Below are 232,104 nucleotides of genomic sequence, written 5' to 3' on the forward strand. Positions count from 1 at the left end.
TGAATTAGGTGAGTGATGTGGGCATCGTTCGCTGTTGGCCTTCTGCTCCGGTGACCCTGGGTGGCAGAGCCGTGACGATGTGGGCTAGGTGTCAGGAGGAGCAGATGGTGTCGCTGGTTGGGGACACCAGACGGTCAGACCACAGCTGGCCACGCGTAGCTGAAACCCCGGGAAGCAACACCACAGGTAAGGAAGGGGCAGCTGTCTTCTCAGGTCCTGTCATGGCCATGGGCCGGGAAGCCCTGTTTTTGACACCATCAAATGCACCATTTTTTGCCAGGTGGTCTGTGTGTTGCAGGCTTTGTTTGGTGTTTCCTTCCCTGCCAACTACCAGGCCACCAGGCCCATGGGTGGCTCCATATCTGGAGCCTGGTCCAATCCCGGTCACTTGGTTGGTGCTGTCATTGTACATCAAATACGCTCGAATGAAAAAGTCTGTGCCTATACCTCCCTCTCTCCTGGTCATCAAGGCGTTTTCCCAGACCTGCTTGCTTTGTGTAGCTGTGGCTTTGCTATGAGGCTCTGACATCTGGACAGCTAGCTACGCCCCCTGCCCCCTGACTGCCACATGCACACTTTTCTTTTTAAGGCTCACTTAGTTATTCACGACTTTTTCTTTCCTAAATTCTAGAGGAAGTTTATCTAGTTCCTGAAAAGCTCTAATGGCCGTTTTGAATAGGATCACATGGACCTCACAGGTTCACGGGGGAGAACTGGTCGCTGTGTAGCACGCAGCCCTCCCACCTCCCTCCCACCGGGAACATGGTCAGCCTCCACAGCTCCCACACACAGGCTGGGTGGCTTCTTGCTTGAGTTAAATCCTACACACTTCATCGTGTCCCTTGCCATCGTGAATTATTTTTTTTCTAATTGTTTATTGTAGGTATCAAGCAAGACAATTAATTTTGTTTTCATTTTTTAAAATGGAGGTGAAATTCACACGGCATAAAATCAACCATTTAAACTATGTTCCAGTGGCCTTTATACATTCACAGTGTTGTGCAACCACCACCTGTATCTGGTTCCAGAACCTTTTCATTACCCCAAAGAAGCCCGTCTGCATTACGTAGTCAGTCCCCGCCCCCACCCCCAGCCCCCGGCACCCACCAACCTGCTTTCCGTTTCTGTGGATTTACCTGTCGTGGATATTTTGTATAAATGGATTCATACAATATATGACCTTTGTGTGGCATCCTTACAAAACTATTGATGTTTCATTGAGAAAATTTATATAACATAAAATTTACCATTTAACCTATTTCTAAGTACAGTTCAGTGACATTAAGTGACTTTCACACTGTTGTGCAAACATCACCTCCGGAATTTCTCATCCTCCCAAACTGGACCTGTCCCCATTAAACACCCACTCGTCCTCCTCCCCAGTCCCTGGCACCACCAGACACTTTCTGTCTTTATGTTTGACTCCTCTTGTATGCCTTCCTTACGTGGGGTCACACAGTGTTTGTCCTTCTGTGTCTGCTTTATTTCACTCAGCACAATGTCTTCAAGATAATACTATTGATTTTTGTAGGTTGGTCTGTTATTCAGCAATGTGATTGGACTCTTATTCTAGCAGTTTGCCCATCGATTCTATCGGTTTTTCTAGGTAGGTGATCATATCTTTTGCAAGTAACACCAATCTTTTTCTCTCTCCTCTTACAAGCCTTACGCCCCTCCTTTAGTTTCCTTCCCTTACCTGTTGGCCACGACCTCCGACCTCCAATACGGTGTCAGGCAGTAGCCATGACGTGGGGGCGGCCCTGACCTGATTCAGCTCCTGAAGGCACCGCTTCTCCACTTAGTGTAAAGTTCACTGTGAGGTTTCTCTGGAGCTGTAGCATTAGTGATCTTCCCGCCCATTGCTAGTTTGCCAAGAGCTGTTTGTAAAGTCACAAATAGGTTTGGAAATTTATTAAAAGCTTTTTCCACATCAACCGAGTAAATCACATTTTCTTCTTTAATAACCAGGCTTGCATTCCAATGACAAAGCCCATTTGATCACTGTGTACTGTGTTTAATACATTATTGCATTTGATTAAGAACCAAACCCTGGGCCGGCCCGGTGGCTCAGGCGGTTAGAGCTCCGTGCTCCTGACTCCGAAGGCTGCCGGTTCGATTCCCACATGGGCCAGTGGGCTCTCAACCACAAGGTTGCCAGTTCAATTCCTCGAGTCCCGCAAGGGATGGTGGGCTCTGCCCCCTGCAACTAAGATTGAACACGGCACCTTGAGCTGAGCTGCCTCCCGGATGGCTCAGTTGTTGGTTGGAGCGCGGGCTCTCAACCACAAGGTTGCCAGTTCAATTCCTCGACTCCTGCAAGGGATGGTGGGCAGCGCCCCCTGCAACTAAAATTGAACACGGCACCTTGAGCTGAGCTGCCGCTGAGCTCCCGGATGGCTCAGTTGGTTGGAGCCTGTCCTCTCAACCACAAGGTTGCCGGTTCGACTCCCGCAAGGGATGGTGGGCTGTGCCCCCTGCAACTAGCAATGGCAACTGGACCTGGAGCTGAGCTGCGCCCTCCACAACTAAGACTGAAAGAACAACAACTTGAAGCTGAACAGAACCCTCCACAACTAAGACTGAAAGGACAACAATTTGACCATTGTTCCCCAATAAAGTCCTGTTCCCCTTCCCCCAATAAAATCTTTAAAAAAAAAAAAAGAACCAAACCCTACCTCCCCTTCACGGCAGGTCCCAGATGCCCAGGCCGGCCTTCCCACAGCACTACCTGACCATCCCCTGCCCTGGCCTCCCCTTAGCCTTTGCTCACCTGCAGGAAGGAAGGTGGCAAAGCACAAGAGGCAGGGAAGGCTCAAGACACCACAACTGAACACCAGGCTTCCAAACACATTGGAAGGCCACACTCTGCCCCACATGGACAGCTGTGAGCACTGCCCAAGTCCCTCCCCTGACCTCCCAGGCATCAGAAGGCCCCCTGGAACTTGAGAGACCACCAGTGGAGCTCTCGTAGTGACTATAGGTTAGCGTGTTGTGAATTCTAATGTCATCTTAAATGCTTACACCGTTCTCAGGAAAGAGAATCCAGGCAAAGGGAACAGAGACAGCATTTCAGAAAACAAATCATATGCAGGGAGCAGGGAGCCTGTCTCATCTTTTCCAGTGGGAGGCATGACAGGAGGGGCTTCCCACCCCACATAGAGGACACAGAAGAACTGACACACTCGCTCCCCAGGCTCTCGTGATAAGTCCTTTCACAAGAGAAGCACCTCCAGGAAGCCATGCTTGGGAAAGTATCTGGCACCGAGAGCCAGAGACACAGAGTGACGTGAATGAGGGAAAGCGTATTCTGACAAAAGCACTGCTGTGGGGGTCGGTGCACCACCATTAGAAACAAATAAAGACACAAACCAAATGGGGTGCATCTCAGGAGGTGTACTTGCTGCTGTCACCCAACTAGCAACATTCCCACCCCCTTCTGGGGAAAGCTGCCAACGCTGTGTCCACGAACAAGACCACCCAGGGGACAGGAGCAGAGAGGGAACCCACCATCCCCTGAACAGTGTCCACGAGCTCTGACCAGGAGCAGGTCAGTACTGGGCACCGAGGCTACAACAGCAAAGGGCACGGACCAGGTCTCGGGTCATGGGGGGCTTTTGTCTGGGGGTGACATGTGGACTGAACAAAGGAAAGGAGGTGGTGGTGAGGGTCTTGGGGAAGTATTCCCAGCAAGGACAATGGCCTGGGGGCAGGTATTGGAGAGGCGGGTGAGAGCCAGCGGTGGGCAGGTGCAGTGGGGGCAGGTATGATGTGGGGAACAATTATGTCCAGGGGGTAGGTGTGGCTGGCCATGGGGCAGGAGCAGGGCGTGTGGGGTCTTGCCAGCTGACCGGGGCAAAGGATCAATCTGTGGGGGAAACCACAAATCTATAGGAGTTGGCAGAGGATGAGATGCCCCCACCCCTGGCAGGAGTGACAGGGCAGTGAACGAAGGCCAAGAGGAGACATGGAGTGACGAGTGGTCTGGGCCAGAGAGGGTTGGGGGCCATGGTGCTGGAACCACAAGCACGTCCCCAGATAGCCAAAGGGTCAGAGGTGTTGTCTGTGCCCCGGGCAAGCACCAGGTCAGAGGCCAGTGATCTGGAGGCCCTGGGGCCTGAGAGTAGGGCGGGTGTTGGAGCGGCACCCCCCACTGGTCTCCACCTGGAGACCCCCTGCCCACTCCGGTTTCCCATCCTGCTCTGCTTGCAGGGACGTCTCAGATGTCCCGAGTAGAACAGGCAGCACAACCATGAGGCTCTTTCAGCCCCGGGAAGGCCAGGGACATCGGGGGATGGACTTCCCGATGTCCAACAGTGTTTGGTGGTGGAGACACTGCCAGGCAGCTGGGGAGGACCACCTCGGAGCAGGTCTGCCGAGGTGTGTGCATGACACGGGAGCGTGTGCACATGTGTCTGTGTGCGTGTGCAAGGGCATGCATCTTCCATACACACGCCACCAGGGGGGAGACTGAGGACCAGGTCCTTTGGCCACTGAGGACACAGTCTGGCCCTGGGCTGGGAAGGCAGTGCCTGGAGAAGCCTGTCCAGGTCCCAGGCTATCACAGGTTCAGGGAGCCTGGGGTAGCTGCAGGGCCAAACCAGCTAGGCAGGTGCCCCTGCCCCCAGGCACCAGGCACCCTCAAGTCCCCAGGTACAGGCAGAGGGGCCTGGAGGTCCTGAGTAGATTAGCCTGGCTCTGGCCATGGAGCAGGCCCTGTCCACAGCACACACTCAGGTGTGCTGTTTCCGTAGCCTCCTCCGAAGACCAAAGGCTGCACTCACGGTAGACCAGCCACCCCTGTCCTTTCTCCCCAGAAGGGGAGGGACACTTGTGATGCCTAATCAGGTCAGCACAGGTCAGCACGGGGAGCAGACAAAGGGGATTTTCCTTCTGAAATGAAACATGGCTGAGAGAAGCCCGTGCGCTGAAATCCGCGACAATCCCCAGTTCCATTTGAGACCTCTCCTGAAAGCTGGCAGTCGGTGGCACCATCTCTGGGAAATAGACGCTTACCAAAGGGGTCAGCAGTGAGCGGGTGGTGGGAGGCGGACCCCTGGCAGCCCACTGTCGGGTGGGTATGAAGGACACCACCAGGGCTGGCCCTCGTCTACCATGACCACTGCTGACACTTTGGTGCGCTCCCTACAAACTTTCCGCTGTGCCTCGATGTAAGTAAATAGAATGTACATATATGAATATTAGGTTAAAAACCAACTATGCTCTTTCCACCCAAGACCATGGCATCTCCCCTTTATTATCACATCTCACGGACATGGCTTCGGAGCTGTGTGTCGTGATTTTATCCCACCATACTGAGGTCACACAGCCAACTCCCGGGCAGGTGACGGCCACGCTGACTTCATAGACGAGCCACAGGGAGGCCGGTTGCTCACCACACGCCAGCCGGGAGTAGTAACTGGGCCCCTTTGGTGCTGCCCCTGGGGACACTGGGTCCACCCTGTGGGCTAACACTCCAGGGAGGCCAAGGGGACCCTGCTCCCAGTCAGGGCTTGGGGGCCTCCTCAGTGATGCCCTGTCCTGCCTTCTGCTCACAAACCAACAGCAGCAGCTCTAGGGTGTGTGACGGGCTTTTGCCGACGTGAAGGTGGCTGTGTGGTTCATATTTGTACCAGGGAACTTGGGGACTCTCTTTTGCAGGCAAATGGCCCTTGCTGGGACCAGGCTTGTCACTCTCTGGCTTGCAGTTCTCTGGAGGAGTGTGGGTCGGGCTCTGAGGCCCTGTGTCTTCCCAGGACCCGGACTGCAGAGGAGCAGATCTTGACCGGTGGGCGGCCCCAGCTCTCAGAGTCCGCACCTGCCCAGCTCCCGGAGGGCAGGGCTGGACCTAGAACAGAACCCCTGCCAGGCCTCCTTGGCCCCGGACAGCACGAGGGCCGAGCAGGGTGTCCTTGCTGGAATCTGAGGCATGAGCCCTGGATAAGCACTGACCAGCCCAGGGCCAGACCTGGGGGCCCAACCCAGCTCAGCCAGTGGCCACCTGCCACTGAGCTTGGGATGGGGTAGAGGCACAGCTGTGGCCCAGGGGCCAGGCCCCTTCCTGGCCTCTGAGTCCATGTGGCTGGTGTCCAGTCCAGGACTTACCTCAGCCCCCAGGGCCCCCTCTAAGGTGAGCAAGGCCTGGGGCTGGTGCCACCAGAAGAGGGCGGCAGAGTCCCCAGGGACTCCGGGTGGGCACACACTACCCCTGCCCACCACTATTCCTGAGCTCTGGTGCAGATGGCTGCATTGCACCCAAGGTTGGGCTAGCAGTGGGTCGGGAGCCATTGATAAGCTGGGAGGTCTGCCCAGCCTGGCCGAGAGGCCACCACCATCTCAGGCTTCGCTGAGAGCCAGCCTCCGGCGTCTTTCCGGACCACAGCCCCAGTACGATGGGGCTCCCCGGCGGCGCCTATTATCGCACCATCAGCACACAGAGGCCCAGGCGTCAGGACACATCCTATGCCAGCACAGGCCCCTGGCCCAGCTCCCAGCACCAGGCTCCCACGCCCGCTTTACAGGGGACAGCTGTCCAAAGCACCTTCTCCGTGGCCTCCTGCCAGGTGGGACGTCTTTGCTTTGCGGCTCCACGAGGCCCGCCGTCCTTGGGCACAGCCGCCCCGTTCAAGGGCCTGGGCACACACCTCTGCCCAACTCCATGCTGCCCACCATTCTTGGGCCGGCTGGCACCCCAGGTGCTCACAAGCCTTTCATGGCCTTCGTCCTGGTGAGCCCTTGGTTGCCAAATACATATTTACCCAGGGTGGAGACTAGTGCCCAGGATTGAGTATTAAATGGATCTAAAGTCAGGGACCCTCTGGCAGCTCTGTAGGGACCCAGGCAGCCGTGGGGCTGTGGGGGATGGTGGAGCCAGGGTCACACAGTGTTCTGAGCTGCCCTGTCCGGACCGGAAGACAGAACTGACCCCTCAGCTGACCTGGCATGGGGCGAAGGCCGCACACAAACCAAGGAGGACGGAGGCAGTGGGAGAGCCTGGGAGGTGAGGGCCACACTGGAGGTCAGCCAGACGGTGACAGGGTCCAGGCAGCTGGTGAACAGGGTGCAGGAAAAGGGGAGTCCTTGTTGCCCGCTGACACTGAGCTCAGGCGGCACGCTGTGTTAGTTACCTGTGGCTGCATGACAAATGTCCCCGAGTGTTGTGCCTGAAGATGTTTATCAACCGTTTATCAGTTTCCGGTGGCTGTGCAGCACGAGGCCACCATAGTGGTGTTGGATGGGTTTCCACGCGCGGGCCCCCCATGCTGCCCACCAGGTCTGGCTTCCCCCAGGATGAGCAGTCCTACAGAGAGCGCCCGAGACAGGGCACAGCCTTTTTATAACCACCCTCGAAAGTGCCGTCCCATGAGTCGGGAGGGGGCTGCACAGGGCGGGGGTCCCGAGAGCTGGACCTGGGCATCCCGAGGTCCCGCTGTCCGTGCCTGGGTTAGACCAGCCAGATCAGGGTCACAGCCCACTCAGTTCTGTTTCACTCTGATCCTTGGAAGCCTGTTTGTTCGCTCTTGCTGATGGACTAGCAGTTATTTAGTCAAAAGTATGAAGTGGGAGAAGTTGTGAAAGATACACATTGATTTTACAAACGTGCAGCCACACACCACCCTGCTGGGGCCAGGCCTTTTCTCTCGAGACCCCCCCACGCTCCCCACGTGCCCCTCTTCCTGCCTCTGTGGTGTCACATCTCATTATATAGGAATGGGGGACCGGTTGTCCTCATCCTGCCTTTCCAACTCAATTTGCATAACAGCCTGTGTTTGCCTTCACTGTGCCCGGTTCCATCGCAGTTAAGTGACTGCTTGGCACCTCTCTCCCCACAGCAAGCCAGCGTCTGGGCTGATTTTATGTCAATTTGGCTGAGCCACAGGTGCCTGGGTATTTGGTCAAACATGATTACAGGTGTTTCCATGAGGGTGTTTCTGGATGAGGCTGACATTTCAGTGGGTGGACTGAGTGAGCAGATGGCCCTGCCCGAGGGTGGCCCCAGGAGGGCTCCCTCTGGCCTGGTGGCTGTCAAACGGGGGCCCATCTCCAGCCTGTGGACTCGAACAAGAACAACACAGGCTGCCTGACGGTAGATCTCAGGGCGGCTCAGCCTCCATGAGCTATGGCGTCAGCAACCCCTCAGAATAAAGCTCTTTCTAACACGTACACCTCCCCTGACCCCGTCCTGCCTTTCTCAGGACCCTGATGCACTCCACACACAGTACTTGAGTGAACGAATGCCTTTGACTCAAGTGGAGCAGAGGGGACGGTTGGCGGGTCCTTGGCACCCATCCATCCACACTGTCCCTGGGGTCAGTGGGAGGAGGAGAGCATGAGGACGCAGAGGGTCGACAGCCTTCAGGGGTTCCTGTTGAGAACAGAGGAAATGAGAGGGCCCAGCTGCTCCTGGGGCCTGGAGGCATCATGGCCAGAGTTTGACGTCCTCTGAGGTGCTGGTCAGGGTTTGGGGACCCCAGGAAGCTATGATTTGGGGCTGTTGGGCACAGGTTGAAAGCGGGGACCCCAGGGAAGTGGCTGCCTCAGCACCAACCCAGGAGGTCCCCCACATTCCTCTATGTGGAAGGGCCAAAGTTCAATCCTGAGAACCCCCATCTCAGCACCTCTCTGAGAAAGGACCCAGGTCCACAGTTCTGCCTTTGTGGTGGACCGGCCTGGGGCAGCTGGCAGTGCCCACGTGATCCAGGCCAGCAGCCAGCTGGACATGGGGCGCCACCTGCAGGCCGACTTGAGCATGCACCATCCTGGAGGGACAGTCCATGCCAGTGCCCCTCCCCACACCCCTCACCAACCCCGCGACCCTGTGGCTTGAGTGCCAAGCTGTCAGGCCCAAAGGGAGGGTGGGGTCCCTTTGGGCCCCACGCAGGTGGCTGGGCGAAGCCCTGCATACCGAGGACCAAGGTCACCAGGCAGCATGTTGCCATGTGCCCAGGCCCCAAAGGCAGCCGTGACCTGGTCGTGGCAGCACCCCGTGGAGGCAGCACTGTCCAGCAGCCGGCAGAAGTGTGCTTCCTACAGACAGGAGACTGCTTCTCTGTGAAGCTGGGTCCCTGGGGCTCTGAGAAGCTTCCAGCAAGGCCAACATGCACTTGAGACCCCAGGGCTCAGCTTGCATGCATCCCCCAGCCGTGCGACAGTTCTTCAGGTGACCCTAGGCTTGTGGGTGGGCTCAGGGCACCCCCACCCCAACCCCACAGACCAAGCCCACTGCTGGGGGCACCACAGCAAACCGCCCTTCCCCTACACCAGGAAGGCAAGGGCACCCAGCCCGGTGTCCTCCCCAGTCTGATGGTTTTTCCCTCACGAGGACACTGAGGACATGGTCTGCAGGCCAGCAGGCTCTGCACAGAGCTGGCCACATAGCCCGCAGCCCCAGGAACCAGGGCTGGTCCAAGAACAGGGTGGGGTGGGGGGTAAACACAGCAATTAAGGCGTCTTTTAATTGCTGACCAATTAGCTGATAATTGAGCCTCGGGCATCGCCCTTTGGGAAGAGCTAAGGAGGCTCACAGCTCCTCCCCCTGGTGGCAGGTGCCCCTATGGGGGGGGTCTGGGGGGCACAAAGCAGGGCCGTGTGTCCTGGAGGGGCCAGCAGGTCTTGAGCCTGCCCACATGCCCACACACCTGGGCTGCGAGATCAGCTGTGACCACTATCTGTGGGGAGCAGCCCGGAACCGGAACCGGAACCGAGTACCCAGGCCCCACCCGTGGGGAGAGGCGAGCGATGAGCCTGGGCACGCCTGCACTGAGGTGACGCCTGTGGCAGCTGCTGTGTGCGCTGAGGCCCCTGTGGGGAGGTCCTGCCAAGTGCAGCGGGTCCCAGCCTGCCGGCAGCTTGAGTGGGTCCCCTCTTCTAAGGCTGTGGGTTGAGGGGCTGTGATCCCTTTGCACAAATAGCCATGTTACATGAAAAAGCTGAGCGTGAGAACTGTCACTGGGTTTCAGGAAACAGGACAGAAACTGCAGACCCAGAGATGGAGTCCAGACCAAGGCAGAGAAGCCACACAAAGCTGGGATGAGCAGACCTCACAGAGTCCCAGTGCGGCCATCCAGCCTCCCCATCGGTAACATCTCCCTAAAACTGTGTCATCACATCCCTGTGTGATTCCAGTGACCCCCCCGAAACCAAGATGCAGAATTCCACCCCACAGGACTCCCTCCTGCTGCCCTCCAGTCGCCCGCCACTCCTAACCCGACAAGCAGCCGTGTCCTCATGTCTGCACGTGTGTCTGTCATTTCAGGGATGTTAGGTAAGGACAATCGTACTGCATGCAACCTCTGGAAATTGGATGTTTCTCCCAGCAAATGCCCCAACCCAGCCAAGCGCCACTCGATTTCCTTGGTGTGGCCAAACCACAGCGGGTCAGCCACCCTCCTGCTGGCGGACATCTGGGTTGTTCCCAGTTTGGGGCTGTTATAAATAAAGCTGCCATCAAGTGTGTCCAGGGTTTTGTGTGGACACAAGTGGTCATTTCTGAGGGACAAATGCCTTCAGAATGCGACTGGTGGGTACATGGAGGGAGCACTGAGTTTCTTGCGCTCCCACCAGTGACACACGCAGACCCAGGTCTCTTGTAGCTGTTGTGACGTTTTCAATCACAGCCTTTCTGATGGGTGGGGGCTATGTCACTGGGGGCTAGTTCCCTTTTCCCAATGGCCGATGACATCTGTTTAACGGCCACCTGGTGTCTTCTTCAGTAAAATGTGTCTTCGAGCCTTTTGCCCATCTCCACATATTTTAAACTGTGTTTACAAAGATAACACAATCTATTTCAACTTTGAATTAACACAATCTTCTCAGTTAAATAACAGATGGACACCTAGATTAAATAAACTTATACATAGGCTATTCCAAAAATTCTCTTTAATTTTCTAATACTGCCCATGAGGTTAGTAGGATTTCACCCTAAATACCAAGTCTGAATGATTCCCTCGCTGGCACGAGGACTTGGTGGCAAAGCTGACCCTCTCATAGGACAAGCTCTTGGGCACTACACCCATAAAATGTGTGCCGGTTCCATTTCAACACAAAAAAGCACCCGTCATAACTTCAATGCTCCCATCCCGTCCCCGTCCCCCGGGCAGGGGATGGGAGCTCCTGCAGGAGCTGGCAGGGTCCCTTGCTGCCCCTGGCAGGTTTCATTAGGCACACGCCCACGTCCCAAGCTGCTCCCATGGCCCTCAGGGAGCGTCACCATGTGACTGCTATAGGGGAGTCTGCATTTTTGTGCCCTTAAGATAGTAAACACTTTCCATTTCCGTCTAGAGGTTTTTCTTTACTTGAGCTGACTTCTCACATTCTCTACTTAACCTGGTGGAATCTCATGTTCTTTCATATTCTTGGGACACGGTAGCTCGTGGGGTTACTTAGAATGTTCCAGGAACATCTCTCTGGGCCTCATCTGGACCACACAGGTCCCTGCCCATCCACATTTACCTGACAAAGCGTTTTCCTCAGCTTCGTTATGTGCCCTGTCCCCAACAAGTGTCACAGGTCTTGTCGGGGCCCCACCTGCCCTGGAAGGGGCCAGGTAACCCCTACCAGCCTCACGGGAGAGGGAGTGGTGCTAGGTTTGCACAGGCGGGGCAGGTGCTCTGCTCCCTGGGGACCAGTCTGGGGTACTCAGAGAAGGGCCGGCCCAGGCAGCCCAGCCTAACCCAGGCCCTAGCCCAAGTCCTAGCCTAGGCCCCAGCCCTAGCTCACACCCAGGCCCTAGCCTTCTGACTGCGTGGGGGAAGCTGCAATGATGAGGGGTAAGGTACTGGCACCTTGCTGGTGGCTGGTGCAGGGGTCTACCCTCTGGGAAATGGGAGTGGCAGTGGCCAGGCACAACCTCTGACGGGTCACTTCTGCCTGACCCTATCCTGTGTACCACTTCAAAGCAAAGGGCTGGCGTGAGGCAGGTGTCCACCTAGCAGGCGGTCATTGTAGGAGCACAAGAGAAGCAATCAGAGCGGTTACCCAAGTTATGCAACTGAAAGGTGGTGCCTACAGCTGCTTACAGTCCTCGTGTGTTAGTGCCCTGCCTTGTTCAGAAAAGGCAGAGTGAGGGACAAAACACAGGACAACATCCGTTGAAAACAAGTGGAGACAAGCAAGTGTGCTTCGATCCTGGTCCCCAGGGGCTCTGTGGGACACCCCCCACAACACACACACACACACACACACACACACAGAGCACAGGGAGCCTGGCCCTGCGGCGACCAGAGCACTGCAATCCAGAAATATCAGCGTAAGGTCCCACTTTCAGACATGCGGAGGTCTGAATTACTCCATGCACCCATCTTGGGCATGAGCTCCATCCAAACGCGTGGAAGGTGATGACAGCTACAGGTCACAGGGGCCTGCAGGGGGACCCAAGGGCGTCCCCAGGCTGATGGTCAAGCAAGGACCCCAGAATGAGAGCCGAGTGAAAGTGCCCGTCTGGATGGGAGCACATGACAGCGCCATGGGGGCTCCAGGGAGAACAGGGGCCTGAGGTACCCTGGCGTCGAGTGGTGGGCGCCACTGGTGGGTGGCAGCCTGGGCCCTGAGGGCCTGCATGAAACATCTGTGGGTCTTTATTTCCCATAGGGGCAACTCGCAAGGTAGCTTGTGCCAGCTTAGCTGTAACATTTCTCATGGCTGACAGTGTGACCCTGGCCACCAGGCACGCTGCACTGGGAGCGGCTGGGAGCAAGAGAGTCGGAGCGGCCTTGCTCAGCAGCAAACCACTGCTGAGTGGCTCCTGGGGAGACTGGAAGCCAATATAACCACATTGTTTAAGGAAATGGGGGTAACGGCTCCTCATGTCCAAAGGGTTTATTTTTTTCCCTTCAGGAGATGGAATTGGGAGTTTGGAAGGGTGGAGTGGGGGATAAAAACAAAAACAGAGAAACTTCTGCTTCTGGCCAACATGGAGTCACAGGGACCAATCACCACCCTGTCCCCCAACCCACGGACACCCAGACCAGATCCAGGAAGCAACAGTTTTCAACACAGTGAAGCACAGTGGTCCCAAGAAATGGGACCCGACCGCCCCAGCTCTCTGCCTCGAGTGTTCAGGTGGTGGTGCAGGGAGGGGATCCAGGAGGGGCCCAGCGGACACCTGAGTGGGGGAGTAGGAGCTGACAGTCCAAGGAGTTCACAGGTCAAGGAGGCAGAGAGGAGGGCGCTGCCTGGAGCACAGGCCAGCCCAGAGGGCGCTGCCCAGGGGTGGGGACCGATTAGCCCCAGAATGAGCGCAGCTCCAGAACCATCCCATAAAGCTAAAAAAAAAAAAAAAAACACCCGAAGAAGCAGATGGTTTCCGTCACTTCTGTGCGTCCCAGGATGAAGATCAAGGATATCTGCGGAATTGAAAACAGTCCAGCACCAACAGGGTAAGTCATAGCTGGCGACCAATCAAAGATTGCCAAAGCTTAGCCAAAAACAGAGAACGTCACTAAAGAAACAGAATATATAGCTAAAAACTGTCTCACAAAGGCAATCGCCATGGGGACGGCAGGGCCTTGAGCGGGAAAGACACATACATCACAGGAAAGCCCGGGCCAGCATCTCTCATGTCACAGACACAGACTTTCTTAGCACACTAATTCCTCACTTGGAAAGTTTTAGCAACTGTATGCAGCAATATGTATCACAACCAGACGGGGTTAACGCTGGGAGTGGAGGGGTGGCTACACACGAGAAAATCAATGTCGCTCACCACATGATCAAACTGAAAAAGAAAAACCCTATCATCTCAACAGGTTTTTTAAAAAAGCGTTTGACAAAAATCAACATCCATTCCTGATTAAAAACAAAAAACAAAAACCAAACAAACAACAACACTCTCAGCCAAGTAGGAGGGACCTTCCTCGGCGTGGTGAGCTTAGGGTTCCCTGTGGATGGTGGGGAGTGCGGTGTGGACAAGACTTCAAGCAGAGGGCTCCAGGGGGCAGTTGGGTACAGGAGGCTTCAGCAAACTCCTGCACAGAAAGCTAAAAGTTGCAGATAACTTTACTGTTCATTTCAGGACCTTTATGGAAAAAAATTTTTACACACCTGGCTTTCAACAGACCCCACGGAGACGGCTTACTCCCCACTCCTCAGAGCCTCGGCCTCACTCTGTTTGCCAGCCCTAAACTACCACCCGGGACCCTTACCTCACCCGAACCAAGCCTCCTCCTCACTGAACACCCCACCCCAGCCCAGCCCCCCAGGCCAGGACTCTGCAAGGACGCACTCAGCATCGTCTTGCCAGCAGGTTTCTTTGGTAGTGTTTTCACGGAGCCCACAGTCTACATTTCAGAGAAGCACTAGAGTGCAAACTCACCCTCTGCTATTAAACGATTTGTTGTGAGTGGCCGAGCTGACGGTGGGGAGACTCGGAGCTGAAGCAGAAGCCTCAACGGTACACAACACAACACCGGGGCCACTGTGTCCCCTGTCCTTCGGAAAACAGGCAAGGAAGTGGGACCAGCTCAGCTCTTAGACGGTGAAGTACTTTTGGGATGTGCACGGCAGAAACAGGGCCCCACGGAGCCGGCAGCAGATAGCAGGTGAGCATAGGAGCATGTATGCTTCTCTGACGTCCTGGTTTGTCGCAGCCCAGGTTCTTCTTGATCACACTGGCCCATGTAAGCTGTCACAATCCCAGGCACAATTTAGTTCTCAAATGTTTTTATCATCGCCATCAAGTCACACCATTCTGAAAGCCTGCTCTCATCAGTGACCTCCTCTGTATGGGTGGGAACGTGAGGTCATTCCAAGGCCTGACCTGCAGACAACTCCTGCCAGAGACCAGGGCATCCTGGGTCCAGCCTCCTGCTTCCAATTATAGGAGCTGGCAAATGTTGTCCTTCAGAAGAGACACAGCACGACTGTCCCTCTGTCCCTAATACTCTTGCTGGGAGAACAGTCTCATGCCTCAAGACTGGCACTCTATTTCCGTTGAAAATTCTGAACATTGAAACTTGGGGCAGGTGTCCTGAGACAGCATCCAAAAGGGGAAGAGCATTCCCAGGACTCAGGGTGGCCAGTGGGAAAAAGGCAGAGACAGGGAGGCCGGGGGCTGGGTGTGGGTGGGTACCAGAGGTCCTGTAGCACCCATGGCCCAGCACACCTGCAGCTCCTAGCCCCAGCCCGCACCCAACTCTCACCCAGACGACCTCGGGGACACGGACAGGGTACGCATTCTTTTATTGGCACACACCGATTCCATTCATGGGGAAGTGGTGAGTGAGCACCCCCGGGCACACACAGAGCTGTGTTGTCTAGGCTGGCTCAGAGGCAGAGCCTGGCCCACATATGTGTAAATTCCGCCTGCCTCGGAGTCATCCTGTTGGGACAAAGCCGGCCCAGTATGCCAGACAGTCCTGCCACAGACCCCAAGGTCTTTGCGGCTGATCGTGGGCAGCGTTCCCAGCGCCCTGCCTATCCCTGAGTCCATGGGGTGGAGCTTCACTGGGAAGAGGAACCAGTCCAACCTGCTTCACCAGCTGAGGGGAGCTGAGGCCACACCTGTGTATCTCCCATTTACTCAGTCACACGGAAGTGCAGGAGCCCTGTGCATGTGGGTGCCCTTCCTGGTCCAGGCCAAGGTCACATATCTCTGTTCAGACTCACTGGCCCAGACACTGCTCTCAAAGTAGTGGCCCTTGAAGGAAACTAGCTCCCGCCCGATGGCGGCCCCTGTCAGTGTCCTTTCCTGCCTGCTGAGCTCTGTGGGCTCAACCCTACCATCAGGGAAGGTAGGACCATGCTGGACACCAAAAGGGCAGTGGTCAGTCAGTCTCAGTCTCTTTTCTCACAGAAGCTCCTGGCACACCCCTTCCCCAGGCCCAAGGGGAGTTTGAAACGGTCGTGTGGGCCAGGTGCTGTTATATCCTGTCTAATCCTGACCCCACAAGGACTCCACATCACATGTAAAAGCTGCCTAGGTCTCAAAAGTGGCAGAGCTGGGCTGCAAGGCAGCCCAAGAACGAAGACTCCTTCCTAAGGCTTCGCACCAGGAATTCCTGCGAGTAAACCAATATTCTTGCCCAGCCCTCCACTGGGACCAAGTGCGAGCCTCGCATCCAGAGCGCCAGCTGCCGCGCGTCTGAAAAGCCAAGATTTTGGAGAAGGCATAATTAGGGAACGTATTTGAACTTCACAGAGGGCTTTCTGCTTTGAAATGGGTCAGCCCGCCAATCGAATCACACAATGGCGTCCTCGCCCGATGCTCCTGTCACATGACTGGTGCCCGTGTAAAGCAAGTCACACCTGTTCTCACTTTCTCTAGTGAAACCAGACGCAGCCAGCGTCCGGAATGGCCTCGGCCGCACACTGGAGCTTTCCATCCCCGCCGAAAACCTACAGACAACGAGCACACCTGCTGTCTTCATTTCGCGACAGCTTCCGCTAAGGGAGGTGGGCCGAACCCCAGGGACCCGGGCTTCCCCTCGGTTGGAACGTTGGAACTCCGTGCGAACAGCGGGGGCGGAGCGCAGACACCCCCCCAGCACCCGGCGGACGCCACGCCGTCTGAAGCACTGTCTTCCGGAGCCTCGCCTGTTGGCCCACACCGCTACTGTCCGGTCTCCTAGCAACGCCGCGACGGCCCGCGCGATGAATCCTGGGGAGTGTAGTCCGTCCTTCCCCAACAGGACTGAGGCGCCCTAGACTTCACTTCCCAGGTCGCTCCGCGCGTGCCTCCCATGACCTCACGAGAACTCTGTGCCGGAACCCACTGGCGAGAGTGGGCTTTCGCGGGGACCGCCGGGAGGTGTAGTTTGGAGCTGGGAAGCGCGCGCCCTGACACCCGGGCTGCGGCAGCAGAGAGACTACAAGTCCCAGAGGGCGCGGCGCGACCGCCTGGAGGGCGGGGGGTACGAAAGAGGAACCCGAAGGGCGCGGGGGTGAGTGAGGGGCTGGGGCGTGCGGCGGGGCCGTGGGGCGGGCCGGGGGCGGGGGCCGGGGCGGCCCTGGGGGCGCAGACACCCGGGTGGGGCAGTCTCGGCCGCTGCGAAGGGGGCGGTGCGCGTAGTGTGGACAAAGGTCCGCGGGGACCCGGGCCCCCCCCGGGGCCACCGATCCTCCCCGGGCGTTGTGAGCGAAGGGACCCCCTGTAACTGGACCTAGGATCCCCTCCGCGAGCCCCGAAGCCCTAGAAGGACACACACTCCCTGGCCTCCGGAACGTGGGTGCCGACACCCACCCGAGCGTCGCACGGGGCGAGGTGGGGCCGCGCTGGACTGTCCGGGACCTGACGAGCTGTTTTCCTTGAAGCTTCCAGGTTTATCTTAGTCCGTTTGTCGCCACGAAATAGTCAAGGTTTAGTCGTAATGTAGGTTTTCACCATAACAATTGTGTTGTCACCGTAACAGTTTGATGTTTCAGTTTGTGATTTGAGAGCAGGTGGTTTAGGAAAAAAAACTGTTTTGTAACTGAATTCTTAAGCGCCTGTCTTATTAAATTCGAAGATGTCAAACTTTGCCCCGTTTTTGTTTTGCGTTCTTAGTGTTACGACAGTATCCGGAGAAGGCAGACCGGCCCTTTGTCTTCCTGGTGGTTTTACCCGGGGAGGCGGGGCCGCGGAAGTTTAATGGCGCAGCCGGGTTGTTCCCGCTCCCACTCCCCTGCCCAGCGCCGCTCCTTAGAGGCTGTGTTCAGCCAGGGTGTTAATAGCCGCATTGCGTTTAGAAGCTCATAGAAGGAAGTAAAATCGGGATTACCCCGAAAGCTTCTCTTCCTGGCACGTGCACCCCCCCCCACGTACTCCAAGCAGAGCAGAGAGCAAATGGATGTCTTGGCGTGTGATCACCTGAGTGGGCTGGCCCACAGCAGCATCCCCAGGACCCCACGGCCCCTCCCAGCCCCTCCTTATATCACCCTTGTCCTCCAAGGTGAGCTGTGATTCGCCTGAAGAAGGACCTCTAGTCCCCACAGCACAGCTTGGGTGGGAATTCTGCACCCCAAAGCAAAGGATGCCTTTGAGTGGTGCCCCAGCACGGGGACCCAGCACACACGACCTCAGCGGGAGGCCCCAGACTGGGACGTTTCCTTTACCCCGATCAGATCGACTACAGCATTCATTTACTTTCTCATTGCACGAGATGGGGTTTTTGGATTGAGAAGCAGTTTTCATTTTTTCCTGAGAACCGCTTTGCACACCCGCTCCCTTTGCTTACCCGATGACCAGCAGCACCTACATTGAGGGCTGGGGATCCAGCTGGCCCTCCTGTGTTGTGCTCAGTGGGACGAACAGATCAGCCCACCTGAAACACAGACGCTGATGGACCACCGGCCCTCCCACTCCCTCTCCAGTGGCCTGAGCATTTGTGTGGTGTGGTCCACTCCCCCTGGGGGTCACCAGGCAAGGCTTCCTGGAGAGCCTGCTTACATGGCTGTCCTGCCAGCACCCTGCAGCCCGACCAGAAACAATTCCACGCAGTAATCTTTGTGTGTGACTTGTGTAGCGTCACAGTGAGCTGAGACATCACATCCTCATTGAAACCAATTCTTCTAAGGGAAAAGAAGAGGCGTGGAAGAACATATACAGTACAGTGTAAATTCTCACCGAATTTCTCATTACTTTGTAGAAGTTTTTTACCCAATAATTTAGCATTTCAAAATAGAAATTGAGTTGCATTTATTCAGTTAGTTTTGAGGTATAATTGAGCTACAGTGAAGTGCAGAGGTCCCATTTGACCACTTGACAAATGCATTCAGCTATGTAACCTGCACACCTATCAGAACACATTTCTGTCACCCCTGAAGGTCCCCTCGTGGTGTGAGCTGAAACTTTGTGCACCCCAAGTCCATAGGATGAAGCCCTGCCCCCCCCCAGGGTAAGTGGGGGGTGGGGCCCTTGGGAGGTGCTTAGGGTGACATGAGGGTGGGTCCCCATGATGGGGTTAGTGCCTTAATACAAAGAGGGAAAGATCTCCCCTCTTCCTGTCGCATGCACCAGGGAAAGTCCCTGTGAGCACACAGCGGGAATGGGGCCATTACACGCCCGGACACCACATTGCCATCGTGGACCTCCCCACCCCTCATGTCTAGTCTGTGGCCATTCCTCCGATTTGTCATGGCTGCTGGGCTGACGGAAACCCCAGAAGCCTTTGCAGACCCAGCCCCCAGGAGCAAGCGCTCTGGTTTCTGCCAGATCTTGTTTTAATGGAGCTGAAGTGTGCGGGCCGTTCATGTCCAGCTTTGGTTGCTGAGGCTCCTCCGTCTTGCTGTGTTACCACTGCTCCTGGGGTGGTGCCACCTGTACTGTGTCCTCTGTTGGCACGTAGGTGGGTTCCTTGAGTTTGGCTCGTGTGACTAAAGAGGTCATGCACACTCTAGCACACGTCACCTGTGACATGTTTGCCTTTCTCTTGAGCAGACACCCAGGAGTGAACTGCCGTGCCTCTGCAGTAGTCCTCTCAGCGGACAGCAAGGGGACATGTGTATGTGTTCAGTTGTGAGTCTGTAACCTTCTCACCCCCATGGGAACCTGGCTCCCAGCACCTGCCACCCTTTTCTTACTGGTCCCATCCCAGTGCACATGCAGAGCAGTTTCAGGGCCTTTCACCTATACCCAACCCTACGAGAAGCCGATTTACCAACCAGAGCACAGTTTACGGACTTACTTGTGTCTCCAGTCTTCCCGGGTCTAGTCCAGACACCATTTCTGCGGCCAGCTCCTTTTCCCCATCCCCTTCAGTATGTTGATGTCACACGTCTATGACATGGTTAGATTCCGTGGTCAGTTGCATTCCATCCTGAGATCTCTGACATTCTGGTTGCTGCTGATGTGTTTTTTGTACGTGGAAGTTTATTGTCTGTGATACATAGTTCTGTGGGTTTCGACAAGCGCATAGAGCCTTGTGTCCACCCTTAACGGTGTATTCACGAGCAGAAGTTTTTAATATTGATGAAGTTCAATTTATTAATTGTTTTCTTTGGGGGGGGTCATGCTTTCTGTGTCCTACCTAAAAGGCTTTCCATAATCGAAAGTCACGAAGACACTCCTGTGTTTTTCTCCCAGAAGCTTTGAGAGTCAGTTTTCCACTTAGCCCCGTGAGCCTTCTCTAGTTGATGTTTCAGATGCCGTGAATCTAAGTTCAGTTTTTGTTCCATACGAGTAACCAGTTGTCCCAGCACCGTTTATTGAAAAAACTTTTTTCCCCATTGAATTGCTTTGGTGTGTTGTCAAAATCTGTGTTAGTGAGGGTTTATTTTTGGATTCTCCATTTTCTTACGTTGATCTATCTGTCATTCACCGGTTCACACTGTCTCGTGACTTTGTAATAAGTCTTCAGGCAAAGTAGTCTGTCTTCCATCTTTGTTCCTCTTCTAAAAATTGCTTTGTCTATTCTGGGTTGTTCCATTTTCATATAAATTTTAGAATCAGCCTGTTGATTCTTCAAAAATATGCCCACTATAATTTTGATTGGGATTATAGTAAATAATAGATCATTTTGAGAAGAATCTTAATAAAATTGAGCCCGCTAATCCATACAATATAATGAGTGTATATACATACATATGTTATACCATATGCCATAGTCTTTCCATTATTGAGATCTTGAATTTCTCTTACCTGGATTTTAGTTTTCAGTGTACAGGTCTTAGACAATTTTTATGAAATTGATCCCCACTGCCATTGTAAATATTTATTTAAGTTTCATTTTCCAATTATTTGTTGCTAGTATATAGAAATAACAATTGATTTTGTATATTGACTTTATATTCTTGGAACATTGCCAAATTCACTTATAAATGATAGTAGGGATCTTTTGTAGATTTCTTGGGATTTCTCCTGTAAACAATCATGCCACCTTCCCAGAGACAGTTTCACTTCTTCCTTTCTAATCTTTGTGGCTTTTATTTGTTTTCTGTCCTTGCCACACTGGCTAGAACCTACAGTGTTGAACAGCAGAGATAAGAATGGACGGACGTCCTTGACTTTCCATCTTTAGGGAGAAACATCAGCATTTCACTGTTAGAACATGATGTTAGCTGTCGTTCTTTTTATAATATCTTTTATCAAGTTGAGGGTGTTTCTTCTATTTTTGGTTTGCTGAGAGTTTTTATCATGAATGGGCCTGACATTTTGTCAAATGCTTGTTTTGCATCCACTGAATTAGTCATATGATTTTTTTCTTCTCCTTTCAACTGTTAAAATAGGGATTACAGTGGCTGCTTTTCATATGTTAAGCCAGTCTCGTGTTCCTGAAGAAGCTCATTTGGTCATGCCCCATCACCTTTTTCTATTTACTGTGTGTCATTCAGGAAGATTTTGTGAAGACTTTTGGGTCTGTGTTTGTGAGGGATCTTAGTCTGTATTTTCCCTTGTGATGTCCTTGTCTGGGTTTCTGTCGGGGTTTTCCTGGCCTTATAGATGAGCTGGGACATGTCCTGTCCTCTGTTTTCTTACAGACTTTGTGGAATTCGGGTATTCCTTCTTCCTGAAACATTTGATAGACCACCAGGGAAGCCGTCTGGGTTCGTTGTTTTCTTTGTGGGGAGTTTTAAAATTATGAATTCAATTTCTTTAATGGATATGAGGCTATTCAGATTTTCTGCTTCATCGTGTATCGTTTTTGATAATTTGTATCTTTAAGTAAACTTGGCCATCTCATCTACATTGTTGCATTTATTGGCATGAAGTTTTTTATTATATTGACCAATCATCCCACCATATTTGTAGGATCTATGGTGACATCTCTTTCATTTCTGATATAGATCATTTGTGTTGACTTCTTAATTGATTATTCTTGTTCTAGATGTTTATCAGTTTTAGTTATCTTTTCAAAGATTCGACTTTTGACTGCTTATTTTCTCTAACTTTTGTCTATTTTCTGCTTCATTCATTTCCCCTCTTATTTGTACTATTTTCTCTCATCTTCCTAATTTGGCTTTAATTTGCTCTTCTTTTTCTATCGTTTTAAGATGGAAGGTGTGCAGTGTGCAGCTATACAGTTACACTCGGGCGTAACTGACGGACCAAGAGATAAATTGAAAGGGAATTTTCAAAATACTCAAAATAAAAGAAGGAGGAAAAGAGAGAATGGAGGAACAAAACCCCAGAGGAATAAGCAGAAAAAAAAACAATAAAGTGGGGTAGCCCTGAGCCCAACCATAGTGTCATTACACATTTGCCAAAGCCCTTGGAATGTATAACATCGAGTGACCCTGATGTAAATATGGACCGAAGGTGACAGTGATGTGTCCGTGTGGGGTCATCGATTGTAACAGATTGTAACAGTGGTGCCATTCTGGGGCAGGATGTTGGTTGTGGGTCAGGCTCTGCTTGTGTGAGGGTGAGGTGTGGATGGGAACTCTCTTACTTCCTGCTCAGAGGGACAAGTAGAAAATAAAAAAATGGTAGACCTAAGTCTAACCTTAGTGATAATTACATTAAATGCTAATGGACTAAACCCTTCAATTAGAATGCATCCATTTTGAATTCTATGGTTCTTGCTTTTTTTGTCCTAAGAAAGCTCTGCGTTGGCCGCAGGGTCATAACGGTTTCCTGTGTTTGCTTCTAGAAGTTTTATGGTTTTGGCTTTTACATCTTGAGTTGTTAAAAAGGCTTTCCTTTTCACGTTGAATTATCTTGACATCTTTATTGAAAATCAGGTGAGTGCACATGTGTGGGTCTGTTTCTGGAGTTTCTGTTCTGCTTCATTCATCTTTATGTCCATCCTTAATCACTACCACAGTGTCTCGATTACTGAAGCTTTCTAGAAAGTTTGAACTCAGGTAGTATAAGCCCTGCTTTCTTAGGACACAAAAAGTGAGAACCATAAAAGAAAAAACTGGATGTGTTCCATTTTATCATAATGAGAACATTTGCTCTTCTAAAGATCCCCATAAGAAAACGAAAAGGCAAGCACAGAGTGGGAGAAAATCCTTGTAATACACACATCCAACAAAGAATGTACAGAGAGTTCAACCACAGAAGGACAACAACCCAGTTAAACAAAATGGACACAGACCCCCTCCCAAGAGTATGTAAGAAGGTGCAGAAATGACCAGTGAACACGAAAAGATGTTGATCATCGTCAGTTAAGAGGGAAATGCAAGTTTACACAAGGAGGGTGCCGCTGCACACCCACTGATACGCATGCATGTGACACAAATGACCCTTCATACACTGCTGGTGGGGACACGCACAGTGTGAGCGCCATGACAAACAGACCAGCAGGTTCTTACAAGGTTAAATGTGTACTTATGAGGTCAGACAGTTAAGTTCGCAAACATCCTAGAAAAAGTGCTACATACCTCATTGCTGAATAGCACTATGGTCACCTTCCAAGGACTCCCCTTGGGAAGCTATGCACTGACGGCAGTACCTAGTCCACCCTTCAAAGCAATTTTGGAACTCTTTTTCTTGGAATGGCCATCAGATTTGTCATTGTATTACTCTTGATGTCCTGAATGTCATCAAAATGTCTTCCTTTCAATATCTCCTTTATCTTTGGGTAAAGAAAGAAGTCATTGGGGCCAGATCAGGTGAGTAGGGAGGGAGTTCCAATACAGTTACTTGTTTACTGGCTAAAAGCTCTCTCACAGGCAGTGCCGTGTGAGCGGGTGCATTGTCGTGATGCAAGAGCCGTGAGTTGTTGGCGAAAAGTTCAGGTCGTTTTTGTCTAACTTTTTCATGCAGCCTTTTCAGCACTTCCAAATAGTACATTTGGTTAACTGTGCCGTTGCTACAAATTCATAATGAACAATCCCTCTGATATCAAAAAAGTTTAGCAACATCGTTGCAACAAGTTGGCAAACTTAATTGTCAGATCTTGTACTTACCTTGACCTGGTCATTCCAGCCTAGGTATTTACCAGGAGAAATGAAAACACATGTCCATACAAAGACGTGGAGGAGAATGTCCAGAGCAGCTTAGTCAGTTACCAAAACCTGGAAGCAGCCCAGCTGCCCATCAGCAGGTGCATGAGTAAAGGGAACGTCGTGTGTCCTCACTATGGAATACCGTTGGGCCACAAAGCAGAACGAGGTGCTGAGGAGTCTAGGAACAGTAGTGCAGGAGGAAGGAGGAGGCAGCGTGCACGCGCTGTGTCCTGCTGACGGAACTCTAGAAAACACAAGTTCCCGCAGCCATGGGTCAGCCCCGTGACGCCCTGGCAGGGGCTCAGGCATCTTCTGCAGGGCACCAGCGGTATGGAGGCAGTGTGGGGGTATGGAACAGCGGGAGAGGCTCCAAACTCCCGGGTTGTGTGCTTTGAACCGGTGCAGTTCACTGTTTGTAAATTACATCTCCCTGAAGCTGACCAACAGCAGATGAAAGTGGATCAGAACCTTGGACTTTGAGTCCTGAATTGAAATGGTGTTTGGTGACTTAGTGTGACCCCGGGGTGTCTCTTACCAGACAGTGAGCAGAAGCGTCTGTGACTTCTGGACTTTTCCATGAGGCAATGGAAGGCGGTCTTGCTGAGCAAAAGTTAAGTGGACCAGAAGCGAAGGTGGCATTTGGTCACGTCCTGTAGACAAGGCATCAGTGATATGACATTGATAGCTGCTCTCTATCTAAAGGGACTTCCCATCATAGAAAGGAGGCGGTGCTTTTGGGAAAGGCATGCGTTTTTAATGGGATGGCATGAATTAGGCTGGGAGGAGGCGCCTAACAGGGCTGGCCATCTCCTCTCATCAGCTCTGAACTGAGCCTAGTGCAAAGCGGATTATAGGACAGACCCCCAACTCTCTTGTCCAGATATCACTGGCTCAGGAGTGTCACCGGCCTCCACCGCCCCCCTGTTGGAGGAGGTTGGCTGGGCCGTGGTGCTCTTCCCCAGGCCCCTCCAGGCGGGAACTCTTGGTCACTGGCCTTTGGAGAGGCAGTTCCTCACCCCCAGCTAAGAGGGGAGCAGGGTCAGTTCCTTCCCGGGAACCTAAAACCCCCTGCGTGGCCTCGACCCTGGAGCTGTTTTTGTCAAGTAAAAGATCTTTTGAAGGTGACTGTTATATGTCAAAATATGTAGCTGTGTTTGGGACAGATTGTAACTATGGTTACCCCTTGCAAGTTAACAGAAATTCATTGAAACTGTGCCTAACGATTTACTTGGGGACTGTGTGGGTCTGTGCGTGTTCCTCTGGCTGTGACGGCTCCGGCACAGGAGTGCCCGCAGTCACGTGTTTTTGTGCTGGGAACGTCCCTCAGTCTGGTACTGTTGCCTGTTTGCGTTCCTCTCCACATCTCCTCAGAAGTTTTTCTGCTCTGCCATGAATGACCCTGTGTCACAGGTTTACACAATAACTTTTATCGCCCCACATGCATGTCTTTCATGCACTCTTTTGGGACGAAAGTGGGGTGAGCAGCAGAAACCCTGCCTGGCCTGTGTCCGCCCCAGAAGCACCCTCGCCGCCTGACAAGTCCGTCTCGGGGTAAAGATGTCCGAGATGAGAATTAGGGTTTTATTATACTAGGACAGAATCAGGTGACAGGCGGCCAAGCCCATCGAACTCACGTGTAGGAACGGCTCGTCCAGACCCATGTTCGGTCCTTTCTCCAGGAAGCGGCGCGTGGCTGAAGCTGTTAGAGGAAGGACTGAGTCCGGCTGGAGCCCAGATCCAGATGGCCCAGACGGCTGTCCGGTCCCCTGCTGTGGGGGCTCCTTATGGGAAGTCCGGTCGGACGCAAAGCATCAGAGGCCGAGGCCCTCGCCTGGTTTGGCTGCGCAGTGACCAGCAGTGGGCCTCATCCGGGACCTTGGTTTGCAGGCCTCGGACCGGTGGGACTCGGGCCGTGAGACTCCTGGCCACCGATCGCTGGGCAGTGAAGAGCTGGATGTCTGCAGCTTGTGTCCTGGAGGGCCAGGTAAGGGTGCCGCGCCTGGGCGGGGCCGGGCCCTGGAGGCGGGCCCTGGAGGCGGGGCGGGGCCCTGGAGATGGGGCGGGGCCCTGGAGGCGGGGCCGGGCCCTGGAGGCGGGGCCGGGCCCTGGAGGCGGGGCCGGGCCCTGGAGGCGGGGCCGGGCCCTGGAGGCGGGGCCGGGCCCTGGAGGTGGGGCCGGCGAGGCATGACCGTGGCCCCAGGGTCCCTCTCTGTTGCAGACCCTGCGCTCCGGAACATGACGCTCCAGCGAGCCGTCCTCCTGGCCGGCCTCCTGGCAGAAGTTGCCGGCAAATCCTCAGAAACTGCGGTAGGTGCCCTGTCGAACCATCGGCGTGGGTGCCTAGAAGTAAAGTCTGAGCCCTTGTTCCAGCCCTGCACAGAGGGGGGGCCTTCACCCAGGGGGTCTCACCCTTCACCTTCAGAGGTCAGCCTGCCAGGCCCCAGAGACGCTGACCCAGCCCACGGTCAGGGTCAGAGGGGCCTGTGCCTCTCGGAGGGCAGCAAAGTCGAGGCCCTGCCACTGGCTCCTGCTCTGTTCTGCCTGCTAGAACCTTCTTTCTATCTTTTCCAAACTGGACCTGTTGTATAGCTGAAATAGGGTCTCTACAGAACTGACCCAGTGGAACTGACCAGAGCCTGGAGCTGTCTGCCCAGCTGCTGGGGCGGGCAGAGACCGCACACTGCAGGCGAGCAGCAGCATCGGGCAGGGTCCCCACAGGCCTGCAGCCGGGTGTCCTGGCTCTCCCAAGCTGATGACATGGATGGGCTGCGCTGTGCTTTCTGGAGGCGCACTGGTCCTGCCCTCACATCGTCCAAGCTTGATGGGGCCTTCCCACCTCTCTGCCTCCACCAGGGTTTGGAGGGCCAGGATGGCTTGGCCTTAACTGTGAGCTGGCCCTCGGCCCCTCCTGTGGTTTTGTGGATGCTCCTGCCATTCCTCACTCACCCCTTAGGGGCCCCTCGCAGTTCCCTGTGTTCCCGTCACGAGAAACGAGCTCAGCTGTGACAAAACACATGGCGCTGAGATGCCCTGGGAATCCCCCTCAGCCGTCCAGCCCCGTGAATGCTAGCACTGGGTGCCTCTGCTGCTGCTCGTCCCCTGAGATGCTGCCCCGGGCCAGGCACTTCCTCTGTGGGGACTAGGCTGCACAGCCCTAAGGGAAGGGTGTGGAGGAAGCACAGAGAGCATGCTGGAGTGGCTGGTCTGTGCTAGCGGAGCGTACGGCAGACACGCCTGAGCCAGCCGCCTAGCCCTCACCAGGGAGGCCATGGGGCCTCTGTTCATCTTCACATTTTATCAAGGTCGAGAAAACTGTGCTTCCCTGTGCCATGAAGGCACTGCAGTGGGGCTTAGAAGCTTTGATTTTTAGTTTTCAAAGCTACCATCTGGCACATGGCGACAAATAATTCCATAGATTGAAATGCCCCACCCTAGCCCGCCTGTGGCCCACGAGACAAGTGGCTGTACCCACGTGGAGAAACGGCCGCAGCCCCACCACCTCCAGGCGAGCCGTGAGTGCTCAGCCAGTCAGGCAGCGGAGGAGATAACCACGTAAACCACAGAGCACCCGCAGACGGGGACGGGTCCCCAGGACTACTTCCTGCCCTGCCAGGCTGCCCCCAACAGGCCCCCAAGGGTTTCTCCTTCCTCTCCTTTGGGAGTCCAGGTGCTGGGGGATATGGTTGTTTATTCAGTCATCAAAGCTCGCTGGGGACACCACGTTCTGTCCCCGGGAGCACCATGCTGTGGGGCCTTGAGTCCTCTCGATCCCAGTAAGCAGGGGACAGTCACCCAACACCGACTCTAGAAGAGGCCGGAACTCTGGGCATTGGGACAAGCTCTCAAGGTGCCTCCTCTGCGGACCCACCCTCGGCCTGGCCTGCCCATCCTGCACCAAGCACCTGGCGGTGGGGTCTGGAAACTGACCGCCGTCTCCTCTCTAGGGCCAGCAGTCCGAGTGCTGTGTGGACATGGTAGATGTCAACACCACTTGCCCAGGCACAAGCCTGTGTGGCCCAGGTAAGCACTTCAGTGTGAGTGAACCTAGGCCATCCTCTCGAGCTCCTCACGCCCATGGTGACCTCACAGGAAGGACCCTGGAGGGCGACTAGAGGAGCGGGCAGAGGCAGCCCACCCGAGCCTCCTCCCGGCCTGGCTGCCCCTTTCTGGGTGGTGGGGCAGGACCCAGAGAGGAGATTATGGCTCTGAGCAGTGGGGGGTACGGCATTAGCTGTCCGCCCTAGGAAGCCCCCACTGGACCTGAGAACTGGGCTGACGAAAGACATGAGCGAGCGAGCGGGAGAAGCCCACAGATGTGTGCGGGTGCCCTGACACAGCCTTATAAGGAAACAGGACTTTCCCGGCCCGCTCCTGACCTGGAGGCTCAGGGCGCCACAGTGGTGTTGACACGGTCTATGCACAGTGTCCTCGCCTCACTTCTGTCCTTGGCCATGTAACTGTCCCTCTCCTCCTGGGACAGGGCACATCTTCCCTGCGGGGTTTTGTCTCGTGCTTTTCAGGAAGAAATGGAGAGGTCAGAACACCCTTCCTGGACCTGCTGTGCTTTCAATTGTCTTTAGTGAAAACCACCTTTCTGTCAAATAGGCATATTTGGGGTCGACGTGTTCTGGTCCCTTTCAGTCCCCCATTAGAAACATTACCTTCGGAGAGCCTCACGTGTTAAAAGCCAAGTTGGAGGCTGTAGTGGACCAAGTGGAAAGGGACCGGCCTGACTGCTCTGTCCCACGGGCACAGAGCCCGCCTGTCACTCCCAGCGGATGGCGGTGTCTGTTGTCAGAGGAGAGGTATTTCTGTAGAAACAAAAGAAAAACAAAGTTCACAGTTCGAGCAAATTGCAACCCGTTTTTTGAGCATGGAGAGCAGTTAGCTAAGAACATTTCTGGATGTTGGGCTGAAAGCACCTTTGGCTCGAGTGAGGACAGCAGTGGCAATTTGGGATGCATTTCCTGCTCTGCAGCTTGACTGTCTCTGCTGACGGCACTAGGGGTTCTCGTTAACTTTTTGAGTGGCTCGCATGGCAGCAGGCACAAAGCTTTTCCCTGCGTGACTGGTCAAGGTGATTTCTCTGAAGTTCATGTCCAGTCATCCAGCCTTAGTTTGCAGGGCTGGGGTGGTTTTAGTTCTCGATGGTTCCAGGTCAGAGGGTGGGAGGAAGTTGGGACCGTGAGCTCGATGTCATAGTCCGAGGTTGGCGTGGGCTGGAAGCATTCATTGCCACGCCATCCACGGGCAAGAATGAGTTGTAAGTTCTCCTGAAGCCTAAGTTTCCTCTGCAGTCTCCCCTCTACAAAGGTAAGCATAGCGAGACTGACATGCTTTAGAAATAAGTATAGCCTCACTCGGTGATTTACAGAAGAGCAGCAAGACCCGGAATGACCGCATGGCCCCTTTCAGTCTGGTTGGAGCTTTACACGGGAATCTCAACTTGGACTCCGAAAAGCCTCTCAAATTGCTGTGTGGCCGCGGTTCCTGCTCATCTAGCACACGCAGCGTCGCCTGGGTGCCTCTCGGGAGGGTGGCTGTGTTGGCGCCAGGCCCGGTCCTAGGCCTCCCGAAGCTGACCCTGGGTGGACACCAGCGCCTCCCCCACAGCCCCCCAAAGATGCTCCCCACCTGAGAAGAGGAACTGGCTTCCAGAAGGCAGCAGGCTGGCGTGAGTTTGCTCTGAGCTGCTCAGCGAGCCTCTCGCTACCCCTTCCACACAGGCTGCTATAGGCGCTGGAATGAGGACGGGAGCGTCAGCTGTGTGCGATGCAGGAACGGGACCCACAGCAACTCCGAGTGCAAAAGTCATCTGTCGTCACCCCCTCACCCCACCGGGCCTGCTCCTCACCGAGCGGCCACATCTCCGAGTTCTGCAGGACCAGGTGGGGGTTGTCTTTCTTGTCCCCAGAGCATCGGGTGCCCCCCCAGGACCCTTGTGTCCCCGAGTCTTGTCCGTTCAGGACAGCTATGGGGTGACAGTCACTCCACCTCCACGATCACGCCCATTTTGGGTTCTGGCCTGTGACGCCCCCTGGGGCTGTGCCTCTGGCTCCCTGGGTACAGACCTTCCTGTGCTCTGTCTGGGCTGCTCCCCGAGCCCGCAGCACTGATCGACAGCTCTAATCCCACAGTCACTGGCCGGGGCGCACAGCTCCCCGTGAACAGGAGCACAGGGATGCCTGGGCGGCCAAACTTCGGTAAGTCTAGCTCAACAGACCAGAGCAGGGCCATGTCCACGGTCAAGTACACTCCACCCCAGCCATGAGCCCTGGGCACAGAGCAGGGCCAATGGAGAGTCCGGTAGCCCTAGAGCTGGGCTCAGCTGGCATGGGCCTTTGCCGTGGCCTCCCACGTGCCTCAGAATGGGTCTCGTTAGTCGCGGCCCTTACAGCCACTCGCCACACCCTTTGCCTCCCCCCTAGCCCCCAAACCCCTCGGTCCACTCAGAATGTGTGGTTCTGCAGAGTTCAGAGGACACCCTGAGGACCCCCTGCCCTGTCCCCAGGGGCTCTTCTAGGATATAGGGCTTAGAGGAGACTGTAAACACTGCACGCCAGACAGAAGGGCTGCCATGCCCCCTGGTGCCCAGGGGCAGACTCAGGTCCCACTGCCTGGGCACTCCATCCCCAGCCTACTCCTGTCTGCCGGGCGTCCCATCCTACCTGGGGCATGGTGCCCAGGCTGTGGGGCCTCTGCAGTTGGAGTGGGACCTGCCCTCTTCTGAGATGACTGGGTTGTGATGGAGGTCGTGTCCCTCCAGACACTGGTCCTCCAGCAGAGGACATGTTGGACCTGGACCAAGGGTTCATGTTTTCCAGGAGTCTCCAGACCTGAGGCAAATGGCACTGTACTGATTGGGTGGTGGAGGCCAGTGGAGCAGGGGTCGCAGTGGGGTCGGCTCAGACAGCCCTGCCCTCTGACCAGGCTGCTTCTGGCAGCGGGGCTGGCCCAGGAGGAAGGCCCAAGAGTCTGGCTGCCTGCCTGCTGAGTCGTTTTCATCACAGAACATTGGGGGCATAACACGCCTCGGCTGGAGTTCTCCCCTTCTCTTAGCCTCATGCCTGTGTCTCGGTCAGAAAGTCACCACCCCACAGATGATGGGTCCCTCTGTGTGTCCAGAGCCCTGCCCACAACCCTATGCTGACCCCGTAAAGGCGGCTGGCTGCCATGCACTGGGAAGGCCCCTCTGGGTGACAGCAGACGAGCTCCCGAGGGGCAAGGGGATGGGGAAGCCCTGCATGCGGTGCCTGGGACCCCATCTGGGCTGAGTCTTGAGGAAGCAGGAATGCTGGGGCTGCTGCTCTTGGGCTGGAGTCCTTAACCCACTCTGCGTCCCACCTCCCTGAGAAGCCTGAGGCCTGGAGAGGTCCAGTAAAGTCCCCAGGCCACACCATCCATCAGCATGGCTGGACCTGTGGGGACCCAGCTATGCTCAGGTACGGGCCTCCAAGGCCCCCGGGCCCAGACACAGAGCTGCCCTTGCCTGCAGGGGGCCCTGGAGTGGCAGCCTCTCTCTTCCTGGGGACGTTCATCATCAGCTCGGGCCTCATCCTCGCTGTGGCCATGTTCTTCTACCTCAAGCGTGCCAGCAAACTGCCCCAGCTCTGCTATGGAACAAACAAAGGTACCTCCTTGTGCTGCCTGGGACACTGCCATGGGGCTGTGCTGGGGCCGAGAGGCAGGGTATCCAGCGCGAAGCCTCCTGGAGAACACAGCAAAGGGGACTGGGCTGTCACACGGTTCTTGCGTCTGAGCATAAGAGTGGCAGTCACTTCCCAGGAATGGTCCCATGGGGTTTCAGTGCAAAGGGTGCTGGTGTGACTCCACAGCCTGAGCCATCATAGTGGGGTCGCCGATAGGGGCAAGTCTCAGAGCCACTGGCCCACAGCTCCCCCTCCAGCCATGTCCTCTTCCCTGCCCAGCTGGGATTGGGAATAGCCAGGCTGGTGCACGCCACCCCAGCTTATACTGGGCCAGGGCACTGGCCCTGCCTTCCTCGTGAAGAGATGGCCACATCTGCTGTGCTCTTTAGATGTGCCAGGCACGTGGTCCAGCCAATGAATACAACTCCTCAGTGGACAGTGCCGGGGGCGGTTAGCCAGAGGCCTGCCTGCCACCCTCAGCCAGCGCTGGGTGCCTCGGGGGCTGCTGTAGCCCCTGGTATTGAGTGGCGGCTGGCCCCACGCTGCCAGTCAGGACAGGGCCTTCAGGGTCAGCTGTGCAGTGGTGGGCATGGGGTCCTGGTGTGTGTGCGGTGTGGGGCCCACTCAGTGTCTGCAGAGCTGGGCTTGGTCAGCCTAGGTAGCCAAGGCCCAGGGACAGGCCAGGGCAGCAGGAGCATGGCCACACGTCCCCAGTGAAGGAGGGTGGTCTCCCTGAGGCTCCTGGGAACCCGGGAGGTAGAGCAGTTGGTTCGTGCAACACTGGGGCCGAGAGAAATGCAGTCGGGACTGCCATGTCTGCTCTGCTCGGGGTGGGAGGTAGGGCCTGGGGCCAGTGCAGCTGGGAAAAGCGGCCAGGCCGACGTCCACACTGAGGGCACTGCTGGCTGAAGCTGGGCCTGGAGCCTGGGAAGAACCTCTGCAAGCCCTGCAGACCCCACTCTGGGCTGAGGGACCCCAGGCTTAGGGACTCCGCCCCAGGCTGAGGGACCCCCAGCCTTAGGGACTCCGCCCCAGGATGAGGGATCCCCAGGCTTAGGGACTCCGCCCCAGGCTGAGGGACCCCCAGGCTTAGGGACTCCCCCCCAGGCTGAGGGAACCCCAGGCTGAGGCAGCTGCATGGCCTGTAAGTGATCCCTGTGCTCTTCCCCACAGCCCCGGCCCTGCAGCCTGGTGAAGCCGTAAGTAACCTGGGCTGGCTGGCATCCTCATGTCTGTGCCCGTGTCTGTGCCTCTGTGCTGGGGCCCTCGCAGGTCTCACTGTGCCTTCTCCCTTTTTCAAGGCCGCCATGATTCCCCCACCACCGTCCTCAGGTACGTCCGCTCTCACTATTTCTTGCCCGGAGGTGTGCTTGTCTCGGCAAGAATTTGGAATGTCAGACCTGTCTGCGGGATCAGCTGCCCTCCAGGGGCCACTGCAGGGCTGGTGGGGGGCTTGGTGGCATCTGGCCCCAGGTCCCCACCCCTGGCTGCTCAGGATGCCGGCCATGTTCCCCTTAATCAGCCACGGCTTTCAGGCCTTCTCCCTTTGTTTCGGAGATGCTGAGTCTATCAGAAGAGAATTCCCGGCCCAGGTCCCGGGGTCACCCCTGGCGCCGGCTTAGCTAGCAGGTCAGCTGGGCACAGGGAACTCCTGCGGCCCCTCCTTCAGTTTTGCCAGGTCAGGTGTGCCCTGCCTCAGATGGCTCCAGGTGGTGTGGGCACAGTGAGGCTGTGAGCAGAGAGGTCACACAGCTGCAGGCCACAGAGCTTGCACTGGGCTCTCCCCGGTCCGTCTTCTTGCCACCATACGGGGAGGTCTGGCGTGGGGACAAGGGAGGCCAGGTCTCGGGGACCAGAAGTTACTTGGTCAGCTGGGTCTGCCCTGCTCCCTGAGACACTTGTGTGCCTTCTGAAGCAGCCTGTCTGCAACATCTTGCACTTAAGTTCCCTGCATGCGTCCTCCAGTGGCCTGAAACAGCAGAAATGCATGCTCACAGCTCAGGAGGCAGTCAGAAATGGAGCTGGTTGGGGGGGGCGCCCCCTCCGGAGGCTCTGGGGGAGGGTCCTTCCTACTTGTCTCAGCCTCGGGGGCTCGAGGCGTCCCTGGGCTGGTCGCTGCATCCCTCCCACCTCTGCCCCCTCTTCACGTGGCTTCTCCCATGTATCTGCTCTTGTCCCTCTGCCTCCCTTTTATGAGGACACTGGTCACTGGACTTAGAGCCCCCAGATAATCCAGGAGGAGCCCATCTCGAGATCCTTAATCACATCTGCAAAGACCCTCTTCCCAAGTGAGGTCACATGTGCAGGTTCCAGGGCTTAGGGTGTGGGCACACGTTTTGGGGTTCCCATTCAGCCCTACAGTGCATCCCGTGACCTGTGGCTCTGTGTTCTGAGCATGCCAGGCCCTGTCCAGGCGTTTGGGGCACAGGGGTCCGTGCACATTCATCATGCAGCCACTTGCTCACTGGTGGTGGGAGCTCAGCAGGGTCTCCCCCTGGCTGGCGGCTCCACAGCCTGCTGCCCAGAGCTCTGGGAGTTTGGCCCTGCCATCTCAGGCCTGCTCCGACCCACCTGTCTCTGATCCATTTCAGTGCGGAAGCCACGCTACGTCAGGCGCGAGAGGCCCTCAGACAGGGACACGGGCCCCACAGCTGTCTCCTCGGTGGAGGCACGGGTCAGCAATGTCTGACCCCGAGGCCCCACACTGCGCACACCGCCAGGGAGGGAGCCTGGCACGCAGAGGGCACGTTGCCCGGCAAGACCTCGGACAGGCCTGCACTCGCCCAGCTCAGCTCTCGTCTCTCAGCGACAGAGGCCAGGAGGTGCTTCCTGCCCGCCAATAGCTGCTGACCAGAAGCAGGTGCCCCCGATTCAGTGGGGGCGAGGCTGTGAAGGTCTGGGCCCCCTGGAGGGACAGTGAGCTCCCGGAGGCCAACTGCCTGCAGTGCCCTGGGCCAGACAGACCCCGGCCCCCCTCTAAGAGGAGTGAGGCCTTTGGGTGTCCCAGCTGGTATCCAGACGGGGTGGGAGACGGCCTGGGCACCGGCCCCCAAGGCTAAGGCGCCTGCAGGGCTATCTTGCTGTGGCCATGACCCCAAGCCATGACCACTTGTTCCCAGGGGCTTGTTTCCTACTGACTTCTGTCTGTTTTTAGTCGAAATGCATTTTATACAAAAGTCTGAGAGCCACCGCTGTCCTCGTCTGCTCCCCACGCCTGGGCCCCAGGGATGGACAGTGGCCCATGGCTGCTGGAGGTCAAGGCTGGGCCCCCATGGTGTGTCCACCAGGGTCATGTTCACCTATGATGGCTGCCTGGATTGTCTGGTCCTGCCTGAGCTGAGGAGGTCTGCCAGGTCCCTGTGGAGGAAGGAGCATGCAAAGCCACCTTCTGTGTCCTGGGCTCAGTGCTGGCTTCCTTCCCACACCCTCGGCATCATCCACATTTTCTCCTTCAGTCCAGGAGCCTGAGGCAGGGCCTGTGGTCATCTTCCTGTGCCATCCCGCATGGCGATGGCCATCTCAGGCGCTGACAGTTGACAGATTCAACCTCATTCCTCGAGACCTGAACCAGTGTCCTGGCCAGCAGCTGAGACCAGAGAGCCGGCTTGAAATCAGTGTCAAATAAACTATTCAGGGCTTCCTCTCCCCATCCTCACCTCTCCAAGTTTATCTGTTCCCAAGTGAGGGTGCTGCCTCACGCTGGAGACAGGAGGACGGGGAGTAGAGCAGCAGTGAGCCCTGAGCATGGACTAGGACCCCCCACTCAAAAGCCATGCTGGTTCCCGCACAGAGCCCCCACCCTTCAGGACGTTATTCCTGGGAGACGGGGCTTGCCCCAAGCTGCCTCATGCAAGGGTAACCCAGTGGCCCCCAGCCCTGTCAGGATCTGAGATGGGAAAAAGTGTGGGTGTTTCTTAGGGGGGCTTCTCTGTAAAATGACCAGGCCTAGTGGGGAGCATGGAAATCACGGGTCACCACAGGCTCCCCTGCACAGACAGGACACCCATGAGTAAGGATGGCTGCCCTGGGACCCAGCTCAGTCCCCAGGAGGAAGTTGGGCAGTGCCCGCTAGAGTCACCTCAGGGAGGCAGGTCTTTCCTCAGGCCGAGGGCAGACGACTGTTTGGAGGGGCTGGTGAGCATGGGACATTTGCTGACTGATGGTGGGAGGACCAAGGAGGGGCCAGGGATTCCTACCGGGACGTCCAGGCCAGAGCTGGCCAGGCCTGAGCTGTGGTAGGACGGCCCCCCCAGGGACAGCAGGGAGCCTCTCCCATTCTTGGCCATTTGACCATTGTTGCCTTGATGGCATGTCTCTAGACACCTGCTCGCTTGTCCCTGGGAAGGCCCACTCAGGTTTACAGCTGTCAGGGCACCTGTGGGAGCATCTTCTCTGCCCTGGGCCTGAGCCCCCACCAGACCAGGGTGGGTGAAGAGCTGTGTCTGCACACGGGGCCACCGGAGGGCTCCAAGGCTTTGTGCTGTGCTGTGGAGACAGCCACTCTGGGAATTGCCTGCCTCCATAGCCAACGGCCTCCCTAGGGCCAGCACGGCAGGGAGGCTGCCCCCAGGTCCACCTGCCCCTGAGCGGATGTCTACGGCCAGGGAGGCGTGCCTGGCGAGACAGTGACCTCCTGGTGGTCAACGCAAGGTGGGGGCCCCGGTAAGAGTTCTGAAGAACATGGAAAGGCAGGGGTGTTGGCAGCAGCTCCAGGGCCCTGCCCCCGACAGGCAGCCTCGGCTGGACTTTGCCACTTCAGCCTGGGGGTCTCGGTTGTGCCCCTGTGAGCACTGCTGCTCTCGGTCATCTTTGCATGAGAGGGGGACCCAGACACAGGTGGGGAGACCAGGGTCAGGGTCCCTAGTGGCTTCAGGGACCACAAGTAAAGGAGAGGACACCCCGCAGCCAGTGTGTGCATGGCCCCCGAAGTCAGGGAGCCCTCCAGTCCCGTGGGTCCCTGAGGAGGGGGAAGCAGAGGAGGGAGGGGGCTTGCGTCCTCTGCTCCCATGTTGGCACCCAACCCAGGCTTCTAATTTGGGGACAAAACAGGAAACAGCCATGTTCAACCAGGACAGCAAGTCGGGCCCTGCAGTCCCAGGCCAGGAACAGATGGGGGACACTTCCCCAGCTCGTCCCCACCTGAAAGCCTCCTCCCACCCTGAAACCCAGGGTCATTTGGGCCAGCTCCAAGCCCCTCCCCCAGGCCGCCCTGCAGGTTCTGCCCATCCCCCACAGCTGCAAGGACCCTTCACCCCAGGCTGCAGTCCCCACTGGTGATGCCTTCCTCCTGACCTTGGAGGCCTATGTGGCCTGGCCCCTTGGCCTCCAGCCACGCTGGCCCCCCTCTGCCCCAGGGCTACCACAGTGAGGGTGGGATCGCTGGGCTCACCAGCCCCAATCCTGATGGGCATCCAGGCCAGAAAGCAGGTGGGTGGGGGCAGCTGGCGGGGCAGGGCATCTGCAGTGGGAGCGTGCACAGCCCCTCCCCAGCTTCTCTCTATCCCGAGTCCCTTACCCAGCCCTCACCTAGACTCCAGGACCTCACAGAAGGGGCCAAAATGAGGCTGATTTGTAGTGTCATCACTCAGGCCCAAGCAGGCAGGTGGGGTGCCTGTATCCTCCTGACCCCCCACCATGTCAACAACCATGGGGACCTTTAGGGAGCTGCATTCCCCTACCACATCCCAGGAGGCTGGGCAGTGGGCACAGCCCTGGGGGCATAGCGGCAGCTCATTCGTTCATTCATCCACTTATCACTAGAAGCTCCAAGAGCCAGCAGAGGTCAGAGGTCAGCAAGAGGAAGGTCACACGGTGGCAGTGGCGTTAGAGGTGGGTGCATAGAGCAGGACTGAGCAGGGCTTGAGGAGGTGGATGTGAGGCACCGGTCCCCAGAAGTAGCCATAGCGAGATGGGGAGGGGCAGCCAGGCCAACCTCTGGGGACCTGGCCCTCACTACGGGGCGGGGGGACAGCACGGCTGCGTACACCTGACGTGCCAGCAGAGCGGCTCAGCCAGAGTCCAGCACCCAGGAGACCCGAATACACAGCCCAGGCTCAGCCCTCGGACCCCAGGTCCCACATGAGCCCTGCAGGGCCTCTCCCCGTACTGGCCTTTCTATGTGCCCCGAAGAGCTTGGGGAGTTGAAGCCAGTGCTGCCCCAGTCCTGAGGGTGGGGATACCATGGCCAGGGTGGGGTGCATTCCTCCCCCCCACACCTGGCTGAGGACGACATGTGTCAGCCCAGGACTCCAGGCCTCTCGAGGGCTCAGGGCCCCCGCATCTAAGAGCCACAACTGGATGGGGATGTCGTTGAGGACCTTGTCCTCTCCCCAGCCCAGTGAGTCCCAGGCTCCCTCACGCGCAGGGACATGCATGCTGTCACATTCAGCCAGTTGCACGTGTTGGTACACACACGCCCACCACGCACATGAAGACACGTGCAGCCCACCCACGCACTCAGAGGTACTTGGTGGCTGGACAGCAAGCAGGTGTTTGGGGACCAGTGGGCTGGCCAGGTCTCCGAACCAGGGTCTAGCTCCGCCTCCTGTGCAGTGAGGCCCTGTCACACCCCAGATGGTACATTCCTCAGGTCTTCCTGTCCCTTTGCCTCTGGGCACTGACTGTCTCCTGTGGAGCTCAAGTGACCTCAGAGCTGGGATATTCCTAGGAGCCCTCAGGAGGGTGTTCTCAGAGCAGAGGGACCAAGAAGACACTTCCTAGAGGAAGCACGTGATCCGCGAATCACAATCCCCATGGGAACCAGAGCCCCATAATGCACAGGCTGGGCCAGGCCCTCACAGAGGCTCCCTATGCTCAATCCCCACCCTCTGTTTGAATTCTCGCCATCCCCTCAGAGACCCCCTTGCCTCCCTGGGCTTCCACCCTCTTCTCTAGGCCCCACCACCTCATCAGGACTCTCACGGGGACTCTTCTCCGTCATGGAACACATGGGTGCCCTAACCCCTTCCTGAGCCCAGGTCTCCCCTTCTCCTGCAGGCACTGTCCCACCCCCTCCTACGTCCCCCGACATCTAAGCCTCCATGAGTCGGCCACCCACCTATCCCACCTCCCTGTGGCCCGTTCATCCTGGGATCCCTTGCCCACGCACCCACCTCCTAATGCTGTGGTAGGATCTTCCTGGTGCTGACCTCTGACCTCTGACCTCTGTGGCTGTCAGTGCTTCTAGTGCTACTGGCGCCAGGCAGCCTCTGCAAGCTGAGATGGTCAGTGGGCAGCTGCTGGTGGGTGGGTGCAGCCTGAGGCCAGCCTATGGGTGTAAGACAGTTGCCACCCAGGGTGGACCCCACTCCCAGCCTCACCACAGTCAGCACCCCTCCCCATAGGCTCGTGATGGGGGTCCCATCTCAGCAGTGGGGGGCCCACTGCCCTGAGCCCAGCTTGTATGTACACTGAGGTGTGCAGGGCCAGGGAGCTGGGGACAGCCTGCCATGACCTCAGGCCTGGAGGCATGAGGGATATCATGGATATGGGGAGTTCCCCCAAAGGCTGCAGAGGGTGGGGGCTGGGCAGCAGAATCACAAGTTTGGAGGTGGTATGTGTGTGACATTGGGTGGCACATGGACACACGCATGTGAGCAGGCTGTTCGTATACATGAGGTGGCAGGTGGGGGGGCAGGAAGGCAGTGAGAGCACAGGGTGTGAAGGGTTGGGCTGGGCTGAGCCGGTGAATGGGGGGACCCACCCAGACGCACAGGAGCTATCAGGGCCCTGAAGAGCAGCTCTGAGCTGAGCGGTTCGTTCCGGAAGGGCTGTTCCAGTATCCCAGGGGCTTTGGAGAAGTTTACCCAGGCATCCAACCCCCCTAGTGCCCGCCCAGGCCATGGAGGCCTGCACTGACCCTCCAGCCCCACCCCAGACTCTGACCCCTCACCTCTGAGTCCCGGCCCTCTGCCACCCAGCCTGCCAGGAAGAGGACGGGAGGCCAGCCAATCCCGGAGGCCCAAGGCCACGCCCCTGGCCAGCATGACCTCAAGTATATAAATACACCTGCCAGGACCTACAGCCCAAGAATGCACACCTGCCTCGGCACGCCACACCTGGAGGAACACACGCATCACTCTGCACAGTACCTGTCAGAGACACAGCAAAGGGCGCACCTGCCAGACCAGGGACACTGAGATAGCTGCTGGCAACCAGCCCCGTGAAGGGACACCTGTCAGGTGGCACACAGGCCGGGCCTGGCCCAGAGGAGAAGGAGGGAAGGCTGCTGGAACAGGAGAGCTCAGAGCCTCAGTACCTGGCCGTGGCCAGCCAGGAGGACCATGCTGGAGCACCACTGACCCCTGGCCGCCAGGTAAGGCAGCTTCGCTGGGACTCACCTCTGACCCGCATTGGCTCAGGTGGGGCGGCTCTGAGGAGGGTGAGGCCTCAGTGCCAAGAAACCGGTTCCCTGGCGCACACCGGCTGGGTGGGGGCAGGCAGCTCACAGTCCCCCAGACGATGCTGAGGCTGCCACTTAGCCTGCGGCCACCACTGTCATCAGGACATGATGACACCTCATGCCGAGATGTGGGGTGGTACTGGTGACATCATAGTGATGTCACCGTGACTCACTGCAGTCACTCATGATGCAGCAACACCCAAGCCTTCACAGCATGTCACCGACAAGTCATCCCACTGGCTCACCTGGACTGACCAGCAAGTCAAGGTTGGCGGTCAACTCTGGGGGGGCCTCCTGAGCTCCATGGGGTCACATGGCCCAAAGGCCCTGGTCTCCTCTGTCCACCATGTGGCTTCCTGGGGTGGCGACAGGCCTGGGGAGGGCCCTGGTCAGCAGGCAGGTCACCTGAGCCTGGCCAGGGAAACAGAGACAAGGTCTCCTGTGGAAATGGGTCAGGAGGAGGACAAAGCTGTGTGCTCGGCCCAGAGGGGACAGTGGGGCCCATTTACCTCCCGCTCCCCTCCAGTGGGCTTAGGAATGGCACCAGGCCCTTGTCACCAGCCAGACAAGCTGGCCCTATGGGTTGGGACACAGCCAGTAGACACCCTCCTCGGGCCAGCACCCCTCCTTACTTAGGCGTCCCCATCTCCCGCAGACTGACTGGCTCAGCCCAGCCCCCAGACCGAGTATCCTAACCCCCACCAGCCAGGCCTGGCACCTGCCCTTACACAGCTGCCTGCAATTTGGGCGTGCGCCAACCCAAGCAGGCACCCACACTGGGGTCCGTGTTCAAACCCACTTCACCTGACCCAGAGCCATACCCTCTTAGGAGCGTGCAGGGCCCACTGGCTGAGTAACTTGGCTGAGTCATCCTACCCTCAGAGCTGCCGTTTCTGCACCTTGGCTGTGTGTGTCACAAGACCTGGGCCCAGCCTTGCAGAGCCCAGATGTAAATAGTAACTGTTGTGGGCCACTGGCATCATCACCTTTATTGGTGCCCAGGGGGCACAGCCAGATAGCACAGGGCCAGCAAGTGGCGTCCACCAAGCAGTCAGCAGGATACCGGTGAGCACACGGCCTCCCTTCTCAGACACCCACCCCCACGCCCATCAGGCTTGAGAACCCCAGGACACGCCCCCTGCCTCAGCAGGAGGGGGCGGGGTTACTACCTGAGCAGAAAGACCTGGAGTGGAGACAGGTGGGACGTTCTGGAGCTGCCCACAGGTGGGCCATGTCCCTCCCGGGATCTTTTCTTTGGGACTAATGCTGGGCAAAAGAGGGATGGAGAGAGCCACAGGCTGACCTTGCAGGAAAGGGGCAGCCTGTGGTCACTCACGGTGGTCTCTGTTTGCCCCACAGCTCAGAGCCATGTCATCAGGCCAGCAGGTGTGGCACACGGCCATGCCGCCCCCTGGCCAGAGCAGCCCCACAGCCATGGTGCCCAGGTCCCCCAGCTCGGCCAGCAACCCCAGGTCCCCCGGTTCGGCCAGTGGCTCCAGGTCCCCCAGAACCCCTGGCTCAGAGAAGGTGGCCTCCCCGCTGGAGTGCTCCATCTGCTTCTCTGGCTATGACAACATCTTCAAGACGCCCAAGGAGCTGTCCTGCACTCACGTGTTCTGCTTAGAGTGCCTGGCACGGCTGGCAGCCGCCCAGCCAACAGGCAGACCTGGCGGTGAGGCTGTGCCCTGCCCGTTCTGCCGGCAGCCCACGGCTGTGCCTGCCGCCGGAGCCCCCGCGCTGCGCACCAGCCGGCAGCTGCAAGCCAGGATGCCGGCGCACCTGCGGCGGGAGGAGTCCGTGTGGCTGGAGGGCACCAAGCTATGTTGCCGGGCCCCGCCCCCCGCCCCCGGCCTCGCGGCACCCAGCTTCGTGTGCGTGGACGTGGGCCTGAGCAAGCCCGCGGAGCCCGCCCCACCCACGCCCGCCCCAGACCCCGCCCACCGCCGCCGCAGCCGCCTGGCCCGCTGCTGGGCGCGCTTGGGGGACTGGAGGCGCATGGCGCTGGTCACAGCCCTGCTGCTGGTGGTCTTCTGCATGGTGCTCTGGCCTGTGCAGTGCGCGCTCAAGACCGGGAGCCTGCACTGCCTGACCCGGCCCCCCGGCCACGCTGCCACGGCCACCGTCACCTACACAACCACCTTCTCTCTCCGGCCCCTGGCGGACAACTAGGGCTGTCCCGTGCTTCATGCGTGGGTCCCCAGCCCGCAGCTGGAGTCACAGGTGCAGCAGCTGTTGAGAGTCAGTCCCCCGGGGATCCCAGAGAGGCCCTAACATCTCTGAACGCTACATTTGGCTCACCTGCCCCCCAGTGTAAGGGGCTTGGTCCTGATGGGGTGGACAAAAGGGTCCCCAAAGCCTCCAAGAATCACAGGCTCCTATGAGCCCCAGAGACCACGCCCTAAATCCCATCATATAGATGCGGAAACTGAGGCCTGGAACAGACAGCCTGGCGAGCAGCCTCCCTACACACAGTGACTCGCTCACAGGGGTGGCCCCTCGAGCAGAAGTAAGAGACTCGCCATTCTTGTCTTATTTTCACATTTCACCCACAACTCCTCCCCAGACGTTTCCCCAGGCAGGGCTGGTTCCTTCCGTCGGCTGGGGGTGCTGATCCTGCCCTCTGACCAGGGGACAGAATGCAGCGGCAGAGCCCAGCCCCCCACTGCCCATCCCACCTGCCTGAATTGTATATTTTAAATAAATTATTTTGTATTCACATTTGGTATGGGGTCCTCATCCTGTGCACCCGCCTCCCTACACCACTGGGCCCCTCCCTCCAGAAAAGCCCACCGTCTAGCCCGACCCCAATCCAGAGAGCACTCCCACTGGATCAGACTCCCAGCAGCTCCTAGGGTGGGTGGGACCCAGGTTCTAGGCAGTCCAACTCCAGTCCCCTCTGGGCTGTGGACAGGCTGCAGCCGTTCTGGACTTGCTGTCTCACAGGACCGTGAAGCTCCCCCAGGGAGGTGGGGAGGGCCCAGAGCACCCGGGACTGGGCCAGGCCTTGGCCTGGTGGTCCAGAGCCCTCCTTCCCCGTGCTCAACTGTGGTCACGCAGGGCCGCACCCCCAAGAAGGCAAGGCCCCACCAGGGATCCTGCTGGAAGCCCTCACTGGAGGGCTGCAGAACCTCACGGCCCCCCAGGAACTGAGGCCTAAGGGTGCACAGCAGCAGAGATGGCGACAACCAGTGTGTCCTGAAGATCCACAGACCTCAGGTCCCTCCAGCAGACTTCTCTGGGCCTGGCTGGTGAAGCGGCAAAGTCCTACCAGCCCCCACTGCCACCCCCACGCAATTCTGCTATCAACCCCGGGAAGCCTGTACCACCAGGTTGGCATGGCCAAGAGAGGCCAGGCTGGTTCTGGCTTGTACTAGTCTCAGCCTCCTCACCCCTCACCCCAAAGCCCAGGACTTCCTGCTCCAACCAGCTGGGCCTCTGGCTAGGGTGGGGAGACCCTGGAGACGCTGGGCTCAGTTGTGGAGACCCAAACACACCCTTTCCCCGGGCCCCAACAAAGACACAGAACTGGGAACGGCATTTTACTGAGGACATGACAAAGCCACAGCACCATTGGGGATGGGAAGATGCGTGTGACAGTGGACCACATGACAGTGACATCGCACCTGTCACACACCATTCATGCACACACGAGCCTCGCCCTCATCATGGGCAGGGCCAGGCACATGAGGTTGCACGTGCAGTCACATGAGCATCTCACAGCATTCCCTCATTCAACAAGCATGCACGTATCCACCTGTGACCGCAATGTCACAGCTTGGACCACAATGTCATGGCCAGAGACTAAGCCAATGCTCGGGCCACATCCCAGACCACACCACTGTGGCAGGGCTGAGGAGGGCTCTGGAGAATACAAAGGAGCCTGGGCACAGACACGTGGCTAATCAGGTCAAGCACGGACTGGCCACCACCTTGCTGGTCACTCATGTCACACATACGGGGCGACACTCAAACATGTGACACACAGGGTCACACATGGTCACTGGTGGCCTCCCACATTGAGACAAGCCACAGCCTGAAGGCCTGCCCCCTCCACCCTCACCTGGGAGCCCCTGAAGGGACAGAGGCACCAGTTGGCACAACAAACTGCCTCTCCCCATTTCTGGGAGTCCAGGCATGGTGGGTGGGTCTGAGGAGCAGACTCCCGGACCTCTTCCCCCAGCGCTCCTGGACAAGCCACAGTCTGCACTATCCTAAACGCAGTCTGTTGAAGAACGCGAAGGCCGGCTTTCCTGGGCTCAGGACCTCCTCCGCGGCTCCAGCTGCACCCGGGGCGCGGGAACGCGGGGCCTCTCACCTCCCGAGGCTCAGCAAATTCTCGTACACGCCGCCGTAGGTCTCTGGGGTCCTGCGGGTAGAGAAGGAGTTTCATCTCTTCAGGCACCCACGCCCCGGCCACGCCCCCGCGGCCTCCCAGCTCCAGGCGGGGACACCGCCCCCCCCCACACCCCGGGATCCCAGCCTGGTTCTGCTCCACGACGCCCTGACTCACGCTGTGGGCGGTCGGGACAGCGCAGGTCCGGGGCCATGACCGAGGTCGGCGGGCACCGCGCCCACGTTCTGATAGTCGCGCTCCTCCGACGGCTCGCGCTGGGGGGTGGGGACGCCGGTCACCATGGTGATGCCCGCGCAGGCCCCGCCCTGGCCCGCCTCCGCCCCCACCTGCTCGCGCAGGCGCAGCTGCTCTCCCTGGATGTACTGCTGCAGCGCCAGATACACGAACTTGTACTGCGCCTCAGTCTGCACCATCCCCGAGCGCTGCCGTCGCACCAGCTGAATCGTCTTGGGAACGTCGATGTCGCAGTCCAGCCCTGGGGATGAGTGCGCTCAGGGCGGGCCCGGGAGAGTGGGACATGGCTAGATGGGAGGGACGGGGCTAGATAAGAGGGGCGGCTCACCCTGCCTGCGGATGAGGTCCACCAAGATGTCAATCACGATGATGGTGCCAGTGCGTCCGATGCCGGCGCTGTGAGGACCGACCAGGAGGCCTGTGGCGAGTTGACCGGACAAAGCCGTGGCCCCGCCCCGGGTAGCACCTACGCCGCGTGGCCACGCCCCCGCCCCGCCCCCGGTCGCACCTGCAGTGCACCACCATGGGTCCGGCTCCCGGCGTGCTTCTCTGTGCCTGGTTCACCTCCTCTAGGAAGCCGAGGACTCCGGCGGGCTCGGCGGGGACGCCATGGTCGGGCCAGCTGAAGTATTGGTAATGCTTCACTGTGCGTGGCGGCTCCTCCTGGGCAGGGTGAGCCGGTGAGCGCAACCCGGGCAAGTCTGGGCAGTTCGCAGGTGGGGCCGGGCCACAGAGTCAGAGAAGTCCGGAACTGCTGTGACCCCCGAGGTGGGAGGGGCGCAGGGAATGAACCAGGAAGAGGCACACCATGGCCAGGAGGAGTAACCAGCTGAGCCGAGGCTGAGCAGGACAGCGCGGCAGGAAAATAGGGGATTGAGGGCTTGGGGGGCCCCACAGATGGCCCCAGCTGGCTCAAGTGCTGGGGAAGGGAAGAGGGAGCAGGTTTTGGGGGCAGTGAGTTCTATTTGGGAAGGGCCAAACGCGAGAGGTCTGTTGGACAGAGGGGACCGGTGGAAGGATCTGTGCCTGCGACAGAAGTAGGCACCACTGGCATACACAGGAGACTGAAGTTGCCGAGATGGGCCAGGAGGAGACTGTGGAGGGCGAGGCCAATGTGGGTGTGAGGTCACCGAGTCCCCCGGCTGGCACCTGGGGCCTGGTGTTGAGAATGTGGCCTGCCTGTGAACACTGCTCAACAGGCCCAGGCCAAGATTTTGCCCACTGGGTTGAGGCACACAGAAGCCAACAAGGTCAGTGGGGTTGGGTGGAGCCAGGAAGGGGGTTCTCCCTGCACAGGCCCTCCTCACCCCCAGCGCAGACCTGGGGACTCCCTGACCACTTTGACTCTGGCCTCGCACGTCCCGTTGCCCCCAAGGCTCACCTGGTCTGGCCGCCACACCTGCAGCTCCCGCACACAGTAGCCCTGGGACTGGTATTCAGCCACGTTGCACACGTGCACACAGCCGTACTCTTGGCTGCCATGCAGCTCTGGCCAGTATCGGAAACACTTGTTCTGGGAGGGAGTGCTTTGCATCAACATTGCTGCAAGACCACCAGCAGCACCCTTGCCCCTGTGCCCTGCAGGGACACATGCATGCACACAGGGGCTCTCTAGGGCCCTCCCCAATCCCCAGAGCTTCCCGAATACTGAAGAAGCAAGGCGAGGCCAGCCACCGGCACAAGTCCAGATGAGCACATGGGGACAAGCCTGAGCTCCTACCCGGCCTCGCTCCACTTCTCTGGTGGTCATGACAATGACACGTGTGTTCTCCTGGTGCACCATCCTCCAGAAGGCAGACACTGTTGTTGGCAGACAGCCCTGGGTCGCGATGTATACCTTGCCAAGTCCATGGCCTGGCTTTTCCTCTGGGTCACTCTGAAAAGGGGTGGTGGTCAGCTGCCTACTGTTTCCAGGATTTAAAGTGCCTGAGAACAAGTGCAAGTCTATGCAAATGATATGCAGAGTAACCCTGGGTGGCTCACACACAAAGTCCCTCCCACCATAGGCTAGGGAGGAGCTTAGGACCAATGTTTAGTCCAGCCCCCTCTGAGGACCCCTTGGGGACTGCCACACCCCTTCCCCCAAATAACTGAGGCCTGAGGGCCCTGCCTCTTCCTAGGCCTGCCAGCAGGAGCTCCAGGCTCATAATGGGACAGGAGACTGGCATGTGGCCAGACAGGACAGGGCTCAAGGTGTCCTGTCTGATGCACACTGGGCCACACTTGCAGCTGGCCACTCACACCTGCCTCACGCACACCCACCCTGATGTAGTTGGCGTTGATGTAGTCGGCTCCAGGTACGTTGTCGTCCACACCACGCAAGACAACACGGGTGGTATCAACTGGGAAGGGAAGATTCCGCTCAGGTCTCCAGAGGACCCCTCTGGCAGATGACCCGAGGTTGGAAGCGGCCCCGCCCCCACCCGCGGCCCCGCCCCCTCACAGGGAAGGATATTCTTGTAGCGATTCTTGGGCTTGTTCTCCAGCCGCTGTCCCTCCTTCCGGGGGTACAAGAGCCGGCATTCCTGCTGCTGCAGCATCTGGCAAGGCGGAGGAGGCTTCAGCCGAGATCCGAAGCTCCCCCAGAGGCACCAACACCCATCCCAGTCCCCACCCGCGCCCTTCTGCCGGCCCTCCTCCGGCCAGAGGACGAAGTTTGGCACCTCGAACTCCTCCCAGAAGCCCTGCTTGGCCTTCTCGCCGACATCCGTGGGCCTGTTGAGCTCCCGCACGCGGCTCTCCATGCTTGCGGCAGTGATCCTCGTGGCCTTGAGGGGCTGGCAGGGAGAGGCCCGTGTCCAAACTGGGCAGGGTCCCTCGGCGCCCTTTTCCCTGGGTTGGGAGCAACCAACTCTGGCTCCCAAGGCCACATCAGGGTGCATACCTGCTTAAGGGGCACCACGGCTCCCGACTTCTCCACCATGGGGTTCTTCTTGTAGCGCTCAACCAGGTCGCTGAGGGAGTCGAAGCGCTCCCCGCCTCCCACGTCGTACTTCCCGTCTGGCTGTGGGACGACAGTGAGGGGTCTGGCCGCTGCTGCCTCCGCTGAGCCCCACCCCCATCCTGGCTTTGCCTCCCACCTGGAAGCGGATCATAATGTGGGTGACCGGTGGTCGGTGGTCCTCCTTGTCCGGCTGCTTTGTGAGCACCGAAAGCACAAAGTCCCCAGGCTTGCTCTGACTCTCCCGCACCAGGAAGCTGCCCGGACGCCCCTTTTCCAACAGCAGCTTCTCAGCCTCCTTGCCAGACAGGTGCCCATGGTACCACCTGACCAGGGGCAGGGGGTGGGAGCACAGGTGAGACTGGGGGTCACAGCCTGGCAAGGTGAGGGGGGCACAGACCCAGATACAGCCGGAAGGCTCCCAGACAGACCCACAAATACCTCAGGGGCGCAGGCAGCAGTCCACCCAAGCCGGTCACAGTTTTCCCCGCCCACCACCCTGACCCTCACCTTCCCAAGAGGCAGGACAGGAGGGCTCTGCAGGGCCCGGGTTGGCCACCAGGTGGCAGCCTGGTCCTCAGCAAGAAGGGGAAGGGCCACTTCCCCAGAGCCGCCCCACCCCCTAACCTGGCGGGTGCAGCTCCCTCAGGCCTCAGCAGTGCAGTTGGGAAAACCGAGGCTGGAAGAACCCGCTCACCCCACATCACCAGCCAGGAGGGCAGGGGTAGGCTGGCTGCAGGACTACTGCCACACACAAACGCCTGCATCCGGTGCCTGGGACCTAGAGGAAATGATGCCCCGGGCCCCAGGGGAGGGTTGTGCAGGACACCCAGAAGCCTCCTCGGATACTGCACAGACTCCGGCCGCTCACCGTTCGGACGTGGGGTCCTGGCAGCCCAGCGGGTGCCGAAGCTCGACCGGGGCCCCGCTGCGCTCCCGGAGAAGCGCCCCCCGCTGGCCGGTGTAGTGCTGCACCAGCTCCGCCAGCGTCGCAAACTTCTCCCCACCATACAGATCATAATAGTCTCCTGTGTTCTGGATCTTGATGTGGGTCACCTCATCTTGGCGCCTGAAAGGGCGGGTGCGCCAGCCGCTGTTGGGAGGCCGCTCCCACTGTCACCACCCTCAGCCTCCAGACCGTCTGGGCTTCTCCTGCCCCAGGTACTGGCCTCTGCGTGGCACAGCCCAGGCCAAGGCCAGGCCCCAGTTCAGCCAGTGTGCAGGCAGCCCTCCACGACAGGCTCTGCCTCACCCCAGACCACTGGCCCAGGCTCTAGATGACTGGGGACAGACAGGTCCCCAAGACAGCTCCTCCCAGGCCCACAGCGTGGCCTGAGGAGCCCCAGGGAAGAACACAGTTCTCCAAGGTGAGGGAAGTCCAGCCTGAGGGATAACCTCATTCCCGCCTGATGCCTCAGGTTCAGCAAAGAACCTGGAAAGATCTAGAGCCCTTTTGCAATGCCCCTTCCCCAGACCACCACTCTCTCATAGACTGATCTTTCCCCATCCAGGGTGGACATGGGTCTGGCTGTCCACTCCCCACCCTTCCTCCCCACACATGGGCTCCAGCCATACCTGAAGATAGGAGTGCCATCACAGCCCTTGCAGCCCCCTGCCCGCCCCCCCAAAAGCCCCTCCAGAGGACCCACCTCCCTGAGAGTCTTAGAAATGCTTCCCTCCTGCCCAGAGGTTGCCTGGCCAGGCTCCCCAGCCCCCCCAGAGCTCTCGGTGTCCAGCCCCCAGCAGGGTCCTCACTACCCAGGATGCTACCTACCACTCCTCGGGGGGACTGGGGATCCTCATGCCCACCTGTGCCCCCAGCTGTGGGCATTCAGACTTGAAGCCTCCTGGGGCCACAGGCTTGCTCCCACCCACCTGACAGACAGTGTGAAGCCCCCTGGGCAGCTCGTGCTGGGTCTCGCCAGGAAGGTCCCATGCCGGCCTCTGGACAAGAGCAGCTGCTCCGCCTGAACCCCGCTGATGTTGGGATGAAACCACCTGGAATGAGGATAGCCAGTTGGAGATGCCAGGGAGCCGGGAGACGATGGGCACAGGGTACAACCCCCCAATCCTGCCCCACACCCAGCCTCCGGCACCATTTACATGGCACCTGCCCTTGGCACCTATGTGGGCTGCCCCCAGCTCACACCTTCCCTGGGCAGTGACCTCAGGGTGTGAGGGCCGTGGGTCCCAGAGACACAGATGGGCAGTGCTGTGCAGTGCTCTGTCTCAGGGCCGAAAACACCGCCTGGGGACTAACACATGTACTTGAATGTGCACGGCTGCCTGGTGGGCCAGGACATAGGCAGGTGGGTGGATGGATGGCTGCACCTTAGAGGCAGAGCCAGCGTGGCTGGACCAGCGGGAGCTACTGACCATGGGGCAGGTGTTGGTGAGGGGCTGGAGAGGGGGCTCCAGGCTAAGAGGAGCCTCCTCCTCCTGCCCCAGCCCGGGTTCCCTGCGACTGCTCCTTCCAGGCCTCCCCCAAGAGATGGGGGACAGCCCCCAGCTCCCACAGGGACAGCCAGCGAGGGCCCTTTGCAAGGCCACACGAGTCCACGTCTGAGATCACAACTGCTGGTTTCTTTACCCTAGTGGCTTTTGTCCCAGTGTGTCCCCCCTCCCATTAGGGCAGGGACTTCTGGGCCCAGGACTGATTTGTCCTTGTGTGGTAGTCCCAGAGTGTCAGGAAGGAGAAGCAGGAATGGCTGAATGAGGGACGAGGGAGAGAACAGATGAAGGAATGGCCCCTTCGCTCTGCCCCCCCGCAGCTCCCCAGCAGTAACACTAACATGAACCTGGTCTACCATCCATCTAGTTCGGAGGTGTCCTCTGTTCACTGCACAGATGACACACGGTGTGGGGGAGGGTGCACCGAGGGACCTGCATCTGGACCCCCAACTTCAACAATGCTGCCTTGCAACCCCTACACCGAGGCCCCTAAGGCGGCACCCCCAGTCACAACCTGGGCACGTCGGGCAGGGCTGCTGTGCCCTGGCTGGACCCTGGCCTGCCCCCACAGTGACCCGCGAGATGGGAGCCGGAAAAGGACAATGCTGCCCCCACAGAGATCTTTCTAGAATGGGGTCAGCTCACATCTCTTGTTTCAAAGCCACTGGACCCTCCTCCCTGCGGGCCCTCCTGCTGTTGGTTCCTCCTCTTCCCAAAGGCCCCCTGTGCCCTGCTGTCAGCTCCCTGACCCCTCCATGGGGCCACTGTGTTCCTGGTCTATACTGTCCAACATGGGAGCCCACAGCATGTGGGATGTGAACACAAATGAATTAAAATTCAACCAGATTCCAGTTCCTCCATCACAAAGGCCACATTTCCCTGCTGACAGCCAGGGTGACAGTGCAGGACACAAACATCACCAACACAAGAAGTTCTGGCCTGCGTGGGTTCATACTGCCATCCTAGCCCAAGTGCCCCCAGACCTGTGCCCTCGCCTTCCAGCCCCACTGAGACCTCAGCTCAGGGCTGTGTGCTGAGCTCGGTCCTCACAGCATCTGATACAGTGGACCACACCTCCTAGAAACACATCCTCCGAGTTCCCCACACTCCCTTGTCTGCCCCATGTGGCCGGGGTCTTTAGCTGGGGCCTCCGCCTCCTCTTTCTAACCCCTGGATATTGGAGCCCCCCACCTCTGCCCTACACCTGCCTACATGTCCAGCCCCGCTTGGGCTCCGAGCTTCAAACTCACAGACCCCACTCTTCCTTCTCAGTATCCATTTGGAAAGGTTAACAGCATGTCTATCCAAACAGTTGCAAAATTCTAAGCTCCTGATAACAGCCCAAAGCCCCCGACCTTGGTCCTCCCCACTCAGCGAAGGGGGCCACCACACAGCCCCTCTCAGGGGGCAGCCCCCGGCTCTCTCCCAGCACCACCACCCTGTCCATCAGTGCCCTGTTGGCTGAACTCCCAAGTAACGCTCAGGGCTGACCACTCCTCCACTGCCCTGGGCAGCACCCACCAGCTCTTGCCTACACTGTTGATTCCAGACCTGTCCTGCTCCTTGACCTTACAGCCAAGAGCAGAGGGCTTCTCAGAAAGTGTACCTCAAGGCACTTCAAGCTGGCCAGTGGCCCTCACGGGAGAACTAGGTCCCGTCCAGCACTCCCATACCCAGTGTGCTCTCACTGGGAACCCCCGTTCTCCATGTCTGTTCACTGACCTTATTTGGCCATCTCCACCCGCCCCCATGGGGCACGGCTCACATTTCCTGAGAGGCCCTCCCCAGCCAGCAGTCCAGCTCCACCCGGCCCCTACGTTCTATATGTGGCACTTGTCAACAGCAGACAGGCACATACGTGCTTTTGTGTTTATTTGTCACCCTGTGTCTTCACCACTAAACATAAACGCCCATGGGGACAGGCTCTGCTCTGACCTCGATGGATCCCCAGGGTCCACATTTTGCTTCAGACAGGCCCGGAAGCTCAGGTGACCTGGCCAGGGCCACCCAGCACAAGCAATACTCCCTGAGGGGAGGGAGGACCGCCAGTCAGGCACTTCCTGAGCTTTGGGCCTGGTGTCCTGAGCTCCCTCCCACTCTGGTTGAAATGGGGGAGCCAGGCCTGGGGGCAATTTTGGTCCAGTGGTCCAGCAGGTGAGGCTGCCAGGGAAGCTTCCTGGTGACCTGCAGGGCCAGTCACAAGAGAGCAGGCAAGGCCACCAGGAAAAGGGCGATGGCCTCGTGCCATCCCAGGACTGGCACTAACACGCTGCAGAGGGGACTGGAACCCAGCAACAAGCTTCTGACCCCCCCAGACGCCCACTCTGCAGAACCACATCCTGTGCCCACATGCCCCCTCCCCCGGCCCAGCAGCCTCAGACTCAAGTCCAAGATGGGCAATGCCCAGAGTGCGGGGGCAGGGGTTCAGGGTGGAGGCCCAGCGTCAAAGCCACAGAGAGGGGAGAACGACACCTTGTTTGTCCTTCCAAGGGCTCTCAATCATACTTTCCATCACCCTCTCCTCCCCACACGCTGCCACTGGGTCTATCAGGTGGAAATCTCCAGGGGTGGGGCATCCTGAGACGTTGCAACAGCTCCCACCAGCGCCCTCCCACCGTCCCAGGACCAGGCAGGGCCTCATGTCCCCCCACCCACCCTGGAGGCACAGCCTGCTGCCCCTGGTTGATGGGGGGAAGAAGTAGGAAGCCGTCTCCAATGCTCACAGCCCCACTTTGCCAGAGCCCAGGGTCACCTCTGTGCTGAAGGGCTTGCTGCTCCGTTTGGGTCAGTGACTCACCACGTGGTGACAGGGCCAGGCAGGCCCAGGGAGGGGGGTATGGGGGTGGGCCGGGCGTACTGAGCCCCCAGAAAGTCTAATAGCCTGGGCCTCTCAAGGCCCAGCTGAGCCCAGTCTGCGCCCAGGATCCCAGGACAGCACGGTCACCTAAGAGATCAGCCTGAACCCAGACTGGCCATAGACTGGTCCAGCTCCCTGCATGACCTTGGTGTCCCATCTGTAGATGGCACAGCTCCGACCCTGGGAGACACATGAATGGCCTGTCAACATGCCCATCCATGATACAGGGGCTGGACACGCCTGCAGGACAGACACTTTTGTGATGGTGGGCGGCACACGGGCAGTGGAGAGGAGCCCTGGGTTGGAATTCCAGGGCTGAGGTTCACAGAGCACAGGCAGTGCCCTCCCCCATCTTCCTGCTCCAGGCCCCCAGGCTCCAGCAAGCACCCCACCACCACCACCACTGCTTCCCAGAGGAATTTCAATCAACCAAGTTCCGTCCTATCTATACGGAAGCAAGTTAACCAAACCGTGCTTTTCCTGTCCAACCCCTGGACTGAAAAGCTGCCTGACGAGGGGCTCAGCAGCTACTCCCCACAGGGCCCAGCCCTCTCCCAGGCACCACTATCAACACATCAAACCACAGAGCTGGGAGCCCTGGGGTGAGTGGTGCCGATGGCTGGCGGGTGCCCGTTGACCCACAAACCACAGGGCCATGGGAAAGGGACATGGGGCGGGGGCAGGCGCGGGGGATGGGCTTTACTTGTGATTTGGTCCAGCCTGCCCAGGCCTGATAGAGGTGTGGGCAGGGGCCCAGGGGCTGGAGGAGTGACAGTCCAGATGGTCATCAGAGGGTGGGGCAGGGAGGGGTTGGCGATGGTGGGCAGAGCCCCACCCGGGGCTTTCCCAGGCTGTCCCCGGGTCACACACACATGACATGGACATGGCCTTCCTCAAACACCAAAACTTGCCCGGGGACAAATAAGAGCAAGGCTGACCGAAGCCCAAGGGGTCACTCCAACCACACCCTGGAACCCTCTCCTCCCTGAGTTCCAGCTGGATGTTAAACCTTGGAACCCTGGGACTTTAGGGCTAACGAGTGCTTAGAGATCCAACTCACACCAACTATTCCTGAGCCCAAGAGGGCCCATGACCCTGCCGAGGCCAGTGTGCCAGGCAGCCAGCCTCCTTACAACACCCCTCGCAGGGGTCCTGGGACCCTCACTGCTGAGGCACTGCTGGTGGGAGGTGGGGGAGGCAAGGGTCTCTGCCTTGGGCTGGGGACCTTGCTCAGGCAGACAGAAGCCCTGTGGGCCCTGTACATCAGACCTTGCCCAGCCTCTCCTAGATCTAGGGGTTCACTCAGGGTCTAGGGTGACCACTCCTGTGACCTCTGGCCTCACGAATCACCAGAAGAGGGTGTTCTGGATGTGACAGGAAGCAGTAACATGTGTCTTATACCTGTGTGGCTCCCCACTGACATGCACATGCATTCTCGAATCTGAGCTCACACGCGTGTGTGTGCACACACCCAGGGAGCAGGGATTCGGCAGAAAGGGCAGGAAGTGCCAGTTCCTGTCACACTCTCCATGGAGGCAGGAAGCCGGAGACCTGGGGCCTGTTTGGCTCTCACACTCGTTACTGCCAGGGAGCCTGGCCCCTAAACCTGGCCCCTAAGAGGGGAGTTAAGCCTGTTGAGGAAGGGCTGGTCCTTGCAAGTAGGCATGGCCAAGGGACCAAGTCGAGAGGGAGGCTAGACCCTCTGGGACTTCCTACTGCTTCTGCCCTCAGTTTCTGGCCTAGGGAAGGGAGAGGTGCCCTGCCAAGGGGAACACATCTCTGGTGGCCAAAAGGGAGCCTGGAGCAGGGCAAGGGATCCAGAGGGGGGACACAGGGAGGGTCTGCCACTGTCCTGACACCTGCTGCCTACTCTAGGCTCCAAACACTGCCACCCGCCACCTTCAGGGCACATTCCGTACCCTAGGGTCAGAGCACCTCTGACCTCCACCCAGGCCCAGCCCCCAATGGGAGAGAGTCCTCTCCACCCGCCCTAGTGAGGCTGTCCTCGGGCTGGACCCAGACAGGCATCTGGCCCTGGCTGTGGCGGTGGGGGGTTGGTGTCAGGGTGTCAAGCCTGGGGGTGACCGGGCTGGGAGTGCAAGACGTCCCAGAGTCGCATCTCGCCTGCGGTTCCCAAGTGCATCTCCTGGAGTCGCGGAGTCGGGCCACCGGGCAGCCCAGGCTCACCTGCGCGAGGTCATGTCTGCTCCGCACCCAGCGCTCCACGGGGTCCAGGCGGCCGCGCCCTCGGGCCGCTCCGAGGAAACCACGCCCACTTTTAAAAGCCCCGCCCAAAGACCACGCCCCATCCCGAGGCCCCACCCCGGGCTTCCTTAAAGGCGCCGCGCCCACACGTTTCGCTGCGTCGCTGGAGTGGAGATGAAAGCCCGTTTTCGAGGGCGCCGAGCTTCAGACCGAGGGGTTCACACGCGTGTCCGGGCTCGGAGGGCGAAGGTGCGGTACGGCCCCCAGCCCCCGGCCGCGTCCGAGTTATCAAAAACGGATCAGCCGGCCGGGTCCTGCTCTCCCGGGTGCCTCCTTCCAGGAGCCTCCAGGCCTTCGCGGGCACCGCCTAGGAAAGAGGGGCGGAGGGTACCCTGGGAGACCGCAGAAGGCTGCAGGTGGGATGATCCTACGTGATCCCCAGGCCTTCGGTCGGTCTCAGCCCTGCCACGCGGCCGCCACCCTCCCTGCCGGCCGCCGGTCTCCTCACCGTCTAAGTGATGCTCACACCCCCAAATCTCAGGGGGTCTGCTCATGCTACAGCTGCCCCCACCTCAGCTGCCTGTCGGTCGGCCTGCGGCCACCTCTGCCCCACTAACCCCCAGTGACCGAACCGCCTTTCCGGAGCCTGTCCCTGGGGGGGGCCTCACCTGGGCTCTCAACCTTAGATCCCCTCAGGACTAGGAACCTCGAGGCCTCTCCTGCCCAGCCCCTCTCCACCACCTTTTCAGGAGTGGTGCCCTTTACTGCTTCCATCTCCTGATCCCAAATCCCCACCCACAGCTGCTGACAGTCTGGCCACCTGAGGGTCCTGCACTGAGAGCCCCTCCTCCTTCCAGAAGCACTGGCTGCCTCTCGGGCCTGCGGGGGAGCACCCTGGAGGACAGGGCCCCAAGTCCAGCCCCTCCAGATGCATCACAGTGGTCCAGCACCTCATGTCCATCAGTGCCTCCCCCACCCTGAGTCCAACCCAGCGCAGACCCTTCCATTCTACCCCAAACCCCTCCCTTCTTTCCATTTGCCCTTGGGCCCCAGCACTCTGTCCCACACAGCAGGTACCCTTCTGATGAAGTCTTGACTACTCCACTTGTGCTCCAACTCCTCCAGGCGCTTCCTGCAGCTCTTCAAACAGCCCCAAAACCTCTTCCCAGGTCTGCCAGGTACCGCGGGATCTGCGGGCTCCCACCACCCTGACCGATGGTCCCTCCATCCTGCACGTGGGCCGCCAGCTTCCCCTCCTTCAGCTAGTGTCCCCCTCCAACTTGCTCACACTTCAGGTCTGCATTGGAGTGTCAGCTTTTCCCAGACTTTTCCTGGAGTCCCAGGCTAGTCCTGCCCCATTCCCTGTGCCCACTGTCCCCTGCTCACCATCCCCCAGCACCTGGGGGTTTGGGGCCTCTCTCCTCCCTGACTCCCAGCATGTGACAGCTGCCTGGCCACGTTCACATTTTTCTCTTGACGAGCACGTTAATGCATAAGGGATGAGAATGTGAATGCCTGTGCTGGCTAATGGGACACCTGGATGCTGAGCTTATGGGGGTTTTCACTTATTTTCATTTTTTTTTCTACTGACACAAAACAAAAAAAGAACACAGATATCTTTAATAAGTCAGGAATTCCAGGGAGGAGGCCACACACCCTCCCTTCTTTCCTGCTCCTGGTTAGAGGCTCACAGCTGTTGCATAGGCCCAACCCCTCAGTTTCCTGCTGAGGGTCTCCCAGCCTGCGCCAGTGAAAAGGGCCCCTTGCCCCCACTCCCCCAGGTTCCCCCATGGCCCTCCCCGCCCATAGTGCAGCAAGACCAATCTCCTCAGATAGCCCCCTTCCCATTCTGGGATTACAGGCACACACACATAGGCAGACATGTGCGCAGATGCACACAGGGGCAATGCAGATGCACACGCATACACATGCACACAGGGGCAGTGTGGAGGGTGCCTGTAAGACCACCCCCAAGAAGGCCACCTGGAATGCCACATCCATGGGCCCTGCCCCACTGGCTCCATGCACAAGTGTGCACATTCACTGTATGGGGTCCTTCGCCAAAGCAGCCCCTCACTTCAGTGCAGGGACCCCCTCCATCCAGAGCCATCTAAGGGAGCTTGCAGCATGTGCCACCATGAGGCTGAATATGAAGCCACAGGAGAGAAGCCAGCCAGGTGGGGCTGGCGGGACAGACGCGAGCACCTCTTTTAACGTGTTCAGACTTTATTTTACGGTGATTGACACACACACAGACTGGAGTTAGTAATGTGACACACGGGTTTCCCTTCAGTCCCTGGGCCTCACAGCCCAGTTTTAGCTGTGGGAGTTGGGACTGCCACCCCACCAATACAAGGGAGAGTGGGGTGGGGGGTGGGGTGCGTTGGCATGAGATGCAATGTTTCAGTTTAAGGCATTTCTGGCTTCGCAGCCATCTCTGCCACCCCTGCACCCACCCTTTGGCCTTGGTCAGAAACCGGCCAGCCCCTGGTCATTCTTGGACAAGGGTAACCACCCCTCACATCAGAAGTGAAGTGAGGGCTTGCTGTGCAGCGTCCTCAGCTGCTCTCAGGCCAGGACAGGAAAGATGCCCGTGCCCCAGATAGCAAATAAAATCCATGCATCAAGAACTCTGGTTGGTGGTCAGGCCTGGACATCTGTCCTTGAGAGGGGGTGCTGGCTGCCCGGGCAAGCAGGCAATGGACGTCAACCATACCACACAGTGGTCCGCTCCCTCACGGGGTTCTTCGCGGGGCCTGAGGCATCAGGAAGGAAACACAGCCATGTCCAGGTGGATGGGTGGACAGGCAGGGCCAGCTGAGGGCCAGAGCCCCCGGAGCAGGCCTGGGCCGGGCCTCTGCTCTCCAGCACCCTGGGACTGGTGGGCGCAGCTTGGCAGGGGGGCCACAAAGTGGCCCCAACAGTAACGTCTTTACTTAGTCACAGTATTGGCACAGAGGGCCCAGCCAGGTTTAAGGTTACTCCTGGTGAGGATGGCCCACTCACGGAGCACGCGGGACAAGTACCGGCTCAGTCAGAGCTTGGCTTCCCGCTGTGCGGACACGGGCCTCGCCAGGTGCAGTATGGGTAATGTGTGTGTGGGGTCTGCCGATAGGCCAGAGAACACAAGGGCCCAGCACAAGTAGACGCAGGGAAGCACAGCACGAGGGGCTGGGACATGGTGGCCCGGGGTGGAGGGGCGTGTTCTGAGGCCGCCATCCGAGCCAAGCCCTCCATGTTGCCACGTCACCCTTGTGAGTCCTTCGGCACCGAATTGGTCTCTGCAGCTCACCTGCCTGTACAGGAGGGACGACGGGCCAGGAATCCCTCCGGCCAAAACACAGGCAAGAAAATCATATCAAAAAAGCAACAAGTTTACAAAAATAGAAAATAATTACAGCAGGGTGGGCGGCAGGCTGTGGCAGGCTCAAGGAGCAGAACAGGGCCGAAGCTCAGGCTTGGTGACGGCGTCCTCCAGCAGGTGCAGTGGCCGCCGCCCCACCACCACGTCCCGCAGGCAGCCCACGAAGCCTGTGCCATATGCCTTCGGCAGGGCCTGGCCCACAGGCAGTTTCTCCAGGCCTCCTGCAGGACACAGGAAAGGCCACCCGACGGTGACTCAGTGATGGGCAGGCCAGGTCACTGGCGGGCACAGTGACCCACCAGCACCTGAATGACAAGATGAGTTACCTGGAGCCTGTCAGTGCCAGGGGGTGGGGTCTGTCCATCAGAGATTCTGAGACCCTCCCCTAGTTTCCCCCCAACACACTCACCCAACCACAGGGCTCCGTCTGTGTCCAGCTGCGTGGCACCCAGTGGTGAAGAGCCAGTCACAGGGGCCTCATTGCCCACCTGAAGGGAACCTTCCCTCTGTTCCCTGGGGGTATGGGTGGGGCAAGGCCATCAGGTCTCCAGAGGGCCTACCCTGCCACCTCCAGGTCCTAAGCCCCAGGACCGCCACCAAGTATCACCCCTGGCAGCCAGGACGAGGTGGCACTGATCCTAAGAAGAGTACCTGGTGGCCAGGGCAGGGGGGTGTCATGTGGGTCAAGCTTTGCTTGAGGGGGCTCAGACCAGAGGGACATGTCCTCAACCAGTGGGTGAACAAGGGACTCTTTTCAGATCAGGGGTTCTCTGGCCCTAACTGCTGTGTCCTCTTGTCCCTCCTCCCCATTGGCTGTGACCTTGGGTCAGGCAGCTGTCCCTGCCCACCCCCGCCCGAGCCACCAGTGACCCAGCACGCCCTGGCTGGGCAAGTCCAGGCACCTCCCGCCACTATTCTTGGTGTGCCCCAGGCTCCTCGCTGACCTGTGCGCCCTGACCCGCAGCCAGCGGTCAGTGTTGACTTGCACAGTGGAGCGCAGCACCACGGGCTGGGAGCCCAGGTCATAGGTCAGCTGCAGGTGCCCATCCACGATGGCCAGTGCAATGTAGTCGGCCCGCTCTGTGGCCTTGCCGCTCCACAGCAACAGTCCCTGCGTGGCCTCGGTGCGTAGGCTCAGCTCGAAGTGGTTGCTCTGCAGCGCTTTCTCGCTGGTGGGCAGAGAGACGGTCAGGGGCTCCCAGAGGGTGGCTGGGTACAGGGTGGACAAGGTAGGGGGCCAAGAGCCACGACTGCAGAAGCCACAGGGACAGCCGATGCAACCGGTGGCAGCTGGGTGGGCAGGTGGACAGACACCAACAGTGGGACAGATGGCCCAGACGGATGGTGGGAGGTGGGACCGGACATAGGAGCAGAGGAGCGAGGTGGACAGACGGAGGGACAGCTCAGTAGAGATAATCAAAGACGGGAAGACAGCGGGCATTGGGGTGCCACGCGCTTACCTATGAAGGGCCCTGGAATCTGGAGCTTTGGGGCTTAGAAGCAGGAAGAGAGGGAGGCAGATGAGCACGGGGTAGACAGGCTGCAGGGCAGGGTGGGGAGAGACCCGCAGCAGCCGCCCCCACGTCCACCCACCACGGAACCCTGGCAATGACACACATGCAACACACCCAGGCCAGGTGCACAGTTCAAGAGGTGAGGCCTGGGGTGGCATGGAATGGAGACTGAGGGCTCCCTGCCCAGGAGAGGGCCCTGATGTCCCCACGCACATGTGAACGTTGCATGTATGCACACATGGATGCTCATGTGCATGTGCGGATGTGTGGTGCCTATGGTGAGGGGAATGGCTGCAGGGAGTAGATGGTGACGGGCCTTCAGCATGTATCCTGGGAGGGGGTGACACCCACTTCCAAGCTAGGAAATTGAGCCTCGTGCAGCACGAACAGCCCCCAGCCTCGTCCTCCTCCATGAGGGATGGGAGTTCCACCGGGGACTTGTTGGATGAGGAGCAGAGAATGGGGAGTGGCGTGAAGGTGGAGGTGGGGCCGAAGTGCTACTTACGCTGGGATCTCATTGGTCAGTTCGCTTGGAAACAAAGAGACAGAGACAGTGAGAAGGAAGGAGGATAGAGGAAGGCAGTGGGCAGGCGGAGTAGGTGGACGCTGGGCCTGCCTTTCCCAGCCACCAAGCAGAAGGCAGATGTGGAGCGTCCAGCGTCTCGACCTACATGGTGTGCAGCTAGGACCAGACGCACAGCAGAGGGCACAGGGGGCGCCCAGGCCTCGGGCGGCGCATTACCTCTCAGTCACGGCGTTGAGGTACTCGATGTAGGTCCGTCCATCAAAGGCCAGTGCGTCCAGGTCCCCTGCCGACTTCTCCATCAGTCCTGGAAGACAGTCAGGGTGAGGGATGGGCCGGGGGGTGCTCCAGCCCACGTAACTGCGGCCCTGCGCCCAAGGTGCTCACCTTTCTCACAGTGCAGCCCCAAGAAGCCCCCAGGACACAAGCACTCATAGGAGGCCTCCCGAGGGAGACAGGAGGCCCCGTTGAGGCAAGGGTGGCCTGAGGCCTGGGTACAAGGGTGGTCTGTAAAGGATGAGACGTCCACTGCCTGTACTATGTGCTCCTGGGTCAGCAGCTGGTGGCCTTTCAGAGAGACCTGGGGGAGGGAGGAATGAGAGCCACTGTCCAGCCTGTGTGGTCTTCCCTACTGTGACAGCCCCAGCCCCACCCCACGTACCAGCTGGATGGCACCATTGAAGCCAGAGGACACGGTGGCTGCCCGGGCCAGCTTGCTGAAGTCAGGAGCCCCCCCCACGTAAAGTGGCTCCTTCAGGTTGAGGACGGTGTGTGGCACCTGGGGGGGAAGTGCTGGGTGAGGGGCTGTGGGCAGGGATAGGCTACTGCGCCCTGCCCAGGGACCCACCTCTCACCCTCCAGCCTATCTAGGAGGCAGAGTTAATCACAGAGACTGCGTGATGTGGGGCTTAGTGGGGGTCAGGGGGGCTACTCTAGGGCCGGCGGTGGCAGAAGATGGATGAGCAGGATGAGCAGGGAAACCGGTACCTTTCGGGATTTCTGACATCCAAACAGCGGGGTGGGGGTTGCAGAGCAAGGCCAGAGAGCAGTGGGAGCAGAGGAGACAGACAGAGGCACAGGACAGACGGAGAGAAAAGATTTCGGTGAGAGCCGGTGTGGGGTGAGGCTGCCACGCCTCGCAGGAGGAGGAGGGAGGCCCACGGCCCAGGGACACTCACTGGGGACTCCCCCAGCACACGGGGCCCGTCGCCGACACGCATGGCACCCTTGCGGCCGTTCCGCTCCAGTGACACGCTGGTCCAGGTGCCCAGGGCCACTGGCTCCTTGTTCCTGGGGCAGGAGGGAGCACCATGAGTGCCACCGCCTGCCACCCAGCGTGTGAATGATGCCTCTGCATGTCCCCAGCCTTGCCCCCCGTCCACCCACACACGCACACCTGATGACGGCTGCCCCTTTGCCCAGGTCATAACGGAACTCCAGGTAGTGGTCATGCAGTGCCAGCGACACAAAGTCCCCCCTGCCATCCGTCTTCTGCCCGTTGTAGAGAAGCAGGCCGCTGGGGCCCCGGGCCAGGAACACCACCTCCAGCTCCATCTTCTCCCTGGGGTCATACAAGTCAGGTGGGGAGCATCCTGAGGCCAACGCGCTGGACGGGGGCTGGGGCTGCTGCCCGTCATCCACCCCTTCTGTCCCACTGACCCCAGGTCCCGTTCAAAAGTGTGCAGGCCTCTGAGCTCCAGGTAGGAGAAGCCGTTGAAGTCAGCCAGGAAGGGCCGGTGATCATTTCCTTCTGAGACTGGAGGACAAGAGAGGGGTCACACAGGCCCTTGGGGTCCCTTGCACCCCCCTTGCTCTGTGAGCCCAACACTAGCCTGACCCAACCCTAACCCCAGGCAGAATCTAAGCCTGAATGCATGACCCTCACCCTACCTCCTGCTCTGAGAGCCCAGTAGCCCCACCTGTTTCGCAGAGACTGCCGCCTTGTCCCAGGGGGCACTCACACTTGGCCTCACCCCCAGGCAACACGTGGCAGGGGGCTGCCCCATGGCAGGGGTTCGGCTGACAGGGGTTCTTCTCATCAGCACAGGTTGGGCCTGGAGGGAGACAGGATGAGGTCCCAGGAGGCTTGAGCCCCCACCCAGACACACAGGTACCCCCCAATCAGCACCCGGCCCAGGCCCCACTCTCACCGAAGCGGCCAGGTGGGCACTGACAGTGGAACATGCCAGCCTCCAGGGCCTGGCACGGGGCCCCACCGAGGCAGGGGCTGGGCAAGCAGGGGTGGTCCCCACACTCGCTCACATTTGAGCTTCTGGTCGTGGCCCCCTGCCAGCTGCTGAGCTCCAACCGCTGGTTGTTGATGTCCAGCAGACGGATGCAGCCCATGAGGCCAGCGCTGACAGAAGTCCGCTCAAGCACCCTGCCACCAGCACAAGGTCAGGGATCAGAGGCTAGAGCCATCCTCTCTCATAGCCAACTATGACACTGGCATCGCCAATCAGCCAGGATCAGGGGTCAGGGGTCAGAGCTTCTCCCCACCCCCTGCTTTGGTGCTCACAAATGGCCAGTCCCAAAAGCAGGACACAAGTAGGAGGTACGCTGAGGGTCAAGGGTTGGAACTGAGGTCAGTCCAGCCTCTCCTTGGGGATCAAACAGCAGCCTAGTCCCTGGGGATGCCACCCACAGATGGGACAGAATCAGGATCAGGGTCAAGAGTAGGGGTTGAGGTCAGGGTCAGAACCACTGTCCCTCCATCCCCTTTGTTATTCACAGGTATCTTGGGCTTCCTGGAAGCAGCCAACAAGTGTCAGAGCTCAGGACCAAGGTTAGGGGTCAGGGTTGCGGTCAGGACCTCCCCATCCCTTTGCGATGCTCACACGGAAGCCTGGTCCTCTGGGACGCCGCCCACAAAGAGGTCCGTGTCCAGGTTGAGGCCGTCAGTACCACTGGGGCTCTGGCCCAGGACAGGGGGCTCACCATCCACTGAGAGCGTACCTCGGCGCCAGTGCCTAGACAGCTCCAGACGATGCCACCGGCCGGGCTCCACGAGTACTGTGCTGGTCAGCACTGCGGGCCCCGAACCAGTGTCAAATCTGGATGGGTGGGGGCACGGGAGCAGGTGCTTAGGACGGCCAAAGCGAGCCAGGACAACTGCCCGGTCCTGCGGGTCCTCCCACCCCATCCCACCCACTCTGCCCACCAGTTACACCTGGCCTGGCCCTTCCTGGCCAGGCCCAGCCCCACCCCACCCCGCTGAGCTTCACCAGGCCCCACCCCCTACCTGAGTTGTACCCAGCCCTGCCCCCTCTTGGCCTTGGCCCCGCCCAGCCTCACTCCCTCACCCACCTGAGCTGCACGCGGCCCCCCAGTAGCGCGAGTGCCAGGAAGTCCTTGCCCCTCGCGTTGCCATTGTAGAGCAGCAGCCCATGGGGCTCTAGCGCGCGGAACTCGAGCGCCAAGCGCAGCGTGTGGTATGCGCGGAGAGTGGGGAAGGCCAGGAAGGAGCTGCCCCCAAAGGCCGGCACTGAAGGTTCCAGCGCTGTGACAGAGGGAGGGACCGACTGGAGGGGGCAGGCCCAGGCCTCAAGGGCTCTGCTTTCCAGCCTGTACCCCCACAACCCAGGCTCCCCGCCCCCACCATCCCCAGCTTGGGGGTGGGAGAGTCCAACCCGCCCCTCTCCCCAACTTCTCCCCACTTCATCCCAGCCCCTCCTTCCCTAGGTGGCTGGGCCCCGTCCGAAACCCTTGTCCCCATCAGCCTCCCTGTTCCTCTCCAGCATGGATGACCCTTACCCTTCTCACAGACCGTGCCCCCCCTGCCAGCTGGGCAGCTGCAGGTGAAGGCTCCACCTGAGTCCTGGTCCTGGCAGGTCCCCCCATGGAGGCAGGGTTGGGAGTCGCAGGGCCTCGGGAGCTGCTGGGTGCCTGGGGGCAGGGGCCAGCGTCCAGGCACACGACTGGGGGCAGTGGTTGGGGGCCGGCGTGTGGTGGGGGGAGCTGTGGTCCTGCTGATGGGCCGGCTTGTGTGAATGGGGTAGAGGGCCCGAGGGGTCACAGTGGAAGAAGCCACAGTAGTGGCTCTGACCATGGCCGCGGCAGGGGTGGCTCCTGTGGTGGCTCCCGTGAAGAAGGCAGGAAACCAGTCTGAGGGTAGGGGAACTGTCAGGGTCCTCAGGAGTCAGGGCACAGGAGGATGGGGGTGCGGGGTAGTAGTGGGGGGACAGGCCAGCGGTGGACAAGGCCAAACTAGTGCTCACCAAAATCCATGAAGCGCACATGCTCCTGTGGCGGCCGCCTCACCCCCAGGGACCGGCGCCTGGATGCCTGGATCTGCTGGAGCAGGGCCCGGCTCACGTCGGGTGCCCTGAAGGTCGTGGCTGGAGAGGAGGAGATTCTGAGCATAGTGGAGCCCCATGCAGCCCCCCCACCTCCTGGGAGGACAGGGTGGGCCGCTCACTGGGGTCAAAGTGCACATCCACAATGGCCCGGACTGAATTGCCAGGCCCCAAGTCCCGCAGGCGGACACTCCAGAAGTCCTTCTTAACATCTGAGTTCCGGAAGAGGTCCTCTAGCTGTGGGCGAGGAGTGGGTGAGAGCTCTGGGGCTGCCACCGGCCTTCTCTGGGTTTGTCCTCGGAGGTAGGCAGCTGGGGGGCTGCTGCCCTCCCCACATGCCACACTCACCGCACTCTCGATGCTCCTGGCCGTCTCCCCAAACAGCTCTGACTTGGGGTCGGCCATCTCGGGTGTGTAGAACAGCTCCTGACCCTCGACCCCCTCGAGCTCCAGCACACCCCGGAATGCCTTGGTGGCTGTGGGGGAGGGGGGAGTGAGGCCTTGCCTGGCACCCGCCCAGCCTCTGGGCTGGCCACTGGCATAGGCCCCAGCAACAAGCCACATGGGTGCAGACAGGTGGCAGTTAGTCAGATGGTCATGAGGTTAGTGGGGAGCCAAGGGCAGGGCTGGCATCAGTTACCAGGCAGACTCCTTGGAGCAGTGCCCCGGGCTGGCTTGCAACGGGAAAGACAGGTTAGCTGCAGGGTCCTAGACACCCACACGTGTGCGTGAGTATGCCGAATCTCCACAACCACGCACATGTATGTACGAAACACCACCACACCCAGGTGCCCACCTGCTGGGCAGGCCTGCTTCCTGGGAGGAGACAGCATTCCTGGCCCGTCCAGGCCCTGCTCACGCTCCACCCAGCCCCGGCCACCCACTCACCAGGACAGCTGGAGCCCTCAGCATCCAGCAAGGGCGTCTTGCCATCCGAGCAGCAGCCCAGAGGTGAGTTGTAGCAGGAAGCCCTCTCGATGGGTTGCCCAGGGGTCACAGCGCTGCTGCCCTCAGGGGGCTCAAGTCCTGGGGAGGTAGAGTGTGAGCCTGGCCCCAGATGCACCCCTCCTGGGCCCTGCGCCCCATGCCCTGGGCCCGTGCTCACCCCCTGAGCCAGCCCCACTGGCCTCCATGTCCCCACTCAGCTCCTCGTCGCCACTCCCATCAGCACTGCCAGATTCAGCAAAGGCAGACGTGGCGAGGCTGGATGCTGCGGGGGGCGCCGTGGGGGGTGCAGTCAGCACGGGCCTCCGGGTGGCCCGGGGGATGCTGGCAGTGGTCCAAGGTTGTGACGAGGGGCGGGGGGTGGGCCGGCTGCGGGCAGTGCTGCTGGGAGCTGGAGGGAGGGCGCTGGGTAGGGGCAGCCGTGCCTCACTCAAGTTGCTTGCTGACATGGCCACAGACACAGATGTGGGGTGGGCACCGGGAGCCACAGGCTCTGTGAGGAGAGGAGAGTCAGGGTGGGCTCAGGCCTTCCTAGTCAGTCCTGGGGGTGGGGCGGGCCTCACCCTGGCACGGGCCGAGGCTCTGGATAGAGATGTCCAGGCCTTGGCGGCAGGCGATGGTCCTCAGCTGACACTCGTTGCCATAGGTGACTCCATCCGACCCACAGACCTAGGGCACAGGGCAAGGATGCTGGGGGCGTCCCTCCCCACCCTCCCCACTCTCCATACACCTCACTTCTCACCTTAGTAGCATTGGCCCCTGGACAGGTGGGTGTTGGGCACACGCAGTGGGCGGAGCCAGCCTCCTCCACGCAGGACGCCCCAAACTCACAGCGCATCTCAGCACAGGTCTTTGGTGCCAAGGAATCTGGGCACAGACATGGGTGACCCCACTGGATCAGGAGGCCTGGCCCCCATGACAGCCTTGCCCCCAGCACAGGGAGCCCCCGTCAGCAACAGGCCTGGCCCTTACCTGTCTCACAGCCAGCAGGGCCCAGGGCACGGCCGTCTGGACACTGCCCGCACTTGGGTCCAGCCACCCCCGGCTTACAGGAGCATAGCCCGGTCATCTGCTCACAGTCGTCCCGCACAGCACCCCAGGGGTCACAACTGCAGGCTGAGGGGACGGGGGGTGGGGGGAGGCACACGCTGAGGTCTGTGCCCAGTTTCCCCACTGGCCCCAGAGCCTGGCCCAGTCCTGCCAGGTGTGGGCCAGACCAGGGCCTGAGTAAGGGCTTGTCAAGGTTATCAGTGACAGGATAGACAAATGGGAGTGCTCAGCTGGGGACCGACCGTGGGTTTGGTCACTCACGGGTGCAGCCACTTCGGCCATCAGTGACGATGCCACGGAAGTTCCAGAAGCCAGGCTCACAGCGGTCACACTTGAGGCCTCCTACACCTGGGCGGCAGGAGCACTGGCCTGTGGCCGGCTCACAGGTGCCACTGTAGGAGCCATGTGCATTGCACTGGCACAAGCCTGCAAGTGCAGAGCAAGACAGGGTCACTACAGCCGCAAAGCTCTGCCTGGCTGTGGGTCAGGGTCAGGCTCAGGTACTCACTGGGGCAGCCAGCAAGGCCCACACCCCGGGCAGCAGTGATGTTATCCTGGCAGCAGCCGTACGGGGTCTGGGTGCAGTGCAGGGGAACCGCAGGTGGTACTGGGGCCAAGGTGGGGCCTGCAGAGAGGGGCGGGGGTTCAAAACCCTCCCTGGGTCTGGCCATTCCACCTCGCCTACCCAGCCATTGCCGTCAGTCCTACTGATGCTGCAGCTCGCACTGGGGCTGTGAGCCTGGGGCTCAGGTCACAGCCAAGGGTCCCACACCACATATAGGAACATGCCTGGACACGCAGGAGCAGGCACACACAGAACACGTAAAGATCATGGACACGCAGCCCTGTGCAGAGTACAGCCAGAGCCACACATGCCCAGATTAGTGTCTCTGCAAACTGGCACACACACACACACACACACACACACACGCGAAGACGTGTGGGTACACACATTTACACACATTCCTCTAGAACCACACACATTCACACACACCCATGCAGACATGCGTGTGCACACATGCACAAGTGCACACGCAGGCACTCGTGCCTGTATGAAGGTACAATAAACGTGCCACGGACTGGGTCACCACCGTCTCCCCGTGGGAGGAAGTGCCCGAGGGTGGGCCTCACTGACTCACTACTGCTTCCCTGGAGCACAGTAGGTACAACATGCACACCCGCTGAGTGACAGCAACACACGAGTCCACCCAGCCTGGCGCACAGGAGGTCCACACTGCTGACAGCGACACACAAGTCCACATACTGCATATGTTCACACCCATGATGCCCACAAGCCTCACACCTCCGTGCACACACAGGAAACAGGCTGCCACACAAGGCACCTGACACCCTGCGCCCGCTTACCTCGGCAGGCTCCCTGAGCTGCCACGTACAGCTCCACCCGTGCCTCACATCGGGCCTTCTTCAGCTCGCACTCTGTGCCATAGGTGACCCCGTCTGAGCCGCACACCTGGCAGGGGAGAGGGGGTCAGTGTGGGCCGTGGTCCCTTCCCCACCACCGCCCAGAGCCAGAGGAGGGCAGGGCCTCACCGGACTCCTCAGGACACCCTGGCAGCTGAAATCGCACACACACGGCCCGTCCTCAGAGTCCTCGTCCCAGACGCCGCCATGTTGCCGACACAGCTCCTGCTCACACTCACTGTCCTCTCCAGACCCAGAGCCCCCTGAGCCGCACTCAGCTGTGGGAAGGGGGCCGGCTCACCCGAGGGGTCCTAGGCCAAGCTGGCGCCCAGCGGACCACACCACTCGCCCCGAGCCTACCCTGCTCACAGGGCCCCGCCCGGGCCTCCTCGATTTGTGTCTGTTGCTGGCAGGCAGCCTCACGTAGCTCGCATGCACTGCGGTAGGTGACACCGTCGCTGCCGCACACAGGGCCAGGTGGGGGGCGCTCACACCGGGGACAGACACACTGCCCCGCCACGCACAGCGCCCCAAAGGCACACACTGTGTCTCCACAGGTGTCTACAGAGGGTGGAGTCAGGCCAGGGTCAGCGGACACCAGCTGGGGACATACGGGACCACAGCACCCCCACACCCACAGCCCCACTCACGGCAAGGTCCAGCTGAGGCCACGTGCAGGCTGATCTGGTGTGTGCAGGCGTGGACATGCAGCTCACACTCGCTGGCATACGTGTGCCCATCAGAGCCGCACACGGGCTGGGCCAAGGCCACGCACTCAGAGGGGCATACACAGCGTCCAGTCTCAGCCTCGCACAGGGCTCCAAAGCGGCACTGCCCACAGCGGTCTGGGGAGGAGGCTCCATCACCACGGTACTGGGACCCACCCCCCAGTAAACCCACTTGCCCACCACTGACCACAGGGTCCTCTGCGAGCCACCCGGATCTCCTGCCCAAGGGCACAGGCTGTGGCCTCCAGTTCGCAAGTGCTGCCATACGTGACACCATCGCTGCCACACACAGGATCATAGATTCCTGAGCACGTCTGCTGGCACACACACTCAGCTTTCCCGTTCTTCACAGCACACATTGCCCCAAACGGGCACTGCACCCCAACGCAGGGGGACCGAGGCTGGTCTGGGGAGAACATGGTCCCTCAGTGGCCCCACCTCCCCTAGGCTTAAGCACAAAGCCCCAGTTCCACGCAGCAGAGCCTTTCCCAGGGTTGGGATGGTGGACGAAGAGTGGACCAGAAGGGCCAGACGCACAGGACACAGGAGAGAAAGGGACAGATACATGACAGACGTGCATAGGGACACAGACCCAGACGGCCCCAGACCCCTGCATGAGTGTGGTGTGGGACTGCCTACAGTGAGTTGTATGAGGGCCAGGCTTGCCCAGCCCACCCAGGCCACTAACCCCTGACCACCAGCAGCCCTGGGACCCGTATGCATGCGCAGGGGGCTCTCTCTGTGGGTAGGAAGAATCTGCAACCCAGAGTCACACCCAGGGCCGCGTGGGGGAGGAGGTGTCTGTCCACTTGCTCTGAGGACCACAAGGCCAGGCAGCAGCGAGCCACCCCCCCTGCCGCGCTGGGGGCAGACCTCGGGCTGCGGGGCTCCTGACGGGAGGCGCAGTACCTCATCCTGCCAGTAGGTCAGGCTGGAAGACACAAGAGGCGGAGCCGAGAGGGAGGGAAGGACAGAGGAGAGGAGACAGACAGACCAGAAAGACGGACAGACCGACTGACAGAGTTGGAAGTGGGCAGGACACACAGCCCCCACCCTCTGCTGGCCAAAGCACGACTGAGACTCTGCCTCTACGGGGACCCAGAGGGCTGCAGGGAGCCTGCGCAAGGACCCCCCCTCTGCCTCACTTCCCCCAGGCGCTCCAGGCACCTCCTGATAGCCTCCACCACCCCAGAGCCACTGACAGACAACGGCCCTGCCAAGCCTCCCCAGAGTGACCCCAGCAGGAGCATGACTCGGGATGAAGATGGCATGTGATGATAGGTGGCCGGGACCAATGCAGGACCAGCCTGCTCCAGGCATGGACCACACACACAGTGCTCACCACACGGGCCCTGGTGCTTGGCAGGAATGGCACGCTGTTGCTGACACTCGGCCTGCTGGCGCCAGCAGTCATTGTCGTACGTGTGCCCATCGTGGGCACACACGGGTCTATAGGCCCCGTCACAGGTGATGCGGTCACAGGAGCAGCGGGGGCGGCCTCCGCGGGACAGGCACACAGCACTGAACCTGCACTGGTCTGGGCACTGGTCTGGGGGCGGCAAGAACATCAGGCCAGAGTGCCATGCCAGTCCCAACCCTGGGACATGGGCACAGGGGGTCGTGAGGGGGGACCGGAGAGGCATGCAGGGCAGGGTGGGCAAAGGCAGGGTGGGGCCTTCCCCCAGGAGCCGCGTACCTGTAGGCTGACACCGGCCAGAGCGCAGTTTCTGGACCAGAAGGCCGCGGGCAGCCCCTGTGCGGCTCATGATACAGTCGTTGTCGTAGGTGACCCCATCATCCCCGCACACGGGCGCCTGCCGGGGACTGCAGCTCTCTGGCCCGAGGAACATCTCTGGGCGCCGAGTGCGCGGGTTCACGCGGCAGAGGCGGCTCGGGGCATTGAGGGTGCCTCGGCAGGGATCTGGAGGGCGAAAAGGCGGAGGTCTGGGCGCCGCTCGCAAACAGAGGTCACGCTGCATGCGCGGGGCAGAGCTCACCACAAGGGCCTTCGAACTTCTTGAAGATGTTCTCCTGGCGCGAGCAGGCGTGGCGCAGCAGCTGGCACTCGCTGGGGTAGTCGGCGCCGTCACTGCCGCACACCGGGCCCTGGGGGGCGCCCTGGCAGTTTGCAGGACACAGGCACGAGGCTGTCTGTCTGTCCGCGGAGGGAGCACAGGTGCTGCCGAAGCCGCAGGTCACGTTGGAGCAGGGGTCCCGGGACCCTGTGGGCGGGGCGGGGGGGGTCACACGAGCCGCCCCTCCCCCCTGTGCTGCCAGCCCCGCCCCCGGCCGCAGCACTCACCGCAGGGCCCGCGGCTGAGCAGGCGGATGCGCCGCTGCTGGCTGCACTGCGCCCGCAGCAGCTCGCACTCGTTGCTGTAGGTGGAGGCGTCCGAGCCGCACACGGGCGCCACCACGCGGGGGCAGGCGCGCTTCCTGCACACGCAGGCGGCTCGGCCCGGGTTGTCGGCACTGGGCTCGCACACGGCGCCAAAGCCACACAGCATTCCTCGGCACGCTGGGGTGGGACGGGGAGGGGAGGTCTGAGCCCACAGTCATCTGTGCATACCCGTTCCAGACGTTGCAGTGCACACGGTTCGTTCATGGAACTCCCGTCATGGCCACGGACACAGGGGACACAGGCTCGAGGCTGCTCACGGGGGCTGGCCCTCCCCTCTCAAACCCTGCCCACCGCAGGGCGCCCCACCAGCCACGCCTTTCCTCATGGTGGAAGCTTGGGCCCCTAGCCTTGATAAAGATGAGCTGGGGCTTTAAGGAAACACGCTGAAGGGGGCTATGGGAGGAGCTGGGCTCATGGAAGTTCACGGAGAACCCTACGGAAGGACTCTGTGGTTCCAAGTTCCTTTATAACTCAACTCTGTGGTTCTAACTTTTTTTCCAATAGAACTATTGTTCCAACTTCCCTTTTCCCTGTCTTAAATACCCTCCGTCTTGGTACGAAGGCCAGAATGTGCACGTGGCTTGCCATGTCTGCATGCACTGGGTTGCAACCCTCTTCCCCTGAAAAAATTATTTTGGGTGATGAAATACCTAGTCAATATTTTTAAAATGACAACCCCAACTGTGGGGGGACATCTCCTGACCCATCTCACTGGAACCCCCCCACAGATCACAGGTCATCCTGTCACAGGTCATCGCTGCCTCAGTTTTGCTTAGGGGCCCACTCCCACATGACAATCAAAGGCCCTCACCTCACAGGTGAGCTCTCCTGCCCAGCCCTGGCCCCACAGTGTCCACCACCACACCTGATCCCTGTCACTTCCCCATGGACCAGCTCCTCTGCCTTCTTGGGAAGGCTTGAGATCACACAGCTGGGGAGGGGGGGAAGCCTGTGCCCCACCCTATGGCTCAGGCCAGGAACCCAGTGCCCCCACCCCATCTTCCCACATCTTAATCTCTGCTTCCCTGGAAGCCACCCACCCCTCGGGCCTGTCCCCAAATGCACCCTGCTTCTGCCCACCCTCACTCTCCACACCCTCAAGCCACCCTCACCCCCCCATCCCCGGCCCACACTCCGTGTGGCTCTCCCTCTTCTGAGACTCCTGGTTTCCAGCCCTCCCAGGCCTCCCCAGCCTTGCTGGCATTTCTCCCTGGGCCCCTCGGGCACCCACACACCTCATCCTCCTCACATCGGTAAATGTCCTCACCGCCTCACACTCAACTGTCACCTTTTCAAGGAGACCCAGCATAGGGGCTCCACAGACCTGTCATTTCTTTCTTTAAATATTTCAGTTCTTAACTTTGCAGTTGAGAGCTGCGTGTGCCCAGCACACATCCTATCACTGAATCTGCATCAGCCCAGGGACGTGGCCACTGCTGAGGGAACATGGTCCCACTGAGTACAGGAATGAAGATGGCAAGTTGTCAAGGAGAGCCCCTCCTGTGTTCAGGGTCAGGGAGGGGGCAGGCTGACTTTTCAGGACCCCCGCCCAGGACTGCATGCTCACGGGTGGGCGTGCCCATTATTGGCTACTGCTGTCTGGATCTAATAAAAGTTTAATTAGGTTCAATTATCATTAATAAGTTATGGGGGCTGGGGCCAGCTCCCCCCCCCATCACCTTCCAGGAAGACTCAGGAAGTAGGGTGGAAGGAAGTACCCTCCATTCTGAGGAGGGCAGGGAGCACAGAGAGCTGGAGCTAGCTGTTACTGTGGCAACAGCCCACCCCAGGCTCCTAAGTGTCTGCCTGGCCATCCCGACCCCCATCCCTACCACACACAGGCTGACTGAGCAAGAGCCTAGAACCAGCATGGACACCCCAGCCTTAAGTCACTACAAACCACCTATGCTCCCCTTTTGCCACCACAGGCCTGTACTCCCCCACCTCACATCCCTCATCAGATCCTGCCCCGAGGTCTGCATTCCGCGGCCATGCCTCAGTTATCTCTTTCTGTGGAAAGGGACAATGAGGCCTAGCTCGCAGGGTTCTGTGGGTTAAAGAGGCCAGTCTGCAAACTCTTGCAGGGTTCACAGCACGCAGCTATGTGGCGTCAGCTACCATGAAATCTCACCTCAGCCGCCCCTCTGCCCTGGCTCTAACCAAACTCCCACCTTGCCCACTGTGATCCCTCTTCTCTTTTGTCTTCCTTGGTCTCCCTTCTCTCCCTCGCACATTTGGCCCTCTCTCACCAAGGTCCCCGGGACCCCCAGGCCCAAACCACTAGCACTTGCTGATGTCTAGCCTGCTGTCCTTTCTGGCTTCAACTGGACCAAGATCTTCCTTAGGGTCATGAACCCCATTGCCAAGGACCTGGTCACCTCATTGTACCTTAGGCTCCTTGGCCAGCTGCTGCATCTATACCCTTGGGCTCAGGCCTCTTTCCCTCTGGTCACTTTGGTCCAGCCAGACCCCTGCCAAGGTCCCAACCCCTTAGGCAAGGACACCTACTCCTGGATGACCAGCGTATCACCCACCCGGCAAGACGTGCTCATTCCTCCACAGCCCAGGGATCTGCTTTGTCCCTCAAGACAGAGACCTGGGGAGGAACGTGACAAGCAAAGCTGGGCACTGGGGTGGGTGTATGACAATAGCCTGGAAAGCAAGGGGCCGGGGCAGAAGACCACAGGCCTCAGAGACAGGTGCCTTGGGACCACCAACTAAACTAGAGGTGGCTGAGGGCCGAGGAGGGGCCAGGGTGCCTCTGGGGGCCCTCGATCTGAGGCCCCAGCACTGACTCCCACCCTGAGTGACAGTTCCTGAGGGGTAGTGTCCCAGTTCCCAGGGCAGCTGTGGCACTCGGTGATTTCATTCAGGCAAAGCTGAAGTTTGGAGCATAATGGGCCTGTCCCCTGTCCAGGCTGAAACAGCCTCTCCCAGGCCACGCTCAGGCTCAGGCTGTTAGGCAAGGTGAGGGCTGCTCCATTCACACCGCTGCTCCCCCACAGGATGAGGGGGCCATAAACACTCAAGATGAGTTTCCTAATTAGACATGCAATGCACACCAGCAGAGACGGCATGTAGACAGGTGCAATCGCACATACACACATGTGCACATACACACATATCCACATGTGGAGGCACAGCTCACCGTAACAGCCATGCCCTGTGTGCTAGGCACACCTATTAGCTCTTGATCATCATGCAAACTGCCCCTCGTAAGCGCAGCTGTGCTGCGTGCCCGATGGGGCACCTCTGGGGCTCTGCCATGCCTGCCCCAGCTCGACCTCCTGCAGGAGCTTCCCCCTAGCCACTCAGCTTCCCAGTCTCGCTCCCCACATGCCCAAGGCGCCTCACAATGTGCGATGCTGGAGGTGGCACTGGCTTTTTATAGCCACCGCTGGAGCAGGTATATTTAACTCCCCTCTAGCTTTCGGGTGAGTTGGTGGATGCAGTGGACATCCCGAGCCCTGCCAGTGGCCACAAACATGTGGTGTGTGTGTGCCTGGAAGGGATGACAATGGCCCTGGCGTGTAGCTGTCCCCGAGTGTGCAATGGGATCCGAGTGTGGGTATGGAGCCCTCTGTGGAGGGTCAGTGTTTGTATGAAGGAAAGGGGACACAGCGGCCTGTCAGGTTTCAGGAGAAGAGGCTAAGGACGGTGGGTGAGGGGAGAATGTCCCACTGAGACCAATCTGTAAATCCAGATGGCCCCAGTCCTCTTACCCACAGCCGGTGGGAGACATAGCCTCCCACCCAGTGCAGACCTGCCTCCTCCCACGGCCCAGCTCAAGTACGGACAGCCCTCTATACATGACTATGTGAGCCTGGGCACACACCCACCCAGCAGGAGCCTAGATATTGAGAGCAAACCTGGGAGCCCCCCCCCCCCAAAGGGACCCCAGGCTGCCCCAGCAGCACTAACAGTTCCTTCTTCCCCTTTCACATTAGCTTGTTCACACACCCGCAGGCCCTCAAGGAGGCTGGACCCCACTCACACAGGGGGTCAACAAGGCCAATCCCAGTCTGCTCAACCCCAGGGACAGGCCCTCCAATCCCTCCTTGGACAGCTGCCGTTGGTCCTGCTGAGACCCCCACCCCTTTGCACACATTGTCGGACCCATCTCACAACTTATGGGATCCAGGACTTACTCCCAATTTTGCGGCCAAGGAGGCTGAAGCCCAAAGAAGTCAGGGCCACAATCGTATGCGATGGCTGGCAGCCAGGACACTGCCAGGCCCAGGGACTCCAGACCCTATGCTCCCTCTGCTATCCACCACTGTGGACTCCCCAGAAAGGAAGCCAGGCTCCCTCATCCAGCCTCCTCCCTGCTCCAGACACACCTAACATGTGTGGTGTACACACCCGAAAAATGGTCCCTGACTCTCCAGAGTGCCACTGCCCCTTCAGGCACAAACTCCCAAGCTCAGCCTGTCACCGATGCCTGCACTCACCATCCAGAGGTGTTGGGGGTGCTGGTGTGAAGTGAGTCCCAGGTTTGTCTGGAAAAAAAAATCAACAAGTTAGGCCCCTCTGAGCATGTCCTTCCATAGCCTGTCACTTTGCCCAGCCGGGAGGGGTCACCCCTGCCTGACCACATCCCTTCTCCGGCCCCACCCTGAGCCCTGAGGATGGGCAGAGGCCTGAGGATAAAAAAAAGCACAGGCCTTTGCTTTTCTCTGCCCCTCCAGCTGCACTGTCATAGCCTGACACCTGTCAGGTGGGGCCCCAGCGGCAGGTGTGGGCAGCCACCCATTTCCCTAGAAGAGCCCAGTCCCTAACTCTGTCCAAGTCCCCACTCCCAAAGAAAGTTGTTTCTGCAGCTCAGGACGAGGTCTAGCCTCCCGTGAACCCATGGACAGGCTTCCAGGGGCCCAGAGAATGGCCAATCCTGTCCCCAAAAGATGCAGGTGGCCCATCTGAGCTGCATCCCAGCTCATGGCCTCTCTGTGACTGCCTGTCCCCCAATCCTTGGCGGCTGAAGTAGGGGAAGCTCAGCCAGCAGAGGCAGGGGCACTTGGGCCTGGCCCAGGGTGGCCACGCCCGCAGCCACATACAGTTGTTGAGGAAGAGCAGTAAGGCGAAGCCCAGCGTGGACGTGGCCAGCAGGATCAGGCAGACGTTGCAGGGGATCATGAAATACCGCACCAGCAGGGAGACCCCACGCTGCTGCCGGGGGTCCCGCTCCAGCAGCAGTGGAGGCATGGCCCCAGGCTCCTCAGCCTCCACTCTCTCAGGGTGTGGGGTCCTCACAGGGTGCCCTTAGGTCTCTCCGGGGCTACTCCCCCCATTTTGGAACCCCGAGACAGCTGACCACAGCTATGTTCTCAAAGTTCAGCTGCAGTCACAGGCCGTGGGTGCCAAGCCCCATCCATAACCTCCAGGCTCATGCTGGGAGGTGTGCAGAATTCTCAGGAGCAGAAATCCTAAATATGGGCTCAAAGGGAGGCGGAGCAGGAACTGGGGGCCAGCGGCCACTCCCGCTGTCCACAACCTGTCCAGGCGTCCCGACTTGAGCCCCTGGCGCCAACAGCTCTCTGCAGGGCTCTGGCGAGCTCAGTCTTCCTGGAACCGCTGGGAGCTCCGCAGCCTGGCTACACTGGAGAGGCTGGTCCGAGGGGACCAGCGGCGGGCCGTCCCTCACTGGGGACTCGGTAGGGAGGCGCGGCGGGGCGAGCGCGCGGAGGGTCCCGGCTTCTCCAGTCCCTGGCAGAGGCGGGGGCGGCGATGGCAGCTGGAGCAGCGCACGCGTCAGAAGGGAGAGAATAAAGAGCCGGCCAGGGAAGCGCCGCGCCTCGGCTTCGGCTCCCGGCTCGGGCAGCAGCGCCGGCTCCCCTCGCCCTCTCCTGGGCTGAGGCGGTGAGTGAGGGGCGAGGGGCGCCGCGGAGGGAGGGCGGGGAGCAGAGACAAAGGAAGACGCCTCCAGGGACCCCCGGCGTCCGCGGGGAGTCGCGGTTCGCGGCGCAGGAGAGATCGGGCGGATGGGGACAGAGGGCGGCGGCACAAAAGGGAACGCAGGGGCAGGCGCGGGCAGCGGCAGAGTCTGGGGGCGCTGGGAGGACAGGGGCTGGGGAGTGGGCAGGAGGTGGGACCAGGGGCTGGGAAAGGAACCGGGGCTTGGGCAGGGGCGGGTGAGGGGAGAGTAGGAGCTGCGGCTGAAGAGGAGGCAGGTGCTGGGGGGCAGTGCTGGGGTGAAGGGGGTGAGAGTGGGGCGGAGACAGGGATTGGCAGGGGTAGGAGCTGGGGCTGCAGCTGGGTCCCCTCCCACTCCCACCCGGATGGGCTGTGCTGTGCTGGGCTGTGCTGTACGTGAGGGTTTGGGTCCCCGCAGCAGGGCTCGGGCCTGCACTAGGGACCCGGTTCTGGGCGGCTGTCTGCGTGTCACCGTGTGCGCCTGTGCGTGTCTTCGCTTCTGCTTGCCCCACCCTGGCAGTGTGTGTTTCTGTGTGTGTGTGTGTGGGGGGGGTCCCAGCTACATACACACAAGTGATAAGCGGGCAGTCAAATACCGAAGATGAGGGTGGCATGATGGGCCCACCCCTCCCTAAGAATGGACAGCAACACCTCAAACCACCCAACTCTCTTCCCGGCGGTGGCGGTGAGAGGAACACGCAAATAAGTTCCATGTAAATGTGTTATGCAAATAGTCGCAGGACTCCCGCCGTGGTCCCCCGAGCCAGGAGCGCCCCCCAGGGGCCGCCCCAGGAACCTCGGGGTCGTGACGTCACAGCAGGGCCGGGAGCGTAGTCAGAACGCTCCACATCCGCCCCCTGAGGATACTCCTTCCCCAGCCCTACCCGGGACCGTCAGGTCCACAGCTCCCTTTGGGGGTGCCCTGTCCCGTCCCTCCCTCTGCGGCAAGGCCATAAGTGACCATCTCTATAACCAACACATTCCCTCCACCGCCTACAGTCCTGTAGGAGGGACCCCTAAGTGGTCCCCTCCATCCTGGACCTGGTCACAGGCCCTGCTCCCCCCTCGACGATCTCCACCACCTGCCCCTCCTAGAGTCCGCCATCCCTTTCTGGGGAGGGAGAAAGGTAGCACAGCCTTCAGGGCATGAGGGACCCTGGTCTCACGGGGGTCAGTTCCCTCCAATGGCTGCTGACTAACTTCCCACCCCAGCTGAACAAACGTTAATTGCACCTCCCTCCACCACACCCCCACACTCAGTCACACACTCACACACCCTGAACTCAGGCCTGGGGATGGGTATTTGTGTTTGCTCTGTGAGAAGGTCCGCTTTCAGCCAAACTGCTATTGCCATGGCCACCAGTGCCACCCCTGGTCACTCTTAGGCCTAATCTTGGCCCACCTTGGGAAAGCACTGTGCACACCCACCTCCCTGGAGCCCTCCTCCCCCCCAGATTTGGGGTTCTTCTGCCCTGGCCCAGACCCTTCCTGGTGCCACCCCAACTCTGCCCATTGGTAGTGGCACAACCCTAGGGCATCAACAGCCATCTCTGTGCCTCAATTGAACCCTCCCCAAGGTCCACCCTACCAGGTATCCAGCTGCCTCACAAACATAGCCCTGATCACTCTCTTCTGGTCAGGTGGGCTCCTCCACACACACACACACACACACACACACACACACACCCAACCTTCCAGAGCCTGGCAGCCACCTGCCAGCCAGCGCCCAGTTCTGCCAGGTCCATCTCCCTTCACCCTTTTCAGTCCCTCGGCCATGCACACTAGTGCCACATTCCACACTGGGTCAGTCCTCCCATCAGGGTCCCCCATCACCCACATCCGAGGTTTTCAATCCTCTTGGAGCCCTAGAACCTGAAGTTTTAACGAAACCTTGCAAGAGAAGCCAATAAACAAAGTGGTTCCCCCACCCCACACAACGATGCCCCCAGAGAAGCAATCCATCAAGCCACCTGGAGACACTGGCCCCTGGCTGCCTCACCCTCTTCTCAGGGGAGCCTCCCATCCCCCTCAGCTCAATGGACCTTGGCACTGCCCACACCACACTGATAGTGCCTGTGGCTCCCGGGGCACCGCCCTGGACTGGGAGCACCCAGGGCAGGGTTTGACTTTTTATCTCAGGGCCTGGCTTGACAGAGCCCAGACGGTTTTCACTTCCCATTTACTCCTCACTGCAGCCCCCAAGACTACAATCTGCGTCCCTTGGTTCAGAGAGGGCCCCTCTGACAGTACCAGGGGTGAAAGCCCAGGTGTGCCCGGTGCCTACTGACACACATACACACAGTCTGCTGCTGCCACTGCAATGGAGGAATGTCATGGGGGTGGGGCGCTCTGCAGGAACCAGGGTGTGGGAAGGGTAAGTCTAGGGCTCAGTGGAGTCCCGTGTAGGGTCTGGCAGGGGAGGCCTCTTCCACGCAGAAACCCCAGGATCTGCCCACAAGTGGGCTGGTCTTCAGATGCTCACGTGGTGGGGTGCCTGGCCAACCCAACCAATACTGGGGTGGGGCTTAGAGCCTGCAGGCAGGGCCTGGAAGGGGAACGGGGCGGCAGCCTGGTCCCTCCCAGCTCCAGTCTGAGTCGGAGCCCCCCACGGGGGCTGGCTGCCTTCAGGGAGACAAAGGGCCATTGAGGCCCCAGACCCAGCCTCCAGGAGGGGAACTCGGGCTACCAGAGCTATTTCGGGATCATCCGACTCAAAGTCACTCAGCCCTGACCAACCCAGGCAGGCTTATGCCCTAGGGGCGAACAGAGGATACTGTGATCCAGGAATTAGCCCCCCCCCCCCCCCCCCCCCCCCCCCCCCGTCTCTGGGCTTACACACATTACCATGCAACTGCACACACGTGTACACACATTCAGTCCTCCAGGTGTCACGCAAGCAGACACGCACATACACCCACTCACTCAAGTTTGCACAGGTACTGAGTCACACACACAGCTGTTTGCATACACACTGGGCATCTCACACACTCATCTTCATGCAACACAAGGCTTGTTCCTCACCCACACAACACACGTACACACATGTGCACACACACAGGCTCTGGTTGGACACCTCCAGGTGCGTCTCTAGCCCTGAGGTCAGGGAATGGCATCTGGACAGTCCAGCCCACTGGCAACCTGCTGGCCCCTTTCTCATGCAGATGACCCCTGGCTCACTCCGTTGGGATTGGGGCCCAGCTCCTTCCGAAAGGAAGGGGTGGGGGCAGGGCACCGCACATGCGCACACGCACCTCTACTGCTGAGGCCTCACCCAGCCTGCGCCATCTCCACGAGCTCGGCACGGAGCAGTGGATCGCTGGCTGCCGGCCGCCCAGAGTCACAGGTGTCTGGCAGCCTCGGTGGGGGAAGGGAAACAGACTGGGCAGAGCAACCCTTTCCCCAAACCCCTGGCCTCCTGTCTCAGGCTGCAGCAGTCCCCTCCCCCTCGGCCTTAGCAGACAATGGGCGTTTCACAGCGGGATGTCGCTGCTGAATCACAGCCAGCCTCTGGGAAGGAGGTGGCATCCAGCCCAGGCCCCAGATCACAGCCTCAGGTGAGGGCAGGAAGTGCCCATGTTTGGCTCCAGGGGCTGTGTACCCACCCACACTTCCACCAGTTAGCCCACACTGTGGGTAGTGGGATTAAATGAGTTTTTGGGAAGGGGCTCAGCAGGCCTGGCTCTCAGAGCTGCGTGCTGCAAAAGCAGCTGCGCACACCTCTCTCACTCATTACTCAGCATCACTCTTTGTTCATCTTCGCCCAGAGCCCCTCCCTCCCTCTCTGACCTGGGCTAAATTCTGAAGGTGTGTCCGGAGTCAGATGAGCTCTCCGCCCTCAGGGAGGTAACACTATGGCAAAGGGTGCACTAGGTTGGAGGGTCTGAGGGGTGACATCCACAGAGAGCTGAATGATGGGGAGAGGAGTCTGCACATATCTGGAGGAAGAGCCCCCAGACAGAGGCAGCGACAAAGGCCCAGGTGAGAACAAGCTGAGGAGGCTGCAGGCGGCCAGGAGGAGCCAGTGGGCAGATCTCAGGACTGGGGAGCAGGGGGAGGGAGCTGGACACTTGCCAGGACACCTGTCGCAGCCACTAGGGGGAGCCAGCTAAACGGAGGAGTGGGACAGAAGGCACCTCGAGGAAAGAAAGGAATGGGAAGCTGATCCATGCCTTCTGTCCCTCCTCTCCAGGACAGCCCCAAGCCCACCTCTTCCAGCCATCTCCAGGAGGAAAGAGAAAGCTGGGGGAGCCAGGGTGGTGCCCAGGTGTGGTCATTGCCTGGTGAGTGGGGAGGCCCTGTGTTCCTGCTGAGGAGACTGTGTGGAGCTGGGCACCACGGAGGGGCGGGGGGGTGATTGGGGGATCCAGAACCAAAGTCTGATGTCAGGATGAAAAGCAGGGGCAGACAGACACTGGCATAGGGAAAAAAGGAGCAGAAAGACAGAGACCAGAGAGAAGAGAGCTGCAGGGATGGAGACACGCGCAGGACAGAGAATATGGAGGCAGCTAGGTGCGGGGAGCCTGTCGCCGGGGGAGAGCAGCAGCAAAGGTGCCAGGTGCCTGCCAGTTGTCAGGTGGGAAGGCACCACTCAGGAAGATTCGCTCTCCCAACCAGGGGGTTATGGCAGCTGACAGTGGTCTTCCAGCCCCCTCCCCCAGCACAGGGACCACCTGCTGCTCCTCGTACCCAACCAACCTCACATGCTGTCTTTTCCGTCCAGAATGCCCTTCCTGTGCCTTCCCCCTCAACACACAGCACACACCTGGCCTCCTTGGGAACCACCCCAAGCCTTAGCTCGGCCCTTCCGGTGGCCCTGTGAGGGTCTGCTGCTGGGCGGTGAAGGGACATGTAAGTGAGGAGGGAACCCATGAATGAATCTTATGAGTGGACCTCAGGGCCTCCCCCTCCAGGAAAAGAGGGCCCACATTCCCTCCCCACTGGCGGATCAGAACGGGCCCCAGTCAAGCCAGATGTGCACTGGAGCCTCCCACCTGTGGGCACAGGGGCAGGTGCCCACAGCCACACCAGGCTGCCTGCTCCCAGTGCCCTGTGCCGGCGACTGAAGGGGGCTGAGGGGAGGAGCCAAAAAGGCTCAGGCCTACCTGAGTCCAGTGACAGACCACCCCCTCCTGAATGGCCTGGCCTGACTCCCCAAGTGCTCTGCCACCCCCAGAGACCAGCACCAGAGTGTCAGACTAGCACATGAGAGGACAGTGAACCCAAGTGGCCTTCAGGAACTTTCTCCTGTCCTCTACACAGCCCTTTTATCTCCAGCACTGAGGTCACTTCCAGAGGCAGGGCCTGCAGGAGGAGGTGCCCACCCTTTACCAGGCACAGGGGTCACAGCTGGACACTGGGGCAGCAGGCAGGACAACCAACAGCAAGCAAGGCCAGGACCCACAGAGGACAGAGGCTGGAGCCCTGTCCCAAGTCCCCTGACAAGCAAAGGTCACCCTTTACTAGCCTGTTGTCAGAGCACCTGCAGGGCCCCAGCCCTCGCTGAACCCAGGCAAGGCACAGGGCCACCAGATGGGGCTCTGACCAGATGCCTCATGTGCACAGATCAGTATATCTGAGGCTGCTACCTGTACACGTACACTCACACGTAAACTCACATGTACACATGCGCGCGTGTGCGCACACACACACACAAACCACAAAGCTGGAAACAGTGCACTGAGGACAGAGCGCCCCCTCTCCACTCTCCAGCCTGGCCTCTGCTCCATGGGGGGGGGGGAGGGGCCACTTCCAGCGTAAGCAGCCCCTGGCAGGGGGCCTTCCTCAGGCGAAGTTCTCAGGATCTGCTCTGGGGGGGGGAAGAGGCCCCACTGGAGGCCTAGATCATCCCTCCCCAGTTCCCAGCCACAGCCTGAGCTCCAACATGACCCCTCCTGAGCATTGGTGCTCCTCAGCTGAGCTGCATCACGGTCATGGAGTAATGTCAGTGGGGTGCCATCTCATTTCTCTGAGCCTCCTATTTCTCAATGGTGAAAGGCAGGCACTTCCTGGGACTCTGGGGTGTCAAGCGCCACTAGCACTACTGTGGTGACTGCCTGCAGCCCCCAGACCCAGCCCCAGCCCCAGCCAGGCCGCAGGGGGAACCATGGCTCCTCTATCCCAGTGGTGATGGGGGTGCTAGGGGCCAGGAGAACAGGGCAGGAAAGGAAGTCCATTTTCCCCTCCCCCAGGCCACTAGGCAAGGGTTGAACTTGTTGGGGTGGGGGGGGGTAGCTGGCCTGGGTTCTACAGCTGGAGGCAAAGAACTGGGGCAGAGGAGCCTGTTTCTCCAGCTGTTTTTCACCCTCCTGTGGTGATGGGGGGACAGGTTGGGGAGGGGTGGGGGGGAAAAGTAACCCTTCAGGAAGGAAACAGAGCAGACAGGCTGGGGGGGGGGAAGGGCGGGAAGGCTCTGCTGGCCTGACTGAAGCAGGGGGATGGTAGGAATGACCTCTGGCTAGACCCATGGCCCTGAAATCTGGACCCACTGCCCTGCTAACCTGCCCCCCAGCCTGTGAAGGATGGCAGGGGGATGCAGCCCCCAGACCTAGGCCAACTAGCCCTGACCAGGCGATCTTCCATCTCAACTGTGCAGCGCGGATCCCAGCACCCAGACCTGCTGTGAGGGCACAGGCAGCCCCCACCAGAATGCTCTGTCCAGCACGAGGTGGGGGGTGGGGTGTAGACAGAAAGGGAGAGCAGAGGACAGTTTTAAAACAATTTTTTCCCCATTTTCAATTTCCAGAGAGAATGGAAGCCAGGCTCCTCTCTGGTTGGGGAGTGAGGGGCTGGGGTGTGGTCTGGAAAAATCCAAGAGCTGTTTCCACCAGCTCAGCCCAAAGGGAAGCAACGAGATCAGATGGCAAGCCCTTTGGTGTCAGCCAGCAAAGCCCACCCCCTGTGCTACTCCAGTGAATGTCAGCGACCTCCCAGGAACCCAGGTGGCCTCAGAGCCGGCACAAGCCAATTTCTAAGCACTGGAGCCGCCAATCGCTGACTGACTCCGAGGAACCCCCGGATGGGAGTACTCCTCACAACGGGGGTGGGTGGGGGAGAGGGGCACGCCCCACCTGGGCAGACACCGCCCCAGCACGCAGGACGGAAGCAGGACGCGGTACGCAGCCTCGAGCCCAGGCCTGCCTGGGGCGGGACCAGGGAGGCCGCTGGGTGGGGTCTGGAGGGGGCGGGATGGGAACCTGCAATCCAGACCAGACCAGGCAGAAGAGGGAAGCCGGAACAGGAAGCAATGTGGAGGGAGTAGGGCAGGCTCTGAGGATTGTGGGGGTGCAGAAGCTAAGTGCCAGACAGCAGAGGGAGGTAGCCCAGAAACGCCCCCGCACGGTGGAGAGCCAGTCCCGGTCTGGGGTGTCTGCCACCCACACCCAGCTCTGCAGCCTGTCCAGCCTGAGCAGCACTGCCCTCCCGAAGGCCTTACAGCTGGCCTGGCATGCCAGAGGGAAGGTATCACCAGAATGAGGCTGGCCTGATTGGACCAGGGAGTGTAGCCGCCAGGACCCCGGCTTCAGGCTGGGCAGGGCTGGACTGGGCCAGCGCCAGACTCACTCCGACCCTGTCCCTGTGCCAGTCCCGGTGGGGGCAAACACTTCCTTTCTCTGCTCCTGGCTCCTTCTGGGGAGGGAAGGGCCCCAAGCTGCCCTGCTGGCCTTCGGCCAGGCCTATGTCCTCCTGGGGGCTTCAGGGGAGGCCCCTGGACTACCCTTCATGCAGTGGACATAGGGAGGTGCTGGGAGTATGTAGGCAGTACCCAGACTGGGACAAGGTGGCCGAGGGAGGGCTGGAGGAGATGCCCACTCAGCTGCCAGCCTGGGCAGGCTCAGGGCGTGTGGGCGGCTGGCAGTGGAAGAGTCCAGGCCACTTCTCTGACAAAGCAGGGGGCGGGGGTCTCCTTCCGGAAGAGGCTGTCCCAGAGCAGCCGGCTTCCCTCACCCAAAGGTGGTGCAGAGGGAGGAACACATACCTGTCTCAGTTATGCCAGGAATGTGGCTTCCTAGCCAGGGTGGGGAGGAGCCTTCCTGGGGGCTGGAGGCTGGGGAAGGGGCCCGACCTGCAGAACCAGGAAGACCCTGCAGGCCCTGGGGGAGAAACTGAGGAAGGCAAGTCCTAGCAAAGCTGGGGCCAGGTGTGCTGCACAGTAGCAGGTGCCCTTCAGTGCCCAGGCAGGGATGAGGGGGTGGGCCACAGCCAGCACACCAGGAGGTAGGCCTGGGAGGATGTGCTAGGGACAAGATGGGACCTGGTGGTCTCAGGGTGACCTCCACAGATTAATGGCTGCCCAACTTCACCCTGGGCCCGGTGGGACCTCTGGGAGCAGAATGCGATCAGAGCAGACAGGGAGGGGTCAGCTTATCTCCAGCCATGTCCCCGTTAGGCCAAGGCCTGGGCTCCTGGAGAACATGGGGTGAGGTCTGAGGTCCTGTCTCCCACAGAACAGGAGGCGGCCCCTCCTCCCACCCCAGCCAGCTTGGGGGATGTGCACACAGGACTGTCCTTTCCCCAAGCTTGGCCCTAGCTCCAGGGGACCTTGTTCATCGGGCTTTGGGGCACTCGGGGCACCCATTTTACCCCAGGCCCCTATGATGCATCAAACCTGCTCAAATGCCTGGCCCACCTCCCATTGGCCCCCTGGTCTGCTTCTGGAGCAGAAAACCATATCACCCAGCTAAAAAATCTCAGCACCTTCCATTGAAGCCTAAGCTCTCCATTCTGGGCCCCCTTCCCATCCCCTATCCAGACTCTCACTCCACCTGCAAGGCCCCAAGCCACAGTCAGGGTCACTTCCTGTCCCTTCATCAGCATGAACCCCTTTCCCCAAAACCATCCTCCCCGGTGGCCCACCCCATTGCTATACACTGGCCTGTGGGTCCCAGCACCGCACGCCCAGCAGGAGCTCAGGCCCTAGACTGTCTTGAGTGCTGGCTGCCCAGAGCTGACCCAGTCCTGGCTGGGGGACTCTCCCTGTGGAGCCTCCTGTCCAGCTATTCCTCTGCCCAGCCTGGCATATTCAGAGCCGGCACCTGGTGTGGGTGGAGCTTTGGCAAGATGGCGGACCTTGTTCTGCCTAGGGTGGCCCTCCTGCCACATGCCTTCTGACACCACAGAAGGCCTCAGTTACTGAATCACAGACCCTCGGGTTTGACCCATCCAGCAGTGGAGTTAATGGTTCGCCTCTTCAATCCCCTGTTGAGGCACAGGGGACTTTCTGTCCTGATCCCTCTTCTCCAGCCTCCCCTTAGCCCCAGCTCATCCCCAAAACTGGACACAACCATCCCACAGCCTGCCACCCTCCCATCTTTTCCCTAGACCAGAAACTTCCAGAGCAGGGCCAGGGTCTCAAGTCCGTGCCTGGTGGCTGGGCCAGACTGGGACCCTGCAGCTGAGCCAATGCTGGGAAGGGGCCAGGGACACTCGACCCTGCCGGCTTCTCTGTGTGATGCTTCGGCCTGAGACCCTGAGGCAGTCCCAGAAGCAGCTGAGCACAGTCTAGGCAAGAGATCATGGAGCTCCTCACCCCATTCGGGTCCTATCCCTCCCCATGCACAGTCCTCCCAGGCCAGATGAGTCCACCACTGCCCAGGACCCCACAAAAGTCACGCCAGCGTCACAGCAATAAGTTAGATAAAAGGTGGGACTGCCCTACCGGCCAACAAGAGAGACAGGGTTGCCTTTGCCTTCCTGGGACAGGAAGTCACAGACTCCTCCCCCTGCCTGGGGAGAAAGCATTTTCCTCATACACCAGGCAGCCCTGAGAGGACAGACAGGATGTGGGGGCCACAGGCAGTTCCTACATTCTGCCTGCAACGTTCCCCAGCCAAGGATCTCAGCCCCCAATTGGGACTATCCTGGGGTGAGGGGGGTGGGAAGAACCCTGGTCACGTGATCCCTGTATACCTCCCAGAGGTTGGGTGGGGGAGGGCACTCTTAGACCACTCAGAATAGATTTGTGGGGACACAGACAAGAAAAAGTTTCTTCACCTCAATTAGGGAGTCCCACACCTCTTCAAACCCATAGAAGCCCCCACCCTACAGAAACGTCCCTTCCCAGAAATGAGAGGGCTTGGAACACACAGGCAGTAGCCTGCCCAATCCCTACACCCCACTCCCAGGGCTTTGCTCAACATCTGGGCACCGTCTAGACAGATGTTTGGGCTTCTGCCGGAACATAAACAGCTGGTGTTCATTCACCTGGGGACCCTCCAGGAGACACAGAGCCAGGGAAGGGGCAGGGAAGAGGAAAAGGCCTATTCCTTTGCAGGGCTGGGACTTGCTTGGCTCCAAGACAAAAGATGGTGGCATTGTGGGGGGTTAGGGGGAGCACTTCTAATGTCAGAGATTGGAGCTGACCTTGAGATAGCCAGAGACACAGCTGGGAAGCCAGGGAGCTGGGAAGGTCAAACCATAAGACAGCATGTGCTGCAGCCTACAACACACACTCCTTCCCTCATCCCATCACCCTCTGCCCCCGTCCCGTCGCCTTCTGCCCCCCTATGTTGTCCTCTGCCCCCCCATCACCCTCTATCCCCCCATCACCCTCTTCCCCGTCATCCTGTCCCCCCATCACCTTCTATCCAGTCACCCTCTGCCCCCATTGCCCTCTGCTCCCCATCATCCTCTATCCCGTCACCCTCTGCCCCCCATCGCCCTCTGCCCCCCCCCGTCACCTTTTGCTCCCACACACCTTCCACGCAGTGCTCCACCTCCTCCAGGTTCCGCAGCGTAATACGCAGGAGGCTGGAGTTGAGCATCAGCTCGTTCTTGTGGGCTGGCCACAGGTATGGGGGCGCAGGGTTCACAAAGAAGATCCTCGTGTCCCCAGTGGACACCTGGTTGTCACAGATGAGGGGGTCTCCAAAGCCACCAATTACTACCTTGTTGCCGCCATCCAGCAGGCTCTGCTGAGTCACCACGTCTTTGCCCTTCAAGTACCGCCAGACCCGAACCTGGGGTGGAGGAGTACAGGTATCAGTGGTCCTCTTCCCACTGGGGAGACAGAAGTGTCCTCAGGGGCCAGAGGCAAACACCAGACTGGGCACCGGGGCCTTTTCCTCTCTGCCCAACTCAGTTGCTCAGGCCCAACATCCAGGCAGACCCCAACCCTGGGCTGAGGTGTAAGGAGATCTTGGGTCAGCCCCCCAGGGATGCAACGAAGCACATGTGGATGTCACACATGAGGACACGAGGCTTGTGAACACACTCCCTCCCCCAGGAAACAGCTCCCCCACCCCGGAGGTCTAACTGACCCCAGCCACCCAAGTCTGACAGTGTCCACGTCAGCTCAGGCTGGATCTGGGAAGGGGACTCACCTGTCCTGGGGTACTTGCCTCCCATGCCCCACTACGCCTGCCCACCTCTGGGCAGAGCCAGGAGCAGCTAACATGGACGGTGCAGTTTCAGGGCAGCAAGCTCTGAGCTCAGGGCTTTGGGCCAGCCTGTGTGTGGGTAACGACCCTCCCCCGGGAGCTGAAGGACCCCTCCTCCTGCCAGGCTCCTGCCCTGAGTGCAGTCAAGGCAGCCTGCAAACCACAGAATCAAGTTCAGGCAGCACAGGGCAGCCCCACCCTCCACGTCTTGTTCTTGGGGCCCTGAGGGCACCTTCTCTGACAAACCATGCCCTAGGATGCCCACAGCCTACTCAGGGGTGCCCAGGAGGGTCGCAGGAGCTGCAGGCTGAACGGGCTACCCTCAAAAGAACAGGTCCATGGGACACGCACCCACTCCCTGAGAAGCCCCTTTCTTCAGGACTTCTGGAATGGGGGATAAGACAATGGTGGACAGTCCACCTGCCTACTCCCTGCTGGGAGCCTTGGGTCCTCAGCGTCTGTAGTGATCCCCTCCACCCTCCAGGAGCCCAGGTGGGAGCCTTGTCCAACCCTCTCCCCGCACCTCCAGACACACAGTAGTTTCCAAAAGGCGGATACCCAGCAGGGGAGGACTGGGTGGCTCTGGTCGCCTCCCCAAGCCACACCCAGGAGCAGCGGGGAGGAAGTCGGGAAAATCCTGCAGGGACTTGGCAAAGTGCCCAGCGGTGGACGGGAGGGGGCCCAGCGGGGGATCCCAGCTGTAGCCCCACAGGCAAGTCTGGAAGAAGCTTCCACGGTCCCCAGCTCCAAGGAAGAGGAATGACCGACTTCTGGTCTGGGAGGTGGTTTTAGGGGCGAGAGGGGCCGGGCCCTGGCTCCCCTGAGCCCTCCCTAGGAATGGACTGTGGTTAAAAACTCTCCATACCTACTCCAGGGGGCTCCCAGATCCCACTGAAGGAGAGACGGGGCAAGCCCCCCACCGCTGTGACCAGAGGAAGTGCAGTTCTTCCAGGAGCGGGATGGGGCACCTGCCCCTGCCCCCCCATACACTTGAGGCTCAGCAACGGCCCCGCCCACTTCTCTGCTCCTGCTCCCACACCCAGTCACTGCAGCACCCCCAACCAGGATCCCTGGGGTTGGAAGATTAGATGTGCACCCCCCACTCCTGACCATCCCTTTTCGCCCTGGCAGAGGCCGCTGGGGAGGGGGCAACAGCATTGACTACAGGCAAAACCCTCCACCTCCACCCTAAGCACTGACCACAGGCAAAACTCTCCACCTCCACCCTAAGCAAAAAGCTTCACCTCCTTTCGTCCCAATTCGTTTTCTTTGGCTGGTGAGAGGCGGAGCGGTAGCCACACTCTCCCTGGGGGGCGACGCAGTTGTTTCCAAGGGAGTGGGTTTGGGGTGGAAGGGCAGACGTGATCGGGTCCCAGGGCCTGGGGCAGCGCCAGGTGGGACTGCAGCGGCACGCAGGAACTTTCCCTCCGGCGCTCGCGAGTTTTCCGGGACCCGGCGCCCCACCCGGGGATTCGGCGGTCGCCAAGGGAGCGGGAGCGGGAGCTGCAAAGCGTCTGGGGCTCATTCCCACGACCTGGGGCGAGGGTCTCTGCGGGGCGGCCGGCATCGCGAGGGGAGGGCCTCCGGGCTAAGGGGCCTGGATCGCCGGGGAAGAGGCCCCCAGGCCAGGCTTCCAAGAGGGTTCGGGGCGGGGGAGCGGAGCTCAGGTCCCGGGGTCCTGGCGGGCGCCCACCTTGCACGAGTATGTGTGTTGCACAGGGTCCACGTTGAGGATCTCCTCCACGGTGCCGGTGAGCACCACGTTCGCCTCCTCCTCCCGCCGCTCCAGCGCGCGCTCCGGGCACGTCCCGTCGGCGCCGGGCAGGGAGCGCGCCGCCACCGCCAGGAGCAGCAGCAGCGGCTGCAGCGGGGCCGGGCCGGACCGCCGCAGACTGACCATGGCGCGGACCGAAGACGGCGGAAGGCGGCCAGAACAAGCGCCCGGGCCGTGCTGCACCGAGGACTGGACTGGACAGGACGGGACGCAGCTCCGGGGAGGCGGTGGGAGCGCGGGCGGCGCGGGGGCGGGACCCAGGGCAGCACCGCCCCCTTCCCGCCCCCCCCGGCACCGCCCCCGGCCGCCGAGCGCCCCACGATCCGCGCGGGCCCCGCGAACAAAGCGCCCGGACTGCGGCGCCGGGCGGAGGCCGGGCTGGGGAAGGGAGGGGGCCGGACTGCGTCGGGCCAAGCTGGGTGGTGGGACTGGCCAGGGCGGAGGACGGCCCAGGCGGGGGGCACGGGGAGGCCCGGGGGTGCTCTCCGCTGCGGCGCGCCCCCAGGGACGCCCTTCCCCCGCTTGCGCGGAGGTCTCCCGCCCCCCCCAGGAAATGCGGCTGAAGTCGGGTTAATGCATAATCTGGAGGCGACGTGACGGGACTTCCAAGGGGCTCTAGGCTACGCGGTGGCCGAAGCGGCGGGGGCTCCCTGGCCTCAGGGAGGGGCTGCCAGATCCCGGACCCCGCCGCCCCTGCAGCGCTACAGAATTGCGCCCCTCCCCCGGCGGGAGGAACCTGATGGGGGACCCCAGCCCCTCGCTAGAACTAGGGACGGAAGCTCGGCAGGGCCCGGGACCCCCCAGCTGGTCCAGGAGAGAAGGCAGCTCCAGCAAGCCGCGCCCCCAGCTGGCTAGGACCAATGCGGGCCGGGAGCTGAGGCGATTGGTCAGAATGTAACGCAGACCCGCCCACCTCCTGTTCGCGGGTCAGCTTGGGCCCAGCTGCAGGGCGCAGGGCTCCCCCTGCAGTCTAGCGGCGGCAGCAATCTCAGGTCAGCGGTGGAAGGCCAGCCACGCCCCTTCCCTAGCTCCCAGAAGGGTGCTTCTCCAGCCATTCCGACTAAGTGCAGGGGCTAAACTAAAATCCAGAGGGTCCAAATTAGAGCCTGGCCGAGCTGAAGATCGAGGGGGAGGGAGAGGAGACCCCTTGTGTTCCTCTAGGGCTGAGTCTGCGGCGCACCCTCTCACTCCAAGCCAGCCACAGAGCTCTGAGCCAGAAGCTATGAAGGGTGAGCAGCAGAAGAGGCCCTTCTGGAGGACTCCATTTCTTCCAGACCCTGGTGGGGGGGGGGTTCAGGAAAGGAGGGTGGCATCAGAGGTGTGTGTTGACCCTTGCTGAGTTGCAGTATGACAAATAGATGAGGTTGGGGCGCAGGAAATGGGGCTGGAACCAGGAGAACTTCCTACTCACACACACCCCTGCATGTCTACACATATCCGTCATAGGCAAGGCAGACCTGGGGTCCCCCAGCCTAGATACGGACCCGCACAGACCAGAAAGGGGGCTCCTGGGTCTCCAGCCAAATCCCCCTGAAGATACTGAAAGCTGAGGTCTGAGTGTCCCCAGAGTCATGGGCTTTGGTCCAGAGAGGTGTATGTTCTGTGTCACCCCCATCTCTCCTATTTCCAAGGCTGACTCAAGCCTGGCTCTCCTGGGCTCATTTGGTAAATTGGTATAGAAGGAAGCATCTGTTGTGGAAGCAGGTGTAGCTTGTGCCAAATTAGGTGCCCTCCACAAGCTCTTCCACAAGGGCTGGAGGAACCTCCATTCCAGGTGCCCCTCCCCTGCTGGTCATGGTCCCTCCTTTAAATGAAACCCTGAAGGCTGGTGTATTTGTTCTGAACAGTCTCTGTTCACCAGCTCACCCCCGATGGTGATGTGTGTGTTGAAGGCCCTGTCCTCACCCCTCCCCAGACCAATGCAGGCTGGTGGGCCCTGGAGGGCCAGGAAACTGCACCCACAACCCCCAGGTAGGCCTTAGGGACTCACTCCCTCACCACTTCCAGGGGTGCTGGTTCCAGTCAGGACCTCACCGGTGGCCTTTGGGACCTGACCAGACCTTCCCTTCCCTGTGCTGTCTGCTGACCCAGATGTTGGAGTGGGACCAATAGTGCAGGGGCTGACCACAGCTCCACCTGGGGCAGGGATGGTTTCCATATGTGCTTCTTTTTCTTTCTCTAGCAGTTAGTTTCCCAAAGGTGTGGGGACACATGTTCAATTTCTCCAGGGTGGGCATTCACTATTTTGATCCCATCAGGCTGCTTCTTACTTGGTAGCTCAGCCTGGTAACCACCCAGGGACCCTGGGTCCCCTTGCCCTATTCCCTCCACTGCCCCTCCCCCAATCTCAGTAGCAGGGGCGCAGAATGGAGAACTGGCAGATGCCACAGTGCTGGAGGTAGGGCGAGGGCAGAGGCAGAGGCAGCCAATTAACTTGGCATCAATTTTTATTACGGCACTGGGTGGGAACTTCGGTGGGGACCTCAGCGCCACCCTTCTGGCCCTGCACCGCCCCCGCGCAGGCGCAGGTTCATCAACACGGTACAATGGGACGTGAGGTCATACTTCCCCAGCTGGTGCTGGTCCTCCATGGGCTTCCCCTGGAAACTCAGCCAGAACTGGTCGGCTGGCGTGCCCTCCTGCTGGTGCACCTGACGCTTGAGCTCAGCCACCGTCTGCGTCAGCCGGACCTCGTAGGCTCTGGTGCGACCCTTCTCGTTCTTCACCAGGATGCTCAGGGGGTCGTCGCTCAGCACCACCAGCAGGACCGTGCTGCCGGGGATCAGACCCTGCCCGCCCAGGGTAGCCCTGTTCTGCAGCTCCGCACCGGACGACTGGGAGATCAGGCGTTGCTGGAAGGCAGGCACGCCAGTCTCCTGGGCGATCCGCTGCTTCAGCTCCGCTGTCAGCATGGAGTCCCTCAGGGGCACCGATAAATATGTGCCACTCAGCATCTTCACCTTCAGTTCCCCTGTCTGTACAACACACGGAGCTCAGAGACCCTGGCACCAGTCCTCGGGCCTCTACACACTATGCACTGGCCGCAGGGCAAGCCCCTAGGCTCCAGGACGCTGCTCCCTCCTCTGGGTCCTCTCCACCAAGAGAGGGACACCAGGCGCTGGAGACGCACAAGGAGGGGGCCTCTCTGGAAGAACGGCCAGCCGCCCACGACCACCACTTTGCCTCCCTTCAGCTAAAATGCCCCCCAAGGGACCTCCGAGTTGGCCACTGGGCAGAACCCACCTTCCAAGACCAAGACCCTGACGTCGGGAGCCCTGTCCCTGCACCACACTTGGTAAACTGCGGAGCTCTGCAGCTCCACTGGTCTGGCACACAGTAGGTGCTCTGCCCCTCCCCCAGGTCCTGCCAAGGGGAGGGGGAGACAAGTCGACGGGTGCCCAGCCCACCTGCCCCACCTGTCAACCCGCCTCACCATGGCTGTAGGCTCTGGCACCAGATCCTCCACAGGCAGTGATGAGCTTGCTGCCTCTCCGCTCGCAACTGCTCCGGGCCCTAACCGCTCAGCCTTTTTCTGAGCCTGAGCTACACACGTCAGAGGGCGGGGCGCCGTGTCTGGGAGCCAGTCTCACTGGCCCTTGAAGTCAGCTTCGGTTTCGGTTTCCGTTTCCCAAGGCTAGCCCCAGAGCAGAAACAAATCTGAGACTGTAAGAGACGCGGAGGGGGTGAGCCCAGGGATATTAAACAGAACCCGCCCCGCCCCCGCCCTCAGGCGTGTATGTTCGGAAACTGCCTACAGATCCAAGTCCTTTACGTGATTCACAAAAGTCATAGAAACGTGAAGTAATGATTAGAGAGTTTCACTCTCCATTTACCAACTGGCAAAATTAGTAAACTTAGAAAGCGCCATCATGGGTATTCGGGAAATAACATAAAATAGTGACACTCGAAACTACCCCGAGATAATTACCACTGGTTTGGGACAATATTTGTTCAGCTTGGGTGTTGTTCTTTTTTTTTTTAAATGAAAGGGATGTATCTTTTCTACAAAAATGAACTCATGGATATTATGGAGAAAGTGAAAAGACTATCCCCAAAATGGGAAATAATATTTGCAAATCATATGTCAGATAAGGGTCTAGTACTCATAGTATATAAAGAATTCTTACAACTCAACAACAAAAATATAACTCAAAAATTGTGCAAAGGAGTTGACTACACATACCTCCATAGGAAATATACAAATGGCCAACAAACATGAAGAGATGCTCAACATCATTAGTCATTAGGAAAATGAAAATCAAAACCAGAACAAGACACCACCTCACACCCACTAGCATGACTGCAGTAAAAAGAAAAGAAAAAAGAACAATAACAAGTGTTGATGAGAATGTAGAGAAATTGGAGCCCTCACATGCTGCTGGTGGGAATGTAAAATGGTATGATGGCTGTGGAAAACAGTCTAGTCATCCCTCAAAAAGTTAAAACAGAATTTCATAGGATCCAGCAATTCCACTCCTAGATATACACCCCAAATAATTGAAAGCAGGTGTTCAAACAAGTACTTGTGCACAGATGTTCATAGCAGCACTAGTCACAATACACAAATGGTAAAAGCTGTACAAACAGCCAAATCCATCCACAGATGGATGCATCAACAAAATGCAGCTTAACCTTACAATGGAATACTATGCAGCCTTAAAAGGAACCAGGTCCTGACACCCCCTACGACATGTTTGGACCTGGAAAACATTATGCTCAGTGAAAGGAGCCAGACACAAAAGGCCACATGCTGTATGATTCTATTTATGTGAAATGTCCAGAACAGGCAAATCCACAGAGACCAAAAATTGTGGTTGCCAAGGGGAGGGTGGGGGTGGGAAGTGACTGCTTTATGAATATAAGGCCTCCTTTGTGGCTGTCAAAAATGTTTTGGAACTAGATAGAGGTGATGGTTGCCCAGCATTGTAAATATACTAAATGCCACTGAATTATGTAATTTAAGATGGTTACCTGTATGTTACATGAATTTCACCCCAATAAAAAACAAAACTGAAAAACCCTTATACTCCTGCTTCATTCATGACAGTGTATCATAAACATCTTTCCATATTAATAGATACTTTGTGCTAGTTGTTTTAATGGTTCCATTAAATGCAACCATTTAATGGTTCCCCTTAGTATAATGAGTCCATTACAGTACTGTGTAGAATGTAATTTAGTTAACCATCCCACATTGTTGAATATTTAGGTTGTTACCCAATTTTTATTATTACAAAAAGCACATAACAGGCATAAGTTAGATATAAATAAAGAAATTCTAATATAAAAAAGTAAAAGAGTGGAAAAAAACAAAATGTTTTGAATATGAATCTTTTTTTTTTTTAACAGTTCAGGCATTTAATTAGGTTCTTCGTAATTAATGTAGACACCAGTTTGTGAGGATAAACCCCATCTGTGAGAGCAAACACAGAGCGGAGGTAGCCCTGGAGCTGAGGAGCAGCTTTGATTTTCCGCAGTTTGCGAGTCCATGGCTTTCTGATCAATGTTGCGCTGCTCTGTAATCTCGTGTTTCTCTTTCTCTGTGTTGAAGATCCTGGTGTTTGGGCTTATGGAGCTTCTTCTTCTTGAAGTAAGCAGCAGTGAGATGTTTGGGGATTTTCACACCACTGATATCAATTTTGGTGGAGGTGGCAATGACAGATTTCTGGTGTGTTCTATGCAGAGGAACTCGATCGAGGGACAGAGGTCTGGTCACATGTAGCCACTGCTCAGGTGCTTCAGGAAAACCACTCTCTTGTCTCTGTGGCGCCCAGTGAGGATGATCAGAATGGTCCCGGGAGTGATGCTGGCCCCAGGTTTTCTCACCTGCTGACTGAAGGGCTTCTTGCCGTGGCTCAGCAGCTTTCGAGGCATGTCTTCAGTAGGATAGTATCCAGGCATTTTGCGAAGTTTAACCATTCAGGTGTCACCATTCTTGTCGCCAACAACTGGTTTTGTGACAGTAGCAAGAACTTTCTCCTTCTTTTTCTTTTCAATCCTCCCTTTAGCTGCTGAGTACTGCCTCTTGTACATGGCCTTTCAGGAATACATAGCTGATTGGAATACCTGCCGATTCCTCTGAGCAGGACAGGGTTTCAGCTGCAGTGGGGCTTCCCCTTCTCAGGTGTTTGGGCCTTGAGGTTCGCCTTCTTAACCTGCCCCCAGCAGCAGCCTGCTTGGCTTCAGGTTTCTTCTCCTTGGTGTCCGGCTTCTCAGCTTTTTCACCCGCCATCTTGCAAGTTGGGGAAAAAAAAGCTAAATATGAATCTTGACCATTCCATCTCCCACCCCCCCAAAAACCTCACAGGGCACCAAAATTGTTAACACAAAAGAAAAACCCAAAATGATTTTTAACTTCTTTTTATTATTTTAAGTTTATATCTTGACTCATTCCTTGCATAAATAATGTTGGTATTATAAAAAGAAAACGACCAGCATTTTTTGAAACAATAAAAAAGAACATGCAGAATGTTAAAATCCCTCCAACCTCCCCCAGATGACCATTATTAAACATTGTTTCTATGTCTCCTGACTTCTTCCCCCCACCTTTTTCTGCTGCCCCCCCCCCCCCACCGCTGCCCCGCACACTCGAATTCAAGCCATTGTTTCTCAGTCTAGTTGTATAGGACCCAGCTCCCTGGCCCCTGCTGGTGTGATGAGCCTTGCCCTCCCCCTAGCTCAGGCAGTCGGTTGCCAGTCATCAGTGGGCCGCTCACAACAGCTCTAGCTGGCTGCCGGCCACTCACGCTGGCCACTCACAATGGCCACCGGCCGCTCCTGGCAGCACACGGCAGCGCACCGGCGACCTTGGTGTTAGGAGCACGGCACTCCAACCATGTGAGCCACCGGGCTGGCCCTCTCCTGACTTCTTAATACTGACATTTAGTACTAGAATCTTCCTTTTTTGTTAGTTACTTCATCCCATGTCACCATTTGTCATTCTGCTTTTGACAGGAGGAACTAAATACAAAAGCATTAAGGAGGCAAACTGACAGAACCTAGGGCACACCTGTCAGTTTTCTGGGGCTGTCATAACAAATTACCACAAACCGGTGGCTTAACACAACAGAAATTTATTCCCTCAGAGGTCTGCAGGCCAGAGGTCCGAAATCCAGGGGCACTAAATGACCAGGATTGTCAGGCTGGTGAAAAATAATCTTACTTTATGTGGCTTACAGAAGACAAGAATCATCTGAAATATAAGGATGCAGGAAATTTGAAAGAGGATGGAAAGAAACATACTACACAAATGTTAACCAAAAGGAAGCAGATGTGGCCACTTAACAATTTTATTAATATATTAATAAAGAAATCTTATAGGCAAAGTTTACTGGAGACACAGAAGGTCGCATAACAATAGGTTTTCACCTTCTCAGTAGAAGGTTGTGTACACCTAATAACATAGCCACAAAATATTTAAATTCTAGTCATAAACCTTACTATCCTATTTATGAAATTACAACAGCCACTTATAAAGGGGCCTTTGGTTAATATTGGGGCATAGTTACAAACTAACTTAAACTTCCTGAAACCTTTAAAAGAGCATCTATAACTTTTTTTTATTGGTTTATTAATTCATTCATCTGATTTTGTTTGTTTTTTAGATTTTATTGGGGAAGGGCAATAGGACTTTATTGGGGAACAGTGTGTACTTCCAGGACTTTTTTCCAAGTCAAGTTGTTGTCCTTTCAATCTTAGTTGTGGAGGGCGCAGCTCAGCTCCAGGTCCAGTTGCTGTTGCTAGTTGCATGGGGCACAGCCCACCATCCCTTGCGGGAGTCGAGGAATTGAACTGGCAACCTTGTGGTTGAGAGCCCACTGGCCCATGTGGGAATCGAACCGGTAGCCTTCGGAGTTCGGAGCATGGAGCTCTAACCACCTGAGCCACCGGGCTGGCCCAGCATCTATAACTTTTAATATAGCTGATTGTATTTTCAGCCCTTCAAATGTACAACAGCAGCAGCAACTTTCCCCAGAAACCTGTATAGTCCTGGCACCTGTGCCTGCCCATCGGGGTCCAAGGCACATGGCTACTGCCTACGGTCCTGCCACCAGCCATGATGCCACCAGCGCCAGAGGGATCTACACAAACCTTCCACAGGCTGCCTGGCCCTCAGTGACAGGGGCTCTGAACACTGGCTCCCTCTCAGCGCCTTCCCTGTCCCTCCTTCCTGCCCCTCAAGCACTTGGCTCCAACACAGAGGCCTCCTTGCTGTGCTTGGGGGCCACCAGGCACACTCTAGGCCCTGGTCCCTAGCACTGCTCTCCCTCTTCTTGGACCACTCCCCGCCCCCCCATATCTCCATGACTCAGGTCCCTCACCCCCTCAAGTCTCACTGAAAGGTTAGGTCCAGGCCAGGCCTTCCCTGACCACCCCTGGCTTTGCTTCTCCACACAGCACTATTACCTTCTACAAACCACGCAGTTTACGTATGGCTGCTGTTCTTACCAGGATGCTCATGGCAGAGGCTGCCCGTGAAAGATGCAAAGGACACATGTACGCACGAGTGAAATCAAATGTGAAAATGTGCTGGATCTCAAAACCTGATTTTTCATCAAACTCGCCTTCCTACCTCTTCCACTTAAAATCATAAACCTAAACACTTTATTGAGTAGCATCTGAACTCAATCTGAGATGACATTCTGAACTCTAAACACTGTGTGACTCACTTTTGCAACTTGAATGAGGTATGGACACACAGCAGACAGCCACAAGTCATTGCAGTCTGCTGAATGCCCACCTGTGTAGCACCTGGGGGACCATCACCACATCCAAAGCCGTGTGTCCTCTGTCTGCCCAGTCCTCACTCTCAGAGGACCACAGACAGCTTCTTGCTGGTTCTAGAAGAAGTGCTGCTTTCAAGGACCTGGACATTCCAGTTGCTGAGCCCCAGAGCCTGGGATGGGGGTGGGGGGACCAGGACTGACTTGTCCACCTGGGTCCTTCTTTGTGACAGGGACCCCACCTCACAAAGGCACGGGTCTCACAGCACAAGTTCTTCCACCCGTCACAAGACTCAGATCATCTCTTTGCTCTCATTCGAATCAAGTGAGGATGACGAAGGAAGAGGAGGGAGGGAGGGAGAGTGAGGGAACAGACACAGTGGCAGGCCAGATAGGAGGGGAAGTGATGTCAGGGGACATGGAGAAACCTGGGTCTCATCATCCAAGGATCTGAGGGGCTGAAGGGGAGGGGAGGACAGGGCATGAGCTGCAAGTCTGGGAAGTGGCCAGAGGGGGAGAACCACAAGGCTGTGTAGGAATTACAGTTATGAGAAAGTATGAGGTCCAGGGAGTGGGTGGCTGGCCAAGGGGAGAAGGGCAGGACCACTGCCGGGGACAGGAAGTCCAGCAGCTCGGATTGTGAAATCACCAAGAACTATGGCAGGAGCAGTTGGGGAAGGAGACAAGGATCCAGGAGTAACGTCTTGAGGAAATGAGGGGAGACACCCAAGGCGAGGTCTGACAGTATGAGATTCAAAGCTGGGGCTTTCTTGGTGGAGAAGAGATGGGTCTGGAAGTACCACGGAGGGGACAAGGGAGCTCCCCTCTGCCCAGATGTAGTGGCCCAAGAAGAGTGGAGAGAAGAGCAGACCCAAGGGTCTGTGGGGGAGGAGGCATCCAGGCAGACAGGGGCTGCTGGAAGGTGGGGGGATGTGACTTCCCAAATGCAGGGAGGTGTCAGCACTCAGATTTTGGTGGAAGATGTTGACAACACCCCGATCACGGGAAGTGCCGTCACTCATCAGGTGTCAGGGTGCTATTCTCGCTGGACAGTCTCAGGTGGCTGAGGGAAGGTGTGGTGGTCCTATAGCCTGAGGGTGGAAGAGCCCCCTTGGCCACGGGAGTGGGGACTGCACTCGAGCCTCGAAGGGTGTCATGGCCTCTGCCTGGGCCCCAGGAATCTGGCCCCCTCATCCTGCATCCTGGATTCCTTGGGCCCTGGCCTCTGCCACTCTACGATTCCAGCTGACACTGGTGAACACTCAGCACCCAGTTCCCCCTCTCCAGGAGGGATCCTGCAACATTCCAGCCTGGTTTTGACAACTCTGGTCCCAGCTGCCCACGCCACAGGCTGCTGCCTCTTAGCCAGACGGGAGATAACAGATTCTAAGGAAGGTGTGGGGAGGTGGGGGCAGGTGGTAGTCTCCAATGCCTGGAGTTTATGTGCCAGTGGAATGTTGAGGAGACAGGGAAATGTAGTGCCACCCCATGTCAGAGGTTGGGAGGAAGGTGTGCAAAGACAGCACTTGGCAGGCCCCTCAGGGACATTGGCTGGATATTGTGTGGAGTGCTGGCACGGTGGCCAGATGTAAGGACACCAGCCCAAGCTTGGGGCCCTGTCTGGCCTGGAAGATACATCTGTCTTTCCCCACAGACTTTCCTGACTCAGCCCTCCCGACCCAACTCCCCTCCATGGCCAACAGTGGGCCCTGGAGATGCCCCTGGGTCACCAACCATCTGGGGTTTGCCCCACTCAGGCCTGGAGGACAGACAGCAGGCCTTCGATGGTTCCCTAAAAGCACCTCATCAGATGGAAAGACAGAGCTCAAAGTCACCGAGCCTCTGAAAATGCTGGAGGAAGACAGGGAGGAAGGGGTAGTGGGAGGGAAAGGCCACTCTTCCTGGGTCCAGGGCTTGGTCCATCAGTTATTCTGGTTACTACTGCTGCAGAACAAACAAGCCCAAAATGTCATAGTAAAAACTGTCCTATTCTGTGGACTGAGAGTTGGAACAGAGCAGGGGCAGCTGAGAAGGTGTGAAGTGGGTGGCTGGGCAGCTGCAGGCTGGGGTCATCCAGGGGTGTGTCACTCACGTGTCTGGCAGCTGAGACCTCAACAGGGATGCCAGCTGCCATGGTTATACCAAGCCTCTCAGGGCCACATTTGGATCCCTCACAGGGTGGCATCTGGGTTCTGAGAGTGGCCCAAGGGTGCAAGGTGGACATATGGCATTTTTCAGATCCAGCCTCAGAAATACTAGTGCCCCTGTGCTTTCTGGTCATTGTTGTCACAGTCTTATCAAGGACACTCCATAAGGGCACGTGGAGTGGAAAAGACTCTTGTGTCCATCTTTGGAAAATGCACTCTGCTCACCAGTGTCTCAGAACCATTTCCCCACTGCAGCCCAGAACACTCCTACAGACCCAAGAGCCCCGTGGGACCCACCAAAGACTAAGTCCAGATGTGAAAGCCAGAGAGCAGAGGGATGGCGGCCTGGAGACACACACAGTGGGGGTGCAGCCCTGGGGGAAAGACACTTGGGGGTGTAGGTGATGAGCCTGGGGAAGGAGACAAGGAACCAGGAGTAACGCCTTGAGGAAATGAGGGGAGACCCCCAGGGTCCTGTGACCTAGAGGGCTCCTTTCTGGGGCTGGGACTGCGGGGCCCCGACACCGGACTCTGGAGATTTTGAGGGGGAGGCACTCCTCCCTCTCTGGAAGATATGTGAGGATGAGCGTAGGGAGCATGCCGAGGGCGGAGTACAGGCAGCTCCTCCCTGCCTCAGTCTCCCCCCTGCTCAATCCTCTCCCTCCGGCTTCCGCTTCCGCTTCCAGGACGGTGACAGCTGTAGCTGACATATACCCAGTTCCACGCACTTCCAAAGTGGGATCTCATTCATCCTTCCAATAACCCCGGGATAAACAAAGATAACCTATTGTAAGGTGAGGAAACAGGTACATCTGACAACTGTGAGGGAAAGAATGGTCAGGAACATGGTTCCTCAGGCCTGTCCTTCCAGTCCGAAGCCCCAGCCTGTCTGGTCTCCGCCGGAGGCTGGGGGCGGGCCAGAGCCCACCCAGACCGTGCGTGGCCCGGCGCCCCCGCCCTCGCGGGGCTCGGAAGGCTCAGTTTGCGGTGACGATTCCTTGCGGAGGGAGGAGGCCCCGGTGGCCACTGGGGGCGCTCGCGGGCGGGAATGGGGGCAGAGTGGTGGCTCCACGGTCGGGGGCATCCGAGCGGCCCTCGCGCCGGACCACCCAGTGCCGCCAGGACTTTCTGTGCTGGTAGGGTCCCCTCCGCAGATCCTGCCCGACCCCTGCGGCTTTCCAGCGCCTACCCCCTAATCCACAAGCCCCTCTGGGGCGGGCTCACCTCGATGAGTGACAGCTTGGCCTTCAGACCAGTCCCAAAGCGCGCACCCCTACGTGGACGCGCGTGTGTGGCAGGGAGGATCTGAGCCGCCTCCCGTTCCACCTGGCGCCCTCGGGGGACCGCGGAGGGCTCAAATTCCAGAATACGAGGGAGGTGGTAGGTACCGTGCGTGGCACCAGACTAGGGCCCGACTTGGGACCTGTCTCTCACAACGGAATGGTTATTTTGTTTGTTTGCCATCGCTTCCCGCGCGGGATTTGAAGCTCCGGGACAGGCTTCCCCAGCCTGAACGGCAGATGGGGCCCTGTGGGCCTCGGAAACGTCTATGGGATGGGCACCGGCTGCAGCCAGGCCGTCGTGGGGAGGGGCCCCAGAGGACTCAAGACTACAGTGCCCCGTGACGTAATTCAACATGAAAGCATCAAACACGAAATAAGCAAAGTCCTTTTACCCACTGTGCAGCTTTGAAATGAATAAATCTTAACAATTGTCCCTCATTTTTTTTGAGCCCTACTTTGCTGGTGCTGACATGATGTAGGGTAATCTAGAAGGATGTGACATCACCAGCCCCATGATATTATCCCACCTGGCTGGTGTCATCCCCACCTTCACTCTGAGACCTCACCTCCGATCATCTGGTGACATCGCAAGTCTGTGACATTCTTACATTGTCCCATGACGTCATCCTGCCGGACTGGTGACATCACTCTGCCTGCCTTGCCGGTATCACCCTCACTGTTTTTAAGTCATCATTTAATTGTGCGGTGATGCCGCCCTGACTGCCTCGTGACCTTGTCCAGCCGACCTCCCTCCTGGCCAGTGGCTGGTGTTCCACGTCCACAGTGTCACAGGTCTTGCCTAGATGCTGCAGAAGGTGGGGGTCCCCGGAGACTGAGCACGCGCGGCATGTCCCATTCCGAGGCTGTGTAGAGGCCCTAGGCCTGGGCGGGGACCAGGGACGGCGGAGGAGGAAGGAGGCGTGTTGGCCGAGGGTCCCCCACTTCTTGAGGGCGCCTGACTCGGTTCCCCGCATGAATTTTCCTGTCCGATTTCCCGCGCCGCCCGCGTTGAGCTCTGCGCCCTACTCCTCCCAGGGCCTAGCTCAACCTGAGGGTGAGCCTCGCGACTCCGTCCAGCCCCGGGTGTCCGCGGCCCGGGCTAGCCCGGAAAGGCCTCTTCCCGGCGTGCGCCTCGGAACGCGGCGGCAAAGGAGGCGGCGCGGTGATTTTCCCGCCTCGTGCAGGCGGTGCCAGCGGCGGGCGCCCGCGGGGTGTTCCAGCTTCCCTTTGTCGCCCGCGGGGTTGGTGGGCCGGGAGCCGACGCGTGACTGACAGTTGTCGGGGGCGGTGGCCGGGGGCGGGCGGCTCTGCGCGCGGTTGGGGGAGTGAGGGAGGAGCGCAGCCGCTCATTGGCTGGCGCGAGTGTGGGAAAGAATGCGGAGCCCAGTTCACACACCCCGCGGCCGCTCTTCTTTAAATAGCCAGGAGGCTGGCTACCCGCGCGGGCCTGACGCCTGGGACCCGCTAGATAGGGACAGGGGACGCCGCGTGCTCTCCCTCGGCCCTTGGCGGCACGCTCCGCTGGGCACCGGGAGGCGCGGGGGCGCACCATGCCTGCAGACACCCCAGGGAAGCCGAGAGCTTCGCCGCTGGCAGGAGCGCCGGCCAGCGCCAGCCGAACCCCAAGCAAGCCCCGGAGCACGGCTGAGCACCGAAAGGTGAGACTTGGAGGGGCGTGGGTTGGGGGTGTGGGTTGAGGATGGACCCACGCGGGACTCAGCCACTGCCTGACCCTCAGTCCTCCAAGCCGGTCATGGAGAAGAGGCGCCGAGCGCGCATCAACGAGAGCCTTGCTCAGCTCAAGACCCTCATCCTGGACGCCCTCAGGAAAGATGTAAGTTGTGGGTGGGGGGTGAGATCGAGGCGCCGAGGCGGGAAGCCGGGAGTTTGGGGGCTCTACTGGACTGCAAGCCGCCCATACCGGCCCTGCCCCCAGAGCTCCCGCCACTCGAAGCTGGAGAAAGCCGACATCCTGGAGATGACCGTGAGGCACCTACAAAGTTTGCGGCGCGTGCAGGTGACAGGTGAGGCGCGGGCGGCAGCGGCGGGAGGGGGGGCGGGGAGGAGCGCCCGACCACTGCCGCGGGAACCGACCACCTGTCCTCTACTGCCCCCGCAGCCGCGCTCAGCGCGGACCCCGCTGTCTTGGGAAAGTACCGCGCCGGCTTCAACGAGTGTCTGGCCGAGGTGAATCGCTTCCTGGCCAGCTGCGAGGGCGTCCCGGCCGACGTGCGTTTTCGCCTGCTCAGCCACCTGGCGGCCTGTCTGGGCCATCTGGGGCCCTCGCGCTGCGCGGCCCCACCGCCCCCAGCTGTAGAGGTTCCGGCGCCCGAGGCCTACGTGGGCCGCCAGCCGCTGCAGGCATTCGATGGCCTCTTCCCCCTGCTGCGCCCCGGGGCCACCTTCGCGCTGCCGCTCCTGCCTGGCCTGACTCGGGCGCCCCTCGCAGCCCCCAGGGCGGGGCCGCAGAGCCCCGGCGTGCCCTGGAGGCCGTGGCTGCGATGAGACCGCGGCCCTCGGACTGTGGCGGAGGCTGCCCCGTTCTAGGGCCGCGGCCTTTACTGAGACTGTTCCAGGGAATATTTATTTCCAGAGGCCGCATCTAGAGTTTTGTTTGTTTTTGTCTTTTCTGTGAAGTGTAGTCCTGTAGCGCCTGCGGCTATGGTCCCTAGCAGTGGGAGGTGGGGGGTGGAGTGTCTGCTGGTCCTGGTGCCTGGTCCCGCCCCTTCCCAGGCCCCGCCCCCGCGCCCCGCCCAGCAGGTGCGCCGCCGCTTAGGTCAGTCCGCCGGTGGCGTTTGCCAGCACCTGCGCAGGAGCCAGCGACCCCCCTTGAGGTGGGGGTGTGAGGTTCCTCAGGAGGTTCAGGCTGGAAGGTGACAGTAGCCATTTTTCAGAATTCATCCGTGTTGGGATGCTCTCGTGCAGCCTCACTGGGCAAGTTCTTTTCAAAGCGTCTTTCCCCACTCCCACTCCTGGGGACCCTAGACGGTGGAGACGTGTCTTTTCACATTGTTGGTCCCGGGCCGCTGAGCTGTGCTGAGGGGTGAACATACCCTGAAGCTTCAGTTTTGGTCTGGTCCACCTCCTGCTTTGTTCTCACGGTTCAGCACCAAGCCGCCTGTGTTCCCACCCACCCACCCCAGGCCAGCGTCTGCCCCGGATGGAGGTGCCAGCAGGAGAGGGCATCAGAGTCTCCAAGGCAGGGGACTGGGGCGAGGCTGGCACAGGGCGCTTTTTGCTGGGTCTCAGGGGTTGCTCTCCCACCAGGGTCCAGTCCTGTGTGGCAGGCCCTGCCCTGGGAGGGGAGAGCCTCCTAGCGGCAAGGGACTGAGATTTCATCTGTCCGTGCTTGTCCTGAGTACCTGCTATGGCTCAGCGCTACCATACCAGGAAGCAAAACTAGGCGGCATTGGACATTGGTCCTGGAGTCACTGTCCTGCAGTCCCAGGTGTCCCCCAGTTGCTGCTGGGGGCTGGACTCCAGGTGCAATGAGGGGGGATGGGAGTTACACAAGCCGAGACTGGAGTGTGTCATGCTGAGCCTGCCTGAGATTGAGCCAACATCCGTTTCCCAGCCACCAGACAGGACCCATCAAGGAGGAGGAGAGTGAGTCACTGCCAGAGGCTGCTCTGCTGTCCTCCAACTGCTTCCGCATCTGTGCCATGAGCAGGGTTCACCTGGGCCCTCCTGGAGGAGGCCATGCTCACCTGGCAGGGACCTCCAAGTCCCCACCAACAGCCACACCCTGCTCTCTGGCTGCCTTGCCTCTCTATTTCCCGGAGCGTCCAGGGCCTGGGTCAGTGGTCCTGGATGGTGGCAGCAATGTGGGCCAGGTGTGCACCCTTGGACATATACACTCAGTGGCCCTGTCCCTGGGAGGCCCTCCTAAGCAGGAGCCTTGTAGATGGTCCGTACTGGGGAGCTGGCAGCTCAGTGTGGCTGGGGGAGGGGAGCTGCTCAGGGCGGGCTTCAGTGCAGAAGGGGATAGGGGGCCTGGGGCTTTGTGAAGCCGTTGGGGATAGTCAGGGCCTGCTCAGAGCTGAGCCCCACATGTCCTGCAGGAAAAAGAGGGACCTCCCCACCTGTGTAGTCAAAGGGAGAAGGGCCCCTGGGAAATCTCTTGGAACTTGGGTCATCATGCTGTCCCTCCTCCCACAAGAGTGCAGCACCAGCTCTAGACCAGACCCCTGGCCTCCAGTCCCCTCCCTGCCCCCCAACCCTAAAACCCCCCTCCTGTCTGCCCCCACCCCATCTTACTCCCTGTTCTCCGTAATCTCATCATCGTTCACACAGTTGCCAAAACGATCTTCGCAGCCAGGACACCCTCAGTCCTCAGGGACCCCTCAGGCTCTGGGGACCACACAATTCCTCACACAGGCAAGCTCCTTCCTGGCTCTGTCCCTTGGTACTCAACCTTCCCCTGGAATTCTCTCCCCACTTTCCCACCTGAGGCAGCCACCTCTGTGGCTCCAGAGGCCAGGGCCATGTCTGTTACTCACCTCTGTCCCTAGCACCCTCGTGGAACAAATGAGCTGTTCCATACTGATCTAATTCATTAATTTGAGTGAAAGATGGAGCTGGGAGATTTGGTTAGATCAGAGAAGTTTGAGGAAGCACAGCCCTGCCTGATGTTGGGTCCCCATGGTGAGGGGCTGTCTCAGCCCCCTCCCCAGGCTGCCCCTTCCACTCTCCTCCCCACACCCAGCATGGATATCTGCTCAGGCCAGTGGAGAGCTTGAGTGGACCCCCTCAAGGGCTTTTCTACAGGCCCAGTGGTGGGAGCTGTGGCCCAAAACATGGGGTACTCCCCTTACACTGGGGTCTCTTTCTCCTCCCCACTCTTCCACCCATTCCTGCCTGTTCCCTGCTTCCCATGGGCTCTGGGTCATACCCCTGACCCCTTACCCCCACTCCTATTTTTATCTTGGCTTTTGTCTTGCAGACACTTCCTTTTGAGTCATGGATGAAGCACCTTCTCCTGGCCTGGCCCTGTGTGTGGGGGGCGGGGGGGAGGGGGGAAATCAGGACTTTCTCCTCCTGGGGGGAGGCCTGCTGGTCACTTCCCCTCTATGGCAGGTGGAGTCCCGTTCATCTTTGGCCTCCTTCCAGCCCATTCTGCAAAGACCAAGGGTCAACAAATGTTTGCGGAATGCAAGTGCACAGTCAGCTGACCTACCAGCCTCTGTGGGTGTGACAGCCCTGCCATCTGGGTCCGTCTGTCTGCCTGTGGGGCCAGGGCTTGGAGACCGGACAATGACAGCAAATCATAGGTTTAAAATCTGGAGAAAGAATTGGTCTCCATGGTGATAGAAGTCAGCCTGGCCAAGCCCTTGAAACTCAGAAACTCGGGGTGGGGAGGGGTTGGGCCTGCTTAGAGCCCTGGCTTGTGAGACCTGAGGCCTTGGGTCCCCACCAAAGCTCCTTGGTCGCCAGCAACCTCCTGCCCTCCCCGACACCCTGGCTCCCTGCTGCTGTACCCACTGCTCTGTCTCTGCTTCTTGAAAGAGGGGCTCTCCCTGTCATGGGATGCACCCTCAGGCAAGCAACAGGCCCTGGGCTCCTCCCAGGAGGCCCCCAACGACGCCTGTCCTGGGATGCAGCCTTGTGAATGTACCCAAGTTGCCAGTGTGACCCATGGGGTTCTGCAGAATTGATGCAATGTGTCATTGAGATGAGGTTGCTAGGGCTGCCTGTCTCTGTCTGTCCGTCTGTTTCTCTCACATTCACTCGGGGGGAGACCAGCTGTGCTTTGCTATGGAGAGGCCAACATGTGGCCCTGGGGCCTCTTGCCAACAGCAGTGAGAGTGAGCCTCACGAGAGGTCCTCTGGCCCTGTGGAGCCCTCAGATTAGGCCCCGGCCCCCGCCGCTGTCCCGAGCACGGCGTTCTGAGAGCCCCTGAGCCAGGCCCACCCAGCAGAGCCTCCTCCCTTCTCCTGGTGGTCAGAAACTGAGATAGTAAATGTTTGTTGTTTTAAGCTGCTAAATTTTAGGTTAATTTGTTATGCAGCAATAAATTACAATAAATCTTATGTAAGATTCAAGATAAATATAAATAACAATAGCAATAAAGAAACAACTAACGAACTAACATGCCCATGGTCACCTAGGGCTCACCACCACTTGCCCTCATGATGATGGTTAGGGAAAAGGTGGGGTGAGGACTGGAATGGGGTGGGAGTAAATTCAGAAACAGTCCTGTAGCTGTGGTTTGTAGACTGATTTGGCAGTGGTTTCCCAGTGAGCCCGACATGGGTGGGGCCCCTGCCATGCTGCTGCTCACCAGCCACAGCCCATAGCCACAGGTGCGGGAGACACTCCATGCTGAGACCCCAGTGCCCACCGCCCTGGGTGGGCCTGGCCTCAGCTGGCCCAGCCACCCTCAGCACAGACACTGACATGCCCCGGCCACGCTGACCCTTTCTGCAGCCTGGTATCCATGGTTACCAAAAAGCACCTGGCTGCTGTTGCCCCGAAGGTGTCACTTTCTGGTGCCCACCTGGCCCTGATACCCACCTGGTTACCTGGTGGTGTTGGGCTCACGTCTTGGGCCCCCACTGCGAGTGAGGGCTCCTTCCTGATGTTTGTGGGGGGGTGCTGACTCAGCGAAATGTAGAAGGTCAGTGTTGGAAGCTGAAGCCCTGTGTTCAGCCCTTACCAAACCAAGCTTACACAGTGAGGGAGGTGCACACACCTGAGCCAGCAGTAGCTTTCCACTTCCACAGTCTAATACTTACCCACGTATTGGGCCCAGAGCAGGGCCCTCCCTAAGACATGGCTGTCCAAGCCAGAGTCTGGTGGGGGAAGGGCTTCCCCATGGCTCCTTCCAGCACCCCTTGCTCTGCCTAGCACAGTGAGGGGAAGGGCCCAGCAGCCCCAGATGTGGGGGGTGCCATTGTCCTCTCTTGGCCCCCTCCCCCACCCCCACTCCCCAACCTCTGAGCTGACCACAGCCTGGGCCAAACACCCACACCCAGATGGCCTGAGCACCCCCAACTCCTGACCCTGCCTTCCCACTGTCTCCCAGGGCCCCAGGCCCTGGACGTCAGCTCTCCCTGCCAAGCCAGGATCAGGAAAGTGTTATGAAGGCCCTGGCCGAGATCGTTCCTCTGTACGGACCCAGAGGAGACCGGCCCCAAATGAAATGCCAGGGGGGATGGTGGTGCTGTCGTTTCCTCCAGGAATATGTCCCGAGGAACTTGGTCTGCTAACCTACGAGTTGAGGGTAACCCCTATTGAAGCTGAGCTCACTGATCTGCCACTCGGACTTGGAAATCTTTGGCCAGACTTTTCCTGATCAGAGACCAGGTGCACTGGACGGAATGAGTCCCCCGACAAATGCATCACCCTCAAGTGAAGGTGTGAGGAGGTGGGGCCTTTGTGAGGTCATGAGGTCATGAAGTTGGGGCTCGGGACACAGGTCAGACTTGCTGGCTCTCTGCCACGTGAAGACACACAAGGAGGGGGCCCTCACCGAAACCAGACAGTACAGGCACCAGATTTTGGACTTGCAGCCTCCAGGACTGTGAGAAATCCTTCTCTGTGGTTGAGACTGAGATACAGGGCTTTGTGCTACCATCCAACTGCAGGCTAAAGCTTCGGGTGGCTGGGCTGAATCTCCATTGTGCATGTGGCCCCTCTCTGGCACTAGGCCACTTGGGGGGACTGTCCTCAAGGCACAGGCACACACAGCCAGGGGGCGGGGCCTGAGGACCTGCAGGAGCCTGGATAACACCCCCCCACCCCACCCCCCCACCCCGTGAGCCTTACCCTCAGACTCCAATTTGACTTCCTGCCCAAGTCCAGCAGGGTGGGGAGACGGGCTGCACCCAGCACGCAGCCTGGAACCCTGGGGAAAGCCTGGGCCAGGCTGCCTGGAGCTTGGGAGCACGTGGGGTAAATTAAAACGCCTCTGACGTTCCAGTCCCCCACGGCGTGTGGTGCTCAGGGCCCGTGCTGTGACTATATCTGTGTGTGTGACCAGGCCGTGGGTTTCTTGGTTGCTACCCACTGGAGTCACAGGTACACAGCCCCCTCAGGTCCATGATGTGGTGTTGGGGGAAGTTTGGAGGGGTGGGGGAAGGGGAGCAATTACCACCCATTCCTGGAGCTCCAACTGCCTCTGGGCGCCCAGGAATCAACCCACTCAGAACTAGGCTCACCTGGGCAGGTAAGTGAGGCCAACAAAAATACAGATCCAGAGGCACAGTCATGGAAGGGTGAGATGCAGAGTCGGACACAGAGACCCCTGCAGAGACACAGACTCAGACCCCTTCAGTCTGCCCTGTGTCTGGGAAGCCCACAGACACATCTCTTGCACCCACCGCCGCAGCCTCATGCTCAGGTTAGCACACGAGTGGTTCAGGGAAGGCTTCCAGCACTGCCTGGGGATGACCCTACTTCTGCTGTCACTTAGTTGTGTGACCTTGGGCAAGTCACAGAATCTAAAATGTAACATTGGATTCGTAATACATCTGCCTTAGTGCTGCGTGGGTGAGACAATCAAATAAGATAAATTATCTGTGTGATTTACAATTGCTTTCAGCCAAGATTGAGTAGCTGGGACCGGATTTACCTCCTGCCTTAATCAACTAAAAACACTAGCAAAAACATACGCAATAGCATGCAGTGAAAGACAGAGGTCCCTGAGAAGTGGAAAGCAGATGAAGGGAGCCATGTATCGCCCCAGCTGAGTCCTTAGAGAGGGCTTCCAGGCCATGGTGCAGACACAGGGGAGCCAGGGAGAGCAGGCAGACTCCCTGAGCTGCTTGTGAGGGAACTCCTGGGAGCCCAGGAAGGAACCACCTAAAAGGACTAGAGGGAAATGTCCTCTGAGTTCACACAGGGTCAGACCTAGTCTCAGGTCTCCACCAGTCAGGATGGAAAACCTCATAATTCACAGGGCTCAGAAGGGCCTTGGCCCAGTAGTGAGGAACAAGTAGCTGCAGACTAAGTGCCATTCCAGTCTTGCCTAACAAAGTTTATAAACAAGCCCTGAAAGCATCAAACTGCTTCTATGTAATTCAACCACACCCAAAACAAAGCTCAAGAATATTTACAGGAGTACAAAAATATCCAGCACCCAACACATTAAATTCACAATGTCTAACATCCAGTAAAAAATTACCAGGCATACAAAGAGGCAGAAAAATATGACCCAGAAGGAGGAGAAAAATAAATCAACTGGAAACAACCCAGAAATATCACAGAAGATAGAATTAGCAGACAAGGATGTTGAAACAGTCACTACAGCCTCACTTCATGTGTTCCATTCACAGGGAAGACTGAATATGTTAGAGACATTGAAGATACAAAAACCCAACTGAACTTCTAGAGGCGAAAATTACAATGTCTGATATGAAAACTATATGGGAAGGATGGGAAGAAATAACAACATTTGAAGAAATAATAATTGACTGGAATTTTCCGATCTTGATGTAAACTATACACCGACAGATCCAAGAAGCTCAATGAAACTCAAGCACAAGAAGTTTCTAGAAAACTACATCAAGGAGTATTATAATCAAACTGCTAGAAAACAATGATAAGACAATAAAATCTGCTCTCACTACTTCTATTCAACAGCATAGGAAGTTCTAGCCAGGTCAATTAGGCAAGAAAATGAAACAAAAGACAAGATCAATATTTTAAAAATCAATTGTATTTCTATATACTGGCAACAATCTGAAAATGAAATTAAGAAACCTGTTCCATTTATAATAACATCATAAAGAATAAAATCCTGGGCTGGACCGGTGGCTCCGGCGGTTAGAACTCCATGCTCCTAACTCCGAAGGCTGCAGTTTTCGATTCCCACATGGGCCAGTGGGCTCTCAACCACAAGGTTGCCGGTTCAACTCCTCGAGTCTCGCAAGGGATGGTGGGCTTCGCCCCCTGCAACTAAGATTGAACACGGCACCTTGAGTTGAGCTGCCTCCCGGATGGCTCAGTTGGTTGGAGTGCATTCTCTCAACCACAAGGTTGCTGGTTTCGACTCCTGCAAGGGATGGTGGGCTGTGCCCCCTGCAACTAGCAACGGCAACTGGACCTGGAGCTGAGTTGTGCCCTCCACAACTAAGACTGAAAGGACAACAACTTGAAGCTGAATGGCACCCTCCACAGCTAAGATTGAAAGGACAACAACTTGACTTGGAAAAAAGTTCTGGAAGTACACACTGTTCCTCAATAAAGTCCTGTTCCCCTCCCCCAATAAAAAATTGTAAAAAAAAAAAAAAAGAAAAGAATAAAATCCTTAGGAATAAATTGAACAAAAGAAGTGTAAAACATACTTTGAAAACAACAGAACAGTGTTGAAGGGAATTAAAGAAGACACAAATAAATGGAAAAACATTCCATGTTTATGGATCAGAAGGTCTAACATTGTTGAGATGACAATACTTCCCAAATTGATCTCTAAGTTCAACTCAATGGCAACCAAATTTCCAGCTAACATTTTTACAGAAATTGACAAGCTCCTCCTGAAACTCATGGAAATTCAAGGGACGCAGAATATCCAAAACAATCTTGAAAAAGAACAAAGTTGGAGGACTCAAGCTTCCTGATTTCAAAACTTACTGCAAAGCTACAGTCATCAATACAGTGTGATACTAGCATGAGGTTAGACATATTGATTGATGGAATAGAACTGAGTGATCAGAAATTAGCTTTCATGTTTATAGTCAATTGATTTTCAACAGTAGCCAAGACAATCCAATGGCAGGAATGATGGTCTTTTCAACAAATAGTGCTGGGACTCCTGTGTATGCACGTGCAAACAGTGAAGTTGGACCCCTTCCTCACACTATGCATGAAAATCAACTCACAGTGGATGATACACATAAGTGTAAGAGCTAAAACCACCAAATGATTGGAAGAAAATACAGGAGTCTATCTTCATGATCTTGGGTGGCGAAGCATCTTAGGCAAAGACTTCACAGATATGACATCAAAAGCATAAGTGACAAAAAGTATGTATGTATATAACTGGACTTCATAAAAATTAAAATGTTTTGTGCTTCAAAGGACATTATCAAAAAAGTGAAAAGACACTTTTTGCAAAACATTTTGACAAGGGACTTGTATTTAGAATATATTAATAACTCTCTCAATTCAATAATAAAGAGACAAATAACCCAACTGAAAAATAGGTAAAAAATCTGAATTAACATTTCTCCAAAGATATACAAATGGCCAATAAGCACATGAAAAGATGCTCACCATCATTAGCCATCAGGGAAATTTAAACCGAAACCACAATGAGATACCATCTCACACCCAGGAGGTTGGCTATTATTTTTAAAACACAGAGAATAACAAGTGTTGGCAAGTATGTAAAGAAAATAGAACCCTTATGCATTGTTGGAAAGGATGTAAAATGGGGCAGCCACTTTAGAAAAGTCTGGAAGTTCCTCAAAAGATTAACTGTAGAGTTACCATATGACCCAGCCATTCCACTCCTAGGCCTGAACCCAAGAGAAATAAAAACACATGTCCACAGAAAAACCTGTGCACAAATGTTCATAGCAACATTATTCATAATAGCCAGGAACTAGAAATGACCTAAATGTCAACTGATGAATGGATAAATAAAATGTGCCATACCCCTACAATGGACTATTACTTGACAGTAAAAATGAGTGAAGCACTGACACCGGCTATAACACGTATGAACCCTGAAAACATTATGCTGTGAGAAGCCAGACACAAAAGGACACATATTGTGTGCTCCCATTTACATGAAATGTTCACATTAAGCAAATCGATAGAAAGTAGGTTAGTGGTTGCCTGGAGCTGGATGGAGGTTGAGGGAAATGGGGAGGGGGTGCCCTGGGAGGGTGATGAAAATGTTCTAAACTTAATTATGATAATGGTTGCACAACTCAGACTATGCTAAATACTATCTAATTTAAATGGATGAATTGGATGATGTGTGAATTATATATCAATAAAGTTGTTAAAAATGTTACATACAGAGGAACAAAGAGAAAGCGATGGCAAGTTTCTTGTTGGAAAAATGTATGAGGACACAGTGGACAACACTTTAAAGAACTAAACGTAAAAACTATCCACCTAGGACTCTATGAATAGACCCGCCCATACCTATACGGTCAGTTGATTTTCAACAAAGGCTGCAAAGGCAGTTCAGTAGAGAAAGGAGAGTCTCTTCAGCAAGTGGTACCGGAACAACTGGACATCCATATGCAAATAAATAACCTGAGACCATACGTCACACCACATACACAACTCAAAATAGATCATACACCTAAATGCAAAGTCTGAAACTGTGAAACTTTTTGGAAAAAACCTAGAACATTTTTGTGACCTTTGGTTAGTTAGGCAAAGATTTCTGACATGCAATACCCAAAGAATGGTTGGTGAAAGAAAACAAGAAAAATGGATAGATTGTTAACTTTTGCTCTTCAAGAAAATGAAATGTTAAGAAAATAAAAAGATGAGCCACAGACAAGGAGAAAATATTTGCAAATCACATATTTGATACAGGACCTATATGCATAATATGTAACGAACTCTCAAGACTCAACAATTAAGAAAACAGCTAACCCAATTAAGAAAATGGGAAAAGATTTGCTCCATCAGTTCACAGAAGAAGATACATGGATGGCAAAAAAGCACATGAAAAGATGCTCAAGGTCATGAAGCATGAAAGAAAGTCAAGTTAAAGCCACAATGTGGTGCCACTATACACCCGGGGTGCCAAAAAAATGTATAAAAGTGGACACTTTGGTCAACGTTGCTCAAGCAGTCATTTGCCATAATCAGAAGTGTCTGGATGCTGATGGCAACCACTTTGCGCACCTCTTGTAATTGCAGAAGTCACACGTGACTTGTATTCATCTCTTGTACTGCCCAAACAGGTACATACTGCGTGATCCCATTTATATAACGTTCTAAACAATGCCACCTGACTATAGTGACAGAAAGCAGATTAATGGTTACCTTGTGTGTGGGGGGGAAGGTATTTCCAAGGGCACAGGAACCTTTAGGGGTGATGGTTTCCTGGTGTTACACATGTCGAAACTTAGAAAATTTTGCACTTTAAATATGTGCAGTGTATTGTATGTACATTATACCTCATTGAAACTACTTAAAAAATTAGGTTGGTGCAAAAGTAATTGAGGTTTTTGCAGTTATTTTTAGCCTTTTAAACCGCAATTACTTTTGCACCAACCTAAAAATAAGCCCATAATCTGTGGAAAGCATTTAAGACTGTGTCATGCCTGGTGGCATGTGGGGTCTCAGTTCCCGTTCCCCACATAAGAACACAGGACATGGTGAGGCCAAAAAGGAACACCCATGGAGCCACAGATAAGGGAGTCATACCACTATATTCTCACTGGCGGCTGGGTTGGAGACACAGGAAGCAGGAGCCACACAATCTGCAACCTGCTGTCCACTTCTCTGTCAACCAACCCCACTTGCTAGCTGCAATCCGCTCTTGCTAGCTCAGCCACCACCTCCTTGCTAGCCCCCCTTTTTCTGCTAGCGTAGCCATGGCAGTTATATTAGTGGCCAATGGCTCACTGGTTACAGCTGATGGCCAACTAGCCACAGCTGATGGCCATCCAATCACAGTTGATGGCCATTTACTACCTGAGCCAGCACTTTTCCACATGAGGCCGAGAGCTTAGAAACTGCGCTCCTGGCTCTATCCCCACAGACGGCCTGGCATGTAATAGCTACTAGTTGAAAGTTGGCTCTTATGTTTGAGTGCTTACTGTCTCAAGGTCAAGGCTCAAAGGCAGCTACAAGGCTTCGGGAAGGGGCCCTGGCACTCAAGTAGCGTCCTTCCCCTAAACCCGGGCAGGAGCAACGGAGCTGGGCTTTGTTGGCTGCCGGTGGGGTCCTGGTGCCCTCTGGTGGCGATCAGTGGTACCGCAGGCTGCGTCCCCCTTTACCCCTCCCTTTGAGGTCTGGCTTCCGCTGCCCACTTCGCCCGTCGTGTGTCTCCCTGCCCATGCGAACCACCCACCCAATAGCTCTTTCTGGACCAGGTGCTGGTCTGTGCCGAGACTTAGCTACCCCCCACGCCGTGGAGCTGGGTTGTGTGCTGTAGGTCCTGTTTCCCCACCCTACAGCAGACATCCCCCCCACCCCCCGCAGCCTCCCCCGCCCAGGTCTGAGATTGGCTGGGGGTGTGGAGGAGGGAGGACAGGGAAGCCTCAGGTTAGATCTAGCCACAGCTGGTCCCCAAAAGGCCTTCTCAGTCACGTAGGTCTAGGTAAGACCCTTCTGTCCCCCACTCCCAGCAGCCTATGCCAGCCTCCCTGCCTCCCCTCTGACCGGGCTCTCATCTCCCAGGGCAGCTGGGGCCATTGCTGCAAGCCCTCCAAACCTCCCGGTCTGGTGGCAGTCCATGTCTGCAGACAGAGCCACAAGTGGGCGCCCCCTAGCCAGCTGTCCACATGGAAACAAAAATATGTGACACCCCCACCACCCACCACCCACGGAAATCAAGACCAGGTGTGTTGCAGGGCCAATGTGGGAGGTAAAACAATGGAGCTTTACACCACGAGCAAGTCCATCTTCCCGGACTCTCCGTGACTTTGGGCAGGCAAGTGCTTCAGGACAGAGAAAGTGACAACCATCCAGGAAATTGTTGATAACTTGGACTGTGTTAAAATGTAAAACTTCTGTTCATCCAAAGACAGAGAGAAAAGGTAAGATGGAGAAAGAACATAGTCAAAGCCCAACAATTCCATGAAGATTCCTACCCAGAGTGTGTGGCAGATGCCTGCAAAGCAACGAGTAAAGTGGCAGAGCACTGAGGAGACACACATCTTCCCAGAAGAAGCTGCACCCACGGCCAGGAACTCCACTCTTCCTAAGGAAATGTGATGTCGAGTTCGGGCGCTAGCCCCTGAACGCCAAGTGACAGAGAGGCCACCGTGGTGGCCAGGACCAGGAGCACAGACACATTCCGGGTGTCCTACCGCTGGAGTGAAGGCACAAGCATGGGGACCACAGTGGCTCAGGATCTTCTAGAGCTGACCGAGCACAGCCCGCGACCCAGCCATTCCCCACACTGCGTACATAAATCTATCCGAAGGAATGTTCCAGAATCACTGCTTATAACAGCTGCAAACTGAAAACGACCCAAATCCCCATCCACAAGAAAATGATGCCGCAGCCTCTGGGCCACCTGGATGAGGCTGCAGGAAGCAGATGGTGAGACAACAGGAGGTGGGTGTGGTCTCTGCCAGGGTCCTGGCCCAGGGCTCCCGAAACCCTTGTGGATTCCTAAGTGACGCAAGCACTGGGGGCATCTCTGGTTCTAATGAGGGGACTCTGGGTGGCCCCTGGATGAGGGCTGGTCACAGGATGACAAAGCCCTGAAGCTCGGAATTTTCAGTCCCTCCCCCCATCCTCCTGAGAAGGGAGAAAGGCTGGAGAGATGGATCCCAAACATGAAGAAGCCTCCACGAAACCTCAATGATGAGGGTGCTCAGAGCTTCGGGTTGGTGAACGGGAGGCAGGGCGAAGGCGTGGAGCCGCACATCTCTCTGCCATCTGGACACTCACCTGTGTTCTTCAGCACACCCCTTTACAACAAATGGGAACGTCAGTGTTTGCCTGAGTCCTGTGAGCCATTCCAGCAAATTCATGCTTCTGGGCTCCTTCCTCCGAGAGGTCTCAGCCCCCTGGCCACCCCTTCCCTCCATACTGCCTCCTTCTTAGGATGCGTTGCTGTGAAAATGGTATTATTTACCTGTCCGTTTAGATGTTTGCTCTCTGACCCCACTACTCCCTCTTTGTGTCCCCAGCAGGGAGGCCGGAGATCTGTGTGTCACATTGACCTGCCCGAGGATGGGCAACACAGCCCCAAGGTCAGGTCAGGATGTCCTGGAGCACCCCCCAGAGCGGGGCCTTTGGGACTCAACCCTGCTACTTATTAGCTGTGTGTCCATGCACAAGTCACCAACCCTCTCTGTGCCTCAGCAAGCTCAACCGTGAAAGAAGTGTCCTCCTAGTGCCCCCTCTCGGGGTGGATGGGCTTTCGGAAAAGTGCTCTGGGGGGCCTTCGAGGGGCTGTTGTTCTTCAGCCCACGCAAGAGGCCATGTCACTCCTGCCTATCTCCTCTTGGTGACTGGTTCACCTGGGGGTGGCAGCACCAGACCCTTTCATAGAGGGACAGACTACACTGCCATCCCCATCTTGGAACCTAGGTGGGGAATGACCCACTTTCTTCCTCTGACCCTCCCAGCCCTCTCCCTAGAGGCCCACTTGGGGTGCCCTCCACCGAGAACCTTCAATGTCCCCATGTGTCCCCAAAGCCCCATCGGCAGTTCTGCCAGGGGAGGGGCCAGGTGCACCCCTTGAATCCAGACCAGGGAAGTGTAAGCCCTGCCCCCGGGGTCTGTGAGACCCACCTCCAAAACCTCTAGGAACATTCTGGAATTAGTCATTTCCCAGCTCATCACTCTAACCCCCTGTGTTCCGCAGGCATCAGGGCAAGGCCCTAAGACCAGAGGGCTGGACTGGTATTTGGGGGCTGCTAGCAGGTGCGGCCATGGGAGAGGTGAGGTCTGAGATTCTACAGCGGTGGGGCCGCTTTTCGCAGAAAGGACAGCTGCAGCCAGGAGGCAAGGGCAGGCCCACCTTCAGCCTGGAGAAGGAGGGCCTGTGCTGCCGACTGCTGGTCAGCATTCTCTGGCCGGCACCAGACCCCGGACCTGACCAGGAAGTCGTCCCTCACGTAGCTGGAGGTCCCTCAAATGCCATCTATTTGCGGCCTGGACCCTGATGACTGGCAGGAGACATGTGACACTGAGATGGGGTATTTTTGGCAGTGGGGGTGGGGCCTGCATGATGAGCCCAGCACCATGCCGCTCTGGGACAGGCAGCTTGAACGCCCAGCTCCACTGCCCCGGCTGGCTGCAGGTATGACACCATCAGCCCCTCATTCCTGTCCTAGGGGGCCCCACAGGGGACAGCCCCCACAGGGACCTTCCCCAGAGCCAGACAGGAGGGCAAAGTTCAGTGGGTCAGGAAGCCACAGTGCCCTGGGCTCATGCCATCTCCCACTTAGGACTGGATTGGCCAGAATGACCTCCCACCCTCCTGGGTCTGGTGGTAGCTGACCAAAGACCAAAGGGCAGCCCCCGCCCCCCCAAAAAGGGCTGAGAGGTTAGAGGCTCGGTGGGTCCACTGACATGGGGCACAGGAAGGGTCTTGGCTAGCTGGGCAAGCCTGGGTCAGGGGCACAGACCTGGGGATGGCCCGAGGGTCCCCTGGGAGTCAGGAGCCTTGTTTCCGTTCTGTGACCTCCTGCCCAGGCAGGGGCACAGCCAGGCTCTCCCTGATGACCTGAGTTCCCTCTGACCAGCACCAGTATGACCTTGGTGAGCTCAGAGGAAGCCCGGCAGCCTGTCCCAGCCAAGCCTGGTGGAAGGTCATTGACAAAGGTTGGTCACCTGCTGGACACTGTAGCCCCTCCCCCATGGCCAGCTGCCACTGGGGGCATGCTGGGACAGGCAGGGCTGACCACCACCAGGTGAACTGACCCCGGGGTGGTCTTTGACAGGGGCTTGGCCGCTCTGGAGGAAAGTTGGAAGGTGAGGCTGGCCCAGCTGGACAGAAAAGGCTCGACGATGTGAAGGAAAGCCGCTTCTGGGGACGGAAACTCAAACACAAGGACCCTATTTCTTAGTGCACTTCACTAATCTAGAGCCATCTTTGGTGGAAGGAACCTGACACTATGTCTTCATAAAGTCACCATGTGGGCTCAGTTTGGAGACAGGGACATGGGGCTGTGGATATTCTGACTTGGAGGACGCCACACAGCCCCCTGCACCTCTGCTCTGCTTTCTTTCAGGATGGAGATGCTGTGCCAGGTCCGAGCCAGGGAAGAGGGGGTCCCCGGGGGGCAAGCAGGTGGTGGCAGTGCCTGAAGACCCTGAGCTCTGCTGCTCACGTGCCTCTGCTGACCCGAAATGGAAAACTTCCAGTACAGCATCCAGCTGAGTGACCAGGACTGGGCTGAGTTCTCGGCCACGGCTGAAGAGTGTGGCCTCCTGCAGGCTGGCCTTGCCTCTGGGGATGAGCTCTTGTCCAGTGACATTGACCAAGGGGACAGCAGTGGCAGCAGTCCCCCCGAGCACCTGCCCCTTCTTGGGAGGCAGCTGGCTCCCAGAGGGCGTGGCTGGCCGGGCTTCGAGGAGGAGGATAAGGCGGCCACACAGCAGCTGGTCAGCAGGTCTTGGCAGGAGCCCGTCCTGGCTCTGGGGGCAGGTCAGCAGATGCCCAGCACGTCCGCACCATCAGAAGCTCAGCCGTCTCTCAGCCCTGGAGACGCCCCTCCTGGCCAGAGCCCGTCCCTCCTAGGGCCAGTGACTTCCAGAGACGAGATGCAGAGGCTTCTACAGGGCCCAGCCGCCCGGGACCCTGCCCCTAGTGTCCCTGGTGAGCCTCCTCGGAGCCCTGAGTCCCCTGGCCGCAGCACTGCCTCCCAGAAGCCCCCTGGCAGCCCTGGAGCCCCACCACGCAGCAGCCCTAGCCGGAAGAAGAGGCGGGCTGCAGGTACCAAGGGGGGTGGGCGCCCGGGTGTCGCAGGCTCAGCTCCCACTCAGCTGGGCTCCCCACGGCTCAGTGAGGCCAGGCCCAAGGAAGGCCTTGGCCCAGCTGGGTCCAGGGGGAAGGGTCTCTCGGCTGGGACAGCAGAGCAGACAGCAGGAGCCGGGCAGGACAAGCTGGGGCCAGAGTCTGCAGGAGCCCAGGAGCAGGGGGCCAGGCAAGGGCCCGGCTTGGATCTGTCTACAACTGAGCAAGGTACAGACTTACTTGGAATGACCCCCAGAGCTGAGCTACATACTGTGTCCATGCCTGCCCAGGAGACTGGTCCAGATATCGCAATGGCTAAGTCAGACACAGCTCTGTCTCCACCTGCCCTCAAGCCCCAGGCTGACTCGGCTCTGTCTACACCTGCCCTCAAGCCCCAGACTGACTCGGCTCTGTCTACACCTGCCCTCAAGCCCCAGACTGATATGGCTCTGTCTACACCTGCTTTCAAGCCCCAGGCTGACTCGGCTCTGTCTACACCTGCCCTCAAGCCCCAGACTGATATGGCTCTGTCTACACCTGCTTTCAAGCCCCAGGCTGACTCGGCTCTGTCTACACCTGCCCTCAAGCCCCAGGCTGACTGGGCTCTGTCTACACCTGCCCTCAAGCCCCAGGATGACTTGGCTCTGTCTACACCTGCCCTCAAGCCCCAGGCCGACATGACTCTGTCTCTGCCTGCCCTCAAGCCCCAGGCTGACACAGCTCTGTCTACACCTGCTCACAAGCCCCAGGCTGACTCGGCTCTGTCTATACCTGCCCGCAAGCCCCAGGCTGACTCGGCTCTGTCTACACCTGCCCGCAAGCCCCAGGCTGACTCGGCTCTGTCTATACCTGCCCGCAAGCCCCAGGCTGACTCGGCTCTGTCTATACCTGCCCGCAAGCCCCAGGCTGACTCGGCTCTGTCTACACCTGCCTACAACTCTAGACTGGATGCGGACCTGCCTGCGCTGGGCCCAGTGGTCAAGCCAGAGGTGGATTCATCTATACCTGTGTCAAAGGCCCAGTCTGAGGTGGGCGCATCCACATTTGCCCTCAGTCCCCAGGCTGGGCCTGACATGATGGAGACAAAGGTTGTCCCATCAGCCAAACTGGATTTGAGCTCTGCTGTGTCTTCAGGGGGCCACCAGGAGAAGCCCAGAGGGCATCCCTCTGCGGGTGACCCTGAAAACCATTCAGGGGAGCCCCCACCAGGCTCCGTCCAAGCCCCCAAGAAGAAGAAAGTGCGATTCTCGGTGGCTGTGCCCAGCCCCGAGGAGCTGGGGTCAGGAGAGGCCTCGGGCCCACTCTCCCCAGCTACAGCCTGGCCATCTGCCCCCAGGACAGCAGCTGGGGGCCGCGGGGGGCCTGGAGCTTGGGACGCAGTGGCAGTTGGGCCCCGGCCACCCCAGCCTCGGATCCTCAAGCACCTGCCTCCCCCTCCGTCCGCTGCCTCCGGGGGGCCTGGGTATAGGAGCTGCTTTGCAGTGACCCTCCCAGAAGCCTACGAGTTCTTTTTTTGTGACACTATCGCAGAGGAGGACGAAGAGGCTGAGGAGGCAGCCGAGGCTAGCCAGGTCCCTGCCAACGTCCAGTGGCCAGATGTATGCGAGTTCTTCTTCCGGGACTGCCAAGCCCAGACGTCTGGGCTCCGGGCACGCCGCTCCCCAACCCCACCCCTGAAGGCCGAGCCGGTGCCAGCCCCTGTGCCTGGAGACCCCATGCCTATCTCCATCCCTGAGGCCTACGAACACTTCCTTGGGGAGGACAGGCTGGGGGACGTGCTGGGGCCGGCTTCCCTTCAGCTGCAGGCTGCAGAGCTCCCCAGGCCGGCCCCCCAGGGAGTGGAGTCTGGCACCCCCCCAGAGACCAGCCAAGCCACAGCAGAGCAGCTCGACCTGGTGGTCAGGCAAGCAGGTGCGTGTCACGTGGGCCTGGGACATGGCCTGCCCAGGTCCTGGGAACACACTGTCCAGGGATTTCTGCCAGCAGGGCCATTGGGGAGGGCCGGGCCAGGACCCTGGGTCATGAGCCAGTGGGGGGGGGGGGGCTCGGGGATGATCTGAAAAGGAAGCAGCAGTTCCTGGCCAACCCAGGGCACAATCCAGGTGGGGCAGACCAGGCTAGGTCATCAGGGGTTTGACTGTGCACTGACCCTCCCCCGTATTCAGGCCCAGAAGGCACTAGTGCCCCAGACTCTAGCAGGGGAGGCCTTGGGGCCCTCGGGAAGATCCCTTAGGAACCAGGAAACGGGCCCAAGCCGACCTGACTCAACTATGCCACACACTGCCCTATGTCTTGGGACAAAGCTGTCATAGGGAAGATGTGACTCAGAAAATATGTCCCAGGTCAGACGTGTCCCCGGATAGATGTGTCCCCAGACAGATGTGTCCAAGGCAGACCTGTCCAGTATAGATATATCCCTACACAGATGTGTCCCTGGACAGATGTGTCCCGGGTGAGACGTATCCCCAGATCGACATGTCCCCAGACAGATGTGTCCCAGGACGGACGTGTTCCCGGACAGATGTGTCCAGGGCAGATGTGTCCAGTATAGATATGTCTTCAGACAGATGTGTCACCAGACAGATGTGTTACAGGTCAGACATGTCCCCAGACAGACTTGTCTCCAGACAGATGTGTCTATGGCAGACGTGTCCCCAGACAGTCATGTCCCCAGAGTGGAGCAGCTGGAACTCAGAGTATGCTTCTCTTTCCTAGGGGAGCCTCGGGGTCCCCTCACCGCCTTTACCTTCAGCCAGAATGACATGTGCCTGGTGTTTGTAGCCTTTGCCACCTGGGCTGTGAGAACATCAGACCTGCATACCCCAGACGCCTGGAAAACAGGTTTGGGGGCCCAGGGGGACAGGGACTGGTGCCCAGAGTCGAGGGGAGGGACAGTGGTGTCATGGGCCAGCAGGGATGAGGGGTGCTTGGGGAGGCACAGCTTTCTGCCCTGACCTTGCTCCTCCCATTGCTGACCCACTGCTCACCCTACTGGCCTCCTCCTGCCCTCTGAGGGCTATGCCACTGGGCAGAAGTTGGTGACAAGGCCAGGGAGCTGGTACTCAGGAGGCCCGATGCTTCTCTTGTAGTCTTGCTGGCCAACATCGGCACCATCTCCGCCATCCGCTACTTCCGCCGGCAGGTGGGGCGGGGGCGCCCCAGCCCGAGCCCCAGCCCCAGCCCCAGCTCCTAGGACCCAGGCTTGGCCCAGGAAGACGCCAGACAAGGAAATGGCCACAGGTGCTCAGGACGAGACGCTGCCTTCGCCCTTTGACCCTTGTGTTCCACAGCGTCTAGGAAGGAGCCAGTGTCCTCGGTCCTGGCTACTTGGACTGTACCCGAGGCTCTGGCCAGGCTGAAGCCAGAGCTGTACTCCACACCTGGGAGGGGAGATTCGGAAGGCTGGTGATGGGGGCCGAGCAGGGAGCAGGGAGCAGGGAGCTAGTTAGTAAGGTTGCCAGATCAGCAACAAGAAATGGGGCGTCCAGTAAAACTGGAATGTCAGATATGCAATATTTGAGACGTATTTGTACTGAGAAATTATTTGTGGTGTATCTGAAATCAAATCTAACTGGCCATCTGATTTTATCTGGTTAAGTAGTTATGGGATAAGTGGCAGAATGAGGCATTGGAAATTAGAGAGTGTCACAGTAGCAACAAGGCCCCAGCTGGACATCTGGGCAGGGGGCAAGGGTGAGGGGACTGGGTGGTCTCGACTCTGGGGCAGAGGATCCCAAGCACTCTCTGCGCTGTGCACAGTGGGCCTCTTTGACCCCTGAATCACAAAGGCCTGTGGCCAGGGCCTTCTTGGCTCCTGCCTGAGACAGTGAGCAGGTATCTACAGGGTTTGTAGGAGGCCCAGCAGGGTGTGGGTCTGCAGGGCAGAGCCTGGAGCCCCTCCTCTAGGGAGCCCTGGACGAGAGGTGCAGCAGAGGATAGAGGTATTGGGTGGACAGATGAGACACCTGGGATTGTCCCGGGGCTGAGAGGAGCCAGAGATGGGGAAGAAAGGTGGGTAGGGGGCTACCAGGCTAAGTGCACAGGGTCCGCGGGTGGCAGGCGCCTCCTGGCTGCTGAGTGAAGGATGTGTGGACACAGCACAAATACAATCTCCTTTTCTTCTTTTCTGTTTACTCTCTTGTCAGTCTCTCTGGAACAGCCCCGCCCCACTCACAGGTGCCCAGGCAACCCTCCCACCTCTGCTTGTGATGCCTCAGACCTGCTGACCTCTGACCTCATGCCCTCTGACCTCATGTACTCTGACGCTCGCTAACCTGACTTTTTCAGCCTTCTGACCTCACCCCTGTGCCTTTCTCCCATTCCCAGGTGAAGCCCCCATCACGTCTCCTCCCTCATTCTTTCCTTGGGGGCAGGCCATGGTTTGGCCCCTCCAGGCATCCCATCAATCTGTAGTCCAGCCACACCGGCCATGGCACCCTCAGGTTGGGGCTGAGAGGACCCAGAGCCTAGAAAACTCAGGGTTCTGGAGACTCCCCCATCTATCCCGCTGGGGTCAGACCTTGACTCGGTTGGTATTGGATCGGGGTGGTTGGCCTGTGGCCCCACAGAGAAAGACCCAGGCCTTGCTGCAGACCACTCCAGGGTCCATGCTGGCAGGTGGTCCTGAGAAGCAGCCTGCCCATTAGATCCACTGGATGAGCCCCCCCTCAGCCTCAGTTGCTCCACGGGGCCACCGCTGGTTGTGGGGAGATATAGCCTTGTCCCAGATGTTGTCGTAGCTCCTGGGGGGACCACCATCTGGTAGAAAGGGTAGAGGTGCATGTAACTTCAGGAAGCAAAAGCCAGAGCTCCCCTCTCCCCCCAAAAGAGGTAGGGTCTCTCACTCACCTGGGGGAGGTGGCAGGGGGCTGGACGAAACATCCTTTGCAGGGGAGACCTGGAGACCCCAAACGTAAATGTGAGAGCCAAGCTTCCAGGAAGAGGCTTGGAGACCAGCCCATGAACTGCCAGATCCCATCCCCACATTTTCTTTGGGTCCCTCCCCTCTCCCTGCTGGCCTCTCTTGCCACTGTCCCTGTTCTTGGTTTCTACTGCGCCATTGTCCCCTGCCTCCATCTCTCCTGTTCCCTGCCCCCACAGCACCCCTTGCCCAAGGTGGGGGCTGCTACTCACGAGCTGAGGAAAGTTTGGGGGCCGGGGCCCACGGCCCTTGGCAGAGCCCCGGGGCTGCTGAGAGGTTCGGGGCTGCTGGGCCCCCTTCTTGGAAGGCAAGTGGTGGCCAGAGGGTCTAGAGCTGGAGTCGGAGACAGGCACAGACACAGGGATCGAGGGGGACGGGTGTGGAGGCTCGGGTCCAAGCGAGCTCTGCACTGCACTGAGGAGCTGCCAGGAAAGCATTGTTGACTGGAGGACCTGGGCTGGGGCCTCCGTGGAGCTGAGACCCCTGCCCCACAAAGCCCCTTAGTGTCTCATGGCCCAAGCAGACCATGGGCTATGGGCACATGTCTGACACCACTAGTGCACTGACCTCATCCAGGCCCTGGACGTCTGTGATCTTGTGGTGGGAGGTGGCAGGTGGAGTGTAGGGGTCGGCGTAGAGCGGGGAGTGTGGTGTCTCCAGAGCATGGTCTGGGGCCTCGGGGCCACCCTCCAGGCTCAGCCTGCTTAGCTGCAGGCAAGAGGCAGAAGAGAAGGGCTTCCTGGAGCTGCCGGATGCCCGTGTCCTCCCTTCTCTGTGCAAGAGGCCCCTGGGTGGCTCCCGGATCACAGAGGCCTAAGAGACAGAGGCCAGGGAGGAGGGCATAGGGACAGCCAGGCCTGGCGCTGGGGTCAGTGTGCTGGGCCCACCTTGGTCAGGTCCAGCTGCAGTGGGGTGGCTGGGCCGGGCCCCTCACCCCGGGCCTTGCTCCTGGGTGACCGACTACTGCCGCCTCGTCTCAGCTCTGCCTTTGGCGCACCCGTGCTGGTACAGCCAGGGTTGGTCTGGTTCTGTGGGGATCGAGGACCTTCCAGAAGGTTCTCCGGGGCCCTCTCCCACACAACCCTGAGGATGCACAGAGCTTCCTCCTCCAGTCTGAGTCCCCTCCCCTGAGCAGCTAGAGTCCCTCTTGGGATGGGTGCCATGGGGACACAGGCTCCCTAGTACAAACTCACCTCATGGCCCCCTGCCTCTTTCCCCTGCCCATATCCCCCTAATACTCACAGGTGCAGGCTGGGTAGGGCAGCCTGCAGTGGACGGCACTGAGGACTCAGGGAGGGAGTGGCTGGTGCGGGTAGATGGGGGTGCTGGGTACCCCGAGTCCCAGCTGGTTCGTCCATCTGAGGAGAGCGAGCCTCGGCCACTGCCCAGGGCCTGGGCCGCCAGGGGTGGGTAAGCTGGATGGCAGATGGTGGGAACCCTCTCCCCACCTACCCATGCTCAGCCCCACCTTCTGCCCTGTTTGACCACTGCCTAGGACCTGAGCTGTGGGCAGCCTCTCCCTCTGCGGACCCCTCACCTGGGTGGGCACCCGCAACTCTGGGAAGCTCTCAGGGCTGGGCAGCAGAGGGGCCCCTTCCCTGCGGGAGACAGTCTGCAGGCAGAGCAGCCAGTGGCTGTAGTCCTCGTAGCTGGCACATACCACGCGGATGGTATTGATGAGGTGGCCTGGCACACAGACACTGTGAGGGGGCGGCTGAAAGCTGGGGTACCCCCAGGCTCAAGCGCTCCCTCGGGGGCCTGGCCTCCACACCTTCAATCAGGAAAGAGCGGATCTGCTTCTCCTTCTCCTCCAGGTTGATGTGGATGGCGCCCAGCGGGAGTTCCCCCTGCAGGGGCAGCAAAAGAGGGGGGTCCTGGGCCTGGGGGCAGTCCTGGGACTCTGCCTGGGCCAAGAGCGAGGCAGGGCCAAGGCTGACACCCCTGAGGTGGGGCCTTCATCAGCCAAAGGCAGACACAGACAGGTCTTTGGGGGGCTTATGGGGACTGATCCCCTCGGTCACCTGCTAAGACTGGGGGAGGGGTGTTGGGGGGACTAAGGGGAAGCCCCATGTATGTTTCTGATCAAGTGAGGGCCACGATCACCTCAGGTGATGGTGGCTGAGGACCCTGTAGGATGATAGGGGTGCCCAGGCAGGAGCCCCTCCTTGCCCACATCAGAGTGGGGAGCAGACTGACCAGGGCAGCAGGCTGGGTGGGTGGGGCCAGCATGCTCTGTCCCAACAGGCCTGAAATACAGGTTCCTCCTGAGCCACTGCCCCCTCCCACCCCCACATACAGGGCACCTCCCTGGGGCGGGCTCACAGAGGGGAGGGACCTACCTTAAAACAAAGCCCGTCAGCTTCCTCAGAGAATATGGCCAGGGAAGTCGGGTACAGGACCAGCAGCCGGTCCCACTGCTCCTGAGAGGGGCTCAAAGGGCAGAGTGTGGTTTCCATTGGCGGGCAATTGGCGGGCAATTGGAGGGCACCAAGTGGCTGGCCCCCACCTGCTGCCTCCACCTCTCCCCCATGTCCTTTCACCACTCAACCTCTCCCCTCCTCCGCCCCTCCCCTCCCCTTCCCATCTCTTCCCCCTCCCCATCTTCTCACCCCTTCCCCATCTCCTCACCCCAAATCTCCTCACCCCTCCCCATCTCCTCACTCCCCCATCTCCTCATCTTTTCCTCATGGCTTCACCCCCATCTCCTCACCCCTGGGTTCCCCACCCACCTGTGATGGCAGATGCTGCAGCTTGACCCTTGAGGCACAGATGGCACTGCCCACCACTTGGCTCCCTGATGCTGTCCGCAGCCGGGTCAGCCTGCGCTGCAGAGTCCAGGGGAGCTCATCCTCAGGGGGGCCCTGGTAAAGGGGTGTCAGGGCAGGCAGAGGAGGGGGATTGGAAAGGGGTATGGGAGTTGCTGGCACTGACCTGTGGGGGTGCCGAGTTGCAGCGCCGGAGCCCTCCCACGAGGGCCATCTGCTTTTCCAGGTGGTACAGCCAGCGGTCCACCTCGGCCTGGCTGGGGCAGAGCACCAGAAGAGGAGCGGGAAGCGGGCCTACGGGTGGAGGGGCAGAGCAGGCTGGGCAAGCAGCCCACAGGGAAGGCCTCTCCCCAGGGTCCCACGTGGATCCCAAGGCTGGAGTTTGGAGGAAGTTATGGTGATGTCCAAGACCTCTGGAGGCCCCACAAATCACTGCCCTCCACTCCAGCCTGGCACTTGCCCATGAACCCACCGAAGAAAAAGGAAGAACCCCTCAATTCACTCATGGTCTTGCCAGTGTCCTGGGGCCCAGTCAGAGGCCAAGGTCATGGAGCAGCCCTAGCCCTCTTGCCCTCCTGGGGCTGGGACCGCTCATGCCCCCCACACACCTGTGATCTGGAAGGCATGTTCTCTGGACCCCTCCAGTGGGCAGATACTCAGCTCCATCAGTGGTAACAGCCCCTGCCAGAGCACAGCCAGGAGGGGAGGGCTGGGGGACCCTGGTAGGAGTGGCCACCCGCCTCCCTGGGCCTTTCTCCCTCTCCCCCTAGTCTCACCCTCCACCCATTTCCCTCACCTGGAACGTAAGTCCTTCAGAACCGTGGGCCTGGAAGTAGAGGTGGGAAGGGAAGAGCTCCAGATAGCAGTCGCTGATGTCCTGGGGGAGAGCAGGGCCACCGGTGTGAGGGGCTGGGGGGCAGGCCGTGGGCTGGCCCCAGCACCACACCCACCTGGCGCGCACCTGGCTGTGCTGGAATCTGAGCTGGACCTTGGCGTAGTGCAGGACGCTGCCCAGGTTCCTCACGGGCACCCTCCGCCGCCCCCTCTTGAACACACTGAGGAACGGCTGCTCCAGGTGGTCTCGCTGGCTCTCCAGGCCCGGAAGGTCCTGAGAGGAGCAGAGCTCAGGGGAGGGGGTCTGAGCCCCAGCCCACAGACACACCCACAGTCACCCAGTCCATAGGTCAGGGACACACACACTGTCACACGTAAGTACAGAAGCCTGCACACACAGCCTCCTCACATGGAAATAGCGGCAGAACACGCATGCGCGCACACACGCGACCTCACTGAGAGTCACAGACTTGCATGGTCTGTCAGAGAAGATGATGATGTTTGCACTTAACGGAGATGCAACCCTCATCTTCACTGTTTCCTAAGCTGTGTGCCCTTGTTTTGGTTATTCAACCTCCCGAGATTTGTTGGTCACAGGGGTTTTGGATGTCTGAGTAAGATGAGGCTCAAAACCCTCCTGTATCTCCACTGTCAGCTGGTAAATGTTTAATACTTGGTTCTAAAAAATGGCGAGATTAATTTATAGTATTTGCCAATTTGGATGGTGTACATCCTCCTGCCATGGCCCATTTCAAGGAACCAACATGATGTGAGCCAAGTGTGGAGCTGGGGAGAGAGACATCGGATCAGATCTTGGGAGTTTGGGCTGGCCGCTTCAGCACACATTGCCTGCCCTACTCTCAAGTAGTGAAGGCCAATGTCCTGGCAGTGGCCCAACAGGTCCTCTGTGATCTGCCCCCTCCCCTGGTCCTCTCCCCTCTCATCAGACACACGCCTGTCTCAGGGCTTTGCACTTGCTCTTCCCTCTGACTGTACCACTCAGCCTTGCTCTTTGCACCTCCTTCAGGGCTTGGCTCAAACATCACCTCTTTCATGAGGTCCCGTCTGGGTACCCTCCTAACATGCCAATCTCCCCTGGCCCCTCTACACACCTTCCCTACTTTTCTTCTTAGTGCTAGCCACATCTTACTTATTATATCTTTTAATTATTTGTCTTGTCATCTGGCTCTGTCACAGGGATGGGGACACCATAAGAACAGGGTCTTTGTCTATTTTCCCCACTGCTGTGTCCCAGGGCCAGGACAGGCCTGGGATGTGATGGGGGTTCACTGCATGTCTGCTGCAGGGAGGGAGCATTGTTGCCCACAAACACTTAGCCAGTCCTGGCACACAGAGAGTCCTCTACAAATGGGAGCTCGATTATCAGGTTGGGGGTCAGACTGGGATGGGCGTTACCTGGTGCTGGAGGGGCTGAGGTCTGTCCAGGGGCTCAGGGGTGAGTTGAGGAAGGGGCCATGTCTCCTTTGGGAGCTGGCAGGGGCTGTCTCCTGGGCTGCTGTGCCAGGCCAAACTGAGCCGCCCTTTAAATAAGCCCAGGAATGCGCACAGACACACAGCTTCCCGGCCCCCTGCCTCTGGGTGGAGCTTCCTGCACCCACGCCCAGTTCAGGGAATGATGCTGGGATGGGACCCATGAAAAATAGGCCACGAAGCAGGAAGGGCCATGCAGCTGGCCCTGTGGCCTAGGCTCAGCCTTAGGGCCCAGGGAGGAGTCGGCTCAGAGCTGTGGCAAGGCCGGCTCTGTGTGGGTGCAGAACCCAAGGAGAACTGGCTTCTCCAGGGCCCCACCTCCTGAGGTTCAACATTCCTGGTCCCCTCTCTAGCCACCATGTCCTGGCAAGAGAGGACCACACAACTCACAGGATTCCACCAGGGTCATGGGATACGTCCTGGGCCTGAACAGAGGGAGCTGAGGTCTGAGATGTGGCCACTCGGAGGGACGCCCATCCCTGCCCAGCCAGGCCCTGGACACAAGTGGCTTGTCCATTCCTCTGAGGCAGCATGGTTTCCGAAGCCAGCACTTGCCACGGGGAGCGCTGGGACTTCAGAGGGGAAGGGAGAGGCCGGGCCCAGGGCTTCCTAGCCTGACGGGACCAGTTGGAAAGGTGGGCTCCCCACACCAGCTGCCAGGCCTGTAAGGGACGGTGTGAGGACTGCAGGTGGAGTCCTGGCCCACGTCCCTGGCATAGTCCCACATGTCCATCGTTCCCTGTCATTTCCCAGATGCTCCTGAAGTTAGAACCTGGGGGTCATTTTCATCACATCCAGGGGCCTCAGTGCGTACCAGTGCCTCTCTTCAACCCAATGTCAGCCCTCCTGGGGAAAAGGGCTATGTCTCTCCCCCTCACTAACTCAGCCCCACAGGAGCTGGGTAGAGGGAGGGGATGTCTTCAGCTCAGAGGTGCCCCAACATGTGCTTGGCAGCCAGTCCTTGCTATGGGGCCTTGGCCAGGGGGATACAGGGTGTTGCTATGGGAGGAGGCAGTGGTGGGTGCCGGAAGACACCCCCTGGGAGAAACTGAGGCCTGGAGTAGGTGATAGGCTGGCTCACGGCTCACCTGAAGCCCCTTAGTCAGAGTAAAGAGGGGGTGGAGGGGTTTCATAGCCGTAGCACCAGCATGACATCCCAGCACACACAGCAACAGCTCAGATACCTGCGTTTGGTCCAACCGAATGTGCCTGGACATGCTGTCCAGTCCAGGGGCAGGCAGACACCAGGGGCAGGCTTGGGTCCTGGCCACAGTGCCCCTGGGGCAGCAGAGACTCCGGAGTCCCCGCCCGCGCCTGCTGGTGCTAGCTCACCCACTGACTCAGTCGGGTCTCAGTTTCGCTCTCTGCCAGACTTTCGGCCAGATGAGCTCCCGAGGGTGGGGCTCTGTCTACTTCCTCACCTTGTTTTAGGTTTGATTCCCAGGCCGACCTGGGAGACGCTGAGACCACCGCCGCCGCGCCCCTGCGCGGCCCGCACTCACGCTGGGACACGCCCACCCGCCACTCACCGACCCCGGGATGTAGTGGAAGATCTTGGCGGCGGTGGTGTCCCCGTCAGGACCGGCCTCCGTGCCGAACAGGCCAGCCAGCTTCCTTGTGCCATCCTCTCTGGGGAGGAGGGAAGGGGGGCTCACAGCCTGGTTCCCGAGGCAGGTTGAGGGCAGCCCTGTGACCCAGCGTCGAGTCCGCCCCGCGCTGCCCCCTCACCTGTTTCCCCTCAGCGAGAGCTTTCTGGAGAAGGACGCCCGGAGCCTCTTAGGGGCCTGAGGGACGCAGTGGTTGTTCCCCATGGGCCGTGATCCGTGGCTGACCCTCGCTGAGCAGGTCGGCAAGTCTGGGTCCCTCTGTCCCGAGCCTCCTGTCGCCACCTCCCGGGGGCGGGGCTTTGCAACGTCTTACCCGGTGCCCAAGGGCCGGGGGAAGGTGGAGCCTTTCTGGGAGGGACCGGCCCTACCTGAGCCCACGCCTTTCAGTTCCCTGCCCTGAGTCCTCCCCACAAGCAGGCCAGCTGGGGCGGGGTTGGGGGCTTCCCCACTGGCGGAGCCAAGGGCGCCCACCTCAGCCTCCAGTACGTTCCGGAGGGGCCCCAAAAGCCGGGTCTGTGAGCGGGTGACCTGCCCACCTGCGCATAAGCTGGGATGCCTGGGGCTAGAGCTCCGTGAGCCCAGGGACCCCCTCCCAGACCCCCCCGCCCCCCACAAAAGCACACATCCTGTTTCCACCTAAATACCAGTCTCTGAGTCACCAGTGACTGTACGGGGGCATGTGCTTGCTGTCAGTGCTGAAGCAGGAGTTTGCAACACTGGGGAAGGGGAAGCCAGGACCCTTCCCCAGCCTCCTCTGCTACCTTGGCCCAACCCTCACCCCGGGCCAAGGTCAGGGTCCTTGAGGCTTAACCAGAATCCAGGAGGGAGACCGCAGCTGTCCCAGGTGCATCTAGGACAGTCAGGGCCACCCGTGTCCCTCTCGTAGGAGCCTGGGGCGAGACAGGCCATGGGGGCCCCTCAGGACCACGCTGGCAGCAACCACGCTCATGGTCAGGCACTCCTCCAGGACATCACAGCCCTGCCCCGGCTGGATGAGACAGTGCTGCCTCAAAGCCCCCAGATGCCAATGCAGTGCCTGAGCCCAGCTGTACACTCGCCCCCAGACCTTCCCAGTCACCCCAGACAGGACCCCAGAAGGTGGAGATGGACGCTCAGACACAAGCCCAGAGTCCAAGAGATGTGTTTATTGTTCAAGTTGGTTCATATTGCTGTGAGGAGTCTACGGCACGCATGTGTGCCCAGCTCAGTGCAGGACCCAGAAAAGACACCACACTCACAGACAGGAAGCCCCCTTCGTGCCCTCTTTGGGAGTGTGCCTGGCCTGGCGAGGCAAGGGTGGTGTGCAAAGCGAAAGCTGGGGGTCTGCACCTGCTCAGAAGCCCCCCCACGCCAGCAGTCCGCTCTGCATCTGCCCTTTGGTCCCTCCAGGTCTGCAGAGTCCGAGTTGGCCCTGCCCCACAGGCAATGAGAGTGTCCACCCCATCACTCACCAGTGCCCCCAGCGTGGCGGGAGAACACTAGGAGAGCAGCTTGGTCCCAGCCACACAGGACACTTCCAGAGTAAACGTATAAACTGGTAGCTGCAGCGTTGCTCATCGATCAATAAATACTGAATAAATAAACGAGTAAATAAATGGTACACACATAAATGAGCACTGAGGAATGAACAGAAATGGGCGGCCTCTCACACAGAGACGTGGACAGATGGTGCAGGACATCCCTGGCAGGGGACCGAGGAACAAACCCCAACACACTGGTCGAGGGGAGGGAGGCGCTGGGGCCCTCTGTGGGGCTTAAGGCATGTGGGAGGCCACAAGGTCCGGCCTCTGTGCAGTCTGCGCCGGGGTCAGAGGCTGGTGGAAGACACGGACAGTGTGGGCGAGGAGGGCGGCGGGAAGTTCAGCAGCTCGAGCACCGCCACTCCCACGCTGCTGCGCCGTGTGAACATGCAGGATGCAGCTACCCACTTGTTGGTCCTTGGGTTGTACTTTTCGATGGAATTGAGGCTGGAGCTGCCGTCGTTGCCCCCCACAGCATACAGCCAGCCGTCCATAGCCACCAGGTCATGGGTGCTCCTGGGGGCGGGACAGGCGGGCATGAGCCCGTGGGGTGGAGCCCCGGGGGTGGTGCCGCGGGGCCATAGGAGGAGCCCCAGGGGTGGGGTCGCGGGGCCATGGGAGGAGCCCCGGGGTTGGGGCCGCCTGGAACCTCTAGGGAGGCGCACAGACCAGACGGAGAGCATGGGTGGGGGTCACGCTGTGCAGGGGTGAGGCCATGGGACACATTTGTCAGTCTCTGAGGGGGGCAAACCCACTGGGGTAGTGACAGGGGGACACTCCCAGTCTGTGTGCTGGGGGACAGCGCACCTTCGGATGTTCATGGGGGCCACACTCTCCCAGGCACCAGCCTTGGGGCTATATCTTTCCACAGAGTTGAGGCAGCTGGTGCCATCATTGCCACCGGCCACGTACAGAGCCCCCTCCAGCACCGCCACACCAGCTGAGCTGCGCCGGCTGAGCATGGAGGCCACTGGCGTCCACGTGTTCACCTGTGGTTGAGGGGACCCGCTGGGGGCAGACCCATCACCAGCCCCCCTCCACTTCCTGTGCAGACGCCTGCTCCAGGGCGGTGTCTGTGGGACAGGGGTGGGACCTAAAGGGGAGGTGGGTGGCCAGAGTGATGACCTCAGGCAGCCCTTGGGAAAGGGGATTCATGGGATTGGGGCATTTCGCACCTGGGGCTCATACTTCTCCACTGTGGCCAGGTGAGATGAACTGTCGTAACCGCCCACAGCATACAGGTTTCCATCTGCAGGGTTCAACATGCCCATGTTGTGCCTGCTGTGTGGGGTCTCTGGGGGGGGCAGGTAGGGGTGGGTACTACACCAAGTAAGTTGTCACCCACCAAGCATGGCCACACGAACATATCGCCTCCGGGTGCTCATGGCGGCGATAGATGTCCATGTTCCTGTCAGGGGGTCATAGCGCTCGGCACTGCGGACACCAAGACCACCGTTGACCTCGAGCACTGGCAGATGAGGACTTGCCTTCCCCTGGGGAATGACTCAAATCCCGTGCGGGATGTCACTGAGACTGACCCCAGAGTCCCACTGGAGCAGAAGGCAGGCTTGAGGGGTGTACACGGGCCCCAGGCTGCCTGGGTGATGCTGGTTAAGTGTCCACCTGGGCCCAGCCTCTGGACTTGTGGGAAAAACCCCAGAGAGGAAAGGAAGGGGCAGGTGGGCTGACACAAATGAGGAGGTCTATGGGACCCTGGTAATTTGAGTCAGGCGGGATCTCTCTTTGGTCCCCTCAAGGTATGACCTCTGTCATCCTGATGCAGTCACAGCTGCTGCCAAGCCCACCGCGAAAGGCCACTACCTGTTGAGGCAGGAGGCCCCATCGTAGCCACCGGCTGCGTACAGGAGCCCGTGCAGGGCAGCCACACCCAGACAGCTGCGCCTCGTGCCCATGGACACCTCGGGCTGCCAGACGTTGGTCACAGGGTCGTAGGACTCTACAGTGGCCAGATCTGATGTCCCATCGTAACTAGGGAAGGGGTCCAATGCTAGTCATGGCTGGCCCGGTGGGCATACACCGAACCTCACCAGAGAGCAGCCTCCACGCTTACCCGCCCACAGCATACAGCCGGTTCCCAACCGCTGCCACGCCCACCCGGGCTCTGCGTGTGGACATGGAGGCCACCACATGCCAGCGGTCAGTACGTGTGTCGTAGGCTTCACAGTCCCCATGGATGGCAAACAGGCTCCCACCACCTAGGGAGGAGGATGTGATGGGGCATGAGGAGGGGCCCAGGAAGGCCATGGACTGCGGGCTCTGGCACAGCTCAAGGTCAAGGGTTTGGGGCTCTGGGGGTAGGGATGGGTATTTTTGAGTGGGTCACACCACACAGGGTCTTCCCCAGTGGGATGGAGAAGCAGCTGTGGGGAGGGTGCAGGATGTGATCAGCGTGGGGTGGGGCGGGCTGGCGCTGGGCTCATGGGCAGAAGTCACAGGGCAGAGGCGTGGGGGGCCGGCTGGGTGGGCGCACCAACGGCGAAGAGCACAGGGCCTGCGCCCTCGCAGTGCCGGGGCCTTGTGCGGCTACTGCCCAGGACGCCTCTCTGCTCCGGTAGCAGGTGGAACTTGAGCGCTTCGATGAGCAGGTCCTTGCAGTCAGGGTGGTGCCTCACCAGGCTCTCGGCGTCCACGTGGCCCAGCAGGAAGTCGCGGCTCAGCAGGGGCAGACGGACACACTTCATCAGCTGGGGTGCAGGGGCACCAGTGAGGCAGCAGGTAGGACCTGTGGGTACACCTGGCCCCAGCACTGAGACCCCCTCAGACAACTGTCCACCTGTATACTGGGCCCTTCTGGAGACGTGTGCCTGCATCACACCCACGGTGTCCCTGGACACAGAGGAGCCCAGGCACAGCAAGACCCTCAGCCACTTTATCCTCTCTTGGATACAGTGCCCGACCCTCCTCCCCACCGAGGGGCTGGCCTCACCCGTGGGACGTGCTGCCTCCGAGCGTCCACATCGTGCTTGACCCAGCTCAGGACGGCACGGTAGACGTCCTCCTCTGAAGGCACGTTCAGGCTGTCGCTAGAGACCAGTTCCAGCACCTGGGGGTGGGGACCCTCAGATCTGAGATCTGGGGAGGGTCTTGGGGGCCCATGGAGCTCTGAAGGTGCCTGGGAGGGGGCGTCCAACGGGGGGGCTCAGTGTTCCTATGAGGAGGGGCCAAGCAGGGTCAGGAGCCACAGATTCGGTTCCTGGGAACCTGGGCCCAGAGCAGCCCTAGGGACTCAGAACCATGGGTTGGGGTTGTAGGCTGGGATATGCTCAGGAGTTGAGGGTGAAGCGTTGGGTGGGGTCAGAAAATGGGCGCGGCAGGAGGCAGGGATGGGTGGTGGGGCTGGAACGTGGGTCAGAGGCTGGGAACAAGGGAGAGGGCCGCAGGGGCCCGGTCTTATACTGTGCAGGGCCCAGAGTCCGTGTCAGGGCCCAGGCTGTGCCCAGCTGGCATGTTACCTGCTTCAGCGGCAGCAGCATGAACTCCTCGGTCTTGGCCACGTCCACGAAGTGCTGCAGCACGTACCTGTGTGCTGCCTTCAGCAGGTCGCTGCACGAGTGCGAGTCGGCAAAGCCCCGGATGCCCAGGCAGTTGGAGGGGTCCAGCTGGCTCAGCAGGAACTTGCAGCAGGCGTCACGGACGCCGTTCAGCTGCAGAAGGCTGGCGGCTGGGAGCAGAGTCTGTGGGGCACGGAGGGAGAGGGCCAGAGACAGGGCCAGAGAAGCAGGATGTGAAGAACTGAGGGGATGGGCCGGAGACACAGGGGACGCTGCGGGTGAGGGGAGTGCTGAGGCAGGAGGTGGTGGGTGCTGGACATGTGGGGTGAGACAGGCTCACCTGCACGTTACCTTCACCCACCACGATCTCAGCCGTATAGGCAAACTGCACCAGCTGGTCCAAGGCCTGAGGGTCGATGTCATGCAACGTCACATGTGTCTGGCGGCTCTCACTCATCTCATCTGTGGGGACAGCAGGTCAGGTCAGGCCAGTGCCGCCCTGGGAGGTCTGCAGAGCCCCCCCTCCCCCCCTCAGTGTCCAGGCTGGGTGGGGCAGTACTTGCTTGTGAACATGGCGTGGAAGTAAGGGCTGCAGGAGGCCAGCACCACCTTGTGTGCTCGGATCTCCTTGGCGGCCACGTGCAGGACGATGTCACACAGGAGGCCTCGCTGACGCATGCGGCTCATGGCCACAAAGGCATCGTGGTAGTGCCGCTTTGAATTGTGGGACACGGTATGGCCCTCGCGGCTCAGCAGCTGCACCGCACCCTCCATGGGGGCCGTGGAACGGGCCTGCCGGGTACGCGCCCGCTCCGCCTCGGGGCTGCAGAGGCAATGCCAGGTCAGATGCGTCTGCAGGGAGCTGCTCACCTGCCCCTGAGACTCTGGGCGGGGCCTAGCGCACCCAGGAGGCCACTCCTTCCCCAGCAGACCATACCTGTAGCCCAACAAGGACCGCCCCTGCCGCCGAGGCTCCGCCCCCCTAGGCTCCCTCACCTCCAGGAGCCTCCCTGGAGTCCAGCAAGATCCGGCTCGCACCTTCTGCTAGCATGAGGTCCACTGTTGAGCCTGTGCGGCTTCTTCTGCACCCCACCCCCAGCACCACATCCCAAACTATCCCCGCGCCCCCTCTGCCTGCGACTCTCTGAAAGAACTAGGCTCCCTCTGTCCATCGTTGGCCACCCTTTCGTGCCTGCCCCCAGCGGAGTCCGGTGTCCTCAGCACCAGCTGGCACACAGGAAGTGCACGAAGTGAGACTGGTCAGTGCTGTCCGGCGGCTCTGAAGCGGATCCCTGGGTTCACCAGCAGGTGCGACCTCACTTGACCCTTCCGAGCGGCCCCGCCCCCACATCCCCACCCCTTTCTGCAGACCAGCCGCTGGAGTGTCAGAGCCGCGCAGCCAGGATTCAAGGGCGGCGGGAGGGGACAGCCTCCCGGAGCAGCCACCTCTGGACGCCCTGCTCCTCGTCCCCTGTGTGCGCGGATAAACGGAGGGGGTGGGTTGGACTCACCAAGGGCGGCCCGACCCTTGGGTTGGACTTGCCGGTCGCTGTGGCCGACCCTCCCGGCAGTCTGCCAACGCGCGACCCTCCCTCCCTCCTTCCGAGACCCACGCAGCCCCAGGCACACTCACGCCGGCGGCTGCGGCGGCGGGAGCGGCGGAGGCGCCTCGGGCCCGGGCCCCGGGCTGCCGTGCTCCGGGCTTTGCGTCCTGCCGGCCGGGCGCTCGCTGCGCGGCTGCATGGGCTCGGCCACCGGACTCGCCGCCGATCCCCGGAGGAGGCACAGACTAACGGAAACACGGACCGCTGGAGGGCTGCTCGGCGGTGGCAGTGGCAGTCCGCTCAGCGTCTCTGGCTCCCGCCGCCTGCCTGCAGCCGCTGTTTCTCGGCGCCGCCCGCCCCGCCTCCCGCGCTCCACAGCGGCTTGGGGCTCGCAACGTTGGACACGAGTCCTCTCTATGTCCCGGCTCCCCTCCCTTCTTCCTCCAGGAAGCCCCCGGTCCCCGCTGTCGCTCATCACCAGGAAGCTTCCTGGACCCATCACCCCCGCTAACTCATTCAAGAAGGCTTCCACCCCACCCCCGTACAAGTACCAGGCTTTGAGCTGGGCTTTGGCTGAGGGGGTGGGGGGTGGGGGGCTGGGTCCTGACCGGAGCCTCGCCGGCGCCCCAGGGGCTGTGGGGTCCACTGTCGTGGGGTCTGGCCATTCAGGTCCGAGGACCCTCGCCCTCGGGAGTTGGGTCCTCCGAGGAGGTAGGATAGAGCATAGGCTGATTCCTCCACCTCCTGCCTTCCCCTAGGCATCCTTCCTGCCGCTGGACCTTTGCACCACCTGGCTGTTTCCAAAGTGGCTCGTCTCTGCCCAGCCCCGTACTGTGGACTTATGCAGGTGTGTTCGTCGGTGAATTCCCAGAAGAATGAGAAGTGACTGGGCTGAAGTATGAGGCATAGTACTTTCAGGTAGATTTGGCCAAACAGGCCTCAAAAACAGCGCTTCCCCCTTTTTCCCCACGACAAGTGCTGTGGGACTGTCCCGTGAAATGCAGACTCTCTCATGGTTCTGATCCTCCTTTGATCAGAGCGTGGCCGGCCTGGCCAGCAGGCCGTCATTTATCTTTTGAGGAACATCTAAAGCATCGTGGTTTCTATTTTGGCTGGTTTCCCCTATTAGTGTTGGCTTTTAATTCTTGATTTGCAAGAGCTCTCTGTGTAGGAGCCCTCTCTGTCGATGGCGTTTTGTCCTTTTTTGATGCGTTGAAATCCTCAGAGGCACGCGTCTACGGAGCCCCGGGTAGGCTGTGGGCAGACTGGGCGAGGGGGCCCCAGACCCGACCTTCCTCCGGGGCAGTAGTGTTATCACTAAGTCTTACGCAGAAGGACCCAGATGATGAGCGGCACGTCCTGCTTGGTGCTTGCTCAAGTTCTGCAACCCGGCACTCGGCGGATGCGTGCAGGAGCCGACTGAACCAGGCCTGCGCCAGGAACCCGCATCCTGCGTGCCAACGACTTGGGAGCCCTAGCGCTACCTGCAGCACAAAGGATGTGAACGCGCCCTCCCGCTCACAAGCCGCCGGAGCCACGGTTGGAGAACCGTAGAGCCAGCCGGCGGGCGCGGCCGACCGGAGGAAGGACGCCTAGCGCACGGCATTCTGGGGCCGGAAGTGGGGCGCACGCTGCAGGCTGGCAGTCATGGCGGCGGCGCGGAGTCGAAAGCGGTGAGTTGGAAATCTGGGGTCCGATTCGGCCTCCCAGCGGGTGCTTACATGCGAAGGGGCTCTCCGTGTTCCTGGGGCACCGGGGCTGGGACACACCTGGCTGGCAGGGAGCCGTGACTTGGGCGTCGTGACCCGCAGGCGCCTGGCAGAGTTGACGGTGGACGAGTTTCTGGCCTCGGGCTTTGATTCTGAGTCCGAATCCGAGTCCGAAGGAGCCCCCGAAGCCGAGACGCAGCCAGCGCGCGGAGCCGCGCGGAGCCCGGGCGGGCCAAGCGGGAACCCCTCGGCCAGGTGAGCGGAGCGTCTCCCACGGGCTGCGCGTAAGCAGAATCCCTCGTCTTCCTGGCCCCCTCCCCACGCCGCGAGGGTGCTGAGCACCTCTGGGATCTCAGGGCCGAGGCCCGGGGACCTGGGACCAGCTCCCCGCAGCGCTTTGGCTTCGCCCTAGCCGTTCTTTCGTCCGATGGTTATGAGCACTCGCTCTGTGCCAGGTCTCCTTTTAGAAGGTGAGCATGGCTGATGAGTGGTGACAAAGTCACTTTATAGCCTGGGAGAGCTCATTCAGTCTGGGGTAAACCACGGAGTGTAGGAATCTGGAAGGGATGAGTGCTGTGGACGGAAAGGAAAAACAAGGGCTTAGAGGAACGGGGAGCATAGCCGGGCGTCTGTTGCTGTGTTAAGTGGAGTGGAGGCCTTTGAGGAGGGGACAGTTGAGCAGAGGCCTGAGAGGGTAAGCCACGCAGACAGCAGCAGCGGAGTGTTGTGGTGTTTCAGGGAGCAGGCACTGCAAAGGCCCTGCAGTGGGAGCCGGCCCTTCCCAGAGGGAGTGTGGCTGTGGCGGAAGGCGTGAGGGGGAGAGTGGCAGTAGGTGACCCCGCAGAGACGAAGATGGGGCCGTTTATGAGATATTCCAGTAAAATACTGGGAAGTCGTCTCAGGGTTTTGAGCAGTGAAGTAATGTCACATGACAGACAACACAAAGGGCCACTCAGATTGCCCAACATAATAGAGTGTGGCAGTAGGGGTGGTGACAGGGAGAGACATTACGGTGAATGAGAGAATTGAGAGGAGGCACAAGGGGTGTTGCTGGTGAGAGCTCCAGGCAGGCTGCATGCTGGGCGTGACAGACAGGTTTGCCTGGAAAGGTAGCGTTGCCAAACATCGAGATAGAGCAGGGTGCAGGCAGCCCAAGTTTGGGGGAACCACAGTTCAGCGTCGTATGTGTTGGGTTTGAAATGCACATGTTGGAACGTGTATAGAGGGCTGTGCAATACGTGAGTCAGGAGTTTGGGGCAGAGAGGAATCTGGTGAAAAAGTACCCCCTGAAAATCCCCTGCCTTAGTTATCAGTGGTTGTGAGGGAGCAGACCAAGCCCCAGGAGGCCAGCAAGAGGACAGGAGGCCTCACTCCTCCCGCCCCCACTGGCTCTGCCTCCATCAGACATGGTGACCCCCACCTTTCCAGCCGGCATAAAGGCTATGCCTCTGAGCACAAGGACCAGCTTTCTCGGCTGAAGCTCAGAGACCCGGAGTTCTACAAGTTCCTGCAGGAGAACGACCAGAGCTTGCTGAACTTCAGCGATTCGGACAGCTCTGAGGACGAAGGGCAGCAGCCCCACTCCCTGCCAGAAATGCTGGAGGTGAGGGCTGGGACTAAGCTGGCTGGGAGCTGGGGCACGCTCGTGGCCCCTGCATCCTGTTGTAGCCTGGCCCTCTGTGTTTGGTTCAGGAAGCAAGTGAGGAGGGAGATGAGGATGAGGATGGGGTCTCCAGAGGGCTGAAGGGGAAGAAGAGGGATTCTGCCCCTGTGACCCTCGCCATGGTTGAGAGATGGAAGCATGCGTCAAAAGTAAGAAATGGCATGGGATGGGCAACTGCCCAATTCCCCCCTTAGGTGTCTGCCCTTGCCTCATTTCTGGCACCTGGGGCTGCAGGTGGGAGGGCTCCTTCTCTGGGGCTGCAGGTGGGAGGGCCACTTCCCTGAGCTGTGGCACTATCTGTTCAGTACAAATGGGTCTCTCATGCTTATTCCTCATGCTCGGGGCTTCAGGACGGTGTCTGCCTTCAGTTAGAGGTTCAAGGGGCTCTGCCTGCTCCCGTGCTCTCAGTCTGTCTCTTGGGCTCCTTGTTCTCCGAACTCTCTGTGCCTGTGCCAGTTTGTGGAGCCCCTTTTCCCAGGCTCTTGCAGTACTTCCTGCACAGAAAGGAGAGGACAGAGGGGAGAGCTCCAAGTGCTAGCCAGAGCTGGCCATTGGCCGGGTCTGGGACCCTTGGCCTCCCACGCGACCCCATGGTCCCTGAGCTGGGCTCCCTGCCCTCCCAGGATTCTGGACTGTCTTTTTGTTCCCAGCACATGGCTCAGTCACACTGCCCCCACCTCAGCCTTGTGTCTGAGGGTGGGCAAGGGGTGCCTTTCTCACAGGGTGGGTTCCTGGAGCCCTGCTTACTCCCCCCCCCCCCCCCCCCAGTCCTACATGGCCAGATGCTCACCAGTGTTTTGGGTCTTCTTGCCCCTTCAGCAGCACCTTACTCCAAGGCTGTTCCATGAGGTTGTGCAGGCGCTCCGAGCAGCCGTGGCCACCGCCCAAGGGGACCAGGAAGGTGTTGAGGCCAGCAAGTTCCAGGTTACAGACAGTGCTGGTGAGCTGGGGCAAGGGGATGTGCAATGAGGCTCTCTGTTCCATCTTCTGTCTGTTGAGTGGCATGTGTGGTCCCCTTGTTGCAGTGTTCAATGCCCTGGTCTCCTTCTGCATCAGAGACCTCCTTGGCTGCCTCCAGAAGCTGCTGTTTGGAAAAGCCCCAAAGGGCAGCAGCAGGTGAGAGGGAGGAGGGTGGGCGGGGGTGTGTTCAGGGCCCTGCTGTGAAAGGCAGAGGCCCCAGGCTGGCTGGTCCTCAGGGACGTGATGACAGCACAGGTTCTTTGCAGGCTCTGGGGAGGGTCTGGGCATCAGGGTCAGTCAGAGGCCCCATCCTTTTCTCTTTCTCTTTTGTTTCTGAGAAGGGAAATTCTCTACACAGAATTTCTCAGGCTGCAGAGTAGGTGCTTGGCTTTGCTCCCCCATCGTCCCAGGTCAGGACTCTCTCTTCTTCGTCTTTGGATGAATAAGTGTTGTCCACTCTCGTTGCCTTTTGCTCTGTGGCTGGTGGGTCTGTCTATAGGTGGGGGCCTCGATGCTGAGGTTGAGAACCTTAACTTCCACGTTAGAGGTACACTGAGCAGAGAAGGCCGTGTGCAGTCTTCAGAGGGAAGCAGCAGATAACTGGGAGAACACGTGTTACATTGGGGCTGGACGGGCCGTGCAATCACATGGAAGCAGTATGGGCCTTGGAGGGTCAGACTCACCCCAGACACTTCAAGGGGAGAAAGACGTCTCCGTGGAGGGGCCCTGCTGTCACCAGGTTGGGGGAGGCGGTGGACCTGCAGATGGGCAGACCTCGGCTTTAGGCCGGCAGTCAGGGCTGGACTGATGGGTCAGGGGGCTTCGGTCGTGTGGAGGCAGCCATCTGGTTGGGACCAGCAGTGAGTGAGTGGACCCAGGCGCAGTGTTGGCGGGGCCTGTGAGGGGCCACTGCACTGAGCGGAGCGGTCACTGTGAAGGGCGGGGCTTTGGGTGAAGTGGCGAGAGCTGCTTCCTGGGTCAGGGCACGCTGGCTGCAGGTGCCCCTGTCCTTTGTCCCTTCGCATCAGAGCAGGTTTTAATGAGCTGCTGAGTTCCGTGAGTGCTTTGGGGTTCTGCTGTTGAGAAACTTCCGAGAAAGGTAGTCACTATTGCCTGGTGTTTCCATTTTTCAAAAGAATGTTTGGTGAAACTAAATTGTAAATGTGGATGACTTGTGTGTTTTTTTAAGTATGTGTGGTCCAAAGAAAACCAACTTGCAGTGGTAGTTAGCGATGCCTGGCTTGGGTCTCAGGGTATGGCTACCTCTGGGGACTCTGGGGCAAGTGGCCAGCCCTGGGCTCAGACATGGAGTACAGTTGCTCTTGGCTGTCTGTCCTGGGGCTGCTCTTCCTCACTCTTGAGAGGGTCTTAGTGCGTCCCTGTGTCAGCCAGTGGTAAGGGGCCCCTGAGCTTTTCGTAGAGAGATGGGGGGGGTCTCCCCAGGGCCCATGTGCCTCGTGTCCTGGAGACTGCACGGACGAAACAGCCTTGTGCGTAGCTGGAGGTCTCAAGTGGGCGGGCACTGTGTCCTCTCTGCAGGGTACAGCAGCCGTCCAGCAGCCCGCTGTGGGGGAAGCTCCGGCTGGATGTGAAGGCTTACCTGGGCTCCGTGATACAGGTGCAGTGCCAGCGGGAGGGTCTGCCGGATCCCACAGGGCCTGGCCGCGGGCTGTGGTCCAGTCCTTTGCATCTGGCTGTGAGTGGGTTTGGGGCCTCACTGACCTCTCCTGCTCCCCCAGCTGGTGGCCTGCGTGGCAGAGACGACAGTCGCAGCAGCCCTCCTCCAGCACGTGGGCAACTCTGTGCCCTACTTCCTGACCTTCCCTAGGCAGTGCCGCATGCTGCTCAAGGTGGGCATGATCGGGATGCAAACACACCCCAGTTCTAGCCTCTGCAACTGCGCCCACCACCCACCCACAGGCAGCACAGCCCCAGCACGTGGGGATGGGCTCGAGGCTGGAGCTGTCTCGCAGCAGTGCCCATAGGGGCCTCTGGCCGGACAGGCAGTGACGTCCTGCTCTCTTCAGAGGATGGTGACCCTGTGGAGCACGGGCGAGGAGACGCTACGTGTGTTGGCCTTCCTAGTCCTCACCAGAGTCTGCCGGCACAAGAAGGACACCTTCCTGAGCCCTGTCCTCAAGGTACTGAGGCCGTGTGGCTCCTGCCTGTGGAGCTGTGCTCTGTCCATCAGGGTCTACGTTGAAAGTCTCGGCTGGAGGGCTGGGCAGGCTGCCTTTGTGGTCAGCGGGCCTCCCCTGCACTGGTTCCAAGCAGACCCAGGCCCTGGTCACTGTTTCCTCCCTGGGCCGGGGGCGGGGGGCAGGGGGAGGGAAGGCGCGGACACAGTGATAGTGACCAGAGCGTTGGTTCCCCTGGGGCTCTGTGGACTGCACTCCCAGCTCTCCCCTCAGTGGATGAGGACATCTGGTGTGAAGAGGGACAGGGACTCTGCTGCCCGGCTCCAAGCCTGGGGTGGCCTGCCTTGGCCTTCATGGGGACCCTCTGGAACCCCCTGCATAGAACTGTGTGCAGCAGGGGCCTCTCTGCTTCCCTCCCAGTCCCTGTGTGGTGTCCCTGCTACTTCCCGCAGTTCACACTGGAGCTCACCCCTCCCTATAAGGCCCCTCTTCTCTGCATGTAGCCTGTGCCAGAGGTTGTTGGGTACACACGGGGAGCAGAGCCGTGCACAGGGAGGGGCCTGCAGAGGCAGCAGCTCTGAGCAAAAGTCCCAGGTGTCTGGTGGAGGGTCCACGGGCCCTGGAGCTCAGGTGGCTGTGATCTTCCCGGCAGCAAATGTACATCACGTATGTGAGGAATTGCAAGTTCACCTCCCCCAGTGCCCTGCCCCTCATCAACTTCATGCAGCGGACCCTGACCGAGCTGCTGGCCCTGGACACGGGGGTCGCTTACCAGCACGCCTTTCTGTACATCCGACAGCTTGCCGTGCATCTACGCAACGCCATGACCACCCGCAGGAAGGTGAACACGCGGCCGGGAAGGGGTGGCTGAGCCCCCTTGCCGGGTCTCCAGGGAGATGGGTGGGGCTGAGCTGGGGGCTGGGCCTCCTGGGGAGACGCCCCAGCAGCTGTGGATTGGGGGTGGGGAAGGGCGTGGTGCTGTGGATGAGATGGGGACCTTGGGCTGACCTGGAGATGGAACCCCACCAGGAGACATACCAGTCTGTGTACAACTGGCAGTTCGTGCACTGCCTCCGCCTGTGGTGCCATGTCCTCAGCACCGTGTGTCCCAGCGAAGCCCTGCAGCCCTTGATCTACCCCCTCTCCCAGGTTGTCATCGGCTGCATCAAGTGAGTGAGGGATGGCGGGGTGGCTCTGAGGGCCAGGAAGGTTACAGGAGGCTGTTCTGGAGGCCAGAGAGGCCTCCTGGAGGGCCGGTAGAGGCTCATTTTCCAGGAGGATCTGGGCAGTGCTCCCAGTGGCCAGATCTGCAGGGTCTGGGGTCTCTTACATGGCAAGAAGACTGGGGGTGGGGCCGTCTGTGACTCATGGGCAGCTGGGCTGCTCCCTAGCACCTTGGTCCCAGGACACAGCGCACATGTGCATTCTGGAGGTGCTAGGTAGAGGGCTGTGTGCAGTTTAAAGGGAGTTTGGGTTTGTGGGGTTCTTGGACAGAGCAGGTCTGGTATTCATTTAGCATTGGTCTCCACATGTGGCCGGATGGCTGTTGGCCAGGAGGGGGCAGCCCTGTCCTCCTGAAGGGGGAGCCTTGGATGCCCGCCTCAGGGAAGAAAGATAGACTTGAATGAATGATCGCCCCCTCCCCCATAACTGAGCAGAGACTTCCTGCCCTGTTACAGCCCAGGAATCCGATGGTGCATGTGTGGCCTCTGACCCTGACAGAAGTGACAGGGAGGGCTCCTGCTGAGGTTGGGATTCCCTGTGAAAGGGTCGGGTAGCTGGCCAGAAGGACGAGGCTTGTTTAGGGGTTTTTGAGTCTGGGCCTCTGCTCACTTCCGTCTTCCCGCGCCCCAGGTTGGTCCCCACCGCCCGCTACTACCCGCTGCGCATGCACTGCGTGCGCGCCCTGACGCTGCTCTCGGAGCGCACAGGTGTCTTCATCCCAGTGCTGCCCTTCATCCTGGAGGTGAGCCGGGTGCTCGCGCTGGGCGGGGCGGGGTTTCTGCTGTCCTGGCGGCGCTTCCTGCTTTACCCAGAGCCTCCGAGCTCCGCTAGGTGTCGCTCTCCTGAGCGCTGGTCCCTCACCTGTGGACGCCTGCACTCGGCGCCCTGCTGCCTGCCCAGGCTGGAGTGTGTTGCTTGGCAAGAGTGGCGGCGAGGACGAGGACAGCTGTACCGCAGGGTGGGCCTAAGGGTGCTGGTTTTAGGGCACAGACTTGGTGGATCTGGGCATTTGCCCAAGATTAGAGTGAGCAGGAGAGCTGGGCTTGAAGCCCAGGTCTGATTGCAAGGCCGCGTGCCGGCCTCTGCACTCCCCGTGTGTGTGCGGCACATCTGTGTTTGCATGCTCACATGGCACAGGTGGGGAAAGGATGTGCTCCAAAGCCCTGAAGCCCACTGGCAGTTGGGCCCCAACCCAGCAAACAGTCACGTTCCCCATTCGAGAGGCCTCAGCACCACCCACGGGAGCCCAGAGGACTGTGTCCGCGTGGCCATGACAGTGCTGTCCTCCGCCCTTTAGCACGTAGGGGAGGGAAGGGAGCCCTAGTCTCCTGGTCTTGTGAACGTCCTGTGGAAAACATCCAGTCCCCTGGGATGCCCTCCCTCCCAGTCCTCGGCGTGCCTGCCGGCTTGCTCTGGGTACCTGTGTCTGTCCCCTTCTGCCCATGGTCTCCTGCGGACTCCTCTTTTGCACAGCCCTCGTACTGACCCTACCTTGGCTTGCCACAGCCACGCCCCGCACAGCCCTGTCACACCCAAGGGTGCAGGCCTCTCCTCTCCAGAGAAAAGCACAGCCAGAAGCCAAGCTCTGCCTGCATGAATGCCCTGTCCCCCCTCTCCCAGGTGGGAAGTCAAGCAGAGCCAATCCAGGGAGAGGGCAACGCCCTGCCAGGGAGGCTCTGTGTTCCCACGAGCACCTCGTTCCTTGCAAGGGTGGTGGGGATGGGTCCTTGGCTGAGAGACCAGGTACTGTGCTCCCCTGGGCAGTCTTCAGACTTGGAACCTGGGGGAGGCTTTCTCTGAGAGGCCACAACCAACACCAGTGTGCGCAGTCTGTGGTCCCTGCAGAGGACGTGGGAGGGGGAGCCGCCCAGCCCCTCGTCTGAGCCCTTGTGTCCTGTGGCGTGCGGCTCCTGGGGCTGCAGCCCTGGGTGAAGATGATGTAGAGACAGTGGCCCTGCGTAGCAGAGACCCTTTGTCTCCAGATACTGGTCCCTGTGGCTCTCTGTCCATCTTTAGGAGTGGGTCAGCAGTGCGTGTGTGTGTGTGTCCTTGGTCCTGCCCCACTTGGGGATGAAGGGACTACCATGGGGGCTATCAGAGCTCTGGTAGGCGAGCAGACTCTTGGGGGGTGGTGTGGTCTGTGGAATTGCGGGGCTGGCACTGCATCTGGCCCCTCGTCCCTGCTCTCAAGGTGAATTTTCAAGGACCTAGGGTGTAGGCAGGGAGTGGGGTGCAGACAGGGTTCACTGAAGGTGGGGTGCAGGTGGGGTGTGGTGCACTGGGTGCAGTGGGGGGCCGTGGCCTTGGGGCACCACCACCTGGGCTGATGGGGCTGGCCATGCAGGTTTTCCAGCAGGTTGACTTCAATAGGAGGCCCGGACGCATGAGCTCCAAGCCCATCAATTTTGCTGTGGTCCTGAAGTTGTCCAAGGTCAACCTGCAGGAGAAGGCCTACCGGGTGAGGCGGTGTCTTGGCCTCCCAGGGAGGGGCCTGGGGTCATGTCAGGATGTGACAGGGCACTGAGATTACCTGTGAGATGACTGGAGGCAGATGAGTTGGACAGGAGGGGGCTTGCCACTGTCCAGAGTATAAGTGTGGACCCTCATGGGTCTCCTGGGGTGGGGTGGGGGTGAGGAGCAGGTACTCCTTGGCTGTGGACCCTGTGAGCCTGAGTGTGGCTTCCAGGGAGGCTATGGGGTCACGGCCTCCAGATCCCCGCCCTGCAGAGCAAGCTGAGCTGACAAGTTGGCCTGGATGGAAGTGGTCTGAGCTCCTCTCCCCCGCCCCGGCCCGTGCTGCACAGGACGGCCTGCTGGAGCAGCTGTACGACCTCACCCTGGAGTACCTGCACAGCCAGGCCCATACCATTGCGTTCCCGGAACTGGCACTGCCCGCTGTCCTGCAGGTGTGTGCCCGATACCCAGCTCCCCCGCCTCACCCATGCTCCTTGGTGGCCTGTTTAAAGGCAGACTAGACTGCCTTAATGGGCTCAGCTCCCCACTTACACAGGGCGCAGGTAGGCAGCCCTGTCTCAGCCACATAGCAGCACAATCTTACCAGCTCTGGCACCACCTGGCAGCTAAACCCCCGGGGTTGTGATGTGGGGAACACAAGCTGAGGGGTGGGGCTGATCTGGGCAACTCAGCAAGGACCCCAGGACCAGACTGGGCCATGAGGTCTTTCTGGCCTTTCTGGCCCATGAGGTCAAATGGGCTGTGGGTCTGGCAGGTGTCCTGACCACACGCTTCCCCAGGGGGTCCTGGGCGTGGGTGAGGACATAGGGCCAGCTTGGGCAGCACGAAGCCCTGGCTGGCCTGATGCAGACCCCGCCTCAGCTTTCCTCCAGACATTACTGGGGGGTGGGGGGCGGGTAGGCGTCCTCCCTCTTGGAATCCCTTTCTGGGCCCCCCATGGGGCTCCATTTGCTTTCAGCCTCGGTGTGTCCCATCTCGGGGAGGCCTGTGCCTCATGGGGGAGTGAGGGCTGTCTGTCCCTGTATGGCCCTGGGGGCTGAATCAGCCCCACCTGTCAGAGGCCTGCTTGGTGAGTGGGGGGGCTTCTCAGCCTGACAGCACCTGTATAAGAGGCCAATGCAGACATAGGTGCAAGAGTGCAGGGCTCTATTTCTGAGTTCAAGGTCCCAGGGGTCATGGTCGAAAACAGGTCAGCAAATTTTTTTAGTAAAGAGCCAAATGGTACGTATTTTAGACTTAGCAGTTCTCTGGTTTAAGATTCCACAGCTGCTTAATAGTGCTGTCGGAGTACAAAACCCCCCAGCAGTATGTACATGAGCGTGTGGCTGTGTGCCTGTACAGCTTCATTCATGGGTGGGCAGTGAGTGTGTACAGCTGCAGGCCGGGCCATCCAGCCACCCTTCCCCCCACCACCACATGCACACAGGCGTGTGCACTGTGCCCCCCCCCCCACACACACACACACATCCACATCCCTGTGGCCACATCTGGCTCTCACAGGCCCTGGCCAATGGCTGGGTGCAGAGTAGCCCTGGCTCTGGAACTTGGCTGAGCCCCTTCCCTCCACAGCTAAAATCCTTCCTCCGGGAGTGCAAGGTGGCCAACTACTGCCGGCAGATGCGCCAGCTGCTGGAGAAGGTGCAGGAGAACGCGGACCACATTTGCAGCCGGCGCCAGAGGGCCTCCTTCGGCGTGTCCAGCCAGCAGGCAGTGGTCAGTGGGGAGCTGATGCCCAAGGGCACATCACTGTGTGGCTGTGGTTTGAGGGTTTGCCAGGGTGGGCCTGACCCTGCACGTCCCCCCACAGGATGCCTGGGAGAAGCAGACACGAGAAGAGGGGACTCCGCTCACCAAGTACTACAGCCAGTGGCGGAAACTACGGGACCGAGAGATCCAGCTGGAGATCAGTGGCAAAGAACGGGTGAGGATGGGGTCAGATTCGGGGCCCGGGCACAATCTAGCTGTTGGGGAGACAGCAGGCCCAGGGACACACGCAGGTGCTTGGGGGCCGCCCAGCTGTGTCCTGCCCTGGTGCAGTGGCTGCTGATGGATGTGGCTGTGGCACTTACGTGTGCAGCTGGGGCTTCCTCACCTGCCTGGTAGGGTGGCTGTCCAGGAACCCTTCCCAGTGATACTGACTAGAAGTCATAGAAGTGGCCCAGCAGGGTCCTTGTGTGGTGGGAGTGGGGCAGTGAGGGGGGCGGGGAGGAGGGAGCATAACACTGGGTGTGGGGGACACAGGGACATTGCCTGGTCAGGGTTCCTGCCGATGACTGCACTGCAGTGGCTGTGGGGAGGGTGCCCAGGGCTGCCTGCCCTCCCCTCACCTGCTGCTCTGGTTCTGGGGCCTCCAGCTGGAAGATCTGGACTTTCCTGAGATAAAGCGGCAGAAGCTGGGGGACAAGAAGGATGAGGACAGGGTGGAATTCAAGGACCTCTTTGACCTGGACAGTGACGAGGACGACACCATGGACTTCTCAGAGAGAGGTGGGGGCCTGCACATCCTGGTCACACACTTGGGGAAGGGCAGGCGGTCCTGGGAGGTGTCCCCAGAACTCCTAAGAGCCAGAAGGGCTCCCATTCCCACCTCAGTGCTCCGGTTTGCGGGTCCCTTGTCACTGGCCCCCCTCTGCCCCTTCGCTTGCTTTGAGGTGCAGGCCTCCTAGAATTAGAATACATGTCCCCAGGCTCCCTTAACCGCCCCCCACTACTTCCCAGGGCGGTTCTGAATTCCCATGTGCACGAAGGAGCCCGGGCACAGGTTGGGTGCAGTGCTGTGAGCCCAGCTGTCCCCATGTGTATGTGCCTACTCCCATGGTCACTTCTCCTTGGTCCCCAGGTACGCCTGGATCCTCTGAAGCTCAGCAAAGGGCAGAGGACGAGGATGAGGATGGCAGCAGTAGCAGCGGAGAAGTCAGCCACTTGGAGGGTGAGTGGTTCCTGGGGGTGAGGGCGCCCAAGGCCGTCATGGGCCTGCGTTAGACGACTCTAGCTGAGCCCTGGGGACGCCGGGCCAGCTGCCCCATTCCTGCTGCTTCTGGCAGCAGCAACAGTGGCACCGGTAAATTAAGTAGTGCTGAGTGACCTAAAGGCTGGCTTCTTCCTGATAAAGCAGGATTTATGCAGCCTGCATCCCTCCCTGCAGATGGAGGCCCAGACGCGGAGGCGGGGCTGGTCCCCCTGGAGCTGTGGCTGCTGGCCCAGGGGCCGGAGGATGAGCTGCAGGATTTGCAGCTCTCGGAGGAGGACTGAGGCCCCGCGGGCCTGTGGGGGACTGATTGCAGTGTTCCTGTCTTGCCAGCAGTCGGCCATGGGCCTGCAGCTTCCTGACCTGGCTGGCATTGAGCCCAGAGGCCCTGAGGTCAGCACTGTGCAGGGGGAGGACGGGAGATGGTGGCGGGGCTTTATTTTTACAACAAAATGACCAGAAAGTACCAGGCGCTGTGCTGATCCCTGAAGTGGTGGCCTTGGGGTCGAAACTTGTATGTGGAGCCGCCCACCACTGCCCAGAGTGGCAGGTCCCGAGAGGTCTTTGACCTCTTGCCTGATGTCAGGACGCCGAAAACCTCCCAGCAGCCCCAGCTTGAGCCAGGGGCACAGCCTGGGCCCGTGTGGCCTCTTGTCTTTGGTGTGCAGAGCCCCCCAGCCGTCTGCGTTGGGTTCCACAGCCACCCCGAGTCTTTGGAAACACGTTCCTTTCCTCTTAAGTCACGTTTTCCTTTTTAAAATTCTGTTTTTGCATCCAAAACTGAAAGGAAAATAAGCTGTGGGGGGAGGGTCCTTGGCATTGGAGTGGCCAGCACGGAAGGGCTGGGGGGGCCAAGCAGCCCGCCCCCACTCAGCACAGAGGCTGGGGGGTGTCTGCTGGCCCTGGGAGCAGAGCCATGGTACCGTTCTCTTGCTTGGGAGAGGCTCGGCCAGCATAGGGAGAGGGGGCCGTTGCCGGCGACAGGGGCTGCTCCCCGGAGAGAAGCTCTGGCTCCGGGGCCCGTGGGGTCGGTGGCTGAAGCGGCAAAGCCACAGGGAAACTGGCCGTGTAGAAGACCCGGCCCAGGCGCTTGGCCACCTGCGGAGACATGGGCCAGGTGGTGCCTACAGCCTCGAGGAGCCCTGCTGCTGCCCGTCCCTTGTTGGGGACCACCACCCCCTCCAGCACTCACCTGGGCCCGGATCTTGAGAGCCGGTCCTAGCTTCAAACCCATGGTGGTCAGGAGGTGTTCCTCCGTCAGCAGAGGCAGGGTCTCCCCGTCTATGCCCTGTTCTCTGAAGACCTGGGGTGAGGCGGGGAACTTGTCAGGTCCGAGTGCTAGGCACAGCGCCTGCCCACCCTGCTGGATCCCTCCGGCCCAGCAAGGGCCACGTCCTGGGGTTGGTCAAGGCTCTCTGGAGAGCAGAGCCAGGAGGGTTGTCTGAGCGGCTAGGAGAGAACAGTCTCCTTTGTGTTGGGCATGTGTTGGTGTCGAAGGCAGAAGCACTGACACGGCAGGGGGGTAGGGGAGCATGCACCAGTGTCTCCCCCACCCCACTTTTGAGGAGGAGAAATTGGGGTGAAGAGAGGCCCAGAGGGATGGGGAGCTCGGGCAGGTGTCCCCCTCACCGGTGCGTATTCTCCACAGCCAGACAGGCCCCCCACAAAGCTGCAGACATCATCCACTGTCCATTTGCTGACATCCTCAGGGGCTGTGGCCTCCTCCCCATCAGTGAAGAGTCCCCCCATGGCACCTGAGTGGGGAGGGGGTGTTACTAGGACTCGGGCCTGCTAGTCCCTAGGCTTCCACCCCTATCTGCTGACCTTTGCCCTAATTCTCCAGAGATGTTGGATGGTGAGTTAGGAGCGATTGTTCCCCCGATGGATGCCCTCCCTGTGGTGGTGGTGGGGGGGGGTGGTTTCCCACCCCATGGAGGAATGAGAGCATTGGGGTTGCCCACCTGTGTGGAAGTAGGGGCTGACCGCGTAGGGTAGGCCCAGGGGCAGTGGAGGGGGCAGCACAGATCCTGGGAGAAGCCCTTTCCCCTCTGAGCTGGTCTCTCCAGCCGTGGCCTGGCCCGGGGTGGGGCCCTGACCCCCAACAGCCAGCATCTCGATATCCTCTCCGTCTGAGTCCTTGGGGGGCTCATCTTCAGAGCCATCTTGTGCCCAGAGCCCTGCTCCTGTTGTCTCCTCAGGCTCGCTGGGCCGGGTGGAGGCCGAACGGCCCCCCCCCTTCCGTGGGACTCGGCGGGTGGGCTCCCTGGGCGGAGTGGGGGGGCCGGGCCCAGGGGGACCCTGCGGGGGCAGGGCCAGCAGCGGTGCAGAGCTATGTCTCAGCACCAGCATGGCCCCACGGCGGTGCAGCTCCTCTACGCCATCCGGTGGGCGCAGTGCAGCGTCCGGCGCCAGCAGCTGAGGCCGGTGTGCGCTCTCCAGCTCCTTCTGACGCAGCAGCTCTGCAGACATCTCCAGCCTGGACCATGGGGAGCCAACAGCAGAGGGTCAGCCAGCTTGGCAGTGCCACCACTTCCCCATGAGCTGCGTCACCTACCTTGCCAGGTTCTGCTTCCGCAGGAGCTCCTGCTGCCGGGCAAGCATCTCCGCCTGGGCAGGGGGCAGGAAGCCATAGCCTAGTTGTGAAGAGGCAGAGGCGAAGCTCGGTGGCTGACTGGGCCAGGGCTACCCAAGCCTCCTCCTCCCAACTGCCCTTGGCTTCAACAAGTGTAGGGTGGGTCCTACGAGGGTACTCGTGGGTAGCTCGGGCAAAGGCACACCGGATGGCCCCACGCACGGACCGCCCCCCCATGACAAAGGGCTCCAACACCCGCCCACTCCTCACCTGGGGTCTGGCACAGAGCCGAGGGCACCCCCAAAAGGGGAGGCCTGAGGTGGGGGCCCAGGGCGATATGCGGGGCATTCTGAGACGACAGCAAGGGAGGCGGCTGTGACAGCTCCCTGTGGACGGCAGGGCGGTGAGCACCGCGTGTCCCCTCCATTCCCGGAACTGCCCCGCCCCCACTCCGGCCGCCTCTGCTAATTGCCCGCCCAGCGGGCTGTCGATGCGCCGCTCGCTCTGGCTTCGGGTCGCGCGCCGGCCCCGCCTGTGCCCCCACTGGCGGCGCCAATTAATCTCGGCGGCGGCGAGGAGGCGCTGACCCGGCTGGCGGCGGCGACTGTAGCGGCGATTACCGCCGGGCGCGCCGGGGGCGGGGCGCAATTAGCTGCGATCCGGGAGGCGGCTGCAGACACGCCGTGGGGCGGGGGTCGCGGCGTTGTTGGGTCTGCCAGGCAGAGAGCGCGCTGTAGCCCTTTCCGCCCCCTCCTGGGGTTTCCGGGCCCCGACAAACCCGGCGCAAAGGCTTGTGTCTGAATCGGTGCTACTGGGGGCAGGGCGTTCCCGCCCCGGCTTCCAACTTGGGGGGGGGGGGTGTTCCCAGACCTCTCGCTGCTTCCTGTCCCCTCTACACCCCCACATCCATGCACGCCCCCAGTTTGCATCACGCACCCTCACCTACCTGTTGGGGAAGTGAAGCCTTCAGCTGTCTCAGGGGCACCTGGATTCAGGGGGTCCCACAGGTGTTCAATGCAGAGGAACTGCCCTTAACACCCTTTCCTGAGTGGTGGTCGCCCCACACGTTCTGCCCCAGGAGTACTGTCCTGGGCCTCTGCCCAGCTCAATGGGCAGCAGGTCCCTTCTGCACAGTAGGCCATGAACTTAGCACTGTGCCTGGCACTCACTACCTGCAGGGCCGTGTGGCAGCGATGGCAGAGGAGTGTGCACGAGTAAGGTGGCTGACAAGCTATGGAGAGGTAGGCTGTGGACCTGGACCGCAGAATCCAGGAGTGAGTCCGCCCACCCCAGAAACAAGCACAGAGAATATGGGGGCCTCAGAAATACAGGTGCCCGGTACCTGTCTGAGAAGGACGGGGCGCCAGCTGGAGCGGTGCCCTCTCGGAGCTGAGCCAGGCCCTGCTTCCGACGTTGACCTGCCGTGGACGAGGGCAGGTGGACCTCCAGACCACTGGGGCTCCTCACAGCTGCTGCAGCTGCTGCTGCCACCTCCTGCCGGACCCTCAGGAAATCTGGGAGGGGGTTTGGGGCAACAGCAGTGACCCAGAGGCCAGCCTCCCCCGGGGCTCTCACTCCCCACCCTGGTGAGCACAGGACGCTGGCCAAGGACAAGATCAGGAGCCCATGAGAGCACAGCCTCACACCCTGGGACAGAAAAATGAGCAGGCCACAGGGCAGGAGACACACAGTGCAGTGCAACAAGCTGAAGGACGCTGGGCTGGGGTGGGAGGCACCACCAGTCCAGGGAAGCCTTTGATATGGGGAGGTTAGGAAGCCTGTGCGGTGGGCATGTGGCGCATGAATGTCCATCATGACAGGAGTTTAGGAGGCTTGAGGGGACAGGGTGTGCAGAGACCCCAGTGAGGGCGCAGGCCTGCTCTAGGAAGGCAATGTGACCAGAGTCCAGGAGCTGGAGTGGGTCTCGAACCCTGGACTGAGGCTGCCCAGATGACCCCTCCTAGGTAACACGCGGTCTGATGCACTCTGCCGCCCATCCGTGTCCCTCCATCCTGCCTTGGGTCGGGCCTCCGAGTACCCCCGCGGCCCCCCACTTGTGCAGCCTCTCGCCGCCGCCTGTTTATAAATTAATTAACCGAAAAGCGGAGGTGGGTCCTGCCCGGGCCAGGTGCCAGCCCGCAGAGCCCAGTCGGCGCGGCCGCCTGCTTCGATCCCAGCGGGGCCTCCGCGCCCCCGCGCGCGCCCGGCGGCCTCGATTATTTACAGTCGGCTCCGCAGCGGGGGCGGCGGCGCGGCGCCGTGATTGACAGCCCAGCTCCCGGCGCTGCTCCCCGGCAGCCGGCGCCCCCTCCCCCGCGCAGGCCAGCGGAGCCAGCCCCAGGCAGGGCAGGGAAAGCAATTAAAAAGGAAGATTTTTAAATTATTAACATTTGGTGAATTATTCAGGCTCTCGGTGCCTGAGACTGCCCTGGGGAACAGCGCCTCGTGTAAGGAGAGGAAATCCTGCCCCTTTCTCAGCAACCCCTCAGCCACCTCCAGCCAGAAAAGCCAAGCCGCCCCAGACTGGGCTGTGGTCTGCGAGGTCAGGATGCAGCTGGGCAGGGCGCCCCTGTGATGGTGGGTGGGACTTCTAAGTGAGAGGAGGCTTGGACAGATGGCTGGAGACGATGCACGGGATGGCGACGGCGCCTCCAGTTGGGGCCTCGGAGTACCGTGGAGGTCCTGGAGGCCAAGTCCCAACTGCCGCCCACCCTGCCTTCTGGACTTCCACCAGTGGACTTTCTGGGGCTGACTGCTCCCCTCCTCTTGGCCCCTCCTACCTGAACAGCCACGGGCTCCCTGGAGGAGGTGCCCTGACCTGCAGCAGGAGTGGGAAAGCTGCAGCACACAGACTGGGGTCCTCGGGAGACGGCTTGGACTGGTTCAACCCCCACCTCCCACTGTCACTTGGGCTCACCCGAGACTCAGTTTCCTGCTCTGTGAAATGACAGTGCCTACAAGTGGGACTGAGGGGTGGTCCTGCTTGGTGGGAGACAGTGGGTGTGGGGCCACAGGAGACACAAAGGGCGTCCCACCTAAGATCTACCCAGACAAGTGGCTTCTTCAGGCAGAAGTAGGAGAATCATGTCTCCCTGCCCACCTACAAGGGGCTTGTGGGGCTGAGGGGCCGCCAGACCTGCATCCAACCTCAGCCTTGCTGTCAGCAGTCAGAGACCCCAGGGCTTCTTTTCAGGGTGAGTAGCGGCCTCCAGGAACAGGGAGAGCCCAGGCACATACCATGGCTGGGGAGGCCCAGGTGGTAGAGACGCTGGGGGTCCTCCAAGGTGCCCGCCTCACTGAGTGCACACACCAGCCGGCGGTACTGGTCCTCAGGGGCCATACTGGGCCCTAGTTCCGGCAGCAACAGAGTCTCTGTGTTGGGGGAGCACACGGTGAGGGGTCTAAGGTACACCCTCCCGCCTCCAGTGACCGCCACCCCCACCCCTACCCCCACCCCCCCGGTAGGGCTCCCACCTTGGGGAGACTTGCTTCGTGCCTTCTTCTCCAAAGGGTAGTCACTGCTGATATGGGGGGAGCGACCCAGCCTCTTGCCCAACAAGTCACCTGGGGGAGGGTAGAGTGAGCCCCACCCTGCATCTCAGGGCCTGGAGGGGATGGAAGCTGGGAGGGACAGGGAGGCCCCAGGCTGGCCCCAGGCTCAGCTCAGCCCAGAACCACGGCCATCACTGCTCAGGCGCCTGGTCACATCAAGGCCTTGCCAGCTGGAGTCCCAGGCTGGCAGAGGACAGGATGTGGGGCTGGGACAGGGTAAGGGCATCGGACAGTGCTGACACTGGGCTGGGGAGGGGGGTAGATGCAGATGTGTGGTGACAGCCTCTGGTGGAGACTCAGGACCCCACGGGTGCCCTGCTGTGCCCACCCAGCCAGACTGGTCTGTGCAAACGAAGACGCCCACTCAGCACCCTGGAGAGCACGAGAAGGCTTCTGATTTGACCGGGCACTACTACCTTCTCCTCTCAGGACAGGTGAGGACCAGCAGGGCAGGGTCTCAGGGTAGGGTGCCCCAAACTCTTCCTGCTCAGAGAGGTCTCTGGGCAGTAGGACCCCGAGGCCACCTCAAGGCCCCTGAGTTTGGGCCCACCCGCCACATGCACTACTCCCAGGCCCTTCAGCCTGACCACACCCCTCGCTGCCCCCAGAAGTCCTGAGCCACCTGGCCTTGCCTGTCACAAGCCTGCCCACCTGCCGAGCGAGCTCTGAGTTCTGGAGGGTGCCCTGAATAGTCCACAGCCCCCACCACACACCTCCCCATGGTAGAGCAGTGGGAGAGCACAGGCCCTGCCCCCCTGACCTCTCAGGTCCCATATCTAAACCACACTCATCCATCTGCCTGAGCCAGCCCCTCTGCACCCCAGCCCCTGGCACCCTGAAGCCATGCTCTCTCTCTTGAGCTCAAAGTCTCAGCTCAGCAGTTGTCCTGCTCTCCCACCCCGAGCCCCCTGTTGGCCCCCAGACACCGGCCCCCTCTCCATCCTGACGAGGCTGTCTGGGAGGGTGGGGTAAAGAAGCCACCTCCTCTGTGACCCCAGCCCGCTGTGATACCCGGGTGAGGGGGTTCTCCAGAAGCCCTGCCATTAGCTCCAAAGCCTAATTCTTTTTCCTTATTCCCTTAATCTGTCATTTTTATCAGACCGGGAAGTGCAGCACGATCAATCTCCACTTTACAGCTGACAGAATGGTGCTAATAACTTATCGATCTCGGCCACCTTGCTGCCACTGGCCTGGGCCGAGCAGCCAGCCCCATGCCCTGCCCGGTCCCTACCTCAGGGACCCACCAGGAGAGGGGTGGGTACCACCAGCATGAGGCCCCCCGAGGAAGTCCGACTTGGCCGCCCCAGTCAGGAGGGCCGACACCCAGGGTGGCCGCACACCCTTCTGGTTTACAATGACCCAGGGCTTGCACTTCGCCATGAAGTTTCCCATTTTCACAGTGGGAACAATCCACTTTCTGTTAGGGGTGGGTGGGGGATATAGTGAGGTCCTGCACCGGTGCTCGGTGAGGGCCACATTCACTCAGGGACACAGCCATGCAGCCACAGGCAGACAGTGACCAGAAGCCAGCATGGACCCACTCCCGGCCCTCACTGCTCAGGGGCCAGGACAAGGGCCAAGGGGACAAGAGGAACCTGCAGCCAGTGCTTGCACGGGGCACTTCCTGCCTAGCATGTGAGCCAAGGAGCCTCCAGGCCTGCCCTGGACCTCAGCATGAAGCGAGAGAGGGGGCAACACCCTGACATGGAGTGTGGCACCCAGATTCGGGGTGTGGACCGTGCTGAGGCCCAAGCACACAGCTCTGGCTGTGAGCAGGGCTCACGTGCTGCGGTGGCACAGGCACAGTGTGCCGGGCGCCTGAGGCTCCCACGTGCGGAAGCAGGGGGAGGGCCGGCTCAGAGCACCTCAGCCATTGCGGAGCTCCTCCTGGATCACGCTTCTCCGATCGATGGCGCAATTAGATTTTATCAGCTGCCTGCTCAGCTGCCTCCCACCCCACCTCCACACAGCACAGGCAGGCCTGGGGGCCCGATGGTAGACCACCCCTGGCCAGCCTTCCTGAGAAGGCAGCCACTGCCCAGCATTCACAGGACAGGAAGGGACCTCCACAAGCTCCTTTCACACCCGGCCCCCTCAGCTGTGTTCTACTCTGCCGTCCTCAAGGGGCCCCTCTCTCTGAGCTCCCGGGCCAGCCTCCTCTCCCCAGCCCCTCCTCTCAGCTGACAGGCCCGGGCTCCGTGGGTGCCGTGCATGACATCCCCAGGCACGCGTTTCTGAGCGAGTCGGGCATGCACATCCCTCCGTCCTGTCTTCCTTCCTCTGTCCCTGTGAGGAGTGGCTGGCGGTGGCCTCGGCCACTCCACGCCCGTTCAGCAGCAGCCACACCACGTCTACCCATCTGCCCAGCTGGCTGACTGGGATTAACACAATTACCATCACACAGAGCCCCTCCCCAAGGGGTGAGAAGCCGGCCTCGCCTCCTCCGACCTCCTCACTGGCCTCCCTAGCCGCCTGCCAAGGCTGCTGGGGGTGGCAGCACCCTGACTCGCTGAGCGGAGACACTGGGTGGGCAGGCGGGCTGTCCCCCACCGAGCTGCTGTCCCCAGGCACCTCACCTGCGGCCCCCAGGCCGAGGTCCACGCCGCCTCTCTGGAACTCACAACGGCTCTGATGCTCGGGCATAACGAGGTGGCCGCCGTGACACAGGCTGGAGACGAGGGTAGGGAGGTCGCTGTCCTGGCTGCAGCAACGCGAGAAGGGAAGGGAGACCCTGAGAGGCCGTGTGCGCAACAGAAACGTGTGCTTGACTGAGCACAAGTGTGCAGCGCGTGGCACCGGGGCACAGCATCTCGGTGTGGTAATGCCTCTTGCATGCCCCTGCGTGTGGCCTGTGACACCACGTGTGTGAACGTCCCCTTAGCAGATCCTAAGAGAAAAGTCTCATCACCCAGGACCTGCCTGTTGTGTGCTCTCAGTCCCCAGGGAAGGTCTGTGTGCAGCCTGGCCACACTGTCTCCAGAGCCACCAGCGACCAACCGCATCCCTGCCCCCTACTCAGAACGCAGCCAGGCACCCACCAAGGGAGTAGGCACCCAGAGAGCGCACCTGGCACACTCATGTCCTACGTCACTACTGCACCAGCTGCTTTAGGAAGAACGCCACCCACACTGTTTCAGCTAAAACTTGCAACCACCCTTGGACCCCCAACTTCTTCAAGTCAGGAACCCCAGGGTCAGGCCAGTCCAGCAGCGGAGGAGATGCAAGCTCGAAGACACAAGGGGCACAGACGCACAGACAGGCAGGCACAGCAGACGGGAGCCTGCTCCCTGGTGTGCTTATGACACTGCTCTCTCCAAGGCTCCCTACTTGGAGCCAACACATTTAACTGCTTTGCTCCCACATTTCTGGTCCTGCTAAATCAGATCAGTCCTACATCACAGAACCCCAGGCAGGAGAGAAATGAGAAAAGCCCCACGCGATTGGGGTTCTGAGAGCATGTCCCTTAGCACAGACAAGGGTCACCTGCCACCTTGCAGCCTGGAGTCCCAGATAGTTAGTACAGGACGGACAGCCCGGTGCCCCACCATCTAGCCCCTCGCTCCCTGGCCCACCTGTAACAGAGCAGCCCTCGGCCGCTGCCAGGGGGACCTCCGCGGAGTGACCTGGGAAATACTCTAAGCCTCATTAAATAGCCCCCTGGCCTGGGCAGCTGCGCTAATCCTCGTTGGCCCCTAAGCAGATCAGTTTCAGCAGGAGGCTTGGGCTTCCCCCCCCCACACGCAGGAGACACAGGCGGAGCGTGGGTGGGAGCAGGTCCCCCAGGGTACTAGCTGGCAGCCATCCCACCCCCTCATCCTCATCAACACGGGGGAGTCGGCGGGAGAGGGGGGATTCAGAGGAGGACTGCTGTCTCAGCACCAGGGAGGGGCCAGGGCGTAGAGAGGCAGGATCAAGGCTGCCCTGAGTTCTCCCTTGAGGGGACCTCCTTCTGGTGTCCCCAGACTCCTGCAGGAGGTGAACCAACTCTGGGGAGATGAGCAGGTGAAAACAGGCCCCCTCAGTTTGTTCCCCATGAACCCTCAGCCCAACCCCACACAGGGACCCCCACAATGGGGTCTTTCACTTGCTGGTCAGTCATTCAGGCCCCCACTGGGTGCTGTGGCCTCGTGGAGGTGATGCCTAGTGGGGATCAGGACACCCTGCTCTCTGCGTTGGGGGTTCACCTGGCCCTGCCCAGGAAATCCTGCTCTGGGCACTGAACAAACTGTGCCGGAAAGAACCACAAAGAAACTGCTCACACCAGACAAAGTGTGTGAGCCCTGTGCCTGGTACCCAGTGGGAGGCTCCCACAGCCATAAAAACACCCTCACGTCACCTGCAGGGAGGAGGCCCACCAGGGTCTCAGAGGCTGCCCGTGTCTCTGGGGGTCAGGGCATGGGATCGCAGATGACCCAGAGCTTCAGGGAAGCGGGTAGGTGGAGGAGGGTATGCTGGGAGGCTGGAACGAGAAGGACCTGACCCCAACTCGCCTTGAGGGGCCCCCTGGCTCCTTCAGGCTCCCTCAGCAACCACCATGCTGTCCAGTCCTTGCCCATCTCCTGGCCAGCTCAGGAGCTTAAAGTGGGCAGGGTCCACATCGCCTGCCTGCTGCCCCACGCCTGGGGCTGAAAGGGGAGCTCCAGGCAAGCAGACTGGTCCACTACAGGGTCAGACGGACAGAGGGACAGAGATGAATACACAGATGATGGACAGATTGATGATGGAGTTAGACCAACAGACAAATGGAGAATGACAGATGGAGATGGACAGACAGATGGAGTGAGCGGTGGTGGCAGACAGGCATTATGGGACAGATAGGCGGGGCCCGAAGGACAGACAGGAAGAGATAAACACAGAGAGTGTGGGCTGTGTGAGGCTGGGCTGTGTGCCCTCCTTGCACAGACGGGCTGTGTCCTCTTGGCCACACCCCCACCGCAATCTCCCCTCTGGAAAAGTCCAGAAACTCATCTGTGGCATTTCTAGGGTCTGTGTCTGGACACTTGGGACCCTCTCCCACTCGCCAAGGCTGGGCAGAGTTGGGGGTGGGGGGCTGCAGGCAGAAGGAACAGCCCCTGGTCCCCTACAGCTTCTGCTGACAAGTCATCCTGGGGCTTCCCAAGCACAAGCCTGGTAAAATGTCACCAATGCTCACGACAGTTCATAAAACCATCAGCTGAGCGGGCACCGTCAACATGGGCTACAAATAAGTTTGAAGATGTTTCACTGTAATCTGGCAACAGGACCCAGGCGTTCTCCCAGACACGAATAACAACACACCTGGCACAGAGCCAGGCCGTGCGTGGGGAGGATAAGCCTAGGGAGCCCGGCCAGCTGGCCAGTGTAGGAGGCTCACTGCCCACTGGGCCCCCTTCCTGTGGCCGCCCCAGGGGCCCAGGGTAAGGCTTGATCCCACTGACCAGAAGCCACATTCTGGAGCCCACCCACGACAGACCATCCTGTCCCTCTCTGGAACCCGGAACCTCGGTCTCCCCAATGTCACGCCCCCCAATCTCCTCATCAGATCCCTTCATTTTTATCTCCCTCCATCCTGCTTCCACAGCCTCAATAAGCATGGAATAGAGCCACCCCCCAACCTGCTAAGCAGGGCTTCTAGAGGACCTTTTCAAAACATACCTGGTCACGCTCCTGCTCAAGAACTTTCGGTGGCTCCCCACTGCCTGGAGAAGTGCGCAACAGGCCCACCATCCAAAGCCCTTTAGTATCTAACTGAACCACACCTGGTCGCCTCCCTCTCCTTCTCCCCTCCCACATCCCCTACCCTAATTTCTCAATGTCTTTGCAGAAACCTCACTGCTTCCCTAGTGAACTCCTATGCATCCTTCAAGACCCCTCTCCCATCATCATTCTCCTCCTGGTGGGTCTCTGGGAGGGTGGGAGGGGGAGGTCGCGGCCTCATCTTTGGGCAGATGGGCTCAAATTGCCAGTCTCGTGTGGGAGGGGGAATGCACTCTGACTCCAGGGTTGGGCTGCCCAGAATCCACAGCTGTGCTGCTGTGAAGACCTGGGCACAAGTTGACAAACGGACAGACCACAGACTAAGGAGGGGAGGAAGGGCGGGAGGCTGAAGAGATTTAGAAGCAGACCAAGGGGAAGCGGAGCAACAAGACCATCCTGCCTGCACAGGACCCTACCTGCAGGACGTCTCTCGGAAGGAGATGTTCACGTCCCAGTGGGTGTGGACTCTGCAAGGAAAGAAGCAGAGAGTCAGCGTGGCCTGTAGGACCTGGCCCCTGGACAGCAGGGTGAGTGTGTGGCATGCCCCCATCTGCCTCAGAGCACCAGCCCCGAAGGCACTGGGCTGGCTCGGACTGTCTCCAGGGCCATCTGGTACCAGTTCAACAGGCCAGCAGCTGCCACTGGGACAGGCTCACGGGGCAGGAGCCAGCTCCAGACCTCAGCAGACAAGGGGACTGGGACGCTTTGAGCCGAGGCCGCCGTATCTCTGCCTCTTGGTACCAGGGCCCAGGGGGGTCTCCCTGTTGTGCTTCCTCTGCATGTGAGTCATGAGACTGAACCCAAATTCCTAGTGGCTAGAGCTGCCCCAGCTGGGCTGGACCCAGGTCAGGCACTGATGGCTGAGAGTCAGTCCAGGTGAGTGTAGGCCCCCGGGGCCCAGCTGCTGCCCACTCGCCTCCTGAAAGTGACCACTGCATAGCGGAGGCAGTAGGAACGCCAGGACGTGGAGCCAAGCAGGAAACAGCTGTGCCCTGTGCCCACCTCCACCCACAGCAGTGTCCCTGGAAAGACCGATGGGCTGAGGGAGGGCAGTGGTGCCTCCCTTTGGCAAGCGTAGGTGTGGGGGCTGGGAGGGCCAGGAGGTGTTCTAGGGTGGGAGAAACAGGGACATGTTGAAAGACTCAGCGGGAACAGAAAAGGCCTGTAAATTCTGGGGCCGTACAGATGCAGATGGACAGACAAAGAGGTGAGTGGACAGAGGATGTTTCTCTGCCATGAGGGGAGCAGGTGTGAGGTCAGGAAGGGGTGGCCCCAAGCCTGGAAGGGACAGTGAGGACCCAGGAGAACTGCCAGCTGTCGAGGAACGTGAGCTCGAGTGTCTGAGGGCTGCTCCCCACGCGTCGCCTGCTGTGGGGGGACCAGGCACCCCTTCCTGTGTCCACCCGACTGCCCTCCTCCTGAGCCCCTGGGCGGAGCTCCCTCCCTGCCTCACACCAGCAGCCCTTCCCCACATGGAACCACATTGACCCCTCCCTGGCCCACCACTGGTGGTACCCACTCCCCAGCAAAGCGATCCAGTCCTGGCTTGGCCCTTGGTTCCCAAATGGGGGCAAGGTGGGCTCTCACTGTGGTCCTGTGAAGTGGAGGGGGCTTGACTGTCCCTGGGGGTCCAGGCTTTGTTTCAGCTGTGGCAGGTGCTCCTTTCCCAGGGCACAAGCTAAACTCAGGCCGTCCCCAGAGAACCGCCCAGGCCTGGACTTGCCTTCAGCTGCCTGGAGACCAGCCTGAATGTCCCCGCCCCGCCAGAGCCTGTGTGCCCTCCACCTGGTCCTCAGTGGAAGTACCTTCTCTTCATGATACGAACGGGAGCGTCGTTCTCCTGCTTCAAACCCAGCTGCTGCCCACAGGCCGGGCCACTCCCGTCACTGTCGCCATCACTGGCCAAGAAGCTGGGGGTCAGTTCCTTCTTCAGAACCCGCGCAGGGGGCAGGGCAAGTGTCCTCTTGTCTGCCAACCGCCCCCGGTTCTGGGCAGAGTGGGAAGAAGAGGTTAGGTTCCTCAGGCCCTGGGTGGCTGGCACCCCAGGCCTGACCCCCAGGCAGTGTACAGGTGACCGACACCCTTGCTCAGATCAAATAGGCACAGCCACTGGCCAATGGCCCCCACTGCCTGGAGTGGAGGGGCCTCCGGCCTCCAGGACAGGCTCCAGGGCTGGCAGGAGTCACAGCTGACCAGGGGCCAAGATGAGCGCAGGGAGGCCTCTGTCGGTCAGAGCCCTGCACAGACCACCTTCCTGCTCAACACACCCTGGAGCGCATACCGGGCTGAGGCTGGTGCTGCACCCCAGTCAGGCCGCTCTGGGCACTGCTTTGTCCAGACTGCACACTGCAGCCCAGCTCCCTCTATGCCCATGAGTCTGAGTGTGGGATGCCCACTTTCCCAGCTCCTGTCACTGTTCAACATGTTCTCCCCCCATGTGCACGTCTGCCTGGCGACCCCACTGAGATTCTGTGAAGCCCCAACTGAGACCAAGTCCCTTTCTATTCTGTTAGTGCCGGCAGAGCCCAGCTCAGGGGGGGTCTAAAGCCTGAGGCCTGAGCCTGCCAACCCCTTTCAAACTGCAGGCTGAGGGTTCACAGGTCAGCTGGCTAGGAACCCTGACCAGCCAGATCCTTTGTGCCAGGAGCCCTGAGAGACTCAGAGATCTTCCCATTGCCCACAATGAATGTGTGAGTGCGCTGAGACTCCCAGGCATGGAGAGCAGAGTGGGAAGGCACGTCCTATGCATGGCAAGGTCCCCACGCGCCATGGGACCCACCAGTATCTCTAGGTCCTGCCACCCCAGGGGAAAAATAAAAGTTAATGATGGTTTTCTGGTGGGCAGGAAGCTTCTTCTTATCTAATAACAGGTTAGTGGCTCAGGGAGGTGGCAGTGGCCTTGGGATTCTCTCATCTTTCCAGTCACCAGGCCCTCCTTTGAGCCCTGCACTCCTGCTGCCAGGACTCAAGGAGCAAAGGGTCAAGGAGGGACTGGCTGCTCCCTGGACTGGTCCTCCTGAACCTGAAGGGCAGCTGTACAGCCATCACGGTTCTGTCCTCTAGAATAAAGGCTTTCTTCAGACCCACAACCCATCCCAGCCTCAGGAGCCACCGTCTCCCTGAACCTGCTCCAAGAACCTCCTGGGACTCCCTTTTCGCTGCACACACTCTGTGGGTTGGACTGAGCAGCCCTGGGGCCTGGCGAGGTCTGAGGGTAGGAGTGGGCCAGCTGTGGCCCCTGCAAGACCCTGGCCATGGCTCTGTGCTACATAGGCAACAGCGGAGCATGGCTGAGGCTGCAGGCGTGACAACCCATCTGGTCCCTGTGCCTCTTCCTGCCAGCCACTGGGCTCCACAGTCCCCCACCTGTGTGGCATGTACTCTGCTGGGAAGTCCTGCTCAACTCTGCTTTTCTCTAGCCTGCTGTAGCCCAAGCATCAGGACCTTCCCCTCCTGCCTTTCTGTTTTTTTTAAACTCTCTTAAGAAGAAAAGGAAACGTGTGGCCCTCTGCTTCTCATCTGTAGGACAGGAAGGAGAGGGAAAAGCTGGTGGTTGAGGCTTCCGCTTGGGATGATGACCAGATACACTGGCCAGGGTGGCTTTGGGGGGTGCTCCCATGGGAGGGTCTCTGGACGAAGGACTGGGATGGACAGCACTGATGCTGGCCAAGGACAGAAACACAATGCCTCCCATGCACACCCAAGACCTCAGCCCTCACCCCTGCTCAGCAGCATAGATATGAATGCTGGGAGCTGAGCCTCTGCCCCCAGCCACATGCTGGCCCCTCAGACTTCGAGGGTGTGCATGTAGAGGCCATTTGCATGGTAGCAAGACCCCTGTGCCATGTGCACCCCCAGTCTGCCCCGGGATTCTCTGGGTGTGCACACACCTGTGGACCTGGCTGTGGGGTGGGGGAAGCCAGTCTCTGGGGGAAAAGTGGGGGCTGGAAAGACAAGGGGGTCCAAGGAGCCTTCAGGGAGGGGTGCAGGGGCAGGTGCGGGAGCCACCCCTCATGCAAGGCAGGCACCTGGGAGCCCCAGACAGACTGTGTCCCATGTCCCTGTCTGAACCCCCCTCCAAGCAGTGCCCCCAGGGTACTGATGCGTGGCTCAGGCCGGCTCCTCCCACCTAACGGCCTTGAGGGGCCCAGAGGACCCCTCTGGGGCACCACCTGCTCAGGAAAGAGCAGAGGTGGACAGAAAGCCGGGCCTCTTGCCCCAGAAAGGGATGGGAGACTGCAGGCCTGTGCACGGTCTATCTCCGGAGCTCCTGTGTAGGACAATGTGTGGGGTGGGACGCGGCTGTCCCCTCCCCCTGCCCAGCTTGTGTGTCTGACCTCGTGTCTGTCTTCACAGTTGTGTCTGTGGCTCCCCACCTTGCCCAGGGAACCCGTCCCAGGACCCCTGCGGACCCCAGGACATCTGCCCCACCCCACTGCCAAGCCAAAGAAAACAAGCTCAGGTAAGGCAAGGGGCCCTGGGTCCTCTCAGGCTCTGCCTGTCCCACCCCTGCTGAGTGGTGCCAGGAATGGCAGCACAACCTCCACCAGCAGCCACAGCTGTGACTGCCCCCCCCCACCCAGTGGCTCAGAATTGGTCCCTTCGGAATGCAGCGTCCTGCTTAGATCAGTCCTCCCAGAGAACAAGCTCTAGGACAAGCAGAACCCCCAACCTCCCCCCCTCCCATAGGCCATGAGTGGCTCAGTTGGGCCTACACTGGCCGGGGACACACTAGCCTCAGTTCTCTTGATACCAGAGGCCCACACTGCAGAGATGATGCCCCAGACACTCCTGGGCATCCAGGGCCCAGCCCTGGGCACCCGAGACAAGATGCACCTCACTCACACCCAAGCCTATAACCACCCCAGAATACACACCCGGGCCAGCGAACATTGTCACATCCCAACAAGCATAACCCTAGGACCAGCCCCTCTTCCTACCTGGGCTGGACAACATGGTGACACCCCAGCCTTGCGACAGGGCAGAGTCCCCAGGACCCATGACTCCAGGGAGGAGGACTTCGGGAGAAGCAGCTCCAAGGCTCCCGAGGGAAGAGAGGGGGCTCCAGGTGCCCCAGGTTGCCACCCCCTATTTGCCCCGGGGGGCTCCCACCTGCACAGGGGTAGGCCTGAGGTAATGCCTCCGATCCCACAGCATACACACAAGTTCCACAGACCCGGAAGCCCCCACTTTTCTCTCACCACCGGGGAGGATATTCGACAGCCCGGACAGTCGCAGATCGGAGGGTGCACCTGCAGAATCCCCTTGGACATAAGCGTCTTCAGACTTTTCCCTGCGAGGAGAGCCGAGGCACGACCGGTGAGGGAGCGAGCGGCGCAGCCAGAGCCCGCGCGCGCGGGCACACTTCCGGGCGTAGTCAGCTGCAAGGCCGGCCCCCTCCCGGCAAGTGTACGAACACCCACCTGTGTCCGACTTCCGAACCCGCCACCCAGCCCTGCCGCCCGCCGCGGCGATCTGCAGAGCTCAGAAACTGACGAGGGGCGGCCTCCTCCCCCCTCCTCCCGCGCTCCACCCACTCGAAGCGGCCCGCGGGAACCCGGACCAAGGCGGAGGAAGGTCGAGCCGAGCGCAGGTGAGCCGCGCCGTCAGGACCTGGGGCTGCGCCTGACCCTGCAGCGGGAAGAGGACGGCCACCGCAGAGCCGCAAATCCAAAGTCGAGCGATACTGGGTCCCCAACTTTCTAACTCCCCCCATCCCGGCGCCTGGCGCTAACCGCGCTTCCCTCGCGCGCCGGCTCAGGGTCTGCCCGTCGCGCCTTTGGAGCCAGACTCCTGCTGGAGCCCAAGCAGGCCGCTCCCAGCCACCGCAGTTCCAGCTCTGTGCGCGCCCTCGCCCCGACGCGCGCCCCCGCGGCCCCTACCTGCCAGCGCCACCCCTACGCCTTGCCCTTCCCTCCAGCAGTGCGCACCCGTACCCCGGCCGCATGTGTGCCCCTCTACTCCCGCCAGAACTGGTGGCTCCGCGCCCGGATGTGTGTGTGTGTGGGGGGGGATGTCCTGCCCAGCCGGCCCCCGCCTGCTCTCTTGAGTTCCCATAAACTTCCCCTGAGCCTCAGGAATCCCGCAAAGACCTTCGGAGCAGAAGGAGCGGCCAGCTAGTGCGCATCAGAGAGCCAGGGCACCGCGGCTGGAGCCGGGGGAACCGTGGAGGCCGAGGGCGCTCTGCCCGGGGCCAACGAGGCGACTGCGCTGCGGCGGGGGGCTTGGGGGTGGTGTCCCTGCGGCAGCCCCGGAGTCACAGCGCCCTCTCTGGGCGGTGATGGAGTCTCCCAGGTGGCAGAATGAGTGGGGTCCGGACCCACGGGTCTCCCGGAGCATAGGGGTGGGACTGTAGCGGCCCGCGTCCCCACCTCGGGCGCACCTTTGTGGCGGATGCTGCGTTTCCAGTCCTTGGCCGTCTCGCGGCCGCTGACGAACTGGAACTCGTTGGGTGTGAGCCACTCGCCGCGGTGGCGGATGGACGGCCCCTTGCTGCCCTGGCAGAGTTTGCGCACGTAGAGCAGCGCGCGGTTGGCGCCGCACTCCACCTCGATGCACGGCTCGCCGTTGTCCAGCAGCGGCTGGAAATCCGGAGCAGCGGTCGCAGTGCCGGAGAAGCGGTCGAGGGCCAGGGGGTCCCGGGGCAGGTGGAAGTGTGGGGCGGCCTCGTGCAGGCTCAGGTATGCGCGCGGGGCGCGGAGCGGCGGAGCCAACAGTGCCTCGTAGCCGGCGGTCGCAGCGGGGAGCGAGGCTGCAGGGGGCAGGGCGGCCACGGCGGGCAGCGGCGCCAGGTAGCCGGGCAGCGGCGCCACTGGCAAGGCTGCCAGGGTCGGGTGGAAGGTGGCGAGGGCCAGGGCCAGGTCTTCGCGGCCCGGGAGCTCCTTCTTGACCGCCGGCATGGCGGGCCACTGGTCCTGCAGCCTGGCTCTCTGCCGCCAGCACAACTTGTTTCAGCCCAGGTCGGAGTTGGGTCTCGAGGGCGGGGGGCCCGGGAGGCGCCTGGCCGCGCGCCCGCCTTTCCCGCTACTGCGCCCCGGCGCCGGCAGCCGGGCCACCTCGGACCGCTGCCCGGCCGGTTGGCGGGGCCTCGGCTGCCCGAGACATGGTGCTACTATCGATCCCGAATCGACGTGCCGGATGCCGCAGCTCCAGGGCCCTGGGGCTCCACGGGGCGCCGGGCCACCTGCGCCCGCGCCCCCTGGGGCGGCCCCGCGCCCCGCTCGCTGGTCCGCCCGCCAGGCCGAGCAGGGCAGTGAGGAGTCGGGAAGTCTCGGGCCCCGCGCCCCGCCCCGCCTGGGGGTCCCAGGTCCCCAACCAACCCCGCCCCACCCCGCCGCCCGGGCGGCGCACCCGCGTACACTGGCGCGCGCCCGCCCGGCGGGGACTTGGGAGACTCCCGCCGCCGCCGCCGCCACAACTTGGCCCATTTAAACGGCCCCGGCGCGGCGGGCGGGCGGGCGCGGGATGCAGCAGGGGGTGCGTGACGGCCGACCGGGCTCACACGGAGGGCGGCAGGACAGGGCTGCACCCCCGCCCCCATTCTCGAGTGGTCGAGGCTGGGAGGAAGGGAGACCCAGGGTCGGGGATGGAGGCGGGCTAGCGACATGCGGCCCGCACCGAAAGCGCCCTATGTAGAGGGAGTGCGGGACTCCACGTGTCCCGGCGCAGGACCAGGACCGGGAGTGGGCTCCTGCGGGAGGAGGGGATCCGGGATTGGCCTGGCCCGCAGGTTTGGCGGGTGTGTGAGTCTGCAGTTCTGGGTAGGAATGTGCACGGTGGGTGGTGAGGATGGCGTGGGGGTCTCTGCACCTACAGGGCGTGGGCGGATTTGTGGTGTGTGGGTGTGGTCGGCGCACGTCTGCCCGAGAGAGCTTGTGTTCTATGAATAAGAACCGTCACAACTCTGTGGATTGTTGCCACCTTACTATGCACTTGACACGTCTTAGTTCAAGATCAGGCCGTCCCCATTTTATAGAGGCGGAAGGAGAGACACAGAGAAGTCTCTGTGAGATCTGCTGATGTCACAGCTGTTTCAAATCCAGGCTGACTCGAGGACAAACAGAATCTGAGCCATGGTGTGGGGGCAGGAGAGTGGGCTGGACCCAATCTGCGTGAGAAATGGGGGCGTGGGGAGGGCAGGCAAATGTGGGGTTCCCTACCAGGAGCAAGTCTGGGGAAGGCCCTGCTACATCCATGTCCACCTCAGGGCCTTTGAGAGAGCAGCTGAGCCTCAGCCCAGGCCTGGGATGAGGACGACTTGTGCCCTGGTGGTCGGCCCACACCTCCGTGCACGTCAGCGTGTCAGCTGTGCAGTGGGAGAATGAGGAAGACAAGCCAAGGAACCTGTGGCTTTGGTGACACAGGCTGTGTTTCTCTGGTATGTCGTTTTGGACAAGCTAGAAAGTGGCCTCAGATCCTAACCCCTGCCTCTCTGAGCCGTACCTTGGCAGGGCTCCTGTGTGGGCATCTCCCGACCAGGTTCTGGGGCTGCATCATAGGAGTGCTGGCACGAGCACCTTGTGCAAGGGAGGGGCTGGGAGTGGGGCACACCACCAGCACCCACCTCCTGCCAGATGCCTGCCATCAGCTGGGCGACCATTTGCTTCCCCTCACTGACACACGCTTCTCACATCATCCTCAACTGAGACACCAGCTGACCCCAAGACCAGCCTGGGGAGAGAGGTCTGGGCTCAGAGCAGGAATGTGTGTGGGAACCAGTGCACCCCAACCTCTGCACCCCTCTTCTGCTTCCTGCATTCCTTGTACATTGTCTGCCCGGGCTTAAGGGCCAGATGGGAGTGTGGGTGTAAATGTGAGCGCCCCCTCCTTGCTTCGCCAGCCAAAGCCCATTTCCCCATATGAAGCCTGAAGCCCTGCATGTGCCTGACCCCAGGTGGGACAGTTTGGGAGCTCCCCCCACGGCCCTCCCTGTGGCCTGTGTCTTGCTGTGCTGCCTCCATGTCGAATGGCTGCAGGAGGCTGTCCCTGTCCTAGAGCCAAGGCACACAGAGGAGCCGTCGTGTCCGTGCAGAGGCACTCGGGCTTCTGCTGGGGGCCAAGTGGAAGGCCCATGCGCCCACTGTCTGGCCACAGCCCCGACGCTGCTGCCAAAAGGCCGTTGGCCGCACCCAGCTTTTCTCATGCTTGCTGCACCTTCCCTTCTGAGCCTCGGGCCTCCTCACCCGAGCTTCACACTGGTTTGGGGACAGAAGGCTGGTGAAGCACACAGAGATCTGAGCCGGTACCACTCGGCTGCCAGGCCAGGTCTCCTCCAAACTGAGCCTGTAGGGGGGACCTGCCTCTCCTTCTGCAGGACCCCTCACTCATCACTGTGGTTAGGGAGCACCATGCGGGGCCCAACTGTGGCTTTCAGAGGAGGAGTTCAGCTGGCAAGGTGTGGAGCTAACCTAGCTCACTCAGGACACCATCTGGCTCCACCCCTCTCTAGAGAACCAGGGTCCCTTCCGGAAAAGAAGGGACTGAGTCCAAAGCTCACCGGAGCCCCTCCCAAAAGGCCACTCCTTGACTCCTCAGAGACCGACCCCCTCTAGGGGCTGTTCAGGGCCTTGGCTGATCAGGGCAATTCACCCCCACCTGTTTCCCCCCGGGGGGAGGTCAGAGCCATTTTCCCACTGGGACGAGGCACTCTCACTCCTGGACATCATACCCTGGAGGATCTGCTCACTTCTTCCCACCTGTCCACCTGTGTCCTGTTCTGGTACCTGGGCCCACAGGCTCCTCTGCACTTCTCAGTCTGCAGCCAGAGGCTAGAGTGACAGAATTTTGGCGCTAGAATCCTCCGCCCCCCATCTCCTGCCTGGCGCACCGCAGGGAGAGCAGGTGGGGTCTGCGGCCACCGTCCTTCCTCCAGCCTGCGGAAGCCCCGCCCCTGTTCAGCGGGCCTCGGCGGTGCTGTCGCTGCTCGAGGTCCCCCTGCTCAGGGCCCTCCGCCGCTGGGCCGAGGCGGCCGGAGCCGCTGCTGCCGCCAGGGAGGGGGAGGGGGTCATAAATAACCCGCGGGGCGGCGCGGCCGGCGGTGCAGACGGTGACCCGAGACGTCCCCAGGGAGCACGGGGGCGGCCTACAGACCCTGCTGCCCCCAACCCAGGCTCAGCTGGGCTTGACCGACCCCTCTCGCGCTGCTGACCCCATCCACAACTGGTGCGCCTGCCAGAGCCCTCCTTTCCACCCTGCAGTGCCTGCCCATGCCTCTATCCAGACTGCACCCCGAGAGCCCCCTTTTCCTCCATTCCTTCACCAATCAATCACTTATTGAGCACCAAATGTGGTACAAACCGGGGAAGAGAGGTCCAGAGGGGAGGGTGGAGGACGAGAGTCTCTAGGACCACAGGTGCTGAGGTGGGCCTGGCTGGCCCTCACCTGTGCTCATCCAGGGTGATCCAAGGGGCTGGAGACAGGCCTAGACGCGTGCCCAGACACATGATGACATGCAGGGGCAGGTCACAGTGGCCCCACAGGTGTGCCGTAGCTGACACTGAGCTGTGAGGAAGCACAGACACGTACCCACACAGCACCCACAGCCACCAACAGGCGCATGCATTCTCAGAGGACACAGCAACCCACCTGTGTACTCACACCGAGACACCCCGGTGTGCATGACAGCAGCTCCAAGAGCTGGATGCACAGGACAGGCGTGCACAGATGCTGACATCACCAGAAACACGCAGTGTGTGTGCTAACTTACACAACACCTTACATGCTTCCCCCACATGTGGGCTCAGTGTGCAGGAGCTGGGGGATGGGAACCACAGGACGGGAACAAGTGAAAGGGGGCATGTGCCCTCCAGGGGCCCTGGGAGCAAGACAGTCTGTCCCATGAATGGTCCCAAGGCCAGGCTCCACTCCTCCTCCCTGCAGACGCTGCCAGCCTGCAGCCTGGACCTGGCCTCAGCTGTGAGTGGGGCACGGGAGGAGCCCTGGAGGTGGCTGCTTGCCCTGCTTGGTAGACATGGGCACGGATGCCTGTGCTGTCCTCATCCCTGTGGCACAAGCCCCTGCAGCACCACGATTGTCCCTCTTTCAGATGCCAGGTCAGGGTGACAACTGGAGCTGAGGAGCAGAGCTGGTGCCCAGCACACAGCCTTGGGCGCCAGTTCCATTCCACCCCATGTCCCTGGGATGTGCCATATGGGGCCAAGTGTGAGGGAAGAGCAGGTCTGGACCTGAGATGGAGGAACACCCATGTGCTCAGGTGTGTCCATCCCATGTTCAGCAGATGCCCCTGCTCGTGTATGCCTATGCTGTCCTCGTCCTGTGACCAGGCCTGCTGTCCACGTCACCTTATGCTCAACACAGATCCTGCACGAAGGCACTGGGGACCCATGCTTCTCATTGTGGGGTCTAGGCCCTGGAGGGTCCTTCCCAACCGTGCTGGCCATACATTGATTTTGCCTGTTTACTGGTCTTGGCCTGGGCAGACCTGCGAGCACTCAGAACCCACCACAGTCACAACAGCAACACAAGGTCGTGCCATCCTCTGAGCCACAGGGCATCATTCAAGCCCCCTGGGGCTCAGGTGGGCTCTCAGGTGGAAGTTGAAGAAGAGGGGACATCTGGGTGGAGACCTTGGATGCAGAAAGCCTTGAGGGAAGCTGGCAGGAGCCGAGGGTCTGGGGGGAAGAGGGTGGTCAGAAGTGGCTGCCCCCAGGCACAGGCTGCACAGGGAGCTCCCTGCTAGCAGTTGGGTCACTGACAAACCCAAGTGTCAGCATTCGAGGCTGCATACAGGGCCGTCCCAGTGAGGTCCCTCGCTGTGGCCTCCTGGCACCCATGGCCACAGGCTTCTTGAGCAGGGAGAGAAAGCTCGTAAGCCCAGTAGACTCTGCGGGCCCAGACTGGCGCTGCCCAGGCTGTCAGACGAGGTTGGAGCGCAAGGGCAAGCGTGCTCTGTTCTGAGGTCCATGCTGGCAGTGCTGGGGTGGCTCAGAGACCCCAGGACGGCTGCCCCTTGCTCCCACACCTGCATGAGGAAGCAGATGCAGACTCCTGGTGAGGTCTGGAGATCCTGCCTCCCAGCCGTGACTGCCTGGGCATTCAGGCCCCTGTCCCATGCTCCTCCGACGAAGGGCCTTCTGGGTGCTGCGTGCAGGGGTCATGGGGCATTTTGTTCTCTGTGGCCTTGGAGTGCGGAACTCAGGCACAAAGGAAGCTGATGAGGGCTTCAAGACACAGACACGCAGCCTGAGGTTCCTGGAAACAGCTTCCTGGGTAACGAGTCCAGGCACAGGTCCCAGCACACACCTGGAGCCGATCACAGTACACTTGCCCGTGCCCCAGGATGGCCTGTGACACAGAACGGCAATGTCCACACAGCACACAAGAAGTGTGCACCCCTCATGGACTCACCTGCTGCCTCATGGCCAGTGAGGGGCCAGAGGTATTGAACTCAGGAAACTCCTGTAGCTCTGGGTTCCCATCCATGTTTCTGTATTTAACGAACGTGGCACCACAGCAGAGTTCTCAGAGGTGCCCTGTGCAGGTAGCTATATGTTTTGGGGTTGGCACACCCATGCCAGTAGGGCTGCAGCTCCCCACATGCCTGGTGGGGCGGGAGGGGGGAACAGGCGGGTGTTCTGCCTCTCACACACAGTCCCACCGGCAGGGTCACCGGGAGGGCCAATAGTCACTTTGTCACCTGATTTGTCATGTCAGACATTTTCAGAAGTTGCAAGCTGAGGTGGACAATGAGTTCTACCCCATTCCCACCATTGCTCTGGCCCAAGCTAGCTTTCTGAGGTCACAGACTTAGCCTGACCCCAGGCGAGGCCAAATCCAGGACTCCCACTGCCAATGGGCCCATTCCCCCACAGGCAGGTTGAGTAACATCGTGTGGGGTGCACTGATGTCCGGGTGTGAGGGCCCTGTTTTACTGAGACCGGTGAGCCTTCCATGGGGCCATCTCGCCGTCTGTGCCTTTGTAGTGTCACAATGGGGTGGCCCTGCACTTGGTGCCATGAGAGCAGGCACTCCAGAGTTATGTATGGTGCCCCTGCTGTGACCCCAGGAGTGGGTGCGCTAAGGGCCACAGCCCAGTGTTGGTGGAAACCTGGAGGGTAGCCCACGTCACAGGCCAGTCCTGAACCTACCACGGGCAGTGATTCCAGGCTCCATCCAGGGCCACACTTTCCCCAGGGTGTTTAACAAGGTCCCAGGCTGGCTGTGGGGACATCCCACCTGCAAAGTGGGGAACTGGGCAGACTGCTTGGAGGCCCCTGAGAAGTGGGAGGAGAAGAGGCAGGTGGCGGAAGTGGAGCTGGTGTGAGGGTGGTTTTAGTTCTGCTGGAGGGGTGTGGCACCCGAGTGTGGGGCCCTGGTGCTCTGCCCTCAGAGGAGCCCATGCATCGATGCTCTGTGTACACGCAGATGCCAGTGCTGTGGGCTCCTCTTCCAGAACAGACCATCCTTCTGGACCCAGTGGCCTTGCCAAAGCATGCGCGTTTGTGCGAGTCAGCAGCTGAGTAGCTGTCTGAGATCCAGTGGGTGAGTGTGGGCTCCTGTGCCCCTGGAGCCCAGACACATGACATGTGAATTCCTAACTGAGGAGCAAGGTCAGGATTGGGCTGGGTCATCCCATCCTCCAGCTGGGACATGGCCTCAGTGCATTGGATGCTAACGTTCTGCTTCCTGCCTCTGTCCCATTCGTGCCTCCACACCTCAGGGTTCTGTCTTCCCAGGTGGTGCCTCACTGGGTATGTGATGAGCTGCTCACACCCTGAGACCCTCAGAGCGGACATCCGTTCCCTCACTTCTCGTTCCTTCCTTCATGCCCTCTTCTGCCTCACCCACCCTAAAATATGGGTGGGGGGATGGGAGTTGGGGGAATGATGGGTAAGTAAATGGGTGGGAGGTGGATTCCACCCTAGGCACTCTTCTCTTTGGTAGGTACTTCTGTGGTTTTCTTTACAGATTATGGCCCCGAATTGCTAGCTTCAGTCCAGACACTCAAGAGTCTACAGTCTGCCATATGCGTCCCCCTCACGGTCCCCAGTGCCCCTTTCCCACTGCTGTGTTGTCATCACCATCTGGCTTTCAGTCACCCAGAGAACTGACACGCCCCTGGACTCCTCGTTGACCAAGCTGCAAGCCTCGTGTGTGCTCCCTCCTAGATCGCTGTCTCCATCATTGCTTCCATGACACCCAGATTCTGCACCAGCTCACCCAGTACCTGATGGGCACATCTGGCCTCCCTGGGGAGCAATCCAGGCTCCCTGCCCTCCAGGCCTGCCTCTACCCCCACTTTCCGTCTGTTTGTGCCCCGTCTGTCTCAGCACACCTGAGTGGCTGCCTCTGCCAGGAGCCCCAGTCCCCAATATCATTGTTCTGACCCTCCTGCCTTTGTGGGCCCCTCCTCCAGTGAATATTTTTAAATCACATTTTACAACTATGTTGTTATAAAGACGAATGTAATCCATGCTACATTCATTATTCGATATTTGTTATTACTATATTCTTTTTTCTTTCTTAAAATGTTTTTTTTTTTTTTTTTTTTTTTTGGTCCCTAAAAATACTAGGGGTCCAGGTGCTATGCCTGCTGTGTCTGGTGGCAGTATCAGCCCTGCTACCACCTACTGACCTGGAAGACTCAGCAACTCTGCCTCCTCCAAGAAACCTCCCAGGATTGCCTTGTCCTGTTCCCCACCCCCACCCCCACCCCGGACCCCGCGCCCAGCATGTCAGTACATACTCTGGCCCCAAAGTTTTCCTGACATGCTGCCAAGGCCCTGGGCAGACCAGGGTGCTCAGAGACATTCCAACTGAATGGATCTTAGAGTGGGCGAGAAACAGTGGCTCCGAGGGGCCAGATGGAGCTCCCTCAGGGGTGCTGATCTGGGGCCTCACTGACAGGTGATGCTGGCTGGCTGGCTCAGAAGCTGGCTGGAAGTGTCAGCAACCGGGGAAGGTGCTGTTGGCAGTGACTGCGTTTTTGAAGCAAGACATGACCTCCAGGGATGCCCAGGCAAAGCTGGCAGATATCGCACCAGTCTGGGTGGGTGGCAGGAGCCCATGCCCAGGGTGGCCCAAGCTCCCACAACCTCCCCTTGTCTGCCTCTGGGGACTCTGGAGACAGTGTGCCTGCCGTAAGTAGAATTGGACCGGGCCCCCACGTCTCTGGAGCCGGGGGCCTGAATTCCCTCCCTCTGGTGCTGCTCTTCCAGCCCTTTGGCCCCCAGGATTCCGGGCAAGTTCCCAACCCCAAATGCCACAGTCCACTCTGGCTCTGGCCAGACTCCTGAAGGTCCACCACTGAGGGCGGGGCACACGGCTACACACGCCTAGGAACCCTCAAGTGCCCATTCTGGCTGGCCAGCAGTGGTTGCTCACTGTGGTGCTGTGGGGGTGGGGGGTCTAGGGGTGGTTACCGCCGTGCCAGCAGGAGGGGCCTGACCCCTGGGCCCGGCAGGCCCCGAACAGCAGAGGGCTTGCAGAGCAGAGTACTCTCTCCCCCACCCCCCATACTGCCTGCAGCACCGAGGCCAAGACTAATAAAACACCCACCTCACAGGAGACAGCTTTATCTTGTTGATCGGAAGTCTGCCAGCCCAATTTATGATGGAACATAAGCTCTCCAAATCTGAATTTATGCGCTGTAGGATAACGAGAGGTCAATGAGATTAAAAGTGGACTCAGGAGAGGACCATGGGCCGCTCACGCCTCCTCGCTGTCACAGAAAACCTCGCAGCCCAGGGGAGGTGACAGCCCAGCCCAACAGCAGGGCTGGAAATGGGAGGGCAAGGGAGAGACCAGCCCGTGGGGATGGTGCATGATGACAGGGGGGCAGAGGACAGGAGGTGTGGGGCCCAGGCCACTGGCACAGAGGCTGGCCCGGCCATCAGCGCCATGAGGTGGGCACCTGGCAAGAAGGGTAAGGACAGGGAGACAGTAGAGGGTCCCCTCCCCACCCCCAAGCCCTAGGCCAGCCCCTGGCTCTGAGAACAGGTGGAAGGACAGAGCCCCGAGCCTGTCCAGGGACCTACTGACGATTGCGGTCGATGCAAGCAAACCCAGGTCTTCAGCTCAGGCCCCCCTCCCTGACCCCTCTGCCTTCATCAACCCCTGGAGTCCTGGGTGAGGTGAGGGAGGGGTGAACTCTGTGCAGCCGGGGGCCTGGGCACCCAGCCAGCATGCAGCTGGTTTTCTGAACTCAGGCTAGACCCTGACTTCAGAATTTATACAAATAAATGAAATGAAAAGTGCTGGCAGCCCTGATCTGATTAGAGTCGTTCATTCTCTGGTCGTTAATAATTTGTGCAATAAAGGATTGCGGCTGCTGGCGTGAGGAGGAGGCTGGGGCCCAGCCTTCCCCCGGCGCCAGGACCGCGGGAGCCGGCAACATAAATTATTAGTTTCTTATCGCGCATGCTGCCAGGGGTCCCGCCTGCCTCGGCCTGGCTCTCAGCTGCTGCTTGCTTTGGAAACTCTGGGTGGAGCCCCTCATCGTCCTCACCCCAGCCGCTCGCGGGACCCCCAGAGCCAGGCCTAGGCTTTAAGCCTGCATCTGGCTCTGGAGCGGGGAGCTCAGTCGCTTCAGCTGTTGTGCTCTGAGCCCCAGACCCTCCCGCTGTCCATGAAGCCAAAGCATGGAGCCTGTGGAACCTCACATGCCTGGCCCATGGCACCTCCTTAGTAAGGGTAGTGGTCATTGCCAGCAACACAACAGAGGCCCACAGACAGACTCCGTCACCCCTGACCAAGGGAAGGGAAAGGTCTGTGTGTGGGTCTCGGTCTCACCTGTACCTGAGTGCACCTGCAGACATACCATTCATTCTCTGGTGAATTCTGTCTGCCCGTGTCCATGTCCAGCACTGGGCTCCGGGCAAGACGGGCAGGCGTGGAGCAAGCACCACTTTGGTGCTGACAGAGGCACTCACAGAGGGTGAGGCTGGGAGGGGTGGCAAGGCAGAAGTGCTGTGCCCCTGGGCCGTGCATTCGTACATGGTGGGGCAGCTGAAATTCGCAGAGGCTGCAGCCCAGGTTCAGGCAGCTGCATTAATCACAGAAACGAGACCCTCGGTCAGGCCCTGTCTACTGCGGTTCCCTGGCTCCATCCCCAAACTAGGAGGCTGAGGCTGAGGCAAGGGTGGGAAATTGGAGTGGGGGCTGCAGACTGCAGCGGTCCTGGACAGAGGTGTGGAAGGAACTGGCCAGCCTGGCTGTCACCTAGCGGTAGTGGACGCCAGGCCTCCAACCTCTCCTGCTGGATGTTGTGCCAGGAGGCCTCCTGAGGTCCTGGCCTCGGTCCCATCACAGAGGTCGCAGTCTGTCCATATCCACTCTCTCCGCTCTCTTCCCACCACTGCGTCTTTTTAGCAGCGTTGTCTTGTGACCCAGGATGTCCCCACTCCATACACTCACCCTCTGTCCTCTGGCTCCTTGGACACCTGGACCCAGTGGTAACGGGTGTTCTCATATCCTTGCTGTCACCCTGTCATCCAAGTCATTTCTGGGTCAGCATCAATTGACTGCTTTTCCTTCTCACAATGGGGCGTGTTTTCCTGCGTCCTAACGTGCCTGGGGACTTTACTGGGTGACCAGACTGAGCTTCCTTGGGGGCTGACTGGCTCCATAACTATCCCTGCAGTGTACTCTGGACACCGGGAAGTTACGTAGAAGCAGTGTTGTCCCTTGAGGTCTTGCGTTAAAGCTTGCCTGGGGGACCAGAGCAGCATGTAGTCCATGGTTAATTGTCCCTCCTTACTGTGGCAGGATCGCTTGGTCCTCTGCCCCAGTGCCCCAGTGAGTGGAGGCCGTCCAGCCTGGCCGCTGGAAGGGCACTGGGTGGGGCCCTGGGTGATCTGGACGCACTCCCTTTGATCCGCCTGGTGGGTCTTTGCTCCTGCGCACGCGCTCCTCCACTCTGCACACTCCGGGGCTCTCTCCTCTCCCCTCCGTCCTGCTCCATCTCATCACCTTGGCTGCCCGGGACTCCCAGCTCTGTCTCTCCCCCCAGGGGCCCCTGAACCACCTGGGTCCCCTCCCTGTGCCACAGCTGGGACGTCGCGAGACAGTGAGCTGGGTGGTCACAGGCTCACAGGATTGTTCCTGCCTCTTGGGACTCCCTCCCTTCATCATCTGCCGTTGTCTTTGTCGTCTTGAGGGCTCCTGTGTTTCCAGCAGGAGGGGAAGTCTGGCTGCTCTGTCTTGTTGGAGCGCCTGTCCCATGAGTGTGCCCTCCCTGATGTGGGGCCCGGCACAAATGAGGCTCTCCTCGAGTCTTGTGAGTGTAGCCCTTGGCCTTCACGCCACTGCAGCCATGAGCAAGGCTTTAGTCCAGGGAGGGGGAGAGGAGGGGTGCCATGGTCAGGGCCTGCAGCACCCCAAGCCTGGCCTCTACTTGCCACTTGTATCTCCAGGACCTCAGACCAATCCGTGCTGCCTGGGCAGCTGGTGGCTTTACCATGGGAGCAGGAAGATAGGGAGGGAGGGAGGGAGTCATCTGGGTCAGTTGTGAAAGCACAGCCCACGCCTGGAGCAGCAGGAGCTGGGAGGGGAGACTGAGTCTGCTCCGGGGACTGGGACTCCATCACGCAGTGGGGCAGCTTAGGGACCAGTGCCCCAGACATGGTGCTGCCTGTGGGCGAGGAGCAGAGCCTTGAAGACGCAGGGTCTGTTCGTTACCTGGAGTGTACTCTGCAGGCCCAGGAGCAGCAGCCTTGGAAACACACGTGCCACCCATGGGAATGCCTTGCCAACATGACTGAACATGAGGCATGGGCAGGGCTGGCCGTGTCTGGCTTTGGCTTGCAGTGGACATTGTCCGAAACGGGGGGAGGGGGGTTCAGATCTTGGCCTGTCTCTGCCCGGCGGCTGTAAAGACAGCGTGTCGCTGACATGGGGAGCTTGTGGGGAACTCTCAAGGGCTGGCCCTCTGGCAAAAGGAGCATCCTGGGGCAGAACCTGGAGGACATGGACATGTGACCTGCAGGCAGACCTGGGCCTTGGCTCCCAGCTCCGCAGATGGCATCAGGAGTGGCATGTCCAGACCAGGGAGGAGGGGTGGTGGGTAGATTAGAGCAGAGGGCCAGTGAGGGTGCCATCCAACCTGTTCCTGGTCTTAAACTGGGCTCTGTTTCTTCCGTTTGGGGGACAGGTGGGACCCAAAGGCTCCAATAGGCCAGGCATTCTTTGAGTGCTAGGTAAAACTCTTTCTCACAGAGAAGCTGGGGAAATGCCAGTTCAAAATGCCCTCAGCCAGCAGCAGGGTGCAGCCTCTGAGAACCTCGAGACAGAGGCCTATGTGGGTGCGATTCCGCCTCCAGCCACCCCCAGGGGAGCTTGGAGGACAGTGTTACTCCTGGGAGGTGGCCTCCCTCCCCGCCAGGCACTGTCCTCAAACGCAATGACTTTAGGAAGCTCAGTCCACAAAGAGCACAGACACCACAGCCCCTCTTCCCAGACGCCCCTTGCCCTGGTCCCACAGGCGTCCCTGAGTGTCTCGCCTGGCCTTGTGGGCGACCCTCCCAGGCCGCTGCTGTTTCTGCACGGGCCTCTCCCACGCTGCCCAGAGCGGTCAACCTGTCATTTCCTGACTCATTAGCTCCACGGCTCTGCTGTCCGCAGAGTGAACACACATTTATTATTTCTCCCTGATTTGTTCAACCCGCACTGAGTCTGCCTCTGTGCCAGGCACAGTGGCACAGTGACAAAGGTGAGCGACAGCCCTTTCTTCCCATCCTGGGAGTCTGAAAAGCTACCTGCAGCCCTCCAGGTGTGGCAGGCAGACCCTCTGTGGGACACAACCCAGGAGCGGTGGGTGGGCTGCCTGCCTTCCAGAACTGACTTTGACAGCAGTCCCTTCCATCTCAAATGCCACTTGTTCCTTGAAGCTTCTGGGATCTGCAGTCAGAATGAGTCCATTGACCTGGCGCTTCTGAGAACACGTCCCTGAACTTCTAGCAGTCCTGCTATAGGAGTCAGATGTTGTACCTGAGCTGGGAGCGCAGGCTGGGACTGCCTGCCCTCAGGAGGCCTGGAGATCACATGTCACAATGACTCAGCATTTCACTAGCATGATCTTACAGCAACCTGTGAGTAGGTGCTGTTTTTCCTCCTTTTTACAGGTAGCAGAGTAGGTCTGAGGCCTGGTCCCCTGGAGACCTGTGCCTTAATCAAGGGAGGCACAGGGGCTTGCTCCTCAGTTCACCACTCTGAGGACTAATTAACCCCTTAGTTGTCAGCTAAGGGCTTCTCAAGGATTTCTGCGCTGAGAGCAGTAGGGTCCAGAAGAACCATTGGAGGTCATCTTGCTGCCCGGGGCTGGTGCTGACAGTTGCCGACCTCCGGGTACCTCAGAGTCTGGAGGCTCCAGGCTGGAGGGGCAGGGGCTTTGCCAGGCTGACCTGCACCCATATGGTCACCAGTCACGCTGCTTGCACACACACAAGCTGCCTGCTTTCCTCCCTTGCTAGCTAGGCTCCCAGACACCCAGGCCCTCCTAGTGTCTGCCCAGCACCCCACTCTGTGGCTCACCCCACTTTTCTGACTCCTACAGCCCCTTCCCCTGTGGGTATAGCCTCTCCTCTCTGCGACCTTGTCAGACCCTGAAACCCAGCTGGCCCCCACCCCACCCACACACACAATCACACACACGTTGTTTTACCAACAAGAGTACACATAAGAGACAGAAATCCACTAACGCAGCCTTTGCCAGGCCCTGCTTTAACAGAGACACAATTCACCGAGTTTCCCTCACCCAGGCCCAGAAATCCTAAATGGAGTGCCCCCACCCCCACCCTGTGTGGTTGCCTCTAGACTGATTCATTTATCACTGGGCAGGGATGAGTAATTTTATTGTGCACCACAGTTCAGGGTGATGATAGATGAGGGAGCAGGCAGGTGATGGCCTCACTGCTTCCCACCCCTTGGAGGGGGGGCTGGAAGGCGAGTCCTGCCTTTTTGTGAAGGGACAGCAGCTCAGGAGGGGGTGGAGGGAGGAGCCTTAGATGGGGCAGCCAGCCAGGCCTGGGTGAGGTGGGGTGGGGGAGGCTGAGGACAGAACAAGTCCAGCCCCCAACCCAAGCTCAGGGCTGAAGTCTAGAGGGTCTGGGGCAGCATCCGGAGGGGATGCTTGGCCAGGCTCCGGACAGAAAAAAAGGGAGAAATTTTTTCCTGAAAACTGCCTTTCTCCCCCCCCCCCAGGAGTTTTAACCCCACCTTTTATTTGTAACGGAATTCTCTATGAATTGAGGTTTGTTTTCAATAGTGCCCATCTCACCAGCGTGAGCAGACCTACACTTTTCAAAACAAGACCAGAGACTCTATCAACTCTTGCCCCTCATACTGGGATTTTCTGCAGCCTCTTCCAGGTGCTCCAAGTAGGATCCCAGTCTGAATGGCTGCCAGTGGTTGTGGAGTGGGGGTGCTGGCCTGCCCACCCCGCCAAGGTCCCTGGCCACAGTGGGATGGCCGAGGGCTCATCAGCACGGTGCTGGCAGCACACAGTGCCCAGGAAGTAAGCTACCCTATCTGTCATGGTATGTGAGGTGCCTGTGGTGCAGGCGGGCTCATGAGAGCATCCAGACCCAGCCCTCCCCCAGGGTGGTCAGCCAAACCCATGTGGTCAGCTACAGCAGGACCTCCCACCCCCGGGCAGCCCCGTGGGACTGGGCAGGTTGCCCTACGGCTGGCTGGACATCAGGACAGGCAGAATGAGCTCCACAGGAGACTGGGACGCTGTCGCCTGTTCTCCGGAGGGGCAGAGGTGCTGGCAGGCTGGTGGGCGCAGTCGCTTACAGCAGGAGTCGGGAGGCGCTGACAGCGGCGCTGTCACTGCAGGTGACGAGCACCAAGAGAGACAGACCCCGCCACCCCCAGCCCGGGGCAGGAGACTGGGTGGGGGCTGGGGGGCTGGCGCAGGAGCGGAGCTGTCCCCAGGCAGCCGGGCAGCGCGTCCCCGGAGGCCGCCGGCGGCGCAGCCGAGGCGCCAGGCGCGTCCGGGAAGTCTGGGCGGCTGTCCGCCCGCAGCTGCCCCCGGGTCCTGCGCACGGGCCAATCGCGGCGACTCGCCGGCGGCGCAGCTCCCCCACCCAACCCCCACTCGGCCGCGGCGGTGGTTTAACCCTTCCCTCCCCGTCCCGGCCCTCGCAGCGGGCACGGAGGTCCCAGGTGATCAGCCTGGATGCTGGCGCCGAACCAGTGCGGATCCGGGCCTGAGTCTGACCCCACACCTCCAGGTGTCCACGGGGCCTGCTTACACGGCCCAGACAGGGACCCTGGTGGGTAGTCCCAGCGAGCTGCAGGTGCAGGAACACCCAGCTGGGTCCTCTGGCCCAATTCTCCGTCTGTGCCGTCTCCAAGTCACTGAGGAAAGCGCCCCCCCCTCGGTCCCACACTCCTCCCTGCCCTTTCGCGCACACCCACCAGTTTCTCTGCAGCCACATCTGCCCTCCTGTCCTTCCCACATCACAGGGAACAACAATGACATACCAGTGACAGTACCTATTTTGCCCGACACTGTGCTGTTTGTGCAAACCAGGAGGCTAATGGTCACCGCACTGCCCCATGTTACAGATGAGGAAACTGAGGCCCAGAAGGCCAAGGCCATGACCACAATCATAGGGAGGGAGCTGAGCTGCATCCTGCCTCCTGCCTCAGGCCAAGGTTATAATATAAATGTAAATAAACCGTTACATGTATGGTCAAATGATCTTCCACAAGGGTGTCAAAAATACAAATGGGGAAAGGATAGTCTTTTCAACAAATGGTGTTGGGAAAACAGTATCCACAGTCAAAAGAATAATGATGAACGCTTGCATCACATACAAAAAATTAACTCAAAATTAACTAAAGACCTAAACAGAAGACCTGAACTATAAAACTCCTGCTTGAAAACAGAGTAAAAGCTTCATGACATTGGAATGGGTAAGGATTTCTTGGAAATGACACCAAAAGCACAAGCAACGAAAGCAAAAATAGAAATGGGACTACATCCAACTTAAAAACTTCAGTGAAGCAAGGAAACAAACAGGAAAAAGGCCACCTACAGAATGGGAGAAAATATTTGCAAACCATGTCTCAGATAAAGGGTTAATACTCATGTAATGTTCATAATATAGACTCGTAATACGTAATATCTCTGTATCTGTAGACTCGTTTCTTTGTAACCTCACAGACTCAACACATCACAATACACACACCTGTCCAAAGTCCTGTGTTTCTTTCAACCACACCTTGTCTCTCTTCCCCATTTCAGCAGAACTTCTAAAGAATTGCCCACAGAGAGCTGACTGTCTCATTGCTTTTGAACCGCATCTGCTGCCCTCCCCAGCTGGGAAACCACCTGGATCCCCCACCTCCCCGCCCCCTGTTGTAAGACACGCTCATAAAGTGCTCTCAGTGCTGGATCTCCAGCTCTGTCCTGCTTGCTCGTCTGCACCTGCTGCCCTCTAACTTCGACAGCTGCGTATGCCCATGGCCAGCTCTCACTGAGCTCCTACTGTGTGCTGATTCTGCTGGGGGCTGGGGATTCCTGCTGCCTGGAGCTTGGGGACGGTGCTAATTAGTAAATAAGAAAAAGACTAGGCATTCTTATGTGGAGAATTAAGATGGGGCTTGTTACAGGTAAGTGCTTCTGTGGATGTTTTTCACTGGGCACCTGTCTTGAATGTTGACAGTGAGCTGAGACTTGGCCAGAGGGAGGCCCCTTCAGTAGAAGGAGGGGCCCGGGAATGAGACAGACCTTGGTGGGCAGGGAGGGGTGCAGGGACTCTGAGTGACCACACTGAAGAGGGTCTGTGCCCCCATTGCTGGTCAGGACAGAGGGTGTGTGTACTTCCACCACTCGGCAAAGAGAGCTGGCATGGGGGCTTCTGGAAACTGTAGGAGTGTCTGTAGGCATTGGACCCCCCTCGTGGTGGGGTTGGGGGTGTCTGTGGATCTCATGAGAGGAAGTGCCAGCTCCAAACACTCGCTAAGCCCAGAGAATATGGATTCCAGTAGCTGTTATCAGATGAGACCCTCGACCCCTACTTCGCCTCGTTGACCCCGCAAGGGCAGAACCAGTCTCTCTGCAAGGGGCAGGCGTGAATGCTCACACAAGACCAGGCCTTCTAACCACTGAAAGGAGGCTTTTAAAATGCCTGAGGAACAGAAGGCTTCAGTTACTGGAGACTGACCGAAGTCTTGGAACTTACCTTAGATTTCACCTACGACAGGGAAACCAGACGCCACGAAGTGGGGCTCCCCGGAGTTGGTTCTGTGGACCCAGCTTTTTCACATGGTGGCACACGTAACCTGTGTTCCACAAGCCTTCAGGCTGAGTGTCCAGGCACAGAAAACTGTGGAATGAGTGTGTTTAATGGGGATATGGCTGCAGGCTCAGGAGGGGGAGCTGGTGAACCTGAGAAAGGCCACCAGGAACCTGAGAAGACAGCACTGCAAAGGGCCCCTTGGAACTATCCCTGCGGAGATCTGCCTGTGAGCCCCTCTCGCTAGGGGTCTGGCCAGGAGTATCAGAGAGAGGACCAAAATGGAGAAGAAAGTTATTTGTGGAAAGCTGATCCCCACCCCCACGCAGATGGGAGTGACTGAGCACTCGGGGAACCAAGGGTCTGCCTTTACAGGCAGGGGTGAAGACCAGGAGGAAGCAGGATCAGAGGAGCAGGGTCAGCCTGAGGTGGGAGGAGGGCCTGGGGGGTCAAGGCTGGTGAAGCAGGAGGGCGGGCAGGCCCAGAGCTTGCCCTTTGGTGGCTGAAATTGGGTTTTGGAAGTGGGGTGTCATGGGTGTGGGTGAGGGCAGATGAGGTAGAGCGAAGGTACCATTGGGACGTGGAGGGGCCTGAGGGTGGGGGGTGGGGAGCACCATACGCCAGAGCCCAGAGCAGCAGACAGCGGGGCTGCTGGGCTACTGTTACTCCAGGCATGGCAGCTGACCTTTGTTGGGTGCATGAAGCCAGCTTGGTTTATTTATGCATTTTATTGAGGTAAAATTCACATTCTGTAAAATTAACTATGTTGAAGGGAACAATTAGGTGGCATTAAGTACATTCACAATGTGCGACCAACAGAACACCTTCGTCACCCCAAAGGAAACCTGGTACCCACTATGCAACTGTCCCCTGTCCCCCACCCCCCGCCCCAGCCCCTGGCCACCAGTCATGTACTTTTGATCTCTGTGCATTTGCCTGTTCTGGACATTTCATCGGTGGACTCACACAACACCGGACCTTCTGTGTCTGGCTTCTCATGTTTTCCAGGTCTAGCCAAGACACCGAGTATCTGCCTCATTCCCGTCGGGGCGGAATAACATTCCACTGTGTGGAACCATCAGTGTTTAGCCGTTCGTTTGCTGATGGACACGGGTCGATGCTACTCTTTGGTCATTGTGAAAGTGCTTCGATGGCATGCATGGACCTGAATCTGAGCCCCACTGGTCAGTTCTCTGGGGTCCATCTCAGGCCTGGAATTGCGGAGCCACGTGAAATCCCACGTTGGACCTTGTGTGGAACGACTGGAGTGTCCTGTCCGTGCCTGCACCAGGAGTGCCGGAGGGTTTTCGTTCTTTCCTTTGATTATAGACGTTCTGTTGTGTGTGCCAAGAGCCTGGCCTGTTTATTTCACGCGTTTGTGTGCTCAGCTCAGCAGTGGCTTCAGAGGCACCAATATACCTGTGTGTGTGTGTAGGCGCAGCTGCCTGGTGATGTCGTGGAAACTGCACACTTTGCCTTTGATAGTCCCAACAACCCTTCTAGAAGGCACTATTATGTCTGTGACAAAACAGCCTCAGGTTGCCGAGTTACTTGCTCAGGGATATGTAGCTTCTTACTGGGGAAAGAATTTGCTGATTCCAAAGTCACCTTCTCCCCTACTTATTTCCTGGTGTCCCTACAAGGCTGGGTCTTGGGAACTAGGCTGGTCCCCATAGGAACTGCAATGGCCAGTCCTGAATCCTGTGCCAACAACACCCCACAGGCATCTACCCAGAAGTGGGGGACCTGGAGTGTGTCACAATCAAATTTCTATAGGCAGACACTTCTTAGAACATCAGCCTCTGTACATGAATTTGGGGTCCAGGACAAGATCAGAACTTTGGGGATCTAGCCCTTGGTATGATGTTTGTTGTCTTGGTAAACCTTCCTGTTTGCGCCCCTATTTCCTTGGTGTAGTCTCTGGACCTCCTGTTAGCAGCGAGGCGGCCCTTCAAGAGGAGCTGCGCCTCCTGGTGGCGGCGTGCGTGCGGTGTGCTGTGGGGGTACGCCAGGGCCCACAGCATCTGGGCACAGGACAGGGATGCACGCATGGTGGGAGGAGCATCAGTCATCCAGGTGCTGGAGCAGGCAAGACCCACGTATAGGCAGCCGCATGGGCCCAGCACCCCAAGCCCCACAGACCGATTTTCTGGGCTCTTAAGGGAGTGAACGGAAGCGGCTTGATTTCGGGACAGTTCCTTGACACAAGGAGGGTGATGGGAGGTGGTGTCAAGGGTCTCTAGTGCCTCACCACACTCCTGAGAGCAGGGGCCTCTGTACCTCACAGATCTGACCGTGGGAGAGGACCGCTGCCTCTTATTCTCTAGGCCCTGGCTCTAGAGAAGGGTGGTGACCCTGAGCTCTGCTGGGACTCCTGAGAGCAGACTGCTGACTCAGCACATGAGGGCCACAGGGGTGGAGGCCTTGCTTCACATCACAAAACGTGAGACCAGGGTTCCTGGACTCACACTGTCTGGTGTGGCTGGCAAAGCGCTCATCCATAAACCCCCGCAGCTTTGCACGGTCCAGTGACTACCACTGCTCAGGTGACACTGCAGTGACAGGGAAGTCAGGCTGCAGCCGTCTAGACCACAGCCACATCTGTCTGAGGGCTTGGACTAAATTCCAGGTCCCCTTGCTTAGATCCAAGCTCTGCAGAAAGGGCTACAGGACGTGCTGTATTATTTGTGGCAATTACTTCTCTCCCCTCCATGAAAATTTGCCTGCCTCACCCATTACTGGCCTGTGGCATTTCTGAGTTTGGAAAAGCACGTGGAAAGCAACCTGTCAAAGGTTTTTGAGATTCCACCTAGTGGTCTCTGTCCTGGTTCTTGGTGCAGCCAGATTCGGGATCTCCAGGGACAGAAGGGGGCCCCGAGCCCACTCAGACATCTGGGTTAGGGTTAGGGTTGGAGTTCATTTGTTCAACAATGTGTATTAAGCACCTACTACAAGCAGGCAGTCTGGAGACACTTAGCATAACTCTGAACGAAGCAGACACAACCCCTGGGCCTGAGTTCTAGTCAGTGAGTCAGGCACACTAGATACCACTCACAGGTCCTGTCCAGCACCCAGCAGATCTGATGCCCTCGTGGCCTCCTCTACATGTGGAGGCCTTTCCCCATCTTCTGACCAGGCTGACCGGCCACAGGAAAGCCTACAGAAGTGAGTGGTCTTTGGGTACAGAAAGAGGGCTCCGTGGGGGAGAGATAGTAATTGTCTGTGCCTCATCTGGCAAATGGGAGCAGTGGGTAAGATGAGGCCTGTGAAGAGCCTGAAACAGGATTTATCTCACAGTGAGTTCAATCCCAGGGGCCTGGATTCTCATTTTAATGTGGGTGAGAAAGGAAATGCTCTTCTCTGCTGCCATCTAGTGCGAGTTTCAGGAATCACACCGTTTGTGTCACCAGGAAAAGTTATTCTGTGCTGCCATCTCGTGTGCATCTAGGGAATAACACCTGAATGGAGGTCAGGAAAAGCTCTTCTCTCTCCAAAGGCTTCGGAGCCAATGTGTCAGACCCAGGGCTGTGCCCCAGGTGCAGTCATCTGTGCCCTGGAAGCTGCCCGTTGGAATGTGGAGTCCTGGAGGTGAAATCCGGCACAGGGCTTGGCACACCTGAATTAACTACCTTCTAGCCTGGCTCTTACCTATGCTGCCTTATGCCACCTTCCCCTCTTGCTTTCCTACCTTCCCGGGGGCCCATTTTTGAACTAACAGTGTGCTTAAAGAGTCTCTGTAAGACACCACATCTGGGAGCAGTGGGGTGCAAACCAAAGGTTTATTTTGCATGTAAAAGAATCAGCTCAGAAGGACCAGACCGAAAGGAACCCAGGTCTGAGAGATGAAAGTCTGGGTATGGAAAGACCACAGGGAGGCTTGCAGGGGCAAGACTGCAGCCCCCAGGGAGAGCTGGGGAGGCAGGCTGTGGTGGGATCCCAGGCTCTGGTCTGGGGACTGGAGCGGAAGGGGCCTTGGGGCCTCCACTCCAGGTGCAGCATCTGTAGGGGAAGCTGAACACCATGCTCCTGGGGCAGCTTTGCTGGAACAGCCTCCCCCCTGCGCAGCTGTGGTAGCTGGACCTGTCCGGTGGGTTGGGGTAGAGTCTGTCAGTTTTACCCTGGCATAAGGTGTCTTGCCTAAGGCTGGGTCTACTCTCAGGTCCAGAATGCTGGCCTGGTGTGGGAACTCCAGGCTTGAGGGGGGGAGGCTAAAGGCTTAAATGGAAGACCTGGGAAAACAGTGCAGAGTCAGCCAAGGACACCCCAAGATATCCCAAAACCACAGTTCACAAACACAGTCAGCAACCTTGGGCTGGCAGCAGCTCAGCACCCCACACCCCACATTCTCTGTCTTTTGCTGTCCCTGTCTGACCTTCTCCTTCACTCTCTGTCAACATTCGTCTTTGTCTGACTAGGGACCTTACTTCATCCCTAGTTCAGGATGTCTTACCTACCCCTGTTCCCTTTCTGTCTCCCTACGTCTCCTGCACGTGGGGTCTCTGACTCTCTCCTTTGTGCAGGGTTTCCATATGTATGTATGAAATCTGCTTATTTTCTCTTGCTAAATGTCTCATGTCTATTTGATTGTTAGAGCAGCCAGAAACCTAAGGGTAGAGGAAAGTTTCTTCCTCCCCCACCTAAGCAAGCAATCAGATAATTAATAAAAGGTGATACTTGGGAATATATCTACATCACTGCATCATGCAATAAGACTCAACAATTTAGACTAACTTGTTCTCAGGACTGAATGATTAGATCAACGTAATATAGGACAATCTACCAATTTAACTTCTGGATGTGAAACTTTTATTACTTTCAAAAGCAGGAATGAAGAGGACCAAAAGTTTTGCCTTTGGGCATATTGACTTTAAGCTGGTTGTTAAGAAAGAAGACTCACAAAAAACCTTTAACCTTCCCCCTTTCCTGCCTGAGAGATTCAATGGAAATACCTGGTTTAGAAGGGGAGTCTTGGCATAAACTCCTTAGCATGAGGTGGGAAGATGCCCAGTGGAGCCAGCTGACCACCCTTCCTTTATGTTCTGGGTTGTCTAACAACAATCTACCTTCTGTGAGTGTGCCAGTCTTCCTAAATTACCTGCAAAGCACCCAATCTTACCTCACTGTCTTTGGAATTTTCACCTGTATGTGAATTCCCCATGCGCAAACATTACAATTAGTTTTTATCTTATTAATCTGATTCTGTTAATTAGCTCAGCTAGAAGTTGTTACTGTAGGCAGAGAGAACAGTGCCTCGGGAGAGAGGGGAGGAAAGAAAGGAAGATGTGAGGGGAAACAAAGAAAAGAAAGATGAGATCATTCCTAAAAAAAGGTGCAGCTACAGCTAATTGTAATGGGTTATAACACTATTAGCATTGCAAGCAGGGGAAAAATCTCCACCCTCTGTGTCCTCATGACGGTTCCTACAAGGGAATCCCTCCTCCAATAGGAAGGAGTCCTCAGCAAAGACACGCCCTGAAAACGCCCTGGAAACCCCCAGAGATCACCTGTGACTCCACCCCTGAATATTTTGCACCCTCATTCAAATATAGTTCTAAATTTTCTGTTTGGGTGCAGTCTCTGTCCTCCTGGGCCTGTCCACTCCTGCATGGTGGGAATATATTTTCTTTTTAAAAAATAAATCCTTGGCCTGCTTGCCTTTGTTCACGAGGCGTTATTTCTACTTCCTGGAATGCCTTCCTGTGATGACTCTGACCTTCTCTCCGATAGAGCAAAATAACTAATTTTTTTTTTTTTTTTTTTTTTTTGGGGGGGCCGGCCTGGTGGCTCAGGCTGTTAGAGCTCCATGCTCCTAACTCCGAAGGCTGCCAGTTCGATTCCCACATGGGCCAGTGGGCTCTCAACCACAAGGTTGCCAGTTCAATTCCTCGACTCCCGCAAGGGATGGTGGGCTGTGCCCCCTGCAACTAGCAACGGCAACTGGATCTGGAGCTGAGCTGCGCCCTCCACAACTAAGACTGAAAGGACAACAACTTGAAGCTGAACAGCACCCTCCACAACTAAGATTGAAGGGACAACAACTTGACTTGGGAAAAAGTCCTGGAAGTACACACTGTTCCCCAATAAAGTCCTGTTCCCCTTCCCCAATAAAATCTTAAAAAAAAAACCAACTAAATTTTTTAAGCCCCCACAGTAATGGGCCTGCGAGGAGAATTACTGGCTGGGGCACTGCTAGCTCCTGGAAATCACTGCAGCTGAGAGCTTGGGGATGTCTGCCAGCAGAGGTAGGCGGTGTTTTTGTTCACCTTGTCAGCCTTCCTGGTCTATATCTGCCGGGTTGGGGAGCATCTAGAAGGGCGGCCTGTCCTTGTCCTCTTCTACCTGTAGATTGGCAGGAAAAAATGTGAAGCTGGCTTCTTGGGAGTAGCGACTCACAGGTTTTCTTTATTGAATCTTTCCTCCCAGAGGTGGTCATTTTTTTGTCTACGTCTCTCTTTATTTTTTTAAGAGGAATTTGGGGAACAGTGTGTTTCTCCAGGGCCCATCAGCTCCAAGTCGTTGTCCTTCAATCTAGTTGCGGAGGGCGCAGCTCAGCTCCAAGTCCAGTTGCCATTTTCAATCTTTAGTTGCAGGGGGTGCAGCTCACCGGCTCATGTGCAAATCCAACCAGCAACCCTGTTGTTCAGAGCTCGCACTCTAACCAACTGAGCCATCCAGACACCTCCTGTCTATGTCTCTTCTGTCATTTGTCATGACAAGGAAATACCACAGGGATAGAAAGCCTTTGGCTTCCTTGGTTAAGCTGTGAAAAGGCTTTTTGGTTTGAGTAGCTGTGGGGACAGAGCCAGGAGTGCAGTTTCTAGGCTCTCGGCCTCACGTGGAAGGGTGCTGGCTCAGGTAGTAAAAGGCCATCAACTGTGATTGGATGGCCATCAGCTGTGGCTAGTTGGCTGTCAGCTGTAACCAGTGAGCCATTGGCCACTAATATAACTGCCGTGGCTACGCTAGCAGCAAATGGGGGCTAGCAAGAAGATGGTGGCTGAGCTAGCAAGCATGGATTTTAGTTAGGACAGCGGATTGCAGGTAGCAAGTGAGGTTGGTTGCCAGAGAGAAGTGGACAGCAGGTTGTGGATAGTGTGGCTCCTGCTTCCTGTGTCTCCAACCCAGCTGCCAGCAAGACTATAGTGGTGTGACACCTGTCTATGGCTCTGTGGGTGTTCCTTTTTGGCCTCACCATGTCCTGTGTTCTTAAGTGGAGAGCGGGACCAGAGACCCCCACATGACACCCTGCAAGACAGTGGCTATTAAAATCCTACCATCAGTTGCCAGAATATGTATCCTTTGAATTGGAAAAACTCTAAATTGGAAAATGTGTTAGAGAACTCTCATGACAAATAGCTGTTTTATTGTACCGTAGAGAAAGACCATAATTTTTATACAAACGGATACAAGGAAATGTAACTATTCTTAAGCGTTTGAATTAGTTACTCAGCTTCCTGGGTCTTATAGAAGCTAATATCAACATTAGGTTTAAAAAATGCACAAGGGAAAATCAAGAAATTTGCAAATTTTAAAACACTTTATGAAGATATAAGATTATGAGAACTGTTACGTTGGAACAGGTGTTAAAGGATTTAATAACCAATCAGAAACTTGACAAAAATGGAAGCTGATTTTTCAGTCTGATAGAAATTAGAAAATCTCAGCGTCTGCCTCAGGCCCTCTCTGCTGAGTAGATCTGAAATGTAAACACAGCCCACAACAGCCCCAGGCCTGCTGAGCTAAATATAATAAAAATTGCAAAAGGGGCACTTTTAAAAACACAAGCTTCCTTCATCCAGCCTGGCTTCCCTTTTCCTGCCTCCTGAAAGTCTGTGAAGCACAAATAAAACCCTGAGCACAATCCCCTTAGCAGTAGACAGGAAGACTCCATGCAGGAGCCCAACCAAAAATTACCTGCCACGTGTGTTCAGCTTTTCCAGAATCACCTGTAAATCTCCCATTTTTACATCTAAAATCTAAGAGGCCCCTCCCATCCTTGTCTAAAATGTCATATTTACCTGATTTCTTCTCACTGTCTTTGGAAATTTCAGGCTTATGTGAATTCTAGGTGCGCATGTATTACAATTCCTGGTCTCTGTGGGGTTGGGTAAAAGTTAGAAGGGGTGCGAGGCCTTTGTCTCCTTTCTGAATTGAAATCGGCAGAAAAAATATTTGTGTAGCTAACTTCTTGCACCTAGAGACTCTAGAGTTTTCTTTATTCTTGCCTCCCAGAGAGGAAAGAATGTGTCTTGTGTGCCCTTTGCCCTAAGAAGGAACTACCACGGGCACAGAACACAGGCACAGGCTCCCTTAAGGCTGTCCTTGGAGCCGGCCCCACAGGCTGGGGAGTTAAACGGTTCTCTCCAAACCAGTCTCTGCGGAGACAAACTTTGCTGTGTGTCCCTGTCTAGAAACCTGTCATGCGGTGCGGCCTGCGGGGCCTCCTGTCCTACTCCCCACATAAGAACGCAGGATAGGCTAGGCCAAAAAGGAACACCAACGGAGCCATAGATAGGGGAATCATACCACTATAGTCTCACTGGAGGCTGGATCCTCATGACATGCAACCTGCTGTCCGCTTCTCTGCCTGCCAACCAACCAACCAACGCAGCCACGGCAGTTATATCAGTGGCTAATTGGCTAACCGGTTACAGCTGACGACCATCTACTACCCGAGCCAGCACCTTTCCACGTGAGGCCGAGAGCCTGGAAACTGCTCTCTGGGACTCTGTCCCCACAAACCTCATGAGGTTTTTCTTTCTTGTTTGTGAACTGGGAGCTTGGCTTTGTGACCAGGGAAGCTAATCCTCTCCGGTCCCATCATCGGCCAGGTGCACTTACTCCATTGCACCTGGTGGCCAGTGGGATATACTGGGGTTCCCAGTGCGCCTCTGCCTGGCTGTGCCAGCTCCCAGGGGAGTGTGTCCTGAGTGGCCTCTGCCCATAAGGGGCATCTGTCCCCCCCAGCCTTCCTTACCTGTTAGTGCTGGACAGATCCTAGTCTAGTAGCACCTCCCGGGGGCCATGATTTAGTGGGTTTGGGGCTGGAGGTGCCTCACATTTTGTGGGAGACCAGAGACACCCTGTCCACCCCACCATCCCTACTGCCTGGGTGAGAAGGTTGGTGCTTTCTGTCTTTGGAGGTGATCCTTTGGCTCTGGGAGGGCTGCTTCCTCTGCACTCTGTGTGGAGGGGCCTCTGGCTTCCTGGCCTGAGCTATAAAGAGGCTGGTTGGTGTCTCACTATTTAGACCTCACTGTCCACATCCAGACGATGGATCCTAGGAAAGGGAGAAACTTACAAATTTACATTGTGTTATAGAGCTCTTGTGACAATGTGGGGACAGAGCCCCAGAGAGTAGTTTACAGGCTCTCGGCCTCATGTGGAAGGGTGCTGGCTCGGGTGGTGCGTGGCTGTTGGCTGTGGCTGATTGGCCGTCGGCTGTGGCCGGTTAGCCGATTAGCCGCTGGTATAACTGCTGCGGCTACGGAGGAGAGCCGAGGACTGCCAAGGATTGCCGAGGAGCCGAGCAGAGCCGAGGAGAGCGGAAGAGAGGAGAGGAACAGAGTCGAGGAGAGTGGAGGAGAGTCGTCGGTTGGTTGGCGGAAAGGCTGATGGCAGGTCGCGCCCCCGGTGGGCCTAGCCTCCAGTGAGACCATAGTGGTATGACTCCCCTACCTATGGCTCCTTGGGTGTTCCTTATTGGCCTCACCATATCCTGCGTTCTTATGCGGGGAGCGGGAACAGAGACCCTGCAGGCTGCCCTGCACGACAAATGGCGCAGCGAGCCGGGTCTCCCGCACGACAGACAATCTGCTGTTTTCTTGTAAAACATCTTGTATGATTTCTGTAGTTATTGCTAATTCTGTTAATTTGTGATCTCTGTCTGAAATGGTTTTTGATTGTGGTAAGATGTTTTCTAGCTCTGGATGGTGTTAACAGTTTGTAATATTTGATTGGCTTGCACAAATGAAATATTTATATAAATTAAGGAAATACAAACCAACCCAAATGCTCTTCAGGATCAGATGATCTGGTGAAATATTTGATATCTCATTTTAGTTTGGTTTGATTACTCAGTCATCTTTGAAAATTATTAAAATACACTTTTTTTACTGGTTTTATAAAAATAAGTTTGTTATGTGTGTTACAAAATGTGTCAAGAAAATAGCTTCGGTAATAATTGACTTTGAAATCTCTAAGTTTTAACTAATTATATAATAGAGATACAATTAAAGTAAAAGATATCTAGATAAACTTGTTAGTGATAATTACATTGTATATATACATTGAAAAGATTTTCTAGGTGTCTTTGGTAATTTGAAACTTTAAAGTTTTGTTATGTAAATTAAATGATGGATATTTATTGAATGTCTACAACATTTCCAAATAGAAGAATAATGAAACACTAATTACTTAACATAGATTTATCACTTTTTGCTGTTTATTGTAGAGGAACTAAATATATTTGGGTGTATTAGTAAACATGTCTTCTGCCACATTACAATTTTTTGTGTGCTCTGGCGAAATATATTTCTAGAAATTATTAAATATGTTCATAATTATATCAATCTAAAGAATCTTGGTGTAGCTTCACAATTGCTCACTTAGTTTTCTCTATACATTAAGATGGACATTTGATGTATTACAAAATTGTTCACCTGAAATCTATGTAACTTTACAAACAATTGTCGCCCCAATAAACTTTAATTTAAAGAAAAAAAAAGTAGATGCACATTTGGGTTGTTTATGTGTCTTTGCTGTTGTGAACAGCGTTGCTGTTGTGAACAGCGTTGCTGTGGATTCAGGTACCAGCTTTTCACCCGTTTTCACTTTTGGGGGGTATATTTCTAGAAGTGGATCTGTTGAATCACATGGGATTTTTTTTGTGTGTGGTGGAAATTTCAAAGTATTGTATGCAGAGGACACACCGTTTTAATTTTTAACAAGCGATGCTTAAGGGTTCTAATTTCTCTACATTGTTGCTGCCATTTGTTTTAGTTTTCTGGATTACCGCCATGCTAGTGTGTGTGAGGGAGTATCACATTGTGGTTTTTATTTGCATTTCCATCATCCCTAAGGATGCTTGACATCTCATTGTGCTTGTTGACCATTTGTATGTCTAATCTGGAGAAGGTTCTATTCAAGTCCATTGTAAAATTTTAGTTGCTTGTCTTTCTGTTTCTGAATTGTAAAAGTTCTTTATGTACTCTGGATAACGGACTCTTGTCAGACATATAATGTGTATCTATTTTATTCCATTTCTTGGGCTATTTTTTCACTTTCTTGATAGCTCCTTTTGATGCACATATGTTTTTAATTTTGAGGATGTCCAATTTGTCATATTTTTTGTTGCTGCTTTTATGTGGTGTCATATCTAAGAAACCGTTGTTAATCTAAGGACATGAAAATGTATCTCCATGTTTTGTTTCATAGTTTATACTTTTACCTCCTATATTTAAGCCCTTCATCTATTTTGAGTTAATTTTTGTATGTGGTGTGAGGTTAGGGTTCAGTTTCATTTCTCTTCATGTGGATGGCCAGTTGCCCAGCACCATTTGTTGGAAAGACCCTTCTTTACCCAATGTCATGTTGCCTGTCCTTTATCAGAAATCAACGGACTTAGATGGTGGGGAGCTGCTGTGAGCCCTGCGGCCACCCTCTGTGAGTGGGCACGCCCAGTCTGGACCTGGCCCTGGCCCTGCAGCTCTCCCAGGAGTGAGGCACCACCTTGCATGGGAGCAGAAAAATTGTGACCAAGCTCTTATTTCACATCAACTACAGACAGCTGACTATGAGGGACCCAATCTGCTGAGCCCTGTATTGCGCTTGATAATTTCTATCTACAGCCCTATGAGGAACATAGTATTGTACCCCCTGTAGTTCAAGGAACTAGAGTTTTGAATTTTTAAGTAATTTGCCCAAATTCACATAGCTAGTAATGGTGTGGCTTCAATTATAAAATAAGTAGCAAGAGTGTGGCTGGTCTCAAGCGATATTGCTTGGCACATGGCAGAGCATCTTATAAAATTAGCTATTCTAATACAAAAAGTAAATATGCCCTACGTTTATTATTCTCTCCAGAGAAAATATCACTTAGACCTCCCTCAAATATGAGTAGTCCTCTGTCTCCCTCTGTCATTGTGTTGATGCAATAACTTAAAAAGACACAGCTATTAAGTCAAAATTAGAAATTCAAGGGAAGAAAGTAATTATGTTTAAAACGTCATGTGTCATGCAAATTACATGCACCAGCTCATTTAAATTTCACTGTAAATCTGTTCATATGTATTAACTTCCTTCCACTTCATGAGCTCAAAGTGACCTGTCCCAGGTTGCACAAAAAGAATTAGAGGAGCCAGGGTTCAAACCCAGATCACTTTGGCTCCAGCATCCAGAGGCTGCTCTATTTTCTGAAACTCCTTGCTGCCTCTACATCTGGCTGAGGATCTTGGTGGCTTCCTAAGAGGAATGGGAAAGCCCTGAGGAATTAAAAACACCCACTATTACAGTCTTCAAAGCTACATGAGCACGGGAGAGTCAAAGTATCTTCTTAACATTCATCCCTTCATTAAACATACACTGATGAAACCTGAGGTATTGGCTTTACTGTTACATGGCAGGAAGTTAAAAAATTGACTTAGTTAACTTTGTTCTTAGCTAAGATGCAAACTATGTTGCTAGTGTCTCAGCACCTGTACAGGAACCAGGTAAAACCAAGGAATGGTGTGTCTAAGTAGCTATTAGTTGTGGTTGGCAAGCTACTCCAAGAATGAGATGAATTAAGAGATGGATGGCAAGGGCATAGAGAGTGCACAGATTTGGGGCTTCAATCGGTTTGAAAAGCCAACTGATTTTGGCTCCATCCATTAGGGGTCACATTTTAGATATTTTTAGTGAGAAAGTTCCCTCATCACACAGCCCCATGGAAAAAGATTAGGTTTAGGGTGTATCACCTTACACATAAGTGAATTCTACCTTGACTACCTGTTATGCATTCAATTGTGTCCTCCCAACTCATGTTTTGAAGTTATGTCCCCCAGGACCAGAATGTGGAATGTTTTGGAGAAAGGGTCTTTACAGAGGTCATCAAGGTAAAGTGAGGTCATTAGAGAGATCACCAATCCAATATCGCTGTGGTCCTTATTTCTTTAAAAATGGGAAATGTGGACACAGACACACATAAAGATAATGTGAAGACATAGATGGAAGACAGGTATACAAGTCAGGAGACAGGCCTGTGACACATCCTTTGCTCACAGCCCTCAGAAGGAACCAATGCTATCAACACCCTGATTATGGGTGTGTAGCTTCCAGAACTGTGAGACAATAAATTTGTTTTTTAAGTCCACACTCTTGTAGTTGTTACAGCAGGCTTAGGAAACTAAGACACTGCTCTATGTAAAATTGCAGCTACCCCATTAGCACTGCCAATCCCCTTAAACTGTTATTTTTTTCCTTAGTACTTGTCACTTTTAAAAAATTCAATGTTGGGACCGGCCTGGTGGCTCAGGCGGTTAGAGCTCCATGCTCCTAACTCCGAAGGCTGCCAGTTGATTCCCACATGGGCCAGTGGGCTCTCAACCACAAGGTTGCCAGTTCGATTTCTCGACTCCCACAAGGGATGGCGGGCTGTGCCCCCTGCAACTAGAAAAATGGCAACTGGACCTGGAGCTGAGCTGTGCCCTCCACAACTAAGACTGAAAGGAAAACAACTTGAAGCTGAATGGCACCCTCCACAACTAAGATTGAAAGGAAAACAACTTGACTTGGAAAAAAAAGGCCTGGAAGTACACACTGTTCCCCAATAAAGTCCTGTTCCCCTTCCCCAATAAAATCTTTAAAAAAAAAAAAAAAGGAATACATAGGACTGACTGCAATGAAACCCATGTAAAGAGGCTCAGCATTCATTACTCACTAGGGAAATGCAAATGAAAACCCCAAGGAGATGGTACTTCACAGCCAGTAGCACAATTAAAATAAAAAATGTAATAATTGATGAGTACTGGAGCGAATAGAAATCTCATCCATTGCTGGTGGGATTATAAAATAGTGTGGCCTCTATGGAAAACAGTTTGGCATGTTTTTAAAATGCTAAACATACAGTGACCATATGACATCAATGGTCCTTGAATTGAAAAACTTATGTCCATGTAAAGAACAGATCTCGTGTATAATAATTCACAACATGTGAATGGATAAACAAATTGGGGTATAGCCATATAATGGAATTCTACTCAGCAATAAATTGTAACATTTTATTGATACACCCAACAGCATGGTTAAATCTCAAAAACATTCTTAGTAAAAGAAGTCAGACACAAAAGAGTACACACGGTGACTCCCACATGTATAATTTTAAATCACAAAATCTATAATGACAACAGATGGATAGATGGTTGCCTCTGGCTGGGGGGTGGGAGGACAATGGGCTGCAAACAGGACCACAATGAAACCACTGGGAATGATCTGTATGTTGGTGGTGGTGGTTCCATGACTATGCATTTGCTAAACTCACTTTAAATGGACTCAGTTTGCTGTATGTAACTTGTATCTCAATAAAGCTAATTTAATTTCTTTTTCAGAAAACCAGGGATTTGGGGAAAACAAAATCCGTAGTTCCAAGTGAATGCTAATAACAAGTAGTAGCAATTGCTGATTTTTAAAACTGTAGATATGAGGTACCCAAACTGCTGAGCCCTTAAAGGCATTAGGTTGTTTCTATCTGTAACCCTACATGAAGAACATAGTCTTCTCCCCACTATAGTGAAGGAAACTAGAGTTTAGAATTTTCAAGTAATTTGCCCAAAATCACAGAGCTAGTAAATGATGGAGCTTCAATTAAAAAATACCTAGCAAGTGTGTGGCCAACCTCAGTAAGATAATAGTACAGGGTCTTATAAAATTAGCTATTCTAATCTAAAAAACAAATAGTACCATTGTTATTCTCTCCAGAGACAAATTGACTCAGATCTCCCTCAAAGCTCCTGTCTCCCTCTGTATTGTCATTGTGTTGATGATGCAATAACTTAAAATGATGCAGCGACTGAATAGAAATTAGAATCTCAACGGAAGAAAGTAAACTATGTTCAAAAAAGTCACCTGGCATGTGAGTTACGTGCACCAGCTCATTTAAATTTCACGGTAAATCTGTTCATATGTATCAGCTTCCTTCCACTTCATGAGCTCGAAGTGACCCGTCCCAGGTTGCACAATAAGAAGTAGAGGAGCCAGGGTTCAAACCCAGATCACTTTGGCTCCAAAATCTAGTTTTTTCTGCAACTCCTTGATGGCTCCACATCTGGCTAAGGTTTTTGGCAATTTCCTAAGAGGAATGGGAAACCACCGAGGAAATTAAAAACGCCAGCATCACAGTCTCCAAAGCTATAGGCCCACGGAGAATCAAAGTATCTTCTTCCATCCGTTCATTAAGCACACAGTGACTAAATGTGTGGCATTGGCTTTCCTCTTACATGGCAAGAAGTGAAAATAACTTGATAGGGTTAACTTCATACTAAGCTAAGTTGCAAGCTGATTATGTTGCTAGTGTCTCAGCAGCTGTATAGGAATCAAGTAAAAACAAAATAGTGGTGTATATAAACAGCTATCGGTCGTGGTTGGAAAGATACTTCAAGTATGAGATGAATTTAAGAGATGGATGGCAAAGGAATAGAGATTCCACAGATTTGGGCCTTCAAACGGTTGGAAGAGCCACTTAGTTTTGACTCCATCCATTAGGAATTACGTTTTAGATATTTTTAATGACAAAGTTCCCTCATCACACAGCCCTGTGGAAAAGGATTAAATTTAGGGTGTATCACCTTACAAATGAGTTCTACCCTGACTGCTTGCTTTGGATTGAATTGTGTCTTCTCAAAGCTCATACTTTGAAGTTATATCTTCCAGGACCAGAATGCAGCCCCTTTTTGGATAAAGGGTCTTTACAGAAGTGATCAAGTTAAAATGAAGTCATAGGAAAGCACTAATCCAGTATCACTGTTCTCCTTATTTTAAAAATGGGGGAAACGTGGACAGAGACACACATACGAGGTCTGACAATTAAATTTGTGAACTTGTTGCAATGATGTTGCTAACCTTTTTTAGGTATCAGAGGGATTATTCACTATGAATTTGTACCAACTGGACAAATGGTTCACCAAGTTTACTATTTGGAGGTGCAGAAAAGGCTGCATGAACGTTTTGCCAACAATTCATGGTTCTTGCATCATGACAATGCACCGGCTCACACAGCACTGTCTGTGAGGGAGTTTTTAGCCAGTAAACACATAAATGTATTGGAACACACTCCATACTCACCTGATCTGGCCCCCAATGACTTCTTTCTTTTCCTGAAGATAAAGGAAATACTGAATGGAAGACATTTTGATGACATTCAGGACATCAAGGGTAATACAACGACAGCTCTGAGCGTTTCAGAAAAAGAGTTCCAAACTACTTGGAAGAGTGGACTAGGCACTGGCGTCAGTGCAGAGCTTCCCAAGGGGAGTACTTCGAAGGTGACCATAGTGATATTCAGCAATGAGGTATGGAGCACTTTTTCTATGATGAGTTCGTGAACTTAATTGTCCAGCCTCGTAGACTAAAATGATGTTAAGAGACACAGAAGACAGGTCTACAAGTCAGGAGACAGACCTATGACATATCTTTCCCTCACAGCCGCAGAAGGAACCAATGCTACGGACACCTTGATTTTGGGTGTGTAGCCTCCAGAACTGTGAGACAATAAATTTCTGTTTGTTTGTTTGTTTTTAAAGATTTTATTGGGGAAGGAGAACAGGACTTTATTGGGGAACAGTGTGTACTTCCAGAACTTTTTTTTTTCCAAGTCAAATTGTTGTCCTTTCAATCTTAATTCAGCTTCAAGTTGTTGTCCTTTCAGTCTTAGTTGTGGAGGGCGCAGCTCAGCTCCAGGTCCCAAAGTTGCCGTTGCTAGTTGCAGGGGGCGCAGCCCACCATCCCTTGCAGGATTCAAGGAATCGAACTGGCAACCTTGTGGTTGAGAGCCCATGCTCTAATCAACTGAGGCATCTGGGATCTCAGCGGCAGCTCAGCTCAAAGTGCCGTGTTCAATCTTAGTTGCAGAGGGCAGAGCCCACCATCCCTTGTGGGACTCAAGGAATTGAGCTGCTTCTCACCTTTCTGCTCATCGTTTCTTCATTCTGCTAGTCTTCTAGTTCTTTCTCCTGTTCCTGGGAAGTCAGCTTAAATCTTTACGTGCAGTTATCTTCACCGGTCTTGCTTGTTGTAGTCTGTTAGTCCTCTGGTCCTTTAAGAAGAAGTCTTGTGTCTTCCCAGCCTCCACCCACAAGGCCAACATTATCTCATTTCTTGACTGTTCTACTCATAAGCTACAGTCATTCATTTGTGTTTTCTGTGTTAATTCATCTTGGTGTCACTGTCAGATCTATGTCCCTGAGCACCTGTGTATCTGTCACAGGCGTAGGACACACCAGCACATAGTCTTCACATCAGGAGGATTGTTTCAGCCGCAGTTTTTGATTCATCATAAATCAATCTGGTTTGAGGGCAGAGATCAATTTCTCACTGGCCCGTTTTCTTGGTGGAAACTCTGACTTCAGCACCTTTTTTTTTCTCCCTTTCTTTCTGCACCCCTCCCCACTCGGCTCAAACCATTGTTTCTCAGTCTAGTTGTGTTTTGGCCCATACTGGTATTATGAGCCTTGTGCTCCCCCCGGCTGAGGCAGCTGGTTACCAGTCGTCGGTTAGGCATTCACGGCAGCTCTCACAGGCTGCCGGCGACGGACGATGACTGCTGGCCACTCACGGTGGCCACCAGCCATTCATGATATCACACGGTAGCCCACGGTAGCCCATGGCAGCTCATGATGGCTGCCCACTGACGCTGGACACCAGCCACTCCTGGCGGCACACAGCAGCACACAGCAGCCCACAGCAGCTCACATGAACCTCTAGCTGCTCACAGCAGCCCAGCTCCAGGGAGAGCCGTTGTTCACAATCTTAGCTGTAGAGGGTGCAGCTCACTGGCCCGTGTGGGAATCGAACCAGTGACCTCAGCGTTAGGACCTGAGACACTGGGCTGGTCCTTCAGCACCTTTGTTTTTCTCCCTTTCTTTCTGCACCCCTCCCCACTTGGCTCAAACCATTGTTTCTCAGTCTAGTTGTGTTTTGGCCCATACTGGTATTATGAGCCTTGTGCTCCCCCCGGCTGAGGCAGCTGGTTACCAGTCATCGGTTAGGCATTCACGGCAGCTCTCACAGGCTGCCGGCGACGGACGATGACTGCTGGCCACTCACGGTGGCCACCAGCCATTCATGATATCACACGGTAGCCCACGGTAGCCCATGGCAGCTCATGATGGCTGCCCACTGACGCTGGACACCAGCCACTCCTGGCGGCACACAGCAGCACACAGCAGCCCACAGCAGCTCACATGAACCTCTAGCTGCTCACAGCAGCCCAGCTCCAGGGAGAGCCGTTGTTCACAATCTTAGCTGTAGAGGGTGCAGCTCACTGGCCCGTGTGGGAATCGAACCAGTGACCTCAGCGTTAGGACCTGAGACACTGGGCTGGTCCTTCAGCACCTTTTTTTTTTTTTAAACTTTTATTTATTTCAAGTGTGTTTTTATAGGGTCCATCAGCTCCAAGTCAAGTAGTTGTTTCAATCTAGTTGTGGAGGGTGCCGCTCAGAGTGGCCCATGTGGGGATCGAACCAGCAACCTTGTTAAGAGCACTGTGCTCTAACCAACTGAGCTAACTGGCCTCCCCTTCAGCACCTTTTAACAGCCAGTGACCCTCCCTCACAAGCTGTTGTGATAGTAAGAAGTGCCCAAATTTATTTCTCAGTGCAGCTGGGAAGGGAGGTACAACCCCCAACTGAGAACTGATGTTTGGGAAAATATAACTTGGAGGTTGTGTACAAAGTGAATAAGAGGGATCAGATTTGGGCGGTAGGGAAACTGCAATGACGCAATGCCGTAGTCAGCTGTCTCCACTCCCGACCTGCAGCTGTGTCCTCATCACACCCTTTTCTGTTCAGCACCTTGGTTAGCTCCTTGCTTTAGGACGTCCCCGCTGTGCCTGAGGACCTAGTCCATCTGTTGTTCCCAATCTACTTTGCATCTTTGGCTTTGGGGATTTTCATTTATGTTTAAAAAGTACCCATCCCCCTCTTTGTTTGCTGTTCCCCCAGAGAAAACCACTTTCATCTCTTGGCTATTTCTCTCTGGGTATTTGCCCCCATGTATCCAAATAACCAGCTTATTCTATTGCACCTTGAGTTTTACCCCCAATGCTGATGATTCAGTATAGAAGCATGAAGATTCAATTCTTTTTCACACCCTCCTTATCTCTGTCCACACCCCCAACATTCTAATAAAGTTGCTTCATACTTTTGGTTAGATTTGAGTTTTTACATCTTTATGACTGTAATTTCTATTCACAGGTAAATCATGCAACTATATAGTGGGTAGTTTTGGTTCATAAAAAATTTGTTTCTTCTTGAATTATTTTATCAGGCCAATTTTCCCTGTTCTTGTAATTAATACAGTTATCATTAATTTAACCTCAGACTCTTCTTCACGTGTCTATTCTGTTAGTACATTCAGTGAAATCAGTAATTCTGTCAATTTCATTTTCCTGTTGACACCATTCCCATGTCTTTTGACTTGCTCCAGTGTAAACTGGTTTCAAGACCTGGATGTAGAGTTTTTTTCCTGGAATGTCCTATCAGATTTTGCTTTCTATATTTATTCTATGTCATCTTTTTTTCTTAGTTTGTTTTATTGAATAACCTCTTCAAATTGCTTCCTATGGCAGGGTGCATGCATACAAATTTTGAGACCTGGGCCTCTGAAATGTTTATATTTATTCCTGAATGCTCTTGTTTTCTCTTCTCTAGTGATGTTAATGAGAAGTCAGATGCCATGATAAATTTTGTTCCGTTATATGCATCTTTGGTTGTTGTTTTGTTTGTTTGTTTCTCTGGAAGCTTTTACTAGCTTCTTTCTGTCCTCAGTATTATGGAACATCACAATGATGTTTCTGAGTTTATTTTAATCAATTTGTCTGGGTATTCATTATAACTTTATTCCTAAGAGGACTATAAACTAATTTGCAATGTTTTCTGCTGTTTCTCCTAAGCTTGGCAGTGTTTGGCACATAATAGTTATTCAACAATTATTTATTAAATGAATGTAATGCTTAGAGTATCCATCCAACCTCTATATTTTGCTCATTTTTCCTTTAGCCTATTTTACTTTCTTTACCCATTATGCAAACCTTTTAAACTCAAAACCATCTTTAATTACTATCAGTTCACTTTGCCTGTCTTTATTCTTAGTTTTGCTCTGTTTTCCCCAGTGCTCAGGAGTTTGGGGACATGTGCAGAGATTTTACTTATATTCAAATCTGATATCTGAAACTAAAATAATAGCCCATGATGCGGCATTTTTAAGGCAATTTTATGCTATACCAGAATCATGTTTTTATTTATAACACATTATTTTAATTTCTAGACAAAGTCTGGGAAATGGAGAACCACATGGAATGGCCTCAGGGAAATCAAGGCAAGTTGGGAAGTTCAGCAAAACACTGTGAACACACTGCGTTTGGAAAACTATGTCTTCTTACTTCAGATTCTGTTTCCTCAAGACAAAAGCTTTATAAATATGACACACATGGAAAGAGTTTGAGATATAGTTTAGATTTCGGTAGTAATTATGCTGGAGAGAATCCTGATGGGTTGCATGTACAATGGAGTCATTCCAACATTCTAAATATGAACAAACTGTTATTGGAATAAAATACTGTGAAAGTAATCAATCTGAAAAAATTGTCAAAAAGAGGTCACCACTCATCTGCCAACAAGTGGATATGGACAGAAACGCCTTCAAATGCAGTTACTTGGGAAGGTCTTCAGTAGCAAGTCACCCCTCGTAGTCCATGAGCGAACTCATGCAGAAGAGAAAACCTACAAATGTAATGGATGTGAGAAAGACTTCGGCAGCAAGGCCTGCCTCACTGCGCACCAGAGAACTCATGCAGGAGAGAAATTGCACGAATGCAGTGAATGTGGGAAAGCTTTCCCTTTCAATTCACAGCTCATTATACATCAGAGAATTCACACAGGTGAGCACCCCTATGACCAGGTCATTTCACACCACAGATTCCATTCAGGTCAGAAACCCTATGGGTGTAATGATTGTGGGAAAGCTTTTGGGTTGAAGTCACAGCTCATTATACATCAGAGAATTCATACGGGAGAGAAACCCTTTGAATGCAGTGAATGTCTGAAAGCCTTCAATACAAAGTCAAACCTTCGGTTACATCAGAGAACCCATACAGGGGAGAAACCCTATAGTTGTAGTGAGTGTTGGAAAGCCTTTACATTCAAGTCACAGCTCATTGTACATCAGGGAACACACACTGGGGTAAAGCCTTATGGATGTAACCAGTGTGGAAAAGCCTTCAGTTTGAAGTCACAGCTCATTGTACATCAGAGAAGTCACACAGGTGTCAAACCCTATGGATGCAGTAAATGTGGGAAAGCCTTTAGGAGCAAGTCCTACCTCATTATACACACGAGGACTCCTACAGGAGAGAAACTTCATGAGTGCAATGAATGTGGGAAATCCTCCAGTTTTAATTCACAACTCATTATACATCAGAGGATTCACACAGGAGAAAGCCCATATGAATGCCATGAGTGTGGGAAAGCCTTTAGTCGGAAATATCAGCTCATTTCTCACCAGAGAACTCATGCAGGGGAGAAGCCCTATGAATGCAGTGACTGCAGAAAAACTTTTGGGTTGAAATCACAGCTCATTGTACATCAGAGAATTCATACAGGAGAGAAACACTTTGAATGCAGTGAATGTCTGAAAGGCTTTAATACAAAGTCAAACCTTCTGGAACATCAGAGAACCCATACAGGGGAGAAAACCTATAGTTGTAGCGAGTGTGGGAAAGCCTTTACGTTCAAGTCACAGCTCATTGTACATCAGAGAAGTCACACAGGTGTCAAACCCTATGGATGAAGTGAATGTGGGAAAGCCTTTAGGAGCAAGTCCTACCTCATTATACACATGAGGACTCATACAGGAGAGAGACCATATGAGTGCAGTGAATGTGGGAAATCCTTCAGTTTCACAACTCATTGTGCATCAGAGGATTCACACAGGAGAAAACCTGTATGAATGCAGTGACTGTGGTAAAGCTTTTAATAGAAAAGATCAGCTCATTTCACATCAGAGAACTCATGCAGGGGGAAAACGTTATGGGTGCAATGACTGTGGGAAAACCTTTAGCAGCAAGTCATACCTCATTATACACATGAGAACTCATTCTGGAGAGAAACCATACGAATGTAATAAATGTGGGAAAGACTTCATTTGGAAGTCACTACTCATTGTATATGAGGGAACTCATGCAGGGGAAAATCCTTATAAATGCAGTCAGTCTGAGAAAGGCTTCAGTGGAAAATTACTTCTTGTACATCAGAGAATGCATGCAAGAGAGCATCCCTATGAATGCAGTGAGTGTGAAAAAGCCTTCATTAGGAAATCTCAGCTCATTGTACATCACAGAACTCATTCAGGGGAGAAACCCTATGGATGTAATAAATGTGGAAAAATCTTCTCTCAGAAGTTAATTCTCAGTGCACATCAGAGGACTTATACGGGAGAGAAACCCTGTAAGTGCACTGAATGTGGAAAAGCCTTTTTTTGGAAGTCACAACTCATTATGCATCAGAAAACTCATGCAAATGAGAAACACATTGACGAATTAAATGTCAGAAACTTTCTCTCAAAAGTAAATTCACAGGAAATACCAGCAAAGTGATATAGAAGAGAAACTCTATAAATAGAATTATCTCATATACCAGAAAACTCATACTGAACAGAAACCTTATAAGCACATAGCATATGGAAGGGTATGCACAGAAAATGGTTTTTACATGTAAAAGAACATATCAGTAAACACACACAGGAACTCCATGAATTCATGTTTATACAGGTGAGAAACCATATGGATGAAACAAATGTTGGAAAGCCGTCTTTTAATATGATAAAATTCTCAAAGAGGAAATCCCATAAAACAAATGAATATAGAATACACTTCTTTGAAATTCGTATTTTATTACATACTCGGATTTTTATGGGAGAAAACATAAAACCAGAGTGGCAGAATTGTCAAAATTAGAAAAGTTTTAGGTATCAGAAGCTTGTATTGTGGGGAAATCATGCTATAAGTTAGGGGAAGTCTTTATCTAGAAATGACAAAGCTTTGGCAAAAAGAAATATTAATAAATAAATGAGGATTTTAAAAAGTGTCAAATGGTGTAAAGCCTCAGCATCAAGTTTCCCTTCACTATTATTATTAATTTGGAAAAATAATTTGCAAGTTATTTTAAGGGAAATTATGTTCCAGATAGTCCAAACTTTTATGAAAAGATTGGAGAAAATATTCATAAGTATAAGTAAGTATGTTCATAATAAAAGTTTTTTTGTTTGTTTTTGGTTCTTTTTTTTTATTTAAGAATGTAAAAGTAATCTGGGTGAGAAACACATCACAAGATTTCCAGGGATGTTTAGATGTTGTCTTTCTCTGTACTACTGTAGGAGTTGTGTATAGTTTGGCATTTTACTTATCAATGCCACATATGGTAGACATAGTACATACAGTACCATTTCTCAGGGATTTCTACTCTGCATACAACAGTCCTAATAAATGCAATGTTTTTTACAGGACTTTATTGGGGAACAGTGTGTACCTCCAGGACTTTTTTCCAAGTCAAGTTGCTGTCCTTTCAATCTTCATTGTGGAGGGTGCCATTCAGCTTCAAGTTGTCCTTTCAGTCTTAGTTGTGGAGGGCGCAGCTCAGATCCAGGTCCAGTTGCCATTACTAGTTGCAGGGGGCGCAGCCCACCATCCCTTGAGGGAGTTGAACCAGCAACTTTGTGGTTGAGAGGACACACTCCAACCAACTGAGCCATCCGGGAGCTCAGCGACAGCTCAGCTCAAGGTGCCATATTCAATCTTAGTTGCAGGGGGCGCTGCCCACCATCCCTTGCGGGAATCGAGGAATTGAACTGGCAACCTTGTGGTTGAAAGCCCACTGTCCCATGTGGGAATCGAACTGGCAGCCTTCGGAATTAGGCGCATGGAGCTATAACCGCTTGAGCCACCGGGCTGGCCCAATAAATGCAATTTTTAACCAGAATAATATAACTTATTAAAAATACATTTTAGCAATAGGTGTCTTTTCTATGGTTTTGTACCCTTTAGTTATCTGTATTGCTATGGTGCACATTTCATTCTGCCCTAACTGGTTAGATCATCCTGTTTTCGTAAGAGTAACACTCCCTCACAGAGTATACATTCATGATGGGATCATCATTCAAGTTGCCCTGCCAGGGATGTGGCATCATCACCAAAGTGGGCTGAGGTACTCTGGACTTTTAAGTTTTTAATGGACTTCTTAAGTTCAGAAAAGCCAGCTGAGCTTTTGCTCTCTGGTGGCATCTTGCTGCAATTATTAATTAGTCCCTTCTATGTATATTACTCAGTATAGCTTTAGCTGTTGTCATTTTTAATTTTAGTTCACTTTATTTTAGCTGTGTGGTGTGTTTGGAATACATTTCAGTGATGCTGGAATATGTACACATAGTTGTAGTCAGTGGTTGAGAAATCATTCTGCCAGTTGCTTACTTACAGTCAGTTTTCTTCACAACCTCACTAATTTCCTTACATGAATAAGCACTAATCTGGAAAGAGTTGGGTCCCTGGCAGTTAGATTAGGACTATCTTGGAATATGAAAATTCAAAACTGCAAATATTTCTGAAACACTCGCCACTGTCTGCTCTGTACTTCAGGAGGGACTCTATCTCTTACCAAAGAAACTGTTTCTTCCATGAAGGAAGTATCTAATAATTCCTGAATGACCAATCCTTACTTTGTTCAGCTCATTATACAGGATATACTCTCAAGATGTCTGGGCTGAAGAATGATGATTAACAGAGGGAAGAGAAAGCTTGGAGAAACAAAGAATTTCAGATATTTGTTAAAGTAGATCCCCTGAATCTGGAAAATATCATTAATATGTATTTTGTTATTGATGTTCCAAGGAAGGTACACACATAGTAAGAATAAGCACATGTGGCCATGCCCAGTAGAAGGCAGGAATGTTGACATTTGGGGGGAAATGACTTGCAGGTCATATTTATGAACATAGAAAAATCCTAAGTGGAATTATAGCAAAATGCATCTAATAATGTCTTATTTTTAAAGCCATGACATTAGTAAGCGCAGCAGATCACTAGTAGTGAGCTCAGCATCCCATCCCTTCATTGCCAACAGAATCACTGTAGTTTTCCTCATGACAATATGATCAGCTATAAAGCTACATTTCTCCATTTTATCTGCAGTTGAGTGTAAGTATGCTACTAAATTTTGATTAATTATATGGAATTACAACTTGCTGAGAGGGTCTGATGCGAAGGTTCTTTAAAAAGAAAACGACTGGGGAAAGCCCCCAGTGTCCTTCAATCTTTCCTCTTTTCAGTGTGCAAAACATGATGGCATATCAGCAGCCATATTATGACCTGAATTCACCTTAAGGATGGAAGCCGTCTGCTCGAATGCAATGGAGAGTGACTTGGCTGTTTGCTACTGATGGAGCTGCCACACCCGCACTCCACGACAATATCTGGGTGTCTTTTACACAAAAGGGAAATGAATGACCTTGTTTTAGCCCCTTTTTGGGGGGTGGGCGGAGAGTTAGTTCTGTTATATGCAGCTGAATCTGATCTTAATCAAAACACATTAGGATGTTTGGAAGACAATATTAGAAAATCATTTCATAAAAGTAACCACTACCAAATAAAAGAAGAGCCATATGATTATATCAGTATATGTAGATAAGTCATTTGACAGCATTTAAAACCCATATTTAAAAATATTAGGAATAGAAATTAACTCTTTTAACTTGGCATGAAGGATGTTCCAAAATCTGACTAATGCCATATTGATGGTAAAATAATAGATACATACCTTTGAATTAAGAAAGTTACAAGGATGCTCGTGACTTTTATTGAAAGTGGAATGGAAACTAACCAACCTGAGAAAACAAAAAGTTGTAAGGAATAGGGAGGTGAAGGCAGAAAAAAAATTAAATTTTCAACCATCAGTTCTTTTGTTCTGCTTCTGGTTAAACATACTGGATAAGCTACAAAATCAGAAGACAACACAATGCTAAGACCAGAAACCAATGAAGTAAACAGTAGAAGGAAATATTACAAATAATACTGTGCACATAAATTTGACAACTTTGATGAAATAGACTTAATTTCTGAAAGACCAACTATCTAAGCTCACTCAAGAAAAAAAATAATGGGTAACTTGAATAGCCCTACATCTATTAAAGAAATTAAATTCAGAGTTTAAAAAAACCTCCCAACAATGAAAAAATCCAGGCTCATCTCATTTCACTGAATTCTACCAAATATTTAAGGAAGAATACCAATTCCATACAAAGTTTTCCAGGAAATAGAAGATGATGAATACATCTTAACTCATTGTATGAGGTTAGCCTTACACTGATAACAAAACCAGACAAAAAATATTACAAGTAAAAAACTACAAATGTTCCTTGTGAACATAGATGTAATAATCTTCAACAAAATGCCAGTTAATCCATCAGTTAATAAAAGGGTAATACATTGAGGCAAATGGGAGTTTATTTTAGGAATACAAAGCTTAGGCTGATTCAGTACTCAAGATCTAATCGCTGTAAATCATACTGACCTAGTTTAAAAAAAGTGATTATCACAATAGGCGGAAAAGCATTTCTTGAAACCCACAGTGTTCATGATAAAACCTCTGCAAACTAGGAATAGGAGTTAGCTTCCTCAAACTAATAAAGCACATCTAAAAAGATGTCTACAATTAACATCATAAGGGTGAAAGACACTAGCCTCGCCTGAGACAGAACAAATCTAAGAATCTACTCCTACCTGTCTTAATTCAGCATCCTACTGGAACACCTAGCTGGTCCCAGGTTAATATATTTATATATATATATATATATATATATATATATATATATATATATATATATATATATATAAAGGATACAGATTGGAAAGGAACAAAGATAACTTTATTCTGAGACATGACTGCCTTTACTGAAAATACTTTTAAACTTACAAAAAAGAAAAAAAATCCCACTTTAATGAGTCAGGTTAGCAAGATATCAGAACATAAAAGCAGTATTCCAAAACCAGTTGTATATACTTGCAATGTAGAATAGCAAATTAGGATTAAAACTCAGTACTATTTGGATTAAAACTCAGAACAGCACCCAAAAACCAGGCCGTGGCGCCTCCTCCCGTGGGTGCGGGCAGAGCACGTGAGCGCCAAGCGCGGAAGTGGGACTCGGGCGTCGGGGCGTGGGTGCCGGGGCGGACGCCGCGGCACCGAAAGCTGAGCCGCGGGCAGGGGTCTCGGCCTCCGCGGGGGAGCAGCGCGCCCCGAAAGGTACGGGGGCGCCGGGCCTTGGCCACGCATTGGCTGTAAGGGGTCGTCGGGCGGGGCCCTGGCCAGGATTGGCCGCGGCCTCGAAACTTTGTAGCGACAGCGCACCTTGCGCGCCGCGGTGGCGCCTCCTCCCCGTGGGTGCGGGCAGAGCACGTGAGCGCCAAGCGCGGAAGTGGGACGCGGGCATCGGGGCGTAGGGGCCGGGGCGGGCGCCGCGGCACCGAAAGCTGAGCCGCGGGCAGGGGTCTCGGCCTCCGCGGGGGAGCAGCGCGCCCCGAAAGGTACGGGGGCGCCGGGCCTTGGCCAGGCATGGGCTGTAAGGGGTGAGGCTGCCGGCAGAGCCACCTGCCCGTCCTTGACCCCTGTACCCCCCGTCCGGGACCCCTCAGAGTCCGTGGTCCCGTCCGCCCGAGCCCGGCCCTTAACTTCCTTCCCGCCTATCCCGGAGCCGGTGGGGTGGGCGGAGCTCTCCTCTCCCGCCCCCGTCGAAGTCCCGGAGCCTCAACTCCCTCTAGGACGCGGGGTCCGGGGCGTCCTACTCATGGCGACGCGGAGAATCGCGGCCCTGAGTCAGGACCGGTGAACCGCGCCAAAGCCCGGAAGCGGCGGCGCCAGGCCTTGTCTCCGCAGCCCTGGGCGCGCAGGTGTCACGACCTTTGTGGAAAGCGGCTTGGCAGCATCTAAGAACGTCGCTGTCCCCCAGCTCTGCCTTTAACCTCACCTCAGGGGTCAGTTCCATGGAAATAGCGTAATTGTGAACGGAAGGTACAGTGCTGGAAAAGCGGCCACGGCCGGCAGGTGTCTAACCAAGGTCGGGCCCCGCTTTCCTGGGATGCTGGGCAGGGACGCGCACGTGGGCCCAGCCGCGGTTCTAGCCGCGGTTCCGGCGGGCCTTCCAGCGGTCTCTCTGTGCTTTAAAAGCTAGCGCACACACACACACACACACATGCACAGATTTGCATAAAAAAGGAAAGGCCGCAAAGCCTTGGAGTCCGAGTCGCTATTGCTTTTGTTGGGGGTGCGGGCAGAGTGGGCTTTTGGGGTGTAATGGTCAGTGCTCTTTGCTTGGACACTGAAGCTAGCCTGCTGACGTCCCCACTCTGGGACCCGTGTAAGTTATGTCAGCTCTCGGCCTGTTGTCCTTAGCGGACAAACGGAGGGACTGAGTACCACCACTGGAGCAGTTGTGAAAGCGAGGCAGCCCGAGAAGGGGCCCCGGGATCCGCAGCAAAGTTCATCCCGTTGTACAGTGTGTCTTAAATTCTTTTTAAAATTTGTGTGATTACGGCAAGCTTTAAATCCATGCATTTCAAATTATAATGTTTTGTTTCAAAATCAAAATAGTTAAAACCAGACAGACGGTAGCTAGTCCTGCTCCTGCAGGCCCCATGGCTCCTGTTTGCAGGAATGTAAAGGGTGTCTGCCCAGCGCCTGGCCCGTGCCACTTCCTAACCTCTCACAGAGATGCCTACTTGCTGGCATCCATCTGGCAGATGCTGGGGAAATCTGATGACCCCAACAAACATGGTCCCCGCCCTCACTGAGCCCAGAGAAGTAGTGAACGACATAACGACTCCTGAATAAGAACATGGTGGAAACAGAGGGGAGGGGGTACTAGAGGAGCAGGGTGGGGCAGCGCAGGAAAGGCTCAGAGGTGAGTGCTGTCGCAGTGACAGCATGCATCTCAGCAGCCCTGGACTGACGATGTTTTGGGGGTACTGAAAGGAAACACCAGTGGGCCTCTGATGCCCTCTGCCTTTTCTCGGGTGAGCTGTCGTTATTGCCACATTACAAGCGGCAGGAGGGCCTTCACAGAGCTGGTCTGACAATTGCTGTGTAATCTGCCTGGTCAGTGCTGACTGTTGTCGGTGACCGTCATCTTGTTTGCAGAGGGGTGCAACCGTCGCACGATGCAGAGCTTCCTGAATCTGCTGAGGGGGGGTGGAGCCGCCGGCCCGCCCTTGGAGGAGCTAGTGACTTTGGCAGGTAGGGTGTGCCGGGACCTCCAGGATGACCCCGCTCAGGTGCAGCCCTTCGTCACCGCCGTGCTGGACAGCCAGCTCCGCCTGCATCTCCTGGGCAACGCGCATGTGGTCCTGGAGTGCGCCCGCGAGCTGGCCCAGCAGGAGCAGCACCAGGCCGCCCGCCGGCTGCTGGAGGTAGGACTGGCCGCGGGGGGGCGCTGTGACCAGCCAGGATGGGCTGCTCTCGCTTCTCTCAGTTCGAAACCCCTTGGTAACCCAAGAAAGAACTACCCATTTCTCAACCCCTCACTGGGAGCTGGTCCTGGCTGGAGCGCTGGCATGCCAGTCAGGCAGACCAAGTCACGCAGACCCAGGATCTCGGCCCCTTAGCCGCAGGTCTGCAGTCAAGACCGCTGAAACCAAAGTATCTTTGTTACTCATCTGGTGGGACTTGGACCCTCAGCTCATTCTGCATCAAAACCGGACCCGCATTGATGTGAAGCTATTCATGGCCTTTATTTATCTACTTAAGGTGACAGTGTTGCATTTTGCTATGTAAATCCTGGCATGTTTGGTTGCAGGATGCTGGCTGCCCGACTGCTTGGTGGTACATATTATATAGTATGTGCCTGTGTTACTTCCTGAAATCTGAGAAATTCTGAGTTCTAAAATACATGCAGCTCAAAGGGTTTTAATTAAGGGGTTTGGGGGCCCGTTTTTCCATTTCACCCCATGTTACAGCCCAGGCATAATTCATGCAGAGTTTCCCTTCAAGATACTCAATTCTTTCTAGTCCTTTCTATTTTCATTCCCTCCCATCCAAACCAAGGGTATGCTCCTGCCGCTCCATCTGCTCGTGGCAGCCAGAGAAAGCTGTAAACCTCTGGTGTTTCCATGGGACACTGGCCCCAGAGCCTGTAGTCCGCGCCTGCCTGCTCTCCAGTCTCCTTTCCAGGCTCTCCCCCAGCTTCCTCCACGGTGGTCACGCTGGCTTCCTTGCTTTTCCTAGAATTCCCGAGACATTTCTTTGTCTCAGGACCTTTGCAGATGCCATTTCCTCTGTAAGAGTCTGTTGCCTTTCTCCCTTTCTGTTCTAAGTGTCACTGCGTCTAGATACTGCCCCTTTATCCTCCAGTGTGGCCCGTGGCCCTTCCTCTCTGAAACCCTTCCTCTTCACAATGAGACGCCTATCAATTTGTGGGTCTGTGCGTCATCTGCCTGTCCCCCCCACCCCCATACTGCAGGCCCCATGAGGGAGGAGCCGCCCCATTTTGCTCATTACAGGAGCCACGACACCCAGCATAACAACTGGGACATAGAGGAGCTTGGTTTTTGAAATCTGTCCAAGTATATGGAAGAAGTGAACGAACAAGGAACGCAGAGTTGTAACATCTGCCGTGAAGGCATAGTGATGAAATGTGTGAATGACACCAGTGAAGGAAGCTCCCAGGAGACGCATTATAAACTCAGTCTGATGGTCCAGAAATGTGTCTGACGAGCTGCTGTGTAACTAAGACCTGAGAGACACAATGAGGCCACCACCCCAAAGGCATTTCCCACCCAGGGCCACATCCTGTAGGCAGGGAGGTTCCCGTGTGGGTTCCCTGATGGTTGTACCTGAGGCTGGTGGCTACATCCTGGCCCGAGACAACAAGTCACCACCCAGAAAGAGGGGCTTTTACTGATGCTATGGTGGGAAAGCTGAATGGCTGTGAGCACCTCCCTCGCCAGGATGGGCCTGAGGGCACTGGAGTCAGTTAAAGGTGAGAAGCACACACTGCAGTGCCTGTGGAGGTGAACACCAGGCGTCCTTGGCCATCATCCAAGTCTGGCCTGTGCACAAGTCACAGAATCAGTGAGCTGTTGGTGGGCACAGACCAGGACCCCTTCCTCTCATTTGGCTTGGAGGGCACGCGCTGAGCAGTGGAGAGGCCAGCCCTGCCGGGTGGGACAGAGGGTTTTCGCAGGAGATGTGCTCAAGCTCCGATCAGACAGTGTGGCCCATGGCTCTGCCTGGTGTGGGGCTGTCACCTGCCTCCCCTTTGCCTCATGCTCCTCACCTGTAAGGAGTGACGGAGGGCCAAGCTCAGCTTGTGTGCTGACATGAATGGTTGGCCAGCTGGGTCACCAGGGACACACCACTGGCTTGGCCACTGAGCCTGGTGAGGATTGGAGCACAGGCCCCCTGTCCCACGTGCTCACTACTTAGCACACCAATGAGCAGCTCCTCCCAGGGTTGGGTGGGTGGAGTGCCCTTGCTCCAGGGTGGGTGACGCTGGCCGGGTCTCAGCAGGCTCTTCTTGGCAGGGTTGCCGGGTGCCAGGAGGCAGCCAGGAGCTGGTGCAGCTGTGGAACGACATCCACTATGGTCTGGTCAAGAGGAGGCTGGGCGTGGACACGCTGACCCCCGTGCAGAAGTTCCGCTGTAGGAAGAGGTACCCGGTGGCCTTTGTGCTTGTGTCCAGGGACTCCCTAGTGGCATGCCACGCAGCCCACAGATGGGCTGGAATGAAATGGGGGCAGGAAAAATCAGATGAGGCACCTGGTCAGGCAGTGGGCTGGACACAGCTCACTCACCACCTGCCGACCTGTCGGCAGAGGCCGCTGTTCCCAGCACCCAGGCAGAATTGTAGCTGCAGGGGAGCCACTGCCCAGCAGGGAGGGTCCCAGCACCCTGGCCTCACCTTTGTCTGTGCTGGTGGGAGATGCCCAGCACGTGCCTCAGGTCCTCTAACTGCCAGTCAGGCTCTGCAGGTGCTGCAGTGAATCCCAGCACCGCCCCGCAGGGCTACGGGATCTTTTAAAGAGGGTCAAAGGTGACAGTGCTACAGGCATTGATGAGATGTGTGGCGCTTAGAAGGTTGCCTGGCACCCAGTAGACACTACATCAATGTTAACTATCACCATGACCATTATCGGTTCTGAGTAAACGTTACAACTACGATTATTATTACTGTTGTCAGCTCGCAAAGGCACAGAAGTTAGTGATGTGCCAAAGGTTACACATGATAGAGGTGCAAAACCAGGATTCCAGCCAGGACACTGAGACCGGACAGCCTTTCTTCTTGATCTTGGGTGTTCCCCACTGGTCAGGAGGAGCAGATCTCAGTCTGAGCTCCTGACAGCCCAAGTGCCAGCAGTTTTCCGTTGATGGCCTGGTTCCTGGAAGGAGAACACATGGATCCATTTTGGACCAGACAGAATTTTTTCATGGTGCCCACCAAGTCGAGTGAGATATGTCCTCAAAGCTGGCAGTTAGTCAGCCTTGGGGTCTCCAGGGATGCAGTCCCGTCCCTCCATAGAAGCGCCGATCACCTGTCAATAGTGCCATTCAGTCAAGTCAGTGATTTGGTGACCAGCATACAGTGTTTGTGAAGAGGCCCCTTGTGCTTGGGAGAAAGACTGGGCCCTGCTCTCCAGGAGCTGACAATGGGGTGTGGACGACACACAGTAGTCCAGGAAACAAAGTGCATTCTCTAATCCAGCATGAGGAATGCTAGACAGAGAATGCATTCTGAAGAGGATGTGATGCATTGGTTCTTTACTGTGGGGAGAGGCTGCAGTGCATGCCTGTCCAGTCCTTGGAGGAGAGGACTGAGCAAGGGGATGGCGGTCCTTGGGGCCATCGGGAGGGTGACATTGGAGTTCCAGCACATGATCAGTGCAGGAATGTAGACTGGAGGAGAGGTGAAGAAAGGGTTGTGTTAAGACCGATTCTGGAGGACCTGCTGACAGGTTGGATGTATTGGAGGAAAAGAAAGAATGAAGCTGGAACCAGTGTGCTTGGCCTGATTGGCTGGGATATGGTAGTTTCTAACCGAGATGCACAGGACGGGGCTGGGGACAGAGTTGGACAGTTGGGGCTCGAGTTCCACTGGGATTGGGGATGTGTGGGATGCATTTTTTAAAAAGATTTTATTGGGGAAGGGGAACAGGACTTTATTGGGGAACAGTGTGTACTTCCAGGACTTTTTTTCCAAGTCAAGTTGTTGTCCTTTCAATCTTAGTTGTGGAGGGTGCTGTTCTGATTCAAGTTGTTGTCCTTTTCAGTCTTAGTTGTGGAGGGTACCTGGAGCTCAGCTCCAGGTCCAGTTGCCGTTGCTAGTTGCAGGGGGCACAGCCCACCATCCCTTGCGGGAGTCGAACCGGCAACCTTGTGGTTGAGAGAATGCGCTCCAACCAACTGAGCCATCCGGGAGGCAGCTCAGCTCAAGGTACTGTGTTCAATCTTAGTTGCAGGGGGCCGAGTCCACCATCCCTTGCGGGATTCGGAGGAGTTGAACCGGCAGCCTTGTGGTTGAGAGCCCACTGGCCCATGTGGGAATCGAACCGGCAGCCTTCGGAGTTAGGAGCACGGAGCTCCAACTGCCTGAGTCACCGGGCCGGCCCGTGGGATACATTTTTGATGTCCACGGAGATTTGTTCAGTTGGCTTTTGGATATGGAGTCTTGTATGGACAGGTGCTATTTGTTTGTAACAGTACAGGTGCTGCTTTCTTATGGAGTCTTGTATGGACAGGTGCTATTTGTTTATAACAGTACAGGTGCTGCTTTCTTTTGCATAAATTAAAATATTCACAACATATTCACCCTCAATATCCTCATGGTCCAGTTTCAACCGTCATTGGCCATTTGTCACCTTTGGCATCTCACGGAGTGGTACTGGAAGCTCTGGTGAGGCCCTGAGAGCCTGTGGAATACAGCGTGGGTCAGGCTGCCAAGTCCCTGTGCCCCCCACCCCCAGACCCTTAGAACTTTGCAGCACAGGAGTGGCCAGTGAGATGAGAGGAAGTGCAGGGGTGCCTAGTGTTAGGCAGAATTCAGGAGAAGGGATGTCTGTAACCACCTCCTCACTGCCCTCATCCAGGAACCCACCGCCCTCCTCCCTCTGCCCAGAGGGCCTCAAGAGCCGGAACTTCCCCAGAGAGGTCCGCCAGAAGTTGCATGACTTCGCCTCGGGTGTGAGCGCCAACCCCAGCAAGGATGAGCGGGTAAGAGCTGAGGAGAGTTAGGCCAGGCAACCCTCCCCTTAGCCGAGCCCATCCTTAGGGGACACCCCCCGCTTTAACTCCTGAGTGGCCCGTCTGCCAGGGCACTGGTGGTCTCTGGCTCTCCTTGAACTCTCCTGGGGACAGGAGCTACTTGGCTGGCAGACCCTGACAGGTCCAGCATTCACACGTGGAAGGTTTAGTTTTTTTTACCTGAGGTACTAATATACCCAGTCACGTGTGGCTTCAACAGATGCTCCCTGAGCACCTGCTGCGGCTAGGCCCCGGGGGTACCAGGGTGAGGAGTGTCGAGTCTCTGCTTCATGGAGCTTCCGAGGTGGAGGAGGCAAATGCCCGTGGAGCCCAGTACTTACAGAGGCAGGAAGCCGGAGTAATGGACGGGGAAGCTCGTAGGGAACAGGCTACGGGGCAGGAAGGAGTTTCCTGCGGCTCAGCAGCCTGGGCCTGCTCCCTCTGCCCATTTCTCTTCCCAGTCCAGTAGGCAAGGCTCGGCCGTTTGCTCCACCTACTTCTCTTCCCCATCCAGTCAGCAAACCTTTCCCACGTGGTCGCTCCACCCACTACTGGTTTTGTCCAATCAATGGGACTGTGCAAACAAGGGCTCTACTACTCCTTGTTCCCTATCCAATTAGCAGGGCTCTCCCCGCGGGCGCCCGCTTCTCCCACCCAATTGGCAGAGTTCTCCCAGTGACTTCCCCGCCCACGTCTCTCCCGGTCCAATCGGCATGGCTCTCCCAGAGATCTCCCTGCCCATTTGGGCGGCTGAGCCAGGTGTTGGCTCCTGAGGAAGGAAAGGGCGCTGGAGTGAGGCCGAGGTGCGCTCCAGTGGGCAGTGGCTTGGTGCCCGCCGCGGGAGGCCGCGCTCCACAGGCCGTGCCCTAGCCCTCCCGGCTCTGCGTGGCCGTCGGTGGGCCCGCGGCGCGAGGCAGGAGGAGGCTGGGCCCGAGCACATGTTGGGCGGCGCAGCCGGCCTGTCCGCGCCTCCGGCCCGCGCCCGGCCTGCTCGGTGGCCCCCGGCCTGCTCGACGGCTCTGTGCGCTCCGAGGGGCCCGCGATCCTGGTAACAGCGCCGCCGGATGGCCTCTGAATGGAAGCAGGCCCGAGGCTGTGTTGTTTTCGGCAGGAGAACCTGGCCTCCGAGACCAGCTTAACCGCAGAGCAGGTGTACAACTGGTTTGCCAATTACCGGCGGCGCCAAAGGGCGGGTCTGCAGCGCGCAGCGCCAGGGGCCGCCCCCTCTGTCGAGGACCCTAGTGCGAGGGGCCCGGAAGCCCCGCAGCCCTCACGCCGCCACCGTGGCCCTGGGTGTGTGGATAGGCCTCAGTGGTCTGGTGAGTGGCCCGAGGGCCCCAGCGTCCTTCAGGTTGGGGCCTGATTTCTGACGCCACTGTCACTGCACCCTGTGCCTTGGGTCAGGCCTAGGTCAGTCTCTGGTTATAGGGACAGCCCCACGCCCCAATCTGCACGTCCAGGGCTTCACCGTGTAAGGAGCGAGAACGCTGAAGCTGAGGGTCATGTGGGCTGCCGCCCCGTTTGCGTTTAGACGTTACTGCGTAGCGGGGGGGCCAGAAGTCAGTAGATTTGGGAAGTGAGCCAGGCGCGTTGTAACTATGGATTGTGGTTCAGACCAGAGAGCGATCAAGGGACAAACAATGTTGGGATGTCTCAGTGGTGACACCCTTTTCCAAACAGCTGGGCTACTCAACGTGCTGGGAAGGAGGCTGGAGCTTGAGCGTCACAGCCTCCCCTCCCATGAGATCTGCTTTCCACAGGAGGTGAGGACAGGGGGCCTGCACAGTCCCTGGAGACCACCCAAGGGCTGTGGGGGCCTTTGGCCCTGGCCTCGGACTTTCCTGGAGACGAAACTGTGCCAAACCCACTGGCTCCCAGGTACTGCCATCCCTATGGCTGGAGGACCATATTCCTGCTCAGCTCCCCCATCCTCAGTAGGAGACCAGGCCTGGGTGGAGTGGGCGTGGGAATGCTGGCACCAACCTGGCAACCGGGGCAGTGGTGGTGAGAGCAGAGATAGCTGTGACCATAGAGGTTGGGGAGCCACAGCCTGACTTCGTGTGTATTGTGGAGAAGGGAGAAAACAGACGTAGGAAGACAAACATGCAGGCTTACCTTCTAAAGGCCAGCTCTGCTTTCTTGTGTTTTGTGTGGTTTGTTTTGTTGGGTTGATAGCAGCTGCATCTCTTGAGTTCCTGCTGTGTGGCAGTCCCTGTGCATTTCCTGCGATGAGGGAGAGAGGACAAGGCGAGTGCTGGTTCGAGCACAGGGTCAGGCACATCTTGTGTAACTGTCAAGCTGGGCATACCTCTTTCATTTATGGTGTGACATCAGCATCTTCAGTAACAATAGCGGGGCCTGGCATAGCATCCACACCAGCACCACCCAGGAATGTGTCTTTAGGCAGCCGCCTGTAACCTCTCGGTGCCTCCCCCTTCTCACCTGTGAAATAAGGATAGTTGTAGGACCACCCTGCAGGTTGTCACAGATATGACTGGGGTTGGTGGTGGGTGTTAATGAAGGCCCAGGGGAACCATCTGAGATGCAATGAGCATTTGTGGAATGTTCGTTCTTTATCAAATAAGGCCTCATATTCCTTTAAGATGAGCCATCATTCTTTCACAGAGCTGTTAGGCTCAGGTTTCCAGTCATTGTGTTTTTCAAGTGTCTCTAGAACCTGTGCAGCCACAGGGAGACCAGTGAAGGCAGCAAGATCAGGGTGTGCTGGGTTCCAGTGCCTGGCCCAAGGGGGCCTCTGCCCACCAAGGGACAGTGTTGGCTGTGTCCCCAGTTCTTTGCAGAGCGGTGACCTGTACCCGGAGGGGCCCGGCCACGATCCTGCCACTGTCCCCACCGTCTGTCCTCTGACTGCTGGCAGCAACGACATGCTGGACCCCAAATCATGGCTGCTGTCCCTTGCACTGGCATCCTCCAGGGAAGGTTCCCTTCAGACTGGGCAGCTGGTCCACAGTCATGGGCTGGACTTCATGACGCGTTCTGCAGACACTGACATGGCTGAGTCCATCGCCACCCGCATCGAGCCCAGCCCTACAGGTGGGTCCTCCCCAGACAAACCATGGGTTTCTGCGCAGAGGCTGTACCTGCTCAGGTCCCTGGGGGCACAGAAGTGAGGGAAGGGCCAGGACGTTCCACGGGAACTGTGTGGGTTTGACTAGACCCAGAGCCGATGTACCTGGAACAGAGGTTCTTCCCACAAACATCCCAGATAATACTTCTCATTTTTTAATTGTCAAAATAAAACATGCCCATGACAAAAGATCGGGCAGTGAGGAAAGAGTTAAAATGAAACAGCTGCCATTAGACCCCCCATTTCATGTAACCATGTAGTTTCTGATCTAGTTGTCATTGCACACTCTAAATGCCTTTAAATAACACACATGGAGACACATGTTTCTTACCCAGCCATGCAGTAGCATCTGTAGCACCCCATCTTGTGAGGAAGATGCTCATTGTGAACTCAGCTGTCACCCACAGTTCTGAGTCTCTGTGGTTGTGTATCTGTTCCTGGGAGTGTGTACTTGCCTTTGTTTTTTCCTTGCATTGCCTGCTTTTCCACATTTTTCTCCCAATATTGCAAGTGTTCCATCTAAAGACTCGCTGGGATTTTCTGTCCCATCCAGGTGATGTGTCCCTAGGCCGGCTCAAGGCCATCGTCCCCACGCAACTGCAATTGCCTCCCTGGGTTTGCTCCCGTGTTTCTTGAATTACAGGTCTTGTTCTCTTTCCTGATACCTTTGTTACGACAGAGAATGTCTCTGCAGTGAAGTGTGCCTGCAATGTTAATTTTCCGACAAATGTTGTCCCGTTGTCTGTAGTCTGGCCTCCCATTTGACCAACAATTTCTCAGGGACAGACGTCAGAGTTTACAACACGTTTTCCCTTAAAAATCTGAAGGTATCGTGTCACTGTCTGCAGCACCCAGTGTGGTTGCTAAGCCACGTGTCATTTAATGCTGCCTCCTTTGTAGAGCACCTGTTGCAGGTGACACTGGTTAACAGCATGATTTTCGGGTGTATGGCATCGTAATCCACTCTGTGCACCCCATGTGGTCGCAACACCAAGTTTGTTTCCTCCCGTCTCTGTGTATTTGCCCACCCTCACCCCACTCCTGGGGATCACCGTTCTATTGTCTGTGAAATTGTTTTGTTAGTTCATTGGATACTTTTTTGTTTTATATTTCTTCCACGGATGGATGGATAAAGCTGGAAAAGGAACTCTGTGTTTTAAAGACTTGGTGTTCTGAACTTTCACAGCAGTAATCCCAGATGTGAGTCTTTCTTAGTCACTTTGCTGTTAAGCCCTTGCTTTTAAAACAAGACAAGTTCTCCTTAAGCTCTGAGCATTTTTTCCTAATATTCTTAGATAGTTTTTCTGATTAGTCCCTCCCTCAGTTCTCTCTTTAGAACGTTATGTGGATATTGGAAATCCTACACCAATCTCTCAGAATACCCACCTTGTTTGTTACGTTTTCTTTTTTACTGTATGTGTTTTTGAAGGTATTTCTTAAACTCTGTCTTCCAACATTTTGTTTTGACAGTTACATATTTTAAGAGAATTCCAAGTTCTCTTTTCTCATCTCTGAATTTTCCTTTCTTCATAGCGCACGTCACTTCTTATAGCTGCAATATCTTACATTTCGCTGCAGGTCATAATGAGAATTTTCAGAAACTTGCTTTGTTGCCCGAAGGCAGGACTGTTGGGACTGTGAGTCCCGTTCCTTGAGTGGAGAAGGCTGAGGGGCCAGAAGGAGGAAGGCGGGGGACTTGGCCTAGGCGCAGCCCTTCCATCCATCGCGTCAGCCTTGCATTTCCTGCTGTCCATTTTTTCCCAACCGTCAGAGACTCATGTTTGTCTATTATATTTACTAACAAGGCTGGAGTGGGGACAGTTGCTGACACACTTCCTACCACTGGGGGAGCTGGTCTTTACACCAGGTGCAGTCAGCTGCCAAATGGTCAGGCAGGTCCTCGGGTGTGAGCAGATCTGGGCCGCCGGCCAGCATGCCAGGTGGTCACTCTGTCCGACTGAAGGGAGGACAGTGTGAGCCTGGGCGGCTGCCTGTGTTTTGGGTCTAAGGTCAGGAACTCAGGGCAGTTTCACCGCCAGGCAGACTCAGGGCAGAAGTGAACCCTCCTTCTCAGGTCACTTTGCTCCTAAATGTCTGTTGACCCAAAACTGATGGAGTGAAAGATATTCTGAGATATTCTGTGAAACATTTTAAGAAGAGAAAAAGGATAAGATAAGGTAGCGATGCTTTGTACCTCAGTGAAATCATGCTGACACGGTGAAAGGTGAAAAACACACACAGATGTGGATTGCCCATGTCCCATCCTCGCATGGGGCAGCAGCCTGGTGGGGACTGTGTGAGGTCTGGAATGACAAAGCAAAATTCGACTTGGCTTTGGTCTCTGGGAGCCGGAAGAGGCCTTTGAGATGGGCAGCTGCGGCCTTTCCTTCCTCAGGGAGGCCGAGGCCTGGGGCAGGTCCCGGCTGTGCTTCCCATGGGCCATGCCCCTTCCTCCCCACATCAAGTGTGGCATTTCTTCCTGTGCAGGATTTGCGGACCCAGCCAGCGGCAGCCCCCAGAGCACATACCTGGATGAGGGTCCAGGCACCAGTGTTAGCCGGGCAGAAGGACAGGCAGGCAGCTACCTGTTGACGCAGGCTCCCGAGTTCACCCAGAGGTAAGCCTGGCAGAGCCAAGGTGCAGACATGCCTGGTGCAGAGGGGGCAGTTTCCTCGCGGACATGACAGAAGTGGATGGCTCCTCTCCCCGAGACTGCCCTGGGCCCCAACATCCTCTTTCTGGCAGTTTCTTTTCTCCAGACAGTTTCTTTTCTGAGCAGCATAAAGACCCTGGTTTTATATTGCAAATCGCAGCTTGGAAGGGGTTTGGGGGGACCGTGGATGGCCTGGACTGTGGCTGTGGGGCCAGGACAATGTACAGGAGACAGCAGAGGAGACACAGGGGAGCCTGACAGGTCCCCAAGACCAGGTCCCCGGGCTCGGGGTTTCCCTCAGCTGGCAGCTGAAGGCCAGGTGCCCAGAGAGGGCGGGATCATGGGGACGTTGGGGTGCAGTCCCCAGGCCGCAGGCTGTGCTCGCTGGAGCAGCTGGGTGTCCATGGCCAGGAGCCGAGATGGAGCAAGTGCTGCCATAGGCGCTCCGGCTGGCGTGGCCTCTGCACTGGCCGTCTCAGCTCGGACTCGGAAGCCACAGCGCGTTCTTGTTCTGACCTGATGGCCTTGATTCCTTTTCAAACACGCTTCGTTGCGGGTCATTGGCACATAGTAAACCAACACGGTTACATGGTGCAGGTGACAGCTTTCTGAGTGCGACTTACACGCGCCCTGAAGGCCGTGAGTCATGGCGGCCATGTCCCACCTCCACGGCCACCACCCCAAGACCACCACCTGCTTCCTTTAGCTGCATGTTCTAGAATGTCATAGACGTGAATTCACACAGCTTTTGGTTTCTGGGTCTGGCTGCTTCACTGGGCCTGACTGTGAGGGCAGCCCTGTTGCTATCTGTCCCCATCCATTCTCGTCATCGTCGAAGATGTCCCTTGGTGTGGCTGCACTGTGGTTTGTGGACCATCCCCTGTGGGACATTTGGGAGTTCCCGATCAGGGGCTGCTGTGGGTGTTACCGTGTCATCTGCCCCACTGAGTGGGAGTAGAGTGACCGGGTCACCGGGTCCATGTGTGATTGCCTTTTTAAGGCACTGCCAGACAGTTGTCCCTAGTGGCTGCACATGTCACCTTCTCTGCTGTCTGTGTTGCTCCCCTTGATTTGGTCCCAATGGCCTCTTTGTCCTTCACACCCTAGGCCTGTCCCTTCTGCGTGACCTTCTCCTCCCTCACATTTCTGCTCGCCAGCCCTTCTCTGTGAGCCTGCTCTGACGCGCTCTGTCCCACCCAGCCACGTGCCTGACATGTCACAGGCCCCTCGAGCGGCCTGCACACCCAAGGACACCGTCCCCGAGAGCATCCGTCCCTGGAAGGGCTCCCAGTCCTCACGGGGCAGACGGTGTGACCGGTGCTCCCGTGACTCATGGCCTATCCTGAAATGGTCCTTTTCCAGCTTCCCGGAGCTGGTGCCGGGCGCGTCCACCTTCTCTGGCCCTGTATCCCCCGTGGAGCTGAGCCAGCCCCTGCCCTCCAGCCAGGTGAGGCTGTCCTGCGAGGTAGCATGGGCTTCCGTCCTAACTCCTGATCGGCTCACCTTTGGGGTGAAGAAGCCGGTGCAGGGAGGCCTCAGGCCTGCATGTGGGTGGAGGGGAGCCAGGGGCGGGTCCTGCGGGAAGGCAGAGCCAGGCAGAGGGGCCCCTGTGTGCACTGCCATGCTGGCTTTCCAGGTGCAGTGGCCCGACAGCCAGGCCTCCAGCGATGCCTGCTGGGGGGCCAGGATGCTCCTTGAGCTGTCAGGGGGCAGCCTGGACTGAGCTGCCCCTCGGAAGCTAGGCCAGTGCCCCAGGGGAGCATTCAGCACAAGTCACAGAGCTTTACCCGACTGAAGAGTGCGCGGTGGGGCTCTGCTCAGAAGCGCGGGGCTGCTTGGCCCATCATGTTTGCAGTTTGGTTGGCAGCTCCCGATACTGGATGAAGCATTTGAGAAATGTCTTTGAGCTCAGAAGCCAAAGCTGGGCCCGTCCCCGTCAGGCAGTGGCCGGTTGCACAATCACCCCTGGGCAGTGAAGGCCTTTCCAGAGCCGGGAGCCTGTTCCCCTGCCGGCTGCCCCATGACTTGTCCTGTGACAAGGCCAGACTTTTCCCCCCAGAGGTGGTGTGGTTGGGGTGGCCCAGGCAGGGTGGGGTTTCACACCCAGGTTGTCATTTACTATGTTTGCAAAACAAGGATTCAATTAAAGTTCAATGTTCTGAGCCCTCCTGTTCTTCACTTAACCCTTAGCACCTACCCCGCCCCCTGCCTGTCAGTTCCCGGCCAGCATTTCCCGAGGTGAGTGTGCATTAGCTGATGTGTCACAGCCTGTGGCCGGACAGGCTCCACACTGGGTGCCTCTGCCCTCTGCCTAATTGCGTTGTGGGGACCAGGAATTGTCCTCGTGGTGGACTTGGCCATGCCCAGTCTACATACAACAGCCGAGCAATTCGTGTGATACATCGGGACACCAGGGAGCAAAGTCAAGTTCATGCCTTCAGGGTTCACAGGATAGTGGGGGAGACAGGAATAGGGCAATTGAAAAAGTTGCTAATGGGATGGTGTGAAGTGGGGCAGCTGAGAACCCAGGATGTGTGGTAGCACATGGAGCTCCCTGGGGGTGGGGGGGCGTCCCAGCTGACCACCTGTGCCCAGCCGGTCTGGGACGGGGCCTCTCAGCCCCATTCCTGCCCCTTGGCCCCACTCTGCAGACCTGGCATCCATCGCCTCCCACCTTCAGTGCCAAAACTGCGTGTCCGAGCAGCAGTGATAATATGAGGAAGTCGGACATGCAAGTTCAATAACTCACCCAAGAAAAAGTGCTACATACTTCATTGCTGAATATCACTATAGTCACCGTCGAAGTACTCCCCTTGGGAAGCCAGCGCCTAGTCCACCCTTCAAAGCAGTTTTAGAGCTCTTTTTCTGGAATGGCCATCAGAGCTGTCATCGTATTACCCTTGATGTCCTGAATGTCATCAAAATGTCTTCCTTTCAATATTTCCTTTATCTTTGCATAAAGAAAGAAGTCTTTGGGGGCCAGATCAGGTGAGTAGAGGGGGTGTCCCAACCAGTTCATTGGTTTACTGGCTAAAAACTCCCTCACAGACAGTGCTGTGTGAGCTGGTGCATTGTCGTGATGCAAGAGCCATGAATTGTTGGCAAAAAGTTCCGGTCGTCTAACTTTTTCAAGCAGCCTTTTCAGCACTTCCAAATAGTAAACTTGGTTAACTGTCCAGTTGGTACAAATTGATAAAGAATAATCCCTCTGATATCAAAAAAAGGTTAGCAACATCATTGCAACAAGTTCACGGACTTAATTGTACCCCATGCAGACATTCAGTCTCATTGTGTGTTCCCTAGAACCATGACCATTTCAGTTTTTAAATAACTTGTTTTGAAACAATAGCAAAACTACGAGAAATTGCAAATAGAATATAGAGATCTTTTTTCTGTGAACCATTTGAGAATGTTACTGACCTGGTGCCCCATCCCTCTAATGCTTTTATTGTTCCCTTCAGCTGTGGAATTCACATGCACCCAGTGACTGGCACAGATGGGCGGTCAGTACTGGTGCTTCACTCCCTTCTAATCTCCAGAC

The 232,104-nt window shown here is 57.3% G+C and overlaps 12 protein-coding genes, 4 long non-coding RNA genes and 1 pseudogene across 47 annotated transcripts; 8 read left to right on the forward strand and 9 right to left on the reverse strand.

Annotated features, from left to right (window-relative positions):
- Nucleotides 1–12,798: 12,798 nt before the first annotated feature.
- LOC109434819 (uncharacterized) lies at nt 12,799–16,512 on the reverse strand. Its single transcript, XR_012497123.1, has 2 exons — nt 14,309–16,512; nt 12,799–13,961 (listed from the first exon to the last, which is right to left on the reverse strand). It is a non-coding gene; the product is annotated as an uncharacterized LOC109434819 (long non-coding RNA).
- A 19-nt stretch (nt 16,513–16,531) lies between these two features.
- Nucleotides 16,532–34,639, forward strand: LG06H1orf159 (linkage group 06 C1orf159 homolog). Of its 4 annotated transcripts, XM_074334342.1 has the most exons (11): nt 16,798–16,874; nt 17,098–17,155; nt 25,690–25,786; nt 26,021–26,109; nt 27,747–27,822; nt 29,529–29,690; nt 29,940–30,005; nt 31,298–31,432; nt 32,625–32,650; nt 32,753–32,783; nt 34,043–34,639. In XM_074334342.1, exons 4-11 carry the CDS (start codon nt 26,038–26,040, stop codon nt 34,138–34,140), a joined length of 666 nt encoding a protein of 221 aa, XP_074190443.1. In that variant the 5' UTR covers nt 16,798–16,874; nt 17,098–17,155; nt 25,690–25,786; nt 26,021–26,037; the 3' UTR covers nt 34,141–34,639. The 4 variants fall into 4 exon arrangements, 3 of the variants coding, with proteins under 3 accessions (XP_074190441.1, XP_074190442.1, XP_074190443.1); XR_012497122.1 differs by lacking the exon at nt 17,098–17,155 and having other exon boundaries at nt 16,532–16,874; nt 32,753–33,739; XM_074334340.1 differs by lacking the exon at nt 17,098–17,155 and having other exon boundaries at nt 16,532–16,874.
- LOC109434820 (uncharacterized) lies at nt 22,852–25,694 on the reverse strand. The gene is made up of 3 exons (XR_002135878.2): nt 25,437–25,694; nt 24,338–24,452; nt 22,852–24,046 (listed from the first exon to the last, which is right to left on the reverse strand). It is a non-coding gene; the product is annotated as an uncharacterized LOC109434820 (long non-coding RNA).
- Nucleotides 34,640–35,245: 606 nt separating the features above from the next.
- Nucleotides 35,246–42,570, forward strand: RNF223 (ring finger protein 223). Its single transcript, XM_019712122.2, has 2 exons — nt 35,246–39,765; nt 41,212–42,570. The coding sequence occupies exon 2, from the start codon at nt 41,221–41,223 to the stop codon at nt 42,019–42,021; it is 801 nt and encodes a 266-aa protein (XP_019567681.2). The 5' UTR covers nt 35,246–39,765; nt 41,212–41,220; the 3' UTR covers nt 42,022–42,570.
- An 808-nt stretch (nt 42,571–43,378) lies between these two features.
- LOC109434844 (tyrosine-protein phosphatase non-receptor type 11) lies at nt 43,379–54,956 on the reverse strand. 3 transcript variants are annotated; one of them, XM_074334343.1, is made up of 15 exons: nt 54,877–54,956; nt 49,257–49,379; nt 48,253–48,450; nt 47,521–47,707; nt 47,325–47,444; nt 47,104–47,217; nt 46,884–46,980; nt 46,703–46,782; nt 46,161–46,316; nt 45,822–45,953; nt 44,949–45,103; nt 44,769–44,836; nt 44,594–44,681; nt 44,363–44,460; nt 43,379–44,218 (listed from the first exon to the last, which is right to left on the reverse strand). In XM_074334343.1, the coding sequence occupies exons 1-15, from the start codon at nt 54,888–54,890 to the stop codon at nt 44,178–44,180; spliced, it is 1,671 nt and encodes a 556-aa protein (XP_074190444.1). In that variant the 5' UTR covers nt 54,891–54,956; the 3' UTR covers nt 43,379–44,177. The 3 variants fall into 3 exon arrangements, with proteins under 3 accessions (XP_074190444.1, XP_019567730.1, XP_019567729.1); XM_019712171.2 differs by having other exon boundaries at nt 44,533–44,681; XM_019712170.2 differs by having other exon boundaries at nt 44,363–44,681.
- A 2,146-nt stretch (nt 54,957–57,102) lies between these two features.
- AGRN (agrin) lies at nt 57,103–91,050 on the reverse strand. Of its 11 annotated transcripts, none has more exons than XM_074334347.1 (39): nt 90,115–91,049; nt 87,740–88,001; nt 75,588–75,635; nt 71,038–71,253; nt 70,733–70,957; nt 70,432–70,656; nt 70,078–70,284; nt 68,923–69,141; nt 68,658–68,852; nt 68,368–68,568; nt 68,137–68,285; nt 67,951–68,056; nt 67,094–67,210; nt 66,847–67,011; nt 66,508–66,651; nt 66,278–66,402; nt 66,099–66,204; nt 65,696–66,028; nt 65,479–65,616; nt 64,939–65,066; nt 64,713–64,827; nt 64,513–64,632; nt 64,049–64,180; nt 63,602–63,794; nt 63,133–63,348; nt 62,446–62,675; nt 62,215–62,349; nt 61,955–62,051; nt 61,692–61,856; nt 61,474–61,585; nt 61,283–61,294; nt 60,957–61,073; nt 60,683–60,875; nt 60,515–60,602; nt 60,278–60,301; nt 59,719–59,751; nt 59,203–59,427; nt 58,668–58,771; nt 57,103–58,479 (listed from the first exon to the last, which is right to left on the reverse strand). In XM_074334347.1, the coding sequence occupies exons 1-39, from the start codon at nt 90,319–90,321 to the stop codon at nt 58,322–58,324; spliced, it is 5,985 nt and encodes a 1,994-aa protein (XP_074190448.1). In that variant the 5' UTR covers nt 90,322–91,049; the 3' UTR covers nt 57,103–58,321. The 11 variants fall into 11 exon arrangements, 9 of the variants coding, with proteins under 9 accessions (XP_074190448.1, XP_019567656.2, XP_074190445.1 ...); XM_019712097.2 differs by having other exon boundaries at nt 64,049–64,399; XM_074334344.1 differs by lacking the exon at nt 61,283–61,294 and having other exon boundaries at nt 64,049–64,399.
- Nucleotides 91,051–92,624: 1,574 nt separating this feature from the next.
- ISG15 (ISG15 ubiquitin like modifier) lies at nt 92,625–94,048 on the reverse strand. The gene is made up of 2 exons (XM_019712021.2): nt 93,629–94,048; nt 92,625–93,170 (listed from the first exon to the last, which is right to left on the reverse strand). The coding sequence occupies exons 1-2, from the start codon at nt 93,629–93,631 to the stop codon at nt 92,679–92,681; spliced, it is 495 nt and encodes a 164-aa protein (XP_019567580.1). The 5' UTR covers nt 93,632–94,048; the 3' UTR covers nt 92,625–92,678.
- Nucleotides 94,049–94,512: 464 nt separating this feature from the next.
- On the reverse strand, nt 94,513–103,604 carry LOC109434845 (large ribosomal subunit protein eL6; annotated as a pseudogene).
- Nucleotides 103,605–103,681: 77 nt separating this feature from the next.
- HES4 (hes family bHLH transcription factor 4) lies at nt 103,682–104,949 on the forward strand. The gene is made up of 4 exons (XM_019712168.2): nt 103,682–104,006; nt 104,087–104,182; nt 104,285–104,372; nt 104,468–104,949. The coding sequence occupies exons 1-4, from the start codon at nt 103,899–103,901 to the stop codon at nt 104,851–104,853; spliced, it is 678 nt and encodes a 225-aa protein (XP_019567727.1). The 5' UTR covers nt 103,682–103,898; the 3' UTR covers nt 104,854–104,949.
- A 14,167-nt stretch (nt 104,950–119,116) lies between these two features.
- PERM1 (PPARGC1 and ESRR induced regulator, muscle 1) lies at nt 119,117–125,038 on the forward strand. Of its 2 annotated transcripts, none has more exons than XM_019712157.2 (4): nt 119,117–119,246; nt 120,181–122,816; nt 123,621–123,746; nt 123,995–125,038. In XM_019712157.2, the coding sequence occupies exons 2-4, from the start codon at nt 120,299–120,301 to the stop codon at nt 124,096–124,098; spliced, it is 2,748 nt and encodes a 915-aa protein (XP_019567716.2). In that variant the 5' UTR covers nt 119,117–119,246; nt 120,181–120,298; the 3' UTR covers nt 124,099–125,038. The 2 variants fall into 2 exon arrangements, with proteins under 2 accessions (XP_019567716.2, XP_019567717.2); XM_019712158.2 differs by having other exon boundaries at nt 119,137–119,246; nt 119,890–122,816.
- Nucleotides 125,039–125,413: 375 nt separating this feature from the next.
- On the reverse strand, nt 125,414–132,797 carry PLEKHN1 (pleckstrin homology domain containing N1). Of its 3 annotated transcripts, none has more exons than XM_074334350.1 (16): nt 132,645–132,797; nt 132,446–132,545; nt 129,553–129,699; nt 129,388–129,468; nt 129,200–129,272; nt 128,758–128,885; nt 128,556–128,651; nt 128,166–128,246; nt 127,598–127,673; nt 127,364–127,512; nt 127,069–127,218; nt 126,714–126,854; nt 126,394–126,534; nt 126,039–126,248; nt 125,754–125,802; nt 125,414–125,663 (listed from the first exon to the last, which is right to left on the reverse strand). In XM_074334350.1, the coding sequence occupies exons 1-16, from the start codon at nt 132,725–132,727 to the stop codon at nt 125,548–125,550; spliced, it is 1,821 nt and encodes a 606-aa protein (XP_074190451.1). In that variant the 5' UTR covers nt 132,728–132,797; the 3' UTR covers nt 125,414–125,547. The 3 variants fall into 3 exon arrangements, with proteins under 3 accessions (XP_074190451.1, XP_019567719.2, XP_074190452.1); XM_019712160.2 differs by having other exon boundaries at nt 128,556–128,687; XM_074334351.1 differs by lacking the exon at nt 126,714–126,854 and having other exon boundaries at nt 128,556–128,687.
- An 851-nt stretch (nt 132,798–133,648) lies between these two features.
- Nucleotides 133,649–139,598, reverse strand: KLHL17 (kelch like family member 17). Of its 4 annotated transcripts, XM_019712051.2 has the most exons (13): nt 139,189–139,598; nt 138,119–138,378; nt 137,896–138,017; nt 137,517–137,738; nt 136,991–137,107; nt 136,535–136,748; nt 136,115–136,259; nt 135,865–136,032; nt 135,389–135,477; nt 135,219–135,292; nt 134,851–135,032; nt 134,452–134,559; nt 133,649–134,337 (listed from the first exon to the last, which is right to left on the reverse strand). In XM_019712051.2, the coding sequence occupies exons 1-13, from the start codon at nt 139,596–139,598 to the stop codon at nt 134,331–134,333; spliced, it is 2,118 nt and encodes a 705-aa protein (XP_019567610.1). In that variant the 3' UTR covers nt 133,649–134,330. The 4 variants fall into 4 exon arrangements, with proteins under 4 accessions (XP_019567610.1, XP_019567609.1, XP_019567611.1 ...); XM_019712050.2 differs by having other exon boundaries at nt 133,649–134,559; XM_019712052.2 differs by lacking the exon at nt 139,189–139,598 and adding an exon at nt 138,552–138,727 and having other exon boundaries at nt 133,649–134,559.
- A 1,034-nt stretch (nt 139,599–140,632) lies between these two features.
- On the forward strand, nt 140,633–152,975 carry NOC2L (NOC2 like nucleolar associated transcriptional repressor). Of its 6 annotated transcripts, none has more exons than XM_074334352.1 (19): nt 140,633–140,772; nt 140,911–141,063; nt 142,213–142,411; nt 142,477–142,620; nt 143,291–143,411; nt 143,497–143,587; nt 144,971–145,049; nt 145,171–145,281; nt 145,459–145,572; nt 146,222–146,410; nt 146,599–146,738; nt 147,424–147,535; nt 149,138–149,251; nt 149,598–149,699; nt 150,838–150,981; nt 151,076–151,189; nt 151,623–151,755; nt 152,108–152,197; nt 152,414–152,975. In XM_074334352.1, the coding sequence occupies exons 1-19, from the start codon at nt 140,747–140,749 to the stop codon at nt 152,518–152,520; spliced, it is 2,283 nt and encodes a 760-aa protein (XP_074190453.1). In that variant the 5' UTR covers nt 140,633–140,746; the 3' UTR covers nt 152,521–152,975. The 6 variants fall into 6 exon arrangements, with proteins under 6 accessions (XP_074190453.1, XP_074190454.1, XP_019567606.2 ...); XM_074334353.1 differs by having other exon boundaries at nt 143,294–143,411; XM_019712047.2 differs by having other exon boundaries at nt 142,501–142,620.
- SAMD11 (sterile alpha motif domain containing 11) lies at nt 152,658–171,597 on the reverse strand. 2 transcript variants are annotated; one of them, XM_019712045.2, is made up of 14 exons: nt 170,479–171,596; nt 169,298–169,389; nt 165,902–166,083; nt 164,513–164,563; nt 160,937–161,061; nt 158,283–158,372; nt 158,046–158,180; nt 156,151–156,322; nt 155,079–155,194; nt 154,791–154,869; nt 154,198–154,712; nt 153,866–153,990; nt 153,429–153,539; nt 152,658–153,334 (listed from the first exon to the last, which is right to left on the reverse strand). In XM_019712045.2, exons 1-14 carry the CDS (start codon nt 170,993–170,995, stop codon nt 153,107–153,109), a joined length of 2,538 nt encoding a protein of 845 aa, XP_019567604.2. In that variant the 5' UTR covers nt 170,996–171,596; the 3' UTR covers nt 152,658–153,106. The 2 variants fall into 2 exon arrangements, with proteins under 2 accessions (XP_019567604.2, XP_019567605.2); XM_019712046.2 differs by lacking the exon at nt 158,283–158,372 and having other exon boundaries at nt 170,479–171,597.
- LOC109434795 (uncharacterized) lies at nt 169,507–178,538 on the forward strand. 5 transcript variants are annotated; one of them, XR_012497126.1, is made up of 5 exons: nt 169,507–169,689; nt 172,303–172,473; nt 177,480–177,596; nt 177,791–177,944; nt 177,999–178,538. It is a non-coding gene; the product is annotated as an uncharacterized LOC109434795 (long non-coding RNA). The 5 variants fall into 5 exon arrangements; XR_012497127.1 differs by lacking the exon at nt 172,303–172,473 and having other exon boundaries at nt 169,508–169,689; XR_002135869.2 differs by lacking the exons at nt 169,507–169,689; nt 172,303–172,473 and adding an exon at nt 170,640–170,776.
- An 8,891-nt stretch (nt 178,539–187,429) lies between these two features.
- On the forward strand, nt 187,430–189,651 carry LOC141572360 (uncharacterized). The gene is made up of 2 exons (XR_012497718.1): nt 187,430–187,673; nt 189,308–189,651. It is a non-coding gene; the product is annotated as an uncharacterized LOC141572360 (long non-coding RNA).
- Nucleotides 189,652–209,194: 19,543 nt separating this feature from the next.
- On the forward strand, nt 209,195–210,496 carry LOC109434788 (uncharacterized). Its single transcript, XM_074334025.1, is given in 2 exon segments — nt 209,195–209,429; nt 209,478–210,496. Coding segments are annotated over 2 exon segments (1,254 nt in total).
- Nucleotides 210,497–232,104: the final 21,608 nt, after the last annotated feature.

Source organism: Rhinolophus sinicus, linkage group LG06 (genome assembly GCF_036562045.2).
Source record: "Rhinolophus sinicus isolate RSC01 linkage group LG06, ASM3656204v1, whole genome shotgun sequence".
Taxonomy (NCBI): Eukaryota; Metazoa; Chordata; class Mammalia; order Chiroptera; family Rhinolophidae; genus Rhinolophus; species Rhinolophus sinicus.

Bases quoted from the DNA above. Each gene is read 5' to 3' on its own strand.
- LG06H1orf159 (XM_074334340.1), top strand. From the start codon at position 16,674: ATGACCTCACGAGAACTCTGTGCCGGAACCCACTGGCGAGAGTGGGCT. The intron at 26,110-27,746 runs GTAGGTGCCCTG...TCTCCTCTCTAG, and splicing joins GCAAATCCTCAGAAACTGCG to GGCCAGCAGTCCGAGTGCTG. The intron at 32,784-34,042 runs GTACGTCCGCTC...GATCCATTTCAG, and splicing joins TCCCCCACCACCGTCCTCAG to TGCGGAAGCCACGCTACGTC.
- RNF223 (XM_019712122.2), top strand. From the start codon at position 41,221: ATGTCATCAGGCCAGCAGGTGTGGCACACGGCCATGCCGCCCCCTGGC.
- LOC109434844 (XM_019712170.2), bottom strand. The intron at 46,981-47,103 runs GTGCCAAACTTC...CCGCCTTGCCAG, and splicing joins GCTTCTGGGAGGAGTTCGAG to ATGCTGCAGCAGCAGGAATG. The intron at 46,317-46,702 runs GTGGGTGTGCGT...ACCCCTTTTCAG, and splicing joins TCAACGCCAACTACATCAGG to AGTGACCCAGAGGAAAAGCC.
- AGRN (XM_019712097.2), bottom strand. From the start codon at position 90,321: ATGGTCAGTCTGCGGCGGTCCGGCCCGGCCCCGCTGCAGCCGCTGCTG. The intron at 68,569-68,657 runs GTGAGTGGGGCT...CACCCTCTGTAG, and splicing joins GGCCTCAGCTGGACCTTGCC to ACACCTGTGGAGACACAGTG. The intron at 67,211-67,950 runs GTAAGCGGGCGC...CCCTCTCTGCAG, and splicing joins AGCTCAGGGAGCCTGCCGAG to GCCCCACCTTGGCCCCAGTA.
- HES4 (XM_019712168.2), top strand. From the start codon at position 103,899: ATGCCTGCAGACACCCCAGGGAAGCCGAGAGCTTCGCCGCTGGCAGGA. The intron at 104,183-104,284 runs GTAAGTTGTGGG...CCCTGCCCCCAG, and splicing joins TGGACGCCCTCAGGAAAGAT to AGCTCCCGCCACTCGAAGCT. The intron at 104,373-104,467 runs GTGAGGCGCGGG...CTGCCCCCGCAG, and splicing joins GCGGCGCGTGCAGGTGACAG to CCGCGCTCAGCGCGGACCCC.
- PERM1 (XM_019712157.2), top strand. From the start codon at position 120,299: ATGGAAAACTTCCAGTACAGCATCCAGCTGAGTGACCAGGACTGGGCT. The intron at 122,817-123,620 runs GTGCGTGTCACG...TCTCTTTCCTAG, and splicing joins CCTGGTGGTCAGGCAAGCAG to GGGAGCCTCGGGGTCCCCTC. The intron at 123,747-123,994 runs GTTTGGGGGCCC...CTTCTCTTGTAG, and splicing joins CCCAGACGCCTGGAAAACAG to TCTTGCTGGCCAACATCGGC.
- PLEKHN1 (XM_019712160.2), bottom strand. From the start codon at position 132,727: ATGGGGAACAACCACTGCGTCCCTCAGGCCCCTAAGAGGCTCCGGGCG. The intron at 127,513-127,597 runs GTGTGGAGGCCA...TCTGTGTGCCAG, and splicing joins CCGCTCTTTCCTGATTGAAG to GCCACCTCATCAATACCATC. The intron at 126,249-126,393 runs GTCAGTGCACTA...CTTTCCTGGCAG, and splicing joins ACGTCCAGGGCCTGGATGAG to CTCCTCAGTGCAGTGCAGAG.
- KLHL17 (XM_019712050.2), bottom strand. From the start codon at position 139,598: ATGGGTCCAGGAAGCTTCCTGGTGATGAGCGACAGCGGGGACCGGGGG. The intron at 137,739-137,895 runs GTGAGCCTGTCT...CGTGCCCCACAG, and splicing joins TGGGTGAAGGTAACGTGCAG to ACTCTGCTCCCAGCCGCCAG. The intron at 136,749-136,990 runs GTGAGGCCAGCC...CCTGCACCCCAG, and splicing joins GGAGGCAGCACGTCCCACGG to CTGATGAAGTGTGTCCGTCT.
- NOC2L (XM_074334352.1), top strand. From the start codon at position 140,747: ATGGCGGCGGCGCGGAGTCGAAAGCG. The intron at 141,064-142,212 runs GTGAGCGGAGCG...TGCCTCCATCAG, and splicing joins AGCGGGAACCCCTCGGCCAG to ACATGGTGACCCCCACCTTT. The intron at 146,739-147,423 runs GTGAGTGAGGGA...CCCGCGCCCCAG, and splicing joins GTTGTCATCGGCTGCATCAA to GTTGGTCCCCACCGCCCGCT.
- SAMD11 (XM_019712045.2), bottom strand. From the start codon at position 170,995: ATGCCGGCGGTCAAGAAGGAGCTCCCGGGCCGCGAAGACCTGGCCCTG. The intron at 158,373-160,936 runs GTGAGGTGCCTG...ACCCTCCCCCAG, and splicing joins CCTCGGCCTGGGGGCCGCAG to GTGACTTGTTGGGCAAGAGG. The intron at 153,335-153,428 runs GTGAGTGCTGGA...ATGTCTCCGCAG, and splicing joins CTCTCAAGATCCGGGCCCAG to GTGGCCAAGCGCCTGGGCCG.